The sequence below is a fragment of the Lacerta agilis genome, chromosome 10, assembly GCF_009819535.1.
Source record: "Lacerta agilis isolate rLacAgi1 chromosome 10, rLacAgi1.pri, whole genome shotgun sequence".
Taxonomy (NCBI): domain Eukaryota; kingdom Metazoa; phylum Chordata; class Lepidosauria; order Squamata; family Lacertidae; genus Lacerta; species Lacerta agilis.
Genome location: NC_046321.1, coordinates 34057945 through 34269001, shown reverse-complemented (window position 1 = coordinate 34269001; position 211057 = coordinate 34057945). Strand labels below are relative to the sequence as shown.

Below are 211057 nucleotides of genomic sequence, written 5' to 3'. Positions count from 1 at the left end.
AATACAAGAACTCATGAACATTCAACCGAGCTGAACGTAGAACAGTCAGGACTGATAAAAGAAAGTACTTCGCACAGCACATTAAGTACGGAATACACTCCCCACAGGAAGCATTGATGGCGACCAACCTGGATGGCTTGCTTTATTTTTTTAAATTACATCCCGCTTTTCACCATTTAGGTTTCACAGTGGTTTACAACAATAAAATAGACAACATAGAAACTTTAAAACATAAATTAAACCTTCAGAATTTGAAACCCCAAGAATTTAAATTCTCAAATTAACAAACGTAAAACATATGAGAAGCATTCGGGGTGACAAGGCCCCCTGAAAAATAAGAGAGTTTTGACCAGCCATCTGAAACCCAGTAGGGATGGTGTCTAACTTCATGTGGGAGGATTAAAAGAGAACTAGACAAATTCATGGTGCTGAAGGCTATCCTCTGCTTCCATGATTGGAGGGAAGAGCACCCTGTTTCTCACAGGGGCCCATCAGATGCTTCTGTGAAGCCCATACGGTTTGAACATGACAGGTCTTTACAAGGCAAGAGACTATTGTTCACTAGAAGACGAGTTGCAACACCTCTGCAATATACTCATCCTCATGTAGCAGTCCTTTAATCATCTGAATGGTGCAAGCTCTTCAAAGCTGGATATATCTCCTGACAAAAAAGGTTTATCTGTTGTAATTTTTTTAGTATTACCAAAGTATGTTGGTACAGTACACAAAGTTACTCAATTCTGCTATACTGAACATACAGTAGTACTTTTCAAATTTTAAAAATAAATTCCTGAATTTTTGTACATACTTGGACCAAGAGAAAAACCAATGAAAGCACAGATATTAAAGTATCAGTGATACACAATGGCTGGAAAGCTTAACTAAAAATAGCAAAGTGAATGTATCTGAGCCAAAATAATACTTAATTCACTCTACCACAATGCTGTAAAATGTAAAAAAAATAAGGATAGTAGATAACAGTGCATCTACCGGTATGTACATAAAGCTCACACGAACTAGGTTTTTTATTGAAAAGATTAAAGAGATAACAGCATTCTATGATAAAAGTTACAATTTATTTTTAAAAATACAGCCAAAATAGAATTTACACTTCTTCAGGTTTCAAGACATTTACAGTAGTTATTATATAGCAACAATATAGTAACTGGGGCATTCTGATGCATACACAAAAACTGAACCACAAAAAATAATGTATACAAAAGTGGAATGAAATGCAGAAACAATTTCCAGTGACAGTGGAGAAGAACTAGCTGTAACAAATTTATTGAAAGCATTCAGAAAATGTGTAATATACCATAGTTTACCTGTACAGACTTAAAACAATGAATTGTTTAACTACAAGATGTACCCAGGAATACATCATTTATTACAACTGTATGATACAAGCCTGCATGTGCCCAAGTGCATAAACATGCTTATCTTTTTGGAGAAAAATTAAACTATTCACTACATTATTGTTGGTTGACTCATTCTGAAGTATATAAAAAGGTACCTCTTTTTATTAAATCATTTTTTAAAACCTTGATAAAAATAATGCTGTCCATATTACAGAAGGCCCATTTCATTTGTTGGTAAATACCACAGTCTGACAAGAAGAGGCAGCTGTCTCTAATTATTCAGTACAGTGGTACCCCGGGTTGCTGTGGTTCCGGGTTCCGGTTTGTAACCCAAAAAGTACGCAGCCTGAACAAGCGCGCGAAAAACCCGGTAGTAGCAGTTTGCACATGCGCAAACGCGCCTGCGCAAAATGCTTCTGCGCATCCGCGCGTGCTCCAGGTTGCGCTTCCGGGTTACCGAAGTTCGTAACCCGAAAAGTACGTAACCCGGAGCGTACGTAACCCAAGGTACGACTGTATGATCAATACTTAACACATGAAATAAGGGTGAAAACAAGATTTACAAAAAAAGTTATACAGACAATCCTTGACACAGTAAATGAGTATTTTTTGTTTATGCTAATTAACTATTCTATACCGTAATTAAAAAAGAAGTAGCCTTCAATGAATCGCAAAGTGCATCTGGAAAAGTTTTCAAAGGCTGAAGATACTCAGTAGCAAACACAAAATGAAAAAACAAAATCTGCAATTATGAGGATTCTGTGATCACTACAGTATAGGAAAAACAGAATATTATTCAGTAACACATACTCTCTATCAAGGTTTATTTATCTCCTTACGAAAATTTAAGGAACTCTTTCTAGTCTTATTTGAATTTTATTATGAGAACTTGAAACTTGTTTCAACTTTCAGGAAAAGACAGGATTGCTAAAGGAAATCTAATTCCAATATGAATGGTAAGTTTGTGTGAGATGGCTCATATGCTCATTTGCACCTTAACACTTATAATCAATCAATTTCCTAGTTAGATGTACGGGCACAAATATTACTAAAAAGACCTAGTTGGCACTGGTGAACTGATTTGCATATGTAAATAATATAACAGGACTCAGGAAATAACACACAATACTTATCTGATACATTTAAGGTATCTAGATTTTTTTTTTACTTCTAAATCATATTAGCAGTGGATATAACTCTGAACATAACTATTTGTGACTGAAGTCAATCTAAATATAATCATTGCTTTGGGGCACTAATAGGCTTTCAAGCCAGTTTTCCAGCTTTTCTGTAATTAATCTTCAATTTAAATAAATGCTACTTGGCTAATAAAAATGTTTAAGTTCCATCCAAAGCTACTGGAAATATATCCAAAGCTTTGTAGTCCAGGGTTTAAAGTCCACCTAGGCTACTCGGAATAGACCCTCTGAAATTAATAAATTGAAGTTAGTCTAGTCCATTCATTTCAGCGGGTCTACTCTGAGTATGACTAACATGGGATGCAACCCTCAGTCACATCAGAAATCAGTTGCCTTGTTCAGGATTTCAGACTTACATCAAACGGACAAGAATGAATTTGTAGAAACAAGATACTGAAAATACAGCATTGGGAAGAATGTTTATTTTTTGTTTCTAAAGTATCACATGGAAATGCCTCAATGAAGTTTCTCCATTATCAAAGGCTTGTTTTTCTACATTTTATAGAATTTGTTATAGTCATGTTCCAGGTATAGCTAAACTACAAAAATAGGATGAACTGCTCTTCTTGATTTTCATTAGATTCTAAAGCAATATACAAAGTTCTTGAAAACCAGATAAAAGGTAAATCATCCTGCACCAGTCAAGATAGTCTACTGTGTTTCCAGAATGTGTTGGTAATGAGGAAGCTGCACCTTCTTGTATTTTTCTTGTTAAAATTGCACAGAAAAACTTGTTATCTCTTGGAGATAGTGTACATTTACAATTACCATGATTGCCATGGTATAGAATCCGTGGTTTTAACTTTTATACAGCATGACCAATTATTTGAGAATTGTAGTCTGCAGTCTCCATTCTTAGAATATATGGTATGATGCTGTCAATCTGAACATTCCCAATTAGTCCTGCGAAAAACAGTTCTTCAGTTATAGCAGCACTCATCAGTCTCAGAGCAGGCAATCTGAGAAGCAGCCTAGACAGCCTGGAAGACATATTTGACAAAAGGGTAACACAACTTTACAAAACTATCTTCAGCTGTATTCATCATCATCAAAATTTTATTTGACCGTCAGTCAGAAAACTAGGATTTATCCATACAAAAATTAAAACGACTAAGCATCTAAAGGAACAGCTTTATTAGTAAGCACAATATATGGTGTGTTGAGAAATATCTGCACATGTGGCTGATCAATCCACTCATGCAAGGGTATCATTTGTTCCCTCTTGCCAAAATGAGCCTAGTGCTCTGTCCTTTAAACATTTGCCTCAGAAGTGGCTTATAAAACCAGACAACAGGCTTGACTTCTAGGAGACCCTACTGATTTTAATCAGACTACATATAACCAGAAGAATGAATGAACCCTTTTCGTTAAGTTTGCAACTTCAGGACCTGCCACTTTGAAGCAAACACAATAATGGAACTTTAACTAGAAATGAAAGCTTACAGCTACTATTTATTTCATATATGCAAAGTATGAAGGAATAGCATTATCTAGAGAAATTACAACCTACCATTAAAGAAAATATATTCTCACACTCTAAACACAAAACTAGTTCCCAGAAGTTTCCTGAATTAATAAAACTCTGAAAGGAAACATTAAAAAAAAATCAGATATGTGTATATTTATACCTGTAAGTATCATCTGGATATACTTTTGTTACATAATCCTGAAATTCCATATATGCTTTTTCTTGAAATTTTTCGATCTGTACAATGTTTTCTAAGCCAGGGTGATCTAAAATAAAGTATGTTGTTAAATCGACTGCAAATCAGATGTACATAAAAGGCAGCAAAGGACACATAACGGCAGATATTCTCTTATGACCCAAAATGGAAACAAATTTTGCTACTCAAATTGTCCAGTATCTGCTGAAAGCTGAAACTATGAACTGCAAAGCAGCTTTATTAGAATCATACAATGGACACTTGGTCTATTTTATTTCTTCTTTTCTTGAATTGTGTTTATGATTGTATTAGTGTATAAAATGGTAAAAATAAATAAAAGCTGTAAATAAACAAGCAACTTTATTGCAATAATAAAATATTATTTAGCACCTGTTTTTCTTGTGCCCATCCCCCCAAAAGCTAGAACATTAAGATATAAGCAAGATTAAACCCACCCATCGTAAGTTAAGCAAAAAATGCTTCTGTTCAAGCAGGAAGAGACAAAGTTCTCTTTCATTGATAATTCTCTCATGCACTACTGCTGAAGGGGGTATCCCAAGCTTTTCAGATGGTAGAGGTGGATGCTTGCAGGGGACACCTGCTGAGATGGGCTAATTGCCACCCCAAGCATCACAGACCACAGACGGGCTGATTGCCACGCCATCTAGACCACTACAATTACCTAACAGCACCAAACCTATGTATCTTTTTTTGGATTCATTTAAGTTTGTTTAACCATATCCATATACTCCAGACATTGATGTAAAACAGACATACCAGGGTGCTTAAGTTAATAAGATGTAGAACTAGGTATCATCTGCATGCTGGTGACATGCCACCACCCAAACTAAGATAGTCTCACACAGTGGATTCATGTAGAAATGTTAACTGGTGACACTAAATGAAATGTCCCCAAAGGGGCCAAGCTATGGCCATAAAAATCACACCCAACGTGAAATCAGACAAAAATGCCCAGAAGCACTTAGCTTTAGCACAAATAACCCAGCCTGGTCTACTTAGATGGTACAATTCAAAGTAAAGTAGCTAAGCACATCTGCTCCAATGGCAAGCTGGTAAACATAGCATGAGACTGAATGAACAAGGCCAAAGGTTTTAGTTTCTTGTTTTTACATACCGGGGCTGAAAAGGACGATTGCTTTCAAATAAGCGTATTCATAACCATCAAGGCAAAGCTTCACCATACTGTTACAGAACTCCTGCAGTTTGAAGATATGCTCCATCACTAGCTTTCCTCTATCTGCTGACAGTTTATCTAAGTAAATACAAAACATTGCAAATTTAATAGGGACTCTTACTATCTTAGTTATGTGAATCTGTTAAGGTATATCTGTTACCCCTCTGTGAGAGGGTTGATAGTGCTGTAAAAGCACCTTGAAGACGAGCTGTTTCCACAAGTAAAGGGAAAGGCACAAAATGAATATGAGCAAATGCAATTATTTCAGTAGCGATCAATCAATGACAAAGCAAGTCAATGTTCCCATCCATACCAATTCTGAGACTTGTAACAATGTATCTTACCTTGTTGTAAACTATTATGAAGGTGATTAACAAATGCCGTTAATATAGTTGCTACGTTCATTACTTGTGAACACTGTGCAAGACCAAGTGTAAAAAGTTCGTTCCAGCAGGCTTTCACTAATGATATGCTGTTATCCTGCCTATTAAAAAGAAGTAGAACTATATTAATGGAACTGTTTGGTTCAGTTCAATACAAGCCTGGTTCACATGTCACACAACTAAACTGGCTTACCGTAGCTTAGCTCAGCACAGCAAAGCAGCAAGCTCCTCACCAAAAGCCCACATTTATGCAAACCCATGGTTTGGCTTAGTGTAACGTGGGAACCAGGCCATAGTGCAAGTAGTCACAAGTATTCAACACAATCAACAGGCAGACAAGATCTCTCTCACTATGAAACTGAACTTCCTGGCATACCTAACATGAAAACTCTGATCACACTCAGGTTTCCTAACTGCAGAAAAGAATGAAATGTATAGGCAGGGCATTGAATCACATAAATTTATTTAGTTGGGTTGCCACTCTTGGCCCTGGTGATATTTGTTTTGAAGTCTTTGAGCACTAAATATTTGACCAACACAGGAATCAAGCATGTAAATTTTATAAATAAAAGCATGACTAAGTTGCAAGTTGCCACACTATCTTCCATTCTGTTCCTCAAGGTCTCCCAACCCTCTGGAGCTGATTTTCAGGGGGCACTGAGAGTCAGCAAAAAACTCCCCACCTCTTGAGTTAGAAGAGGTGTCTGTGAATCTACAGTCCTTCCATGAGTGTAAGAATGCCAACTGGACACCATCTAATATTTTTAAAGATAAAATGGCAAACTTTTTGCAGAATGAAGTTTGCATCCATGCCAAGAGGAATTCTGTTTTGAAACCTTGGTTACATTAAGTGATTTTTTTCAATACTCACCCCAGAGCTTGGAAGGAAGGAATAGAACGTGCCCAGTGCATAGATAAGAAGAGCAATCTGGAAGCCGATTCACAAATATAATGAACATTCAGGTACTCAGGCATAGGGGAAGGCATGGTAAGCTGTCACAAAAGTATAGTTTAAAACAATTAATGACTTGTCATGTATACAGATATTAATAATATAGCAGAAAACTTCAAAGAAAATGAAGAATGTTTATTATAATATTAAAAATGCAGGACTGGAAAACTTCATGATACATCAATGTGCTCTACAATTTGCCCTAGATAAATGAATGACTTTCAAACATAAAAGCAGCAAAAGTTTCAGTGCAGTCCTTATCTACTTTGATAGAATTGATAACAAATCTATAGTTAAAACAGGCAGGCTTTTTTCTCTCAAAGACCCCGTTCACTCCAAGTATGCCCAAGAGCTTCTATTCAGACACATTCCTATTCCTCTAAGTATTTGCTTCACCCAGAAACCTTTCCTTGAACTTTCTGCTCTCTTGCTGACCTTCCTCACCCTAAACACACAAAAAAGCTCTTTCTCCAAGTAAACAGGAGTTTTTGTACACAGGAACCTTCTATCCCTTGTATATAACAATACTGAACAACCAGAGTAGTTGACAATCACATATCTGAAACAAGTGTCAGCTGACCACCAAAGTTACCGTATGTTCCTCAAATGTTATTCTTTAAAAAGGTTTGAATTTGTCTCTAAATTCTCTAAATAAGTTAAATAGCCTGGGGTTATAAATAATATATTATGTACCCTGAAAGCTACATGAGTGTCACTCAGAAGTGGGCCTTCTATTTCAACAATATTCATGCTGGCTTCTTCACCAACCAAACGTGCGCTGGCTTCCATACTTTCTGCAGAACTCTGACACGATGTGCTCTCTCCTGGATTTAGTGCTTTTGCAAGAGTATCAAATGCCCTATAAATAATATATGGAAAATGTAAGATCAGACAAGTTGGATAGGATAGCAAAACAAAACAAAACCATTTCAGGCCCAGAAAACACACCTTAAACCAAATTAAAGTAGGAATGAGGACAGTATTAACATGCTTGTGGTTCCCAGGAGTCTCCAGTACTGCTGCCCACTTGTATGGTTCCCAAGGCATGGCCACTAAGTGAATGATTTTTGATTTGGCTTCTTTTGGCTTTTTTAAGGGGGGATATCACAAAGTGTTGGAGCCTGGATAAACAGGCACCACCAGGATGCTGATAATTAAAATCATTCTTTCCTATCGCACAAGTCCCTTCTGGGGCATCATTGGCAGAAATAAGAACAGTGACATATAACCAGCCCTCTTTCTCCACAGCCAGCTTTATAAAAAGCGATTTGTATAATTACAAATAAATACTGTTGGAAGTATTTCTTCCAAGCCATAAGACCAGGAAACTATGGTTACCATATCAGAACATATCAGAATCTTCAACCAATTTCAAAGAGTGATTTACAGTCTTGGCTTGTTCCTGGTAACCACAGTTTCTCAATTCAGGTGTAATTGAAAAATATGGTTAATTAATCCAGTAAGTGTGGACTCACAGTGTACCAAGAAAAGAGGGAAGGGATCATGAGAGGACATGAATGCATGGGAACAAAGCTTTTGCATATCTCTGCCTAACAATATGTGGGTCTGAACATATTGAATTATTGTATTAGACTCCATACATTTAGGCTGATTAAAGCATATGAACATGCCTGTAAATATCTGATCACTTAACATGTTCATTATGCTATTATCACACTTACTATTGGAGGCTAAAGTGCCTACTATTGTTCCCATGTTTTTACTACTTTCATATGCAACCATTATTTTACCTTGTAACATCAGTACTTGCATGTTCATCTTGCTGAAGTTCAGACAGTGATGTGTCTCCATTGCTTAAGCTTTCTATCATGGACAGTTCGGGACTACTTTGGGGCATGTCTTTGGACTTGCTTAGACTTGCTAATGATGTGACCACATTTGCTAAAGTACTTAAATCTCCTTGACATGTTTCAACCTAAGGAGGAGGGGAGAGGAAATGAAGAGTTAATTTTTTTTACCACAACAATTAAACTTACAGTGGAACCTATACTAAACTATTAGAGAAGAGATCTCAGTTGCAAGCATATCTGTGGCAGCATTGGTAATCACTAAAAAGACAAGCTCTTATTCATAAATACTTTCAGATAACATATTGGTTAATACATGTTAAAACAGCTTCCCCCAACATCAGGGCAGTGTATCATCAATGACTGTAGTAGAACAGTAATAAAGCAGTAACTTCCAGCAGATTAAAATGCCTGGGGAAACAACAACAGTTTTGCCTTGTACCAAAAAGATTGCAACACTTGACTGAGGATATTCCAGGGTGCCACCACTTTTAAATCCCTCTTTCTTGTTATTGAATACCAGTGATAAGAAAGACAGCTAAAGCAGGGATTTGACAGAAGATTTCAGTATGTCTTTAAGAAGATGTAGAAAGAAGATTCAAACTGGCAATGACCATGGTAGTACAAGACAGCAAAAAACCCTGTGCTTGCCAGATCTTAAGATCAATGGAAGAGTGTCAAGTTTGTCTCCCAAGTTCAAAATGAACCCAACTTGTTTGGCTTTGGGGGCTAATATAGACAATCTCACTGAGCCAAACTCAGTGAGTGGAGGTGGAAGATTGGCAGGCTTCTTACAGAAGCAGATGAAACATGATTGTCATTTCAGGGTGTACACTTCAAGGGTGGATAGTAGCATTTGCTGGAGCTGAGGGTGTTAGTTAGGAAGATGTTTAACTGAAGCATCCATGGCAGTGACCCCAAAAGTTTGTATTGGGTTCAGAAGAACACAGTTCGAAGCAATTTGATTTGCTAGCTCTATCCTTAAATGAATAAAGGCAGGCAGGCAGGCAGGCAGGCAGGCAGGCAGGCAGAAAGAAAGAAAAAGGAAGGAAGGAAGGAAGGAAGGAAGGAAGGAAGGAAGGAAGGAAGGAAGGAGACACAAGGAAAGAGAGTTTGTTTCCTGTCTCTGCCCTGCTCCTGCCATAAGGACCTACAGACCTTTTCCTGTGCATACATCAATGTTCTTGTTTTATAAAACAGGACCACAGAGAGGGGGATGGGAGACAGGGACGGGACAGAAGAAACATTGATTCCTTAAGCATGCCAAACAAATGTGATTACTACAAAATATTTCGACAAGTGAATCCACTAAAGTTTATTTCATTAATATGTTACTACACATCATATACCTTATCCTGAGTCATCAACACTGCAGGCTCATTTTTTATACCAGACTGATGAATGTTCACAAACATTCCGGACTCCAACATTCCTGTTGATCTGAAATAAAAAGGCAAAAATGTTTGCTTATGACCAAAAAACTGCCACAAAACTATTTAATCTAGAGCCATATTTGCATACCTTGCTGTTTCACTGTCTGTTACAAAAGTTGGAGTGGCTGTAAGTGGGCTCCGCAAATCTTTTCGGATATAGATCTTTTCTGTAGAAGCTGCACAATTTGAAGACTTTTCCCGTGATACTTCAACAGGTTTCCTCTCACACTGAACAGCTACAAAAGGGTGTGGAGCTATCAGTAACAATCCAAAATTCACACACAATTAGCTGTTAAAAACAAGTTTCTTTTCAGTTTCTATTGTCAACTTTGTAGTTTAAATAAACTAATCCTAACAAATTTGTTTACTGTTCAATGAAAACACTGCTTGCAATCTCCTAACCACGATCAGAGATTTAAGACAAAGGACAGAACCTCCCATCCCTTCAGTTCTTTCCCTCCTGTGTATTAACTCCCCTAGCCTTTAAACATAACTAAAATCTAGTAGGTTTACTTTAGGCTTGATACAACTATGGTTAAGTTCACTGGAAGGAATTCATGCATGAGAAGAAAAGGGCTTCAGGCAGAAATCACAATCCCACAGCTCATATCTAAATACTTTCCAGTCTCTTAGCACCGGCAATGTTGTCTGTTAACCCATAGATGCTCAAAAACATTGAAGGGCTATGCCTATTTATACATTCACCATCATTTGAACAAAGCAATAAGTTTGACAGGAATACTGTTGTTTGCTTAAGAGTCTCTCCAGCAGGTGCTTTTAAATTTTCCACCTTCAAGGAAATCCTATTTACAGTTGCCAATCAACAGTTTAAATTTGCAGGAGTTTGAGATTAAGTATTTGGTCCCTGTGGGGTATAGCTTGGCCCTTTGGGCCTCACTGTCTTCTTAGATAAACTGAGTGCACCCTCTAAAACACAGGGATGGGGGACATGTGGCCTGCCAGGAGATACAATTTAACCACAAGGTCATTTCCCCCAAACCATGCCCAGCAACTGACATAACTCTTTTACAGGCTTTCTTTGGCTGTTTGTGAGTCAACACAGCAAGATTCAACCCCTACTCAACAGCTAATGAGGTTAAATTCTGCTGAGTTTGGCTGGACATGCCTTTTGTCAGCATGGAACAGCAGCTGGCTGTCAGACACTTCAGAACCCTGCACAAGGGATTTTGATAGGTGTGTGGACAACCCCCATGTCAATCATGTGAGGTAATAATGAATTCATCTGAGTGGGCAGTCCCACCCACCTGTCAAATTTGGCTGTGAAGCCAAACTTGATATGGATCTGGTCCGTAGAACTAAAGGGATTCCCCATCTGTATTTTAATACAACCAAAGAACCCCTCTGGTTAGGTGACACAGATGATAGTGATGAGTAAACTGTCTTTTGCAGAGGCTTGTTCAAAATTACTGATCATTAAGGAACATGGAAGGCAGTTTGAAAACCACCGCTTTGAGAAATTTTTACTTTTGATTTTGTCTTATTGTAGTACTGAAAATCAAAAGAAGTCTTTCTCAACTGTACAGCCACTGCACCTCATATGACCAACGACAATATACAGGAAACAACTGTTTTGCATGTGACCAAAGCACATGTGATCACTGACACACACACCACTTTTGGCCCCAGAAGTGGGTGGGAGCAGAAGGCGACAGGGGTGAAATGAGCTTACATGAGCAATGACCCAGAATATACCCCCTGCATACACAGGGAGTTGCCTGTATATTGAAATATTTTTCAATACAGTGGTGCCTCGCAAGACGAAATTAATTCGTTCCACAAGTCTTTTCGTCTTGCGGAAATTTCGTCTTGCGAAGCACGGTTTCCCATAGGAATGCATTGAAACTTAATTAATGCGTTCCTATGGGAAAAAACCAGTCGGGGCCGGGTGTCGGGAAAGCAAGCGGGGAGAGCGGTTACTTACAGTACTGTAGTGAGCGGCGGTGGCGGGAGGAAGCCGGGTGTGGGGAGGGCGATGGGGAGCGCGGGGAAGGCGAGCAGGAGGAAGCCGGGTGTCGGGACTGCGATGGGGCAGCGCGCGGAGGGCGAGCAGGAGGATCCAGGCGTGGGGAAGGGGATGGGGAGCGCGGGGAAGGCAAGCAGGAGGAAGCCAGGTGTCGGGACTGCGATGGGGCAGCGCGCGGAGGGCGAGCAGGAGGATCCAGGCGTGGGGAAGGCGATGGGGAGCGCGGGGAAGGCGAGCAGGAGGAAGCCGGGTGTCGGGACTGCGATGGGGCAGCGCGCGGAGGGCGAGCAGGAGGATCCAGGCGTGGGGAAGGGGATGGGGAGCGCGGGGAAGGCAAGCAGGAGGAAGCCAGGTGTCGGGACTGCGATGGGGCAGCGCGCGGAGGGCGAGCAGGAGGATCCAGGCGTGGGGAAGGGGATGGGGAGCGCGGGGAAGGCAAGCAGGAGGAAGCCAGGTGTCGGGACTGCGATGGGGCAGCGCGCGGAGGGCGAGCAGGAGGATCCAGGCGTGGGGAAGGGGATGGGGAGCGCGGGGAAGGCAAGCAGGAGGAAGCCAGGTGTCGGGACTGCGATGGGGCAGCGCGCGGAGGGCGAGCAGGAGGATCCAGGCGTGGGGAAGGCGATGGGGAGCGCGGGGAAGGCAAGCAGGAGGAAGCCAGGTGTCGGGACTGCGATGGGGCAGCGCGCGGAGGGCGAGCAGGAGGATCCAGGCGTGGGGAAGGGGATGGGGAGCGCGGGGAAGGCAAGCAGGAGGAAGCCAGGTGTCGGGACAGCGATGGGGCAGCGCGCGGAGGGCGAGCAGGAGGATCCAGGCGTGGGGAAGGGGATGGGGAGCGCGGGGAAGGCAAGCAGGAGGAAGCCAGGTGTCGGGACTGCGATGGGGCAGCGCGCGGAGGGCGAGCAGGAGGATCCAGGCGTGGGGAAGGGGATGGGGAGCGCGGGGAAGGCAAGCAGGAGGAAGCCAGGTGTCGGGACTGCGATGGGGCAGCGCGCGGAGGGCGAGCAGGAGGATCCAGGCGTGGGGAAGGGGATGGGGAGCGCGGGGAAGGCAAGCAGGAGGAAGCCAGGTGTCGGGACTGCGATGGGGCAGCGCGCGGAGGGCGAGCAGGAGGATCCAGGCGTGGGGAAGGGGATGGGGAGCGCGGGGAAGGCAAGCAGGAGGAAGCCAGGTGTCGGGACTGCGATGGGGCAGCGCGCGGAGGGCGAGCAGGAGGATCCAGGCGTGGGGAAGGGGATGGGGAGCGCGGGGAAGGCAAGCAGGAGGAAGCCAGGTGTCGGGGCAGCGCGCGGAGGGCGAGCAGGAGGATCCAGGCGTGGGGAAGGGGATGGGGAGCGCGGGGAAGGCAGGCAGGAGGAAGCCAGGTGTCGGGACTGCGATGGGGCAGCGCGCGGAGGGCGAGCAGGAGGATCCAGGCGTGGGGAAGGGGATGGGGAGCGCGGGGAAGGCAAGCAGGAGGAAGCCAGGTGTCGGGACTGCGATGGGGCAGCGCGCGGAGGGCGAGCAGGAGGATCCAGGTGTGGGGAAGGCGATGGGGAGCGCGGGGAAGGCAAGCAGGAGGAAGCCAGGTGTCGGGACTGCGATGGGGCAGCGCGCGGAGGGCGAGCAGGAGGAAGCCGGGTGTCGGGACTGCGATGGGGCAGCGCGCGGAGGGCGAGCAGGAGGATCCAGGCGTGGGGAAGGCGATGGGGAGCGCGGGGAAGGCAAGCAGGAGGAAGCCAGGTGTCGGGACTGCGATGGGGCAGCGCGCGGAGGGCGAGCAGGAGGAAGCCAGGTGTCGGGACTGCGATGGGGCAGCGCGCGGAGGGCGAGCAGGAGGATCCAGGCGTGGGGAAGGCGATGGGGAGCGCGGGGAAGGCAAGCAGGAGGAAGCCAGGTGTCGGGACTGCGATGGGGCAGCGCGCGGAGGGCGAGCAGGAGGATCCAGGCGTGGGGAAGGCGATGGGGAGCGCGGGGAAGGCAAGCAGGAGGAAGCCAGGTGTCGGGACTGCAATGGGGCAGCGCGCGGAGGGCAAGCAGGAGGAAGCCAGGTGTCGGGACTGCGATGGGGCAGCGCGCGGAGGGCGAGCAGGAGGAAGCCGCGTGTAGGGAGTTCGATCGGGGAGCGCGGGGAGGGCGATCGTTAGTGAGCGGCAAGCAGGGAGGGCCAGCGCAAGCGGGAGGGTTCTTCTTACAGTGGTACCGCGCAAGACGAAAGCCTCGTCTTGCGAAGCACGACCATAGAGAAATTCGTCTTGCGGGTCAACCAAAAAATCACAAAACCCTTTCGTCTTGCGAGTTTTTCGTTGTGCGAGGCATTCGTCTTGCGGGGTACCACTGTATAGAGCATTTTATGAGATGGTGGGGAAGATCTTGTCAAATCCCAAGTCTGAGTGTCTTCCAGAAATAGTGAAAGGCTTTTAATCTTCAACTGTAAGCAAAAATGTTAGGGAAAGGCTAATATGCTCTTGACACTTGAAGACTCATATACAGGACTTCAGAGCAAAAAGTGACAATTCTATAATTTAAGTCTTTGTAGCATCAGTAGCATATTGCCACTAAATATTCAATTAATTCCCAACTACTAATTTGAATGTAATGAGTGGAGACTGGGTAAGAACAAATAGCAGCAATTAAATCCTCCAATAATTATCACCCTCCCCACAATAAACCTATAAACACTCATACTTACAATCTTGTTTCATTCCAAATGCAATACATCTCTGAAGTCTACAGTACTGACATCTGTTTCTGTGATGTTTGTTAATCACACAGTCTCTTGTCCCACGGCATGAATACACTAAATTTTTTCGTATGCTTCTTTTAAAGAATCCTTTGCATCCTTCACATGTCACTGCTCCATAATGGCGTCCTGAATACATGATATAATGCATTAATTATGACATATTATTCTTAAGTTTTGTTTAATTACGTACATTTGTATTCATTTAATAAAATTTTATATACTGCTTAACCATTGAAATCTCTCAGTTTACATATGCTATCTACATTAAAACAAAATAGAAAATTCTTTCCAGTAGCACCTTAGAGACCAACTGAGTTTGTTCTTGGTACGAGCTTTCGTGTGCATGCACACTTCTTCAGATACACTGAAACAGAAGACTTTTGTTTCAGTGTATCTGAAGAAGTATGCATGGACACGAAAGCTCATACCAAGAACAAACTCAGTTGGTCTCTAAGGTGCTACTGGAAAGAATTTTCTATTTTGGTTCGACTATGGCAGACCAACACGGCTACCCACCTGTATCTACATTAAAATTAATAATGAAATCAGATATTAAAAACAAGAATTACTATACTAGGAAAGACTTAATCAGTTGTGTTGAACAAATGATGGCTTATTAATATTCAAAAGAACTTGTAAGACATCTGAACTATGCTTGCTGTCCTACTACAAAAGGTTTGTTTAAAACACATGACAAAAACAGTTAAGTTACAGAGTGAAATTCCAATTAAATTTTGCAAAGTAGAACTACATAGTGACTTACCTGATGCCTTGTCTCCACAAACAACACAGAGATCAAATACTTTATTTAGGGTCTGTTCTATGGAAGAATTGTCTGTTAAAATCTGAAAACAATCAAACAAATAAATGACTTCTCAGTTCCTCCAACTTCTTGGCTTAAATTATTAGCTATAAGTTAAATGCCTGATCCTGTGAAATGCAGGAACACGAAAGAGCATTTTTACACTAAACTATAGCCAAGATCCAGAAGATACTTTTGGCAATAAATATATTGGAAAACATTAAACCAGAGATGGGGAATCTGTGGGCCTCCAAAATTCATTGGACTATAGCCTTTGTAGGGCTACAGGCAGGCCATACTAACTAGGTCTGATTCGAACATGTGGAAAGCCACCAATTTCTCTCCCTTGCATTAAATGAATCTAATACTAAGTAGGAAAAAAGTGAACCACAGCACTAATGAGACATAGGATCAATCATGTCATTCTATAGAAGGACAAAGTGTGCCAAATTGCTGGGCACTCAGATGACAATCTGAGCTGCCTGGAGAGTGAGTGAGATAATAATAAATAAATAAAACTGGCTGCCTTTCAAAGCAATAAACCAGCATTTTGTGAACCTTAAAAAAATTAAAACATTTCCCTCTGAATATTGCTTCCTTTTCCAGTAAGAATGCACACATGTCCTGCAATATTATTAGTTTACAAGACAGCAAATAAGCTACTTTCTTATGCATATGAGGACTATCAATCCACAAAACATATACAGTACAGAATATTGCACTGCAGCTTATAAAGCAGGACTAGCATGAGCAGGAAGTGGAAAGTCTAGGTCCCAAAGTTATTTGTTAAGTCGTAACAGTATGAGACACCATACCTGAAAATGTTGTGCAGATATATCTGGGGATGCAAAAAACAGTTGGTTGACTCCTGCAGCATCTGGAGTTGTTAGGAAAACCTTTCCTGGAGTGGCATCTTGTCTTGCAAGGATCACTTTGCTTGGGGTAGAACCATCATGATTTGTTAATATGAACTGCTTGCCTGTTGCAGTCTGATCAAGTGCTGTAACAATCTGAATCTTCTGCCCCGTCTGCTGATCTGTGACAATCTGGTGACACATTTATTTCAAGTTATGGTAGCTTATGATTAAAAGGTGTGTCTAGTGGAATTATGGTGTAGTCAAGTGTGATTAAAGAAAATGGAACCATATTAACTGTTTTCAATAGCTGCAGCATATATTACATGAATCAGCATCCTAGCTCATTCACCTAGTGTTATGATCACTCAAGAATAAGGAGTGCTGCATAATGTAAGACACGTCCATATTTAAATTGCAAAAAAACAAAAGCTTCACAACCGTCCAGCTTGGAAATTAGATACTGAATTCTTCAGAATTCATTCTAACATAACATTTATGAAGAACAATTCTCTGTTTTCAAGAAGGGTTACTTCTAGGTAAGTATGCACAGGATTGGAGCCTATGATATGAGGTCCACTATGGCAGGAGCAGGGGCGTTGCTGGGGAGGGGCAGTACGCCCCCAGTGACAGGGTGACAAGCGGCGGGCGGGGGTGACAAGCGGCGGCCCCTCCCGCCGCTCCCTCCGTCACCCCGGAAGCAGCAGTGCTGCACAGACGGGGTGCTCGCTCGGCCGAGCGAGCACCCCGTCCGTGCAGCGCTGCTCCTCCCAGGGTGACCGGTGGTGCGTGGGGAGTGGTGGGAGGGGCCGCCGCATGTCACCCCCACACACCGCCGCTCGCACCGTCGCCGTGGGAGCAGCAGCGCACAGTGTGTGCGGTGCTGCTGCTCCCGGGGCGACGGAACGTACGGCGGCACGTGGGGTAACAAGCGGCGGCCCCTCCCACCACTCCCACGCGCCGCCGCTCCTCTCCCGGCCCGCTGGGCTCAGGGAGCGGAGCCCGGGGGAAAGGACAGGGGCAGGCCAGCTGGCCCAACCCCTCTCCTTTCCCCGGGACGGCTCCGCTCACGGAGCGCAGCGGGAGAGGGGTGGGCCAACTGGCCCGCGCGGAGGCGTTGTTCCGTGCGCATGCGCCATGACATCATGCGCACGGAGTGACGCCCAGCCCCCATGGGTGCCGCTGGGCTTGCCGCCCCCGGCAGCCCAGCGGCTAGCTACGCGCCTGGGCAGGAGAAATCTGACACTTTAGCTTTTTACACTATACATTTTCATTTGTAAAGCGCCGAGTTGTAGAAGATCACAATATAATCTCTCCTAAATTCATATATTTTGAGTGATATTCAGCATTAGTCACACGTGGAGTAGACATTAATAAAAGAACCTCAAGCCCTTTTATTTCAATAGGTCTACTTTGAGCTTGACTTGATTACATATAACCCTTTGTTTCCAGGAACTATGGGAACATGGATACCACAATGGTGAAAAACCAATCTGCAGTGCACAAATTAAGATTAATTTAGTAAAGCTTGTTAAAGTATGTATTGTGTGCATTCACAATATAACCCCAGGTTTCACAGATGTGACCTGAAGTTTCAGGGCTTCAGCTTCCTTCCCAAGGTTCTCTAGGAAAACAATCCAATGTTCTAAAAGGGGACGGGAGAGCAATACCTTTTGGCCCAGGGGCCATATTTATGGCCTGCCACCTCTCCAAGGATCACATGCTGGTGGTGGGCGTGACACTGGTTACACTCACACAGAGGAACATCACATTTGGGTTAAATCCAGTGCTTATAACACCATGCTTTGGTTGTGGGAGAACTGCACAATGGGGTAAGTTTCACAGAGTCTCCATTTATTGTTCAATTGTTTCAGAAATCTATTGTTATATGGTGCTCAGGACACATTTTTCAACTAGTTAAGTATTTTAGACTGACTGTACCTGTATGCGCTGGGGTAAGGAGAGACCTGTATCAGCAGGAACAATCTGAATTCTTTGTGCTGTCCCATCCATTAGTGTTTGTGTGACAGATCCTTGGGAATGTGCTATCTAGAACAAAAAACAAGGCACACTAACTACATGTGCAAAGTTTGGCAGGCTCAGCAAATGGGTCAAATTGCTCTTTCACTGCAGCAGCAGCACACAAGAAGCTAATTCAGAAATCAATGTTGATAGCTATCAAATAATATCCCCCACAGAAGTGGATTTTTCCAATAAGTGTTAGTTAAAGACTGTATTAGAGCAATCCATCTACACATTTGTTTTCCCTGCAACTACAGAACAGAATCACTGACAGCTGTGCTTAAGAATTGGCTACTTGTTTAAGATCCACTTTAAGCACAATTCCTAGTTACTCAGCCCCTGACCCCAAGAGATTCCTGTATCTGAATAGCCATTACATACACACAACTGGCTTACTTACAAGCCACTTGGAATGCATCTGCTGTAGATAATCAAGCTAGATGGGTATCCAGACACAGGAGTAACTAGTGGAAGCAGTTCTTTGAAATAAGTAAACATGACTTTCTCCAAAGAAGGACAACTGTTATTTCTCCAAACTGTAAGACTTTGCTGAATTATCAAACAAAATCACAAACAGCTATAATTTTCTGGAATGCAACTTAGCATCTTTAACATAAATAAAAAAGCAATATATTCCAGAGCAATGGACAATGAATTACTAAGGACATTTTTATATAGCAACTTGCGTAGTATAGAGCTTGTGTAAAAATGTACACGTACCTCCCCTATCTGCTGTTCAATAATTTGATGGGCCAATTCCTCAATAGTTGCCATGATCTTGAGTCACTAGTGTTTCCTGTAAAACAGAGGTTTTTAAGAGAAAACCAGAACAAAAGCAAGCAATGGTTGTCAAGATTTTATTGATGGCACATCAGCAGCAGTGCTCTGAAAAGCAGCAATGTTTGTCAACTCTTAAAATACACAGCAATCTTATTCACAAATCACACCACACCACTGCTAAGCTAGTGATGTGTCTATAGCTAAGCCTTACGTTTAACAACTCCCCTAGACTAGGAATTCCATGTTGGTGAGGCGCGTGTGCTAGTGGATGACAAACTACTTCTTCTATTCCTCCCCTGCAAGTTTGGTTTCTGTGCTAGCTGTGGAGAAAAGCAAGTCTCCTTCGTGGTAGAAGGGAACTTTTTAAATTAGCAGGTCAAAAGAATCAAAGCCTGCATTTCCATGCTAGATGCTGAAGAGGGGAACTCCTGCATGGCCAGCAGGGAAACAGCAGATAAGTATGAGAATAAACTGCAAGTCAGTAACATACATGGGGTTATTTACAATACTGCTATAGTTACTTGTGAGTGGTACCTCAGTTTTGAGTAGACAGAAATATTTTTATTCTAGAAAATACTTTTACAGTACTGCCTTTATTTAATAACCACATCAATGGCAAAACAAATAACTGTCTTGGATACCCTGGTCAGAAAGATGAGATATAAATAAATACTATGTCCTGCCACTTGGGTTCTCCTGACATCATACATTTTAGACCATTCATAACATGCCAGATCTTAAGTGCTTTTTGTTTGCTTTCCTTTGGCAGGGTAAATAGTTCCTCTGACAAAACATCCCTCTTGCTCTTCATCCAAAATATTTCATATTGACTAATTGCACAGATGAGACACTGTCATTGCTACATGAAGTGAACAAACAAACCAATCATCAAAATATCAGTAAGCAAACACTCTCCCATGCAGCTCCATAAATACCCCTAGTTGCTTTCAACATCATCAAATGGGGCACTAGGTTTGACTTAATCAGCAAAGTGAGAGAAGTACACAGAAGTAGCAGCATTGTGGCCACATGCCTTCATTCTCTCCTACCTCCCCAAATACCTCCCACACACACACACACACACACACACACTCAAACTAGTAGCTTACTAGAGACCTTATCCATGCAGGATCATGTGCAAACATTCTCCAGCTGAACAGAAAACCACCTGCCAATTATTTGTCAATTACAAGTGAAACATTTTCACTTATAATTTATTTTCATAAATCTCCCTCTGGATAACCTTTCTGCACATCTTCTACAGACTTCTCTTAAATAATCAGCATAACTGAAACAAAGGTTATGACTAATTATTTTTGCAGAAAAGCCACAAGATTACAATTATAATGTAATTAATATTTAATTGTTGCTTCACTGCTATAATCTTCAAGCGCTCTGTGAAAAGGGTAATCAATTCATGTTTTAGAAAGCTGGAGCACTTGCAAACATATGTGTTGTAGTCATAGCTGTCAACTTTCCCTTTTTTTTGCAGGAAATTCCCTTATTCCAGCGTCGTTTCCCATTGCAAAAAAAGGGAAAGTTGACAGCTATGGCCATTTCCCAAAGCAAAAAAAAAGGAAGGCTGACAGCTCTGGTTGTAGTTGTCATTAACATTTTTTATTTTATTTTATTTTATTTTATTTTATTTTATTTATTAACTACATTTATATCCCACCCTTCATCCAAAGATCACATTTCATGCACTTGTAAATACACAATCAAAATGTGTCTTCTGAGTTTTGCTTAGAACTGAAAATTAGCCATGAATTACAATAGGAAATTTTTTATTGAGTTATTTTATCTGTTTTTATATAAAAACTTTGTTCTTGTGGGGAAGATAGATAGACAGATAACTTGTTAACTATACACACACACAAACACATACATAATGGAAGATATCTACAAATTAGCATTTTGCTTACCTATATACCAATGTTATACTCCACTTCTGGTGTACATAATCAATTTCTAGAGACTCCTATAATTAAATAAAAAGAGATCATTTTAGTTTCAAATATCTTATTGGAATTGTTTACAGAATGAAAATAATTTATAATTGTACGTTCCACAAATAATTATTAAAATACCATCTATACAGATTTATAGATTTATATGATTTAAGATTTTATCAGCAATTACTTAAAACTATTCAATAGCATTATTAATTCATAAATATATGAATCAACTTATAAGGCAGTTATCTGCAGAAAATAAAGAGCTTAACTGTACAAGCAACAGCTCTCTAAATATTTAAGGAAACATAACAGATTTGTGAGAATACGTGCACTGTTTCATCAAGTTCATAATGGTGCAGTCTAGACATTATCTAGCTAGCAAAAGCTAGATTCTTCAATCTATAGATATATACTGAGCTTCTCCCTTTCAGCCTTGGGAGGTAAAGGGAAAGTGGAGTCTTGGAAGCTGTAGTGTTGCCAAAGCTGGCTAATGTTCATTAACATACTACATTTTCTTTCCTTTTCTTTGATTTGTTGAACTCTTGGCTTTTACTGCACCCAACAACAGTGGATCTCAATTCATCAGTTATCTTAGGTTTCTAGGAAGACTCTTGTACATGTGAAACACCTGTTTGGTGTACAGGGAGTGGGGACTGTCTTCAAATGTTTTATATAGTAAAAGATAGACATACTATAGCTGAAATAGATTTGAGGAAATATTTTGTTTCTTAGTGCTATGTTAAAAATTCACCAAGCTCAGATTTTGTTTCAGCATGTGCATCTTGTCAAAAATGCTCACTATATTGAACCTTTATTCTCAATAATAATGGAACTCACAGGTGGAAAATACTTTTATTTTTATAAACCTTTATTGTGTGTAAAGGAAATCGTTGTGTGGGTTAATATTTTATTATCCCTTTGGAACTGTGCTGTATCTTTATACTTTTTTCCGTCCAGGCTGTGATGTTAGAGAGATATATACACACAAACACACACACACACCCCTTTATGTTTGCACTTTGTTGTTGTGATTGTTGTTGTTAATACATCAGTTTGATACACTGAATGATAGAATGATAACTTTTGGACTGGGACCCCATGGATCATCTAGGGCTAGGCCAACTCCCTCCAATGCAGGAATTGTCTCTCAAACTTAAGAGACAACATGAATGCAACTAACTTCTGCTGCAGTATGTTAATGTTGATCTATCGGGTTGGTGATGTGCTCTTATTTAAGCGAGGTCTAATGACAATGTTTATAGAATCGGATGTTTTGAAAAATTGCCAAGAACTAAAAAATCAAACTGGGAAAACTGAGAATATAATTAGACTTCCAGTCCAGCTGGTTTCTAGTTATGAATTACTTTGAAGAATATGGCATAAAGAAACTTGAACTAATACTTCAGCTAATGATAACAACAGGTTGAATAGCTCAACAGTGAAAGGGAAGGTATACCATCAATGAATATAGGGAAACTAATCTTGGTGTGCTGCTCTTGCTTAAAATTGGTTCATCGTGTTTGAAAATGAATGATAACAAGTGTATTGAGAGAGGTGATCCAACTGACATTGTGTACTTAAGACTTACAAAAGGCTTTTGGCCAAGTACTTCCCCAAACACTCTTGAGGAACCTTAGGAGTCATGATAAAGAGGGAGGTCCCATTTTACACCAGAGAGCTGGAATAACACTAAAACTTGCAGAAAATCAATGAGCTCAAGGTGGCATACAAAAATATTTAAAATGCATATGTAAGTGCTTAATTAGGGTTGTATATTAGGGTTGCTATATTAATTAGGGTTGTATATATATACAATGTGGGTGGCACCACAGAGGCCCAGGGCTTGTTGATCAGAAGGCTGGTGGTTTGAATCCCCGCGACAGGGTGAGCTCCCGCTGCTCGGTCCCTGCTCCTGCCAACCTGGCAGTTCAAAAGCACGTCAAAGTGCAAGTAGATAAATAGGTACCGCCTCAGTGGTAAGGTAAACGGCATTTCCATGCGCTGCTGTGGTTCGCCAGAAGCAGCTTAAGTCATGCTGGCCACATGACCTGGAAGCTGTACACTGGCTCCCTCGGCCAATGAAGTGAGATGAGCGCCGCAACCCCAGAGTCATCCGCAACTGGACCTAATGGTCAGGGGTCCCTTTACCTTTACATTTCAGTAAGTGAGAATCCGGACACAAAAGTTGTTGCCATGTGTTACCATATCTCTGGATTTTCCCGGACATTTCCTCGATTTCCGCTCAGACGATGCTTCCGACAGCAGTATTCTGTGTGTGTCCAGGAAATTCCAACGTATGGCAACCCTAGCTTAATATATTTTTCCCACATTGAGTTAAAAATAGAAGTTTTAAACTCAGTTGGGTTGAGTTGCTGTAGTGCAGTGCTTAACTGTAACAGTCATCCGATTACTGTACTGTTACAATTTTATACAATATATTTTAAAACTGAACTATTAAATACAAAGCCTTAACAAGTAGAGAAAAATTAAGATCATTTTTGTTTCCAGACACTTTTAATTTTATGCTTCAAGCAACGAGTGGTTTACACTACAGCATACAGTATCAATGGTTGAAAGACTTGGTGGATGTAAAGGATTCACATAACAAGTTTTACTGCTGATTCTTTTTGCCATTAAGCCATTTCCATTATGAACGTTGATATGCTGTATTTGTATCTAGTATGAATAGTTTTGTTCATGTCCACTGGAATCTGCTTTGATTGACAGCCTAAAAATATTTTAAATAAAGCATGTGCAACTCATGTATACAGAAGCAATCTATAAACTACAACTCTTGTAAATTATTTCAATTCTGATTACATTCTATTTTAGATCTTATACATGTACACATCAGAACAGCTGGCTGAGCATTTCAACAGGCATTCGGGGCATACTGTCTCCAACTGGGGAAGAAAACATCTTCTAATCTAGAATAGATCATGATTCCTATCCAAGGAATATGTCCAATATTAAGTATCTTTAATTACAAGTTACAAATTTTTAATTGCAAGTTACAAATAAAATTCAGTTTTCCAGCCACTTAGTCACACCATCTGACACATGTTACAAAGGGTAAATTGAAAGACAGGGAAAGCTGTTAGTGTCACTTTCTCTCATGGCAAAAGGTATGCCCTTCCTTTTCACTGTACCAAAAATACCACACCCAGGGCCACGAGCCTCTCCAATATGTCAAACAGGAAAATAATAACTGAAGGGCACAGACCGGAATGAACCGAGGCCAAAGGAGCCACCATTGCACACACAAACAGATGTATAGGAAAGCAGCAAGAAGGAAAGCGGCAAGAAGGAAAATAATGATCTATCTTTCCATTATTGGTTAATCATCCAAAATTATGGAACAAAGGATGACTAGTGGCTACCACTTGGGCTGTATTTTCATAAGCAGCATTTTTGTAAGTGGTAAACCCGACTCTAGACTACAGGCGCTATAAATATTTGAACACTCCCCTTCGAAAAGTGCACTGAAAGCTGGCACACAAGAGACAAGGCGAGGGCAGAGCCTCTCCCCCCCCCCCCCGCGAACACTGGACACCCACGTGCGGGAGCTTCTGTTGCCGCTTTTGTATGGAGGAGCCTTCAACCAGGTGAGTTTCCTCCACCTGTAACTTTAGTACAGCATACTGTAAAAGACGAGGAAGTGCCGCAGTATCTGCCTCGCGTGCACAAGGTCGATTGGTGCAAAACCCCCCCCCCCCCACTCCCCGGCATCTCAAATGGAGGAAATGCCCCCTGTGCTGAAGACCCTGGAGGGCCGCTGCCGGTCAGTGTAGACAATACAGAGCTAGAAAGGGCCTGCGGTGTGACTACTCGGGGGTAAGGCAGCTGCTTCCTACGTCACACGCCCAAGCTCCTCGCGCGCGCCTTCACCTGCCGTTTGAGGCCACAAGGCTTCAGGTTCCAGCCAAGGACCAGAGCCAGGCCAGAGGGAGGCAGGCGGGCGCTGTTGCCGGAGCGACCGGGGCAGCGCGATGCAGGCCCAGCCCGCTGTCACTCGCTCGCACAAAATGGCTGCTGCGGAGCCAGACGGAACACCTCCGCCGCCGCCACCCGCTCCCACCTCGCGCAGCGGCCGGGCTGCGTGCTTCGCAGGCTCCATCAGCCTCGGCGCAGGAGAGCCCTGGGCCTGCGGAGAGGAGAGGAGCGGGTCCCGGGGCGAGGCTAGGATCCGGGGAGGGGAGACGCAAGCCTTTCCTGTGGGTGAAAGGTCAGAGGGGCGGCGGCGGCAGCAGGAGGAGCTGCTGCTTCTGCTACCGCCGCCACATGGGGAAAGGCGCCCTCCCGCCGCCGCAGGGCACGGAGTAGGCGCCGACGAGGAGGCTCCCTGAGGCGCCAGCGCCAGCCGAGGCCCACTCGCACCGGGAAGGCCTCGGGCAGCGCCGCCGGAGCCTCTCCTTTTCCTCCTCCCCCCCCCCGCCGTCTCCGCGTCATACCTGACAGCCGCGGCGCAGCAGCAACTCCTTTGGGTTTAATTTGTCGGTGGCGGGTCCGGATCTGGGAGGTCAGAGTTCGTGACCCCGCTCCCCGCGTTCGGTCCAGCCCCGTCTCTCGCGTGGCGTAACGCCGTTCTGCCTTCCCCTCCCCCAACCGCCGCCGCCGCCGCAGCTGCCGCCGCCACCAACATCAGCACGGCTGCGCTTGCGCAAAGCGAGCCCATGGTAGAGGCGGGGCGAGTGTCACCGTGCCGGCGGGGAGAGAGTGGGAGGAGGGGAGGAGGGAAAGAAGAACCCCCCCCCCCCACACACACACCCTGAAGTTGTCAGAGCAATGCCGGCACGGGTACGGCAGCTAGAACAGCCCTTCCGAATCTACCGGAGAGTTAGCTTAGAAGTTGTCTGCGCATGCTCGCGGAAGGTCTTTTTTTTTTTTTTTTTGCAAGCGCCCGGTCGTGTTGCTTAATTGGAGAAGCAGCAGGAGCTCATCGAGAGCCCTGGCTGGCGGCCATTCAATCATGAGGGACCTCTGGCCCGCCAGGGCTTTTGTTGCTTTTGGACTCCAGCTCCCGTCAGCCCCAGCCAGCAAGGCCAACGGACAGGAATGATGGGAGTTGTAGTCCAATAGCATCTGAAGGGCCAAAAGCCAGCCAGCCTTGCAAAAGGGTGCACATAGCCTGCCTTGTTGGGGTTTCAGTATTTAGCCATTTACTGTGCTAACCAAAGAGGAAAAATATTTAGAATATTAACATATTTATGATAAACAAAATGTTCTATAGTAGTATGCAATTATTAGAACAGGTTATGGGTTGTATCCCATTTTAGTGCTGATCAGAGTAGACCCACTGAAATGTAGTCCTACAATAAAGGGATTTAAGGACAGAAGTCATTGAGTAAGCAGGGGCATTCAGTACCGTTACATGTACTTGGGCCTAATTTCAAGAGATATGATGATGATGATACTCTTCAGTTATGTTACCTTGCTCAAAGCAACTTGCAACTAAACAAACATGACACGATTTTAAAATGTAATATAATGAAAAAATACACACTTGTGACATGGGTACTGTTATATGAAAAAACTACCAGTACTCCTTTCTCCTTGTGGGGGATTCCAGAGCCCGTAGAGTCCTCCTAAGGTTCCCTATCAGTAGGAGAAAGTAACACGAGACCAACCAGAGTATATTGAGAAGCAAAGCGGCTAGTAAGCATGATCTATTAAAGGAATTGTTGCAACAGGGACTCCCCACTCACCACACGCAGGAGGAAGGAGAACCCTGAACAATGGTGCACAAGTCATGATATAGGCTTTTGAAATTGCCCACCCTGTAGCCCAAGACCACCCCACTGAAACATCATACATACATACATCACAGAAGGAGGCAGTCTACAGCAGAAATCCTGTTTGCCAGGATACTTGATAATGGTCACTGATTGCATCACCTGGGCAGTGTGGCCAGTCTTTTGTGATGGCTAATACAGTGGTACTTCTGGTTACATACTTAATTCATTCTGGAGCCCTGTTCTTAACCTGAAACTGTTCTTAACCTGAAGCACCACTTTAGCTAATGGGACCTCCCGCTGCCACTGCGCTGCCAGAGCACGATTTCTGTTCTTATCCTGAAGCAAAGTTCTTAACCTGAAGTGTTATTTCTGGGTTAGCGGAGTATGTAACCCGAGGCGTATGTAACCCGAGGTACCATTGTACTTTAGTTCCTGAATCCAGGTCACAGGCTCACCCTATTCATACACAAATGCGGCCTTAAGACAGGAAAGACAATGGAAAGGCTTTCCCCATTTGCCTCCCTTACTGCAGAGGAATATTTGAGGTCATTGGGAGAGTCAAAATGGCTTCAGGTTTGCTCTCCTGTACTATTTCAGACACATGGTTTATATACTTATGTATGTGTTTGCCTTGTACATTTATGAACATTTAATTTATATTTGAGACCTGAGAATTCTTATAACAGTTTCTTGCCCCTTAATGAGTCACTGTAAAAACTGAATCTGCTTGGGACCTCTGGAGATCTAGATGTGAGTAAACAATCAAGTAGTACTGTTGCTTGGGAAGCAGGTGAGCCAAGGATGGGTGTGCAGTTTACAGTTGATGTAGATGTAGTCCCTCAGCTCCTCAGCTTCAGTGTGCTTTGGGAAGCTTAGGTGATGGTGAGCAAGACTGCAATCTTGTACAGAGTTATCTGGGAGTAAAAAATGCCCCCTTTCCTTCAGAAGATAAGACTTGGCCATTGTCATTCATGATTTAATTGAAAAATACATCTGGGAGCTCTGTTGACTTGCTTATGAACTTGAGCAGGTCACTTGTCTCAGTCAGTAGTATGCCTTCAGAAAAACACCTCTTTAAAAAAGCTCAAAAACTCTGGGCAATCCACCCACCCCACGCACGCTCCTCCTCCCTCCAATGACAATGGGTAGATCACTGCCAGTTTTTTATACTGGGAGTAGATTGCAGTCTCTTGGGAGCTGGACATGCCTGCGCTATAGCATAGCCTTGTATTTAAGTGATAGACAAGGAATTGCATTGAGGTGTGTGAGCGTCAGGCTGATTGAGGAGGGATGGATCGCTTTGTCCTTCTTTGTCCAACTTAGCAACCAGGTGGGTTGCCAAAAGAGGGACAACCCCTCCATGGCCAACATAGAAATGCAAAACTCTGTCCCTCTTTTGCCTAGCCCTGGAAGACTAATAAAACATTTTGTAGACTAGTATGGTCTTATTTTATTTATTTATTAAATTTATATTGCCACCCATCAATAAATACTTCCTTGGTGGCTTACAAAACAAATAATGAAGACAAGTGTACAGTAATTAAAATCAATATACAACAAAAATTACAACATTTTATTTATAAATTACTTATTTTACAAGGCTCCTCTAAGTGAATGGCTGCTAAACAGAGCAGCAAGCATCCTGGGGGGCTGACAGTGGAGTAGAAACTGCCAGAAATATGCCCAGGTATAACGTCTAGCACATCTCTGTTTTATTTTAAAATACACACAAACTCCATAACTGACTGATTTGCAGGCATCTCATTACAGGACCCAAGCTAGGTTTCTTCAGAAAGAAGTGCACAGGGGGCAGAGAAACATTGTCAACCATATGGCTGCCAAATCCAAATTTTGTATTAGGTAAATCTAACAGTGGCCAGAATATTTTGGGCAAGCAGGTAAGTGGAATATTTTATCAATACACACACAGTGTTTATTATATTCAGGAGACTCTGCTTTTACTCGTTTGCCACTGGGCCGGGGAGACACTTCAAATTTATTTTGATAAAAACATAACTACGTCTTTCTGATTTCTTTCAGTTGTTTTAATTTGCAACATTAAAGGTTCTGTTCATTCAGTTATTGTCAGACAGTACAATCTACAAGAGCACTTGAAAAATTATAGAACAGCAGTTGAAACAAAACTGTCAGTGCCTCTTACATTCTGTGACACTTCTACACTTGAGATCACTGAAGCCTGTGAAGCATATTTCTTACCTAAATTGTTAAGGGATTACATAAACATACCACGTTCCTTTTTTGCAGGCACTTAATTGGAAACAATATTGCTTGCTCTATTCTATAGCATCTACTAGACAAGGAGTAAATCACTATAATTACATCAACTCCCTCTAAACCAGACCGCAGCAGTGGTAATTAAATAAATCAGAACCCAGGAGGTCATCTTGTAACATCATTTTGCACAGCACATCTTTTGAAATCATTTCTCCCTTTCCGCTAATGGCAGCTCTACTGACCAAGCCATCTATGAACTATACTTCAAAATGTTTCCAGATTCAGCACCAAGATGCTTCTATTAAGAGCATGGGAAGAGTGAAAAGGCCCAGCACCCTCACACAAGGCTAAAAGGGCTGCCTAGATTGTAACCGCATATTGCTTGTTACTTTGGTTCATAATGGTAGTGGTATTTGCTGTCTTACATTTCTTTTCAAATACTCAGGAGCAGCCTCTGCCGTCCAGCTGTTTTGGGGCTACGACTCCTAACAGCCTCAAGTCTCCCGAGTGTGCTCCCAATTCTTCCTTTGTAGTCACACTTGACTTCAGTGCTTTTTGAACACAGTGCCTTTTTCAGAAAGAGGGTCAAAATTCAGGGCATGGCTGTGAAGGAGGAACTGGGAGTACATTCAAGCTTTAGAGCAGTATTATTCAACCTTGGGTGCTGTTGGACTACAACTCCCATCCTCACCAGCAAGCTTAGCCTAGCCAATGGTTGGAGGTTATGGGTATTGTAGTCCAACAACATCTGGGGGGCCCAAGGTTGAAGAATACTACTTTAAAGTGTGTTCTCAGTATTTCATATCAACTGATGTGATATGCCATGTAATTGGCATGTGGGTGGCCCCACCCAGCTGTCAATATGACCTGCAGAAAGTTCGCCATTTTGGAATTCCATCCCTTGAACTGAAAGTGGCTTCCCACTTCTGCTTTAGGCAAAACTCCTATACTAGGCAAGCTCCTTGGTATTTTGCTATCATTCTTCCTGCTTATTAAGAACTCTTACGCAATCACCTTGGGGTTCACTGTTGGGCAAAAAATGTTGTGTATAGCACACTCTGTACATGGTCCAAGACAAAGTGTGACTGTGGGGCGGGAGCAGAGTGTACTAGCCTTCTTCAATCAGTGCACTCCAGATGTTGCTAGATTCCCAATTTCCATTAGTCCCAGCCAGCATGGCCAAGGATCATGGAAGCTGTAGTCCAACAACAGCTCAAAGGCACCAGCTGGGAGAAGCTGGACTATACAGAATAGCTCCTCAGTTAAGAAACCATTTTATTATGAAAGTAGTTCCTCTGTTCCAAGGGCTTTGAATTTTCCCCCCATTGAAAACAGACACCTACTCAAATGAAATGAGTTGGGTTTTTTTCTCCCACATAGGCCAGCCAATATATTTAAAAATAGAAAATACACATTCCCAAAGATAAAGCAAAATCTTTGGGACAATATGCTCCTCTTTGGCAGCAAGGCAATTTTTCTATTAGTGATGCTTTTGATGCAACCACCCTTGTACTAGAAGCAAACAAAAAACTCAACAGATATTTTTCCTCTTTTTCCACGTTATAAAAATAATTAAGAACATTGATGTGAACAAGCAACTTGGTGAACACCAAAGTATCCTATTCTGAAATGTCCACCAGGATATTTTCAGCGTAGATACAAGAATTGCATAATTACCCACCTTCCTAATGTTCTAAATACTATTTCCCTGACTTGTCCTACATTGTAGTAGTACTAGTTTCCATTATTATTATTATATACACACATTTTTCAAATATTAAATAAATATACAATTACTAATTGAGTGCTTTCATTTTAAGTAACAGTTTGCTAATATAAAAATACAATAGAAAGAATTTTTGACGTGTCCAGCAGATCAAATTGTGAATGAAAACTAGAATGAATGACATTCCTTGTCAATGTTATTCCCCCAAAATATTGTGCATTCTTGATACTAGAATTCCAGTTTCAGCTTGTGTTAAAACAGTACAGAAAATTTAAAAATCCCCTGTTAAGCCCTTAGCTATCATATTCTACAGTATGTATGTATGTGACCTTCTTTTGTTTCTGTGGGGAAGCATGTATGTATCAGGGAAAAGTTATCATGCTGAAAACAAGGTTTTTCCTGCTTGAATGATCTAATTCACACTTCAGGAAAATACAATAAATATTAATTTTAAAATCACTTTGGTATTTATGATTTGATACCATCTGTGGTGTAATGTTGCACGGGCAGGTAGAATAATAATCCTTTCAGTTTTCCTTTAAAAACAAGGGCGGGGGGAATTAACAGGCGACTTTTGCAAGTGGATATTAACATGCCCTCTTTGAAGTGAAACTGAATACACAGACTCATCGTTTCATTGTGCTATTCTGGAGTCAGCTGAGAACAGTATATGATCGATGGAAGTAATTTAATTTAAGTGCACATATGGAAGTGTTACATGTTCATGAATCTTTCTATATGTAATCTTAAAAAGGGCTCAGAAACTATTAATCGACCTCGCACTGAGAAAGACTGGACAGCATTTCAGTCAAATGATCACAGATTAAAAAATAAGCATAAGGAGAGGCCTGAGAGCCTGCTGAAAGGCCTTGCTCCTTAAACTTTCCAAAAGCAAAATGAACAGGAAGCCTGAAATTGTGCCCATGACAAACCAAGGAGCAACCACCGCCTGCTACAACTTTTCAACAAAAAAAATATTCCCTAAGGTCAATGACACTTTGGAATTCAATGTGAATCTCAGAAATGATTGTGACCATTAAGTAAAACAGTGACAAAGTTTTTAATAAATAACACTTTTTGTATGACAAAAAAGACATGTATACACATTTCTTTAAAAATTATTACTCCTGAACAAAGACGTTACGCCAGTGAACAATCCAGCTTTGTTTAGGTTGATGTTTGTAAAATCTGATGACTCCTCAATAAACAGAACCATAGTATTGACCTTGTCATCGGACTTTATTTCCTTTAAGTAACAAAGCAAGCATGCTACAATATTGTGGCTTCTTGAAAAGCTTCTATCCACCTGTTTGAAAAGGAAAAGCATTTAATATATTTTGAGCAAACAGAATGGTTTCCAGAGCTTGTATAATTGAAAACTTTCAACTCCATTTGTCACAATATTTATAAAGTACCGGTATATCCAGAAACTATTGAACAGCTTTCAAAATCATGAATAAAAACTGCAAAGCACCATGAGATTACAATGAATGTATACTGTATTTTGAACAGTATGCAGTCTTGAACCAGCTTACAGCTTGCTGATATCCAATGTATGGATCTAGGGAGAAATATGTAGTTTTCTCTCCCATTCTTCTGCACTTTGCAGAGGCGGCAAGTTTCTGCTTGTTCTTTTTGACAAAAGCTTAGTGGAAGGAAGGGGCTATTTTAATCCTTTCCCTAATTTTCTGCAGTTTGTGAGAAGGAGGGCAGAGGCTTTGCAACTGAACTTGAGGAACCTCTTCTGACTGAAATGGACAGGCCAATCATATGTGTATATACTTCTACAAAACTGTATAAATTCCCTAATAAAACTTTGAAAATAATCATGAGACTTTTTAATTAGCATTATTTTTTTCAAAAAAATGCTCACTTACTTTTGTGTTGAATGGGGGTCATCCGCTTTGAATATATAAAATAAAGTATTCTTGTGCAGCAAATGGAAAAGTTTAGATTCCGAGTGTTCATCTTTGACTTCAGCAACTGTAAATCCCAATAAAGGCTGGCTCTCCAATGCAGCCACATCCTAATTTTACAAAGAAAACTACTGTAACCATTTGCAAAATAATCTGAGGTGTCAATAGCATACAAAAAAGTGTTTCGTGCAATATCAAGGCAGCACCAGACCCATTGGATGGATCTTAAGGTTTCCTTATGGGATTTCAACACCATTTGTATCTCATTTTGTCTATTTAATCAGAGAGCAGGAGGAAACAGTGGATACAGTAGCAGAACCAATCCAGTGCTCTGACCAGTATGTCTACAGAATCCCGACTCTGCCTCCACCCAAGCAAGCTATAGCGCCACCAGTGTCGGGAGGGCAGCTCTGCCCCATCACACCAGCCACTATTGCCAGTGATTTCCTGAAATCCCCCGTGTCTGAGCAGGCCTTCAGACTCCACTCCCAGCATCCCACTCATTCAACCATGCAATGTTCTACATTAACTTGTGAGATCTGATTTCTCACCTCACTAGCAGCATATGTGTAGAGCACCTTATTTTTTATCACAAACCACAGGTGTTTCCACGGTTTTTTGCTGCCCTTTGATCTGTATAGATAGCCACTCATTGAAGAATCTTCTGTATTTGCAGATACCTGAAATTAGAACAAACATGATACTCATAAGAGTGCATGAGATTGAACAAATAATATTTTGATGATACCAACATTCTTCATCTAACCAGAAATGTTGGTATCAATATCTTTATTATAATCCTGCTAAAAAGGCCTGAAATAACATAACATTATACATGAGGCTAAGGATATGCCACAATTTCCAGCTGAGAAAACCTGAGCTCTCACAGTAAGTTGCTAGGCGTTGGTAACTCGTGCTGTGTTTTCCAGGACTAGTTATAATCCTTTCAGCATTCATTTCAATGCAGAATTGAAGTTCTACTCAAAATAGATCTATTGAAATTAATGAACCTAATTTAGTCATGTAAATTAACTTCATTGGGCCTACTCTGAGCAGGGCTAGCATTGGAGACAACCTTGAACTCATTTCTCCTTGAAATATAGCAATAAATATAATCAAGAATCTCAGTACAAACCAGGAGTTAGTTAATGAAAGAATTGGAAGAAGAGGAGACATTTCCCTGAAATGGAAGGTGGTATACAATGTTATCTGAGCATGATGTATGTTCCATATGTGTGCTGAGCATGTGCTAAGGTGAAGCAACGTAAAACATATTGCAGATATTCTTCTACTCCCACAATGCGGACCACAGATATTCTCTTCATAATGTGAGAGTGGCTTTCCTACAATAGGTTCTGTTACATCCCAAGGGGGATTCCAAACCATGAAATTGTCTCAATTTTTCATTTTCACTGCTCTTCAGAAAGATGAGTAATAAATTTTTAGTAACCTAAGGCTACCACAAGATGATTCCAGTGACGATTAAAAGGCAAGGATGACTGGGTTAGATTTGAATGAGTAGTTGGGACATTAAGGATTGTTGCATGTCAAGGACCCGATCCCTCCCCCGGTGAAATAAGACACAGGACACCATAAGTAAGGTTCAAATGGGAAATAAATGGCCACAACTTTATTGGTTACGGATGTTGAGCGGTATTGGCTTAGGCATTGGATCAGCCGACTATATCAGACTCCAGTACGTAGTGCTGGCAGTCCGGGAAGGGTTAACCACGATGGATGAGCCCCTGCTGCTGCACATCAGCTAGGAACTCACCCTGCGATCACCGGCCTGGGGCGTGCCTGGGGCCCTCACCTTCCACGCCTCCGGACAGTGGTCACGCCCCACCGAACTCCTTTATCGAAGTACCCTTCAGCCCTTTGGGGGGAGGTGATGGCCAGTCCTCCCCCCCCCCACCTTTCCAACCTACCCGAAGATCCAATGCCTAACCGCACAAAGAGAAGGTAAAGAGAAGGTAAAGGTTTGGAGGCGTTTAAAAACGCCGCTCGAATCAGCTGGATGAAGCAAAAGCGATCACGTGGGCAAGCCGGAAGTCGGCAGGGAGCCCGATCGCAGCGGGAGAAACAGCTGTGCGGCGGTCGGCCGAGCAGCTGCTGGGTGGAGAGCACGCAACGGGGAGCTCCGGAGAGCCTGCCGGATCCCCTTGCCCGCAAATCAAGGCAGGAGCCCCTGCGCAAGAAGATGTGGCGTTTAAAAACGCCTTTAGTGATTCAGCGATCCTACAGCAAGCCGGGAAGGCAGCGCCGGCCAAAGCCGGAAGCCGGAGGGCAGCCCAATCGGCGCGTTCGTTCCCCTGGCTCGATCCGGAGCGCTCTTCCGCTGGGAGAGCCGAGAGTGCGAGCGCCGCTTCGCTGAGGCAGGGATTTCAGCAAGGAGTGAAGGCTTGATCCGGCGAATTCCGACGGCTTGATCCGGCGAGTGAGCTTGATCCCAGGAGATGGTGAGAAAACGCGACGAAGGGAGCAGGAAGCAAGAGGCTGAGCCCTGGGAGCGTCCTGCTTAAGTGCAGCAGGCACGCCCAAAGCCGCCGCGCCAATTGGCCGGCGGCCTGGGCACCGCGCCCAGGGCTCAGCCAATCTGTGCCAGGGGATGACCCCATCCCCTGTGCACGTGCAGGGCTCGTGTTACCTGCCTGCAACCCCCCCTCCTTCTTATGGGCGGAAGGGGCATTAGTCTCAAATCAGAACAATGCGAGTGACTGCAGGGCATGCCAGGTGTATCCCCTGACAGAAAGTGCTATAAAAGAAAGTTATTGTTCTAATTAATATTCTCCATTAGATGCGTCTTCCTAGATCTTACCCTATAATGATAATTTTAATGCAAACTGTAGAGAGAGGATTAAAACACACCTTTTTAAATTCCTAACTGTAGCTTTAAGTACAGTTCAATGTGAACAATATGGATGAAAGCACCCAACACTATTTTCAACACGCTATAAAGGGTAATAAAGCTAAAAGGTATTCTAAATAAATTCACCACTTTTCCAGAAAGAGATGCCTTTAGCATGAAAAATTGATTGGCAGTAAGACAGTATCCCTAGAGAGAGAGAGATGGGCCAAACTGCACACTGAACTTTTCTGTGTCGACAAATCTATCAAGGCAGCATACTGAAGGTACTGCACGTAGCATCTTTTCCAGGGAACGTGCATGTGCAATGCACACAGAGAATACATCAAGAATTAAAGCAACTCCAAACAACAGGGGGTGCTAAAAGGTTTCCTACAGGAACAGCTGGTATATGAACACAATTAAGCTACATAAATAATTTGTTTCATGAAATTCCTCAGGTTGTATGATGTTTCTTTGGGAAGCAGACAAGGGGGGAAAGGTTGCCTAATTGAGATTCTGCGAATGCTCTGTATCAGTATTTGCAAAGAAATAGCATACTACCATGCTAAATGTGAGCACCGTAAATATTCAACTGAAATGGGACAGAACAGTCCCCAAGATAGCAATTCATATGGATAAATATATTTTCCTTTCTGCAGCTTAACAAATAATTATCCAGTCATTTTTAAATTTAGATATTGCATGAACATACGTTCACAAAAATCATACCCACCGTTGTGGAAACCTCCCCCTGTCTCTGTCATCTCTTTCTATAACTCTCCTATGGGTCTCCTGAACAGTCTCCTCCTTCTAACAGACTCTATTTCTCTCTTTCACTTTGGGAATGCTGCGTTGTGACAATTCACTTCCCACATGGTGCAGTAGAATATTAGTACAACTGTATAAATGGAAGTCTGCAACAACATATGTGGCCTACTGGAGCACAAGTACTTTGCCCAAGAATGTTGAAGCAAGTAGTGAGGAAGGTAAGAAGGACAGCCCTTCCCACTCTTTTACCTGGTGACTAAAATAGAAATGTGTGTGCAAATCACTGGTATTTCACCAATTGCAAGAAGCACAAGAAATATAATGGTCAGGTTTCTACATACTAAACCAAAGGACTTCACATAGTCATCTCTTCCATCTATGTGCCCAGGAGGATTTTTCCAAAGTTTAGTTTAACTCTGAAAGGACTGAAGTTTAGCGTTGGGATCCCTGGTTTGTACCTGGCTTAAATCTAACAAATCATGTACTTGGTTCCATAATAAGAGATAAGAGGGACGAAAGTTTCATTCCACCACGCTTCCCACAATTCAAATTCCCATGCTTTGGAAGGAATTGGAGACAGGTAACACAGGGCAATAAATATCTGGGGCAGAGAAGGAGGATTGATAGTGGCAATTGGTTGCACCAAGAGAGCAGCACAGTGCTAATTATTTTTCAACCACACCTGACTAAATATATTTCAACTATCTGTCCTATTATAAGTCTATACTAAAAAAAAGTAAGATGCCCCACTCAAATAGATATCCCTTCTAAAAGCAGTTTACTAATGATGCTATTAATAAAAACAGATAATTTAATACTTAGACTATGTAATACATACTTCCTTAAGAGCAGCTGGGATCTTTTTCTGCTTTCTTCCAGATGGGATACTGTGCAACACTGTGGATAAGGTGCTAGACGGAGTTCTGTGATTTACTGGGGAACCATTTTTAGGAGGTGTGTTCAGCTTATCTGAAATGGAAACGGTTACTTTTGTACTTCATACAAATGGAAACCTCAATTTAAAGGGAATTTCTTCATGAATTGCAAGTTTTAAGTGCACACCATCTGCCCCCCTGAGATTATTGTCATTCTAGTTTCTCACATACATATGAGAGCAATTATATTGCAGTTTTGAATGAGCTTGAACCTATGCTCCCATTTTCAGTTAACAAGCCTGCCTTCTGAACACAGCATGATGGTGGACAAGTATTTGGGGGTGATGATTAAAACAATATTCTTTTGCAAAACTGCTACAAAATGGATGTAAGCTTTTACTAACACTGCCATCCATATTAAATCAACTGTAAAATGCAATGTGAGTTAATCCATGCACTTATGTAAAACACGAGCAAAGCAGGAAAGGATGTTTAATCTGAGTGGTATGTTTTCATCTGAAGAACCACATTGTTTAAAACTAAAATGATATTGCTTTATTATTGTCTTTTGGGAATCTGATTCTGTTCTATTTAATCCTCAAAAAATTGTGCCACTACAAGCCATGCTAAAATGAAGACTGCTCCAATTTAGGGGGTTTACATGCCCTGAAAATATGTTTGTAGCAAATATAGAAGCATCAAAAATTGAAAAGCTGGTTTAGACAAAGTTTTTACCTTACCCTGTTTTTGTAACTCATTAAAGCAATAGTCACATACTCTTGCAGAGTGATGTTTCATATAGTCTAGCCCATGCTTATTTGATGAACAAGCTTGGCAGATTATCTGGAAAAGAAAAAGAAACATGAAGTACACAACACCACACATCTCTCGCTTACATTTTTAAGATGATTAAGATATGTGGTTCAAAACAATTAGAGAGCTTTCTTGCTGGATCAGGCCAATGACCCATGTATTCCAGCATCCTTTCTCCACAGTGGTCAAGCAGATGCCTATACAATAGCACTGTCCTCACTCAGGCTCCTCAGCAGCTGGTATTCAAAGGCATGCCACCTTCAATACTCCTGACAAGCAGGCAGTCATAGCACTTATCCTCTTTGATTTCTTTCTAATCCTGTTTTAAAACCATCAAAGTTTCTGGACACCATTACATCTTGGGGAAGCAAATTCCATGCATTGTATGGAAAAAGCTTTTTATATCCTCTGTCCTGAATCTTCTAACATTCAGGTTCTGGTATTATGAAAGAGGGAGAAAAATGTTTCTGTATCCACTTTCACCACACAATACATCATTTTGCACATCTCTATCATGTCCCCCCACCCCCCTTTACTTGCTTTCCCGCCTAGACTTAAAAGCCAAAATTGTGGCTTGACTCATAGGGAGGTTGCCCCGGCTCACTGAATGCACTGCAGTGTGATCTTATCAAAACTGCAACATTTAACAGGCTGCAGAGCAGTCAAGGCCAACCACTGAATATTTTGATTAATAGCTACAATATGGCTGTGAAATGTTTCCAACCTTCCCACATGCTCTGCAATGGTGTCTTCTCCATGTGAGTGTGAACTCACTAGTACAGATCATACACATGGTAGCTCTAGTATCAGGAATCCAGATTGGCGCCTTTGACCCTATGGGACTATCTTCGGTCTCTTTTTCTGGGTCTGCCTAAGGGAGAGAGGAAAAAAAATCTCACATGGCTACAGATTTTAAGAAACAAACACCATGATGTTCTAGTTTTCTAACTAGTGCTGTACATATTACAACTCTTCACCAGTTGATGAAATTAAACTGAATTATTTTTTGCAGACTTCAGTGTGAATTTGGAGGTGTGAGGAGGGAAGGGGACACAAAGCTTTCATCAGGGAGGCATAGGGAGAGGAGATGATTTGGGCCCTCTTGCATATATTTGAGATTCAACTGCATAAAACTCCCCAAAGAGGAGCATGTTTTGACAGCATTTGTTACTTTACTGTCAAGCATCTGGTGGGGAACTAAAACCTACAGCGAGGCTGGACACTGCAGAGAGAGAGAAATGTCCATTTGCAGGTGCAGGCTGGATCCAAATCACACCAGAAGAAGAAGAAGAAGAAGAGTTTGGATTTGATATCCCGCTTTTCACTACCCGAAGGAGTCTCAAAGCGGCTAACATTCTCCTTTCCCTTCCTCCCCCACAACAAACACTCTGTGAGGTGAGTGGGGCTGAGAGACTTCAGAGAAGTGTGACTAGCCCAAGGTCACCCAGCAGCTGCATGTGGAGGAGTGCAGACACGAACCCGGTTCCCCAGATTACGAGTCTGCCGCTCTTAACCACTACACCAAACTGGGCAAAGTGGGTTTTGCTGACAGCAAACCATTTCTGCTGCGCAAGGGAGTTCCTGACAGAGAACTCCTTCATGCGGTTGGTCCCAATGGGGCTCGTGGTCAGTGCCATTCAGATGACTGGAGCCATCAGTGAGCCACACATGCAAAGGAACAATCAGGAGCTCATTTTAAGCTCCTGACTGTTCTTTTGTAGCTATATCCTTACCTGCCCCACACCTGACATTACAGGTGAGTGCAATTTGAAGAAAATGGCCTGCAGGCCAAATCACAACCCTTGCTGGACCTTACTAGGCTCGCAGGTCAGAGGTTCCCCACCCCTGCTATTAATTTTTCTTAAAACTTCTTACAGTAACAGTAGTTCAACAATGGGACCAAGTACCTGGTAGAGTAATGGTCTCTCCTTCACTGGAGGTCTTTATGCTGGAGGTTATCTGTTGGCTATGCCCTAGCTCTGGATTTCCTGGGTCAAGTTGGACTCTGATGGCTTACAAGGCCTTCAACAGAAGATCACTCTACTAGGTAACTGATTCCACAGTTGAACTGTTCTTACTGTTAAGATGTTTCTCCTAATGTACTACTGAAAAATCACTCTCCAGTAACACAATAGCTATGTAATGGTTATCAACACAGGACAAACAACCGGCCTTTTCTCCTGGCATTAAATACTTGTGCCTTTGGCATGCATAACAGGTCTATGGACCCAAATCATCATCACTGCCATACAGTGTGTACAAGCAACAATTTGGACATACCTCTTCAATACTTTTACTGGGGTTAAAAGTGATTCTTTTCTTTGTATATTCTTCAATTGACCTGGAGATGGCTTCTAACCATTCATCTCTTTCCGTGGCAGAACTGTTGGGGGTAGAACATATATGACAATTTGTTTATTTAAAAGCATTTATATACCACTTAATCTTACAATCTAACAACCAAGTAATGTATCACTAAAACAAAAACATAATCTAAAAGTGAATCAAACAAAATACAGGAGATTTAAACACATAAAGCAGGGTCCAATCTCTTGGGACAGGGAAAGCCTGGGCAAAAAGTTTTGATGGTTGCTACTTCATGTATGGCAGAGAGAACGGCATTGCACAGTACAGGGAAACAGCAGAAAATGCCCATTTTCAGGTCACCACCCTATGACATTCTGTAGGGTGCTGTAAAGTAAAATTTTCCCAGTTGATCTATGTGATCTTACACATCTCTTTAAGGGCAGGTGGTCTTTCAGGTAACCAGGTCCCAAGCTGTTATGGGCTTTATATGTTAACAACAAGACATTGAACATGGCCTAGTAGCTGATTGTAAAGCAACTGTCTCACACCCAACATAACTAAGCAGCTTATCCTTTTATCACAACATTTAACTACCCAATAAATATTGAGGAGAAAGCACTAAGCAATACTTTGTTATCAAAATGCACATAATGTTGTGCCTAAAGGCATACCTTGCTGACAGAATGAAAGATCGCTCTACACTTTCTATGTTCAGTTCATTCTGGTAAGCTTCATGGGTTGGCTTTCTAACCTAGGAAGGAAAAAGAATGAATAATCCAGTTGTAAAACAAGAAAAACAAATGTTCTGTCAACCTGCCATCTCAAAAGCCTTAGCAAAGGAAAAAGGCATAACAGACCAGTACAGTAGTTTCAGAAATTAGAAGCAGAAGACAATTTCAATACACACACAAAAGGAGTAACCTTTTGCGAAAAAAAAGCTTTTAATCTGGGAAACCCAGATATTGGAACGATGAAAATATTTGGCCTGGTTTGCACATCACGGTAAGCTGAAACATGTCTAAGAGTGAAGGTACCAACTCCTAGGGAAGAGATAGTGGCAGATTCACTCCTCCTCAGTCCTTCAGTTAGGTTTAGCATGTCATTCATATCTGGGCTCGTAGTTCTGGTATCTCCAGAATAACCATGAGCCATAAACCAACAACAATCCTTGGCTACTGCTCATGGTTAGTCTGGAGGGATTTAAACCACAAACCTGCGTTCAAACAACATGCCAAGCCATGGCTAAATTCAGCATGGTACAGCAGCAAAATTACTGCAGAGAGGCAAAGTAGCCATGATCTTCTCCCTGGGAGTCTGTGCTATGCTAAGACATGGCTTGGCTTAATGTAACATGTAAACCAGGCCATTTTTTTCTCAGAGAGCAGTAGCATGAGAGGGGGCCTATTCTGCAGTGCTCCCCTTCCCAGGTTGTGGAGTGCTCTTTCCTCGAAGACAGATATTGCATAGTATGTCTTTTGTTGGCATAGCCTTTGGGGAAGTGTAGGGGGACTGTGGTGGACTGTATTGTACAGGTATCTTCCTTCTACTGAATACTGTTTTAAATTGTTTTGATCACAAACTAATAGAGTTTTATGAGATTGTATATTTCTCGACTTGATGTTACATTGTTTTATCTATGAATGTACCCTGGGACTATGAGTGAAGCAGGAAAAGATGCACATAACAAGCACGTTAGAAGCACAAAAGGCTATCAGTAAATGAAAGACTGCATTTTTTCAGCATTATAGTATGTCTTAGCACACATTAAATGTCTGGGCAGGCGCTCAAGCTGTGAGTGACAAAAACATGTTACAGAAGAAATTTTATCTACTCACTTTCATTCCAGCCAGTGACAGCATGTTGTTGAGTTTATACATTCCAGACTGTATGGGAGTTGTATACAGCAGAGTATCATTAAACTGCAATATAAATATTTTTAAAATGTAACTGAAATTACATGTAACATATAGGGAATTTTGTATGTTTCACATATCAACTTCCACCAACACAGGGCAAGGTGCAGAAGACCATCTCTGCCCTCTTTCTGCCTTCTTTGTTCCCCCATTGCTCTTGTTTTTCCTGCCCCAGGGGCAGAAAAGATAAGCAGCAAGGCCTTGCAGAATGTCCCCCTCTCAGTGAGTTTCAGTGGGGTGTGTGTGTGCATTTTGATGATGACAGAAGTGGTGGGATGGGGGGGTCCAGTCCCCTTCCACCTTAGGTGGTGAAACAGGACAGGCTGTCCCTGTCCCCAGGCTATGCTGGGCCCATAACAATATTCTGTAGCCAGGCAAGGTGACCTAAGTTTGTCCTCTCTGTTAGGAACATCCTGTGACCTTTTTCTCCTCAGGTCCCCATGTGTAGGATACTTAGCACAAGGATTTCATTAAGTTCCATGCAGAGGAAGCCACGCTGCGGCCAAAATTCACTGGGACCAGTCTAGATGATAGAGTTAAAATCACCCTGCTGCTTCCATATATCATCATCATCATCATCAACAACAGTAACAACAACAACCATTATTATTATTTCTTGCAAAGTTCACCCAAGTGATGTTGAATGCATGAAGCTTAATCCAATTCAGATCTAGCAATTTAAATATTAGAAACTTGCTTTTGCAGTGTGTCCTTGTTTCCTTGATAAGCAAAGAATCATTTTTAATAACATTATTCTAGGATAGATTTTTTAAAATAAAATTCCAAGTATAGCTAAATGCTAAATAGTTTGCCTTGACTGGATTTGATCAAAGACCCTAGTGCATCTGAAAAAAAACCTCAGACTTTGAGCAGAACATTTTTTCAAAAATAAATACTACATAAAAACCACCAAGCAGGAGTGAAAAGATGCTTTATTCGTAAAACCACTGTGAAAAGGAGACAATGATAGTATAAACTGTAATATAAATTATTCAAAACCATTAACTGGAGTTGCTAGTTTTTGTTTTTGAAATTGCAGTGGCGACAGACTGCACCATTATGAAATCACTCCAGAATTAGGTATGTAAAAACATCCATGGCATCTTACCAAAAAAAACATTCTCGGCTGCATAACCTTCCTGGACAGTTTCATCAACGTTCCTTCTTTCAAAAAGACCTGGGCATTCAAGCAAGCAAATAAATGTAGTCAGCTGCTAGGAGTATAAAACTCTCCCAAGGAGAGAGCGAGAGCAGATCCATTTTCATAGTATTAAGTACATACTAGCCAAGAGCCCAATAAGACACAGAGCAATACTGTAGAGACAGGAAAGGGCACTGCTAAAAGAGAGATGGTGGGATTGCTAGGAGAGGAACAGCTACTCTTAGTACTAGAAGTAGTCTGTAAGGCCAGGATGCTGCTTTTGCAAGTCAAGTGGGAATGGGACCTACTCATTCTGCCCAGAGGCAGTATGGCAATGTGGGCTGGGCAAATACAGGGGTGCCAACTTGAATAAAATATTGGGGGGCAGGGAGAAGGTAAGCACCGCCCCACCTAATTGATTATATGACTTGGTGCACACACACCATTTGTATGGCAATACCCATCAATTTTTTTTGGGGGGGGGTCCCCTCAAATATTTTATTAGGGAAGCCAAAGGGACCTCAGCCCCTAGGAGTTTGCTCTTATGGACAAATATTTGGTTAGTTGGCCTAAGCTAGACTTTTCCAGCCTAGTGTCCTCCCGACATATGGAAATATAATTCCCATCAGTCAGCCAACATGATAGGAGTTGGTAGTTCAAAATATCTGCACAACACCAGGTTGAGCAACATTGGTCTAAGCCAGTGATGGCCAAACTTGGCCCTCCAGCTGTTTTGGGACTACAACTCCCATCATCTCCAACTAACAGGACCAGTGGTCAGGGATGATGGGAATTGTAGTCCCAAAACAGATGGAGGGCCAAGTTTGGCGATCATTGGTCTAAGCAGACCCCCACAGTGCACTACAAACTAGACTAATAGGCTATAGTAGTGGCACCAGCCTTTGTTTGTCTTATTCCCATCACAGGAATTAGCACCTTTGCCTTTGCCGTAGTTACTATCACATATGGAGGTGGCTGATGAAACAAAGAAAAAGAAACACCAGACCTTCCTTTTCCCTTTTAGAACTAAAACCCATAAATGGGCCATAAAAGTGGTTTTCACACACTAAGGTTTGTTTGCTTTTCGCAACCTGCTGTTTGCTTGTTGGTGAACTTACCCTCCCTGGCTGTACAATCTCATGATGACCATTTAAACTGTACTGTATCTGCATAAGTTTCTGAAAGTTGTCCTAGAGGGTGGAAGCAGAAATAAAGTTATTGTAACAAACTGATGAAAAGTTCCATGGGGGAAGAATCCTCTGCGAACAACAGGGAGCCACATCGGTTGTTCACTCTAATTGGCTCCAGAAGTGTTGAAGTCACACTTCCATATTCTATGACATGTACCAGTATGAAAAAAATTACACAAATCAGAAAAGTAATATTTGCTGAATTAAAGGAGCTGAGCACAGGAGATTTTTTTAATTAAAGATTTTCTTGGTTTACAAAGGTGTGTGCAATGTCTCTCGTATTTTTCCATGTAACATTTTTACAGATCAATTTTGGTTGTTGAGACATTAGGGAGAGAAGGGGGAAGGAGGTGGGTGGGGTGGGGGGAGGGGAGGGTGGGGTGGGGAGATGATGTTTCTGTTTTCCTTAGTATATGTAGGATTTGGTGTCAGCGTCGTTTGTGTTGGTTCTCTGTTGTTTGCTTGTGTTTCTTTGGCGGTGAGAGGTCAGAATTGGCGTAGGATGTGATTGTTCATTTGTGGTTGGCTGTGGTGATTTTTTGGTTTCCTGTGAGAGTGGGGTGGGTGGGTGTTTTGGATCAGGTTAGCCATATTGATTTGTATGCTCTCGGTACATTTTTGTCATTATCTTGTTGGGCTGTGTGTGTGATGAAGGGGGACCATACGGGGGTGAAGGTGTCTTCTTCTGTTTGTCCCCGTGCTAGTTTTAGGTTGCTGGTTAATTTTTCTAGTAGGGGTGTTTCCCATACTACTTGGTACCATTGGTCCATGCTTACTACTGACAGGTCTTTCCAGTGTCTGGTTATGATGTTTCTGGCTGCTGAGAAGCACAGGAGATTTAAGCCTTAGGGCTTAAAACTGCAGGGTTAGCTCTACACACAGGCCTCCACAATTTAACACACACTGCCCGTAGCAGTAAAAAGCTCCATGTTCCCTCCCTGGTTTCTCATTTGTAAAGAGACTGAAATTGTTTCAAGTGACCCATTTAAAGTCATGTATAATCATGTCTTCTATCTAGAGATCTCTTCTAGATAGAGATCCAGGCGACTCAAATGTGTCATGGTTCAAACTGATATCCACAAAGTTGGGCTTACTAGTATACAACTGAAGTAAAATGGCAAAATACAGACAGACAGAGAAATAAAACCCCACAAAGCTGCTGAAAACCATATTAAAATGTCCTTTCAAAATGGAAGTCTTTATCTGAGTTTTTGTCTGTATAGGATTTGAACTGATTTTTTTTAAAAAAAATATTTTTATTAAAGATTTTCTTGATTTACAGCAGTAATGCAATGTCTCTCTCGTATTTTTCCATATAACATTTTTACAAATCAGTTGTTGTTGAGACATTAGGGAGAGAAGGGGGAAGAGAGGTGGGTGGGATGGATGGGGTAGGGTGACGATGTTTCTGTTTTACTTAATATGTGTAGGGTTTGGTGTCAGCGTTGTCTGTGCAGGTTCTCTGTAGTTCGCTTGTGCTCCTTTAGTGGTGAGAGAGGTTGGGGTTGGAGTGGGGCGTGATTGTTCTTTTGCAGTTGGCTGTGGTGTTCTTTGGTCTCCTGTGCAAGTGGGGTGGGTGGGTGTTTTTGGTCAGGTTAGCCATATTGATTTGTATGCTGTTGGTATTTTTTTATCATTATCTTGTTGGGCTGTGTGTGTGATGGTTTGAACTGATTTTTCATATGGGCTATTCTTTTAAATGGATGATATAATATATATGCTTAAAAATTGTATGTTATTCCTTTGACCTTTCTTATATATGTGGCTTTATATATGTTCATATTATATCATAAATCACTTCAGGATGTCTCATGGGAAGAGATTAATAGATAAATAATATTTATAATCATAATAATAATTATTATCATCACCATTATCACCATCATTATTCCACAGCTGAGATACTTACTCCCTGTTTCATGATGTCATTAGCATGGTTGGCCACTTCTGTCACAACAGCAAGAGCATCTTGGAAAACAAAACAAAACATTTCAGCACTGACTACAGTATGCAAGTCAGTATATAAAGACGCCTAAGTTTAATGGAAAGGACATTGTATTTTACAACTTAATGGAAAAGTTGACCAACAAAGTTCAAGATCAAGGGAAAAACACAATATGAGAATTTTTTAATGCAATATGGTTTAGATTTATTTCATATGCATTAACAAAGAAACATGATTATCGACCACTCACTACTCATGGGGACATGGTAAGACACCTTCATTTAATTTGGAAACATCTGTATAATGATAAATGACACTACTGTGCTCAACAGGGAGGGTTGCGGAAGGTAATTTTTTGGGTATGTTTTCTAAAGTTGTTATATCTGAAAAGAATTCCTGAAAAGGTAAGGAACCCGTGGAATAAATCTTAAAACAGTAGCTAAAGGGTGGGGGGATACATTTCCACAGCATCAATAAACATCAGGAAAAGAGGCAAGAATGCATGAGATTTTAAACCTTCCAACTGTGAGAGTAAGAAGCTTATATTCTCAACAGACGCAGCTAAAAGCTATCAGGCTATATTAGGCCTGAGGAAGGTCTGCAGTCAAACATAACACAGTGGTACCTCAGGTTACACAGACGCTTCAGGTTACAGACTCCGCTAACCCAGAAATAATGCTTCAGGTTAAGAACTTTGCTTCAGGATAAGAACAGAAATTGTGCTCTGGCAGCGCAGTGGCAGCGGGAGGACCGATTAGCTAAAGTGGTGCTTCAAGTTAAGAACAGTTTCAGGTTAAGAACAGACCTCCAGAATGAATTAAGTTCTTAACCCGAGGTACCACTGTATGGCCTTTGCCCCCGACACAGAAGAGTTCACACCACTTGATCCTTCAGAGTTTTTATATCAGGAACCTCTGTAGCCTTAAGATAGCCAGCAACTATAACTCAGAGCATTAGCACTGGCCTTGTAGGCTGGGGCAACCCAGCCAGATGGGCAGAGTATAATCAATCAATCAATCAATCAATCAAACAAACAAACAAACAAACAAAACAAACATGACTGGAAGTGAAGCAAGGCGATCTCTGGCAATTCCCTCACCCTGGGAGCTTCCCATGCCACCTTTCCTGCGGTTCAGAGGATGCGCCCCAACCCTAAGAGCAAACATGCAGGCCACTGCAAGAGAAGTGTAACCCAAGAAACCTGAAAGTGAAACTTTCTCCCTTGCAGAAACTCTGGATCCAGCCTTGTGGCTGTATCACCAATGAAACACACCCCCCCCCCAAAAAAAAAAAATCAAGAAGATATGTATTTTTCATTAAACTATGGACTACTATAAAAGCAATTACCCTGAGTATCTCTGAAGTCAGCTGAATCTTCTAAGAGGTTCTTTAAATAATCTGTGGAAAGAGAAATGTTAAGGAAGAGAACAGGATGAAGTTATTACAATGAACCTCTAGGTGGCCCAGTTGAGCTATAAGATTATTACATCTCCGAAAAGGTTTGCACATTTACAAAAAGGCCTCACACTCACCGATTTCAAAGCGACTACTTAAACATGTTTAATGTAGCTGAAATGTACTCTGAATGCACATGGTTTAAGCACTGGTCCACGGCATTTCTAGAAGTGCATTATGCATATATTAAGGAGAGGATCTTCTCCCTGGTGCTCCTTGCAACTTGGAAATGCCCTTCCAAGGAAGGCATACCGAGCACCGACGCTGTATTATTTCTGGTGCCAGGTTAGAATCTTTTTATATGCATTTTAAATTATGGCACTTTTAGATGATTGAATAATTTTATTCCCCTTAGTTCCACTGCATTGTTGCTTAGGTTTCATATTATATTTGTAGATTTAAAATGCGTATTTTTTGTCATATCTATTTTTTGTCATATGGTTTATGAATTTTTAAACATAAAGGCAGCATAAATACGGTGCTTGCTCTCTTCTCCCATCCAGAAGGCAGGAAGCATCTTGGTAAGAAAGAATAGGTGGGGTGTGTGTGTCAGACTGAAACGCAGCCAGGCAAGCGCGGTGCTGTTAAGCTACTAAAATGGGTGGCAGGAGACACAAGTAGATCGTGACTGAATGGGCAGACTGGACAGCCTTTTACCCCTCTGAGGGATTGCTAACACACACAAAAGGTGATTTATTTACTGCACTTATTTCACACCATTACTTCCATTGTGGAATTCATGATAGAAGCTCGGAGGAGACCCATTGCTGTTTAGCTTTTTCTGCAAGGTGGCTGCATCATGTGCCCTCAGACCATCCTCTGAGAGTGAGCATGCTGTATTCTAGCCACCACCCCTTCAATAACTTCTCTGCCAGTCAGGGATGATTAACAGCAGCAGTCTGGCTGATCTTTCTGACTGCGTGTTCATGCAGATCTCTCACACAGAAGTGGTTATTATTCCCCAGTGGTTTTCTGTGTTTACAGTACAGTAATTAGCACTGCTCTTCCTCAACCTCAAGCGCTAACTATAAGTTTACGGTACAGACTTGGATTTTTTTTCACAATGACAACACGGGGGACAAAATTCCACACAGTACTTTCTAGGCAAACACAGCATTTTTGTAGAGTCATAAGCAGCAGTGAAAGAAATCTTACTATTTATACAGCAGCTGAAAAAAGCAAAGTAGTGGATATTTTTCTGGCAAGCAGTCAAGCCCTAGAGAAGGATGCGACAAATAATAATAGTTTGTAGGATAAAGGTGAGGAAGGCCTAGTGGATATGAATAAACAGAAGGAAGGGAAAGAAATGAATACACTCTTGAGTCAGAGGAAGGCCTACTCATTTTGCTGTGTTTTGCTCCTGGAATTCAGTCAGTCAGGAATTAAGTTAAGCTAGGGCATCCCAGAGCTCAACTCGAGATCCTGAATGTGCAAGGTTTTATGTATATAATTATGTTGCTTATAGGTTAGATCTATGCTACCTGATGCAGGAAGTGGGGATGAAAAGGTGATGTTTGTTTATTTCTCCTTCTCACTTGTAGTCTCCTGTGCTCCAGAAAAGCTGTTCCAGAGTATTAGGTAGTGGGTGGACATAGCAGACGACACAGAGATTCTCCAAGCAGCTCTCTTTATTCTCAGGCTGGAACAGAACTGGACTGAAGGGCTCAGCCAGCCTGCTTATAAAGTACTCAGCAACATGCAACAGTAACATCTCTCTCTAGCTACCCAATCCGTGAATGGCAGTCTCAATCCTTCATTTGCATGTTGTGGACCTGAGTGAGAACTGCAGTCACGGAGGGCAGAGTGAAACTATATACACAACACCCCTAGTAGCCTAGGGTGAGAACTTCAATACATAACACAGAGAGCTAGTGGACCCTCCAGAAGACTATGGGAAATAGTGCTATGAGCTGCAGTTGAACTGGGAATCATCAAAAATTGCTTCCCCCAGAGAGTGTTTCTCCTGTATCTCATAAATGAAGGGGTCCTTTCCTTTGTGGAAGGGCAATGACTCTAACCCAATATGTATAGATGTGTTTTAGAGATAGTATATTTTTTCTAACATGCTATATTATGTATAGCAAATTGGTGTGCATGCACATCCCTTTCCTACATCAGAGTAATTAGCACACTTGACTATTCATTGAGTCATATATTTGAGGATTCAGCTGAGGAGCTACTTAACAGAAATGATGCTCAGAAGACCCACAGAAGACAGGTTGTGAAATTATTTTCTTCTTCATTTTGTTCTACGGTCTTTCTCAAAGCCTAAGAGCAATAATGTCAAACCCAACATTTAGAGCTCCTGACTTGCCAAAGCACTTACACTACACAAGAAAAAGTAAACAGAGTGAGGAAGTCTGAATAATGTGGAATTCACTAGCTCAGCATAAATCATGTTCTCTGCATCTTTAGCAATAAACCTGACATTTCTGCAAAAATCCGGCAGAAATAATAAAGCAATAAATAAAAAGAAGACAGAGATTCAGAGAGCCAAATGTTGCCTATGACCAACAACAGATTGGAGTACTGAATTACTACTAGTAGAGCAGCTCTTTCACTATTCATTATGAATACAATTTCATAGGAGCAGCAAAGCAGGAACTGAAAGAATAAGAGGAGATTGCGGCATAAACTTAGCCTGGTGTACAGAACTCATCCCTCCTCTTCAACAGTTTGCAAAAGAGATCAACAGTTTGCTGTTTCGATGCTGCTTCTTTCATTTTCTCTTACTAGAAGATACATTTCCTGTCTTTTTAAATCAAGGATGGAGAACCTGTGGTCCTTCAGAGGTCTCTGGACTATAATTCCCATTATCCCTGGGCATTAAGCCATGCTGAGTGGGGCTGATGGGAGTTTTAATCCAACAACATCAAGAGCGTCATAGGTTTTTGGACCCCTGATTTAATGATTAGTCTACTACTACTTGCATGACTATTAGTCACTGACAGTACAGGCAACTCCTCAATTACGTGGGGGTTACATTCTGAGGCACCTCGTGTTTTAGTGAAATCGCGTATATTGGGGACACCATTGAAAACGCCTGCAAACACCCTCTAAAACTCTGGAAACCCTTTAAAAAACCAAAAGTCCATGAAACCCCACCACAATCACTGTCTCCAAACTTCCTTGCTCAAACTCTCCACAGGCATCAAAGGTCGGCGCAAAGGCTCCTGGGATTGCTACACTGTTTTTGAACATGTTTGCTGTTTTCACGCTGTTTCAGGGCCATTTTTGACCCTTTTCATGCCACTTCTGGGTTCGTGGCAACGCTCATGTGTACAGTCACGCGTGCTTCAAACACCAGTAAATGAGGAGTTGCGTGTACTATAACCCATGAACTTTTTTATTTTTGGGAACTGCATGACAGTGACTATCAATTCAGGAAGTTTCAAAGCGACCTTTGGGGAGATTCATAGTAAAGAGATTACCGTATATACTCGAGTATAAGTCGACCCAAATATAAGCCGAGGCACCTAATTTCCCTACAAAAATGTGGGAAAGCTTATTGACTCAAGTATAAGCCGGTTCACCTTTGCCACTGTGGTAGAGGAGGAACGAGCAGCCCAAAGCAGCCATTTGGGCTGCTCCTTCCTCTTCCTCCTTTGCTGCTGTGGAGCTCACCCCGTCACAGGGTTTCGAACCGCCATTCTTCTGATCAGCAAGCCCTAGGGCTCTGTGGTTTAACTCACAGCGCAATGTTCCCTTGTGTTATACAGAGAAGGCTGGGATCCTGTCCTGTTTAAGCAGGAGCCAGGGAAAGTGAGCACCTGTGGGGTTTTAATACTTCCTTAACTGATAGGCTTTCTGCCTTCTGGGGTCTAAAGTTTGCATTTATGTGAGCAGTTCAGGAATGGAACAAGCTGCCTGGGGAGAGTAAAGAACCGCCGCTTCTTAAGGAATGGTTGACTTGAGTATAAGCCGAGGGCAGCTTTTAAAGCACAAAAAGTGTGCTGAAAAACTAGGCTTATACTCAAGTATATATGGTATATGTTCAGGGCATTACCAGTGAGACATATTAGAGGTCCATAGACGGCTGAAGTTCTCACACACTGGTAAGGAAACAGCAGAAGGGAGCCAAGGTGGGAAGGTGGGACTATGCAGTATCCTTAGACTACTCTCAACACCAAAGAGCAAGGATTCTGTTACAGTGCCATCATATGCGTGTTTACACAGAAGTCCTACCATGCTCTATAGGGAATATGTCCTAATAAATGTTTTTTTTTATTGCCTTACAGCAATAGAAAAAAAGGATAAGTCAATTTTACAAAGGAGTAGTAGAGTATGGATTGGTTTTTTTTAACTATAGCTAAAATATAACAACATGACCAAAATAAGAGAACATGCATGGATCAACACTTGGTATAATAAAAATATTTATATTATATCAGTTTTCAGAGCTTTCCTTTCCCTTTTGAAATCAATACTGTTCTACCCTAACAGCAGAAACAGAATGAACAGCTGTGGAAACATAGCATAACATCATAGCCCTGATGCTTATCACCATCAACATTTATTCAGCAGAAGACGAAAAAGAATCAGCTGTGTTCTTCCTTTGCATTTTTATCCACTGCAGAAGAATTTCTCTGTGCAATAATTTTTCCACGCATCTGAATTCAGGTAAAAATATTCTAACAAGTTGAGGTTTGCTACCTGTAGAGCATTGACTTTTAGCTCTTACCTGTCAAAAGCAGCCTGTACTGGGGGATCCTCTGAACCGGCTTGAGCAAATAGTGCTTCAGTGCCAAGTTAGCGCAGCGGGAGCTCATCTGAAAAAGAAAACACCCAGGATTTTGAAACTTAACATTCTTTTAAAAACAACTTGCCTGAACCAGACCAAATAGTTTACTCTGCAAGCTGTATTGATTTTTTTTCTCTCTCTTTCTTTTAAATGGGCTGTTATTCAATTGTGGTTTTGCCTTTGCAGAAAGAAGCTCTGATGAAGCCAGTGGCTGATCTAGTCCAGCAACTGGTATTAAGAAGCATACAGTGGAGGTAGAGTAGAGTTATATGGTAGCCACTGATAGCCTTATCCTCCAGGAATTTATCTAATCCTCTTTTAAAGCCATCTAAGTTGGTGGACATCACTGTCTCTTATGGGAGTTAATTCTTTTTTACACACTTCTATCATGTCCCCTTTTATTTGCCTTTTCTCTAAACTAAAAAGCCCCAAATGCTCACCCTACAAGCAACCTATAGAAGACTTTAGGCTGGCTCAGATTTATATAGATGTAGGATTTAGCCAACATGTCATCATGCTATGACACCAACTGCTTCACCATTCTGATCATTTCCTCCACACCCCCATGTGAGCAAAGTATAATTGTGCCTACTTTAGCGCCACATACAAAGCTGACAGGCAGCTAGAAAATAAGGATTTTCTGACTTAACAAATCTGAGGCACCATGTGTCCATCTAAATTGGTCCTCAGATCAACATATGGTATAGACTCAACAAGCAATAATTAAGGAAACATGGCAGCACGATGCCTTGGATTTGCATTTTGGCAGAAGACTGAATCTCAAATGGAAAGAGACTCAGCCAAGAGGCCTGACCGGCTTCTAACATTCCATTCAGTTCAAATGGCCTGAAAAAGTCATTTATTGTGGACAGAAGACTTGTACAGGGCTGACGAGAGACTCACTAATAGAGGAAACATTACTTCCTTTCTTGTTTACATTTATTTTCTTAACCTCAGTTATACATTTCACTGGATGAAAGAATAAACAAAGAATGTGCTGCCAAATTGCATCTGATGCAAACCTCCTTACTAGCTTTAAGTCCATGGTCACCAAACTTCGTAAAATAAAATATATGTTAGTTTCGATTGTTGCTTTCCATATCAGGTTTTGCCAATTTATTAAAAATCAGTTGTTTCAAGCAAATCAAAACACTCCAGCCAATCTTCTAAGGTGCCTATTCTATGTTATATTGGTGAATTAGACTCTTATTTCATCAGTTTTCAGAGGAAGCCTATGAGACAGTTATCAATTTTGTGTACAGGAGTTGCATACACTTTATTGAAGGAAATTTAAAAGGTGATGCCAAAATTAACAAAAGGTTATTTAAAATGAAAATATTAAATGTATAGGTTTTATAAATCTGTCAACAGAACTAGATACATTTTGTAAACTACAATATAGCAGACAAAATCTTTTGATCACAAAGAGATTCCAAGACACTCTTCATGATATTGTACCTTTGAAGAATCCATGCTTTTTTAAAGAATGAATGTTTCAGTTAGAATTCTGACGAGTGTTTTAAATTTCCAGTCGTTTTCTCTGCTGTACTTCCCTTGCAGAACTTCGGTTACACAGTAATTGTAAAGAGCTTGCTTCTTGACCCTTTAAAAAAGATCCAAGCTAATATGGGGGATGTGTAGAATCTCTGCTCACATGCATTTTAAAAAGGGACCAAAAATGAAAAAAAAAATATGCACACTATATCTGACAAGAGGCACATGTGTAAATTTTGTATTCTGGCATTGTGCAAACCAGCCCTTAGAGAAAACTAAAGTCAAAAGATGGAATGTATCATTGATAAAAGGCTCCATTACCTCAAAGTCTCGAACAACAGCAGCAAACCCAGGGTTCTTCTTGCATTGCTCATCTAGGAGAGCTACATTCCTATCAAATTCTTTGATGTACGTTGAATACATCTTTAGGTATGGTCCTTTTTTCACAAATATATCAGCAATTCGCTGGTGGTCAATCCTAGAATTTAACACCATGGACAATTAGAATTTAAACCTGAGGAATGCATGACAGAGGGGGCATATTTCTCCCTCTTTCTGTTCCTTCTACATAAGGACCTCACCATCCATCCTGGGAGAACAGTGCCCAACCCCAGGCCTCCTCTTGAAGCCCCTGCTCAGTCCCTTTCATGTGTTAAGAATGAAAGTGTTTGCAATTTAACAAGTTCCAGAGGACTGCTATTGAAACGAGCATGTACCGTATTTTTTGCTCCATAAGACGCACTTTTTTCCTCCTGAAAAGTAAAGGGAAATACCTGTGCGTCTTATGGAGCGAATGGTGGTCCCTGGAGCTGAATTGCCCAGGGGCCAAAAGCAGATTGTGCTTTTAATTTTACAAAGAGAAAGGGGAGTGTTGAAAGGACCCCGCTCAGCAGCTGATCAGCAAGAGATCGGGAGAGAGATAAGAGTCCCTGCTCCCTTTCAGCCACGCCCTCCTTTGTTGAATGTGCTGCAGAGGGAGGTTGTTTGTTTCCCCAGGACATGTGACTGGCTGATTAGATTATCTGTCTGCAAACAGTAGAAATGGCTCCCTTTCCTTAAGATTTTTTCAGAAATGTGAGTTAAACCCCATAAAAATGGGGCTTTTCCTCTTTGCTTTTCCCCCTTTGCAAAAGGAGCTTTGCTTTTCCCCCTTTGCAAAAAAGCTGCAAAACTTTTAGCTGATCCTAAAAAAAAAAAACCAGGGCTTTTCCCTTTGCAAAAAAGCTGCAAAACCTTTAGCTGATCCTTAAAAAACAAAAAACAAAAAAACCCCAGGGCTTTTGCCTTTGCAAAAACAGCTGCAAAACTTTTAGCTGATCCTTAAAAAAAAAAAAAAAAACACCCAGGGCTTTTAGAGGAGGAAAACCAGAAAAATATTTTTTCCCTTGTTTCCTCCTCTAAAAATGAGGTGCGCCCTATGGTCCGGTGCGTCCAATGGCGTGAAAAATACGGTAAATCAGAAGGGGGCAGCTAGTAGCCTTTGAGCTAAACCTGGCCATTGGACAAGCCTCACTTCTTCATATATACCCTTCAAAGTAAAATTAGAGGCCCTTGTAAGCCTAGTCAATATTTTTCTGACTTGGCTTCATAAGGACAAAAGATATGACAAAAAAATCAGATTTTCTTCCATCTCCTTTTCCATCCTTGCTACACTGCCTAGCAGAACTCGAGGCCTAGCAAGACATGATGCTATTAATGTTGCTTGGCCTTGAGAGAAAAAGAGTTTTTACATATAGACATTTGGGATAGGTGGAGCTTTAACCCTTTCTGCCACAGCCCTGATCCAGATGTGGATGCCTGCTGTTAAAAGTGGTATCCTGCTATCCTCCACTGCAATTAGCAGCCAAATGGCAGCAGGAGGCTTGATTAGGAGTATGGTGGAACAAATAGTTAAAGCCTTCCTCCTCCCATGTCATAGTCCTGAACTGGCTCAGCCCCAATCACCCAAATAGCCTGTGGTAAAAATAGCAAACACAGCCAAGCAGGGTCAAATGACATTTAAATAAGGCTAATTTAGTCAGGAGTGATTTGGTCATAAAAAGTAAAGATGAAGAGGGGAAGGAACTTGTACCTTTGACCCCAATAGCCAATCTAGCTGCAAACTACTGTACTAATATATGTGAGTACATAAACACACACACACATCCAGGGAAAATCTGGGTTCAAAAACAGCTGCATTGCAACATCATATATTCGTAATTCAACTTTGTGGTCTAGAAACAGCACACAGTACTAGAAGCCTGAATGTCCCAATATTCTAAACAATATGTAAGCAGGAATCTATGCTCTGAATATGTAGTTACCAGTGGGACAGCCGCTCTTCAAGTTCTCTCAAGAGGTCCCGATTAAGCTCATACAGTTGAGGTAGGTAGTACAGGATCTGATTCAGGATCCTGTCTTCAATGACTGGCTTTCCAAGTTGCCTGGAAGCATGTGCTACTGAATCCCGGAAATCCTGTTAAGAGTACAAACACAGGCACATAAATTGCCTCTGAAAAACTGGCCTCCAAGCAACTAATATAGGTCACACTATTTCCCTTGTGTACATGCAGAAGGCCCATTCGGCCACATTCCCCAGGGCCAGATATGCAGTCCAAGGTCAGACACTCTCACTTCTGTGCTTTGAAGGGAAGTTCAGGCACAGCTGATCCTACGCTTATGCTTACTGGAGAAAATAGGTACAATTTCTGGGGGAAATTTGCCTGGAAAATACCATACCTAGCCACAATCCATTTCTCTTTCTGATCTAATAGAATGGAAAGCTGTTTGACTGTATTTTGTCAAAGGTGCTGAAAGTTCTTAAGGAGACCCTTATTCTCCTCAAATAGCTACAATTCCGAGAGTTCCCCAGGAAGTGGAATTGATTGTTAAGTCACTGGCAATTGTGTCTGTCTTGAGGGGAATGGGTGTCTCCTAACAACTCTGAACTCCTTAAATTATAGCTCCCAGGACACTTTATGGGAAGCGGAATACATTACAGTTCGAAGTGACTGCATATGGAGCCAAATACTAAAAAACGTGCTCTTTTCTGAATTTCTCTCTCTTTTATTTTGTGGGGTAAGGGGAAGATCAAACACCCCATCTCCTTACATACTTAACCCACCCACTGAGTGGGTTCAGTTCATGTTTGCAGCCAAGCAATACTTTATGTAAACAGTGTAATAAGGAGAAATGTACAAATCTAAACAAGGCAAAGCAATTATGTAAATGCACGCACAGCTGTTTTGCAACGTGTATGGGGGTGGGTGAACACTGGTCAGCACTTTCCTTTCTTTACAACCTCTTTTAATGTTAGAGGACTTGAAGCAGAAAGGAACAGAGGTACGGTTTGGTATTGGAGACTCAACTGCAAAAGATTTCAGTGGAAACAGATGGCCTCATTCATATGGAAATGCTGTGTTTTTGTATGTTGTAAGCCAACTGGCGACACAAAACTTAACTAGCCTTTTTACATCCCAGGGGTGACCTTCAAACACTGCCTTCACACAGAGAAATAAGTTGAGGAATTACTATAGCTAATCGAACCCAGATGGAACACAGGAGCTCCAGAGAACTTTAAGCAAAGCGTAAGATGCATAACATTTAACAGGGAGCACTTTTAAAAACATAAGAGGAAAAATATGCTGGGAATGTGTGTACTCTTAACTTGCACAAGCCAGACCTGTGTTGCGACCCAATCTTGAATGCATTTATTCATGAATCTAGGACAGTCAAAGGCTAATAATTGTGAGGTCTAGCTCTTTTTGGCTTAAGACTTGCAACTAATTATTCCTTCTCCTCCCTATTGATCTGATACATTCCGCCCACAAAAGTAAACAAGAACAGATGTATGCTTCATGCTATGTAGAAAAGCAAAACGTTCTGCCTGAGCAACTGCAGGTCCAGTGATCCAAAACTCTTCAACCTAGCGTGGCACATAATGCGATCTTTCTCCCACAAAAGGATGGAGTAAAACTATCTTGTAATAGGAGTAGGCAAGGCAGAAAATTCAATTGTTTGTGCTGTACCAGAGACAAGAAAATTATTCACCACATTTCTGAAGCACATACTGCAGCTTACTGCCTTTCTTTTTTAACAGAGAGGTCTGGTGCCTTTTAGAGCTGCAAGACAGGCAGCAAATCAACAGATACAGATTACCCCACCATTGCATTGCCTTGCTGAGGAAAGCCACACACTGAATTTTTCTCAGCTTTTACAAGCAGCTGCTTACAAAGTAACCAAGCGAAATTCATTACAGGCTTCCAGCAGTGCAACACTTTGCACTGAAGATGTTTCCCTCTTCATTCTTTAATATAAAAAGTACACCTGTCCTTCTTCGGAAGCCACTGCCTAGTCACTTCAGGTTCTAACAAGCATATGCAGATTCTAACATGCCTATGTGGCTCCTAGGCGAGTCCCAGGACTCAATTACTCTAATAAATTTTAATGGGTTACAGGTGCTGCAGTCTTGAATTACAGACTAGTAAGGTACAGTTTCATATACTGCCAATTTAAAGCAACCCCCCCCCCAAACAACAACTTCTGCATCACCTTGCAAGAAATGTTGGAGCAGTTGTGTAATCAAATACTGCCTTTGTCTTTTGTTTTAATTAAAAAAACTTACTACTATATAAAAATTGTATTTCATTATGCCTGGTGTCATGTAATCACATATATACACATCCTATCACCTTAAAGTCCTTTTGTCACACTTCCCAGCTACTGGCCAACTAGAAGAGCTAGCAGAAAGTGATTTGCAAAGGAATCTTTTGCTAACTGGGACAGTGAGGTTATACCGTAAGCCCAGTACATTTACCAAAGAGAAATCCTGGTGAAATCAATGTCTCAATTGACATGAAAGATCCATACACACCTATGCTCCTTCCTCCCATTTTGCGCACTGCTTTAATCAGTTGCTTTCATTTACATCTGAATCATCAAACTATACTTTGCTCCTACTGACAATTAAAAAAGCTGCACCAGACTCCACAATCCCCAATTACACCTAAAATTAATAAGAAAAAACAGACTGTGGGGATCTCAGCTTTCCACCTGGAGAGATTCAAACAGCTCTTTTTTACTTAATGGAAGACTCCATGCGAAATTTAAAAAGCCCTGACCTGGCAAGCAGTCCTCAGCCTCTGAACTTTGATTGCCCAAGAATCAGCAAAACCTGAACAGTCAGGTTCAAACCTGGCTGCCTAGTAAGTCAGGCTCACATATTTCTTGTAATACTTGAAAACAATCTGTAGAAAAACACTATTCCTTTAATGCCTAGCTAAGCCTGAACACACTCTACAAGTATCACTTTTCAGCATTTCCTCCAGTTTGGATGTTCTTCAATGTATACACGAACAAGCCTACACATTCTAAGAGAAGGTGATGCAGGTAAAATGACAGCAAGATAGGGCTGTGACAACCTGTTTCACTGGTGTATGGCAACAGGAAGCAATAAATCTGAACTCGGCATTAGAAGGGTGAGTCTGCCCTTGTCCCCCTCAGTTACATGAATTGTGTCATGAAGCCTCATGGCAGGGTTCACAGAGCAGGCAAGAGTATGCTATTTTCTTTCCCAGCACGAAATACTACTTGGCAACTCAAAAACTAACATAAACAAATTAAACCTGTGTTAATATATTCTTTAGTGTGCAAAAGTTCACCTGTGTGCACACAAACAAGAGCTTTCAGAAGTCAGAAGCAAAAACAAATCACCCTCCTGCTGTTCTACTGCATTTCTAACCAAACTGGGAATGCACCAGGATTTCTGACAGCTAGACCTTCCACCTTTCCATCTGCAGGCCTAGAAATATTCTAGTACACGTTCTAAGCATGTTTGTAACATTCAAACTTTCTGCAGCAGTTCAACAGAAAAATTAATGCACCTCAAACATTCTATTCCTTCTGTTAGGAAGTATTCCTGGAGTTTGGGGCTGATATTTAATTGCTGTTTCATTAGGCTATTTTTTTAAAGAATGAACATTTAAGAAACTCAGTTGAATACATTTTCTGAAAAGAACTTCATAAATAATTAACTTTGAACCAAACATGCTTATGAAGTGAAATAAATACTTACAATGTGCAAAAGCTTCAGAACATCTACAAACCTAATACAAAAACAAGAACAGTAAATATTATCTCAACCGCAAAGGAAAAACATACATACTTCCATGCATAACTTATAAAATTTTACACCAATACTTACACTTTCTCTGAGCTCATTATTTCTTTAGCAATATGATAAACTTTTGTTTTCTTCCCAGCTGCTTTAATCTGCAAATAAAATCAAACTTTGTAGAATGCATACATGCTATTTTTAAAAAATGCAACAGCCCTAAATCTTAGTTTCTTTCTGCTACAACTTTATTGGCCTATTGCTCTGTACTCTGTATTCAAGTTTAAAAAAGGTAAAGGACCCCTGGACAGTTAAGTCCAGTCAAATTTGACTATGGGGTGTGGCACATCTCCGCTTTCAAGTATTCAGGATACAAGTGAATTCATGTTTAGGTGCCATAAAAAATATTAATGTTCAGTTCATTGCTAGTTGCCTCCACTACTACCTACTTAGGAGTCTGTCTTAAAAATGGCACCTCTTATCTGTTGAAAGAAATTGGAGTCAAGATGAGGTTACTGAGTCATAACTGGAAAGTGAACACACAGCCGTTGGTTTTTTAAAAAGTTGATTGTCTTCACTTTCAAACAGTTATTTTTTAATCAGAGCTTCGCAAGGCCAAGAGATATATATTTGTTTGGCTAACAATTTATACATGCTTTAAATTTTCTCTGCATCTGCAGAACGTTTTGCAACGGTCAAGGAAGGAAGGAAGGAAGGAAATTTGATCCTCAACTGCAAGATTCAATGTTTGGTAGGCAAGCTTGAGAAAGAAGATGGTATATGTGAATTAAGTCTTAAGTTCCATGTATACTAATACATGTCCTGTGAAACACAAGATGCTTTCCAATGAAGATGGAATTGTCCAGTATAACTTTCCAGGGATGTTCCATGCACATCATTAGATTTTTAACTATATCTGTGCCTCACAAAGTTCTGGCAACAGGCACTGCTAACAGCAACAGCCAAGTGCAGTAATTTGGATAAACGTTGGAGGTTCAGGACCAGAAGACCTGGCAGGACTGGGCCCAGGGTTGATGGAGACCAAAAAAAAAAAAAAAAGCACTAATGGAAAAGTGTTATTTTACCCAGTCAATACTGTAATGATTTTACTCCTACCAATTCCATTCAATGTTTTAACTTTAATTATTATGTTATTATTGTTTGCTTTCTACCGTACTTTTCTTATTGTTCTGAGGATACAGGGGAACCACCACTAATGCGAGAGTTCTGTTCCTGACCGCTGCTCACATCCCCAGAATGTGTGCAAGTGGGGATTCCCCATTGAGCGTCACCCTCTTTTTGTTCTGAAAATGGTGCATTTTCTGTGCTGTCACACGAGTGACAAATTCCCTGTATTTATACTAAGAAGTGGTACAGAAATGGAGGAAGTACCGGTAAATTAACATTAGAATGCCAGAAGAACACATTTGCTTTGATCCTAATTAATGTGCCACTGAAAAAAGTTCTAACAGGCCACTCCCACCTGATGGCAGTGTTTTTCCCTTGATGGCCATGCCTCAAAAATCTACTCTGGAGGGTTGGAGCACTGGTTGAGAGGCAGTGACTGAGAAAGGGGAGAATGGTGAAAAATGTTGCTCTGCTCCTATACTCCAGTAGTAATTCAGAGAGGATCCAAATTCTCTCCATTTAGAAAGTTAGCTAAGCTCCAAGTCACAATATCTACCTGCTTATTTTCCTGTGTATCAGGCTCTCCTCTGCTAGAGTCTGAATTTGTGTCATCATCGTCATCAGAGCTATCAACATCTCTTTGTATCATCTCATCATCTGAATGTTCATCTTCCAACGCCAAATCAGAGCCATCAAGTACTTCTACTGAGGACCTATAAAACAATTGTTTCACAATATAGAACATTGTATTATAATGCTTTAGCTGAGGCATAGTTAAATAAAGCTACTTCATTGCTAATACAATCCTAAATTCTTTAACATAACCCAAAGAAACGAGACAGCAATCCACTTAAGGTCTGCTACTAAGACATTTACTATAATGGCCTTCCAAGTGCCTTACAAACTAAACATCCTAGTGGATGCATTTAAAATTTCCCAGACAGATGCCAAAATCTATCTTTGTCAACTTTTGGGACCAAGCTCTGGATCTCTCTATATGCATGGTTTTGTTTATTTTCTGTGACACAACCATAAAAGTTGTCCTCCTTAAACAAAATAAAAATTAAAAAATTCCTTCCAGTTCCACCTTAGAGACCAACTAAGTTTGTTCTTGGTATGAGCTTTCCACACCTATCAGCCAATCACCCATTCCCACCACCCTTCTGAGTCATACCCCTCCCCACCCTCTCACTATATATAAGGGTCTGATAACTTCTGTTTCAGTGTATCTGAAGAAGTGTGCATGCACACACGAGCTCATACCAAGAACAAACTTAGTTGGTCTCTAAGCTCTTCTGGAAGGAATTTTTTTTATTTTTTATTTTGTTTTGACTATGGCAGACCAACACGGCTACCTACCTGTAACTCCTTTACTTAGTTTCTTATGGATTCAAGAACATATTTTTACAAAACAATGCACCCTGGTGCTAGAAGACTGTGGCCAAATTCACACTACATATATGATACCACTTTATACAGTCATGCCTTCCTCCAAGGAATTATGGGAGCCATAGTTTAAGAGTGTTGAGAGTTATTAGGACACCCCTATTCCCCACAACCAAGCTACCAATCAATCCCTCTTCCTAGGGCACTCTGAGCAGGCATGTACAGGATTGCACTGATAATGTATATTATATATTTATACACACACTATTATAGAAGTCAGCTCAAGTCTGCAAACAAAAAATGCTTCGTAATATTCTTCTGACAGCTGTCACAATTTTTTAAGTGAGATGTGGGGACTCCATACTGCTAGGACCCAATATGCTGTCACTTTTCATTAGATGCACCCATCTTCTTATAGCAACTCAGAGAGGCAGGCCACCCTGACATAATGAAGGTGCGTGTTCCTCTAATGCTAGCATATAATCAAATGATTTTTTTAAAAAAAGTATGTTCTTTAGTAAGGAATTTTATCGAATATTTTGGAGGAAGGGAGCACAGTTCTTTCAAACTACTTTGGCCTTCAAAATGAATTAGCTAGAAATAATTGGCAAATAATGAAGTGGTATAAAGTAGCTCAATCATGCCAATAGTTTCAGTTTGCTGTTTTGTTAAGTCTTATGCGTTGTACAGCAAGCCCGCTGACCCTTTTGCATGTGGCAGCATTGTGGAACAGAGGAGGCTTCACTGGGGCCCCAATGGGGGAATTCAACCTGGCTGCACCCTTCCTGATGGGCGGAGGGGGCTATCAGGAATCGGATCCTATGCCTGCACCCTGCTTTGGCAAATGGGGATACAGGCTGGGACTTGGGCTGTGCAGGGAATGGAGCCAATGGAGCTGCCAGTGGGCTTCCCTTGGATCCGCCCCTCACTCATTTAAGCAGCCAGCACCCTGGGCTCGGCCGGTTTCTTCCTGCACCGGGTTTTCCCCAGCCACCCACCCTTGGTTTAAGCTGATAGTCAATGACTTTGCCGTGGCTTCAGTGGTTGCCGTCCTTTGAAGGGGCTGGGTAGGAATTTGCCCACCGGGCTAATTGGCACTGACCCAGTGGTTTTGCCTACCTCATAGCAATCGTCACAACTGGTTGAGCATTGGGGCAATCCTTTGTTTTGTATGGAGGGGAGGTTGTAGTCTCCGCCTGCCCCTCCAAACTCTGGGTATCCCATTAAAGGGATCTGGGGGGGGGGGAGTGGCCATGTCCACATGCCCAGGTGGGGCCAGGGCCGAAGGCACTCCCCCCAGACTGCGGTCCCTGCAGGGGTCACCCTATTGGATGTAAATCTTAGGAACCCCCACCTGGATTGACCATTTTCTCACTTCCGGTCGGCAGGCCAGAAGTATTTAGATTGCCCCATGCCCAAGCTCTTTCATCTGTATTCAATAAAGCTGTGGCCTGTTTTGACCAAAAACCAGTCTCTTTGGTCTCTCATTATACGGGTTGGGGCATGGGAAGTCTGATGCCTGGTCCTGCAAGTCTGCTATAAGTGAACTATGAAAGAAAAAACAAAGTTCTGGGGTAGGTATTATTATTAGTTCAAGGACACATTTCAGACAGGCAGAAACTTGAATCATAGTTGGAAGGGACCCCTGAGGCTCGTCTAGTGCTAAGCTCCATTCTGACCTCCAGGAAATGTTATTCCCAATTATAGGAACAACCAAGTTATGAAATTTTGATCTCAGGACACACTACATGAAGATCCACATAAAGACAGGTTGATGTGCGAAGCAGCACAGCCATGGCCACTGTGAGAAGGCACTCAGGGCATTGCCCAGGGAGAGGAACCAACACCTTAGTCTTATCTGAGAACAAAGAGCTAGCAGAAAAACTCATGGCTTACATCTGTCCACAACATTGCTGTGCAAGTGACAGAGGTGCAGCAATCCTAAAAGCAACTGAATGCACATGAAACCACGTTTATCTTCTCCCCTTGGATTTCTTATTAATTTGATAGAATCTCTTTTAAACATCTGCCCAATACTCCTTTTATTTGAACCCCCGACCTCATAACAGTTTGTCATCAAATTTTCAAATTTACACAGTATCTCTGAATAAGTTTACAAAATGAATGAAATGTACAGTGTGCCAACTTCCTTTGAAAATATTAATCTCCCACGTTTTCTATGTCAAGGATTGCCGCATATAAGCTTTTTTTGGAAGAGAAACTTCTGCATTAGCAGTCATGTGAAACAAGTCACCATTAAATCACTGCACTAGTCTGAGTAAGAATGCCCTGTTGTATCATGTGAGCCAGCTGCCTTTCAAACACACACACACACACACACACACACCACAGCTAGAGTCTCTTCTGCTGAACTTAAAGAATTTGCACTTCTTGAAAAAGTATCAGCTCAATCACAATGCAAGAATATTGTACTAGGTGCTGCCTTATTAACTTTAAGTTCAGAGCAGTAACAAAAAAGCAAACCAGGGAAAACACATTTATGTAGAATAAAATATTTCCAACCACAACTCTCAGCTTAATTTCATCAGAAAATGAGACTGCTACCAGACATTTTGCAAAGGCTGCTCTCAGCGGCATATTTATCTCGCTAAACCCAAAATCTGAAGATTTCTTTTTACAGTGATTACAGTGCAGGATTACTGGGAATAACAGTGGACATTTTTGTCACAGTAGTAGTCCAGAGGTGGAGAACCTCAGCCCTGGGACCAAAGGTGACCCTCCAGGCTTCTCTATCTGGCCCCCAAGGCACACACTACACCCTCCTGCACCACAGCACTTCTCCTCAGGCCACTGGTTCTGCTTTGCACGCTCCCCCCCCCCCCTTGAGTGTTTTTACCTGCCTGGAAGGTGTCCCTGAACTGTGATAAATGGTGCTTGCTTGGATGGAAGGATGGTTGGGAGTGTGTGTACAAACTATTTTATGGTACAAAAAAATGTTGTTGTTGTTTATATATCACCTTTCATTTCTAGAAGAAATAGCAACATCTGCACACAGGAATATCAAATCCGATGCTTCAATTCTGGGGAGTTGATACTTATTTTCAACTTAACAGCATAACCAGCAGCTAGTTTATCAGTATACAGTAAATACTCATTGGAAGTCTCATTTAATTGGATACTCTCTCAAGTGTGTCAAAAGCCTATCAATTACACACAGTTTTACCTTGTGCCACCTTCAGATGCATACAAGTCCACATAAATTATTACAAGAATAGTCAAGTTCATATAATACAAATGAAGACTTCCTAAACATATTAAGAGAGTTTAGCAAGAGTATAAAAAAAAACACTTGTACACTTAACAGTATGAAAGAAAGGCACACCAAGATACCACACCTTATTCCTATAAATACTGGTAAATCTTCATGGCTGCACAGTCAACCCTAGTGGTCACTTAACTGAAAAAGGTGCCCCATCAATGAAACAAAATGCAGTCTTGATCAACAGCAGTGGAGCAGAGGATGTGTGCAGTTGACATGTTGCACCCAACATGCTCCAACACCGCAACATCAACTGTTTCAGGGTGTGTACCTTTCAAATCTCACCTGGCTTCTCAAAATAGCTTGGGCTTTGCTACTCAACCTATAAAAGTTTATTGTAACAATAAAGGATTTCCTGGTGGCTTGTGATCCTCAACTGAACCCCAACCCACTATAAGTGAAGCCATCCTAATTTTACCTTCCCCCTAGATTGTGATTAAAAATGTGTCCACTTATAATTATGATGGATAGTTGCTACAGAATGAATGAATGAATTTATTTTTACGGTCAAGTTGCTACAGGAAAGCTGCAAAACATGCAGGTACGTATTGGGCCAGTTCAGATTTACCTTCACCAACAAGCCATCGTGGAGCGGTCGTGGGTTGCCTCGGCTGCGAGGCGACCCAGTCCGTCTCGGGGGTTGGAGCCCCGCTACCGCAAAGCGGGGCTCCGGTGGGGTGCGGGAAGAGCGTCCTGCACCCCGGGCTCCCCGGCTGTGCCCACTATGGCTCTGAACCCTTCCCTCGCTCCCCCTGTAAAGGGGGAGTGGGGGTGAAGGGACTACGGAGCCGGGCTATAGGGGAAATGCCCCAACCGAGATGCGGAGCGGCGGTCACCCCTGCGACGAGCGTCAATGTTCTACCTGCTATGTCTGGAATTAAAAAGAAACCCGGTGGTCGTGAGTACATGATTGGACTTTGCTTTTGTATCTTTTTAACGACCTGGGAGGTACTCGCAAAGGAAGTCTGCCTCCCTCCCTTCGGGAGTTAGAAAATAACCAGTTTGAGAGACTGCTGTTACAGCGATGATTACAAAGTATTTGGATTTTGACAAGTGAGGCTTGTTTGATCTCCCTCTGGGGAATAAGCGTGTGGAGAATATCTCTTTTTAAAATTTGTGAGTCTTGCACCCTGGACACAGGGAAAATGGCCGTGAAAGACTCTGACTGAGTGGAAAGTTACTGGTACTAAGATGGAGAACTCTGGAAATCGAAACTGTAATTTGACACCTGTGCCCGCTTCTGACATGTTGGGTTTTGTCTTTGAATTGGTTATGAACTGTGAGATGAATGATGAACAAAGGATTACTATTTTGGGACTGGAACTGCTCAACCGAAAACTGCAGATTTTGAACCGGGATATGTCAGAAAAGAGGTACCCCACAGAGGAAACTATTCAGGAAATGGCAGCACTGGAAGAAAGCCTTGGCATGGAACTGAAGGGGATAACCGAAGAGCAGACTGGAATGATCTGGCGGCTCCGGAAAAATGGAACGTCCTTTGGGGGTGGCAGACCCAGGACGGGAAAAATTGTTATATCTATCTCTCGAAGTGAGAGTTCGAGGGTGTTGGTCAAAGAACTATTATGTCTACAAATAAAAGAGGAATGGTACGGTGAACCGGAGAAGCTGGAAGAAGAGGATGTGTGTACCCTGATGCTCTATGCAAGGATTGTTGAGGATTTTGTTTGGATCTGTGGATATGCAAGAAAAGAAGACATCTCGAGGAGCGGTTCTGGAGCAATACGACCAAAGAAAATGGACAGAAGGGGGGTAGGGTGAACTGCATTAAGGGAAAAGAGGAAAAATGGTATATTATGGTAACCTGAAACCGGTGTGTTAAGACTTTAAGCTTTTGATTAAGTGAAGAGATATTTAAATTTTGTTATTAACAGCAGTTATAGTGATAGAAGATATTTGTGATGATTTATATTTGAGAATAATGTGTTAAGAATGAGAACTTTGTGTGAAAGTAACAGGAAGGTATAAAATGATTAATTTTTGTTGGAATTAGATTTATTTTTAGTATATGAAGTTATTAAAGTAATATTTGGTATTAGAACCGAAGGTGAAAGGCAGGGGAAGTCTGTGCCAAGATTCGACCAAGATTTTTTTTGTTATGACACAAGAAGAAGAATTATTGGTGTATATGTATTTGTCTATTTTCAGTTAGGGGATGGGTTAATGTTGGTGTATTATTTGTTTGTGCAAAATTAATAAATTCTTATTAAAAAAAAAAACCTTCACCAACAAGCTAAACCATAAATTAGCATCTGAGAATAAACACAGGGGCCACAATCTCCTTTCCTTCCTTTAGAATTTATTTATTTATTAAATTTATTTATTTATTTATTTATTAAATTCATACCCCGCCCTGCCTCTCAAAGGACCCCAGGCCAGCACCCCAATCCTTGTTAGCTAGTTAGGTCTTTCAGACATAACTGGGAACTAGCTAAGTGTGGTTTAATGCAAGTTTACTAACTAGGATCTTAAACTATAGTTTGGAGTGTGTTTGATGTGTTGTGCATATAATCTAATCCCAGTTCTTCTTAACACCAGCTTCTTAACAAACATTTGTCTATGCAATAGTTATATGACAACATTTACAATATGAATGATGATGGACCTATATTTCCTGCTAGCATATTTTCTGATCCCCATGTAGCTATCCAAATAGCCAGAAAAACAATATGGAAGTGCTATACAGAATCTATTGGCTGTGCATAGCATGAAAAATGTCAGAGCAATCCCCTGCCTTAATATTTTATTAGCTTATCAAATAAAGCATAAGTATCAGCACTCCACATTTCTATGCGCACAGAGAATAAAGGAAGAACTCATGTGCAGACATGTCTAAATAATTCCAAAGTTACCATATTGTTCACATTAGTGGAAGCTGTAAAAGCAATAAGGGAAACAGGTCTGAACACCACAGGGCTTTTCTCAGCTTTCAGTATCTTGGCATTGCTTTGGGTCTTTTTATGTGCTACTAATGTCATGCTATTCCTGCCTTGATGTGCACCTTACTTGGCACCCATCCCTACTGGTTAAGTATACAGCTGTAACTCATTCTGATCTCCCTGGGAACTTAATCTTCAAAGTTACTGAGCCACAATCTGATGAAGGGTTCGGGTTTAGTTAAACACCTGGACCGTGGCCCCAACATAGTTAACAATGGCCCTCAATTCCATAGAGAGGGTATTTAGACAAATGGCACTAATAAGAATAGCCCTACCCACAATTATACAAACATTAAACTAGCATGTTAAGGAGAAGACCAGGCTAACTCTTGTCCGAGCTCTTGTTTTCCATGTACATGGAATTTTGTGTTTTGGTTTTTAATAAAGTGAAACAGTCATTGCTGCAGTTCACCACCTGCGGCTTGAAACAGTTTTGCCATATGATTATCTGCTCATCTGGAAAGCTCCTGCCTTGCACCAGTTTTTGACAGCCTGGTAACACTACCTTAGTACAATACCAAACACACAAAAACATTTGAACCCGTTTACTCTTGCTGTTAAATTTCCACGACCCCCCATAGGCTTTCAGTATTGAAGGGGGTGAAATCCTTTCCTTATCCAAGAAGCATAGGAAATCCTTTTCTACAATCTGATTCACTATAAACAATAACAAGAATCAGGGGTTCTAAAAAAGGGATTAGAATGTCATCATAAAGGGGGAGGGGCAGGCGGAATCCAATACTAATTTGTATTTCCTGAACTAGCTGATGCTGAAAATAACATACAGGAAAAGGCTGTTGTCCAGTCGTACAAAGAGGCCTTTCATCCATTCTGATTTTGTTAGACTTTCCGCTTCTCTTTTAAGTTACAAGTGTCTTCTGTGATCGTGTCGTAGTTGCTCTTACAGGAAGATCATTTTTTTTCAAGGGGGTTTGGCAATCCCCCTTTCACTAAGCTGCTACTCAATCCAGGAGGAAAACTGCTGTTGGAACAGAATTATATAAAAGGATGTTCTGCTTAAAAAGCAAACTAATTTATGGTTTAAGAAGAATGTTACTACTGATTATTAAAATAAAAAGGGTAGTGTAATACTTTGTTATTTTTTGTGTTACTGGCACAGCAAATTACTGGTGAAAGCTGTTGACTGATATTAAAAATTTGTGGTCCGATATCAAATGTCACAGGGTTCAAATGAATATCCTAGGACATGGGTCAGCAAACTAAGGCCCGGGGGCCAGGGCCGACCCAATTGCCTTCTGGATCTGGCCCGCGGATGGTCCAGGAATCGCCGTATGGATCAGTGTGGGATTCTGATCCTTTGGGCTGCGCCATTTCCCTCCTCTCCCATGGCAGTGCCTCCTCCCTCCCTCCTCCTGGCTTCTCCCTGCCCTGCCTAGAGGAGGAAGGGGGCTGGGCTTTGTTGAGCCATGGTTGGCTGAACGCCATTTTAAGCAGCCGCTCTCTGGAGCCAGCCCTTTCACGCCGCTCATCATCCCTCCGCCGCCGCCACCGCCAGACCCCGTCACTTGGCACAGGTAAGTGGCCACCAGGGCTCATCCGGTGCTGTGGAGAAGGGAGGGGAGAGTCGGGGGGATTTCCCCCCTCCAAAATATAGTCCGGCCCCCCACAAGGTCTGAGGGACAGTGGAGCAGCCCCCTGCGGGAAAAGTTTGCTGACCTCTGTCCTAGAACTTACAAAAGGTTTGTTCACACTGTACATTTTAAGAATACTTCAGTTACTCTTTACTTCTAATAAAAAGTTTTACTCTGTTTGCTAAAGTTTGTGGTGGTATTTTAAAACAAAACAAAACAAAACAGGTTGCTTATTCCTTACATGCACATTATGGTGGCGCAATCTGGACACTGGGGTGCAGATCTTCCTTCCTCTTTGAGAAAGGTAAAGGTAAAGGTAAAGGTAAAGGACCCCTGACAGTTAAGTCCAGTCGCGAACGACTCTGGGGTTGCAGTACTCATCTCGCTTTACTGGGCGAGGGAGCAACGTTTGTCCACAGACAGCTTTTCTGGGTCATGTGGCCAGCACAACTAAGCCGCTTCTGGCAAAACCAGAGCAGTGCACAGAAATGCCATTTACCTTCCCACCGGAGCGGTACCTATTTATCTACTTGCACTTTGACATGCTTTCAAACTGCTAGGTTGGCAGGAGCTGGGACTGAGCAATGGGAGCTCACCCCGTCGCAGGGATTCGAACTGCCAACCTTCCGATCAGCAAACCCTAAGCTCAGTGGTTTAGACCACAGCGCCACCCGAATGTATGAATTGGTAAAAGTATCCTGTGGAAATTACACAAAACTTCATGTATATGCCCAACAGACCCTGGGCTGTATATGGTACAAACAATTTAAGACATATATTGTATAGCTTTAAAAAGGTTCCCTGTAGTCAAGTTATGTCCAGTTCTTCCTTGGACATGCCTGTGCACACATACACCAGGTGTACGTATCCAGCTGCAACAGGAGAAAAAGCACCTGGAGGCCTCCTCTGCACAGCAGGTAAGAGGGCAGGGATGAACAACATTACTATGTGGGGAATTAATGTAAGGAACCATATCTGCCTTTCCACCTGATTCAGCTAAAGATTTAAAGAACACTGGTTAAAATGTTGCAGTAAGAGATGGCAATTTCCTTGGAGAATCATTTCTCCAGTTTATGCATAAAAGAAGGCTTTGTCTTCTCAGTCACTCCTAATAATTCCATAGGGGAAATAACCAGAATTATTAGGGAGAATTAAAAGATTGCAAAACTGGGCTATAATGAAGAATTATGTACAGACATTATTTGGTCACAGTCTCAAGAAGTCAGCATTAAATCAACATTAAGTGTCTAACTAGAGATGTGTTGAGGTTTAAGAAATAACACTTTCCAAAATGACAAGTTATTCGACAGCTCTGCTGATCATGTATGGATACCAAAATATGGAGTGATATGGCCAACGTAATTCATTAAATATGACTTCCCAGTCCTTGAGGATACAATCAGGAGTGTGTCAGATGGAATACACTAGGACACACACAGGATTGCGTTGTGAAAGTCTGCAGAAAGAGTTTAACCAACCATTTGTGTAGATGGACACCAAAATGTATATGATTTGCTCCCAACTCCAGTATCCTACCTGCTAAACTCTGAGCAGCTCCTTGTTGCATCATACAGTTCTTGCACCTCATACACATCGGCATCGTGGTCTTCAGCACTGCTAGAATTGTGCCACTCAAAAGGTGGATTTTTATCAGTTGGCACAAAAGGTAAATTTTCATACTCTGGGATTTCTTCATAATGGCTTACATTTTCATATTCTGGTACATAGTCATGAGTAAGAGAATTCACATGTCCTTGCGATAAAAAACTCTGTTCATCTAAGGACTGTGATCTCTGGCTATTTGTTGATTCCTCCTGACCCCTGGACCTCTGCTTTCCCTTTTGTGAGGATAGGCTGCCCATTTCTGCAGAATGTGCCTTTGTGGGTTTAGTTTTTCTTCCATTTGTTGCACTAGCTACATTCCGAGTTTTGCCACGCGCTTCATCATTGGAAAAAGTAACAGTGCCGTTATCCGCCGATTGGCTACCCTTGGTCAAAAACTTCTGGAAGTCACTTTTCATTAAGCAAACAGACAGCTTCATATTTAGGAATTTCTTTAGTGAATATTTCTTTTGAGGCTCTTTTGGGGGCTTGTGTATTCTGTCCATATCTACAGAAGACAAGGATTTGGCTCGAGGTTTTGTCACAGCACTTGCAAGTTGAGTGTTTTTTGCATTCTTGGTGTTTTTTAAGGCTTCCGGATTGCCAGAAAATGGAAGAATGGGATGAGGTAATTTCCAGACAGGCCTCTCCAAAGACAACTTTGGAGTATCACAGGATTGCAATGTGCTTTGTTCTTTGGCTGATAAATGCCTTATACGAGGTCGCTCCAAGGGAGGATCTAAATCTCTCTGTTCACTAGTAAGGTAGGCACTTTTCTCTATCAGTTCCTCTGATGCAGCTTTTTTCAATAATCCAGCTGCGGGGATGCTGTGCCTTTGAGGCTTCTTAGGAACAACTCTTGATGAACTTTCATCTTTATGTTCAGCAACTTTATGTTCCTTCTCTTGTGCAAAATCATCTAGGCTCTCAAAGGCAGGCATATGCTGGTTGCATGATAATTTCACTTGCTTAGGCAAACTCATGGAAAGATTACTACACCTTATAAATCCAGGTTTTTTGTCATTAGCAGCCAACAAGCAGTTATGTTCCATTATATTGTCAGCAGGATTTACTGAGTTAAGGTCTAAAGATTGTTCAACATTTCCTGCTAGGTGAGGGCTTTCATGTAGAACCTCAGGCAAGACATTTTGCTGGATCATTTCTTCAGATTCAGCAGATTCTGCCTCCTGAATCATTTTTCCAGCAACACATGAAGGACTCTCCGATTTATCAAGTGCATGTATAAGTTCTCGGTTGTTATAGGAAACACTTTGAAAAAGAACATTAATTTTTGTAGTTTTTCTAACAGCACACTCGGAAAGCCCAGCAGAACTGCAGTCTGAAGCAAGTAGTTCTTTTGTTCCTTCTCCTGAGATATCTATGCCATCTTGCCGGATTAGACATGGAGCAGCACGCAGTTTTCTTGGTTTTGGAACTGGGGCAGATTTAGGGGATGGTGCAGAGCCTACTCTTAATGAAGATAAAGACTCATCAGTCCCTTTTGTGGAGATGCCTGTGTTCAAATCACTAATATCAACTTTTTCCAAAGGTGCTGTGTCAAGTGAGCAACAGGAACTGTTGATATTTTCAGTCAAAAGAGGATTTTCTGACATTTCAGACTCGATACCAGGTATCTCTGTATGGTTGCTTGAATTCCCCATCATTTCCTCAAAACTGGACGATGGTGAAACCAGGTCTGTAAACTCAATTTTAATGTCCCTTTTATAACTACTCATGTTATCTTTTTCAAATTTGTTCAAAGGTGTTTGCTTCAAACAGCTGTTGTTGGGGCATACACTTTGTGTTAGAACGTCCTTGAGCTTTTCATCTAAAAAATTAGCCTTTAAAATTACCCTATTTTTATGTATACTTTTACCATTATGGCTATCAAGTATTGTTCTAGATTTCAGAGATGATGATGGTTGTTCAGCTCTATCAATGTTCTCTAAGTTTTCCAGCTGTTCAAAAATGGTTGGATTTTTGCAAGTATTCTCCCCATTCCCAAATTTATGCATGCATTCAAAACTGCATGAACACACAGATATAATATAAGCAGTATTTTCTCTTGGGGCTCCATTTTTGTAATTCAAATGAACCAAGTACTCAGAAGAGTCTATTTTGCATTCTTCTAAACTCTTGGAATTTTTCCTTAAAGGTGATGGCACAGTTTTAATCTCAGGAACTGACGAACATTTGAGAACCTTTGGTTTTGGTGCTATTGCTGGTTTCGTTTTCTTTGTGGGTTGTAAAACATCTGCAAGAACAACATCTGGTTTTGGTGCCACAGGAGGTGGCACTACTTTATGTCCCACCACAAATTTTGGTTTCGGGGCCACTGGTGGCTTCTTAATTTCTAGAAGGGGAGAAGAAAGAAGAGAAATATTAGGTAGGTCTAATTGATTCTAATTAACAAAACTGATCAAATAAACATAGGACTATGAAACTTTTAAAAGCCACTGCTGCTATTTATAAGTTTCTATGAACATTGATCACAATTTGTAATATACAGGTACATTCTGGTTCAACAGATGAGCATGAGACAGCTTGAAGAATTTGGTTTATCTGATTGTTCATAATCAACAAATTATATAGCAGTGGGAAGGAAGACTGTGGTTACCATGTCCTTTAAATGCTTTCCGTACTAGCCATGAAAGAATGGCAACCAATGACAACGATGATAATTTATACCAAGTATTAGATATAAAATATAAATAGCAGAAAACATTTTTTTAAAAAAAATTATATCACATTACAGTCACGCTTTGTAGTTTGACTGCACCTCTTTCTACTCACTTCTCCCCAAAATGCTCAAGTCAACTTTGCAAAAATTCCACAAAACTATAGCTACTAGCCAATAAACATTTTCATGTATCTGCTATCCTACACGTAAGTATATTAGTCATCTGTATCCTGAAAGAAAGAAAAACTATCAGAACATCCAGACGCCATCATTAGTCAGCACATCTGGTTCCTCCTTTTTTGCCTCTGGACAGTATGCCATCATATGTAGAAGGAAGTGAGGAGCCTGCAGCCAGACAAGGTCAAGATAATCTAATGAAAATCAATAAATCAAATTAAATTTTCCTACCTGGCATCTTAACAGATTTTTTTTGCTCGCTCTGGGCAACCAAGCCAATTACAAGGCTGTCATAAATTATCATGTGCAATTTGAACAGTGTGTAGCTCACCAGACGAGAACATGCAGTTGGGACTGTGGATAAGCAGGTTCAAACCCCATTGAGTGACAGTTTCCCAAGTGATCTCAGGCCAGCCATACTCCATGGGTCAAGGAGACCTTACTCCCTGGCACAACTACATCCAGTGGTTATGTACCCACCCCATCACCCATGTGTTCAGCGTGTGTGTGATGGGACTTCATGTGCAATGTGATAGATGTAAAGTTCTCCATGCAAGGTATTATATTTTTGGAAGTTTTGTGGGGTTTTTTTTTTTTAAATTGGAACCTGCCCTGAATACTCTGACAGTAGGGAGGGATGTCTTAAAGCAGGTGGTCTCCAAAGCAAAGATAAAAGCTTCAACCACTTATTTTCTCAGCAGCAACTGCAAGCCCTGCTGTTTCATTAATGAAATACAGTGGTACCTCAGGTTAAGAACTCAATTCATTCTGGAGGTCCGTTTTTAACCTGAAACTGTTCTTAACCTGAGGTACCACTTTAGCTAATGGGGCCTGCTGCTGCCGCCACGCGATTTCTGTTCTCATTCTGTTATGTATTGAGCTGAATCCTAGAACAATAGGATCCAGAATGCAGCAGTCTGATTGGTCCGCAGGAGCCACCCAATCCAGCTCCAGGTGTAAGTGAATCAGCGACCTGATTGGCTTGCAGGAGCAGCCAATCACGCTCCTGGATGAAGTGAATCCACAACCTGATTGGCCTACAGGAGCGGCCCAGAATTAGCCAATCACGCAGGGCCCATTGTGCAAAAAATGTATATATAGCAGACGTTTTGGGGAAAGTTTAATTCATTGCTACTATGAGCTGAATAAAGAACATGAAATTCACACTCGGATCCGAGTATATTTCACATCCTGAAGCAAAGTTCTTAACCCGAGGTACTATTTCTGGGTTAGTGGAGTCTGTAACCTGAAGCGTCTGTAACCAGATATACCACTGTATTCATTTATTGCAGATGATGACAAAATACAAATAGACTAAAATCTTTTAGCTTATTTCTAATTAACATTCTGAGTAATTTCTGTTAAGGAGTCTAATAAAAAGGTCAAGCACAGACAATGAAAGGCAATGCCATCAAGTGTCCCTTGTCCTAAACACAAGGGTGGATTTACTAAAAGTTTAATTTATGTCATCCAAACAATTATATTGCTTCATAATATAGTCTGGTAGATGTTTTCCTATAAGTTTGAGCTTTGAAGACGATTTTGTTGGATGTGATCCACCTTCAGTGATCTGAATTATTTCCACATCTAAGCAACTAACCCTGACATATATTTTATCTTGAATTAATGGATTTGCGGTCTCCATATTCACTGTGATAAACTTATCTGCAGGAACTGCATAAACTAAAAGTCCCATACCATTTAATCCAGCGATTTATTACAAACTATTCTCACATGCCTTTGGGGGGGGGGCAATCTACAGCTTTACCCACTGTAAGAGGAGGACTTTGTGTATGCCCTTCCACTTGCAATACTTAGGCCAATTTAGAATCACTTTAATATATTTTCAATCATTTCTAAGAGGTTGTGAGTCCTCCAACCCCCACAGTTTCATCCCACAAATTTTAGCAGTTACCTTCTCTCTATTAATTGTAGAAGTTACAAGTTTCCTCCTTTCGCATGCGAGAAATTCATGATGACCTGTACAATGAAGTACTTTTTATGACAAGTATCTCCTTTCCAGTTCATGGAATTGCATCCCTAAAATATTTCTATTAACCTGCTCCATGTCAAAGTCATCCACAACTCATCTGTTAATTTTAAGCTTATCACCAATCACCACCACCACCACCCTGAACTTAGAATGTATTTTTAACATCAGCAGGCTCTTTCAGCTAACTTGCCAACTTCATGCTCGGTGATTTCCGTAATGTACAGGGCAAACAAGTGCAGACATGGTGATCCCTCATCCATCTCTTGAAAGAACATTCATCTTCCAGTCCTACTATTTTTCAGTCATAAAACAGCTATATAAATTGCACAGCCTACGGCAGTCTGGAAAACAATTCATATAAAAGACGCTATAAACCTATGTCCTTCTTCAGACAACTTTCCAATTATCCTACAGATTTTCAGACCCCACTCTTGAACAGTGGCGGAGCATATGCCTGCGCTGCACAGGGCGGGCGCACTCCTGAGGGGTGCGGAGGTTGCCCTCCCAGGCACGGGATAGCCGCTCGGGTGCACGGAGCGGCGCACATGCCCTGCAACCAAGGGCAGAGCGAGCCACTGATGGTGGACATTTGGCGCGGCACGCACCCACGACTCCCAAGCCTTCCCTGAGCTGTCAAAATGAAGGGTGATGGGGGCATGCTGCTGGCAAAGCGGCGCAGCTCCCCCCTTCCCCTGATGGCTCAGGGTAGGCTTGGGAGTAGCGGGCAGGCGGCACGCCAAATGTCACACACCCCCTCAGCGAAGACACCCAGGGCGGCGATCCACCCCCCACTGCACCCCCTTCCTCTGTCCCTGCTCCTGAACAGCTTTGAGGTGTTGGGTGGGAAGAGAAGCAGACAAGGAACAATATGAAGATGTGTGTAGCTTGCAAGAACATGTTTGTCAATGCTCAGGGCAGAAGAGGAAGCTCATCTCAGAAACTCCTACACCCAGGAACTTCCTGGACTTGTTCCCCTGTAGTTCCTTCCTTCAACCCGAACCAAGTGATGGCACATCAGCACACTAGTTCCAGAAAGACTACGGATTCAAATCCTAACTGTGTCTTTCCTTTTATGGCTGTACATAAAAGTGAAACCCTCTCAATAAGATAATTACACATTGTGCTCATACAGATAACATCCTCTCAATTCAGTATAAAAATCCACTTACACTTGTGTGTATAGCGTTGAACTTCAGTGGCCACCATATATCAATGTACTATTGGTTCATCATAATGTATCTATTAATTTATGGTCTTTAAAACTTAATGCCTATTCTACCTATTCTAAAATAACTATGTTTATTTCAATCCAAAGACTAAAAAATCCCCCTACACCAAAAGCTTTCATCCTCAAGTTGTCTCAAGTAGCACTCTGGACAGATATTAATTTCTCAAGCATTATCCTGAAACAAAAGTTCACTTTGTGGCTATCAGCAACCAAGCATCTCCCCATCTTGGTTTTCTAGCAATTAAATGGAATAGTCATCTATGATATCACAGAACATCACCTTTTCATAGAAAACCCCCTCATAATTTTTCAGCAGCCTCAGACGTTAATCAACCCGTCTCAGACAATTCAATTTAACTCAGGTTGAAACTTGCCTTTCCCTTTATTTATATCATGAGGTGCACTTCCCACACATGTCAAGCATGAATCATATTCAGCTGGGTTTAATAGGCACAGCCCATCTGCTCACCAAGGCGCTCCAGACTCCTTTAAACAGGATACTCAAATTCTCTTCCAATCACTCCTCACAAATGCAGACTCATCCATAAGTTTTCTGAATAAGAGCAGCTCTTCGTGGACACAGAGGAACTTGATGGATGCCTGTCTCAATGGCCTTCTGCCATGCCCTGAACCTCTGCACTGTATGTCTTTTCTTTTCTTTTGTTATGCAATGCTAAACAGATATTCTGTCTCCTTTCCCTCTCATCATTGACTTTTTTCTTACTTAAACTCTTTTTTTTTTTAATTCCCTCATTATAAAGGTTATCATTTTGAATCTAAGGAGCACCAGGCAATGTGTAAAAGTGAATACAGCATTTCCACCTTCTCAGTCTTACACTGCAAACCTTTTCCCCCTATTCCGTTTGCTCAGTGCCTGTGACTTTTCCCCCTCCTTCAGGTGGACGAGTGTTCAACACAAACACAAAAGGAAATGACTCACAACATCCCGGAAGATAGGCAGCAATCTTTCAAAACATGGGATTGGGGAAGATATATTTTCTAAAACTGTGATGGTAACTGACATAAATGCATCCCAAGTCCAAAAGGAAAACATTAATTTAAACCCTTAATTTGCTTAACACCATGATGAAGGAAAACAGGAAAATTGTGAATAGCTTTAAAATGAATACAGAAGAGATGAATAAACAACTTCCTTAATCCGGATGGTGCAGCTGTACCTGAATAAATAGTGGAATTTTTAAAGGATCAAAAGGACACCTTACCCTGCTAATCTAACTTTTTAGCCTTTCAAATAAAAACACTGAAAGAGAATAATGTTCATCTAGTTGACTTCCTTTTTGTTGCGTATTGCCCTCATCTGTGGTACTACTAAGAGTTCCTGGTTTTCGAAAACAGAATGAAAACTGCAGTTTAGTGCATTCAGATTAAGAGCTCAAAATTAGGACTTTTGTTTTGCAACTGCATCACCACAACTATATTTCTTCCAAGGCATAGTCTCCAACTTCCAGCCTGATCATAAAGACGTTTACTTTGTGGTCTCTTCAATTTAGTACAATAGAAGTACAGTCAAATCCTATGCATGTTTACATAGAAGACAGTACATTAAGTTCAGTAGACGTCACTTGCAAATGTGCCAAAGGCTGCAATCCTATGCGCACATATTTGAGAGCAAGTTCCTTGAGTTTAGTGGGAGTTAATTACAAGAAAACACACACAAGATCAGAGATGGTTGTAGCTTTGAAAATGACATCACCACTTTTTTATGGACCTGCACCTGAACATTTATGCTCGCAGAACATAAGGCCATATGAGCATATATTTCACATCAAAAATGCATATTAATCTGATATTTGTTGAATATGCTTTGGGGGTGTGTGTGTGTGTGCATCCTCCTCCTGATACATTTTCATCAACCAAAGAAACAAACAAGCCTTCCAACATTTTTTCGTCATAGTGCTCATCCCAAGTCCCTAAATCTGGCAAATTAATTGAGCAAGCACAAAGCCCAATTTCTAGACTTGCTATGTCAGCAATCAGATATGCAGGGACGGTAGCTACACTGCCACACTTACAAAATGAGGTATTAAGATGTTCAACTGGTTCTGCTGCAAAGCTGACATAGTGGGAGGAAGCCCTGCCAACATTTGATATTCTACCTTCTCCAACCCTAAACCATCCTAACTCAAGTTTATAAATGGGATTATATTAATTCATACCTTGACTTCAACATTCACTAAAGGCTATATACCTAAACAAATATTCAGTCATGTAGCCAAGTTTAGCTTCTATGTAACCACGTCCACTACACACTCTAGGACTCTTGATGTATTAAGTGGGGAAAATGCAGGAGATGAAAGCCTACTGAGTGTTTGCCAATAATGTGCACGTTACTTATGAGATCTATTTTATGACCTTATTCAAGATTTAAATTCTCTCATTCAAGAGCAGACATATTTACCAGAGTGGTCTAGCTGCTAGGAGAACTCCACTGGCTCTTTCAGACTACTCTTTGCCACCCCCCAAAAGCAAACAAATCCTGTTGCAAGGAAAAAACCTTGTTTGAGCAGCTCCCCAAACCCACCATCACAAATCCTGGAAAATGCATTGTTAAACTAAACCCAAAGCTAACAATAGTCCACATCATCCTAACACTGCTCTGAAAAGAAACTGGCAACTCAGAATTATCAAAGTTTTAGGTACCTACAGAGTTAACATGTGCATGCAAGGATTAGCTGGCTTTTTTACAACGTGGGACCCTTTTAACCTTGTCTGGAGCATTACCAAAGTTTCTGTCTCCAATTCAATAGATAGGCTTTAGAAGGTTTCAAAAACATTTCCAACAGATCAGTGGAAACATAACACTGCTGGTCAATTCGTTTTAATTTTAAGGAGCAGGCCCCGGCATCACATGTTCTTTCTCTTGCTATGCCAGTTACTCATGGTGCAATGTTACATCTAGTTAGCTGTAACCCAGTTTAGCCCCACAAATCCTGGTTAACATTTGTCTGTGCAGATGCAACAGCCACACCATGGTTACGAGTGTAGGGGGGATGAAAGGGGTGGGATGGGGTGGGGAGTCAATGTAGGTGAGGGATGGAGAGCCCATTCCCATCTCTTTGTGGTTATGATATCACCAGCATTTCTGTGCTAGGTTATTGAGATGTTTTTACCAGCTTTGTAACACTACCACAAAATGTGGAGTGCAATACATTTTGCTGCTTATTTCATAATCCACTTCACTAAGTGCAATTTTGTAATCGGGTAACACTGTTGTCCTTCATTCCCAAATTGTTTCTGGTAATAGGAAACTCCCTTCAATTCAGTTTGGAACCTGTTGGCATTTACAATATTTATCGGAGAACTATTGGGAAAACCTCAGTTTCCAGACAAATTCCCTCCCAACTGGTAACAATGGCACATGTGCAAGAATGCCTCTTGTCGTATTGCTTGATTTTAAAGGGCCTCTAAAAATGTTCTCATTTTTGCCTAGCACAGGTTAGAAAGAACTTTTGAAACACCACCAAAATCTGCACATGTGCCAAATCTCATTTTACATTCTAAAATGTAAAATGCCAGATCCATTATAAATCCAAGCATTGCAAGCAGAACAAATTTTTTTTCTGAACCAGATACTGTAGTTACAAACTTTGGCTGCATCACAAGTACAAAAACAAAAGGCTGTGGATGTGTCCCATCAATGCAAGCATTCCCATTTGAGCAGCAGGACTTTTGCCCCCCTCTGCCTCCTGTACATACCCTGTGTCCTCCCCAAATCTGGCTCCAGAGTGTTGGAGGGATCTGCCAAACAGATTTCTGAGGCATGCACTGAGAGGTGGATAACATTCCATTGCACAAACAGAAATCCTTGTGCTGCAGAACATTCACAGAGTGCTATGTTGGATATAACCCTAAGGGTTCAAATACTGAAACATTTTTTTATTCAACTCTCTGTCTTATTATTTAATACTTAAAAGTAAATACTGTTTGCTTCCAGGAACCTTTTTATCTTGATTAGTCACCTTCCCACTACCATTTTCTAATTATTAACTTAATTTTAGCACTAGGAATTCGCCTCCAAGATTATGAGAAATTTTGATCTTGTAATGAGATCAATTGAGAAGACAGTGCAATTAGCAAAGTATGAACAAAAAAATATGGTGGATGTCCTAAAATAACTGCTAAACAACAGAAGATTATCCAAGTTAAGTGGCATCAGTTACATGTGCACTATTACAGCTTTGGTAACAAACAATATATTGCCAAATAATTAAAATGCAAACATTAAAATAATTCTGCTCTCAATGATGTGCCAATTAATAAATTTGCAAAGAAAGCTAAGTAGTGCAGAGTTTATGGCATTACTCCAAAATGCTTTCACAGACATCTGAGGAGCAACTATGGGACAAGGTGAGCTATGTCTACATTTGGCCATAGACTGCAATCACTAATGGAATCCTTCCCATTAAGGAAACATCTTAAGTATCCATTCTGCCTTACATCTGTTTTTCGATACTTCCATGAAAGGAGCTGATAAGGATGATTTATCTGCCACTTTCCATTCAATGAAGAGTGTTCTTATTTATGCTGCTCATGAAGGCATAAAGCAGCTATTAACCTAGAGAATGGGCAAACAAAAACATGGACAATGTACCTCTGCTTCACACACACTCACCCTTCTCTGAAAAATACCCAGAAATACAATAACTTCTCATTTAAAGGTGAAAAAGGGTTAGGGAATGCCAAGCACTGATGTTGATCAGTTCAAATAAAAGCCTAATTAATGCCTTCCATGATTAACATATGTGACTAAACTTGTATGATCTTGATTAAGATGGGAGTATGCTGTTGAAAAGGAAATAAATATCAGTGGAATTAGCATTAATAATTCTGGTAAATGCCACATAAAGCAACAAAATAATGCTCTTATAAATATTGACTGTTATAGTAAAACAAGTGTATTTAAGATTTATTTTCACACAAGAGGACAATTCTCCAACAAAGACTTAAGCTTAGAATTCTACTTTCCTACAGCTCACTCTACCCCTGAAACACAAGAATTTTGCTGTGCGTTAGAAAACCCCAATGACAGTCTACAAAGTCCAGACCTCACCCAGATAATAAAATTGTGTGTCACGAAAAGGGCAACAGATAAGAATACCTAGTCATGTGTGCTCCACTGCTGTAGAGACCTAGTAGCAAGCCATTATAGGTCAATGAAAATTCAGCACTGGATCTGAAGATTCACAAACTAAACACCCGTACACTTTGGTCACTTCCCATGTCATCCAGAGTATCATGGCTACTGCAAGCTCTGCAGTTGTTTCCACATCATTCCTGGAGTTTATTCGTTGCCTTTGTAGGTTGGGTGAACTTAATACATACCACAAACACTCTAGCACCTGGACAGAAGATATAAATGCTCCCAGATAGGACACTCTTCCCCAAGCCTTTCAGAAATTATGGACTGTAGTTTCCATTATCCCCAATAATGACTACAGTCACCATTGGCCATGGTCGTTGGGGCTGATGGGAGTTGGGAGTTCAGCAACATCTGGAGGCACCTGTCTGGGGGAAGCTGGTGTAGGAGCAGCCATGAAGGCTATAGTAACCATGCTATTCTGGAGAGGTAGTTGTCTGCTATAGCAGAAACAGAGCCTTTTGGCATATTAAAGATGAACAAATATAGTATGGATTAATTTTACACATTTACAATGATTCCTATAAAGTGAGAACAAAGAGTGCCTAGATCTGAACAGCTGACCTTAGGCTCCATTGCCTGGTTATGCTAGAATGTCACAAAGAAACCATACACACACTATTTAGCAACACCTTACTTCCAGGCAAACATATTTATGATAAGGATACAAATTACTTGTAATTTTGCCAAGTGCCACACAAAACTTGACTAAACAATGAAGTTATCAGGATGAGAATGTTTCCTGCGCACACATGGCTTCTCAGACACAAGCTCTATTGAGGTCAATTAGATTTATTTCCAAGTAAGCCTATATATGATTACACTTGAAGGCTGCAATCCTATACACAATTAACTGAGAGTAATCATGCACTCCTAAACCCAGGTGCAATCCTACCCCCACCCCTACTGGGAGCGGTTAGGATGTGGTGAATCTTAAGTAAATTATTTATCTAGGAGTTATCTACTCCAACTGAGCAAAGGCCTGCTTACTGCCGGTGCAAGTTAAGACAGCCCAAGTTACACTAAGAAAAAGGGGTGTGTCAAGAGTAGGGAATGGGTGGAGTAAGGGAGAAACAGATACATTGCATGTTTACCAGCTCCATCCACAGGTACCTTACACTACCAAAACTGCAGGTGTTAGTATACTCACCCCAAAAGGAATGAATACAAGGGCAGACAGTGAAGGTTTACACTGCTTCCTGACCCCACCCAGACCAGAGAGTTAGGATGCAGCCATGGGTGTAGCCAGGATTTGGGGGGAGGGACAGACCTTTCTGTTGGGGGGGGGCAGAACCTCATAGTTATGCATTTTTTATTGATTTAGGGGTGATAGCTGCCCCTCTGCACCCCCCACCTTGGCTACACCCATGGATGCAGCTTAACTTTCACAGGAAATACACAGGTATATCTGCCTAGTAAGAATTGCTCTGCAAGTCCCATTAAATACAATGGAATTTAATTCTGAGCAGATAGTCATAGGATTCCGTTATGGTTAAGAAGCATCCTTATGCAACAACACAAAAATTCCAATTGCCTGTTTCCACAGATGCAAGCACACAAACGAATTAAACTGTTTTAAAACACAGTACCAATGCCTGCAAACCATTCAAACATGAGCTCCCCAGAGTTTTATAATTTTAAACAAAGCTGACTTTGTTTTCCTTAATTGGGGTCATGGCATAAAATAAAACATGCCTTTGTTTTCTGAATCATGAAGGGGTAGCTAGGGTCAACTTTTTTGTTCACTACAGCAAAAACTGAAAGTTAGTTTACTAAAAGACTATCTTCCTAGGACTATTTGTTTATAAAGTGGGAGTTCTAGGCCTGAAGCCATACAGATCACTTCTCCACAATGTTAGTAACTGAATCAATTTAAAACCACAAGACGACAGAGTATCAGAAATGCACTCAACAAGTTATGGGTTATTATGAGTTCTATTTAACTTGAAAGCTTGCCACATGTTCATTCAACACAATAAAAGTCACCTGACCTGTCTGTGTACCTCACGCAATGGCCAACTACACCTAGCAGAGTTTATAGGTACAAGCATTAAAAAGAAGATGACACCTCCTTTCCCCATCAAACCAGTAAGTGTCCTTTGGAAAAATAAATTAAGTTTACTACTATCTTTCTCTTTTGGGTACCACCTTGTGGTTCTAACAAAGACACCCACCCACCCAAAAAAGGGGGGGTGGGAGAGAGAGAAAAATGAAGATGATTCATTTCCTTGAGTTTCTGCAGGCACAAAATAAGGAGGAGGATATAGTCCAACCATACCAAGCAGGAAACTGGTGCTTTTTAATTTCCTCCCAGTAGTTAGAATCACGAGAAAACAAAGACGGACTTCACAGTACACTACCGGAAAAGCAGTTATAATCCCAAAAAGTAAGAGCACCAGGTCATGCGCTTCTCTCAGGGTACAGACCTCAAGACGAGTATTTCGGAATGGAAAGCTCTCCGAAGGGACTCCGTTGTTGCGTGAAGGAGGGCTGGGGGAGGGGGGACGACGCCAAAAACGGACGAGGGGCTTGGGAGTAACGGGGAGGGGGGCCTTAAGTAGCGCTATAGAAACTTCCCAGTAAGTACTCTTCTCCCACTCCAGCTAGGGGGTGGGGGGAAGGGACACGACACAAAAGACAGCGGGGTGAGGTGTGGGGCTGTGAACAAGGACAGCTTGACTTCCAGCCTAGAGGAAGTTTCCCAGAAGACGACCCCCAACCAAGCCTTTAAATGGAAGCAGAGAATGAGTGGAGGCGAGAGGGGGCAAAGGGAGTTTCCTTGCATTGTCTGTATCCAGCCGCGTCTGGCTGAGTAGCCCCGATGTGTCTCTGCTGTGTGTGTGTGTTTCCCCGCTTGTCTTTTTTCCTGCACCTTGACCGGTCTCAGCTGGCTTCGGTGACGACCGGCCGGATGAAGAGAAACTTCTCCGCAACTTTTCTCCGCTCATCCCGTCGAAAAACTCACCGGCTGAACTCATGGTGCCTCCTTCCCACGCGCCTCTCTGCCGCTGCTGCCTGCCCCTTAACCCGGCGTCCTTTTTTTCCTTAAGCCATAGCAGCTCCTCTGGAGTCTGCTGAGAGAAAAACAGGCCTCTGCTCTGTCTCGGCGGCTGCCGAAAAATGCGGCTCGTTCCTCCGACTCCCGCGGAACATCCCCGTCGAGGAGAGCGAGCGCGACTAGCACCGAAACGAGCCCCAACAGCGACCAGCTCTCCGTATAGGGTTTCCCCACAGCTACAACACGAAAGCCCCCTAGAGGCCAAGAGCCGCCAGTACAGGCTTAAAAAGCAGAACAAAAAAAAAAATAGAATCAGCGGAGCGCTACGTGGGGGCGCTACCTGGTCTGCCTTTCTCAACCCCGCCCCCTCTGCCCTTCGCGGTGGCTGCTGGGAGTTGTAGTTTTCTTACGCCGGCTGTTGGGCCGTACGGGGAGATTATATACCGCCCGGCCTCGGCGGACTCGGTTTCCCGTCGTGCCTGGAGGGTAGAAGCACGGATGGCGGAGAAGGATGACACCGGAGTTTGACGACGAAGTGGTGTTTGAGGTAGCGATAGCGCGGCCTATCTGGGGGGTGTTTCTGCGGAGGCCGCGGGCGGAGGAGGTGGCGCCGCGGGTCCTTCACAGCCTCAGGCGGCGGAACGGGGTGGGGCGGCCCCGTGCGTGGACGTTGGGGTATCTCGCGGGGCCTTCTGCTAGTAGTAGCGACTGCAACAGAGGGGTCAGCAGGTTCTGAGGTGGTGCTGGTCTTTGAAACCGCCCCCCTGAGAGGGAGGCAGGGAGGGTGGGTCGCCTTTAAGCCCCAGTCGCAGCACTTGAGGGCAGCAGCTTAGACAAAAGGGGCTGGCCATCTCGCCACAACCCCACCCGTGTCTGCCAGCCTGGAGCCAGTTCCAGTAGAGTTCAGTGGCACTTGCACCCAAGTGAGGGTGCATAAGTTTAAAGCCTGCTTTTGTGGGAGGATAAAGGCACCGTCTGCCCCCAAACCGTGGTTCTCTTGGCCATTTAAGCTCAGTAGCCTCAGAGTTGCGGAGGCAGATGTGGGCAACATGGAGGGGGCGCCACAACAGGGTGCTGGTTTTCCCCCATAGGATTCCCCCTATTCAAATAGCCTGGTTAGTTTTGGCAGCAGTCCCCACCCCCCACCCCCACCCATCCTCTGGGTTGAAAATGCTGCTGCTCAATGCCAAGCTGGGGGAATGGTTCAAATGACAGCTATCCAGGACACTTGATCCTAGATGCACATGCTGACCTGGCTTTTATTGCAGACACCTGGCTGGATGAAGCTGGGAGTGGGGGTTAATCTCTCAGCTTTGCCCCACCCGGTTTCTCTGTGCAGCCAATGTTAGATATATAACGGTAATGGCCAATTGGCACCTTAAACCTGTGTACAGCAGCAGGCAAGATCTAGGGGAGGGGTCTGTCCTGATTGCATCTCCCTGACCAGATGTCCTCTCCAGCAGCCCACTGGTTCAAGTGTCTGAAGATAGGTGGCTGAGGCAGAATAGAGATTCTGCTGATGTACCACCCACCCTGATGCTCAACAGTCTCCCTTCCTGAACTAGCAGGGAAGGTCTTTGGGTTGGCATTAAGGAGTGGATCAGGAGTCAGGAGTGGATCAGGATTTCATGTCGTCTGCCATATCAACCTTGAGTCTGTCTCAAGTAACTTTTGATTCCTACCCATGCTGCAGGAAACACTCTGGACTTGGTTTTTTGCATTTAGTTGGATGGTGGTGGTCTTAAGAGTGGAGGAACTTCCTTTAGTTCTCTTGTCATGGTCATATCACCACCTTGTGGGGCTTAACTTTGCTGGATCTCGAAGCCTCTGCAGCAGTGGGGGGGCAATTAAGATGGCCTGCCAAAGAGCACCAGTAATATTTGAGAATATAATTCAGGGTGGTGGCCCCCTCTACCAGTCAAAGGAATAGAGGATTTTAATAAAGGCAAGAACTATCAGTGAGGGAAAGGGCATAGCAGAGTGAATTCTGACCACTGACCCTCCATTTGTTAACACAAACTCCTAGTGGAGATGTACACTTTCTGATTAAAGACAATGTGTTAGTATTAAAGTATAAGGGCTTTTTTTTGGAAGAAAAAAACACCCCACCCAAAGGTCATAGATCTCACTTTTTGTAAAGCATCTTTGTTTCCCTCACCACTGCCAACTTATTTATATATTTACAGTCCTTCTAGTAGGATCTAATTCCCCTTTTTGTGGCAGACCTGGCACAATGCAAATGCTGTTGTCTATTTCAGTAATATTGGTTAGATTAGTAAACTAATAATAATAATAATAATAATAATAATAATAATAATAAATGAATTCAGCCTCTTGAAATGTATGAAAGAAAGCACTTTCGTACACTTTCATTAGCATCATAGGCATATAGTGTAGCATGTGTTTTTTGTGTATGAGGTTTCTTCCATTAGAAATCCTTGTGGTTGAATTGTAATGGATAAATAGTATTTACCTCTTGAAGCTGCACTGAACAAGAAGTTTCTGGAGTAGGCTTTGAAATGGACATCTCCCTTATAAGGAGAGACCACTAAAAGTGTGTGTGTGTGTGTGTGTGTAATTTTGTGCTATTTGGGTTTTACTGCTATATTTTAGTTGGCCCAATAAAGGTATTGCCCAATATGAGCTTTGGAAACTGTTTACTTAGAAACATACATGTTGAGCTTTGGGATCAGCCAAACACCCAGTCACCCAATGGTCTTGAGGTTTTCCTCTTCCTTGCTAGCTAGCTACAAAAACTCTTCACTATTTTGTCTTTAACTGTGTTCCAACCTATCAAACTGCTTCCTTGACCCCCTTCCCAAACAAATGGCAGATGTCCAGGAGCTAGTAGTCCCTACAAAATCCTGAAATGAAGTTCTTTTACATGGTCAAAGAGACTGCTAACAGTCCTATTATGCTCATTATAATAAGCCATGTATTTTTTGAAGTCATAATTAAATTAAAGTGTTTACTAAGCGTAATCATTTTCAGAAGCAATATTAGACTAGGATAATGGAAGGTGGGAAACTTAACAGTTGGAAAACCACCATGGCTTGCCTTCTACTATTGATTCATATTGGTGAGAGTTTTCCAATGAACCTTACTGCCCAGTCGTATGTTCTCACTAAGATGGTTACTGCTACATTCTTATTGCATCCATGCATGAGTGTAGCCAGGATTTTTGATAGCGGGGAGCAGAACCGATGTGATTGGTCAGTTAAGTATTTCTTTTGTTTTACTTCATGGGGGGGGGGCAGCTGCCTCCCCTGACCTCCTTGGCTATGCCCATGTATCCCTGTAAGCTAGTATGTTATTCTATGCAGAGAGTTGACTTTCATGCTGTACTAGTGCAAAGTACAAGCAGTACTAGACTGCTACGTTGCTGTCTAAGTTCAGACATTGGTTGATAGTGGTTTGTGGGAAAGACCTAATGTACTGTGCATAACACTGAAGTAAAAAAAAGCCTTTAATGTAATTCAATGAGGGGCATGCTTGTTTTCAAAAGTTTTAAAAACACTCTTTAAATTGAGAGAAACACCATATATATATACACGATCCATTAATTTGCCAGTTTTGCTGACTTCCATAAGCCTTCCTTCCAGATACTGTAAATTGTTTTAGTTTCAGATTTTCTGGAAAGTTACATGTGTATCTATTTAATTTAGAAACAAACTTTGATTAGGTGTAACTGTGGCAGTTTCAAGATGTGTGGTTTGTTGCACTAATAAATCATTGCTACTGGTGGAATTGCTGTTGACGTTCTACCCTATCTGGGCTTTTTTCTGGATGCTCATTCCTCTGCGTTTCATCTACACCAGTGGGCATAACATAACTGCCTGTGGTGGAATACATTAAATAAATACATAAAAATCAATTAATTACCATGAAGCACCTATTCATTGAAGCACAGTTGCCCAATGCTAGTTATGCAATGACAAAAAACAAAAGATTTTAATGTTTTTTAAGATTGGAAATATTAATTGGAGGTGATGGCAGATGCTAAAATAGCAGAGACCAGAAAGGGATTTTTCCTAGATTTTTAAATTAGTTTTATTTTGCAATTTCACCATAAAACTCTTTCATTTCAGCACTATTTTCTAATATTTTAAAAAGATATAGCTGGAGAAGCATTTTAGTGCTAATTAAAAGATCAATTAAAAATTAATTGTTTAGAAAATGGTATCAACTGCAAAGGTTAGTAAATGTGTGTGATGTATTCAGCTCTGATATGTCACTGCCAAAACCATGACTCTTAAATGTACAGAAGTGTAATGCTACACCTGTGGAGATTGTTATATTCCACACACTTTATCTTCGCCAAAAGGCCAAGAAGCAATATACTTTTCCAACTATCTCAAAAAAGTCAGACTTTCTGTGTAAGAAAAATGGAGAACTGTAAAAAAAACACACCACAGAATTCTAAGTTGATGATAATATGTGGACCTCTTCACTTTCCTCCCAGTAAAATGTGAATGAACAAGAGGGTGATTCCACACTAAATTCCTAGTGTAGAAGCAATCCATAGTTACCAGGAAGTGGAGAATGAAATTGGCATTTATGAGGAGAGAAGATGCATATGCTTGCAGCATATTCCCAGTCTCTAGCCCATGGAGATGAGCTGTAATGTCTAAATTGAGCCCCTGGTGTAAGATCCTAAATGCTGCCCCCAAGCTATTGACAAAATGCAAGTGTAAACTGCTATTGCAGTTATTGAAAAAAATATGTGAAGTGAATTCAATATCTAATAATATTCTATTTTAAATGTGACTTATTCCCATATATTCACAGGATTGTAGCCTCAAGCGGTTGACTTCATGCTGTTTCATATTTTTCAAGTTTTAAATACATATCCATTGCAATAGCAAACTGGCAAGTGGGGAAAAAATGGCAGTCTTAATGATCTGGTGCAGTTCTTTTATGAAAGGTTCTCATTAGGTTTAAAGGGTTTCCTTACTGTAACCACATCTTTTTTGTAATTTATTCATGAAGCCTGTGCTGTTACTAGAAGCACTGTTTATGAACACTCAGTTGTATTTTCCTTCATGTTATTCATTGTATACTTGGAGATATGGAGCATTCAGTATGGAACTGAGGCGCTTGAGGCACCAGAATGAAACATGGTTGGCAACATTTTATATTATCCTTATACTTCTTTTGTGTGAACTTTGATACCTAGTCATTTTCCTGTGTGTGTTTTGTTGTTGTTTCTGTTCACATTAATGACACAATTTAAAATGCCTTCACATTTACTTAGTAACTGTTAGCTTCCATTAAGAAAAGGCTAATATTTAAGTTACTCTGAAATACTAAAGCTTGATATAAAAGTTAGAGGACAAAGCCTTTCAAATAACTTAGCTGTAACTTTTCCTTATGCTGCTATGAAAACTATTTTAAGTTTTGATGAAAGCCTCCTGCTTTCTCCTTAGTTTGATTTTGAAGGAATTGGACAAGTCATCCCCCCACCCCCAATATCTTTTCTACTGCCTGTAAGAATTTTTATTCTGGTCTAATGGCATTTAATTGAAGTTTTAGATATTTGATGTTTAACTGTGTTTGATGCTTTACTTTGTTGGAAGCTGCCCAGAGCGGCTGGGACAACTCAGTCAGATGGGCAGCATATACCGTAAATTAGTAGTAGTTGTTGTTCAGTCGTTCAGTCATGTCTGACTCTTCGTGACCCCATGGACCAGAGCATGCCAGGCACCCCTATCCTCCACTGCCTCCCGCAGTTTGGCAAACTCATGCCAGTCGCTTCAAGAACACTGTAGTAGTAGTAGTAGTAGTCAAAATTGGAGTGAACTGTTCAATCCAGGATTTCTGAGTAGCTTGGCAGTTGTTTTTTTTAGGGGAATTTTTTGACAGACTTAATTTTAATAATCCTTAATTATTTGACACATTAAGGTGGCTACCAAATTTCTGAATGACATACAGTAAGGTGAACTCTTTTCTATCTTAACTGGATCAATGAAACATTTTTATGATAAACTAATTGTTGTAAAGTTAAAAGTAGCCATTTTCATAGATCCACAGGATGAAAATTGTGTGATACACTCTTCTGCTATATCAAACCATATGCAACTGAAATAGTATAGGACAAGGGAAAGATTAATGCTGTTAAGGTGTGAAACCTAATCCTATTAGTGCTCAGAAATCTTTTTAGTAGGCTAAATAGGCTTTAGGCTTAACCAAAAGGAAGCATACACATTTTTTTCTATTTATTTTACAAATTGTCCTTTTTTTTTTTTTGCAAATACTTGTTCCAGTTTGATATCAGCCTTCTGAATGTCAGTAACCAAAACTAAAACCAGTGTGTACCATTAGACATGAAAATGTAAATATAAAGGTTAAAGTATAAATATTAGAATAGCTATTCTATTGGGATACTAAAGGAATCATGTACTGTACTGTTCATCATCAAATATGGAGTAAAATCAAGAAAGAAATTGGAATTCGTCAAATTAAATGGTCTTAAAGCCTTGTCTTTACTTTGATAGCATTGAGTCTGGCTGTGAGGCAGTTTTGGAAGACAGAAGGTTTTCATTAGTTGTTCAGGCAAGTGTAGGTTGTTGTTGTTGTTGTTCATTTGAAAAATGTGAGAATCTGAAGGGAGCAGGAGCACAATTGTTACATAGGGGGAAATAGTTTTTATATTTATAAATAATGTATCTTTCTAGAATCCCTGTCTTGTACTCATTCAATATGCGATTTATGAGCAATTGGATAGATGATAAGCAGGCCAAGATGATTATGAGCCAAGGGAATATGACTAAGACATTTAAATTCAGTAGCTTGGCAAGTCTTTGTAAGGGATTCTATATAATATTGATGTGCATTATTTATTTTAAGGAGTAGCTTCCTAAAAGCCTTTTAAAATCCATCAACTGATTGTCGGTTCCTCCTATCATACAGTAACAGAAGAAATTGCAGAGTCTTAGTGAGTTGCTGCTGGCTGCTTCTGATGATGCTAGGAAAATGCGCCTGTGTGAGAGCACAGGTGCAGTTTTTCTGACCGATGCTCCTCATTTTCTACTCCATCCTGGAGAGGCAAGTAGAAAGAAATGGGGAGGTGGAGGAAATTCTTTCAGATGCACTGCAAGTGTATCTGAGAAAGAGGTGGAATCATATTTTCCAGGAGACAAGGAATGCACTGCCTGTAAGTCTTTTATTCTTCTAATCGCTGCACCTCAGAATAAACTTGGCTGACTTGTTTTAGGCATTAGCAGAGTTTGTACTTTAGTAGTTGAGAGGGAGAAAATTTGAGAGAGAAAGAAGTTTCAAGATGTTGTTGGGAGTGTCATCTGTTGTTTATATTCTAGATCATTATATACTAGATTTGTTGTGGTTTAAAGCAAGAATATTATTGTTTGCTAATCTAAAGGAGGTTTTTAAGTTCCACTGTTAATGTGGTTAAGAGTTAATAAAAGGTTAGATCCACAGGAGATATCATAGGGTGAGAGAGGGAGGAAACCTCAGAGATACTAATGGAGAAAGTCTTAGTCATTTCCTTTATAATGCATCAGCAGAAATTACAGAGGTGTGGCTTTGATTGTGGAAATACTGTAATGAATTGGATGATTACTCCAATTTGTGTCTTAGTTTCAATTTCACTCATTAAAACAGGTAAACAATGGTAGCTATCATAGTATGACAAGGGAATTGATGAACGATAAGTTAAATCTTCCTAAATTTTGGTGTTTCTTTCTTTCAGAAACTTCTCTGTTTGCTATTTGTTGTCTTGAATTTTTTAAAATCTTTGTGGTATCTAGTTCAGTTCAATACATTAGATCTTTTCAGTAAAATTAGCCGACTAGTTGCTAAGGGTCTGGGGCATGCATTATTATTAGATTCTTTACAGCATTCACCCTGTTTATTAATACTTCACTTAGCACTACACTATCCATGTACAGGCAGGTTCAGCAGAAAGTTAGGGACTAGTTCCAGGGTTTTTTATTCATATATGCTAGGTATGTACCTGAGAGCTGTAGAGATAAAAGCTTCAAATTGCACCTCTTCATATTGAGCAGTTGTCACTTTCTGAGGGAAACCCCCCTCCTTCCAATCAGGACACAGCCTTGAAAGGAGAATAATATTTCATTTTGAGGAAACTTTAGTAGTGCTTCATCTTACCAGATTGCCATTGCTTGAGTTCAAAAGCACTTAGCATCACTGGGTGTGTGGAGGAACTGTGGCTGAGAAGAAACTTCTTAGCCTAGGAGTGGGGAACGTGTGTCCCTCCAGATGATGTTGACTCCAGCTCCCTTCAGCCTGAATCAGCACAGCCAATGGTAAGGGATAATGGGCTTGTAGATCAACCACATTTAAGGCCACCAGTTTCCCACTGCTACAGTGAGGGGGGAAAGTATTTGATCCCCTGCTAAATTTTGCCCTCATTATAATGCACATCAATCTCTGTCTCTCACAGCTACAATAAACCTGCCATTAAAATTATGGACTGGTCATTTCTTCGTCATAGGGCAAATGGGCAAATTTAGCAGGGGATCAAATACTTTCCCCCCTCACTGTATATATGACTCTTTCCATTCTTGTAGGGTATGGCTAGAGGAGTTGACCTTTCAGCTGTTGGAGCTTTGAACTACAGCTTCAGCAGGGAGGAGACTGGGTTCAGCTGATTCCTCCTAGTTGTTTCTCCTACTGTTGTACTTATATGTAAAGGAGTTGGGCCCTTTGCTGTTCCTTTAGGACCTTAAGCTACCTGCTTACTACAGTAACCAACAGCAAAGTGAAAGCTTACTAATACTAAGCAGCATTTGTCTGATTCATTTTAGTAGTTGGAAACACAACTATTTGGTGGTAATATAAACATTGTTTTAATTTCTAACTAGAACATTGTAGCCAAATAATTGGCTATTTAGTTCAAATTCTTATGTTAAATTCAGCTCTCATCTTTTTCTCTAAACCTAACAATCATTTGTCTCCTAGATCTGGTGACCAACGGTGCTCACATCTCTTTGCTTATCTGTTTCTTACTGCACATAACCTATTAAATCTCCTGTCCTGATGCCATATGTGTAGTTTTGCTCCCTCCCATTACTGTTCTGCTAAGTTGCCTCTTAAAGTGCTGCCTTCACCACCTATTTTTCCCTTGGGTTTTTCAGCCTATTGTTTGCTCTCACTTCCTTCACCTCTCATGATTCTTGGCTAGGTTCCCAGCCTGCTCATCTCTCCTGTTTCTTCTTCCTGCCTAAAAAGCATCCAATCACTTTTAAGTTTTAATGGCCTATCTTGTCCTCTTGTATTTTCCTTGGGCATCTGTTTTCACCAGCTACTGTTGCTAAAGTTTCTGTTCCTCAGCCTATTCCCCCCCTTTACCCCCCCAAACAATCTCCTTCTCTGGTGTCAGACTTACCTGATTCTGAGCTGTCCAGTTTTCCAGGATTTCTTCCTATTCACCTTTTTTGTTATGAGACTGCCTCCCATAACTCCTTTTTAGTAGCCCTTATGTGACACTTTTCACTTTCCTTGCAGAAACTGGACTACCAGTATTCTGTTGGCAGCTTCATTTCTTGAGTAATAATAATAATAATAATAATAATTTTTTATTTATACTCCGCCCTTCCCCACCAAACCGGGCTCAGGGCGGCTAAATCACAACAAAAACATAAAACAGTTCATTAAAATACAGATTAAAATACAATTTAAAATTTAATCTAAACTGCAGCCTCATTTTTAAGTAGCCCACCAACCACACCAAAAGAATGAAACACCAGGGTTAAACTAAAACCAACCCAAAGGCTTGGTGGAACAGCTCCGTCTTGCAGGCCCTGTGGAAAGATGCCAAATCCCGCAGGGCCCTGGTCTCTTGTGACAGACTGTTCCACCAAGTCAGGGCCAGTACTGAGAAGGTAGTTTAAATGTTTGTGAACATTCTATGATATCACATCTGCTCAGCTAGGAGCTTAGCAGTAAATCCCCTAACATACCATAATGTAGAACAGACTGTTTATAATTGGTCCAGAACAGGTTAATTAGGTTTTTTCATGTCATGAGGAAATTTGGTTGGACTTTGGCTGGAGGAAAACAAGAATACTAAAGTGGGAGCAACTGGGCAAAAGCTCATACCCTTCTAAACATCTTTGGAACATCTTTGTTAATTTTGTTATTGATTAGTTTTGTGGTTTTATTGTCTTATTTCAGTATAATTTGCAGTTACCTTGATTGTTTAAAGTGTATTTTTAACTTCTGCTCTGACACTATTCAGCGGAGGGTGGGCTATAAATAAAAATAATGAATGCATGTTGAACTCAGAATACTTCATATAAACAAATCAATTAATTATACCTTTAATTTTTTATTTTAGAATTCGCCACTTTATCAGTACTTACAGGACGTAGGACATACTGATTTTGAAGTATGCTCACCGTTGCTACAAAAGCCGGAAGAATGTACATTCGAAGAGGGGCAAAAAGACATGGATACAGTTGCAATTCAGAACGTAAGTACTCAGTTTGGTAATTCAACTGCTACATAATCTATCAAATGAAAATCCCAGCCTCTATTTAAAAATGCACTCCCTTCATAATGTGTATCCTTTGTCTGCATTTCAGTGGTATTGAATACGTGCATTGTTGTGCACTGTTTATTATTAACAGTTTATTATTGTGCAGAGCTAGCCCTGCTTTGGATCCCTTGTGCCAGTTGTCCTGATGTTGTTTTGAAGGGGCAGCTGGAGTCAGGTGATGGTCAGAGTTTTCTCCCCGCCACCCCTTACATACAGCAGTAAGATCCTACACTCGCTCTCCCCTCTCTGTAGTCATGGTATCACTTTATTTTAGTCCTAATTACTTATTTAATGTTGTAATACAAATAGTTTGAGTTGCCTAAAAGCAGTCCAGATTCATCCACTGTTCTGTTGTCAATTTTTTCCCCTTAACCCACTGCTCTTTTACATAATGCAGCCTAGAGGAGAGGGGGATGATATAATGCATATGGATTATAGTTAATAGCTTAATGTCTGTTGCATATTGAAGATAAAAAAGCAAGATGAACTTACCCAGCATGGTAAATCATCATTTTAACCCTTTTCTTTAGTTAGACTTCATATAATAAGTATACCACTCAAATTTCACAGGTTTTTAATTGAATAAATCTTCTAAATACTGTTGAATTTGCTCAGTATTACTTTCCCCCACCAGAAACATGTCTCATTCTGATCTGGCTCAGAATCCAATTATAATACTGTAATGAAAGCTGAACACTGACCAGTTTCACTATAGCAGAGGGAAAAGCACCTTTTTTCTTGATTAACTGGGGTATTAAGGAACATGCTAGGACTCATTTGCCAGTGATCAGTCACTTCCACAGTAGCATGTAGAGTATGCATATGGTCATGCATGCTTTTGTTCAGAAGAAAACACAGCAATCTTAACGTGGTATATCAAAGCCTGCAATCCACCCTAGACTGCTCAGAAGCGAGTGTTTTAATGAAGATTAATCTGAGTGTCTAAAAAATCATAGATTTCAGAGAATCTTAAGTTTCCTGACTCCTATATAATGCAACCCTATTTATATCTGCTCAGAAGTAAGTTTGAGTCCAATGGGACTTAATTCTAGGTATGCGTGTGTGGAATTGCACCTTTAGTTAAGAATGCTAAAGTTAAATAAAAACATCGGCAGAGCTTCTAAAACTAGTAACCAGTAGCTTGCGTGACATTGCAAGGAAAAGGAAAAATGTGGTGGTGGGGAATCAATGGAAAATGGAACCTAAAGTTCAGGTTCTTTTCCCATGTCAGCTGGGGCCTCATTTGTAAGGGCTTGGGGTGCATGAAGAGAGGAACTGCATATTGCAATTCATCCACATCATCTGCTGAGCTCACACTGTGTCTCATTGCCCCTCCATATTGACGATCTGGACAAAGATGGAGCTAGCAGGCGCTGCCCCATCCAGAGCATTCAGGTACCTTCTTAGTGCAAGGTTCTTCCTGTGCAATCAGTGTTCATTTTTCAAGCAGTTTCTCCTGTACTTTGACATTAAACCTCGCTAGGGAAGAGAACACCTGCATGCTGCTGCTCATTTTGTTTCAAAAATGCAGTGTAATGAATTGTTTGCTAGCAATGTATGCTAAGCATGGTGAACTTGTATAAGGATAGCACTGGTCACGTGCTGGAAACTCATCCATTTTTACGCCATCTCTTTAGCACCCAGCTGGAGCATGCTTGGCCCAGTTATTTCTGCCTGTCTCTCTTCTTGATAATGGCGAGTTCTTTCAATGGCCATTATCCATCAATATGCTAAACAAAATCATGGAGGAGGGGACTTTTCTGCAGACTTCCTTGGCTATGACTCTGCAGGCCAGCGGCCTTTCTACTATCCCAAAAGGGAAGGGTACGAAAAACCAGTTGGCAAAATTTGATGATCATATTCTGAAAAACATGGTGTTTTTACTCAGCTATGTTCATGGCATGATGCAATAGAATTGTTAATAGTTAATGGCCTCATTCACATGTCACAATAAACCAGAATTAAAATTGTTAAAAGTAGTTCAATGGGATTGAGCAGCATGAAATTGCAGATGCTTTGCTCCTCCCATGCTGCTGCCATGCTATGTAGGAAACAAGCCATAGTTTGCCTTGCTATTTATGTCCAAAGTCAGGCTGGTGGTTTGTTTCCCCCCAAACAGTAAATTGTAGCAAACCCCCTAGGTGTAGCTGCAGCAGAACTAAGGGTGAAGCACTTGGAATTTCAACAGCATGCATCGACATGCAGCTCATTCACACTAAGCCAGGGATAGGGAACCTGTGGCCCTCCAGGTGTTGCTGGACTCCCATCAGCCCCAGCCAGCAAACTTAGTGATCAGAGATGGTGGAAGTGGTCCAGCAAGATCTGGAAGGTTGCAATCATAGAATCATAGAGTTGGAAGAGACCACAAGGGCCATCCAGTCCAACCCTCTGCCAAGCAGGAAACACCATCAAAGCATTCCTGACAGATGGCTGTCAAGCCTCTGCTTAAAGACCTCCAAAGAAGGAGACTCCACCATACACCTTGGCAGCAAATTCCACTGTCGAACAGCTCTTACTGTCATTTATTTTAACTATGGTTTAACATGTCTTGCAAACCAGGTCAATGAGTCCAACATAATGAGTCCACAATGAGACCAAAAATAAAGTGTATATTTTAGTTCTTTTACTTCTGCTTCTGAGATTTTTTCTACCACACTGCAGTAAATCTGCTGAAGAACACTGATTCATTGTCAGCATTGTACTAACAGCAGAACTATACATTATGTTCCCTGTCCCATGTTTTCTTCAATATGCTAATGCAGAAGTCCTTGGTGGGCTGTTCAACTCTTCATCCAGATCTAATTTTACCCTACAAATGCATCATGGCCAGTTTTAAAACTGTTTCCCCATCCCTTCCCAGCTGGGCTCAGAGACTTGTTTGTCTTGTTTGTCTCTGCGAAGGTGAGGAGGAGATGACCTGGGGGAGGCATGTGGAGGGAGAATTGGCAGTCAGAAGATTGTATACTGTTTCTTCTGTCGGTCCTCACCTGCAAATGCCTGAACCTTGCAGGCATGTATTTTGGAAACTTGTGTCTTGCTTATATAAATACCTAGTGCTTGCATAAAGAGAACACCTTTGTAATTGGGGAATTGCTGGAATTGAGGAACTTGAATTCTTTATTTTCTGCCCTCATTTGCATGTGATTGTGGAAAATGGCTTAGTTAAAACTTCACTGTTCAATATAATCACTTCTATTATGAATATTACTACCCTTCATCTGTAGATCTCAGGACAATTCACAGCATAAAAATTCAAGATAAAAACACAAAATACATAATAAAAACAATGGAAAAAACCCACCACACCCACCCACAATTATCTATAGATGATAATTGCAGTTTTGGCACCATTTTTTTTGTGCAGAATTTTATCTTGTGGTTTTAAATCCGAGAGAAACCTTTCAAATAGAGGAGGGCAACCAAGATGACCAATGGATAGAAATGAAATATATATTTAGCATACTCTAAATATATCTTTAGCTGTGAATTATAGGCCTAGAAACACAAAAATTAGAAGTGAACAGTAGTTCCTATACTAGGAAACTCAGCAGGCTACTTCCTTTTCATCCTCTAGTACTGCTGATGACTACTTTACATATACTAAAAATAGCTTATTACAAAAAATCATATTTTGTAATCATTTTCATCTCAAGTGTTCCTGATTAACATGGTTCCGTGTTTAGTAATGAACAGTGTGATACTCAATGAAAGCAAAAATCTTCTTTAATGAAAATTCACATGGCCAAAAAAACAAAGTGAATTTTTTCTTCCAAAAGTAACTAACCATATATACAAATACTTATATAATAGAACCTTAATAGGCCATTTCATTAGGCAACTGTTGAAAACTTTTGTATTAAAACATCTTTTGTTTTTTGTTGAAATGAAATGTATAGGATTTTTGTTATAATGAATATTGTGATGATGTTTGCAGGAAAGCAGGAGAGTCTCAATATGCATCTAACAAAGCATGCATTTATAGCTTGTCTCTTGCTAAGAAGCAATTGTGTTCAAATAATTTATACATTTTTTAAAAAAACCAGTTCTTGCTGCACTCAATACATTTGTGTACACAGTCATTTCAACATTAAACAGTTCCTCATCATATTCTCTATTCCTTGTCCTCTTTTGGTGCCTAAAGTGTCCTTTGCACTCTTAATTGTGATTTTGGTCAGAACATTATAAACATTGGTGTGCTGGTGTATTTGACTCTTGGTACAATTACTTGTGTTATTTGTAGGCTTAAGCTACTTAACAGACATCATCTTCACATGTAACTAGACCAGTGGAATAAATGAAGGCAGTTTTAATGATAATTATTATATTTATGTACTACTGTCTTGATTTTTTTTTAATAGAAAGACGTCCTATCAAACTTAGCTGAGAAATTTAAAAGCTGGCTTTCTTTTTTACCATATAAGAAAAAAGATGAACTACTTCACCAATTGGTAAGCTGCAACTCTGCAATTCCCCCTCAACAAGCCTTATTTAATTCCTAAATAAATAAATAAATTTCTTCTACCTTTTTTTTTTTAGCTAAGCCAATAGGTCACAGCTTGTTCTCCACATGACATAACAAAGTATGGCAAAGTTAATGTTCAAATCTGCGTAAAAGGGGAGGGGACCAAAGCTCAAGCTTTGCATATTATCATGAGGAGAGGGCGAGGGGAGGTCCTACTTGGGAGGAGAGCCGGGGCAAAGGTATTCCTTGTGAGGAGCAAGGGGAGAGAGATCCTCCTCTTGAGGAGGAGGGGGACAGGAGGACTACTCGAGAGGAAGGGCTGGTTGGAGGTCCTGCTCAGGAGGAGGGCAGGGAAATAAGTCCTCCTCGGGAGGAGGATTGGGAGAGCAGCTCTTCGCGAGAGGAGGGCTCTCTATGTTACAGGGAACCCCAGCCGCTTCTGTCGGCGGACTCCTCCTCCTCTAGCCTTTCGCCTGAGCTCTCTCCAAGGGAGGAGGAGCTGCAGAGGCTTGGAGACTCTGGGCAAAGACTCAGCACCGCCAGCCAGAGAGGATCTGAGGGAGCATCGGGGGGTCAGGAGGCACCGCAGATGTCGTTTTAGGGTGCCGAGACTTTGGTGTTGGGCGGGAAACCAGAGAGGGGCACTTCCGGATTCTGCAAGTGACTGAGCGGTCATGTTTTGAACTAGCTCTACACTGTAAAATAGTAATGCACAATAAATCATCTTAGCAACTGAAGGCTATGTCGTTACTCATGAGCAACACTTGGGAAAACCCTGACACATATGTTCTGATGTTTAATGAATTATTGCTTAATCATTTCTGTAGCCTGGTAGAACTTTGTAATTTTAAAATGCTGTTTTCAGCCTTAGAGTGCTTTAAGCAAGAGTTCTAGATCTCCTTTAATTTGAGAATTGCTTTTGAAAGGTTCTGTCTCTGTTAGTGGCTTCTGACTTGTATTGTTGTTTGCCTGCACAGCCAAGTTTAATTTACAAATCCATCTAACTTCAGGACTTATTGTTGACTGAAGTTATCTTATTACTGTGTGCTTTTTATTTCACGGTATCTCGATTTATGGTTGTGTGTGTTCATTTCAGCAAACTATGCATATAGCAGAAGTGATCTGCTAAGCAGTCACGTGACCATTATTGAGACTTTCCATAGAACTAAGAAGTCTTTGGCATGATCTTCCTTAGTTGCCATACCCTAATGGGCAACCCAGTCAGATGGGCAGGGTACAAATGCTGTTGCTGTTAATCTAACACAACCTGAAACTAAGTCAAAGCATGTGCAACTGAAACAACCATATATTGCTTTCCCATTAGCCTTGCCTCCACTTCTCTCTTCTCCTGTCGTTTCCCATGTTGAATGTTAATATCTTGCGGCAGGGATCTGTCTTCTGTTCAGTAAAGAACTATGCACACTTATGGTGCTATATTAGCAATAACAACAGGGACCACAGAATGCTTTACATCAGTGTTGGCAGCCCCTTTTTTGTCCTGAGGGCCACAATCCTCTTGGAACATCTTCCAGGGGCTGCATGCCAGTGATGGATATGGCCATCTCATAGACACATGCTATCACAGGCACAAATTTACTTCACCTCAACTGATGCATGCACATACATCCAATCAAATGACCAATGCAGAGGGGTGGCTTGCTTCCTTATCAGGGGCACTGGGCTCTACCCACCTCAGCTCTGTGTCTAGTTGAATCCTGTCCCCTGCCTGTCTTTTGCCTCACTCTGCAACCAAAATCAGTGGGGTCTTAGGAGAGGCAGAAACATCTGCCAGGGTGGTGGTGGTTCAGACTCCTAAGGTAGGAATGGGCCATCCTTGTTTTATTTATTGCATAGTGATGGGGGAGGGGGATATTTTCTTTGACAAATGCTTGTGTATGTGAAAGTGCTGTTTTTTTCTCAAATTAAGGATGTTGGTTTTCGCTCGGAGGCTCTCTGCACCATCCTGCAACAGGAAGTTCTGCTGCAGGAGGATGTTGAACTGATTGAGCTACTTGACCCCAGTATCCTGTCTGCAGGGCAGCCCAAGCAACAGGAACATGGACATCTTCCAATGCTACGCTCCCTAGCAACTCCTAATATTTGGTATTGCCTTGGGCTATCTGCATAGATTACAAGCTCTGTTGGAGGAAGTGTCTTGCTCTTCACATATATAACCTCTTAGAGAACAGGAATTCTTTCTTTCTTTCTTTCTTTCTTTCTTTCTTTCTTTCTTTCTTTCTGGTTCTTATTATTCAACCTTCTATCCCATGGATTTAGAATTGACTTCACCTTTGTGTATTCTTTGCTTTGCATTAATTTGTGCAGTGTACAGCAGGAGTATATTTTCTTAGGTGTGAAATTTTGAAGATGGTTATCTACAAGTGTGCATTTGATATTCCCTTCTTAACAGTTTATTACCCTATCTCTTGTATTGATTTTTACTGCTCTGGCAATTGATAAGCCCATTTTTCTCAGTGAGCTTTCTATTTCGTGGGCCTGTTGGGCTACTTTAACATACCCCCCCAACACACATACACCTCTCCAAAATTTGAGGCTAATGGAAAGAGTATGCTGTTTCATACAAATGCAGGTTTCTTTGCATTTTGCATCATTTGATTAAAATCTTTTTTTCTCGTTGTCTTGGGAGAGGCTCACTATACAAGCCTGGATGTAGAATATATATAAATATTATGTCTCTGGTTCATTTTAGGCAATTCTGTTGGTTCTTCTGGTCCATTCTTTAGATTACATGGGTTGTACACATAATAATGTTGTAATGACCAATGTTTCAAGAAGTACTAAATTTGTCACAGTTTATAATGTGCAAGAAGGGAACTAGACTTATTCATGTTGAATGTTTTAGTGTCTCTGCAGAGACTTGTATTTTGCAACAATTTTGTAACAATTCTGCAAATGTGACAAAAACAAGTGAGAGAAGCTTTGCTGTTGAACATATATGGATTTAAGAAAAATGAGCAAACCATTTGAAATGATGGGACAAAAAGGTCTTTCATATTCTGCTTTAAAGGAAACCAAGCGTGCACTTTTGGACTGTGATGGTCAGATTAAATGAGTCACAAACTTGAAAAACAAAATTGTCAATAGATCAGCATTTGGTTCCCTGAAGAAATATGTCCCCCTTCTGCTGTCCTACTATATTAGTATTAGCAGGGTAATTATTGAAAAAGGGTTTTAAAAGAAATCAAGGACATACATTTCACACAAAATAATACCTAAAATAGAAATAGCATGAATTCCTGTTCTTACTGCTACCATTTGTTTTTAAGGCAGAGAGAGCTACTGTTACCCAGTCACAGCTATACTAAGATACTGGGTTTCTTGATTAACTTATATCAAGTTAATCAGGTGAGCTTCAGGGGAGCAAAAATACTTTCTTAAAGACACGTTAAAAAATAGTTTTTAAAGATCCATCTCCAGAAAATTGAGTTAGGACTCTGTATAGTATCATACCTATTGATATCGTGGTTTCCTTCATATGACAATCATACTTTTCATTGCTGTTCTTTATTTTTAATGAAAGCTGGGCAGCAGCTGGCATGCCCAGAATCTGGGCAAGCTGAAAAAAAGCAAGATGTGGCTTATACTGGCTATTTTGTTTTGCAGGGATATCTCATTACTATTTGCCTTCATCAGCACGCTGATTATTCTTCCTCCTTCATGGAATGGACCTCTTGGATTGGTGGGGGGGGTAGGCTTGTTGGTTTACGTGTGCTTGCGAGGTTTGGACACACTGAACACAGCCAAGCTGCAAATGTCTCTAAGAAAATGCCAACTCCAGCTAGAAGATATGGTGACTAATTGTCGAGCCTTCACTAACCTTGTGAGAAAATCTCTACGGCTCATTCAAGAAACTGAAGTCATTTCTAGAGGATTTACTCTGTGAGTCTGATTTTTAGGTTATTTTATTAATTGGTTCAGTCATCCCTGTTTAACCAGGAGTGAATAAACTTTTCCTTTAAAATGTCTAAATCTAAGATGTTTCGCTTATTCACACAACATATTTGTCATGAAGGTTGAGTTGCTGGTACCCAAATCAAACTGATTCATGGAAAGGAGATAATAAGGGCATGAATGGGAATGAAGTGGGTTTTGATATGTTTGGCACAATTTTTCGTCAACCTCCACATTAAGCATTTCAGTAAAAAGTACCTGCAAAAGACACACACATTGAAGAGCTTCACAGCTGGTTGGTTGTGTTCTTCCTGGTAGTCTGATAAAAAGAAAAAGGTCAATTAACTCCTAAGAAACAACTTTTCATCCTTGGGAGCTGAAAGAAGCCAAATCTACATGCAAAACAAACATTAGATGTATGTCTCGCCTAAAAAACCCCCCCAATCCTGAAGCAGTTTTTAACTTTTTCCAACTGCCTGCTACAAACTTTCCTCAAGAGATTCATTCCTAAATTTTCATATGCTTTGGTTGCAAATATACCAAATTCAAAAAGTGCACACTTCCTTTTGGGACCAATTTTCACTTCACAAATATTAAAATGTTTCGTATTTAAGATTCATTTTTATTAAGATTTCATTTGGATTTTGCATTATTCAAAACCATATTTTGTTACAATTTATTTTTCTCCTGAATGACATGTAATTTGCTTAAGAATAGTTTTAGAGAGATGTTTTAAACATGTAGAACATTATACAGGTTATGGAAAGCCCTCTTCCATCCCCATAACACTTCAGAACCTTTAAATGCAACATAATTTAACACCATGTGTTTAGGAGATTATTTGTTTCCAATTCTGCTTTTAGATGAATGGCTACACTGAGTTATAATAGTCAAAATTCTTCTAGATGTATATTGGCTTCAAAGATTACTTCTTTCTCTAACATACTTCATAAAGAACAAGAAACAGCAATACTATCCAGAGTTTGTTGTTTAAACATTCTCATGTGTCAAAACAAAATAGAAAATTCATGCACACTTCTTCAGATAGCTCATACCAAGAACAAACACAGTTGGTCTCTAAGGTGCTACTGAAAAGAATTTTCTATTTTGTTTCGACTATGGCAGACCAACACGGCTACCCACCTGTAACCATTCTCATGTGTATATAACATTTTAATCTCTATTTACAGAGCATGTGCTTCTAATACTAGATCTGCTGTGTGGTTTGCAAATGCAAGCAACTACATGTAAAACTAAAAGTGTAGCCATCTTACAGTAAGCGAAGTTCCCAAATGCAGAGAATTAGTCTGAATTGAGCTTTACTGACAAAAAAAAAGATTATCTTGTGGAATGTTTAGGCATGTGGTAAGACAATCCAAGCTTATTCTTGGCAAGGTAGCATACAATTAAGAATAGTTAATACTATAGTTAAAACGGTACTTCAAAAGAGCTAAGTGTTAGCTGCAGTCTGGGCAAACCCTGAGGCAAAATACTTATATTTTATTTTTGCAGATGTGAATAAAATAGTCTAGTTCTCCAGCTTTAAAAAAATACAAAGTTAGTGGCTAGGATTCAGCTCAGAGAGAGCATTAGCAAAAGGCATCTCCATTTCTGAATCTCTCATTTCATCAATTGCCTCATGATCTGCAGGAGCAGTTTTTCAGGGTATGGAGCAAGGAAGCCTCTTAATGATACGCTGTGCCAGAAGCAGCTGCAATGGGTAGCTGCCACATGCTCACTATTAAGCATTTGGAAGACCACAATAAACCTGTGGCTCATGCCATTTGTCACTTAGCTTCTTCAGTCTGAAAGCCTGGCAGAAGTATATTTCTTTATAAAAACATGAAATTGGTGCCTGCAGATCTTATAGGATTCAGAAGACTGGGAAAGACAGAAGCAATCGTAAAGGTCATGATACTTGTTTATGTAAATATGTTGTCTTTCTCTTCATTTTTAAAGTGGGATTGAAGTTTAAATGACATTATACATTGCTACTAGCAACGTGTGGGCTTCTTTAATTTGTATAATAATCAAATAATCATTCAATTTCTCGATATGCATGAAGGTATATTACATAAAATGAAAACATGTAAGATGATAATATTGATTTATTTTGTATTTTTATCATTACTTAGGACATCTGTACAGTTGTATCACATTTTACTTTTCAAGTTTGCTTGACAGGGTCAGTGCTGCTTGCCCATATAATAAAGTCGGACAGCATCCTTGTCAGCATCTCATTGGTCTTCGGAAAGCAGTTTATCGGTCAGTACGAGCCAACTTCAGAGCATCAAGGCTTGCTACCTTGTATATGCTGAAACAATATCCTTTTTTTTGAAATAGGACATACTGGGAAAGGCTAAATAGATGTAATGCAGAATGAAAGATTGCTGGACCTCTTTTTATGTTTGTCTTGTTCACTTTGTCTCACGAACTTAACACAACTTTGTGTTTCTTGTCCACAGCCTTAATATCTTACATATTCACTAACTCCATTGTTTGGTTTTTTGTGTAACAATTTTTTCAACCTACCATGCAGCAGATGTGTCACTTTATGCTTGCAAGAACCCTGTCAGACAGGCTAAGTTAAGGACTGACCCACTTCATGGCTGAGTGGAGATTTGAATCTGGTTTCCTTGGTATCAGTCTAGCACTCTAACCCTGGGATGGGGACCCTCAGGCCCAGCAGCCAAAGGCAATCTTCCAGGACTCCCTGTCTGGCTTTCATGACTTTAACGAGGCCACATTCCTCACTTGTGCTACTTTGCACTCTCCTTGAATGTTTTTGCCTGGCTTGAACATTCTGATAATGCTTCTTCCTTTCCTGGTAAAGAATAGAGAGGAGTGTGTGAGAGTGTGTGTGTCAACTAGCCTACTGTACAGAGATAAAATTTTATGTACATGGCTCAACTGGAATTCTTCCTCCTCCTGTCTTTGGAGTAGAGGTCATAGAATTGCAGCATTGGAAGGGACCCCAAGGGTAATCTAGTCCAGCCCCCTGTAATGCAGGAATCTTTTGCCCAACATGGCATGCAAACCCACAGCCCTGGGATTAAGAGTCTCATCTCAAGCTCATTGTTTTGATGATACTGTATGTGGTATTGATTAGTGTTCTTTTTAATGTAGATAAATTTTGGCATTCAATAAAGATGGATTAACACTTGAGATGAATCCTGTCAGTTTCAATTTTGTTAACAGTTTTTTGTTCATGATTTGTTGCTAAATAGAAAAAAAAACCCCAATCAAATCACTTGTGGTTTTTTTGTGAGTGAAAATGTCTTTATTCTGAAGCTTGTTAGAACTGGAGAAATAGCTGTTTCTTATCTATACATAAGAGCACTTTATAGAATCTTAAACTTGTTTGAAAAGCTTCTGGTCTCCTTTTTACCTCATGTTTGTCCAAGTTGCATGTCATACAAAAGCTTCTTTAACTACCTTAACACTAACTAAACTTACCCATTGAATTCTGAGAGCGACAATGTGACAAACTACATCTGTGTGGTGCCTTTCAAAGAATTGGGCCTTGGACTCAGTGAAGAGCAGGTGTCTGAGGAAGAAGCACACAATCTCACAGATGGCTTCAGCCTGCCAGCACTAAAGGTAATCCAGCCTTCAGGTTTAACATTGGCCTATTTTGCAACTAATTTCCACTTGTAGCAATTAAACAAGAAAACCTGACTGAGCCTGTTAACTAACTTTAATAAACCCACCCGTTCGAAGGCTCAAGTCAGCTGCCTGGAATATATTACATTAACTTACATCTTTGGGCTGGACTCATATGTTACCTTTTGTAAGCTTTAGTTGTGGACTCTTGAAAGGATATTTAATTTTCAGAATAAATTGCTATAGCATAGAACATTGGGAAACCCCTGATTTACATCTTTTTCCCTACTTTTTAATATAATTGTTTAAAAAGAGGGCACTGGATGAGTTCCAGCAGTTATAGGCCATTGAGGTGGATCAAAAGAGTCAGACAACCAATCTCTCTCTGTCTCTCTTGTTGGAGGTTTTAATAGAAATACAATTGTTCCTTGGAAGTTGGACAGAATCTGTTTTGGAACTCCGTTCAACTTCCAAAACGTTAAAAAAACCAAATTGCGGCTTTTGATTGGCTGCAGGAAGCCGCAGAAGCACCATTGGAAGTTCAAGTTCCAAAGAACGTTCGCAAACCGGAACAATCACTTCCGGGTTTGCGGTGTTCGGGAGCCAAAACATCTGAGTTTCAGGGCGTTCAGGATCCAAGATACGACTGTAGCTCTTACAAAACTGAATAAGTCGTTCATTTAAAACATTTCTGCTCTGCCTGACTACACCCCAAGGTGGTCTCTGTGGTGGCACACACTTTGTGGAATGTCCTCCCCTTGCAGGTGCCAACTTGGTCTTTTAGCACCTAATTAAAGCTTACTTGTTGGCTGAAGGTTTTTAAGTGAGTGACTGTGTAGCCTACCCAGTTGTTTTTAGCTACCTTAAATTCTATTTGTAGTATTTTTTAATATTGTTTTAGTTTTGTTGTTGTTTATGTGCAATGTATATTTTCTTGTTCACTGCCCTGATACTGATATTCATGAACAATGCATTATAAATGGTTGTTTTTTAAAAAAGTTTAAGTGGTTTGGTGATCATATTATTGTTGAATTGCTTAAAATGTATGGGAAAGCAGGAAAAACAAAATGTTATTGTTTTGTTCTGTAATAATTAGGACTGTAGTAACTCTTCTGTATTTGTAGGTTTTATTTCAACTTTGGGTTGGACAAAGTTCTGAATTCTTCAGGCGGCTAATTCTTCTGCTGTCTCCCTCCAATGCATCTATCAAGACCCTGATTAAGCCAGAACATTTGCCACTTTCTACCTTTACTGATGTGACTCAGGGTCTTCATCATGCACATGCCGCCTGTTTAGAAGAGCTTAAACGGAGCTATGAATTTTATCGGTACTTTGAAACACACCATCAATCTGGTTTGGAACGTTCAGTCAAAACCAAACAAAAGTCAAGAGAACTAAATCGTCTCCACACAGCAGTGCGCAGCTTACAACTCCATCTGAAGGCCTTGCTTAATGAGTAAGCTGTTCTCTGGGAGTGATTTGTCACTACACACAGGTCCGCTGTCAGAATGCTTATTATCTGAAATCTGTTATAGGAACACAAAGAAGTATACCCAAACCTTGCTACACAAATGGCTGATTTAGATATCGGAACAGCCAGAGTTTGCCCACTTCCTTACTTGTTTCTGTTTTGCTGATTAGCTGCAGCCATTTGTGGCAGAAACCATGGAGGGAGACAGATCAGGGAACAGGAGAGATCGGGCAAATCGGTTTTTCCTTTGTTTGGCTTTTGCTGATCGGCCGCAGCAGTTTTGGGCAGAAAGCATGGAGGGAGAACCCATGGATTAGAAATGCTCCCATAGGAAATAATGGAAATCATCAGCTTGTTATACAACTGCTCTCCTAATAAATGATTGCCTGGGAACGCATTGTGTTCCGATACCAGTACCTGTAATTTAACTCCAGTTGTAGTTCAAGTTTTTTTTAGAAAAGAAAGTAATATGTAATGTTGCAATCGGAAACTACTGATAAGATTTATGGAGGCAGATATTGCTGTAACTTCTTTGCCTTGTTGTTCTAGCTCTTATTTAATCAAACAATCTAATTTACGTTCAGTAAAGAGGTGTGTTTCTTGTGCTAGCTATACACAACTGTATGTGTAACTATATACAATACTATTAAAACAACATTGAGAGTTTATTACAGGGCTGATATTTGGAACTGGCTATATGAGAACTGCAGAGGAGTCAGATTGTTGAATAATACATAGAAAAAGCAAGAGACCACAACCTAACAGAGTTTTATGTTTGCTGAAGCCCATCTATTTTAATATGTTTTTATGAAAATCAGTGGGCTTAACTCTGTGAGCAAGTGTGCATTAATGACTTATTTGTTTTACTGAGATTACCACTAAAGGAAATGATTGTACTGTACTGATAATTTTTTAATGAGAGGGAACAGAAAACTGATTCCATTTTGGTACTATGCCTACGTGTTGTTTAGGCTAGGGTTAAACTAAAAATGAAAACATGGATATGTGTTCTTAAACAATACCTTCTTTGCTGATATGTGGCCGTCTATTCATATTAATCCTTCAGACATGCTGTTTGAAGCTGAAACGTTTGCTAGTGCCCTAATAATCTCTTCATTCACTTGCCAAAGGTTTACAATGTAAACTTATGCATGTCTACATAGAACTAATTCTCACTGAGTTTAGTGGAACTTACTCTAGGATTCAGGATCTTTCTGAATGTTTTTTTAAATGGAGATGTAGGGAATTGAACGCAGGACCTTCTACATGCAAAGTGTATGTCTTTTCACTGTTTTATTACATCTCTCCACAAGTGAAGTTGTTCTTATGAATTTCTGGATTTCTCTCTAGTCTTCATTAGAACATACCTGCTAGTCACTGTGCAATGGTTGTGGTCTTTTACTGCTGTTTCAAAGGCTTGGATTACTTGTCTAAAACTAAGTTCACCCTTTAAGCCCTGACCAGTTGCTTCTGGCACCTTGATATTATACATTTGGGCTCTGCCTACAGAGGTAAAACTGATAGACTGTAAGAATAAAAAATAAGGATATAAAATCTGGAGACTTATAACTGCAGTCACATCAACTCACTGCCCACAGCAGGTCCATAAAATATTCGATTTGGGTACTAATTGAATGGTTTGTTGTTGTTGTTGTTTTTTGTCCAGAGTAATAATTCTTGAGGATGAACTTGAGAAGTTTATTAGTTCCAAGGAAAGCCAAGAACTAACTTTGGAGGCCTACCAAGTTGTAGAAACAAAACTAAGACTTGTTCAACCTCACATGCAAGCAAGCAACAGCTGCTGGGAAGAGGCCATTTCTCAGGTGGAAAAACTGGTTCGAAGAAATCCAGAGAAAAAAGGTAAATTGTCTTCGCAAAAGCATTGAGAAATTCCAGTCACAGTAAAATAAAATCTTCAGTAGGCAGTCGTATATGCGGTAAATAGTAACTCCAGTATTGCAATAGCAAAATACCTGGGTTTGTAAGTAGGTTTTAAAAATGCATCAAAATGGTAATGTGGATTGCACATCACTTTCTGATTTACATAAGTGAAGGGCTACATGAGCTCAGACTTTGGGCGTAAATCTGGAAGGAGATACTATCTTGACTGTTCATAGCAGTAGATCTGAGCTTGCCATCAATTCATGGGATCCACTGTGTGCTTTCAGCTGTGATTCATGACTCCTAAAAATATCAACTGATGTCCTTAAGTTGTTGTTTATTATGTTTATTTTGTAAAATAAAAAGTAATTAAAACTTAGGGCAGTGTCTGCCTGCTAATGGATTCTTCTAGGCCTTTGGGGCAGATTTAGGTAGGGCAGGGGAAATTGGCTGACAAGCGTCCAATGGGATGACACTCAAATGGGATGACATTCAAAAAAACAAAAACCCAATTCTGCTGACTCCTACTTTCTCTGCTGTTTCTCTACTATCTCCAGGCAATCCTGAACCATCATGTGAGAACAAGCATTGCACCCATCTGCAACCATCTGTACATATAGAGGATAAAGACCCAATCCCTGAAGAACAGGTACAAATATTATAGTCTGTAGAGCCTAGAAATGATAATCTATAGTTTGTTTTGAAAACTCTTCATTATTTATTTAACACAATTTCTATACCACTTACTAGAATAGAACAAAACAGACTTCTAAGTGGTATATAATACAGCTTATCAAAGATTATCTTAAGAATCTGTTAAGTAAGGCCTTTCTGAATAGATTTGAAATTATGTGGAATAAGTGATATTTTTGATAGATGCTATAGTACTTGCATTGTACCACATGGCAGAGCTCCCAGTCTACCGTATTTTTCGCTCCATAAGACGCACTTTTTTCTTCCTAAAAAGTAAGGGGAAATGCCTGTGCGTCTTATGGAGCGAATGGTGGTCCCTGGAGCTGAATTGCCCAGGGGCCAAAAGCAGAATGTGCTTTTTATTTTACAAAGAGAAAAGGGAGTGTTGAAAGGACCCCACTCAGCAGCTGATCAGCAAGAGATCGGGAGAGAGATAAGAGTCCCGCTCCCTTTCAGCCACGCCCTCCTTTGTTGAATGTGCTGCAGAGGGAGGTTGTTTGTTTCCCCAGGACATGTGACTGGCTGATTAGATTATCTGTCTGCAAACTGTAGAAAGGCTCCCTTTCCTTAAGATTTTTCAGAAATGTGAGTTAAACCCCATAAAAATGGGGCTTTTCCTCTTTGCTTTTCCCCCTTTGCAAAAAAAGCTGCAAAACCTTTAGCTGATCATCAAAAAAAAAAAACAAAAAAAAAACCCTGGGCTTTTCCCTTTGCAAAAAAAGCTGCAAAACTTTTAGCTGATCCTCAAAAAAGCCAGGGCTTTTCCCTTTGCAGAAAAGCTGCAAAACTTTTAGCTGATCCTCAAAACAACAACAACAACAACAACAACAACAACAACAACAACAGGGCTTTTAGAGGAGGAAAACCAGAAAAATATTTTTTTTTTCTTGTTTCCTCCTCTAAAAATGAGGTGCGCCCTATGGTCCGGTGCGTCCTATGGGGCGACAAATACGGTAATTTAACTGACTCTTAAATATTACAATCAATAGACTACAAAATATGCCTAACTTGGGCTACAGTCCTATACTGGAATAAGTCCCACTGCTCCGAATGAAGCTTTTGAGTAGACTACATTGGATTGAATTGTTATAAAATTCAGGGTTCAAGCAAAGACTTCCATTTAAAAATAAATAAACCACTGTGCTAAGGTTATAAGTAGATGGAGAATAAATGACATGTCACATCATTTAAAACTAGTGCAAGTAAAGACCTTTTTTATGTTGACATATTCTAAGCATTTTTGAGAAAACTATTTGAAAAATGTTCTCGACCCTGTTTCTTCACTTTCCTGTGAAGTGTTTCTGGAGGACTGAGGTCCTTTGAAAATTTGTTCTAGGAAGAGTCTAGCATACAGCAGCCTGAAATTTATTCTAGTATAGAATGACATAGAAATTTCTAGGATAGAACAGCATAGAAATTGTCCTAGAAAGAGTCTAGCATAGAACAGCCTGTAAATGGAACCTTCAGTGTACAGTGAGCTGAAGCAGGATAGTACATATACATCTTGGAGGACTGTACTGTATGCCTTTTACAATTATATAATATAAAGACAACTGAAGGATATGTTGGAAAGGATTATTTTTGTCAACCACTGGTTAGAATTGACTGAACATTCATAAAATGTGTCAATATGTATGTTTATTTGCTGATTGAGGGAAGTAATAGTGTTCTGCAGTTGTATCAGCATACTTTATTCAACAGATAAAGTCCTCTGCTTATGTATTTATTTATTCTGGAAAAAGCTAATAAAAATATTGTGACGGTAACATGAAGGTGCTGGAGGTGAAATAGTTAAACCAGGTACCAGCCAGAACCCAGAGGGGGTGGAGTCAGAGTGACAGTTAGTGGGCAGTGGAGATAGAGAGTCAGTTGGTTGTAGGAGTGGGTTGGAATTGGGAGGTTGGTTGGAGTGGGAGTGAGTTAGGAAAGAGTGTGCGTAGGTGAAGTTAATGTAACAGGGAAACTAAGTCAAAACCAGTTAGGAGAATAGAAGCCAAGTAAATAGTTAAGAAGTGGTTAAGTGAGGGAAAGCTAGTAGAGGGAGTTATAGGTCTGGGAAGACACCCATGTTTGACATTGTTTGCAATCGTTTATGAAACCACATGCTTGTTATTCTGTAATAAATAAACATAGGTTTAATTTTACAATTTAACCCTGACTGGACTCAATAGATTTACCAGGTAGGGCCTGGTTGGTGGCAGCGAGAGAGGAGAGCGTGGTGGCACAGGGATCAATCGACCGTGAAACGTCCGGGGACCCTGTGTGTGATCGCCACAGAAAAGTGGTGGCAGCGACGGGATTCGATAAGTCCAATAGCCTGTGAGGGGAAGCAATACACCTGGAAAGGGAAAGGGTAAATCTGCAGAGGGATTACCTGGCCCTAGGGTGTGATTGAGGTAAACCCCAGGTTGCTGCAAGGCCAAGATCAAAATAAGAGAACGATATCTCAAGAGACTGTTCTGGCAGTGGGTAGACGCAGGGTCAGTGGAAGGAAGCTTGAGAGGTTTGAGGCAAAAACCTAAAGCTATACTTTGGGGACCAAGGTCTTGAAAGCCCAGCCAGGTAGAACAGAAGGGAGATTAAAAGCCTCTTATTTAATTAAAGAGTACCAGTCCTAACTCACATAATGCCACCCAAGAAAGCCAAACACTCCGTGAGAGAAACCTCATACGAAAGCTCTGGTGAAGAGAATGGGAATCCTCAGGGGGAGGAAACTAGAGTAGAAGAAATGACTACAACCCCAACCGAGGTAGAGGTTCCACAGTTCTCAGAGGATTTTGAAAAGTGGAAATTAGTGCAAGAATATAACTTCAAATTAGAGCTTGAAAAAAGTAGAGCTGAGCAGGAAAAAGAAAAATTAAGATCTGAGCAAGAATTGAGAGAAAAGGAAATGCAATTTCAGTTAGAGATGAGACGGTTGGAATTAGCAAGTTTGGAAAATAGGAATAATAGTAATAACACTAATGGGCAGAATCATATTAAAATAGATTTAAAACGCTTTCCTGAATTCAGAGAGAAGGATAGTCCTGAAGCATTTTTGGTATCCTTCGAGAGAGCTTGTCATGATTTCAAAGTGGGGGAGGAAGAGAAAATGATGATTTTAAGAGCAAGGATAAGTGGCCCTCTAGCCGAAATATACGCACAAATGACGGATGAACAATCCCGAAATTTTGAAATGTACAAACAATTAATTTACACTCGCTTTGGAATAACTGCAGAGCAGTTGAGGAAAAAGTTTAGAAGGGTGACCAAGGTGAAAGAGGAAACCTATGCACAGCTTGGCGCAAAAGTAAAAACTTACCTCATGAAATGGTTAGAACAAGAGAATGCTGACACTGTATCAAAAATTACGGAAGTGATAGCATTGGAACAATTTTACGAAACAATAAATGGCCAATTGAAGTATTTGGTAAAAGAAAGGAATCCCAAGACAATAGAGGAAGCAGCTGGTTTAGCCGATAAAATAAATGAAATCAGAGACCACGTATTTGATGGGCCAAAAGTTAGTGGGAGGTATTGGGAAACAAATAAGAATAAGTTTCAGCAAGCTAAAGGAAAATTTACCTCCGAAACTGATAAGCGGAGTAGTCCCTCATTTAAAAGTCCAAATGAGAAGCCACACACGCAGTCAGAGATTACTGAGGGGAAAGTTAGTAAACCAAGTTATGCAGGACCCAGAGACCTTTCATGCTGGAATTGTGGGGAAAGTGGTCATAAAAGCTGGGAATGTAAAACAGGAAAAGGGATGTCTGTTAGTAGCACCACACCAAGACAGACATATTGTATCCAGCCTGTGGAGCAAGGCCAGACTAGTCAGGTTGTCAAGGAGACCGACAAGCCGGCTAGGCCCAAGCCTGTGGAGACAGTAGAAGCCAAAGTTCTACACTGCTATGCGATTCAACACGATAATCCTTTGTTACAAAATGCTGGGGAATTTATTTGGATAAATGGGAAAAGATATCTGGGGCTAAAGGACACGGGATCTCAAGTCACAATAGTCCACCCCGAGATAATTGAGGCAGAAGCCATCATTCCAGGAAAAGTAATCAAAGTAAAAGGAATCTCAAAACACGCAGAGATCCTCCAGATGGCAGAAGTACATGTCAGGTTCAAAAACTGGGCAGGGACGTGGCAGGTAGCTCTTTCAGAAGAAATCCCTACCCCTGTGCTCATTGGTTGGGACATTTTAGAACATGTACAGAGTACATTTATAGTGACTAGGGCAAAGGAGAGTTTACAGTCACTTAATCCTGAGGGAATAGATACAGTATCAGAGGCAGATAGTGCGGAACAACAGCAAGGGGATACTTTGTGTGAGGAAAGAAAAGACACCTTTTTGTTTCCTTTGATTAAAAGTCAAACCCCAAGTTTTGCCAAGAAGCAAAAGGAAGATATTGAATTACAAAAGTACTTTGAGGCAGCCAAGTTGGAGAGGCAATTAACTCCTGAGTGTCCAGAACGTTTTTGTTTGAGCAAGGACCTTTTATATAGAGAAGTCCTTACATCACCATCCCGAAGGGGTGAAGAACTGATAAGACAGTTAGTAGTACCATATGAATACAGGATCAAAATCCTGCAGCACGCTCACAATAGTGTATTTGGAGCGCATATGGGGGTTACCCGAACAAAACGGAGAGTGGCTCAAAATTTTTACTGGCCAGGCATGGGGAGGCAAATAAAACAATACTGTCAAGCCTGTGATATATGCCAACGAAGAGGCACCGGGCAAGATAAAACAAAAGCCAAATTGTGCCCCTTACCTATTATATCAACCCCTTTTCAACGATTAGGATTGGACCTGATAGGACCATTGGCTAAAGCCAGCAGGAGGGGAAATAGATTTATTCTCACAATTTTGGATCATGCCACGAAATATCCCGAAGCCATTCCATTAAGAAATATTGAAACAGAAACAGTTGCAAATGCTTTAATAAATTATATGAGTAGATTGGGCTTTGCAAGTGAAATCGTCACTGACTTGGGTTCTTCATTTACCTCAAAACTAATGAAAAGACTGTGGGAATTGTGCGGTATTAAGCATTTAACCTCAAGCTGTTATCATCCTGAAACTAATGGATTGGTGGAAAGATTTAATGGGACCCTAATGAGAATGATTAAAGCCTATACGGCAGAAAATCCTAATGATTGGGATGACAAGCTACAACCACTACTATATGCTTATAGGGATGTACCCCAAGAGAGTACCGGGTTTAGTCCATTTGAGTTATTGCTGGGTCGGAAAGTAAAAGGGCCCCTGGACTTACTGCGCATGAATTGGGAGGCACATCATGAACATGATCCAGAGTCTGTAGTGGAATATTTGTTTAAGTTGCAGAATACCTTAAAAAGATCCCTAGAGCTAGCAGGGGAAAATGTAAAACATGCACAAACTAAGCAAAAAAGCTGGTATGATAAGAAAGCCAGGGTAAGGTCATTTGCACCTGAAAGTGAAGTATTGCTGTTGAGACCAGTTAAAGGGAACAAACTACAATTAGCTTGGGAAGGACCATATAAAATAATAGCTAAGATGAACGATGTCAATTATATTATACAGCAAGGAGAGGAAGGCAGGAAAGTGGTGCATGTAAATATGATCAAACCGTATTTTAGAACAGAAAATTGGTCACTGTATGCCCTACGGGAGGAGCCAGATGAACCAGAGATACCATGCTGGGGTGACAAGAGAGAGTCCCCAAGTAGTTTAACGGATATAAAATTGGCTCAGAATTTAACTCTTATGCAACAAGAGGAAATAAAACAGATCTTGCAGGAATATGAAAATTTATTCAGTAATATTCCAGGAGTGGCCAAGGGTGTGGAACATCGGATAGACACAGGGGACGCCAAACCCATTGCCGTGAACCCTTACCGAATAACAGGCAGTTATGTGGATAAGGTTAGCAAGGAGGTGAGGGAAATGTTAAGGGCGGGAATAATAACACCTTCAGAAAGCCCTTGGGCAGCCCCTATAGTGCTTTTGGATAAGCCAGATGGATCTGTACGCTTTTGTCTGGATTTCAGAAAACTAAACCATGTGACCAAAGCAGATGCGTATCCCATGCCACGATTAGATGATCTGATCGAGACCATTGGGCGATGTCATTACATCACATGCTTAGATTTAACCAAAGGGTATTATCAGGTCAAAATGAATCCTAGGGACCAAGAGAAAACAGCATTTAGAAGTCCCTTAGGCCTCTATGAGTTCAAGGTGATGGCATTTGGATTGAAAAATGCACCTGCCACATTTCAAAGGCTAGTAGACAAAATCCTAAGGGGATTGAACGGATGCACAGTCGCCTATTTGGATGACATTGCAGTATACAGTGAGACCTGGGAGCAGCATAAAGTGCATTTAAGGCTAGTCTTACAGCGACTTAAAGAAGCAGGACTAACTATCAAGGCGAGCAAGTGTCAGATAGGAGGTACAACTATACAGTACTTAGGACATATGGTTGGAGGAGGGGTAATTAAACCAATAGAGACAAAGGTTGAAGCAATTGCAACATGGCCTACCCCTACGTCCAAAAGGAAGGTGCGTGCATTTTTAGGATTAGCAGGGTATTATAGGAAGTTCATTCCAAATTTCAGTGAGCTAGCAGCTCCGTTATCAGACCTCACACGCAAGAAGGAGCCAGACCAACTTCAGTGGACGTCAGCCTGCCAGCAGTCCTTCGACGCATTAAAAAGAGCATTGATGTCAAGACCCGTGCTTGCAGCACCCGACTACAACCAAGAATTCACCGTGTACACAGACGCTTCCAACGCTGGAATCGGGGCCGTGTTATGCCAGCCAGGACCAGAGGGAGATCTGCATCCAATCGCGTACATCAGTAAGAAGTTAATGCCAAGAGAAAAGCACCTCTCAACCATTGAGAAGGAATGTTTAGCAATTGTGTGGGCCCTTCAAAGATTAAAGCCATACATCTGGGGACGAAACTTTGTGTTATGTACAGACCACTCACCCCTGATATGGCTGCGGTCAATGAAAAGTAATAGTAAATTGTTGCGGTGGGCTTTACTATTACAAGACTTCTCGTTTACCATCAAAAACGTGAAGGGATCCATGAACATTGTGGCGGATGCTTTATCGCGACAACCCGAGGATGAAGTATGATCAGAGACATTCAACCATTTACTTGTTATGTATGTATAGATAGATAGAAAACAAACAAACCCAAACAGTTTGATCAGGAGTGTAACTTTAAGAAGTTAACCCTCCTGAATCAAAACTTCTTAAGGGGGGAGGTATGTGACGGTAACATGAAGGTGCTGGAGGTGAAATAGTTAAACCAGGTACCAGCCAGAACCCAGAGGGGGTGGAGTCAGAGTGACAGTTAGTGGGCAGTGGAGATAGAGAGTCAGTTGGTTGTAGGAGTGGGTTGGAATTGGGAGGTTGGTTGGAGTGGGAGTGAGTTAGGAAAGAGTGTGCGTAGGTGAAGTTAATGTAACAGGGAAACTAAGTCAAAACCAGGTTAGGAGAATAGAAGCCAAGTAAATAGTTAAGAAGTGGTTAAGTGAGGGAAAGCTAGTAGAGGGAGTTATAGGTCTGGGAAGACACCCATGTTTGACATTGTTTGCAATCGTTTATGAAACCACATGCTTGTTATTCTGTAATAAATAAACATAGGTTTAATTTTACAATTTAACCCTGACTGGACTCAATAGATTTACCAGGTAGGGCCTGGTTGGTGGCAGCGAGAGAGGAGAGCGTGGTGGCACAGGGATCAATCGACCGTGAAACGTCCGGGGACCCTGTGTGTGATCGCCACAAATATATATTTAAAAATGTGTCAATAATTCGCTTCTCATAGAGGGGAAGCTTGAACATGATGAAAATGGTTGTCAGTTGCATCTTGTTACTTGCTGTCTTTATTTGCTGCAATGTTTGTGTTGGCAAAGAAAATTTCTGCTGCTGTTATACCGGTATATAGGATAAGAGTCTAGTGCTAGGTATATAGCACGAATGAAAAACCTGTAGCCTTTGAATCAACCTGTATCAGCATGACCAGTGAACAGGAATGATGGGAGCTGTAGTCCAATAACTAATGGCAGGCCACTGATTTCTCCATCCTTGGCATTTTCTTAACATGTGACACCTTGGATGTAAGGCTATGATACTAGTGTTGAAGCATCATTTTAAATATACAAAGTGTTTAAGAAACTGGGTTACTATTGTCAACTAAAAATTTCAGCCACCCTAGAGAATCTGTTGACAGCATTTGTGTGTCTGAACTGTATAAATCTGAAATACCATAACTGACCTTAATTAACATTCTTTTAAATATTGGTAAAGTTATTTCAGAATGCCCTTTGACCTATAAACCATACTTGGGATCCAAATCTTGTTGTTTAAATAAATGGTACTGTCTTGTAGTATTTGAGTAATTTTTAGATGCAACAAGATGTTTGTTAACTTTTTCCTCAGGAACTTGAAGCATATGTTGATGATGCAGATATAGACAGCGAGTATAAAAGAGATGACTTTTATTACTTTTCCCTGGAAGACAGAGAGAGGCAAAAACGTGAAAGAGAGGAATCCAAGAGAGTGCTGCAGGAATTAAAATCTGTGCTGGGATTTAAAGCTTCAGAGGCAGAAAGACAAAAGTGGAAGCAACTCCTGTTTAGTGATCATGGTAAGTGTTACTTCTGTTGTTAATTTAAGGAAATCTGTATGCAGCTCTCTTTTCTGAATTGGTTTAGCTTTTGATGATCAGGAGTTATACCTTACAGCTCCTAAGGTCCTAAAGCACTATACATGACAATCACAACTTATACATATTTAACTCGAGCTATTTCAACCTCTTGCGGTTGAAGGCTGCTCATTGAAATTGCACAAATGCATGCAAGGCAGAGAGCGTAAAAGCTCTATTTGCATTAGGTTTTCTTGATATGGAAAGAGCCTCTAAGCTCTCTGACTTGATTAATGAGCAAGGCCCATTCAGTGTGTGGGCTCTGGGATGCTGTTTCTTCAAGATCTTGTGGGGCCACCCAAGGATAGGTTTGGTGCATTGGGTGAGAGTTTTTCTAGACTCACAGAATTGTCGAGTATTAATAATTTGTTCTCTTGAAGGATCCTTACAGATTTTCCTTCTAGATCAGAGGTGGAGAATTTATCAGTGTGAGGGCCACATTCCCTTCTGGGTGCATCCAGAGGCAAACATGGGCAAAACATGTTTTGCATTTATTCAGTAGCAATCACTGGGAAGCAATGTAACAGCTCCAGTGTATGGGTGGTGAAATTACTAGAGGTTTTTTTTTTAATTTTCCATTTTGTTTTAGTTATTCTATCCCTCTTAATGTTTGAGAGGATACACACACACACACCTGTTACCTTATGTGTTCAGCATCCTCTGTAGTAAATATGAATTTCATATTTTTTCACTGAGAGCAGTACAGCCTTTAAAACTTAGAGTGAAGTTATTTTGAATACTCATTCCATATTTTCCCCCCCCATCAAGCTGTGATGAAACCCTTGCCTGGTACAGAGCAAGAGGAACCCATAAATATTTTGGGATTGCCAAAGAATTCAGAATCAGGCAAGCAGGTGTGCAGCAGAGATGACAGCTTGGAAGAAGCAGTCTCCGACTTCAAAACACAAGCTACTGACGGTGAGAAAGATAGGGTGGAGTACCTCTCTGATGGATCTGGTAAGAACAAAAACGACATTGCTGCAAATGGTGACTCGTCAGAAGTTGAAAAAAGAACATGTTACCAATGCAATGGAGAAGGTGAAGAATCTGAGTCAGCTGGTGTGGACAGAGTTGATGTGTCACAGCCACCTGAGATAGATGTGTTACAGTCCTCCATTAAACAAAGACTGGCTGAGCTTCATATATCAGCAGATTTGAATTTCACATCAGGACTCGCAGCACAGGTTGCTGCCAGGTCACTGACATTTACAACCATGCAAGAGCAAACATTTGGCGATGAAGAAGAGGAGGAGGAGGAGGAGGAGATACAGGAAAAGGAAGACTTTTTTGAAAAACACAAAGGTGAAGTAAATGACTGCAAAAATGAAGAATCATAGAGCCCACCTAAACTTTGCCTTGCCTATTTGAACACAATGGAAGGCTAGTGGGATTAACAACAGCAGCACATGCAAAGACTCAGCACTGATAATATTGGATGTTGAAGAGAAGATCACCATTAAAAATCATGACTTCAATTGGACTTTACTAGTCTTTTGAAATATATCCATGTGCAAATATCAACTAGACTCCAAGTGTATAGTATGGTTCTTACAGGTACCACAAATGACTGGCATTTCTTTTAATATATTATCTTTATTTATTTATATTATTAGGCATTTTTTCCAAAAATGAAAAAGCAAATGGTCTAATTGTCATTTCCTTATTGCTTATTATAATGTTGACATTAATTATGCAACTACTTGAAATGGTTCTTTAACAAGAACCTAACACCATGTGGGTTTTCCTGCCCACTTTGCGTCCTGTCCTTTCTGCATTAGATCACTTAATGACCTGCTTATTTGTTGAGCTGTTGGTTCATCAGGCTCACATCCTAAGATGTGGACTGTTTTGTTTAATGAAAGCCATAGCTTGTGTATCCTGGGATGCTAACCTAAAATAATAATAAGTTATTAGCAAAGGGTTACAAAGCAAAACAAAAACCCAGCACAATCTTCTGTATTTTAACTTCTGGACTATGGAGAATAATTTTACTGTTTCATGTTTTTGCAGTGATTTTTCTGTATTGCAAACACTCTCAAGTTGTTGTCTTTCCCCCTCCCCCTTTTTGCAGATAAGGGAAATTAAACAGATTCTGATCAGGTCTTCTCCCCTGTTTCTTTCCATCTGTTACCTTGTGTAGATAAAAACAACTTTACTTCTGCAGCAGAGACTAACTGAGACTTGGTGTCCTTTGATTTCAGTTTCTACTTTGTTTTCCATTTGGTCACATTCTCTGAAAATGCTCCATCCAAAGGTAACTCAGATTCTCGTTCCATTGGTTTCATGTTCAGTCTGATCTACATGTGTTTTCATGTATTTCACTTCAGCAATTCCACCACCATTAGAGTAACTGCTTCAGCTGATTTTCCCTACTGTCGAAGGTGGTGGCAGCAGCTGTTGACTTCCACACAAGGAATACAGCCTCAATAACTGTATTATTATTATTATTTATTGAATTTATATACCGCTCTCTACCCTGGAGGTCTCAGGGCAGTTCACAGAACAATGTGAAATGATGGAGGGTATGCGTTGCTATTATGTTGTAGCAGCAATATGGTTGGCAGATTCCCATATTGGATCAAAAGCCTAAGAATGCTCTGTATTCTGCAAATTTTACAAGTACGTTTGCAACATCAAGTATAAAGCAAGGAATTCAACATCACAGTATTACGGTCACTTTGTTAGCGCAAGCAGTTCTGCTTGCCTCATGGAACAATCTACCCTCTCCTTCCCCTAATGCGCTGTTCCAAAGGGACTCTCCTGATCCCCCAGAACTATTGGGGGACACAGGATGAGAGTGGAGAAAGCCATATTGTGCTAGCATGACTTCTGCTGGCTTCCACCAGTGCAACGCTTTAGTGGAATCCGGGCCAAAGTGCATTGCTTTGTTCAGTAGTGGAGTCAAAGAAATGTAACAATGCTATTATCACAAATATGATTTCTTTTTAGTCTGGGGACTAGAAAAGTAACGTAATTATTTTTTAAAAAAATATTTCACTCATCACCCCAAAAGACAGAAATATATTCAGTTTCCTCCCAAAAGTCCCATTTTTCATTTTAGACTTTAAGGGGAAAAACAAAACAACCTTCATCTGTCTCACACATCTTTTTCCAAAGTTCTTCCTCTTCCACTTCATATCCATACTTGGGCTTTTTCTTCTTCTCCTGTACAATGATCCTCTGCAGCTTATGGTGAGTTTGCATCTGGCTTCATTTGTTGAGTGGTTCCTGAGTGCATGTGGCTCCTTTGTATAAGCTGAATAGCACAAAATCATGGGTGCTTGCTCTCCTGGTATATTTCAAAATAAAGTACCAAGCAAAATGAGTAAATATTCAACAACTATATGTATAAGATTCAAACACAGTCTGTGACCCAGATGGGCAATGTGTATGCACACTGGAATTTTCTGAGAACCTTAAATAAATGGCACTGAAGGCCCCAAACACTTGAAAAACTATGAACTCTATCCTTGGCTTAAGATTTTCTTTCTAGTGGGGGCAAAGTAACAGCCTTAAAAAAAGATATTAGCCATTATTTAAGATTTTCATGTAAGACATTCCTTTGCAAATCATTAGCTAGAACTCTTCCATAATTCCTGTGATTTGTGTTACCTCAAAAAGACAAAACATCCAAACCCCAAGGTGCTCATGGTGGACATGAACTGAAACCGATAATTTTCTGATCAGAGCATGTGAAGTTTAAGACAAAAGAATTATTTTTCCATACCTGTCAGTGGCATAGCAAATACAACTAGAAATATCGTGTGAAATCCTTGTTTGAGTATGTTCAGGGTAACTCTGCAGGCTGTTTTCAAGAGAACTGGAATACAAAAAGCAAATTAAAGTACTGCAGTTATAAGAGAAATCAGGGTACACTTCAGTATACTTTGATTACTATGTACCGGTATTTTATAAGTTTAGGTTATCAGAACACAGTGGACTTAATTTTCCCCCCTAGACTTAATCACAAGCTTAGTCTATAGTTTCCATTGCATACTCATTCTTCACTTAAAACCTAGTCATATAATAAAAAAACCTAGTTGTATAAGTTAAACCCATAGGTGAGTAGATCAGATCACCTATTTTTTAATTTCCTAACAGGTTACATGTCTCCCTCTCTGTTCTCGTTAAAGACTCTCACAATTGTAAGTTCAGAAAATTCAAGTGCTATTCTTTCAAGGTTTTTAAAGCATACCTTGGATCCTTCACACTGAAATCTTACACGCTCTTACCTAGGTGTCACCCCCAGAGTGTAGGACTTATTTCTGAGTTAACAGTGCAATCCTATATGTGCATGTTGCTGAGCTCACTAAGGTCTTCCTAGTACTTTCTGGTTTCCCCTTTAACAGCAGTCCTGAATTCAATGACTGTGTGAGTATGTGTGTGTGTGTGTGTGTGTGTGCGCGCCTGTGAGTGTAGGTTTGCTTTTGGGCCCTGGACATTAATTTATTTTGCTGACCATTTTAGCTTCTCTCATATTTTAGTCTTGTCCACCAACAGACATACTTTGAATTAATGGAAATAAAAAAGGTGTTCAAAAATACTTAACTAAGTGCTCAAAACACTTCACTTACATTATCTCTTTACAACAGCACTGAAAAGGAGGCATGTGTGATGTCACGGTCTGGCTGGATGCAGAGGAGTGGTGGGAGGCACCAGCTAGGGAACCCCCTGGGGAAGAAGACTCGGAGCCAGGGGACTAGTGGTGGGATGACGATGAGTGGTCAGGGGAGCAGACGGGGAGGAGGAGGTGTCAGAAGCAGAAGAGGTAACTGGGTGAGCAGAAAGAGGCTTTGGCAGAGAGCAGTTCAGACTGAGGCTGGAGAGGAGGTTGGCTAAGAGGCAGAGTTGAGACAGGCTGCTGAAGAAGCTAGGGGGTCTCCCCATCCTGCTGTGACCAGCTCCCCCCCCCCCAAGTCTCCTAGAAAACGCAGAGAAATGAAAAGAGCAGAGCAGTGATCGGTTGTATGCAGACACAGTTTGTAACTGCTTGGGAAAGATCTTGGAGAGGAGGAGCCTTAGAGAGTGGTGGGAAGGCAGGGACCTTCGGTCCTTGCAACTGCCTGAATGGGGGAAAGACCTACTGGGAAGAGATGCTGTTTTGGTTTCTTTGAATAAAGAGTTAACTTCACTAACATTGTGATTTTTATTGCTGACCTATGCCTGACTCTGGCTCCTGACATGTGATTATACTTGAATTATAGATTGGGGCTGGGGGGGGGGGAGTGTAAACCACATGTGGAGCTTACATTTTGTTTTACTTTTAAACTAGTGCAAACCACTTTATAAGTGCTTACGTTTTGCTTTAAAGTTTACTATAACCAAAATAAGTATTAGAACATTGAGCGAAATTAAACATCCTATTACAAATATTCCATCTGTGCAAGCATTGCAGTTTTCCAGATGGAACAATAGCCCCTCCCCCATGTGCTGTTTTGAGGGTACTCCCACCTCACCCCAGAGCCAGTTATAGGGGGCGAGATGTGACAGGAAGTGGTAGGTGAATCTTGCCCTTTGTTTCTGATACCAAATTAGTTGAATTAAATTCACACTTTCACTGAATCATTTGCAATATTCAGTGTGGCTATGAAGCCCAGAAAGGGTATTTTAAGATAAGCAATCCAAAGTTTTTCACTTTCTCTTGAATGTTGTTCCATATCTTTGGTGTCTATTACTCCCCTTAAACAACCATTACTTGACATATCATGGTTCATACTTAGATTTGTTCCTTCTTCTCTAGAATCCAAAACTCATTGTCTGTGGTGTTTTGTTTTGTTTTTTAAAACCCTACTCTTCATCGTGCAAATACATAGTTCTCCAGCTTGCAGTAAAATAGAAGGTGAGAGGGGCAAATATATGCTTCATCAGCACTCCAGTTTTTTGTCTATTTATATAAATGGTTGTTTATAACTTGACTTTCTACTGAAGATGAATTTCTTGCTAAATGATATTGGCAACAGCTAGTTATGCAATGCACAGTGCTGGCTCACTGTTCAGGCACTTCACTAATGAATGTGGGTCGGTCCTGTCTTTATACCTGCTGACTGAAGTAAGGCACAGTATGTATTATTTTTCCTCATGCAGTAGCTCTGTGGGAAACTTTTAATGATTCGGATAAGATCTTAATGACTCTGCAGCAGTCAACACAACTTCTGCAGAGAGAGCTTCTTGTCACACCAAATGAAAAAGTTGCTAGCCAGAGACCATATGAGATTAATCAGTAGAGGGAAGCAGGCAGCACTTGAGGAGGCTGAAAGAGAATACTGGACACAAAAAGGCCTATAAAGGAGGGCTTCATTCTGGATAAATCCCAGTCACCCTTTGCATGCCTTTAAAACAGGGATAGTTGAAGTGTAACCTCAGATATTGCTGACTATTGGCGATAATGGGAGTTGTAGTCCAACAACATTTGGAGGGCCACAGGTTAGGCTTCAAAAGTGCAGAGGAGAGGCCAAGTTGGTAGCTTTTCTCCTAAGCTCTGTATTGCAGGCTATGTACACTTCTGCAGATTAATGGCGGCTTTAAAATGCCATCAAGTTTCTGAAAAGGTGTCTGTACATAGCCTCAGACTCTGTCCTTGCCATTGTAGTAGCCTATGAAAGTCAATTCCATCTGCGACTTTACCTTAAGATTAAGCCTGTACATTCAGCTGAGAGATTTCTCATCAATATACAGGTGAAACTCGAAAAATTAGAATATCGTGGAAAAATCCATTTATGTCAGCAATTGTTTTCATTAGCTACTGGAGTTTAATATATGAGATAGACTCATGACATGCAAAGCGAGATATGCCAAGCCTTTGATTGTTATAATTGTGATGATTATGGCGCACAGCTGATGAAAACCCCAAAGTTGAAATTGTTAATTTGGGGTTCTCATCAGCTGTACGCCATAATCATCACAATTATAACAAATAAAGGCTTGGCATATCTCGAGTCTATCTCATATATTAGTTTCACCTTTTAAGTTGAATTACTGAAAAAAAATGAACCTTTCCACGATATTCTAATTTTTCGAGTTTCACCTGTATGAGGCGATGTCCCATCTCTACCTCACTGCTGCTGCTTTGGAATGGAATTCATATATACAGATAGAGAACTTGGTTTTTCAGCCAGAAAGCAGAAAAGTGATGCTGCAACTGAGGTCGAACTGTTTTCAGGAGGTGAATTTATATTGTGCTGAGATTGATAGTTTCTTAATTTGATGCTGATAAATGCTGATGCTAAAGAAGCCCTTTCCAGATTTCTGCTGGCTTTGTTTTGAATGTTTGTTTGATACTCTATCAAAGTGTATACAGGCAAATGCAAGTATTTCATGAGAAAGAGCAACACTACCAGCTGGATTGTCATTCTTTCCTGGGTAAGGAATCATACCTGTTTCCTAAACTAACAAGAATGTACATAGGAGATTGTAACTTTTGAGTAAGTACTTTATGTAATAAAACATTATTTCCTGTTTCTGAACTTCTCTATTAATTCTTCTGATGCTTGACTTATATAAACTGTACTTTTATATAACTTTCTGAATTTCTCCTTTCTCTCATTAAAAGCTATACTGCCCTCCTCATCCCCTCTCTCTGCTGTGTTGCTTTGTCACAACAATTCTTCAAATAATTTGCTGGTTTAGCCCCATAGACAAATTTAGATGGGAACATGGATGCAGCTGAGCTTCAGGCAATGGGCATCCACACTGTGTAAGCAGGGTGCAAGGTCATTTAAGAAAAAGTTGAATAAATACAGGGTTAAGACGCAACCCTGTTTTACCCCTTTGTTGGCAATGATTTTGGGGGTTAGCTTGCCTGACTAGGAGCATCTCACCTGACAGCACATGGAAAATCTAAAGAATATTACACAGCACATTAAAACTAAAGTAGCCTTTAAAACCATGTGCCCTTAAATTTTAACTGGTGTGCTGTATTTTAGCTACACACACACCCCAATTAAACAACTACTGTGGATTTTTAACCTATTAATTAAAACTTTGAATCCTAACACCAGAAAGAAACCGAAACAACTTCAAACTTCCACCACTCTTTGAAAGTGTCATAATACAATCTACCAAATTATTTATTATGATGGACTGCAACAAACCACATTTAAAGCTGTATATCACAGGTATGTCTACACAGAGTAAAATACCTCAATCTATAATCAGGGGGTAAGTGGTAGCCCCTGTTGTAATTGTTCCTTGTCAGGGCAATCTGCTTTTGAAGATCTTTCACTGATTTGCTGTATCCATTGAAAATGTAGTTGGCAAAGAGCAGCTTTCCTTGAATGTACATCTGTCAAAAATACATAAAACATCAGCCTGTAAGTAGAATGCAAAAGCTGCCTTTGAGGTGACATACAGGAGAATGGGACTCAGTTTTGTTTGGGGCCACAATACCAATTTTAAATTCATCAGTAGGCTATATCACACCATCATGAGTCATCCTGCTCAGCTGCTGAACTGGCGGCCCAGAACTAAGCACAATATCACAGCTTTACTGAGCACTGGAGAGACCCAGCACCTCCTAAACCTTGGCTAGGGTGCCTCCATCACTGGCATTCTTCTGCATTGTAGCATGAACTAATGTTTAGTTTGTCATCTGCAATACATCATTAACCTTTTTAGATCAACTGTTTTCAGCTAGGCATTTGCCATCTTGCTCCTGGGGTAGTTAATTTTGTTTAGTGGCAGGCCAGTAATCCAGCTCATTAAGATTTCCGGTTTTTAGCCAGTTGTATGTTTCATGCTCCAGGCTACGCAAGTTTCTCAGCCAGCTTGCAGAAAGAGACACTTTCTGCTTCAGGTTTGTAACCCATTGGTCTGAGTACAGGTGATAGGGCTTGCTTCTGAGTAGATATGCATAGGATTGTCAAATGCGGGGCAGCCAGGGCAGATTCAGGTCTGCATTTAAGGAAACCCTCTCAAACAAAGGAGTCCTGAAAGCTTTTGACGTTGCCCTCTAGAGAGTGTTTTAATTAAAATGTAAAAGTTGAGGAAACTGAAACAGGTACCTTGAATAATGTTTGGGTTGATCACTTCCATGGGATAGTTTCAAGTATTTATTTTATCCTAATGTAGCACAGTTTGGGGAGAATGTTTCCTTACCTGCATAAAAAGAGGCAGCCAAGCATTCTAGAAGAAGGGTCATAGCTCAATGGCAGAGTGCATATTTTGTAGGCAAAAAGCCCAAGGGCTAGTCCCTGGTATCTTCAGTTCATTGGGACCGACCCATCTGGAAGCCTGGAGAGCTCCTGCCAGAATACTGAGCCAGGTGGATCAGTGGTCTGACTCTGTAAAAGGCAGCTTCCTATATTCTCAACTAACACCAAGAGAAACAATTGGCCTACTTTGACAGTTGATTGGGAAAAAGCAATCAAGTGCAAAAGGTCGTTCTTATAGGCCTTTCCTCAGTTAAGGTAATTGATTCAGGTAAGCCAAACTTGAAGAGACTGTGCACAAACCAGAAGACAGATAACATATTTCTGCTCTTTCATGAAACATATTTTATTCACAACAATCGAAGATATAAACACTTGCTAACCTTGGTATTTGTCAGTTTGTAAAGACTAAGCTATATTCACTATACAAAATTATTTGCATGCTTACTTGGGAACAAGCTCCAGCAGATAGGCTAGGATTCTATAAATTTAGCTTCGGCACTGCAGCTTCTGACAATTGTTTTCACGTAACTTTTCTTTTTTTTAACTCGTGCTCCCCTGTTAGCACAAACATTCATGATAACCCTGGAAAACCATATATTTTACGAGACCTACTTCCTCACTGGGTTGAAATTGAGGAGGAGTCAACTGTAGTGGTTCAGAAACTGAAGTAACTCACAAATAGGAAGTAGCTGCAACATTAAAATGGAAGGGAAATCTCATTTTATAGATTAATAAGTCTAGATGTAGGTGGACTGCGGACCTCTGCTGGACAAACCTAGAAGTTACAGTTACAGGTAGGTAGCTGTGTTGGTCTGCCGTAGTCCGGGGGAGTGGGGTGGGGATTCCTTCCAGTAGCACCTTAGAGACCAACTAAGTTTGTTCTTGGTTATGAGCTTTCATGTGCATGCACAGTTGCTTAGAGGTGACTGCAAAGAGAGATACTTTGCTGGCTTGCTTGCTTTTTAGACAGGAATCCAAGATGCTAGCATGTAAAAATACCCTTCAGTTGAGTCCAATGCACTCATTTATTTATTTGCTTCTGAAAGAGCAGGTATACACTACTTACTGGATACAGGCATACAATGCCCAATGGAATATGTGCTCATTAGTAACCAGGGAGAGTCATGGAGAAGAGGTCCAGTTGCCCCAGTAAGAATAAACCTTACTCTCAGTCCTGGGAAGTATTCATTGTAACAGATGCCACTTCAGAATATTTCAAACATGTCCCTTGCGTCGGGAAGGGATCATGACAGCTATTTCCTCCTTGCTTCTGTTGGGCTCCACACTCAGAAAATAAGGTGGAGGAGTCACCTTCCTAGAGTTCATATCATTTGCTGAGAACAAATTATAGGCCGATTCACTATAGTGCTTCCAATCTCTCCCCCTTTACCTATCTATTTAAAACAGTGAGAGAATAGATTTTTGCCTTAGTTCTCAGATCAGAAACTTGAGCAGTTGTTCTTACCAGACCCCTTTGAGGGAGAAATTGGAATTTTATGTCTTTTTCCAGTGCCATATCTTTCACTATTCTACAGAACAAAACCATTCATCCTTATGTTCCAATTATTGTGATGGCAGTGATCCCAATGGACAAGACGAAGATGTCAGCATTGTCTTTGTTCTACATCGCCATTTGCTACGGAATGGGGAATGGACTGCCTTGAACGAAGAACACAAGAAGTAGACTCCAGCTATAGGATCTGGAAGCCATTTGCTCGGTATGAGTTGAAATGACCTGGATGTGCGACAGGAATGTTATAACCTACCAAAAACATGCCAGGAGCAATATTATGCCTTTTCACCAGTAGTGATCCACAGTGGCCTGTAAACTCATCTGCAGACCCAATATCATATTTGAGCAGGCGAAAAGAGTCCAGGCGACCCTACAAAAACAAAGCATCATTATAAGACTAGGTCAACAATAGCAATAATAAATCTTATTCTACCAGATGTCAGAGCACAATGTTCCCATTGAACAAGTCAGCATTAAAGGAATTGAATTATTCAGCTATTTACTGCTCACACTGGCGAGTGGCCCAAGTACATTTAACTTAGTGATGGACATGCCTAATTGTCAGAATGTCCCTCTGGTGTACTAACACCTTACAAAAAAGGGGGGGCACTACTGTTAATTTAGATCTAGTGTGTATAGGGAAACAGAAGCAGCAGCATTCATGCTCAGAAAAAGCTCACCCATCTTAGGGCTGTCATATTTGAAGAGCAAAAAAGAGGACACATTTGCCAACTTCTACTTTTAACTATGGATCGCTATGACGACTCATTTTACATACCCATGAAAAAGAGGACATGTTATGGAAAAAGAGGTCATATGACAACCCTAGACTTATACCCCAATCCACAAATTATGTAAAGGGGGTTTCGTGGCATTAGACTCCTATGTCAACAACCCAATTTCTCTGTACTTGTAAGAAGTCAAAAATATAAAATGAAGCAATTTTTCTACACCAAGATGTTATTCAAAATCTTCTTGCTTTTACATCAGTCATCGGCCCAGTTCAAATGCAACAAGTTATACCATGGCTAAGTGTGAACAAGCAAGCATGTAGGTACTCACAGGAAAACATTCCTCCCCATTTCCTGCTAATGCCATGCTACTTGGACCTAAACCATGGTTTTACTTAGCTTTACATCCAAACTTGGGCTCATGGTTTGACTGGGGAACACACCATGAACAAACATTGGTTACAGCTCATGGTTTGTTTGGAGCAAGACAAACCAAAAACCTAGGTTTGGACATAACACTAAGCCACCCACGGTTTAGCTCTGGCTAGCATGACAGCAGGACAATGAGGCACCTGCAATTTTTGTGTGTTCACGCTTTGCCATAGCTTGGCTGAGTGTTAACAGGTGAACAGGGTCACTGATACGATTGAGACACCAACACCCAAGAGCCCTACCTGTGTACATGGCATACTCCTGTTCTTGTTCTTTCTCTCATAGAGCTGTTCTAGGTGCTTATCTGTGCTGGGGTAATAATCTGCTGCTCTCAATGAAGTAGTCACACAGACCACAGTGATCTGCTCAGAGGAAGACATCTGGTTGTTAATAATGTGATCGTATTCCAGATCTGTAACATATGGAATCTGATGGTTGCTGCATCTGCATATCCTCACTTCATCTCCCAGCATCGTTCTTCGAAGGACTACAGGGCAGGCACTGTGTGATGCAGTGCATGCCTCTTCACTGTCATGAGAAAGCAGTGGTGAAAGGAGCATAAGTTACGAGTGTGAATGAACTAAAGTAACAAAACTTTAACCAGCTTACACTTACTTGATCTCCCTAACAAAGTCTCTCTGTTTCCCAGGTAATTAAAAAGGCTGCTGCAAAATCATATCTGTGTCCGAAATTGTTTTTATCATCATGATGCTTTTTCTCTACAACTTCTTAATGTGCCTTTTGGGATTAGCTTTTTCCTTGAGGGCTATCTAACATTTTGTCACAAACTGCAGCTCCTCTGTTTAGTTATTCATTTCATTAACATTGCAAAGGGGCTTACAATATTTTGCTCTAGATCCCTATAATTTTCAGGAGTCCCTGAAAATACTGAATGACTCTGAAGCCAACTTAAGTATGTGGTCTGTATATACACTCTCTCTGTCTCCTTCTCATCCTCACATCTTTTGAACACACATACCCATAAACAAATTTCTTGGTAAATTGCCTTTTTAGTATTTTTGCTTTGTAATGATGTCTATTACTATTTTCTTTATCCTTTTACCTTAACCTCCTTGCTAGTTATTTAAAAAACAAATCCTTCCATCTCCCCTTATTTTAATACCACTTAGAAGCACATTAATGTCACTAAATACATGCTACACAACGATAAATGAGAACAATGATAAAAAAGAATAAATTTTGAAGTTTAATTCTTATTATTGAGATCTAACATCAGATGTTCTTTTGAATAATAGAATGTGCACAAATTAGAATAATCTAAGTCAGAGATAAATAATTATGTCGTAACAATTGAGTGTCTTAATAGCATATTTTTATTGACCCACATAGTGCATAAAAGACAATACCCTAATTAAAATGATGCTTTCAATCTGATTCTGGTTTGAGTCAACTTATGTTGCAGTGCATGGGACACAAATATTTCATGTCAGAGATCAGCTACATGTTTTTGAGTTTCTGGCCACAGAACTGGCATAGTAGGATGGAGAGGCAGCTTTTGGCTGCCAAATTAAAGAAAGCCTGTACTTGTGGGGGTTTTGTTTTGTTTTTCACGGAGCAATGCAGCTACAGTTGTACCTTGGATCCTGAACACCTTGTGAGTCTAACGTTTTGGCTCCCAAACACCGCAAACCTGGAAGTGAGTCCGATGTGACTTCCACGGCTTTCGATTGGCTGCAGGAGCTTCCTGCAGCCAATCAGAAGCCGTGCCTTGCTTTTAAATGTTTTGGAAGTTGAATGGACTTCCGTTCGACCACTGTACTCAAAAGGGAGATTCCCAAAATGATTCCCAGGCTGCGCACCTGGTCCTTCAGGGGCACAGTTACCTCATTCAGGACCAGGGAGTCCCCCCACGCCTGCCCACCCCATGTACCCCCCAAACAGCACTTCTGTCTTGGCAGGATTCAACCTCAATCTGTTAGCTGCCATCCATCCTCCAACTGCCTCCAGACACTCAGGCACTTCACTGGTTCAGATCTGAAGGAGAGGTAGAGCTGAATATCATTCACATACTGGTGAACACCCAGCCCAAACCTCCTGATGATCTCTCCCAGAGGCTTCATATGTTAAAATGCATGGGGGAGAGGATATAGCCCTGAGGTACCCCACAATTGAGAGTCCAGGGTCTGAACACTCATCCCCCATCACCACTTTCTGGACATATAACAGTGCCCCCAGCCCCTAACACCTCTAGATGGTCTGGAAGGATGTCATGATCAATGGTGTCAAAGGCCGCTGAGAGATACAGCAGGACCAGGAAACAGCACCTCAGTCCCTGACCTGCCAGAGATCATCAACCATTGCGACGAAGGCAGTTTCAGTCCCATGATGAGGCCTAAATCCTGACTGGAAGGGACCTAAATGGTCCGCATTCTCCAGGCGTGCCTGGAGTTGTTCAGCGACCACCCGCTCAATCACCTTGCCCACACTTCTTTTCTCTTTGCATTGTTGTACAAATAAATGCGGAGTCCTGACCTTAGCTGAAATTCATGGTTTTCTAAAGGTATAACTGTGTCCACAGCACTTCGATGCTCTTTCTAATCCTTCAGAGCAGAAGAACTAGCCAAACTAGTAAGAAAACTCTAGCAGATGCTCTTTGTGTGGATAAACTGGCTGAACAAGTTCTGAAGACAGCTTCAAACAAAATTTGGGTAAGACGCTGAATAAATAGTGGTAAGGTCCTGAAGTGTGTAAGACACAAATGCTTATTTCTGTGGAAAAACAAGAACAACTTGCTTCCAAGGCTACCAGAACTGAGCCTAGCATTGTCACAGTGATAACATTACAAGTGTAAGGAAATGTTGGTTGCTTGCTGCAGAGGAAAAGGACCGCTTTCTTCACATTTCTAGCTGCAGATTGCAACTTCAGAAATCCGATCCAAGTAAATGTAGTAAAATTTAGGCCACTGGTTTGCAAGCAGCTCAATTCTAGTCAATTTACAAAGATGAATTATTGTTGGAGGGTACAGAACCATGTATGCTCCCCTGAACTCCTTGGAGGAAAAGTGGAAGATATAAACATAATAAATAGAATAATAAATATATAATATACATAATGCAAATCTATTCTAAATGGATCTAATTGTCATATTTTCCTTACTTCTCCAAAGTAAAAATACTGTAAAATCACCTGAATATGTATTTGAGTAATTTTTAAACCATATGCTCCAAATAATATAAATGGCATTTAAAGAATCTTAGTAAGTCTTCAAAGAACATAGTAAATGGTATTTAGTTTTACTTACTTTGCTTTGTGAGAGGTTTGGAGTGTGTCATTGTTTATATTAAGGTGAGCTATGGGTGGTTTATTTGTTCTGAAAGTGCGGCTCAATAAATGAGGGTCTCTGCAAGAGAAAATAAACACACAACAGTTTTTCTGCAATTCCAAGGTATCTATGCTGTTATTTACACTGATATGCAATGTAGACCCATTTCTAATGGCTGTTTCATACAATGCAGCATATGTGGGGAACCTCTGGCCCTCCAGATGTTGTTGGATTCCAAGTCCCATCATCCCCAACCAACATGGTCAATATTCAAAGATGATGGGAGCTGTAATTCAGCATACAGGGTGCAACAGATTCTGCACCTCTGCAGTATCGTTTTAGTAGGTACACGCGGCATATTCAGCACGTTCGAATTCCTAAAGCACTTAATCAGAGCAGTATAAGATCCCAGTATAAAGGAAGTTGTTCCCACTCCTCTCTGGTGATTTATCAGTTGAGCTTATGTGTGCTGTGGTTGATTCATGACCCAATATTTAGCATGCACCTATCTTAATTAAAAGGATTTGGAAACCAAACTCATTACTTCAAAAAAGAATTACAGTCGTACCTTCTTTTGCGACCGGAATCCGTTCCGGAACCCTGGACGCTAGATGAAAAGGATGCATGACAAAGCGCCGCTCTGTGCGAACATGCGGAGCAGTTTGCGCTTATGTGCATGTGCGAAGCGCGATTTAGCGCTCCTGTGCATGTGCGAGCAGCAAACCCGGAAGTAACCCATTCCGGTACTTCTGGGTTTGCCGCTGACATTCGATGAAATGGACACTCAATGAGGTGGACAGTATTGCCACATTTTACATCTGTCCCTTTGGAATATTTTCTCAATTTGTTTTCATTTACCCAGCACAAAGTTTTAAAATTAACTTTAATAAAAGAAAGGTCATATAAAACCTGTCCATTCTGAGCAAATTGGGAAATTTACCCACTAGTGCAATAAGGCTTTTCCTTGGTCCCTGCATGCCCCCTGCCAAATTGGCTTGGGTGGGTGTGTCAGGAGAACTCCCAGAACAGCTTGCAGGCAGAGGAGAGGGGGGAATCATTCCACCTGGCAAACTGAAATGCTTGCACTGAAGGAAGGGTCGTCCTAGTGCTACATCAAATTCATTCATATATTCACAGAATGGTGAAGTATTTACTCTCCATTGCAAAGGGAGTTGGTAGGCATTTATCTTCTTGTGCTTTTACCTGTAAGAACCAGATGACACACCTTGAGTGGGGCGGCAAGACGGAACAGACTGGAAAGGAGGATGGTTGCCTGGTGTAGGGGCCTCCGTCTCCCTGTCATTCTCTTTTCCCTGTGCTGTAGGGAAGCCAAGGAAAGCACCCGCATGTTGTGTTTTGCACCGCCTGCCAGCAATCCGAGGGAAGGCTGAGGTTCTGCGTGTGTGTGATGAGCTGATTTCTGAAATGCAACAATACACCACCAAGGCAACAAACTTTAAAAAGGCCTTAAGCTCACATATAAGAAAGCTGACTTAAATGCATGTGGAATTTAGTTAGCTGTGTGAGCACAACTGCACATCACAAGAACTGAAAGCGCAAAGCAAAATGTCCCCTTCAAGTGGAGTCCTTCCCATTCATACAACTTCCAGGAAATATTGTTTTAAGAAGTTAAGAATATAAAATACATTTTTATACTCTTAAGAAATAATTGCAACCAAATGTTAATTTATATTATTTATAACGCTTATTGTTTCTGTACTGCGAAGAGGAAGCACTTTGAAAATAGCTAGGAAAATTAACATCACATTTTGATCAAGCAAGACATCTGCTTCCAATAAAACGTTGGCCAAAGAAAAGACAATGTTCATAGACCACATTGCACTCCGCTGCTCTGCTTCCCCTAGGCTCAAGTTTCCACCAGCGCTTCACCTCTTTGCTCTGGTGTAGAGAAATTGTACCAGTTCTTATCTTCTAGCCTAGTGATGGTGAACTTTTCGCCTTCCAGGTGTTGTTGGATCCAATTCCCATTAGCCCTAGGCAGCATGACCAATGATCAGCTGAAACCCAAGCTAAGAACACAAAGTATTCTTCTGCTATATATGGGGAGTGCCCTGGAGATGTAGGATCAGGAAATATTCCTGTTTCTCAAGTCATACAATAGGCTCTGGAACTAAGGGAAATGAAATCACACACAGAATACTGGCTTAGTTCACACATGTATACATGTGGGGGTTTTTTAAATCAATCACACATGACTTTATGTGATGTATGTATTTTCATGTATACATAAATGAAAACAATTAGTACCAAAAGTCTGATCTCAAAGCATACCCTACAAACAAATAAATGAAATGTGAAATCAATGGCTATAGGAAAGTGTACCTTTCAGATAAAAAATGTAAAACAAGATAAAGCAATATATAATTTCATTAAGTGATTTCATATTCCCTTTTTGCAAAGGAGCTGCAGCTGTTAGGTTAATATCACATTAACAGATACAAATACAGATGAACTGTAATGTTTAGTCTATACATACTGATTATAATTTAAAAATATATTTAAATAGCCGACGCCAAAAATATAAACCATGTCATTACTTATTTCATTTCTCTGAATTTAGAAGTGTTAGCACCCTCCTCCAATACTTATGCTACTAAATTAAAGACTGACCTAAGGCTATCCGGTAATATTCCATCCAGTCTTCTAGGACATTCTTGATTTTACATCTCAGCACTTTTAATTCTCTGGTAGGGTTGTAGTCTTTGACATGGCTTAGATCCCCTTCAGGAATTCTAGGTATTCTCTCCTGTGGTAATTTTTAAAATCAGAAATCAGATCAAATTATGAGCAGCACAACAAAGAAAAAGCAGCAAAACTAATAAGGGATCAGATTAAAAATAGAATGGCTGGTACAAACATTCCCAGAAGATAAAACTAAATAAAGGTTCCAGCAAAGCAGTCTGAACCTGGCACCTAAAACTGAACAGTGTTCCATAGTGGTTAGAGTGTCAGACCTGGAAGACCAGGGTTCCAATCTCTACTTAGCCATGAAGCTTGCTGGGAGTCACTATCTCTCATTCAAACCTACCTTACAGAGGTGTTGCAAGGATAATATGGTGAGGGGGGAGAATTATGTACACCACCTTTATCTCCATGGAGGAAAGGCAGGGTATAAATATGATGTCACATAAATAATACATAACAAAAAGGCAACATGTGATCCTTTATGTGGCAGGTATTCTCTTCCTTGTTCTCATATGCCTTGTTCCACTTTCCACTCTCTTGGCCTATATTTCTGTTCTATTCTATTGCCTCCACTTGATCCCACCTCAGCTTCTGCTTTTCCCACACATTATCTCCTAATCTGCCTGCTTCATCCTTCCCTTTGTCCCTTCACCTCAAACCCCTGCCTCCTTCCCTTCTCCTTTCAGTTCATCAAAGTACAACCCATTAAATGGAAGGAATATGTACAAAGCCATAGACATGACCAGTAGGCAACAATCTTGGCTGGCTTCAACTTGTGTTTCCTTTCCCTTGGCCCCTGCTTCTTTTGTCTTGTGGTCCCCTTTGCTTCTGCCCTTTCCTTCTTACCATCCTCGGTTATCTCCCCGCCCTCTTATTTATATTTATTCAGTCTTCCTTTCTGCATTTGCAGATATGTGGAATCTTTTTGTGGCACCCAAGCTTCCAGTAAACAGCTGCAAATATTGTACATCTGCCTTTCATTTCTATTGGGTTTGTCAAGACATGTTCCTACGTTATTGTGAAATAAGGAATCAAAGTTGCATTACCTGAAGGGGCATTTTGCATACAAGTTTTATGGTGTTAAGTCAGCATAACAAAATAAATTGTAGCAAAATATGCTGCTGTTACAGTATCCTAGTGGATGGGCAAAGGCAGAGGAAATGTTAGAAAAAAGTAAGCTGTAGCAGTGTGAAAATAAAACTACATTTACTTATTTTATTTTTGAGTTTCTGACAGCTGCTTACTTCTTTTTTAATAGATTTTTTTGTCTCTTCTGTTTTGCCATGTGTTTTAGAAAATCCTTTTACTGATGTAGATGATAGATTAACTTCTGTGAATATCTTGCTCTAGAAAACCAAGAGAAAACAAACAACAGAACATACTTTAATCATGTGCAATCCATTGTGTTTCTACCCATTTTTCTTGCAGGAGTCCTATAATTTCCCATAGCTACATGACAAGTAACGAAACAGGCGAACAGTTTGTTGGCAACTGCATCTGCTGTTGAATTGCTACCAGCCATGAAGCACATAACCCCATCAGAAAATAGCGGAAGCTAAATTCTGTGTGATTGACATGAGATTACCTGTAACCAAACAGCAATATATTTCAGTTTGGCTCCTGCCTGTGATGCAGTAGCTGCTTAAAATACTGCTATGTGCACCTCAATCTCCGAGCAGTGAGAGATTTCGGGGGTGCTGTCAGCACATAAGTCAGGGTTAGTTTCCTTAAACTGTAGGTCACTGTAGGGGCATAGGAAGGGGGCAGGGGGTGTCTGCCCCAGTGCCGTCATGGAGGGGGGTGACAAATTATCAAGGAACCATTACTGCCCTACTAGGACATTTTTGAAAATGCCTGCTCCAAAGGTCTTATCTTACTACACTAGGGATTATATGATATGCATGTAATGAATGAAATTACATGCATATGAAATTACATATGAAATTACATGCATATCAGTTAATATCTTGACCCTCCTCCATGAAAATAGCTGTTTATTTGGCCATTTTCCTATGTCGTGAAGGCTGAAATTTGAACAAAGCGCGTGCCTTTGCTAGACATTTTTCGGGCACCTGCTAAAGGCATTCTTCTTTAGGCAAGCATACCTAGATGCTTAGGAAGTTGAAGTAATTTTAATCTTAATAATTTAGCTTTTGTATGTTTTAAAGTAGGATTGTTAATTTTTCTTGATTTTACTGCTGTTTTTTTGTTTTTTGTTTTGGTAAAACACTTTGCAGGTTTTTAAAAATAAAATCTATTAAATAAATAAACAATAATATAAATAAAATAACACAAGCCAAAACACAATTCATCCTGTAGATGTAAGTATCTGTCCATAGTCACCTACTTGTTATCAGAGGCTCAGAATCCACATTCCTTTGTAAGAAAATATGAAATAATGTAAAACCATTTTTGCAGGCAAAAAATAAAAATAAAAATCAATGTGGGGGCAGTAACAAGATTTTTTTTTGCACCAGGTACCACCTGGCCTTCCTACACCTCTGGGTCACTGGAGACTATGGTGTCTTTGTTATATTATGGGATGGTGGGAATTGGAAGTCCCTATCCCTGATGTAGGAGAAAATAATGTAGTGTCTTCTCTATATTCATTTGTCTCACCATTGCACTTGCCTGGATACACGCAATCCACTATGACTATAGCATTTCTGTAGGGCTTCCAATGGTATTCCCATGAAATTAAATATCAAGCTGATCCTGATTTTGAACTGAATGGAGAAGTCCATCTGCACGGAAACAGTATGTATGTGCCAGAGATGGAAACGGCCCTCTTCTATCTGTTACTCCTTTTGAAACTACTGTGCAACAAATATTTTACTTCTTGCAAATCCTCTCGCAACCAAAATCTCCCGCAACTAACCATGGAGGGCTATTATCTCCCTGCAACCTCCCTACAGGCTCTAGCCTGACTGGCATGTTGTGTGGGTTGTTGTTGTTGTTGTTCTTTGTATCATAAGCTATTGCACCATACCAGGTTTTCTAACTGTGGACCAGCCACACCTCGTACCGGTGACAAAGACAAACGCACGCTTTCATGTCGCCACTTGTAAAGCAATCCAACAGCAAAGCGTCCTGCAACCTTCACAGTGATGCACCTGTTAACCTAGAGTAAGACATAAGAGATGTGTCCTTCACAGTATTGTTCAGCTAGGAAATTTGCCAAAATGAAGATAGGAAGCCACAAGGGAAATCTGTCACTAACCAGAGAGCTCTTGTTTATGCTGTTCCAGTGTGCTGTGCACCTCTGCAGGATACTCCATCCCACCTCCCTTCCCACCTAATATTCAATTCCTCCCCCAAAGCAGTTTAGCTCAGAATTGTCTGTTCTGCTTTGACTGCCTTTGGGGTTTCAGACAGGAGAATTCCCCAGGCATACTTGAAGATGCCAGGGATTGAACCTAGGGCCTTCTGCATGCAAAGCAGGTGTGCTGCAAATGAGCCATGGTACTTTCCCAGAAATACTGTTGTGGGAATACGGGAATCTGTCAACTACTGCATCATCAAAACCATTGGTCCATCTGCTTCATTACTGTCAACACTGATTGGCAATGGCTATCTAGGATTTCAGACAGGGTTCTCACCCAGGTCTACTTGGGACCTTTCGCATGCAGAGCATGTTCTCTACCACACCCCTTAAAAAAAACAACCAGTGTTTGCAAGATATAATTGGGCACATATAATTGCAAGGTATAATTAGGCTTCTGTACTTCTTGCCAGATGTAGGTTGCTGGGGTAGTTGTAGCAAGTACAGAGCATAACTAGTTGCCAGGATTTGATAGGGTTGGGTTGCCAGATAAAGGGGTGAAATTTAATCTCTACTTCAAATTTTACATCATAGCAAGGAAAGGTCAAGTGCAAACATGACTTTCCTACTCTTTACAGTTTAAGAAGTGCTAGGTTAAGCATGTTGCCTTAGGGGGGAAGGAAGGGACAGGAGCAAAGCAGTTCAGTTTTAAAGTAATGCAGTTTCCCACTTAGTAATGCAGCTTATTTATTATTGTTATAGTTATTAGGCTTCTTAAGTCACTTGTTACACATATGTCTCCAGGCAACTTACAACTCACTTAAAAACATAAATATATCATAATAACTCATTCATACAAAAGCACATGTAATTTATAAAAATATGGATTTGATATATGAATATGATCCTGTTTTGTACCATGATGGCTGAATCTCCATCATAGTGTTTGTGCTGCTTCATCTTGGGAAGAAGAAAATTAATTCAAAGTATCATTTTCTTCATTAAACTTCATTCCTCATTAATTTTACTGTGAGCTAGCTTAGGTAGTTAGCTACTTCTGTTAGTTGAAGAATTTACAACACTGTAAATAACAGAACCCCCCAGAAGGAAAGCAGTATTAGAAAAAAAGATTTAAATAAAAAAAGAATAAATGTTACCTGCATAATAACTGGATCATCAAGCTTCCCTTCTCCAGGCCATTTCCACCGGCGTAGTATTTCTCCATCTTCATTAGTCACCATGCCTCCTTCCTGATTAAATATCATTGCTATGCTGGTGCTGCAGAAACCAAAAGCCAGTTTTTCACGGAGCCATTTAGTAAAACATAATGAGTAACTCAAGCTGTCTACTTTGATCTTGGTGCTTTTAATTAACATAGTAATTTGCATATTTATCGCTTCATCTATATTTTCACATAGCATTCAACACAGGTGTGCACAGTGGCTGTGAATGAATAATCCAGCCTTAAGAGAGTCACAAAATTATTTCGTAACGTAGCCATTATTTTTTAATTGCAAAACATGAAGGCACCTGGATAACCCCAAGTTAACACTGGTTCTTATTCTAGGCATACTTTACAGGAATCAATGACATATCATATACCATTGTGGTTTTATCCAAGGCAAAAACCCCACAAATCAGCAGAGGTAAGTTGCACAGTCTAGGCCACGGGTAGGCAACCTAAGGCCCATGGGCCGGATGCGGCCCAATCGCCTTCTAAATCTGGCCCGTGGACGGTTCAGGAATCACTGTGTTTTTACATGAGTAGAATGTGTCCTTTTATTTAAAATGCATCTCTGGGTTATTTGTGGGGCCTGCCTGGTGTTTTTACATGATTAGAATATGTGCTTTTATTTAAAATGCGTCTCTGGGTTATTTTTTGGGCATAGGACTTCGTTCATTTCCTCCCCCCCCAAAAAAAAAATATAATCCGGCCCACCACATGGTCTGAGAGACGGTGGACCTGCTCATAGTGTTTAACTAGGTGTGAAAGTCTTTGCTCTCCCTTCCCATTCTATCCGATATAAAAAACCCTGTGTGTACGGAATGCTTGTAACTCACCACAAGTTGAGAGAACGATACCTGAACTCTACAAGGCTCTGATTCCACACAGCAAGTTGGTACACGGCCTACCTTGAGCTCTAAACTACCATGTAAATTAAACAAGATTCTTAAGAAAGGGTATAAGAAGTGCTGCACCAGCACAGCACCTTCACCTGCTGTGTCAAGTGTTTTGAGCTAACCAATGCAGGTCATCAGGCCCAACTTGATGGATCAGTGTCTGTCCCTGCACCATATACGATACAGCAGCGCTGACTGCTACCTTAAGATGTCTGTGCTGGGTGGGGTGAATGGAAGCTTTTGAAGCACACTCTTAGTTTGTGAGGGAGTGAGTCATGCTTGAAACAATGTGGGAGCCTTTTACCGGTAATTATGTCCTACATTCAGTATAGCAGGTACTGCCAAAGGACTGTCTCACAGTGCTTGCTGCGGTTAACATTTGATGTTAGTTAGGAAGCCCTCTGGAACATCTCTTCTTACCTGTTAGAGAGGCAAACGCTGCCATGTCCAGAAGGAGTAAAAGTTCCAACTAACGCATGATCGGGACAGTCGTTAAATATATTGGTGTACAAGCCACCACAAGGAAGATCAGAGTAACTCTGACAGACTGCAACATGTCCAGAGGGGTAGGTAAATAAAGAGTCAAGGAGTTTGAGATGGATATGGCATTTCCAGATGTCTAATTATAATGTATTATTATTATTATTATTATTATTATTATTATTATTATTACCACCCCATTCATCTGGCTGGCTTCCAATATATATAAAAACATAACAAAACACTGCACATTAAAAAGCTTCCCTATACAGGCTGCTTTCAGATGTCTTCTAAAAGTTGTAGAGTTATTTATCTCCTTGACATCTGATGGGAGGGCGTTCCACAGGGAGGGTGCCACTGCCAAGAAGGCCCTCTACCGGGTTCCCTGTAGCTTCACTTCTCGCATGGAAGTGGAATACAGGCATACTTCCCCCACGCTGTGCCAAGGCTATGGATCTGATCTTTTAGGGAAGTCCAACCACAGTCAGAACAGGACATCTTTCTATTTCCCAGATCTGGAAGCTACCAAACCACAAGCACCTCTCCCTTGACAGGACTCAGTTCAGTTTATTGTCCTCATTCAAGCCATTACTATTTATGATATAATGAAGAACCTTTAAAATGCTATAAAAATAATTTTAAAATAAAGCTTGCCAAACAGCTATGGGGAGATGGGTATGTATGACGGATAGCACCAGATACACCCAGTGAACTACTAAAAAAGGTGCCTGCAACAACGACATGCAGCCATGGCTGAAACAACTCTAATATTAGTGCCTGCTTTCTCTCACTCATAATAAACGTAGAACTGAACTAAAAATTGCACCGAAGAGTCAGTATTGGGATGTAGAAGCATGAATGGCTTGTGTGATGCAACTTTAAATTACTCATTCTATTTCTTGTCTACTGTACATTTGACTGCAGCTCAAACTTGCTCAGTGCTTATTCAGAGGATTTACCAAGTATCCATCTAAAAACTTTGAAATTATAAGCAGCCACTGTGGTATGCAGCAGTAACCTATCTGTGCTAAAGTGGATGCTATCATGAATGACTTTCCACATCACCACTGTTGGCAGGTGTTTGTCTGCTCAGATAGATGGATGGATAGATAGATAGATAGATAGATAGATAGATAGATAGATAGATATAGACATGCAAACACCTATAGGTTTAGTAAGTTCAAGTGATAGGGGGTCCTCAGTTTTCTCAAATCAGCAGCAGGTAATAATCTAAAAAACTGACATTCAAGTGTGTAGGAACGAAGATGCTTGGGTCATGACTCACGACTTTCCTTCTTTTCAGTTTGGATAAAAGGTTCTAAAGCAAGTCCACATACACTCAAAAATCACGTACACTCAAAAATGACCTGCATAAAATTGCACACCATTATTTGGAAACAATTTTTTCCCAACGTCTTGCTCCTGTAAAGTGATCTAGAACCTTTTACAGTTCAATCCTTAAAAGACGTTTACTCAGAAATCCTAAAGAAATTTGCTTCCTGCCTGCCAAGTGAATTAAGTAATTTTAAATCCATGCTTTTTCTTTGTTGTAGAAATGTTTCCTCCCATTCCTGCTAGATGGAATTCTCTTTTATGCTACACTTTCAAAGGATATTAAATGAAGGATGATCCATCAACCAATCCATAGTGCAGTTTTTTTAGGGCTGGTTCAGCTTGTTTGATCACTGGCAACTGTGGTTTTTCATACAGGCTCTCAGAAGAGACTTTCTTACTGGGCTGCCCTTTGATGTTTTGGGGAAAGGTTTCCTTCTTGATATCACCATAATGACGAAGAATAATAGGCTTGTCAAATCCTGATTCTTTCAGCTTAGACTGCTGCTCAGTTCTGTTTGGAAGATTTTTTTTAATCAATTATTTACTAAGAAATTATCTTAAATAAGGTCTTCAACATAGCTAGCATTTAGGCTGGAAAAGTTCAGCTTTCTATATGATCTCAATAAGCAATATAGTACAGCATATTCCAGGCACCAGTCTTCCATTCATCCGAGTAAAAAGCAGTTTAATTCAATCCAAACCCTGTAAGAGCTTTGAAAATACATTTTATATTTAGAAAGAAAAACAGTTTAGAATGTAAGTTGCAAATCTAAGCTCCCTTGCCTTCTGCTCAGGCAACTTTGGTAGAGTCCTAATACAGATTCCGAACACAGACATCCTAATCTAGACTACGTTTCATCCCCATTTTACGTTTTTGGTTTTATTTTCAAAAGAACTTCACCAATTATTTGCCTGTTATTCTGAATAATCACATTAATAAAGGAACACCAACCAGTGCCAAGGCTCAACCCTAGTCCAGACTTAGTGGTAAGTACTTCTAAGTCAATAGTTGTCCCATGTCCCTTTTACACAGAAACTTGCACATCACCTGCAGCTCTTAAGTATCCTAGCAGATACTGAGCTACAGTACTAGTAAAACAGAGAAAATGCAACAGAGCAGCTAGCTTTCTTCACTGTAGGTGCTGAAGGAGAGTGAGTGTTATATTGTTTTGGCTTGCACTTGCATAAGCTACTATGTGTACAGTGGTACCTCTGGATGTGAATGGGATCCGTTCCAGAGCCCCGTTTGCATAATGAGCAGTCCGCAACTTGAAGCGCCGCATCTGCGCATGTGCACGGCGCAAATTGGCGCTTCTGCGCATGACGTCATTTGCTGCGTCTGCGCATGCGCAAACCGCCGAACCCGGAAGTAACCCGTTCCGGTACTTCCGGGTTCGGCGTGTTCATATCGTGTGACAAACGCAACACGCAGCATTTGCAACATGAGGTACGACTTTGTACTTCGTTCAAAGAAGAGCTACTGGACTGGACTGTCCTTTCCATTGGCAGGCAACATATTTACGAGTCTTCAAGCAGCTTTATTTCAATGTCATTATGACTTCCGGCGGCGACGCCATCGCCGGGTGGTCGAAGGCTGCTTCGGGTCTGAAGCGCCTTGTCCATCCCGGGGGTTAGGAGCCGCGCTACCGCAGCGCGCGGCTCCGGTTGGGGTGCGGGAAGAGCGTCCCGCACCCTGGGCTCCCCGGCTGCGCCCGCGGAGGCTCCGAACCCTTCCCCTGCCCCCCTGTAAAGGGGGAGTGGGGGTGAAGGGACAACGGAGCCGGGCTTACGGGGATATGCCCCAACCGGGATGCAAATGCGGCGGCAAAGCCCGCGGTGAGCGTCTAAGTTCTACCTGTGAAGAATGGAGCTAAAGGAACCCGGTGGTCGTGAGTAAATAATCTTGGCAGAAATCGTGTTTTTGGAACGATCCGGGGGGAAGGAGAAAGGCAGCCTGCCTCCCTCCCTTCGAGCCTAAGAATTTAACCAATTTGAGGGATTGCTGCCACAGAACTGGTTATAAAGTATCTAAAAACGATACATGAGACTGGCAAACTTTTTTCTTGGGAAGCTAACTAGCGGAAAATATCTCTATTTAAAGTTGCGGTGTTTGCGCTCCAGCTTAGGAAAATGGCGACGAACAAAGAGACAGGGGAAGAAATATGATACCCACTTCCTCCTCCTCTGCCAGTATGCTGGGTTTCGTCCTTGAACTGGTATTGAACTCTGGACTAACAGATGAACAAAGGCTCACTGCCTTGAAGGTGGAACTACTTTACAGAAAAGTTAAAGTCTTGTGTGGGGGTCTGAAATGGAACCAACTGCCCACAGAGGAGGCTAACAAAACTTTTGACACTTTGGAAGAAAATCTTGTCAAAGAGCTGAGAGGATGGATGGAAAGATGGGAAGAAATGAATGAGCTACTTCGGAGAAGAAATTCGCTTGTTGGGGGTGGCAGCCCCAAGGCGATGTCAAGATTTGCTATATCCAGTCCCCGAGGTGTGAGCTCGGGGGCCAGGGACAGAGAATTAAGGTATATACAAGAAGAAAAGGAATGCTACAAAGAACCGGAGAAGCTGAGAGAGGGAGAGTTGGATACCTCGGAGCTCGTGGCAAGGAGAGCTTTGGACTGTGCCTGGATCTGTGGACGTTGGGAGAGGGAAGTTGCATGGAAGTTCAGTGCTGATGCCATCAGGAGAAGAAGAATGGACAGAGGGGGTGTGGGGTGAAGTATTAAGTAAAATCTAAAGCAATCTGTTATGGTATTTTGAAATCGGAGGGTGAACACTGTCAACAATAGTTTGTTTTATTATTTGTTTGAACATGAAAAGAGATATTTCAAGTTTCTATGTTATTAGCAGCAGTTCAAAGGATAGAAGAGATAGATTTGCTGAGGACGATTTGTGAGGATTTATGAGGATGTAGTATAAATAAAGTCAATTTAAGTGGTTTAAGTTTATAGATTAAGACGATTAAGATTAAGATGAAGATTAAGATGAATGTTTTATTTTATATATATAATTAAGTTTAATTTTTTAAATGAAGAGGTTAAAAAGTAGATTATGGATATAAACTCGAAGGTGAAAAGGCAGGGGAAGTCAACTGTCAAGATTGGAAAAAGAAATTTTTTTTTGAGATGTCTAATTAAGAAGAAAAATCATGGCAATTTTTGTATTAGATGTGTAATTGTATTTGTTTTGTATGTGTATAAATGTAGGTGTGGTTAAGGTTGTATGTTGTTATAAGTAAAAATGTCAATAAATTCTTTTATTTCAATGTCATTATGAATTTTCTGTCTATATATTACACATTGCTGACTTTGAAAGAGTCAGATATCCAAACCTTTAACTAAAGGCGGGAATTAAGCAGGAAAGCATTCCAGAAGCTTGTAATTCTAAATATTAATTAGAGGAAATCTAAGGAGAATCCTTGACTGGAAGCCAACATTCCTTACATCTTAAACGCTGCAACAAGATAGCACTCAGGACACCTTTTTGCTGACCAGGCTAGGAATAAGCATTCAATAACACTAAGTCAAGTGCAATAGCATTGGCACAGAAACCTGGCAGCAGTCAGTGCTGAACTTTCCAAAATGAGGATCAGGATTTCAGCGCCAGGTCTATGTGCCAATAGGGGTGATAAACACTGAAAAAGAAAACATACTCTCCTCCTCTGGGATGGATTGGTTTGCAGAGATTTTGTCTATATAATTATATCTCAGATGAAAATAAATCTTCCAGTAATAATATAAAACATACAAGTGTAAAAACAGTTATAGCTAACAGAAGATAGTCATTTGATCTCAGTTCATCAAGATTAATCGAGTTACAGGTGGGTAGCCGTGTTGGTCTGCCATAGTCGAAACAAAATAGGAAATTCTTTCCAGTAGCACCTTAGAGACCAACTGAGTTTGTTCTTGGTATGAGCTTTCGTGTGCATGCACACTTCTTCAGATTGGTATCTGAAGAAGTGTGCATGCACACGAAAGCTCATACCAAGAACAAACTCAGTTGGTCTCTAAGGTGCTACTGGAAAGAATTTCCAAGATTAATCGAGTTATTGACTTAGAACTGTATAGGGAAACACAGGGCACAAGAAAGTAAAAGACTTTTGAAAATGATATACAGTAGTTAATGTTTTTCAAAAATACTTGCTAGGATTAATTCAATCCTCACTACATTGGGGACGTTTTTAAAAATTACCAGACATTATGATTCTGAGGTTGTTGTCCCTAAGAAAAAAGTATATTCATTTCCCACTCCTGTCAAATACCAAATATTCAATGTTCAATTATTTATTTCCCCCCCCCCAGAGGAAATGAGTTTCTGTAATGTGGTTTTGCAACATGCTTTTATGTTCCACATCAAGGCTAGCCCAAGACATTTTACTTTCTTAGGGAAAAGACCAGAGGACACTGCCCCCCTATTCCACATCCAAAACCTGCCTGGACTGGCAGTAGATTCTTATGTCAAAACTGTGCTGCACCTGAGGGAAGCAGGAAACCACTTGGTGCACAAATTCCCAACACCTCCTGCCTGAGGCAAAAGCCCTACTCTGCCTAATGGTATGGCCAGCCCTGCTCCACATGGTCATACAGGATTGCTCTTGGGCCCAACATGAGGGCACCAAATGCATGAAGCAACACTTTCACATGAGGACTTTTCACACCGTGTGATTTGTGCAGTCACAGTGGCTAAAAAAGAAGACACTTTGATTATGAAAAACTGCAACAGCTGTCATATATGGGTCCCAATTGGAAGCACCAATTCAGGCCATTGGTTCATACAGCCAGTGCCTCCATGCTACCCCTTTCTAGTTAGAAAACACCAGAGGCCCTGCATACTCTCTCATGGGCCTCTCTGAGCATCTGTGTTAGCAATTTAACACATCTTAAAACTATCTCTGGTTATTTTAGCCTGTAATAAAATAGAAAATTTTCAGTTTAACAAGAATATATTTTAAAAGCCATAACAGAATATCTCATTTTAATATTACATTTCGATCTTTGCCATTCGTAATCTTTCCACTGCCCAGACATACGGTGCTTTCCATTCTAGGTCTTTAGAGTCACAGTCAGAATGTTGAAAAACCCAACCTTTATGAAGAAATGAAAAAACTCATAATTAGTTAACTGAAATCCTGCAAATAAATAAATACAATTTAAGAGCCTGTCGAATTCCAAGACATCAGTACATTTTTTGATTAATCAAAAAAATACATTTAAAAGTTAAGAAAGCTGGTTTGTTAACACAAACACAAATATTAGTTATTGTTAGAAGTAAAGGCCATCTTTAATATTTTCTTTTTCATTCCCTATTACAGTCATCCGCCAGAACCAATTAACCTAAAAATAATAATAATAAAAGTTTCCTCAAGTATCATCTCTTGGTAGTCCTGCTAGAAGAAAGGGGAATGGCAGCCTAGGAAAGGGTGAGGGCATCTAGCATAATCTTTGTCGTACGCTAAAGATGGACCTCTTTACCCTGCCCTTTGACAGTTAATATATTTTGTGTTGTGAGACCCACCTCTTTCGTTTAATCTGTATTGTTTTCTCTCTTTTTAAAGCTGTTTTACTTGAGTCATCCCCATCCCACCCTCATAACTGTATCATTAAAATGTTGTAACCCACCCTGGGACTGTATGGTGAAGGGAAGGGGAATATATCTTATACAGTAAATGAATAAGCTAGCTCCCCTCCAACTGTAGTTCATTAATCTAAACATTAACCTGAATGAAGAAAGAGAGAGTACACACATAATACCTCTTTCCTTGCATAGTTTTGATGACAGTGAGAAACTGATTGCAAAAGGTGAATCACTGCTATATTGCTGTGGGACTGCAGCTAAACAGGAGAGGAAAGAAACATATTGGTCATGAGTCCTCAGCAGCATAAACACACATAATCACATATATTAAGAACTGTTTGCTGTTTTATAATTACAAACTTGCAAAGAGCTAGGTAATGGCCAGAGTAAGTGCTTATGTGCTGTTAACTTTTTTCATTATTGAATGAAGTGCTCTGGCTACAGATTGCCTATCCTGGCTGAATACTGTGATTACTTTTTCACTCCCCTTGAAATGGGAAAGAGAAGCTTCTGTAATAAATGGTTTGAAAAATTGCCTAGTTTATTTTCAGTTCCACAAACCCAAGTGCTTGTACCTCTCTAACTTCAGCTGCAAGGCCATTTTCTAGTATTCTTCAGCAACTTTCCTCAATTAATCACAAGATATCTCTTACTTCCACTTGTGATTGTGGTCTGGGACGAAGATAGCAAATTTTAGAGCTGGCATTTTCTCTCTAGCCTAGATGTATCAGGAATAAAATTCATTCTAAACGAGTGATAGATAACTGGTTTTTTGTGTGGTCATACTCACTGGTATAGAGTACCATTCTTTTTGCTGCCCATAGCAGCCAGTGTGCACTGGCACTCACAATACTTTTATTTATGTGCACCGGCACCTGATTTTTAACCCCACAAAAAGCACTGTATAGAAACATGTATTAAGAGAAACTATATCTTGGAATTTAATATTCTCCATGTTGCCTATTCATGCTATTAGGTTAGAGACTTGCAGCCTGAAGGTTTACTTTGAAATTAGTCCCACTGAGAGCTACAGTGGTGCCTCGCAAGATGAAATTAATTTGTTCTGCGAGTGCTGTCGTATAGCGAAAATTTCATCTTGCGCAGCACCAACGGGGGAAGAGCAGTTTGACGGGGGGGGGGGAATCGGAATTTTTTTCATCTTGCGAGGCAAGCCCATTCAAAAATTCATCTTGCGAGACAGCCTTCCGCTAGTGAATGCCTTTCGTCTAGCGAGTTTTTCGTCTAGCGGGGCACCACTGTACTCCTGTTTATGCTTATCAGACCTTTATCTACTGGGAGCTAAATGTATAGTAAAGTAGTCAAAGTAAACCCTGAGTTTTGGTATTAGCATAAAAACCAATCAGTTTGCTTCTATTCTTATATGTGAAAGTTGCCCCAGGCCATCCCACATGTTGGTGGAGTGCATGTAAGCCCTCCCTGCCTCCTTCCAGGGCAGAAAACGCATGTCGGTAGTTGCGCACCAAACAAACACTTGCAATATTGTCGCCACCTGTAGTATATTGGCCAAGCCGAACCGCCCTCTGCTATATGATACTGGAATATTAAGTATTAAGAGAAAACCAGTAAAATTCCTTACTTTTGCTTCCATTGAGTCTGTTTGACAGAGTTCCAGGATTATCCATTCCTTTTGTTGCACCCGTGGGAAAATCAACGCTTGTCCTGCTTTTCCTTTTTACATTTTTAGCCATCTCACGATCAGTATATTCAAATGTAGGTGGCAATCTGTTGGACTCCTCTGATGCTTGTCTTCTCCTTGATTTAAAGTTTTTGTATGCTAATTCCTGCAAATATTTTTTATTTTGCCAGACACCTTCAATGAGATCTTTCCAACTGGAGCTCAATATATTTAAAACCCCTTGTGGTAAAATAAACTTAAACTTGGTAAAATGCTTCAACATTTCTTCCAGCTCACATAATATGGTAGCAGCCATGCATTTATGTTCTTTCAGTGAAGTTGACCGCAGGTCTTCTTCTGTAGGTGGAAATGAAGGTATTTGGGAGAGGCGAGCCAGAGGATTCTCACAAATGTTTATGGGTATAGAAGGACCATCTGTTCTAGTAGAAACTGGTTCTTTCTTTCCTATACTGTCTTTCACAAAAGCATAATTTCTTTCCCTGTGTTCATCCATGCATCCAGAGTTCCTGCATGTGGACAGTAAAGGTATATTATACCTTTAATTCCAGAATACAGACTTTTCATACCAAGCGGGCCTAAAAAATGTAGGTCTGCCACTGGGCTGGGGGAGGGGTGTCAAATGTTGCATGTTGGACTACCCTGATATAGACCAAATACTATAGGTGTGAGGACATTACTATGTACAGAAATCTTCAGACACACCTATATATATATTCAGGCTTAAATTCTTATGAAAACAGCAGGACTCAGGTAAGTAGGAAGTACAGAAGACATACTTGCTTCCTGCTGGAACAGTGCCCTTTTACATCCCATTCATCCTTTTAAAAAAATAAAATCAGAACAATTTTCAAGTTGCAATATCCCTTAACAGTTTTCCCATTTGAACTTTCCAACCAACAAAAAGGGAAAAATAATACTACATTTTAATATATAGTTAATATAGCAATTCATTAATGTGCTCAATCAATTATTGCAATTTAAGTACGTCATCACTATTACCTGTGAATTTCATGAGGATCTGGATCTGTGCTGATTAAATTTATATCAACAAAGTGTTCTCCTGGTTCTATTTTCATATTCCGCTTTTGTTTGGTTTTGATCTAAAATAAAATATAGGATTTTATTAAACCCTTAATAGATTTGGAGAGAGCAATAACAACGAATCAAATATGAGATGGGAAGTACCTGGTCAAAGAAATATATGGGTTCTTGTTCCAGGGTTTCAGCCATTTCTCTCAGCAGGATTTTGTGACTACAGAGATAAAATATGAATATACCAAGAAAAATGGGACACAAGAATACAAATGGTTGCATTTTTAATGAACTATAACCAACACAAATTAAAATATTGTCCAGTAGCAGCTTAGAGATCAACTAAGTTTGTTCTGGGTATAAGCACACAAAAGCTTTTTAATTTATTTTGACTGCATCAGACCAACACGGCTACCTACCTGAATCTATAACTAAGACAGATTTGCTGTTCCTAAAGTAGTATCTAACAGAAATTGAAAATGCAGCAGGCCTTCTCAAGTGTACAACTGTGCACATAGAGTTCTCATGGGAGAAGTATTTTGCATTCTGCATTCATAACAGTGGAGTGAGACTTATAGCTAATGAATGCCACCTGTAGCTATTGAATTGGTTTAATGTGGTATAGTGTGTTTGTGTGTGTACACACACACACAAAAAAAAAACACAAACACACATATACAGACAGAGAGAGAGTTTGGAAATAGTTTGACTTCTTTGCAATGGGGTATTAATTTTATGCAACTCCTTGCAGAAGTGAGATCTAAAATATATTTGAACCAGGTGAAGAAAGGAACAGTTGTGGTAGAACAACTACGGTAGCTTTCAAATATGGACATTAAGAAAAAACTAATATTGCAAATCTTTTGCTTCAAATGAAATACAAACTGATCCGAGGATACAATGACACAATTGCCATTTCTAGTGTTATGCCAAGGACTGCCGCATTTGAAACCAAAATAAACATTAAATTGTTTCCTAACTTCTGTGAATAAAATTTGTTTATGTATCCAGTGCATTTATTTGTCACTTGACTAGTTAATACATATTTTCACATTAATTAATTTTGGCTTTGATTCTATAACATCAAAATAATATTAAGGCCATATTATTATACAGACTGATATAAACTTATAATACATACAATTCTGAATCAAGGCTGACAAGCTATCTGTCTCATATTAGTACAGGAATATATGTTCATCTTTTACAGCTGTATCATTGCTTTAAAGCCATAATCTTTATTATACCTAATACTGAACAGATCATTTGCTTTAAATGTGACTGTTCTGGAGCCAAGCCAAGGTGTTAAGAATGACACTAAAATTACTGTATATTGCCATTTCAATAAAGTTGAAATAATTTTTCGACTTTAAATAATTAGCCAATCATTTGGCAATGCAAATGGATTACAATGGTTACAAACTCAACCCCTTTCACTGACAAACATGTCTTCAAAAATAAAAAAGTATACAAAGATATATTGATGCATTAAAAACAATGTAAACTCCATAGTCATGCAACTCCTTTGTGACATTTTGTAGTAGTGAACATGCTGGATATTACGTTGCTGAATTTTCCAGACTGGATATTAAGTTAAAAGGGGGTGGGCAGGGAGAGAAAGGTCGCTTGAAGCTGAAGCCACAAAGTCTGCATTTAGTCACAGTCTTTAAGTTGGGGTGTAAGAGAATACTGCAGATGGCAGGTCCACACCATACATTTAAAGCACATGACCTCCCCTGAGGAATCCTGGGAACTTTAGTTTGTTAAAGATGTTGTCCATGTGCAGGGCCGGATTTAGGTTTGATGAGGCCCTAAGCTACTGAAGGTAATGGGGCCCTTTATATGTCCAACTGTCCTTTGTCAACAACAAATTGTCTTTGTTTTTTTGTGTTGAATATATGCTATATGGTGATTTATGGACCTAATAGGTATCTAAAGCCATTTGCACATAACAAAATATGTATTTTATCCAAGTAATTGTTGAACTTATCTTATATTTTGGAAATGTACATCCAGTTTTTTCCACTTTAATTTTTTTTGCGGGGGGGGGGCAAGAGAGTGGGGCCCAAGAGAGTGGGGCCCTAAGCTATAGCTTGTTCAGTTTATACATAAATCCGGCGCTGTCCATGGGTGAATGCAGCCCATAGGCTGAAAAAAGCTTTTCCACTCCTGATGTATAAGGTTGCAGCCTTAACTAAACTAAGACATACTATGTGCTATGCAGGTTTCAGGTTGCACCTAGGGCTTTGTGCCTTCGGACAAGGAAGCAAATGGCTTTCTCCCCATTTCTGAATATTTTCATTGGCTTCATGCATTCAGCATCAAGCCTCCTATATTTTACTTAGCATCTAGGCTGATTAAGAGTTCTGGGGAATGTATTTCATGACATTTTGGCTGATGCAATTGGAGGTACTGCCCTTTTGCAGATTTTGGATTTTTTAAAAATAAAATAAACATTTTATATGTTTTAATGCTTTTAGATGTTTTTGAATGTTTCTATTTTTAATTGCATTGTTTTACCACTTTGGTGTTTGCTGCTCTGGACTCTTTTGGGAGAAAATGTTGGGATCAAAATTTAATAAATAATATCAGCAATAATTTATTGATTGCTCTAGTCTACAAAAGCTAGCAATAAAGCCAGACTTAAACTTTTCATCTTCAGAAACGATGTAAAAAGAGTTTTGTTAAATACAAAAATATCTTTACAGGGCATTTTATGGGATCATGTTGCTTATATTTATCAAATGTTGTTAGTACGGATTACTCCCTTTTTTCAGATCTCCAGCAGTCTTCCATCAGTATTTAGAAGGTTATCTTTAATGCCATAAATTTACAGGTATTTATGAACTGTTTTGATAAACTGAACAAACAAAATAATTCCCTGTTAAAACTCTTCCTTAATACAGAAATAGATAATCCCTTACTGTACCCTCTCTTTTCAAACCTCCCTTGTATGATTCTGTTTGATATAGTCTTTTTTAATTTATTTTTTATTGCAAACTTAACAGCAAACAAAGAGCACACATAAAATACCAATTAACAATTTTAAAACAGGTATAATTTATATACATGTTTTATGTTTCAGCAACTTCTCAGAAAATCAAAAATAAAATAAAGAAATAAAACCACAAAACAAAACAAAACAAAAGACCATCTCTACTCAACCAAATACCAAAACAGACAAACAAACATTTAGACTTCCTATCATATCAATCATTCCTATCATTCTTTTCTACTTACAAATGTACTCAACCTTGTTAGCGATATAGTCAATAAATGTTATAACCTACCTTAGAAGTCTTCCCACAGAGAGTAGATCTTGCTTGTCAGTAATGTAAAATGTAAGAGTTAAAAGCTGTCTCTTTCAAAGTGAACAGAATAAAGTTGCCTCTCTGTGGTTGCAGTCAGTCAACACACTGTTGAAAAGCCTGTTGCTTAGTTACCACATGGTGTGGATTATACCGAACCATACTTCCTTTCTGCAACCACTTCTAAGCTTTAAGCAGCAATCTAGCCACTATTAAAGGTACCCTGTACTGTACTCATATGTGCACCAGCATAAGTAAATGGTTATTAGAATGCTTAACTGCTCCAGATGGTGGCTGATATTATTTCACTGAAAATGAAGCTTTTGCTTAGCTTCAGTGCTTTGTCACCATCATTTAGTGCCCTACCCTAAATAAGAACCATGGAAGCTCAAGTTTAATAGTGCTGGGAAATGTAACTCTGTGAGGGTAAGCTAACACTCCCAGGATTCCTTGGGGCTGCTTTAAATGTCTCAGTTTTAACAAACTTATTAAGATCCTGCTACATCAGGCCAAAGGCCTATCTAGTCAAGCATCCTGCTCTCGACCAACCAGATGCCTATGAGAAGTCCGCAAGCAGGACTTGATTGCCACTTGTGATTCCCAGCAACTGGTTGTTGGCATCCGTCTGTCTCGGGAGACAAAGGAGGAGTGAGCCTTTCGAGGGTATTCAGAGGAATACTGCCACTAACAGTGGAGAGAGAAGAGAGCTACCATATAGATATTAATACCGGTAGTGTTATCCTCCATAAATTTGTCTAATACTCTTTTAAAGTCATCCAAGTTTATTAAGTTATCTTAATAAAATGGAAACACTGGGAAACCTTCCATCTCAAAATAAGTGAATGTATTAAGGGTGGCGCTGTGGGTTAAACCACAGAGCCTAGGTCTTGCTCATCAGAAGGTCGGCGGTTCGAATCCCCACAATGGGGTGAGCTCCTGTTGCTTGGTCCCAGCTCCTGCCCACCTAGCAGTTTGAAAGCACATCAAAAGTGTAAGTAGATGAATAGGTACCGCTCCGGCGGGAAGGTAAACGGCGTTCGCCAGAAGCGGCTTTGTCATGCTGGCCACATGACCCGGAAGCTGTACGCCGGCTCCCTTAACCAGTAAAGCAAGATGAGTGCCGCAACCCCAGAGTCGGACAAGACTGGACCTAATGGTCAGGGGTCCCTTTACCTTTACCTATTAAGGGCTGAAATGGCAGTCAGCTGTAGGACAGACTAATACCCTTTCAATTCAATTGTTCAATACTGCTTTTTAAAGAAAAACACATTGCCCCCAAACTGCAGTATTCAGTTGAAACTCTGAATCAAGGCATTTAAGTGGGGAAAGGGGGAGGCAGCACTTCCATATAGTAGCCTACCATACAGGGAAGGGCTTTTTATTCTGCCCCCTCAGTAATAAACATAAGCTGCTATAACTGTCCTTAGTAAATTCCCTTTTCCTGTCTTCCAGTTTTGGGGTCAATACATTTAAATTAACTGGGAAGATTTACAATAAAGGAAAGCCCTGCTTACCGGTACTTTCCCTGCATTGTTATATATTGATCAATGAAAGAGGCCAGATATGTCTCTCTCTCATCAACCTCAGCAGTTGTTTTGCTCCAGTTGGCCATGGATGCGTTCTGCACCGCCACCTCCTACAATTATTTTTCTGGCTTGTAACTATGGGCATTAATTTTTTTCTGGCATGAAAACACATTGATGGGCATACTGTATAGCATTTGTTTGGCTTGAGAACAGCTTGATAGGCATTTGGCTGCGATGTTTTAATTTTATTAAAATTATTTCATAACTTAAGTAGCTCCCCTGATCCAGCTCTAATAGCACACACATCCCCATTCACATCCAACAGATGTTAGTTATCATTCATTAAATGACAATACTCTCAGAATGAGCACTGTCAGGTGCATCTGTGCATCTGTGGGTATCCCTTGCTGAATGAGGTAATTACAATAAAAAACAATAGAGAATTGACAAGATACTAAAATAAAAAAATAAAAATCTGTGGTGAACATCTTGTCAGGTAGGAATGCTCCTAGTCTATTTAGCAGAAGTCGGACACGACTGAACGACTGAACAACAACAACAGCTTATAGTACTTTTCAGTGCAATTTTTCAGGCGCATGTTGAAGCATTTTAGATTAGTGAAATAAGCAGACAAATCCAATCTTGTCGAATTTACAGTCTCGTGTACACATCTGATGAAATGGGCTCTGATCCAGGGAGAATTTATGCCAGAATAAAATGCGTTGGGTTGCAATCCCGCCACAGTTTTAGGTAAAAGGAAGACTCACTCGCTGAACTCAACGGGGCTTCCTTTTTGAATGGAAAAGCAGCATAGGTTTACACATTTAGTCTTTTTAAGGTGCCATGAATCTCTCTCGGTTAAGTTTTGCTGCAACCTACTCAGGGAAATTGGTTGGGGGACGGACGGACCCAACAACCACGTGGTGTGGAGAGAGGAGGCCCAGGCGACGACATGAGCTATGAGCCCGGCCCTAAACTGCACCTCCCACGGAGAGCCTCACAGACAACAACTCTCTCGCTCTTCCACAGCGCACGTGGTCGCTGCTCGTCCTGTTCCTCCTCGCTCCCCCCCCCCCGGCCGGGATTCTTAGGCCTCCATCTTTCCCGACGTGCCCCAGGGCTGAGCCATAGAGTAGCTGGGGCTGGAGCGCCCCTGCCCCTTGCTTGCTGGTTCTGTCGGCAGCGGCTAGTCGTGGGAGAGGAGGAGGCGGCGGCGGCGCAGGCAGCGGCGCTGCAACATGGCGGCCGTGGAGGAAAGGGGCAGCCCCGAGGAGGAGAAGCACCTGAACGGGGAGGTGCTCTTGGATCCCGAGGAGAGAGAAGGCGCGGCGGCGCCTGGCGCTGAAGAAGGAGCGAAGAAGAAGCGCAAGAAGAAGAAGAAGAGCAAAGGAGCCGCCGCCGGTAGGAGCTGGGCCGGGCAAGGCGATGGGGGGAAGGGGGAGGCCGCGTCACGGGCGCGCCATGGGGACAACTTCGTCGGAGGAGGAGCAGGAGCGGGAGCGAAGCCTCCTTGGCCCCTGAGACGTCCGGGGTTGGAGGGAGTGGGGTGGGTCGGTGGGAGGACGTGGGGCCGTGTTGGTCGCGGCTGTGGGGAAATGTTCCCAGAGTCGGAGGGGTTTAGGGGGAAGCGATAGGGAATGTCTGGGTGTTAGGCCGTCAAGCTCATATTAAGCCTTTTATCATCATAGCCCACCGCGGTATATGAGATTGGAAATCGTTAAACTAGGGCGTGGGTCGTGTTTGGCAAGGCGATCTCGTGCGTGAGATCTTCTGTGTCGGGGTGGTGACACGCTACCGGGGTTTTCTTGGAAAGCAAGAGAGTGCTGGTATGCAGCTGTCAGGGTGCCTGGGGAAGAGGCGGGGGGAGTTAATCAACATAGCAGTCGGAAGATAACTTCTATGGTGGGAGCATGCACGAAATTCACATGTAATGGGAGATAGGGTCTTCGGCATGATGCATTTGCCATCGGACACTCACTCGTATGGTATAGAAGGAGGACGATTGTAACTGCATGGTTTCCTTACATGACTGAGGGTGTGTGTTAAGGCTTAGAGACTGTTGCAGTTGCGTAAGGCGGGGGGGGGGAGGATTTGCATGCATTCATTAGCACATGGTACCTGTCCTAAGGTCTAGGGAGAGAGATTTCAATTTATGGAATTGCTTGAAAGACATTTATTATTTACCTACAGTGATAATATAGGAACAGACTTGTATAATTTAGAAAGTAGAGACACACAGTTTTGAAAGTATATTGTCTTTGTTAGCTGAGTTTTGCGTTATTGTTTAAACTACCTGCTTATTTGCAAACAGGACAAGAAACTGAGAGAGAATCTGAGACAACACTTGATGAGGTGACAAAACAATTGGACAAACAAGCACTGGAGGAAAAGGAGAAAGAAGATGATGAAGAAGGCAAGTATAATATACTCTGTCCATGATATGTAAAATATTAATGTAAAAATATTTGTAGTTTGCTTTAGTTAAGGGATTACTGGAGTTGGGAAAGATATTTCATGCTGAAACAGTTTTATGTAGGTGGTTGAAAGCGCTGCTGTATAAAAAGGCTATTATCAAATGTATTGTTCATTGATTTTAAAAAGAGATCATATTATACTAGGTAATTATAACCTTGGAAGGAGCAACTCTTATCAGGGTAATTCAAGATGAGAGATAGGATCTATCCCAAGGGATGGCTGAGCACTGACTTTAACCTAGATCTCCTTTGTTCAGGTACAATAGGCTATCCATTGCAACACAGTGACTGTGTTATATATTGAAATTCCTGTTTGGGAATGGTAATAGAGAATATTGATAGATATTTGGCTAATTTTATTGGTACATACATACATGCTTGAAAGTCACAGATATTAAATTCAATTTATGAAGCCATTTCTGATGAGCTTTGGTTCTAACAAAATGCCAGTCTTTCTGTTCATTAAAAGAAATGAAATAAAATGCAGCTTAATTCTTAAAGTGACAATTTTACCTAGATTATTCTATAAATTATAAGTCATTTAAACCACAGAAAACAGGCTTTATTACTGTTGTCCATGTATTTTATCTGCATTTTGAAAAGCTATATGATGGAGAAGATAGGAATGAAATATGAATGACAGCCAGAAGCCCCATTTTACATGCAAAGGGCTTTTTCTGGACCAAGAATAGTGTGTTGTATATAAGACATGATGGTTAAGCTAACAATGTTTTCAATACACTTTGATGATTTTCTCCTAGAGACTTTGCTGTCAGTTTATTTATCTAAAAATAGACAAAACATTTCAGTTCAAGTTCTTTTGCAACACAATACCTGTCCACATTAATTGGTTTTGAACAAGAACAACCATTAATGTGTTGTTACTGTTGGGTGTTGGAATAGATGTCTGGGGCTCCCCACACCCACCCATTTAATAGCTTAAGTTCTTATTAACTGGATTGCTAGTGACCTGAGCTTCATATAATTCAGAAGAGATCCTAAATGTTAAGAGACTGTTACATGATGGTGCTTAACTCTAGGCCTCAAATCACCATTCATCCATAAGACTCACTGGGTGACCTTGGTCAGCCACACTCTCCTAGTTTAATCTACCTCACATGGTTTTTGTGATGGTAAAATGGATGGGGGGACCATGTATGGCACCTTGATTGTCCTGTGGGGAAAGGTGTGCTAGCAATCTAGTAATATAAATAAATAGGCAAAGCTTTTTTAAACCTAATAGCAAAAATAGGTCTTGGACAGAATCTTCATTGCTGTCTGGTGTTTTGCATTAGGAATCAATCGCATGGTGGAAGTTAAACATGTTACTGGGAATTAAATTTCCATTCAACTCCTAGGATTATAGCCTTGATTATAGACAGTGGTTGTGACTCTGACAAAAGAATGGAAATATTGCAGCAGTCTTCAAGGACATGGCAGTCTAAACAGTTTGGCTTGCTGATTGGCAAATCTACCAGCAGTACTGCAGAAGAAGCCTGTAATAAGTGAACAGCAGCCACTAAAGGACTGAATATTGCCAGAATCTGCAGTGGTTAGCATAGGGAACTGGAAAGTATTCCAAACTGGTAGATGAATGAACTGCATGCCAAAACTTTTTTTTCTGATGTAGTGTAAATGGATTAAGCATAGTTCAAGGGCAAGAGGAATCTGATGCAGTTTTCATTAAAACGAGTAGCAGTGTTAGAGAGCATTGACTATTTAAAGAACGACTGTGTCTTTGTTTCAGAATGTGCTGTGACACTGAAATTATGCTTTAAAATGGGTTCTAGGTTTTTTATATATAAAAAGTGTTTACAGTCTTTAATGCCCTAACTATTGTATATCATTTTAGTAAAATAAAATAAATTTAATGTAAAACTTAAATAATGTGTGTCAGCCAGATCACTATCAAAGTGATAGTTTCTTATTTTAAAGCTTAAGTTGTTCTAAAATTAAGAATTTTAAATGAAAAAGTGTGCATAGGTCAGTTACTGGAAACTAGTGGCTACCTGGCTAACTCTGGCTTCCTGAAGGATACTCTCTTTCTCTTTATGCTGCCTCTTACCTTTCCTCTCCATAGAACTACAGAAACAAAGGGTTCTTTCCAGGCAGCGGTCCTATCTTTTCATGCACTTTATCTCTCTCCTTTTTTGTTGCCAGAAATGTACCTGCCAGCTAGAAGCCTTAGACTTCTCTGGTCTGCTGTAAACTGAAGGGTGATGGAAATATGTGGCTAGAAAGAATAATCATTGACAGTGCTGAACAGCATATGATTTGCCCTTGTGAAGCCATGATTTTTATTGATTTCTCATGTGGCATTAATTAGTTCACTTTGAAAGTGGTTTTGTTATGAATGTTGTACCCAACTGTATGTGTGAAGCACTTACACAATATGTTTGAACTATTAATGCTGCTACTTAGCATCAGTGCAGTTTTTTTATTTAAAAATATGGTTTTGCTTTTATCTAATGTTGCCCTCTTATTCTTGCATTATTAGCAAAGTTGTATTTAATTACTTTCAACAACCAGGAATTCCACTCAGGGAAGTGCATGGAATTCTCTCCGGAGAACAAATGGACTGGCAGAGGAGGGACAAATCAATTTACCCATCTTTTACCAACTACCTTGGCTTCAGTATACGCCATGGAGAAAGCCATGTCTTTCTTAGCCAGCATAGAAAGACAGTAAACTAGACTAAAAGTGTGGGGGAGGGGGATCCCAAAACAACCCACTGAGAATTAAGCATGTCTCGTGGGCATGGAATCCTGGTTTATTTTTGTGGGGTAATGAAAAAACAGAGGAAATGAAATGGAGGGCATGATCGGTTGAAACACTGACCAGGAGCATGCCACATTGCAATAGCTTGCTACAGATTTCAACAGTACATACTAATTTCTATAATGTGTCTTGGTATGCTTCCAAAATTAAGCATACAACATGTAGTGACTAGTGTACATTTTAAACTCCAGATTTGTGGTGTCATAACAGGCATGTTGAAAGCTGCTGATACCTTATTGAAATCGGAAAGACATCACAGTGAAGATGCTTGTGGTTACAGCCATGATTAAACTTTGTGTCTCAATCTGCACTTAAGGGTCTGGCAGTGTTTATTATTATTATTATTATTATTATTATTATTATTATTACTATTACTACTATTTATTATACAAAGAAATATAATAATAATAATAATAATAATAATAATAATAATAATAATAATAATAATATTTGTACCCCGCCCATCTGGCTGGGTCTTTCCATCTGGCTTCCATCAAATATTAAAATACATTTAAAATATCACAGTTTAAAAACTTCCCTAAACAGGGCTGTCTTCAGGTATTTTCTGAATGTCAGGTAGTTGTTTATTCCCTTGACCTCTGATGGGAGGGCGTTCCACAGGGCGGGCGCCACTATCGAGAAGGCCCTTTATTTATTTATTATTTTTATTTATTGGGGTTTACTCAGGTCATCACCACTCATTTCACTGAATGATGTTAGCTATGGTTTTGTGTGTGTGTGTGTGTGTGTGTGTACATAAGGGATAGCTGCTGAGAAACCTTCATTGGTTACCAATTTCCTACTGCCAGTTTCAATGTTACTGTGCTCACAAAAAGCCATAAACTATTTGGGCCTGAAGTACCACCCGATGCTTTATGCTCCACTTTGATCACTGAAATCTTGTGATGAGGCACTTGGTGGTTCAGCTGGTATTTACCAGGTGCTGAGCCTTTAGTGTAGCAAGCCCTGCTCTGTGGAACTCCTTGCCAATAGAGGTTCAGCAGGAGTTATCCTTGCTTGTTCTTAGAAATCTTCACGTCCTGTGCAGGTGTGAAATTGCATGCAATTTGGACGAGTCTAATCAGGCTGCTCTAATATGTAGCTTTGCTCTAGCTCTTTAGCCAAGCCACTTAACTGAGTTTTTTTCCTTTGGCAACTATAGAATAATAATCTTAGGTAGTAGTGCTATTATCTGTAGTTATTGTTTATAAATTTGTAAATGTATGTCTTCTGTAGATGGTGAAGGTGAAGGTGATGGTGCAGCAGGGAAGAAAAAGAAGAAGAAAAAGAAGAAGAAAGGACGTAGGTGTTTGCTACTATGGTTGTATCATGCAAACTTTGTTTCTGCTTATGTCATGTTTATGGAGCTTACACATAGCACTACCTTATACATAGCAAGAACATTTGTCTATTTCGCTCTGTATCGTCTACTGCAGGGATAGGTAACCTTTGTCCTGCAGTTGGCACCCAGCTTGGCAAGTTGTAGCAAGTGAACCTCCACAGCTTTATCTCCCAGTTGCAAAGCTGTGATGTTCAGTGCTGTGAAGGGAAGATAAGGCTCTTTGCCTGCTCTTTATGGGCCAAGTGGGAAATGTGATATCCCACCCCAGTGCTGGGGGAAGATTACTTTGTAAGACCCTTCATTTTAGCAGGTACATGGGGGAGTGAAGTGGTGTTGGTATACAGCTATAAGGTATAGTTGAAAAGAAGATTAAATCTCAAAACAACAACCATCCTCATGTATATATTTTATAGAGAGACCTGGGAGAGGAACTGACACCTGAAACACTCTAGTACATATGTGCACACTTTTACAGTCTTATATTTTTAAGACAGGATAGTGATTTCAGTGATTCACCAAGGACAGGTATCAGAATATACCGGTAGATGCTGTCTTGGTAAACTGGTGTTAGAAGTGTATGCAGATATTTGAATTCTTAAAGAAATTGATTGCTATGCACAACCCAGGTTTTTTTTTGGCTAAAAGTGACTCAGTGCTGCAACTGTAAAAGGCACTCAGAACTGGCAAGGTTATTTAAGGGGATCTTGACATGTTTTCAGTTTTAGATGTGAGCCCAAGTAAGAGGCAATGTAAAAAAAAAAAAAATTAAATGCTTTTTTATTGAAAATGATAGAACTATGTAGTGCATCTTAAGAGATTCAAATTCTGCATTTCACCCAACAGCTAAAGTCCAGACAGATCCTCCGTCTATTCCAATATGTGATTTGTTTACCAGTGGAGTATTTCCAAAAGGTGAAGAGTGTGAGTATCCACCAACACAAGATGGGTATGTATCTTGTTTAAAAATTTTAACATGCACAGCGTGGTACATTGACAAATTATTTTGTAGGCTCACCTAATTGCCTGTTGTTCATAAGTCTCTGCCCCAAGAGCTGGGTTATTATATTCGCTTTACTGTTATTCACTACGTTGGAGTAAGTGAATTTTAGAGTATTCCTACCTGTAGATCTCTGTATATGTTTGTAACTGCATATTTTGTTAGCGGTTGATCTTGGGATGATGTAGATATGCTTAATGAGTTGGGACTACTTTTATGTATGAATGGTAAATGCATGTAGCAGTGACTTTGCCAGCAAACTATATAGTACTTGAACATAGGCATAATCAACAAGGCCTGTGCTTGTGTATATGCTATTAAATGTATATAGTTTTAATTCTCTTGTTTTTAATTATTATTTTTCTATGTTTTTTAGTAATTCCTTTTTTAAAATCTGTAGGTTGCCTTGAATCCCATTAGGGGAAAAGGGGAGGTATTAATAATAGTAATAACAATAATAATAATGCTTGTCACTCAAAAGTGACAATGTGCTTGTGTATTTTATACTTCAAAACAACAGTCCTGTTTAATTCTGTACAGAACTGCACTGCAATCCTTAAAACCTGCAGTAGGTTAATACTGTGATGGAAAAGCTTGATTCATTTATTCATGTTTGGTGGGAATGGAGTATTCTCTATTATATCCACAATTACAGGCCAACCCCTTTCTTCAAATCCTGCCTTAGCCCTACTATCTTTGGACATAGGCTTAGGCTCCACCCTGCACTTCAGAGAACTTGTAGGCTTCTTACTGACTGCGGCATGATTAGCGTTTGAGCATTTCACTAGACACAAGAGGGCAATTAAAGGCATAACAAATAGAGATACCTTCCAAGAAATGTGGACCCCTTTATATTAATGACCAAAATCAAGACCTTGTTATACCAACCACTCAATATTCTCAGTGGAGAGGTTTCGTTAAGTAATATGTTTGAATCTTGAATGTGTAAGTGTTTGTCTAGAGACAATGGATAACTCAAACACCATAAGATGTGCTGCTGGATAAGTGCTTAGTGGTAATTGTATTAGTGTTTGTTTAAAAAACAATTAAAATTGTTTTTTTTTTAATACTGTAATGGAAGGGGGAAGCCTGCCTACACTCTGCACAGCTGCCTTGCAAAGTAGACCAGCAGTGTCTGTCCAGTAATTGCAGCCACCATCACTCAGTTCTTGCAGTTCTACCATTGGATGCCAGCCCCCAGTGGGAGGGAATTCTGTGGTGTTCCAGAAAATAATAAAAATCTAGAATTCTGAGTCAATGCTACCTCTGCCTTTCAGTCACATCATTCTGTTTACTCAGGACAATGGGGCTGACATCTGTCTCTCCCATCATGGAATTCAGCGCATTCCCTATGAAATCCACACTTTTGCCCTAGTAGCATATATACGCTCAGTGGTTAAGCATGTAGGAGATTACCCAAATCCTAAGGTTTGGCATAAACACCCTTCAGACCCCAGCAGTCAAATAATATGAAGCTTTATTAAGAACGGAAGAGGAAAAGGCGAATGGACAAATACTGAAAATAAAAGCTCTGTAGATCAAATCTCCCTGTGCTGACCTGGTTATTTACAGACAGACTGCTTGGTCTACTTGTGAGTAGCATGGCTTTAGGTGGTCAGTTGCGTGGTTTCCTGGTGGTCAACGATGGAGGATAGGTGGTGATTGAATGGAGGAAACAAAGCACTGCATACCCAAGCCCATTTTAAGGACTCTCTTCTGCTCGTTGGTTTGAGTGGCACCTGGTTCTTTCTTGTTAGTTAGAGCACATGTCACGTTTTGGCAGGTAACTGGTATGGCACCTGGCCAGGAATTGGGGAGACAATGCCCACCCACAAAGGCAGGCATGGATGATTATCACTGGTGTAAATCACCACTGGAATTGCTCAGTCTTCCTGCCACAGAACCTTTCCCTTGGTTTGTGGATTCAGGACTTGACTGCATATCTGTTTGCTTTGCTCAGACTTAATGGAGGGTGAGTGAGCAAGATCCTTCTCTGCAAATATCCTCTAGTCTTTCATTTGCCAAACTCGCATATCTTAAGTCACGCAGTTGACGAGCTTAGCATCTTTCGAAAAATCTGTGCTGACAAATGAAGGAATATGCTTTGTTAGTTTATCTAAATGCTTTTCTACCCACAGGCCAACTTAGGCAGGTGGGCTGGACCACTGTTATATGATGTGAGGTGCAGGGTAGGGTGTGGGTTGGTGGTGGGTCAGAGGTTCTCCATCCCCGAGATAAGACATAAGACTTTGTTTACACATGCAACAATGACATGGTAGAACAGTGAAGGTAGAGTGGCTTGTATCATTTTGGACAGTAAGTGGGGCTGTACTACTTTTGATTGTCCCCATGTAGTTTTATTTATTTTATTTCAGCACTTTGTATATTGCTTAATCACCGTCATCTCGTAAGTGGTGTAAACAACTCTGTGCAAGTAAAACAGCAAAACAAGGGAATAAGGTATAGTCCAATTTGCTCTCTACTGGGCTAGTGATCTGCATAGCCAAGAGTTTTTTATATGGTGGAACGCGGGTGGCGCTGTGGTCTAAACCACCGAGCCTCTTGGGCTTGCTGATTGTAAGGTCGGCAGTTTGAATCCGCACGACAGGGTGAGCTCCCATTGCTTTGTCCCAGTTCCTGCCAACGTAGCTGTTCGAAAGCATACCACTGCGAGTAGGTAAATAGGTACTGCTGTGGCAGAAAGGTCAATGGCATTTCCATGCACTCTGGCATTCATCACAGTGTTCCGTGCACCAGAAGCAGTTTAGTCATCTGGCCACATGACCCGGAAAAGCTGTCTGCAGACAAATGCCGGCTCCCTCAGCCTGAAAGCAGATGTGAGCGCCACACCCCATAGTCAAATTTGGCAGGACTTAACTGTCGAGGTGTCCTTTACCTTGACGCTTACCTAGATGGAGCATTGTTTAAAAACATGATCCTTTCCACTTGCAGTCTAAAGTGGTACAATCCACTATACCAGCTATTGCATGTGTGCAGGCCACATCTAGAATTCAGAGAACATTTGTAGAGGAGCTTTGGACACCTGCAGTTTTCCATATCAACAAGTCACTTGGCTGAACTCCTAAACCTGTTCCTTACATTCTCCTAAGTTGGAGTCAGGCTAGGTACCCAAGGTTTTTCGTGGTAGAAACGGTGCAATAATGATATTTCTCCTTCAATTTTTTTTTTAACCAAAATCTTCACCTACTAGTTTCTGAAATCATTGAGGTGTTTTGTGATGACAGTAGAATTGGCAACAAACATTGATTTTGAACTACTCTGGAACTTGGTCAGAGTGGGCTAGCTAGAGTTTAACAACTTGAGTGATTGTATATGTAATTTGAAGCATACCTCTGTTAATCTAAAATGTGTATAATAAAGTAGTAGTCCTGTTGAGTATACCTGTGTCATCTAGTTTGGATTACAAGCTAAAATGGCCAGTCTGACGATCCTTTTATCCCAATATTAAAGGCGAACTGCTGCTTGGAGAACAACAAGTGATGAAAAGAAAGCACTAGATCAAGCAAGTGAAGAGATCTGGAATGATTTCAGAGAGGCTGCTGAAGCACACAGACAAGTGAGAAAATACGTTATGAGCTGGATCAAACCTGGAATGACAATGATAGAAATCTGGTGAGAATAAAAGATCATAGGATCAAGGGAGGACTATACAAGGGTTAATTGAATGTGCTGGACATAGAGATTAGGTGTGGGGCTTCCGTATATCAGCCTAGTTCTCCATCAGTTCTGGTGACTGTTGGTGATGATTGTATATATTGGTTTTTTGTTTTTGTTTTTTCACAACTGCTTGTATGGACTATGAGGCTGGGGGACAAGCAGCTAACAGAATGTTGCTGCAAAGTTGTTCAACAAGTATGATACAGCTGGAGATAAGGCACTTTCTCAGTTCTTATATTCTTGGGGCAGCAAATATCTCATATTCTAAGAACATTCCCAGTAATATGCGTAGCAAAGGGAAGGAGGGGAATCGTTTGAAATTTTTTTAATGTAGCAACTAAATAAAGCTGCTGGAAAACAAATCCGTTCATGTAATAAAGACCTTTGCTTCCCTAGCGAAAAACTAGAAGACTGTTCACGGAAGCTGATAAAAGAGAATGGCTTAAATGCTGGGCTTGCGTTTCCCACGGGATGTTCTCTGAATAACTGTGCAGCCCACTATACCCCTAACGCTGGAGATCCAACTGTATTGCAGTATGATGATATCTGCAAGATAGATTTTGGAACACATGTTAGTGGTGAGTTTTCTATTGCTTACTCTGCAGTTAGATCATTTAGTTGAGTGCAAATTCTTTTATCTAATTTGTATCTAATTTCAGGTCGTATCATTGACTGTGCTTTTACTGTCACATTCAATCGAAAATATGACAGGCTGTTACAAGCTGTAAAAGATGCAACTAATACTGGAATAAAGGTATACTCGCAAGGGGAAGTGTAACTTTATCTCTTACCTACATACTTTGTGAGAGGGAATTTTTATCTTCAATTTCAACCTGTCTTATGTGTGTGTACAGTGCGCTGGAATAGATGTTCGCCTTTGTGATGTTGGTGAGGCTATTCAAGAAGTTATGGAATCTTATGAAGTTGAAATTGATGGCAAAACATATCAAGGTAAATTTCCCCTATCTAGTACATGTGATAGTTTTGATTCAACGCTAAGGGAGAGAGCATATATGCATATGATACAGACAGAGGCATTGCATTTATATGACTTGATTACTGTTGTTGCTCACAAGTAAAACATTTTGAGATTTATTAAACTTCTCAAAAGGTTTTGATTTTGCATTTAATTGTGTGTTCGGGAATTTCATGTTGTCTTTCGGATTCCAAAAATTGAGAATAGTTTTGTTTTTTTTAAAAAAGAAATTGCTTATTCTAGAAAAGTTAACTGTACTTGTTACCCACATGTATTGATTTTATAGTGTTTCGTATTTTATGTTACAGTGAAACCAATTCGCAATCTGAATGGACACTCTATTGGACCATATAGGATACATGCAGGCAAAACTGTTCCCATTGTGAAAGGAGGAGAAGCAACAAGAATGGAAGTAAGCAAATAACTCTTACACCCTTACCCTCTGTACACAGAAGTATAGAGCTCAATGGGCCTTTACTCCCACTGAAGAATATGCACAGTATTAGGCTGTTAATATTTGCAGTTGAACTTCCAGTTTCATCTGGCCCTTGTTTGAAATTCTGTTCCCGTCCCCCTCAACTCAGAAGTTTTTTAGTCTGTAGTTTCAATTACTTGAAACCCAGGAAGCAAATGGCTACTGCTCACAACAGAATGTTGTAAATATGTGTGTAATACTTAACAGTTGGCATTAGTTTTGTTAAAATGAAAAATGAATGTTATGCCTAACATTCATTTTGTTCTTGCAAGTAAAATGCCCTATCCCCACAATTAAAATTTGTATTTAGAAGCAAATGAAGGTATCATTAAAAAATTAAAAAATAAAACATGGTGATGTGAACTACCTAATTGGGAAGAGTGGAAAATCTGGCTGTTTAGTTAAGATGACAAAGGGCAGCAGGATTCATGCACTATCTGATAGTTATCACAACTGATCAGAATATCTTGCAAACTGTTCTTTCGTATTCTAATACATGTCACTCCAGAAATAGTTCAGAAGTCTTTGAAATTTATTCTGAAAATGCTCCCATTTCCCATTCTTACCCACCAGGAGTAAGCTAACTGGAATGCCATTGTCCCACTTGTTGGTGGCATTCTAAGTATTCTACTTTAGCTCCCAGGCATAACCTACTGCTCCAGAGAATGATTTGAAGGTATATGACTAATTTCTGTTGCTGAAGTGAAGAGGGTTTAACATTGTAAGCTGCCCATATGGGAGGCCACCTTTGAACCAGTCCGAGTCTATAAATGAAATATAACACCATGACAGCTATTCCTAGTACATGGGATTAAGCTATTCATTAAACCTGATTGGGCAGTGTCTAAGTAAGGAAGTATCACCCTAACAGTATTTGAAAATCTTTGATTTACAGGAAGTGAATAGATTGATTGTATTTCATGGGCATGCTGCCTGTACATCTGCTTCTCTGGGGTATTATGTGTGTGTTGTCCTACATTTATAGTTCTGAGAAATTCCAGTGGGGGAACTGTTTTAGTCTCCTGTAGCAAAATAATATTGTGCCAGAACCCATGTTTTCAAATGCAAAATAATAATAATATTTGATTAATTCTCAGCATGGACTCCAGTATGCTTATCTAGTATGTGTGTCTGTTTAATTTTAGGAGGGAGAAGTATATGCTATAGAAACCTTTGGCAGCACAGGAAAAGGTGTTGTTCATGATGATATGGAATGTTCTCATTATATGAAGAACTTTGATGTTGGACATGTGCCAATCAGGTTAGCCCTGCTTTTATCACAGTGGGTAAAAATGTCACTTTGTACTATTGAAAGAAATATCGTTGTTAATTCCAAACTTGAAAAGAATGGTAAGTAGACTGCTTATACACTATAGGTGCACAAATGAGACAAAACCCAACAACTTTTAGAGCTACTTGTCCTTAAAGTTACTTGCTTTACTTGTGTGTGAGTGGACAGTAATTTACCACTGCTGAAACTCTTCCAGATATTTTTGAACTAACAACTCCTATCAGCCCTAGCCAGCATGGCCAGTAGTCAGGGATAATCAGTCTAAGAGCAGCTGGGGAACACCTGATTTAGAAAGAATGGTTTAGCATGACATCGAAATATAGCCAATATTAGCAGCAGCTTTAAATTACTGTGGTTTAATCATAGTGATTTCAAAAAACACCTAGCATCTTAAATACCTTGAATCATGTTCTTGGGGTCAGCAGTGGTAAATTAAGTGGCCCATGGGCTAGATCCAGCCCATCATGGTGTTTGACATAGCCTATCAGCCTCCTGACTCAAATTACCTGCAGCAACAGGAATAACAACACTCAACAAGGCATCTTTCAGTCTTCTTGAATACCGTTATTGATAGCAGGCTGGATCACTCCAGAAACAGGAGTGCTCTGATCTGTTCCAATGGAAGGGCAACACTAGGCTGGTAGGAGCAAGGGGGTTATTTTCCTTCCCATAGCAGTGCTGGACTTAGTGGAGAGGCTTTTTCCAGTGCTGCAATTGGAAGAAAAATCCCTTCTGTGCTCCTTAGCTAACAATAAATGCAACCCTCAGGCCCCACCACAGCTTTGTGTGTTCATTGTTATATGAAAGCGAAGACCACTCTCTGGAGTGGTGGTCTCACCAGAAACTAGGTATGCAGCAGCAGTGATGTGATTCTGGTGCATGCTGAACACTTCTTTTTGTTTACCGTGTCTTGTTGGCTACTAGTGATATGTATTATGTAATTTTAAGGTATATTTTTACTGCTGCTTTACTGAACACAGCACTACTTACTCATGAGTAAACATGCATGGGATTGAACAGTCTGAACAGCATTTCCTCCTGCTCATTCAGTGCACTCTTTCTTCTAGGCTTCCAAGAGCAAAACACTTGCTGAATGTTATCAACGAAAACTTTGGCACTCTTGCCTTCTGCCGCAGATGGCTAGATCGTCTGGGAGAAAGTAAATATCTAATGGCTCTGAAGAACCTGTGTGACTTGGGTATAGTGGATCCATACCCTCCCCTATGTGATATTAAAGGCTCATATACAGCACAGTTTGAGCATACCATATTATTGCGTCCAACATGCAAAGAAGTTGTCAGTAGAGGAGATGACTATTAAAACTTCAAGGCCATTACCTCACCTATGTACTCTGTTGGAACACATTATGCCAGAATAAATTTGCAGTCTGTTTTAACAGTGGACCTCATGTGATAACTTTCCATGTTCGGAAAGAGGAATTTAATCAAAGGCAAGTTCTCTCATGTATCTAACAAAAGGAAAAACAGCTTTTGAGGCCTCTAGAGTATTTCAGGTTACTTCTATTTTTCTTTGGGGAAAATATGCTATAAAGCTCAATTTTTAGTTTGGAATGAGTTATACATATTGTTTTAATATTTCTGAGAGAAGGCTTTTCGAATATTTATATTACCATATTCCCTACTTGAATGCTTTGAATGACTACACCTGATTTCTGCGCCTAAGTCGTCTCTGGTATTGCCTTTTAACTTCCTGGAATCCATTTTGTAAAAAATAAAGACAGATTTATGGATCTAACACCAAATATGGTTTTTAAAAGTGCTAGGCAGCAGTGCTCTGGGGGGACAACCTGCCTTATTAAATCCTGTAGATGTATTCTTTCTCTACTTACACTGGATATCAACACGAGGCAGTCTACTTTTCTGAAGTTTTGTCTTATATAGCATGAGTCTTGCCTTGCTTTAAGTCATGAAGTTACGAACTTTGAGGAATGTTATCTGCACTCAGCTGTGGTACACCGACCTACATTGCATAGCTTGATAGGTTCTTTCTATGAATGGGGAATTGAAGTTGGTCTTATTTTGCTCATTCCCCCCCCCCCAAATTCATTTATGATAAATCCACTAGCCAGCTTAAACATTATTTAATACTTCAGTTATGACACTTATTTAAATGACAATGCAAATATTCCATTTATCAGAACTCTGGATATTCTTGATTGTGTTCAGAAACTGGATTATATTATTTTCCCATTACACTTGTTAAAACTAGTTTCATTTGAAATCTCTGCTAATAAAAGTTTGATATATTAGATGCTATTCTTCTGTACCCATGTAAGTGGCAGTAGGGTTGAGGCTAATCAAAGTATAACAGGACTTCCACATATTTTCTACAGAATTGTTTGCTATTCTAGTTTGAGCCTAGACAAGGTTTTAGCAGGTTGCATATTTCTTCTGTACAAAGCAGCAGGAAAAGTCCAACTTAAGTGGTGCTAACCCGTATGCTTAATTGACCATTCATGCAGTAGGCTTTTGCAAACTGTTAGGATGTGCTTTGGAGTTAAGGTATAGAAAACACAGTTCATGCTCAATAAGGTACTATCTGTATAAATTGTTGTTAGATTGACTCTGGGATTTGTCCTGTTTGCAATGCTGTTTATTTTATGACCTAGCATTGCCCAAATGCAATTGAGTTGGACCCCTCTGCCATCAAGTACTATTCACCTTATCCGTGAGATTACTTAGTTTTTATTAAATTATTGCATAAATGAAAGGTGGTTTTAGAAAATCATTTATTTTACCCAGAAAGCTACCTAAGGGTTGCTTCATTTTATTTTTAGGTAGCCTCTATGCAATAGTCGCTAGATGAGTATAAAGGAACATCTAATGGATTAAGCTTTATGTTGGGAAAAGCTAATGTACATTGAGGTAGAATAGAAGGGCAAATGTAAGGCTATAACCATATATTAGATCCAGCCCATCAAGGTGTTTGACATAGCCCACCAACCCCCTATAGGCAGCAAGCTTCTTGAAGAAAACTGAAGCAACAAAGCAACTTGTAGGAAAAACAAAAAGCCAAAATGGAATAAAACCATCTAGTTGTCAGTAATGAGAATAAAGTTCTGAACGATGCTACTGTTGTAGCAGTCAAAGGAGCTGAGCAGAAAATTGGTGCCCATGCTCATTGGAAGATGTGTCCTGAGCGTCTGGACTGACATGTTAAAATGTCTGGAAGGCTTCAGATTCTGTGGTGCATAGGCACAGACCATGAAGAGCTATGTACAATTATGAACAGGCCAACTTTTGAGAAGCAGAGAGGTCCCTGCATTGCAGAATCATTTATACTACAAAAGTATAAATATTTAGTATGTATAATTTTTGGCATGGAGTTATTTGAGTGCTTTGGTTGTTCTATAAAGAATGATGTTTTGCTTAGGTATCGACTGGAAGTTTAAATAAAAAATACTGGTAGCTACTTTTCTGATAGCTTAGGGAAGTCCTTTTCCCCCCACGCCACTTACAGAGAAGGAAATGCTTCACTCGCTGGATTTCTGTTTATGTAGCTCTTAAAGGCACTGATACTGCAGCAACAACATTAAAATCCTCTTAACTGAACTAGTATCTCTCAGGGTACAGGCCAAGATAGAACTAGATCAGACACAGTAGGCAATTGAAAATGTAACTGATTCTTATTAAATCTGAAATAGCTTAGAATTGCCATTTTTTCCTTGCTCATCTTTACCCCCTTTTCTCTGCCTTTGGTGGGACCTTGCCTGTTTTTCCCTTTAGTTTTGTTCTTGGTCTCTGCTTTTCTTTCTCTACACATGTTCTCTTGTCCTGTTTCTCTTTGCCCCTCCTGCTTCCTTTGCACAAATATGTTTCATTTACAGATGGGTCTTGTCCTGTAACTGTGGGATGGGTAACCTTTGTTGGGGTCCAACTCCCATCAGCCCCAGCCAGCATGGCCAATAATCAGGGTTCAGACACCTGCACGCACAATGACACAATAGGCACCACACATGCTCAGAGGAAGACTTTTGACAAATTGGTTCAAGCTCTTAGAACTTAACTAGTTGCTATGCTTAATTCTCTTGTGGTGTTTTTTTAAGTTGGGACATTGGGTTCTTTTAAGATGGTAGGGTTTTTTGTAGTAGGCAGGTTAACTGTTCGCTGTACTGATGGCCAACAAAGGGAAAGAAAATAGTACCCTTCTAGCTGAGCAGTAGAAAGCAGGCTGCAAATGAAGACATTTTTCTACTTAACATCAAATATTCATAGGAAATGAGTTTTGTGTTTAATAAAATATGTAGTCTTTATCTAGATATCTCACTTATGTTGGGTGGCTATCAGTTCAAGGTGGAGTTCTAGGGCTAGTAAGATTACAGTAATTAAGACAAATGTCTATGCTCAAGTTTCTGCCTTGTGTGCAAATAATCAGGGGACCTGCTGTGTTAAGAGTTCCTGAAAAAGGGGCTCTAACATTCTTTGGGTTCTTCATGCAGAGAGTGCCTATTAAACTAGAGTATACAAAAGTCTTTTGTCACCCCAGATAACTTTGAGAAGAAAGTGAATTATGTGAGTGTGAGACATGCATTTTTCTGTGGCATTTGAGAACCTCTGCAGACAGCTTTGCTGTATTCAGCTCTCCCCTCCCAGCCCTTTCTCGGGGTGGAGGAGTGCTTGCATTCTCTATCTACGGGGAAACTTTATACAGTTCTCTGTGTCCTTCAGAGTTGGAAGGATAGAAGATGAGAGAGGTTTTTGTATAAGCAATAACTTTCCTCCATAATTCACACTAGGGCAAGGCACCCAAAACTCCAAAATCCTATTTCCAGAGGGCAGGAGAGCAAGGGTTTATGTCTCTTGCTCAAAGATACCACTCATCTATCTGTGCATTAAAAAAATAAAAAAATTACGAGCTTCACACCTAACCAGTTCGCATTCTCAGCACTTTTTTTGTTGGAGGCAGATGTCCTTCAACAGGCATCACAATGTAAGGCTGTCCCTCATGCTGGTTAGGAAGTGCTGAAGAATTCAGGAGGATTTTTTTCCCAAGCAGAGCAGCAGGCAGTTAAAAAAAATAAAGCTCTTACCAATAAAAAAAACCCCTTTGCTTTGCTTATACAAGACAAATCACAGCCCACAGTACTCCTCAGTTTCACTTACACAGCTTCACTTCTTACACAGCCTATGGTCCTAAAGAAGCAGATAAAAGACAAATAGAGCAGCACAAGATTTTGTGAGGGCACTATCAGATTTGGGGTGCCTTATTGATACAGTTGACTCAGGGGTAATGCCAGTTATTTTGCCTCTAGCACTGAGCAGTTGCATACACTGAATAAATATCTTGTTGCTTCTCCCAGGACTTAGTGACTGAGTAGATAATGGAGTATGGTTTACCAAATGGAGGTAGGAAGCAGAGTTGTATTTTGCTCTGCAGGACTTTTCAGTTCAGAGGGGAAAGCAAAGTTCTACATTTGATACCATCTTTTTTTTTTATTCTGTGGAAGCAAGACATAAGCCTGCAATGACTGGTACTTCAGGAAACATGGTATAAAATGCACATTTTTTTATACAAAAAAATCCAAAATTACATGAGTTGCTCACCAAAATTCCTTATCTATAGTTTTCTACACCAAAATATCAAAATATAAAAATGCTGAAAAACAGCTTGAGGTAAGATTTAACAATTCAAATGGCAACTTTCTTTTAAAAAAATAGCTATACAGATATCCTAGTAATTTTGGAAGTTAACTACCATCAATAAAAAGTGTTTATACTAAAAAAAAAATCCCCCAAACAAGTTTTCAGCTAGTACAAAAAGGTATGTAGATACATTGTACAATACTGCACTTACTCATCTCAACACATGTACAAGTGACAACTCTCAAGACTTGTACTGTACACATTAAATTGGCTTTGGATTAGCTGTTACTATCTGCAGTGGAACAATTAACTTCAGTATTTGGCTGTTTTCCAGATGGTGAGTCAAGAGCTGAAACTTTACAGTGTCCATTTGCCTGAGTAATTCGTTGAGTATAAAACAAGATGTAGGCCTGGGCCTTGCATACTTCTTCCATAGTGCACATGTTGAGCTTGGAATCATTGCAATGAACCCAGAATCCTAGAAGACAAGAGCAATAAAAGTATTGCAGCACTGGTTCTTGTAACAGGTCAAAGGATTTTATGTATTACAATATAAGAATACTACATTCTACACAGAAATAGCTGTACTCCCCCCCCCCCCCAAAGGATATATGCAAAACTGTCCATATGACAGGCTGGCCTCTTCATGCAGCATTCATTACAATTTTATAAGATTCCCCTGCTTAAAAATATTGAGTTTAGGGAATCAAATAGTTGTGCTAGCAAATGATTAGCACTAGCACAATGTGACTCCCTGCCCCATGCACTACCCAAAAAACTACTTTATGGGATTGGGAGAAACCCCAGAAAAGATTTAGAGGGAATACAGTGGGGCGGGGAGCATTCAGTTACACAAAGAGAAATCCTTGCCCTGATTGAACCTTCTCCTTAACATTATGTTGAATATAACCCTTCTGTTGTGGCAGTGCAAGCTACTGTATCTAAAAGGCAAGCTTAAATTGGATTTCAGATTCGAATTTGTACCTCCTTCTGAATTATAGCAATAGGCAGTGTAGTGTCCTGAGCCAAAACCTTTCCCATGATGCATCACAACAGCAGACAGGTCATAGATAAAGCAATCCGGAACAAGGGACTTGAGAGATTCTCTGCAGCAATAGGGCTCCATGTTGAGCGTCTGATCAAAGCTGACGTGCACACCAATCTTCTCACGATGATTACGTCCTGACCATCTTGGGTGATGAAAAGTATAGAAAGGTTATTTTCTATTTCTTTTTCTGTAGGATACCTTCAACCTAACTAGAAGTTAAAAATCTCTATTTGTGGGCTAAAACCTGGGAGTATGTGTATCTCTTACAGTGTGGAAGCAGTTACAGAATCATAATTATAGGGCACCTTGTAGGCCAAGTTCTACCGTCTGCAAAGTGCAGGAAATTCACAGTTAGGAGCACCCACAATACAGTAATAGTCTTTCCAGTCGCTACTTGAGAACCTCAAGAGAGAGAGAGTCCAACACTTATAGATATTGGTTTCATTGTGGAACACTTTCTGTTGGAAGTTTCTCTTAATCCTGTAACTCATGCCCACTAGATCAAGTCCTCATTTGCAAGACACTCCTTCAAGTATCTGAAAAATTGCTTTATGTCCAGTTCAGAAGTTGGTTCCCTCACAACCACTCCCTCTGTGACAAATTTGACTGGTTTGTTCAAACCCAATTGACAAATGAAATGTTTTTCTCTAATGCCACTGGTTCCTTAGGGATTTCCAGTCACAGACTCAGAGGGCCATTTAAGAGTTTCATAGAAGGGAGAATTTCACCAACTGTGCCTTCCCCAATCATTCCCTAGAAGTAACAAGAAAATCAGATAGAATTATTCCCTGCTTTGTAATTTACAAAGCATCCGTCATTCCTATAGACTCTATGCTTCCTGGGGTCTCTTCCAACTTAGATTTGCTTCACAGTGGTGCTTGTCCCCGAGGCATATACAAGGTCTTAATTTAATTCAAACAATTTTGCCTCACAGAAGACAGACTGCTAACATTTGGATACTGACAACTTCATTCCCTGAGCACCTGAAATGTTAAGAACACCTCAATATTCACACTAGTTCAAATCATTGTCAGAAGCTTCATCAAATTCCTTAAATGCAAACCAATATCGATAACAGGCATCATATCCCTTGGGATCTGGGTGGAGCACACATTTTTATTGTAATCTCAAGAAGCATTCTTTATAATCTGACTAAATATACAATCATATATATATATATATATATATATAGAGAGAGAGAGAGAGAGAGAGAGAGAGAGAGAGAGAGAGAGAAGGTTGCCAGCCCATTTTCCTTAATAGGATATGAAAGATAGTTCACTACAGTACCTGAACCGCTTAAGGTGTAACCGCAGAACTTGAGGTAGTCGGCATACCATAAGTTGCTTCTGTGCTTCTGTGAGTATAATGGGCTTAGAAGAAAACTTCCTTCGTTTTGCTATGACAAGAAAAAGAAAATCCTCCACTCATATTCACAATAGATGCAAGTTGTAGAAAAAATAAATCAATGCACTTTGGATAATACATGCCAAACATAGGTTGCCTCGAGCTTCTCAACTAAGCATTGGTTTAGAATTTCTGTGTGTAGTCAGTTTAGCAGGAATCCATTTTGGAGATACATTGTGGAAACATTACTTGTACATAAAGAACATTCAATATACAACTTTATTTATATCAGTGATGTGGGGGCTGAAGATTTTCTGCAGAAAAAAACTAAGTTTGTGAATTAATACCAATTGCAAATAATTAGGAAAGCATGGCATTTTCAAAATTTCTAGCCTTGTTTACTATAAGCAAATAAAATAAACCAAATTAGGGCATCAGAAAATTTTATGAAATGAAAATTTTCTAAATAATACATTTCAGTTCAGTTCAAAAAATACCAGAAAACCCTTATCACAGGTGTATATGTTGGTATACAACGCGAGGAGCTCCAGTGAAGTATGAACAATGTGCTGATGCAATCCTGAGATGAGCGCATGATATAAATACTAAAAAAAAAGTTACAAATGTAGATTGATATTCATTCCTTGAGATTAGCTTTATGTATCATATGACCTTATACTGTGAGCTCAAGGGACTCTTCACACCTTGTTTTGCACATTTAACAGATGCACAAATAAGAGGTAATTTTTCTGATTGTGATGTTTAAAAATGTACTGGTAGTATCTATGCTCTTAACCAAAGCTAGGCCACATTTTACATGGAAGTCAGGTGCGCGAGTACATGCTGCCTTTACTCACTGTTGCACTGATCACAGGCATATATCTTTCCTTCCAATGCTTCAGTTTCTGTAAACTTAGCCAACATTTCCGTCAACAAGCATGGATGCTGACAGGTTGTCTCCTTTCCATTGCAGTGGTATCGTTCAGGAAATTCCAGTGACAGATCCCAGAAGGGTTCTATAGTATTAGACTTATTATCACACGCAAGACATGTTACCTGTCGAGGAAAAAAAAAATACTTAATTTGACTCTCCAGCCCTCCCTTCTTTTGTAAGTGAATGTGCATACATATTGCAGATGTGAAGCAGAGGGGTGGAGCAATCCAAAACCCCAATCCTTCACACTGGAGGGGGTCTGGACAGAGTGGGAGGGGTCCCCCTGCCCAGCTCTGGTTAGTTCCACTGATGAAGAAGGGCATTTTGGGGATGGACTGGACCAGCACGAGATCTGCTGCAGTCAAGCAACAGCAACAGGCCCAATCCAGGGTGGGAACTGATGTAATGAAGTGGCATTTGCCCCCCTTCTATCTTGGGCAGTGCAAACACTGAGGCTATGGATGCAGTGCTACCTGCATGAAGCCCTGTCGCTGGGGTTCAGGGGATTAGGACTGTGGCCTTAGCTGCTTTGTTGCTCTTGAAAGCTTCATCATCATCTTAAATTTGATTACATTTTTTAAAAAAATGTAAAATTACAGCTCAGTGATAGTTGATGTCCTTCCATTTGACCCTTCATTTCAGTTTACATGACCCATCCTGAGAGCTGTTCATGATTTTTCTTTCTCCATAGCTAATTGAAAAATGCTTTTCAACTAGGGCCCCAATTCTTAAGAGCCCTCAGTGCACTGCAAACAAAGTCAGATATATGATGCTCTTTGCTTTTTCCACTGTAATTAATGCTGTTATTATTCTATCATTAATTATTTTATATATTACCAGTTTAATGTGCTTCATTAGTAGAGAGTCTTAACATTTATAGTCATTTTAGTATTTCCAGGAGAGGCAAAAGACACAATTTTTTATATACAGGTAATGAAACAATGTATCTTGAAGGTAAAAATTAAGTGGCATTCATGGATATGGTGCAAAGGTTTCACTGTATTTGTTTCTAGGAAACAAGTCTGAAGTAGCTGAAAACTAGCAAATGCAAGGTAAAGCAAATGAGAGGAGCGGAACAAGAAGTAAAATACCCCTCAATGATTAATCAAACTGCTGAAATCTAGGGATAGAACAATAGTGCAATTGCATTATGCTGACTGTGAAAGCTGGTTTAGATGTTGGTTTAGTAGCACTCTGATATGGTCATATGTGAAAGCCCAGATGAAGTTTCCAAACCCAAGCAGTTCAACTCCATAGGGCAGGCATCCCCAAACTCGGCCCTCCAGATCCCTAGCTAACAGGACCAGTGCTCAGGGAGTGACTCAAGCAAGGTTCTCCTGGGTACAGGCTTCTGTACATGAATTACTGGTACCACAAAATACAGTACAGTAAGTACCGGTACTTACAAGCTCCCGGTAGCATTTTTAATAGAATTTAGGAATCTGCACATCAAGACTACAGAGGGCATTCTGATAAGTTATTATAGTTGTAATTAACAGATGAGAGCAGTCCCAGTAAAATCAGTGGTGATGCTCTGAGATCAGTGAATTGTGCAGAAAATTGCTTGAAATGCTATTACTCTCACTTGATTAAAGATAAAAATCAAGCTGACGGAAGGCTGATTAGATTAACTCTTTTAGATAAGTACATTTTCATATACGGCAAAGTATCAAATACATGTGAATTTAAATCATTAGATTTTTACTGCGTATGAAGTAGAAAAGTTATAACAGCTGCAGACACTTATTCTACTGGCATGCATTATACAAACATCCCAATTCAGTGATGGAAATTTAAGTCAGCTTTGACCTGAAAGCCCCATGTTCCAGATCTCAATTATCTTAGTATAGGTCTCAAATCACAACAACCTGCAAGTTGCATGTTTTTACTACACATAAAAACATGTCTGATTTATATTATAAGAGGCTAATAATTACTCTATTCCCCCCCCTACTGGATTAGTAGATTATGCTGTTTAATTTTATCAGCGCTTAAAGAAAATAATTAAAATAGAAAGGAAAGCTGGTTTAGATGTTGGTTTAGTAGCACTCTGATATGGTCATGTCATGAATGATGAGTATGCTCTCCGGAAGAGTAATGGAGATACTCCCTTCCAACAGCCATACCTTTAGCCTCCAACTTAATGTCTTCTTGCAAACTTGAAATAAAAAAACCAATAGCTGTAACTACCTACAATCCGTATCTTTCTGTATCTGACAGTATTCTATATATTCTTGTGCATTCTTTAAAAAGTTATTTTCTGACACTTAATCTACACAATCCATGAAGGCAATATATTTATTTAAAATAATTATTAAAAGAGACTACACCCCACACCACTGATAACAGTAAAACGAGTCTTCATTTTGACCCATTAATTTACATTAATATTTTAAATCACTGCAGAGCTTTGTGAATGCAACACAACATACCTGGCTTAAAAGCTGCCCATGAAAAATTGTATTGACCACATTCAAAACCTGTTTAATGAGTTTCCTTTGAGAAGTAGGGATGAGGGCTGGGCATTTTGTACGAGCCGTCTCCAATTCTTGCTGTACTTTATCCAAAAGTTCACAGAGAAATTCCTGAGCATCTTGCTGGGCATAACCACGAAAGGCTGGGATTAGTCTCCACACAGAATGGAGCATGGCAAATGGAGATACCAATGCCCACTTGCCAGACCACATGACTTGAAACAATGTATGCAGCTCATGACAAAGAGAAATGTACTTTGAGCTTGGCTCCTTAGGCTGAATAAGTTCCATATTTCTACTATTTGATGCTCCACCACTTAAGCCTGATGAAACACTAGATCGCCTTGCAGAAGACTCCTTGTCCTTAAATTGACTTTTGTTCACATGAAATATAGAGCCAGCAGATGGAGAATGCTTATAAGATGATCTTGTTTTGCCATTGGCTGCAGCTGCTAACAACTCTTGAGTTTGGTTCAAATCAAGCTTTAAAAAACATTCCCGAAATATGAGCAAATGACTCAATACCTGGAGAACAGAGTTCATATAACATGTATTCCCCAAGTTTCGTAATCCTGTTACACCAGGAGTCACAGTAGGCCTTCGTTTAACTGGAGAGTCATTAATTTTTTTTAATTTTACATCATCTGAGGTAGCTGTTACTTTCAGTTCTACAGCAGAGTCCAAATTCTGTGACACTTTTAGTGCATAGAGTGATATTTTTGAGGATTCCTTATTTTGATTTTGCAAGCGAAAGCTCTTTCTTGGAGGCATTTTTTCCATTTCTTCTTTCAACTGGCGCTTTCTCTCTTCTCTTTTCTTCTTAGCATTGATCCTTCTTTCTTCTGCTTCTTCCCTTAGCTTTTCTTCTTCTAAAACCCTTTTCCCACTTGGTGTCAGTTCAAACCAAGATCTAAAAACTTTGCCCATTAATGCATGCCTCCTGTGCCATAGAGCTGTGAACATACGGTCTTGATTACGAAGCAAGGCTTGAGCACTATTATGGGAAAGATAATCACTTGTGCCCATCGATCGCAAAATCCTGCCACTGCGAGTAGTACAGTCATAATTTTGACTCTTGATTGCATTTAATGTACTTCGCAACAGCTTTAAATCACCAGTTGCATTATCATTAAGAACATAGTCATCACAAAGGTAGCAGAAAACATACAGCTCATTCACTTCTAATGCCACTGGATGACTGCTTTCCTGAAAGTGCTTTAGTGCATGTTCTTCGATGTATCTTCCACAAGCAACATGTGAGCAGCTGAGGCAGGCCCATACAGATTCTGTAGTATTGCATACCATGCAATGCCACTTGTGAGGATTTACAATGGAATGGTCTTGGGCAAGCCGAAGTCTTCCTACGTGTTTACACTTATCCATTCTCAATACTATAACGTTTATGAAATGCTACAGAAATTCATCTTCGAAAGAGTTTCCCAGTCTTTGCATTTTGACCTGCAAGCAGAAACAAAAGTTAGCTTCAGCTTTGTTAGGACGTAAGAAGAATCTGCTGAACCAGATCAAAGACCCACCTAGTCTAGCACCCTGTTCTGAGTGGCCAACCAAATGACTCCAGCAAACCTGAAAGCAGGACATGAACATAGCAGCACTCTCCTCACTCATGCTCCTCAACAACTGGCCTCAGAGGCATACCACCTTAGACACAGAAGCAATCATTCCTTGTAACCATTGATGGCAGTTTTCCTCCATTCCATGGCATGGCGTTGGACTAGATGACCCTTTGGGTCCCTTCCAACTATGATTCTATGAATTTGTCTAACCCCAATTTAATGCTGTCCCAAGTTGGTAGCCTACAATCCATCTTATTATAGTGAATTCTATGTCTTAACTATGGACTGTGTGAAGTACTTCCTTTTTTTGTCCTGTAACTTCCAACACTCGGCTTCACTGCATGATCCTGTGTTCTAATACTTTGAAAGGGAGAGGAAAGAACTTCTTTCTGCCCACCTGCTTCACTTAATGCATAACTGTAAACACCTTTTATCATGATCCTCCTTACGCCAAATGTCAAAATCTTTCCCCATAGGAATAAATTCTTCAGTATGGCAGAACTTTATCCGACTATTTGAAAATTTGCCCTAATCAACATGAAGCATCAGTTTAAGACAGATCTATTTAATAAATCATGGCTCAAGGTGGTCCACTGACAAATATTAGGATGGGGCACAGTACTTAGACTTGTCACTACATCTGTATCCCATGACAAACAAGCCCCATGTGCCTTTGTACAGGAATATTATGAAACTTTAGCCTGACAAGCAGTCAAACTTTATAAGGACTGGATACTTCCATTGTTTCATTAGCACATATTCTGTTCAGCATTGCACCTATTCCTATCTACTGAATTACAGCTTTATAAACATAGCATTTTTAAAACTCCGTTTAGAAACTCTTTCTTATTAGCTAAGCAGTGTACATTAATTAGTATAAAATATTTATAATAAAATACCGATAATAATTATCAGGCTTTAAAATGCTGATAAAAATCAACCGAATCTTGAGAACAATAAACATAATTAAATGACATGTCTGGGTAGGCTTCCTTAAACAAGGAGGTTTTTAGCAGGCATTAAAAAAACAGTGCAATGAAGACTGTTCCCTGATATTGATAGGCACTGAGTTCCAGAGCATAGATGCTGACACATACTAAAATATTTTTCCTCACAAGTGCAGAATGGATATTATATGGCACTTGTAAAACTGCCAGTACCACAGCTTGAAGAGGTCAAGTGGGCACATATGGAGTGGCAATACTTCAAGTAAAAGAGTTGACGGTTTTATATACTTATTGAAACAAGCCAGAAGCAAGGAGAGTTCTGTGAGCAGAAGTATTTTATGTTGACAGGATCTTACTCCTGTCAGCAATTGTGCTGCAGCATTCTGTACTAACTGTAGTTTCCAGATCAAGCACAAGGAAAGCCTCACATAAAGCACACTGTAATAATTCAACCATGACTTTACCAATGCTTGGCCTACTGTGCTCAAACTATCCTGGTCCAGGGACAACAGCAGCTCCCGTCAACAGTCGGAGTTGATAAAATTATTATTATTTATTCAATTTCTATACTGCCCTTCATCCAAGGATCATAGGGAGGTTTACAATATAAAAACACAAATATGTATAACATAGTAACAATCAAAAACACACACCCGGTATAGATAAAAGGCACTCCTGGCTACCCTTAGATTTTGCACCACAGACAATTCGCTGAATTCTCCTTCATGGGGGCCAATTTACACACAGCTAGGACTCAAGCTCAGCTTACCTTTCCTCATTCAGCCACCAGGCCTCATTGAACATAGTTTAATAAGATATGCATTGTGCCATTTTATTTTATGTGTAAATCACCCAGATAATTAGATTATTTCTCTGCCTTCTACCTTTATCCATTTTTTGTTAAATAAAAAGTCCAAAATGCTTAAGTCTTTTCATTGTAGAGAAGATTCTAATGCAAGAGTAAAAAACTGATTATAAAGATACAACAAAAATGTTTTCCTACAGTTAACAGAATACCTGTACATCAAGGTTTTCTGGCTCATATCTTACCTAAATACAATTTTGAAATAACTTTCAATTGAGCAAATAGCCTCAATATATATCATTTCACTTTAAATACAATCCTACCTGCTGTCCTACCTCACTGACAAAATGTAAAAGTAAAAAGTAATCATTCCTTCTTTCGCCTCTACGCATCATGAAATAATCACAGAACAGGAATTTTTAATATGAAGTAAAATGTTAAATACAAATGCAGTAGCTTAACTTCTTACTAACACAAATAGGCACTCAGTGCTAGATACAAGTCAGAAAATATGAACTACTATCATAAATCAGTATTTACACACAGTATTTTCACCATTAAGCATCACATTATTTAAAGGAACAGTTCCCAAACTGGTGCAGTCCAGATGTCAAGTACAGAAAGTTAGTTACAAATGTTAAGAGCTGTGTAGAAGAAATTAAATGGTTATAGCGCGTATAACCAATACATGATAAATCTGGTCTAGTACTTTAAAATTGCATCTTAGCAGTACAATCCTATAAATTAGGAGTAAGCCCTAGTGAATTCAATGAACTTACTCCCAGTTAAGTTTGTATAGGATTACAGCCTAACAGCACAATCCTAACTATGCCTAGTCAGAAGTAAGTTGTATTGAATTCAATGGGGCTTACTCCCAGTTAGGTGGGAAAAGGTGGGGGTCTAGGGGGGAATAAGCATCTTATTACAATCATTTACTTCTTACAATGAAAAGTGTTTCTTTGGCTGCAATCCTATGTCTACTCAGAACTAAATTCAAAGTGGCTTACACCCAGGTATGTGAAGTTAAGAAAGCACCCTGAAACCTGGATCTTCATGACCTTTTCATGTAATAAAGTTCATGCACTACCAAAGTAATTTAAGTACATAAAAACTTAACAAATCTCAACGTTTTAGCATTATAATCACTTGCCATCATTAAAAGTCACAAACTTTTGTGTAAAATATACTACATGCAGTACCCCTTTCTACATAATCACTGTTAACCCAAAATTCAGGAAATAATAGACTGGCTTTTTTGCATACAGTTTTGTTTCACTCCAATTTACATTTAATTGCAGCTCCATGCTGACCTATTAGCAAATCTACTAGTTCACATTGTTTCATGGATTTCCCCCTCCCATTATCTTCTGATACTTTTTCAATGAGTTTTATGCACACATAAAACTAAGTAACAGATTTAAAAGGCATGTCTTATTGTCAGTTACTCAACACAACAGAAGAGTTCAAGTGTGGGGCCAAGTGTGGATGCTTATTCCAAGAACAAAATTATAAATCATATAACATTTATTAAGAAAATATTTCCTCTACTCATTCTGGTCACTAGCTTTTATTTTATTTTTAACACATTCACTTGTAATACTCTTATCAGTGTATGTTCTCCAAGAAATTGGGTTTGCAGACACAGCCTTCAGGTGCATACTCAAGATCACTTAAGATATATTTAGTAGTCCATTGTATTCTCAAGATAGTTAAGGGACAGTAACAGACAGACAAGTTTCTCCTATCTTAAATTTATGTTTCATCTAATCTGTTCACCTAATCTATGTCAGCAGTTACCAACAGGAAGTATTCCAGATCAATGAGGTTGCAGGTGCCAACTTCCAAAATACATGAAATATGTAAGGAAGGGTGGATGTAAGTAAGATGCGACTTATTAATTCAGAGGAAGTGATAACATACTGAGTGTATTAACCTCGACTTTCAAAAACCATTACAAACCTATTCCAGGTGCAACAAGTGCTTCCTTTGAAAGACAAGTGTTACATCTTTGAAAGTAAACATCTCAACAGGTCCGCAGAAATCTGTTCCCTTTCAAAAAATTTTTAAAGACTATCGCCTATAAATCAAAGCAGAAGTAAAAACTAGACACCCCTTTCCACAGCATAAAAAGTTTTTAACACGCTTCCTTCCTATCCCACCATCTCAAAACGAAAACGTCTAGTCATCCAGAACCGGCTTTAACCTATGGGGGCCGATATCATGGGGACCGTCTCCACACGAGCAAGTTACCTATAAAACATTTGTGCGCGCGTGAATCAAGATACACATCGGGAAGCCAGCCCACTCGCGATTATTTAAAGGGATGCAGCCATCCAGTGACCCCGACCAGCGCCTCCGGGACTCCCAGCACTCACAGGGGCGCCTCCGAGCCCCCTCTTTCTCGTCCCAGGATAAGGGAAGGAGCCTCTCGACGGGATGGCGAAGAAGCCGAGGGAGAGAAGTTTCTCCTTCCCGGCTCCTTCGAAGAGGCGCCAAAATCCCAGCTCCGGAGCGGGGTCTTCCCGGGTGAGACGGGAAGAGCAGCGGAGGACACTACTTGGAAGAAGTAACGGGCAGCTTCCTCGCTCTCGGTGCGCTTGGCATCCCCCGGCTGCCCCCGGCCGGACCCCCCCCCCCCAGCTCCGCCTCCAGGAGCGCCTGGGTGCGCCAGACCCCGCCAACTCTCACCGGACCGGTTGGAGCCATGTCCCTCTGCCTGCGAGGCGCTCCCGCTCAGCCGCTCAGCCCCTCGCGCAGCCGTCGTCCCCGGCGCCAGCGCCCGCCAGCAGCAGCCGCCGCCATCTTGTGCTCCCCGCGCCTCCAGCTTTTCAGTGTCACAAGCAACCGCCCCCTCGGCCGCGTCAGCGCCGCGCCTCCCTCGAGCGGCTCGCTTGCTCGCACACGCAGCGGGGATCCCGCGGGCGGCGCTTGCCTCGTGGTCCTCTTAGCGGCGGAGCCCCGCTCGAGCGTCTCTCTCTCGACCTGCCATAATAAGAGCCCTTCGCCATGTGCTGCTTCCGCCTTCCCTCTTTGGGGGTTACTATTGACCCAAGGTGGGACATAGGAAGCTGTCTGACACCGAGTTCAGGCCATTGGCCCATTCAGGCTCAGCACTGTGGTCACCGACTGGCAGCGGCTCTTCGGAGTTTGGAACAAGGGTCTTTCCCAGACACTCCTGCCAGGCGGTGCAGCCTCAGCTGGAAGGGGGGACCCTGTTGCCAAAGAAGTGCCTTCTGCACCGTGGAGCTGTGGCGGCCCTTCCTGAAGGTGAAGTCTGGCGGCCTGGCTGCCGCCCGCCCCAATACATAAGGTGGCCTTGGCCGCCTGTCTTGGATTGGGTCCCTGCTCTTCTTCTTCCTCTCAGCTTACCAAGACAGGGAGAGGGAGAAGAGTGACTGAACGCTGTTAGAGCATCACGTAGAGCATAGCTGTCAAGTTTCGGATTTGAAAATAAGGGATCAGCACCCTCACCTGTCCCGGGGACAGTCTAAGGTTCTCAGGGACAGTCCACGCCAGGCTACAAATTAATTTACACCAGGCTACACACCATCATCTTTCCCCACATTCATATGTGGGATTTGGAGTAACACGTGACTGGAAAGGTTTGCAGTTCCACAAACATAGGTGTGCACTGCCTCAAAATAAAAAGAAGTGAACAAAAGAAGGCTCACCAGGGGGGCATTGCTAAAAAAAGTCAACTTTGTAACCAGAGGTTCAACTGAATAGAATGTGAATCACATGCACCACAAGGCCTATGCAGCCTCAACTTAAGGTGGCTCCCAGCCTGGCTTTTTACAGGCCCTAGCTGACTGCACAACCTGGCCTTTGGAAAGGCCATATAGACAGATACCTTTAGTTTCTGCACCCCTCCTTTGAACACCTGTCAACACAACCACATAGGCATTTTCCACAACAGCTCCGCAGCAAAAATCCTTTCTGCAGGCAGGTACCCGTGCACAAGAAATGCATTCCACTCCCCACAGCGGACCCATGCTCCCTTGCCCTCTCGAATTTCCCCTCTGCAAGCTGCATCCGTGGATAGAACATTGCACCTAAATATTTCCATTCTGCACAACGCGCAGCATTTGCACGACCCCCTCCTGACAGCACCACACACGGAGGGATAATTCCCACACACCGCTTGATGGGCACATGTACAACCCCCCCACCTCCCCCAATATACATCTGTATCAGATCTGCATCAGAGGGACATGCCTCTTTGTCAATTTGAGCATAGTTGCGCTCCGTGGGCAACAACGTACGGGAATAGAAAGAGATAGGCCTGGGCAGGCCGGGTCGTCCTCTTATATACCTGCTGGGATTGACAAGTCATCTGACCCTCACCTGAATCTCATAGCTCTCCGGTAGCTGCCTCTGATCAGTTATAATTTAACTCTTGGGGAAAATAATTAGCATCACACATCATGTGCCTGGAAGTTGCCAAACCAATTAACCAACCAGAAGGATTACTGTTAATAGCACCAGTTTTCCTATAACTTGATATTGCTGGATAGTTTTGATCAACTGCAAAAGCTAAATGACCTGCTCCCTCCTTGCAGGCCTTTTTCCACCTGGGCTAGGAGGGCAGGGCCCTGACTGACTCCCTCTAGCTAGTACAGACCCAAGTCACCAAGCCTGAGCTTTCACAGCCACTGCCCACCATGAACCACCATTGGCAGGATTGACAGCAACAGCAGCAGGTATGGTCTGAGCTAATTAAGTTGCTAGTTAAGTTGTTTTGAATGTATACTTTATACTTGACTTTCTTCAGTAATGTTTTATTCCGGATTGTTTTATGTTTTAATGTGTTGTAAACCACTCTGAAGGTATTTTTTTAAATAAATAAATAAATAAATAAATAAAATGGTATAGAAATAAAATTAATAATAAGCATAGGAACTTGGGAGTAAGTCCCACAGAACATCTGAGTAGATATGTATAGGTTTGCATAGTAAGAGTGCAGTTTTCCTATTTAATTCATTAGCAATAAATAAATACTGATTTTAATACCTCAAGTTAGTATCTGAGCAGCATAACCCTAACAGTGCTATGGAGAAATACTGTAAGTTTAATTGATTTCAGTGGGGTTTACTTCCTGGTAAATAGGTAGTCTATTATTGCTATGTACTTACCTGGAAGTAGATCCCATTTAATTCATTGAGGCTTACTTTTAAGTAGACATGGGTAGCTTACACTGCCTGAGTATTCTATAAATTTTATAACATTATTAAAGTGCTTCAGATTGCTTACTGAACTCCCCCTAAGCACTGTAATTGAATTGCTGCCCTATTTTTCAGAGATCTTCCTGCCTCTTCTATCTAAGAATAAAAGAAAATGTTACAGCCCATTCTTATGCTGATTTGAATGGAGCTGCCCCTGCTCACTCAGCTTCTTAGTTCTTTTACTGCTTCTCTTTTACTTGGGATTTTCTTTGCCAACAATCCCTTTGAGAATTTACTTTTATCTTTACTTTTAATACTTATTGCTAACAGCAAAAACAGATTAACAAGATTTTGCCTTGACACTTTAGGAAAGAGGTTTTACTTCTCAAGAAATCTCATCTAGAGATTTTATGCATTTAAAGTGCTATTTACTTAAACTTTTATATATTCCTATTTCTTCTGTGAGTTCATGATTATGCTATTTTATTGTATTCAAGTTGTAGTCTGTCATATAAATTAAATTAATTATAACCCTGGGGAGTAGGCCAGAGACAGATTCTAATGTAATAGGAATGCATCCATCGGATTTTTCCATTGTTCTTTGGATATGTATAATGTGATTTGAGGGCTTATTTAAAAACAAAGGAATTACCTTAATGCAATTTAATGCCAAACATACAAACTGAACTTGGTATAGTAATTGTTGCTCCAGCAAAGTCATTGAAGTTTACAAAGTCATTACAGATGGCAAAATCTGTGGAGATAAGACCAATGCAATGCTGTGATCAACTGCTTAGTTTCTTGAGGAATTATGCCTGTTGCCCTTAAATAGGCAGTAGCATCCTATCTCACTTCCCACAAATACCCACTTCTTGAATAAATTGATGGAGAAAGTGGTGGAGCAGTTGCAGGTATTCCTGGAGAATACAGATTATGGAGAGTTGGGCAGAAGGAAGGCGCAACTGTTTCTGCTTCTCAGTCTCTCAGCAGCTTTCAGTACCAATAATCATAGTATCCTCCTAGATCTACTCTGTCTGAATTGATATTGGGTACACATTCTTAACAGTGGCTACTACCTAAGTGAATAGTGTTGGGAAACGTTTTTTGCCCCATGTTCCTTGCACTATGCTGTGCTGCCATGATGAGCGATCTTGTATTCAATGCTCTTCTACTATATGAAGTCAACAGGAGTGGTCATTAGTAATTTGGGCAAAATGTCAGCAGTATTCTGTTCTGTTTCTTCATAACATCTGAGTCAGAAACAACTGTATATGATCTAGTGTTTCCCAGTTGGTGGTCTGCAGACCCCAGGGGGTCCGTGGCACCATTCATGTAACAAAAACTACCATAGAGATATCAACTTTTCAAAAGTAGGGGGATCCATGGCTTGGCTTTTGAAAAACAGGGGAGCAGCAGTACTTAGCTAACTGGTAACCACCGATCTAGACCATTGTCTTGGTGCCATAGTGGTCTTGGATGAGGGCATCTAAACTAAGTTTGAATGCTGTTGCTGGACTTTTTTGAGGATATACTACTGCCACGATATACAGTGAGGGGGAATGTATTTGATCCCCTGCTAAATTTGCCCGTTTGCCCTCTGACGAAGAAATGACCAGTTCATAATTTTAATGGTAGGTGTATTGTAGCTGTGAGAGACAGAATAACAACAGGAAAACCAACAGAAACCCAGAAGACAAAAGTCAGAGATTGATGTACATTATAAGGAGTGAAATAAGTATTTGATCCCTTTGCAAAAAGATGACTTAGTACTTGGTGGCAAAACCCTTGTTGGCAATTACAGAGGTCAGATGTTTCTTGTAGGTGGCCACCAGGTTTGCACACATCTCAGGAGGTATTTTGTCCCACTCCTCTTTGCAGATCCTCTCCCAAGTCAGTAAGATTTCGAGGCTAATTTTCACAGCTACAATACACCTACCATTAAAATTATGGACTGGTCATTTCTTCGTCAGGGGGCAAACGGGCAAATTTAGCAGAGGATCAAATACTTTTTCCCCTCACTGTAACTCCAGTGCTTAAAAGCTTGTACTGGGCCATATGATGCTGGGCCAGATTCAGAGTTCTTGCATTAATATACAAGGATACCTTAAGGACCACCTGATTCCTTATATAACTGCCCAATTACTTAGGTCTTCAGGGGAGTCTGTTAGTAGTACCCCATTCAACTCTCGCCCGGAAACCAATGTCCCCGCTGTGGAGGGATGTGTGGATCCAGAATTGGTCTCCATGGTCACTTACGGAGTCATTGTTCCATAAACTGTATTTAGGGAAGACAATCTTACTCAGCTACACGTGATCGCCAAAGAAGAAGATTGCTTGGACCCAATTCTGTGGAAATCCTTCCTGGCAGAAAGCATACAGGCCTCCTTCCTGTTGAACTTCAGTGCTTGGTCATGTCCCCCCACCCCACCCCCTTTCAGCAGGCACTTTAAATAAAGTTTTCTTATTTTGTGTATAATTTGATGGATTTTATCTTTAGTGTATCTTTTGTAAATGTGTTGTGTTGTATACTTCTAGACAACAGTGCTAAGCAGAATATAAATAGTTGAAGTAAATATTTATTTGTTCATTTTCAGAAGGACTCTTAAGGAGTCCCCCCTCCCCAGCCTCCTCCCCCCCCCCCCCGCTCCTAAGGAAAAAAAATGATACTGGTGGCCCTGGGGGATTCCACATACGTCTGAGTAGATTGGGGAATTGTGCACTTGCTTGAATCAGCTGAATTTGTTAAATGTTAGCCACCCACCTCGGTGATTCTATTCTGACTTCACAGAAATATAGCAGCCTATAGATCCATAAAGGTCGAGTGTGTATACAGCAGAGATTAATCACATTATGAACTTCTTCCCAGAATATCAGTCAGTAATTGAGCTAGTAGTTTGGCTGCAGTTGGAAGTGACAGCTGGGAATCCTGGTACTTTTCTCTAAGGGTGGGCAGCTATCCATCGTAATCTTGGCAACATAGACAAAGCTTAAATGGCTGTGCCTTGAGGGACTCTGAACAAAACATTTGAGAGATTTCAAACGGAAGCCTGAGAAGAAGAAAAACATTGAGGATTGATTGAAGATGAAACAAAAACACTGTAACAGCACTGTGTCACCTCTAACATGGGGAATTGTGGTTGTCTTGTCAGCCAGATCTTGCGTCTGTGGTTGCTGCTGTTGAATGCCATGGCGATTCTCAATAAAACCTCCCTCATCAATGATATGATTGTGGATGAGGAGGCTGATCTGGTAATGTATCACTGAGACGTAGGTGGGAGAGCAGAGCAGAGCAGAATTGGTCTCACCCAGCTGTGCCTGCCAAGGGCAGACTTGAGGGTCAGGAAGTGGAATTGCTTTGGTCTAATTATACAGAAATTCCATCTCTCTCTCTTGGCTCTGTGTCCAGTTAGGTGGGGATGTAGAATGTTTGTTCCTGGTGTTGGATTAGGAATTTTTCTGGTTTACCATCCACTTCACGGCCCATCAGTTTTCCACCCTGAGCTGACAGAGCTGGTCTCTGAGGTATTCAGGACTCCTCGACTGCTGGTTTTGGGAAATTTCAACATCCATGCTGAATACAGTTTGGAAACTTCAGTGAGTTCAGAATTCAGCAGCCAGGTTGCTCACTGGGGCAAGACAGTTTGAGCATATTACACCAATCCTGGCTCAAGTCTGGCTGCCAGTCAATTTCCAGGCCCAATTCAAAGTGCTAGTTTTGACCAAAAAAAGTCTGAAACAACTCAGGACCACAATACCTCAAGGACCATCTCTCCTCACATGAACCAACCCAGATCCTGAGATCATAATCTGAGGCCCTTTTTCATGTGCCTCCTCCACGAGGGGTCCAGAGGGTGGCAACACAAGAACGGGTCTTTTCTGTGGGGGGCTTCCCATTTGTGGAATGCTCTCCCCAGGGAGGCTCGCCTGGCGCTTTCGTTACATAATGTATCTTCTTGCAAGTCTTTGGTTAATTACCAACCTTTGGTCTTTTAAGTGTTTGTGTGCGTGTTTTGTTTTTTGTTTTGTTTTGTTTTGTTACTGTGCAAACCACAAAATTCACTCTCCCCGACATGCAACCTTACTAGGACATTTTCCACATTTGTACAGCACCAAGCACTCACCAGCAATGATGATGACGATGATGATTTTGAATTTCTACAGCACTGAGTACCTGGTAGCAGTTATACTAAATATTTCCATGTACAGCACCAAGCACTTACCAGCCCTCAGCTGGAATCGCCTATGGTCAGAGATGACATGACACTCAAAAGCCAGTGTGGTGTAGTGTTTAAGAACGGCAAACTAGGGCCTGGGAGACCAGAGTTTAAACCCCCACTCAGCCATGGAGTTCATTGGGTTGCCTTGGGCCATTTTCTCTCTGTCTCTATCTACCTAAACCTACCTCACAAGATTGTTGGGATTAAATGATGAGGGGGAGCACTCATGTACCCCACGTTGAGCTCCTGGGATAATAAGGTGGAGCATAAATGCAGTAAATAAATTGTGGTCCAGCAACATTTGAAATATGAAGTCAAAGTGGAGAAGGTGACCAAGGCAAAAATCAAGGAACGGGTGTGAAAGATACTCAGAGTCGAGTGTGAATTTCATGCTCTTTATTCAGCTCATAGTAGTGAGGAATGTAGTTCCCCCAAAACGTTTGCTTTATATACACTATTTACACAATGGGCCCCATGTGATTGGCTAATTCCGGGATACTCCTGTATGCCAATCAGAGTGCAGATTCACTTCCACCTGGAGCTGGATTGGGTGGCTCCTGCGGACCAATCAGACTGCTGCAATCTCAATCCTATTGTTCTGGGACCAGTCAGACTGCTGCAATCTCAATCCTATTGTTCTGGGACCAGTCAGACTGCTGCAATCTCAATCCTATTGTTCTAGGACCAATCAGCCTGCTGCAGTTTGGATCCTATTCAACTCAGTACATAACACCCCTCCCCTCTAAGTTCCAGTCCTGCCTGGGAGGTTGCATCCATAGTCCTCAAGGTACGCTGGTCGCCTACGTGTGCGTTGCGGCCTGGGCTGTTCCCTGGTCAGGGGTTCTGGTTCTGGCTCGTGTTCCGAGGCTGCTGGTTGTGATGGGGCTGTTTGGTCTGGCGCAACCAGCTCGCTCTGTCGTGGCTCTGGTTCCGGTGCCCTTTCGGCCTCGCGGGTCCTCTCAGTATTTACTGATTCTGCCTCCCCTGCCGGCCCCTCCTGCTCTACGGGTCCCAATGCCCCACTGTTCCCTTGGGACTCCTCTGACCTGTCCTCCTCCTGGTTTTCTCCTGGGAATCGTCGCCGTAGCTGGTCGCAGTGGCGGCGCCAGCATTGCCCCCCCTCTGTTAGCACCTTGTATGACACAGGGCCCGTCACCCTGGTGACTGTGGCGGGTACCCATGCTGGGCCTGCCCCAAAATTCTTTGCGTACACTGGATCCTGGGCCACAAAGGTCCGGGGGTTCCTGCCTTCACCCACCACTACCTCATCCTGAGCTCTGTCGGGGTGGAGGCGGTCCAGTCTGATTGCAAGGCGCCGGCCCATTAGTAGTTCAGCGGGGCTCCGGCCAGTCGTTGAGCTGGGGGTGCTGTGCTGTGCTAGAAGGAATGTGGCAAGGCGGTACTCCCAGTCCCCTTGCGTCATGCGGCATAGGGTGTCCTTGGTGGTCCGCACCATGCGCTCTGCTTGGCCATTGGTGGCAGGGTGGAATGGTGCTGAGCGGATGTGGCGGATGGCATTCTGCGTTGTGAAGGTCAGGAATTCTTCTGACGTAAATGCGGTTCCGTTGTCTGAGACGAGAGTGTCAGGGAGTCCATGGGTTGCAAACAGCCTGCGTAGTACCCGGATGGCTGCAGACGTGGAAGTGGATGGTACCAGTGCGACTTCCAGCCATTTGGTGTAGGAGTCCACCACTATGAAGAATGTTTTCCCCTGGAAGGGGCCCGCGAAGTCCATGTGCAGGCGTGACCATGGTGCTCGGGCGGACTCCCACGACTGGACTGGGGCCCTTGGGGGATCTGGGCGGGATTCTTGGCAGGCCTGGCAGTGTTTGACCCAGGTCTCTATCTCTCCGTCAATTCCTGGCCACCATACATAACTCCTGGCGAGGGCCTTCATTCTCACTACCCCTGGGTGTGTCTCGTGTAGGGCTATAAGGACCCTTTTGCGAAGGGGCTCAGGAACGACGACCCTGCTTCCCCATAACAGGCACCCCTTGTGGGCCGACAGTTCATGTTTACGGGTTCTGTAGCCAGCAAATTCTGGCCCGGGGCTGCTGCTGGGCCATCCCCTCCACACCCAGTCCAGGACCCGGGAGATGACCCTATCTTTCTTGGAATGGTGTGCAACTTCTTGTGCCTGAATAGGGCGGTCGGGAAGCAGCTCCAGGCTCATAACCTCTTGTGCGGGTGCTGGGTCGGGGCCTGTTTCTGGTAGTGGTAGCCTGCTGAGGGCGTCTGCGTGGCCCATCGCTTTCCCAGGGCGGTGAATCAGTGCATACTGGTAGCCGGCAAGGAAAATTGACCACCTGAGGACACGAGGAGACAGCACTTGGGGGGTCTGCTTTTCGGGGGCAAACAAACCAAGCAACGGCTTGTGATCAGTCACCACGGTAAAGGGCCGCCCGTACAAGAAATCATGGAATTTTTTTACTCCCTTCACGATTGCCAGACCTTCCTTGTCGATTTGCGAGTAGTTCCGCTCGGCTGCGGTGAGTGTCTGGGAAAAGTATGCCACTGGCACCTCTCTTCCATCTGGGAGTTGGTGTCCCAGGACAGCGCCGATGCCGTAGGGTGAGGCGTCGCATGCTAGCACCACCGGCAGCCTCTCGTCGAAGTGTGCCAAGACCGAGTTTGAGACGAGCAAGTCCTTGACTGCCTGGAATGCGGCCTCCTGGCGCTGGCCCCACACCCAAGGGGCCCGCTTGTCCAGGAGTCTGTGTAGGGGCTCTGCTACAGCTGCCTTATGGGGAAGGAAGGCATGGTAAAAGTTCAATAGCCCCAAGAAGGCCTGAAGTTCAGTCTTGCCCTTGGGTGCTGGGGCATCACAAATGGCCCGTACCTTGTCCCCAGTCAGGTGGACCCCTTCTGCATCCACCATAAATCCCAGAAAGTCCACCTGAGGCACTCCTAGTAGACACTTTTCCCGCTTCACCTTGAGACCCGCCGTCTGGAAACGGTGCAGAACGGTGCGAAGACGGTCCTCAAACTCCTCTGCTGTGGGCCCGGCAATCAACACATCATCGAAGAAGGGGGTGACGCCCGGAATCCCTTTAAGCAGCGAGTCCATTAGATTCTGGAATATGCCTGGTGCCACGCTGACACCGAATTGCAGCCGCTTTACCTTGAACGCTCCCCTGTGCGTCACAATCGTCTGTGCCTCTGCTGTGGCTTCATCTACTGGCAGCTGTTGATAGGCTTGGGCCAAGTCCAGCTTGCCAAAAAATTTGACCCAGCCAGGGTGGCGAGGACATGGCTGACCACTGGCACTGGGTATGCGTGGGCCATGAGGGCCTTGTTTATGGTACATTTGTAGTCTGCGCAGATGCGGACTGAACCATTAGGCTTGACGGGTGTGACGATCGGGGTTTCCCAGGTGGCATTAGGCACAGGCTCCAGCACTCCTTGCTCCACGAGCCGGTCCAATTCCTCGTCTATACGGGGTTTCAGGGCGAACGGGACCCGGCGGGCCTTGAGCCTGACAGGTCGTACTGTGGGGTCCAGCTGTAGGGCAACAGGGGGGCCCGTATACTGTCCCAATTTCCCATCGAAAACCGCCGGAAACTCCTTGCATATGGTGTCCACATCCACTTGTAAGCTAGTGCGGTTCACCCCGGTGACGGCTAGCCCCAGTGGTCCAAACCATGCCAATCCCAGTAAGCTAACATAGGAGCCCTTGACCACGAGCAAGTCCAGTTGCCGCGTCCGCCCTCGATATTGCACCCTGAAGGTCCCCACCCCCATTGTGGGGACCTTACGTTTCTGGAAGTCCCGGAGGGTGAATGGGGCCGGCCTGAGTTTGGGACCCCCACTAGGGCACAGTTTCCTTAAAGTCCGTGCCGAGATTATGGATAGGGTTGAACCTGTGTCCAGCTCCATGCGGCACAGGGCCCCCTCTATCTGTACCTCTACATAAATTTTCTCTATGTTGGGGTGGGGCAACTGGTATACCTGGTAGTCCGTGGTCTCCGTCGAGTTGCCTTGGTGCGTTGGGCCCCGGGACCTGGGGCTCTTGGGGCGGTCATCTGATGCCTGGCGTCGGGTGGGCCGAGCCCGACACACCCGGGCGATGTGGCCTGATTTTCTGCACTGCCTGCATTCGGCATTGCGGAAACGGCAGGTCCTCCTCTCGTGATTCTCCCCGCAGCTTGCGCAGTTCCCTCCTTCTGGTCGAGGCAGCTGTGGTGTGTGCACGGCTTGAGTGCGCTGCTGTACTCTGTGCACCTCCTCCCTGTCTGATCCTGAATCGTCGATGAGGTCCTCCTGGTGGACCCTTGGTTGGGACGGCACGCTCAGCCGTGCCTCTTGCATCGACCTCTCGGCGGCTTCTGTTGCCAGGGCCTCCTCCAGAACGACCTGGAACGTTAGGTCCTTCTTGGCATAGAGGCGTCGTTGCAGCTTCTCGTCCCTCAGGCCACTGACGAGGCGGTCACGCAGCATGTTCTCCAACTCTGAGAAGTTGCAGAACCGAGCGGCTTGGCGGAGGGAGGTCACAAACCCCGTTATGGTTTCCCCAGGGGCTTGCCGCTTTGCATAGAAGGCATTTCGACGAGCCACCACCGAGGGCTGTGGCGAGAAGTGCCCCTTCAGCCGTTCCACTATTGTTTTGTAAGGAACGGTAGCGACATCATCAGGCGCAAGGAGAGCCCGGGCGATTTCGAATGTCTCCTCTCCGCAGACGCTGAAGAATATCGCCCTCTTCTTGGCATCGTTGGTGACCCCTTTAGCTTCTAGAAGAAAGGTGAAACGGGTGGCATATCCTTCCCAGTCTCCTGATGCTGGGTTGAACGGCGAGAAGCTGCTGTCTGTTGCCATCTTGAGTTCCTTGGGACCCGGAGCTGAAGCCTGGATACACGGTGCGAGGCAGCTGTGCGGCAGGTGGCGTTGCTGCGGTGCTGTGTGTTGCAGTCAGCTCAGCGGGATCCCACCTTCGTCGCCAGTGAAAGATACTCGGAGTCGAGTGTGAATTTCATGCTCTTTATTCAGCTCATAGTAGTGAGGAATGTAGTTCCCCCAAAACGTTTGCTTTATATACACTATTTACACAATGGGCCCCATGTGATTGGCTAATTCCGGGATACTCCTGTATGCCAATCAGAGTGCAGATTCACTTCCACCTGGAGCTGGATTGGGTGGCTCCTGCGGACCAATCAGACTGCTGCAATCTCAATCCTATTGTTCTGGGACCAGTCAGACTGCTGCAATCTCAATCCTATTGTTCTGGGACCAGTCAGACTGCTGCAATCTCAATCCTATTGTTCTAGGACCAATCAGCCTGCTGCAGTTTGGATCCTATTCAACTCAGTACATAACAGGGTGGGTGGGGGGTCAGAGGCAATGGGTGGGCAAGGGAAGTAGGAGGAGGTGTCAAAGCAGAAGAGGAAGCTGCTGCTCCACTGCTGCTTTACAAGGTAGGGTCCTTGTAGTTGCTGTGTAAAGCAAGAGCAGCCCCAGGGCAGTAGCTTGCTTCTCCTATAGGCCTGCTGCTCTTTGAGTGCTCCTCAAATAGGCTTGCTGCTGTCATACATAGGCTATGAAAGCAGCAAGCCTATTCATCTAGGCCAGCCGCCCAAAGAGGGGCAGCACCTCAACAAAGAGAAGCCACTGCCTCACTGCCACTGCCACTTTGCCCAGTGGCTATGGCTACCCCACTGTAAAGGAACAGCAAGGCAGCAGCTTCCTCTTGCTCCCTAGTGCCACTTCTCTTAGGCATTGGCCTCATCCTGTGTCATTGGTGGGCCGGCTCAGTTATAGTGTTAGGTTTGATAGCTGCTGTGGTCACCTTTGCTCTGTTACCAGGATGTTAATAGATAGGAGGATGAGCACATAATTTATCTTATGCCCTATGGAAGTCGCTGAGCTGTTTCTGTAAGCACTGGAATGACAACCAACATATTACTTAACATCAGTAAGATGTCTTTAGTAAATGTAGTTACATGCTGCCTCCTATTAATTGTAATTCCCTGCTCAGATCTTGTTTGCCAGCCCTTCAGTAGTTCCTGTAAAAGGGGAAGCCTGCTTAGTGCACTAGGATAATTTTATCAAGTGTGAGTAGTACACATTGACTATAGCCATAGCTTTTGAAGATGAATAGAATTGTTGGATTGCATTCAAAAAAATTGATCTAAAACTTAATTTATGTAAGAGTGTCATTAAAATTGGCCATTCTAAGTGATACAAAATGTTAAGAGCATCAAGCAATAATAAAGCTGTGGGAATTTTAATGATTTTGTTATAAAGAATAGTATTTAGAATTTCTTCACAGAATTTAACAATTGACATCTTGGCATAAAGCCAGTCTGGTCTATTCCAATATATTCTGTAAAGTAAAGTAAGGAAAGGAAAGGAAAGGAAATATTAAGCTGGGCTGATAGGTTGGAAGTGAAGAATTTAGCATATTAAGAGATCAATATGGTGGTACTATCCTTGAGAAAAGGGATCATTACCTGGTTTTAATATGACTATGAGGTTCAATCAGCACCACATTTCTGGAATCACACCCCATTCTAATGAGGTTGCTTTAAAAAAAAAGCAGACTCAAACCCCACTAAAAGTCTTGTAAAATGCCCCTCCAAGCCCATTAATGCCTAGGATCTTGCAATTCAATAGCTGCACAGGGGAAATAGGCTAAATTAAATGGTTATTCTGTTCCTGGCTGAAGGACTTGTTTTGGTCCTTTAAAAAAATGGTTTATGCTGCCAGAACCTGGTATATCAGACAGGGCCGGCTGTTTCATGGGGCAGAGTGAGACAGCTGCTTCACAAGGCAAATTGTAAGGTGCAGAAAGTGGCTAGAAATGTGTGCTACATGGTCTGCCCTGCAGCATCTAGCTAGCTTGCTGCCTGAGGGTGCAGTGGAGGATTCTGTTCCATCACCAATGCTGAAGTAATATTCAGCTACCAGTCTACTTACATTTTTGGTACAGAATGGGGAATATACCATATTGTCATTCACCTCAGGCAACAAAATGGCTTGTGCCACTTCTGATGTCAGAAGTAACCTATCCAGGGGGTCCCTGGCACCATTCACATAACAAAATCTACCATTGATATATTATTGTTTTGTTTTGTTTTAAAAAAATAAGGGGTCCATGGCTTGGCTTTTGAAAAACAGTACTAAATTGGGACCACTGGTCTAGGCAATAGTCTTGATATTTCTGTTTCTATATTGATACAAGATCCTTGAACCTGCCCCAGTAGCATTGGGACAGCAAGTGCAGATGATTTATCAGAGGTGTCATTTTAGCTTTCTGGTCAGTGTGTGACAAATATTTATCACTGTACTTATGACTTGTCAGGGTTTCCAGGAAGTATCAGGGTAAAGATAAAGGTATAGGGACCCCTGACCTCTGGTCACAATGATCACACTGTCAGTGCTGCAGCTTGTGAGGAAAACTATGAAATGCATCTAAGGTATGAGATGACATATTTGGGTGTCTCCATACCACAGGGTCCAGATTACTTACTTATTTATTGCATTTATATTCCTCCAAGGAGCTCAAGGTGGCATGCGTAGTTCTCCCTCACAATAACCCTGTGAGGTAGATTAGGCTAAGAGTGAGTGACTGGCTCAAGTGAGCTTCATAGTTGAGTAGGGATATAAACCTTGGTCTCTCAGGTCCGACATGTTAACTGCTACACCACAGTGGCTATAATCTACATTTAAATATATATATAACTAGCATTCCCATGATCCACTGATATATTTTAAATTTACAAAGATAGTGTGCATGCATTCTCAGAAATGCTTGGCAAGAGTAGAGTCATAATTAATAATTTATTCAGTGATTTGGATATGAACACTTGCTTAAGGTGTATCGGGCTGCACCAGCCCGTTTACCTGGCGGATATCCACTATGTGGAATACCGCAGACTTCTCACTGCGGCCAGACTGAACGTTCTTGACGCGGCGGTTTTGAGGGGAAGATTTAGAGGAGTTCCATATGATCAGAGAACGTGTCATTGTGCTTTATGAGAGGTAGAATCCACAGAACACATTCTACTGAGTTGTCCCTTTTATAACGATTTAAGGCAATATCTCATAGCCCCATATTTATCTCAGTTTAGCTCTCGATTAAGAGAATGGCAGGTAGCATATCTGCTGAATAAGCCCACTGGGAAAATAGCCTTATCTGTGGCTAAATTCCTCTTCCTGGCGCTCAAGTGTCGGAAGCGCAAAATTGAATGCCTCGATGTGGGTTATCTGTATGAGGTTTACTAGTGCTGTCCTATTTTAATTGTGTATCCCTCTGATGTTTTTTTTAGTTCTGTAATTTTGTATTGAGAAATGTTTTTTTCTTTCTGACTATCGGTCGAATAAAGGATATGTATGTATGTATGTATGTATGTATGTATGTATGTATGAACACTTGCTTAAGAACACCCAAAGTGCATTGTTGGAACAGGCCAAGGTTTACCTAGTCTTTGTAGGAATTCTTTGTAGGAATCGCAGCAACTAGTAGGCACTACTAGGAAGCTCACCACTAAATACAGAATACCTCCCCACCCTGCCATAAAATATGCAGTTTACATTAAACATTTCCACAAGAAGATTTTACTTACTTTCATTTGGCCACGAGATGGCACTCCAGGACAACAGCTCCCATGTTTCCCTTCCTGCAGATGGATCAAGTTGATAAATATTTGCAGACAGTTCTTGAATATGAAATATTAATTATCTTGAAAATATTTCTTATTTTAATGTATTGGGACCTTCGTATAAAATGATTAAATAGGTCTTGCATCCTCACAAAACAAATAAAAAACATTTATTTTATTTATTTAAAAAATAAATATTCATTCAACAAGAAGGCCTCCACGGAGGTTAAAGCCATTAAGAAATCAACATACAATAAAATTACAATAAAAATACAATTAGTCACATGTTAATACATTAGTAAAATAGACTGCAATGCAATGCAAAAGCAATGCATATGCTCTGATTTACATGCAATAGTTATTCATATTGTTTTGGTACTAGTGGTTTTCTGAAAATATTAAATTGTAATTTGCATTATTCCATTATTTAGCTATTGTTCAAAAAGTATTTTTCACATTTTTATTCCAGTCTCATACAAGTGGTGACCATTTTGTGTGTGTTCAATTGACACACAACTACCGATGTGTGGGTTGTTTTGGACCCAGAAGAGGGCAGAACAGGGGCGGAAAAGGGTAGGCTTATGCATGCTCCGCCAACCTGCTGGCGGGGAGGGGGGCAGGAATGCACCCCCCCCCCCAAAATCGGAGGTTGCCTGTATAGGATAATCTCATTAGAGCAACTCTGTGAGGTAGGTTAGATTTAGGGGTAATCATTCGCCCCAGCAAAGAGCTTCATGGCTGGGTGGAAATTTGAATTCTCGTCTTCCCAGTTCCATCCAAACACTCAGGATTTTCTGAGGGAAGCCATGGCAGATGAAGCGAAATGAAGCCAGCATATGATTGCAGTGTAATAGGGTCTTATTCTTTCTTGCAGGAGTTGAAGTCAATTGTTATATTGGCATATTGCAGGTGCCATTCACACATACCCTCAGCAATACGAAAGCCATCTCCCTGTGATATGTGAATGGAACTTAAGGCTCTTCACTCTCAGTTTCCTGAAGTAAACAGTGGCAAAATGAGACAATTTTCATTCACTGCTGAGTACAGTACTTAGAATTAGAGTTGACTGGAGAGCGAGAAGCTGAGGTGTGCCCTGTTCTCAGGATATGAGTCACTCCATCTAGAGGCAGCTGTTGTTGGTGAGAGATCGTTTCTTCTGTACTGAAAAAAAAATAGTGTTGTGTCTTTGCTTAACAATGCTGCCATTGTTACCAAAGTCTGATGTAGAATAAGCAGCATTTGTTTTAAGCTCAATGTGCTTTTGGTGTATGGAGTTTAGGGATTGGTTTAAGCAGCTGAGTCTGGCACAGAATATTGTCAAATGTGTATAGGAAGTTTGGGTTTGGGCACAGCTCTGACTCCTGTATTTCAGGTGTCTTATCCTTTGGAATTACTTAGCAATGGAACTGTGGTGATTTTGTAATATAAAAGTCTAAGACATAAACAGTTTTGATAATTTTTATTCTCACATGTAGACAGAATTGCTTAAGTCAAAGCATAATTGACCCTTTCCAACTTTAGTAGTATTTTTCAACAATATTTGTATGTGATTATTTGTGTCAGAAGGTAGACAGGTTGTTTGGCATATGTCTGTCTCAGGAGACAATGGAGGTGCCTGGTTTCAGGGGTGAAGGCAAACTGTTGCAGAGAAAGAAGAAGAAGAAGAAGAAGAAGAAGAAGAAGAAGAAGAAGAAGAAGAAGAAGAAGAAGAAGAAGAAGAAGAAGAAGAGTTTGGATTTGATATCCTGCTTTATCACTACCCTAAGGAGTCTCAAAGCAGCTAACATTCTCCTTTCCCTTCCTCACCCACAACAAACACTCTGTAAGGTGAGTGGGGCTGAGAGACTTCAAAGAAGTGTGACTAGCCCAAGGTCACCCAGCAGCTTCATGTGGAGGAGTGGGGACACGAACCCAGTTCACCAGATTACGAGTCTACCGCTCTTAACCACTACACCACACTGGCTCCCAGTGCACCTGCTATGGCTGTAGAGACCAATATGAGGAATGATCACACATGTTTTGTTGCAGCTGGGGCAGATGAAGGCATTGGTTTGTGCTCCCAGCATGAACCTGACCATGTGCTGTGCTGGGAGAAAAGGATTTCCTTTCTTGCTGGGCAACACAGAAAACCTCTCCCCACAGCCTTTATGGAGAGATACTCTTAAGGTTGCATATTCAAATATACACCCCACTGAGAGCGTGGAAATGAAGTGCTTATTTTGATGCACTTTCCAAAGTGCTTTTTGATGCATATTTAATTTGCAACTGTAATTCAGGGATGATTGGAATTAAAGGTCAAAAGGAATAGTGAGCTACCAAGAGCAGTCCCCTCTTAATCCCAGGGCTTTTGCTTACACATACTCTCTGCTTCTTTCATGTTACAATCACTAACACTCTGCCTTTCTTCCTGCTTGGAGTCTACATTGCTAGGGAGACAGCTTTTTTCAAGCAGTGATAAGCAATGATATTCAGTCAGTGACAAGACCCACACATCCTCTCTAAATTGCCTTCTTTCCTTGACATTAGAAACTGCAAATCAGGGCTGCATTTTGCATAAAGGGGTTCGCTTCAGACCTATGCACACAACCAATCCACTGCTAACACTTCAAGACATTCCCCCATCTTTACTCTGATTAGTGTTCTTGGACCAATCAATATTCATTCTGGATGCTTTCGGACAATCAGATTGCTGCTCCTGCATTTCTGTTCTGAGAGAGAGGAACTTGGCCAACACAACACTTCAGAGACTAGACAGGAAGCTGCAGGAGGAGAAGGCAGATTGTGTTGTTTTCATGGGTGTAGTCAGGATTTATTTTAGGGGGGGCAGGCATTATGCAGAACCAAGTTATCTGTGACACAATTGGTCAGTTAGTTAAGTATTTCTATGTATTTACTTGATTTGGAGGGCAGTCCCCCCCCCCGCACCTCCCTGGCTACGCCCATGGTTCCTTTTTTTTAAAAAAACGGGCAGGGATCTGGTTTCTGTGCTTGCTGGGAGAAAAGGGTTTCCTTCATTACATTGCAAGACAGAAAAGCTCTCCCCATAGCCCTTAGTCTCACTACTGCTGTGGCCCTCGTGAGTGCCCTCTCACACACAGTACAGTCAAACCTCGGTTGTCAAACATAATCCATACTGGAAGCCTGTTCGGCTTCTGAAATGTTTGACAACTGAGGCGTGGCTTCTGATTGGCTGCAGGAGCTTCCTGCACTCAAGCGGAAAAAGCACCAGACGTTCAGCTTCCAAAAAAGTTTGAAAACTGGAACACTTGCTTCCGGGTATTCCATGTTCGGGAGTTGAAACGTTTCAAAACGGAGGCATTTGGGAACCAAGGTTTGACTGTAGAGATGGCTTGAGCACAAATACTGTAGAGAAAAACTCCAGATGAATGTAACTGGATGCTATTTTTATCCATGTTTGAGCCCACACAGTGGCAATGAAAGCAGCAAAGAAGTTGTTTTTCTCCACCTCACTTTATGTTATTTAACAGAGGGTTTTTTGTTTTGTTTTTTAGTAATTTAAGGTGTTTTACATGCTGGTCCAACTGTCTTGCCCATTACTGTTGTTTGAGTTTCAGTTGGTGCGGCTCAAGGGGTAGACTAGATGCTAGGTCAGGTTTACCCAGTAACATGCCACTCATGGTTGAAATAAGTAGGGCAGGGACACCTGAGTAGGCCAGGAGAGTGATTTTTGTTAATTTTTATGGGTTGCCTGTTTTTAGCATTATATGTCTTCACTGTTGTTTATCGTTTGGTTTAAAATTTTGTATATTTCTTTTTATATTTTAATATTTGTGTATGTTGCCTTGGGTCATTGCTAAGAAATGTGACATTAGGATTTTAATATATAATAGTACTAATAAAAAATTTAAACGTATCAGAAAAGTTGGTGCTTTGCTGTTACTTGTTGTGGGGGGTATTTGCCCATGTTTCTGCTTATCTTGTTATATGTTATAGTGCTTGCTGCATGAGCTGTCATTTACTGGGGTTTATGAATAGAGGATGGGCCTTCCACTCATGGAACTGCTATAAATAAGTTACCATGTTTGAAATACGTTTTCCTTTGGAAGAGAGCATGATAAAAATATTAATAAAATTAAAATAAAGAGAATCCATTTCCTTGAAAGCACCCTTTCTTAACTGAATGTATTAGCATATAATTCCAGTGAGAGCTTTCAGATAATTTTCTTTTATTTTTTTGTGAAATGACTTTTGAGCTTATTTACTATGGTGCAGCTACAAATAACTTCATTAAATAGATGTTCTGCCACTAAAGCAAGCTGTTACTTGCAATTGTATGTGAAATGTAAATATCCTTAAGGCATCATACTTGAAGGAGAAATTCCAGTCACTTGGCATACATAATATATTAACATTGCTAACATACAATGAAAATATTTGATGCACTATGTACAAGATGTTTGCCCATCTGGGTTCATAGAGGATCAGGGCGAAAGAAGAATTCGACAATTGCATTGGGTAAGTATATATATTTATAAAATTCTGTAAG

At 41.1% G+C, this 211057-nt stretch overlaps 6 protein-coding genes across 13 annotated transcripts; 2 read left to right on the top strand and 4 right to left on the bottom strand.

Moving 5' to 3' along the window:
- Positions 1 to 2237: 2237 nt before the first annotated feature.
- Positions 2238 to 25745, bottom strand: NR2C1 (nuclear receptor subfamily 2 group C member 1). 5 transcript variants are annotated; one of them, XM_033161470.1, is made up of 16 exons: positions 25563 to 25745; positions 21079 to 21134; positions 19097 to 19172; positions 18296 to 18403; positions 16316 to 16546; positions 15462 to 15543; positions 14645 to 14824; positions 10081 to 10246; positions 9909 to 9999; positions 8503 to 8687; positions 7445 to 7610; positions 6671 to 6792; positions 5761 to 5900; positions 5357 to 5494; positions 4186 to 4291; positions 2238 to 3537 (listed from the first exon to the last, which is right to left on the bottom strand). In XM_033161470.1, exons 3-16 carry the CDS (start codon positions 19148 to 19150, stop codon positions 3363 to 3365), a joined length of 1944 nt encoding a protein of 647 aa, XP_033017361.1. In that variant the 5' UTR covers positions 19151 to 19172; positions 21079 to 21134; positions 25563 to 25745; the 3' UTR covers positions 2238 to 3362. The 5 variants fall into 5 exon arrangements, with proteins under 5 accessions (XP_033017361.1, XP_033017366.1, XP_033017364.1 ...); XM_033161475.1 differs by having other exon boundaries at positions 10081 to 10228; positions 25563 to 25744; XM_033161473.1 differs by lacking the exon at positions 25563 to 25745 and adding an exon at positions 25190 to 25329.
- Positions 25746 to 31843: 6098 nt separating this feature from the next.
- On the bottom strand, positions 31844 to 86699 carry FGD6 (FYVE, RhoGEF and PH domain containing 6). Its single transcript, XM_033161387.1, has 21 exons — positions 86451 to 86699; positions 72184 to 74602; positions 61989 to 62145; positions 60395 to 60462; positions 60266 to 60296; positions 56517 to 56668; positions 54535 to 54691; positions 52660 to 52747; positions 47871 to 47921; positions 46488 to 46546; positions 44507 to 44578; positions 43356 to 43424; positions 42170 to 42253; positions 41006 to 41085; positions 40308 to 40410; positions 38752 to 38898; positions 37955 to 38057; positions 37178 to 37308; positions 33275 to 33403; positions 32685 to 32833; positions 31844 to 32113 (listed from the first exon to the last, which is right to left on the bottom strand). Exons 1-21 carry the CDS (start codon positions 86461 to 86463, stop codon positions 32077 to 32079), a joined length of 4299 nt encoding a protein of 1432 aa, XP_033017278.1. The 5' UTR covers positions 86464 to 86699; the 3' UTR covers positions 31844 to 32076.
- A 174-nt stretch (positions 86700 to 86873) lies between these two features.
- On the top strand, positions 86874 to 123238 carry VEZT (vezatin, adherens junctions transmembrane protein). 4 transcript variants are annotated; one of them, XM_033163289.1, is made up of 13 exons: positions 86934 to 87030; positions 93393 to 93636; positions 96802 to 96936; positions 101361 to 101450; positions 103392 to 103567; positions 105089 to 105364; positions 107561 to 107698; positions 108829 to 108976; positions 110104 to 110435; positions 112117 to 112310; positions 112889 to 112980; positions 121453 to 121660; positions 122486 to 123238. In XM_033163289.1, the coding sequence occupies exons 2-13, from the start codon at positions 93496 to 93498 to the stop codon at positions 123052 to 123054; spliced, it is 2499 nt and encodes an 832-aa protein (XP_033019180.1). In that variant the 5' UTR covers positions 86934 to 87030; positions 93393 to 93495; the 3' UTR covers positions 123055 to 123238. The 4 variants fall into 4 exon arrangements, with proteins under 4 accessions (XP_033019182.1, XP_033019181.1, XP_033019180.1 ...); XM_033163288.1 differs by having other exon boundaries at positions 107549 to 107698; XM_033163291.1 differs by lacking the exon at positions 93393 to 93636 and having other exon boundaries at positions 86874 to 87030.
- Positions 123239 to 124795: 1557 nt separating this feature from the next.
- On the bottom strand, positions 124796 to 155292 carry LOC117054446. Its single transcript, XM_033163293.1, has 18 exons — positions 155157 to 155292; positions 154971 to 155071; positions 153912 to 154477; positions 152491 to 152571; positions 151725 to 151824; positions 147010 to 147240; positions 145335 to 145484; positions 143951 to 144071; positions 142521 to 142652; positions 140776 to 140877; positions 139457 to 139592; positions 138029 to 138245; positions 136805 to 136903; positions 133785 to 134070; positions 132633 to 132749; positions 129856 to 129998; positions 125445 to 125537; positions 124796 to 125006 (listed from the first exon to the last, which is right to left on the bottom strand). Exons 1-18 carry the CDS (start codon positions 155283 to 155285, stop codon positions 124928 to 124930), a joined length of 2883 nt encoding a protein of 960 aa, XP_033019184.1. The 5' UTR covers positions 155286 to 155292; the 3' UTR covers positions 124796 to 124927.
- A 5739-nt stretch (positions 155293 to 161031) lies between these two features.
- On the top strand, positions 161032 to 175249 carry METAP2 (methionyl aminopeptidase 2). The gene is made up of 11 exons (XM_033161458.1): positions 161032 to 161238; positions 162149 to 162250; positions 166326 to 166391; positions 167275 to 167377; positions 170900 to 171061; positions 171503 to 171684; positions 171766 to 171860; positions 171961 to 172057; positions 172391 to 172494; positions 173703 to 173818; positions 174916 to 175249. The coding sequence occupies exons 1-11, from the start codon at positions 161076 to 161078 to the stop codon at positions 175166 to 175168; spliced, it is 1443 nt and encodes a 480-aa protein (XP_033017349.1). The 5' UTR covers positions 161032 to 161075; the 3' UTR covers positions 175169 to 175249.
- Positions 175250 to 179291: 4042 nt separating this feature from the next.
- On the bottom strand, positions 179292 to 190610 carry USP44 (ubiquitin specific peptidase 44). Its single transcript, XM_033163355.1, has 6 exons — positions 190537 to 190610; positions 185210 to 186709; positions 182701 to 182899; positions 181787 to 181895; positions 180436 to 180641; positions 179292 to 179929 (listed from the first exon to the last, which is right to left on the bottom strand). Exons 2-6 carry the CDS (start codon positions 186632 to 186634, stop codon positions 179730 to 179732), a joined length of 2139 nt encoding a protein of 712 aa, XP_033019246.1. The 5' UTR covers positions 186635 to 186709; positions 190537 to 190610; the 3' UTR covers positions 179292 to 179729.
- Positions 190611 to 211057: the final 20447 nt, after the last annotated feature.

Coding starts and splice junctions, on each gene's coding strand:
- FGD6 (XM_033161387.1), bottom strand. Junction 38,058..38,751: donor ATTGCAGAGCATGTGGGAAG/GTTGGAAACATT, acceptor TTTCTTTTCCAG/ATAATCTGCCAAGCTTGTTC. Junction 32,114..32,684: donor GACCCCCATTCAACACAAAA/GTAAGTGAGCAT, acceptor CTTTTCAAACAG/GTGGATAGAAGCTTTTCAAG.
- NR2C1 (XM_033161470.1), bottom strand. CDS start 19,150: ATGGCAACTATTGAGGAATTGGCCCATCAAATTATTGAACAGCAGATA. Junction 10,000..10,080: donor ACAGACAGTGAAACAGCAAG/GTATGCAAATAT, acceptor TTTTTATTTCAG/ATCAACAGGAATGTTGGAGT. Junction 7,611..8,502: donor GCAAGTACTGATGTTACAAG/GTAAAATAATGG, acceptor TATTATTTATAG/GGCATTTGATACTCTTGCAA.
- LOC117054446 (XM_033163293.1), bottom strand. CDS start 155,285: ATGCAACCATTTGTATTCTTGTGTCCCATTTTTCTTGGTATATTCATA. Junction 145,485..147,009: donor GATGGATCATCCTTCATTTA/ATATCCTTTGAA, acceptor CTCTTTATTTAC/CTACCCCTCTGGACATGTTG. Junction 125,538..129,855: donor CCCCCTGATTATAGATTGAG/GTATTTTACTCT, acceptor TTTGTATTCCAG/TTCTCTTGAAAACAGCCTGC.
- VEZT (XM_033163288.1), top strand. CDS start 93,496: ATGCTCCTCATTTTCTACTCCATCCTGGAGAGGCAAGTAGAAAGAAAT. Junction 93,637..96,801: donor AGACAAGGAATGCACTGCCT/GTAAGTCTTTTA, acceptor TTTTTATTTTAG/AATTCGCCACTTTATCAGTA. Junction 107,699..108,828: donor ACCTTGTATATGCTGAAACA/ATATCCTTTTTT, acceptor CACTAACTAAAC/TTACCCATTGAATTCTGAGA.
- USP44 (XM_033163355.1), bottom strand. CDS start 186,634: ATGGATAAGTGTAAACACGTAGGAAGACTTCGGCTTGCCCAAGACCAT. Junction 182,900..185,209: donor ATGGGCAGCTTTTAAGCCAG/GTATGTTGTGTT, acceptor TTTCCTCGACAG/GTAACATGTCTTGCGTGTGA. Junction 180,642..181,786: donor TTACACCTTAAGCGGTTCAG/GTACTGTAGTGA, acceptor TCATCACCCAAG/ATGGTCAGGACGTAATCATC.
- METAP2 (XM_033161458.1), top strand. CDS start 161,076: ATGGCGGCCGTGGAGGAAAGGGGCAGCCCCGAGGAGGAGAAGCACCTG. Junction 162,251..166,325: donor GAAAGAAGATGATGAAGAAG/GCAAGTATAATA, acceptor TGTCTTCTGTAG/ATGGTGAAGGTGAAGGTGAT. Junction 171,685..171,765: donor TTTTGGAACACATGTTAGTG/GTGAGTTTTCTA, acceptor ATCTAATTTCAG/GTCGTATCATTGACTGTGCT.